General features: G+C 44.4%; 1 protein-coding gene and 1 pseudogene across 4 annotated transcripts; both read right to left on the reverse strand.

Moving 5' to 3' along the window:
• Positions 1–9,722: 9,722 nt before the first annotated feature.
• On the reverse strand, positions 9,723–214,441 carry DAPK1 (death associated protein kinase 1). Of its 4 annotated transcripts, XM_078365643.1 has the most exons (27): positions 214,030–214,439; positions 212,983–213,152; positions 128,470–128,621; positions 109,329–109,550; positions 79,103–79,241; positions 77,704–77,833; positions 77,489–77,537; positions 77,371–77,397; positions 76,739–76,891; positions 76,345–76,390; positions 75,053–75,142; positions 73,342–73,434; positions 70,524–70,643; positions 69,992–70,090; positions 69,195–69,293; positions 67,401–67,499; positions 66,220–66,417; positions 64,604–64,801; positions 59,142–59,240; positions 48,565–48,642; positions 35,736–35,958; positions 30,457–30,645; positions 22,312–22,509; positions 20,423–20,561; positions 18,990–19,110; positions 15,701–15,889; positions 9,723–12,222 (listed from the first exon to the last, which is right to left on the reverse strand). In XM_078365643.1, exons 3-27 carry the CDS (start codon positions 128,496–128,498, stop codon positions 10,990–10,992), a joined length of 4,260 nt encoding a protein of 1,419 aa, XP_078221769.1. In that variant the 5' UTR covers positions 128,499–128,621; positions 212,983–213,152; positions 214,030–214,439; the 3' UTR covers positions 9,723–10,989. The 4 variants fall into 4 exon arrangements, with proteins under 4 accessions (XP_078221769.1, XP_035155974.2, XP_035155968.2 ...); XM_035300083.3 differs by lacking the exon at positions 128,470–128,621 and having other exon boundaries at positions 214,374–214,441; XM_035300077.3 differs by lacking the exon at positions 128,470–128,621.
• Positions 214,442–265,272: 50,831 nt separating this feature from the next.
• On the reverse strand, positions 265,273–266,676 carry LOC100388864 (U3 small nucleolar RNA-interacting protein 2 pseudogene; annotated as a pseudogene).
• Between the last annotated feature and the right edge of the window lie 21,682 nt (positions 266,677–288,358).

Genomic DNA, 288,358 nt, shown 5'->3' on the forward strand with positions numbered 1-288,358 from the left:
CTGTCTTGGCCAGGCTGGTCTTGAACTCCTGACCTCAAGTGATCTGCCTGCCTCGGCTTCCCAAAATGCTGGGATTACAGGCATGAGCCACTGTGCACACGCCTGTGAGCTTCTTTACTTCCTTATTTTTTTTCTTTTGGATTTTTTTCCCTATTTATTAATTTCTTTCTTTTCTTCTTCTCTTTCTTTTGGGGCCCTATGATTGGTGACAGCATTGGATACTTATTACTGCTTTGTTCTTTGCATAACAAAATGTCAGAGTGTCAGTTCCCCATGTTCTTTATAAAAGTTTATTATTTCATAGCATTCCCAAAGCGTGGGACCCACTGGCAATAGCAAACTTTCTCAAGGTTCAAGAGACAGTTAAAAAATAAAAAAGCAGCTGGGAGCTGTGGCTCACATCTGTATTCCCAGCACTTTGGGAGGCCAAGGTGGGTAGGTCGTGAGATCGGGAGATCAAGACCATCCTGGACAACATGGTGAAACCCTATTTCTACTAAAAATACAAAAATTAACTGTGCGTGGTGGTGTGTGCTTGTAGTTCCATCCAAGCTACTCATGAGTCTGAGGCAGAAGAATCGCTTGAACCCAGGAGGCAGAGGTTGCCGTGAGCTGAGATCACACCACTGCACTTCAGCCTGGTGACAGAGCGAGACTGTCTCAAAAAAAAAAAGGTACTGTTTATTGGAAATAGCTTTAAGGGGCAGAGAGAATTAAGATTACTTTTTATTTCTCATCTCATTTTCAAATTAAAAAATGAAAATAGTAATTCTAAAATGACAAGAGAGAATCTAATCAAGCCTTCAGTTTACTTTTGCCAGGCTTATGGAGGGATAAGATAAAATGTCACTGGGTTAAAACAATGAGATAAATTCACAGCTGAGAACATTGCACAGTATCACCAGTGTTGCATGTTTGCTCAGTGGCTGGCTGTTCTCCAGGTCAACAGGGTGTATCGGGGTGTTCACTCTGTGTGGCTTGTTTTGACTCAAGGTGCTCCAGGAATATGTGTCCAACCACCAAGGTGGGCAGCAGAGTTTGGAAGCTGAATCCTTTGGTACCTGGAGCGGGATGGCAATGGAGCCACACGGACAATGGCCCAGAGCACTGGGGAGGCTGCCTTCCCAGCAAAAGGTATCTGCACAGAAATTCAGTCCATAAAGCCAGACAGAGAAGGACATGGATGACAATTGGATAATGAGTGTTGGCATCAAAAAGCATTTAAAATAAGTCAGTAGATAATTAAACTTGGAATGTCAGAAAATCATACAGCTTATGTATAATCAAATGAAACTCAACTTGATAGAGGGTTCCCCAGATTTGACAATAATCTTTAAAATTTATGACACTGCCTATAATGGGTTTTGAAACTGGAAGTTTTCTAAATCAATAACAACAGTAATTATTGAGTAATTAATCTCTCATGATGGTGGAAAGAATAAATTTTTCCCTTCTTGCTAAAAGAGTGATATTATAAAACCTGTTATATGTAGCGAAAAATTTGGTAAAAATTATTATAGGGTGTCTCAGCCATTGATTAATAAAATAATGTTTTTTTCTGAGAGAAAAGAAAACCAGATAGAGTGCAACATAAATGCAAAGTTTTGCTCAGCAATTAATATTTTCTCTTTTTGGATTTTAATTGTCATATACGGACAGCCAAAAACCACATATATCATGTCCAGTCCGAAACACAGAAAAAACTTGTGCATAAAGATGTTTAGCCCAGCTTTGTTTTCAATAGGGAATAACGCCTGAGTGTTTCACATTAGGGAATTGGGATATGACACCATTATTATGGTATTGTGCAGCCATTAAGAGGAATGTTTCTGCAAAGCTTCTAATAACATAAAAAAGCTGTGTCATAATCTTTGGTTTGAAAAAAGCAGGGTATAACATTGAACACTTCATATGATTTTAGTTACCTTCGAACATGTCTAGAAAATACAACCAAAGGGAATAAAAACTTTCATTGCCTCAAGTTGCCCCCAAGGCAAGGGGCAGCCCCTGGCCAGCGAAGGCCAGCCTCAGAAAGACTGAAGTTGCTGACTCGCACCTGCAGTGGCAGCAGCTGCTGCTTTCTGCTTCCACGTTAATCTGGGTCACAGAATCCCGTGATTTACAGAAGCAGCCCTGTCTCATTCTTGGGTGACTGGCCTGCCTTCCTGGAAGACAGGATGATGCTCATCAACGCTGGCTGTGACGCAACCTGAGGGCTCTGCAGACTTCCCATAAGGCACACACTGGGACAGGGCCCCCAGCATTTGAGGCTCTGCTCTGAGGATGCTGCAGGCGGGATGGGTGAGACAGGAAGAAAGTTCTCCGGATGTCCTGCTTAGTAACCCTGATTGTGGGAAATGGACACTCATGGCTGAATCAGCAAGAATCAAGTCTCTTAGTCAGAAAAACAAGCCATTATGACCTGAGAATCTCTCACATCATACACACACACACACCCCACACACCACATATACACATACCACACACATGCACACACACTCCCTACACATAAGCACACCCCACACACACACACACCCTACACATACACACACCACACACACCCCACATATACACACACATCCCACACATATGTACACACACTGCACACACACCATACCACATGCACACCACACACACACACCCCACACACCTCACACACACGCCACACACATGCACACACACACCATACCACATGCACACTGCACATGCACCCACACACCCAACACACCTCACACACACAACACACCTCACACACACCACACACTGCCACCCCCACATACACCACATACACACATACCACACCCCACATACATGCACACACACATCCCACACACACCACACACCCTACAAATATATATACAAAGACAAACTTATCCCCATATATACACACATACACACATGCACAATACACATACACATGTGCACATACACACTGCTATACATATGCACATATGTTAATGTATGTGTACACAAATGCACACACATATGCACAAAATACACATGCCTACACATGTACACTCATGGCACACACATTTACACGCATGCACACACACATATACACTGCAGTATATACTTAGTAGAATAGCATGAAGGGTCCTCACTTGTGGTCAAATAGCCTGACGCTTAGTCTTAATTGTTAATAATTGAACTGTGTCATTTTGTCTAAATCTTGTCATCTCTGCTTCCAGCCCCCAACCAAAGAGTGTGGTTGACTCAAACCATTTGGAAGTTCTGTTTAGTTGTAAACTTCTGTGATTTCAGTGGGAAAAGACAGCATCATCTGCCCAGAGCTCACCTGAGCTCCTTCTCTGTACCCTGAGGGCTGGAGTCACAGCATAGGGTGCTTGTGAGGCTGACGTTACCCAGTGCCATTCCCAAGGGTGTTGCCACCAGGGTTAGCTCAGTGACCCCAAGGACCCCTGCTGTGGGCATTTCTGTGACTTCTACCCTGCCCCTCCTCCCCACACCCACACACTTCCCTCCTCTTTGATCAAGAATCCACATTGAGAGCAAATAGGCAGGAATCAGCAACCTTGTGAGGCCCAGTGTTTACAGAAGAGCTCCGCAGCTGTCTGTCCTGGTGTGCTGGAGGCCTTTGCAGGAGTTCCTTTCTGCTCAGAGGAGGTGGAAGGGGCTCGCTGATCCTTAACTCTCCCTATCAGAGGTGCCTCCTTGGTCCACTCTCTCTGGCCATGGCATTCATTTGGGACAGACAAGCGGTCCCTGTCCTGAGTCAACATCTGGAAGCTACCAGGTTCTGGGCTGGAGGGATTTGGAGCCTGTCATCAGCCTGTGACTTTTGGTGGTAATGCTAAAGTCTGACCTCCCCCTCAGGTAACAACCCAAAGCCAATCTATGATCTGGATCGCTGAAGATTGCCCTTAAGAGCGAATTCCTCAGGCAGCTGTGGAGCTGAGCCCTGAGGCCTCAGTGAGCCAGAGCTGGGCCCACACTCTCCTGCTATTCCTGATAAACAGTTCAGTTTAAGTTCTCAGGAATTCATAGTCTTGCAAAGACTGTGGTGCCGTCTCACATATGAATTCAAACTAAAAAGAAACCCTTTGCAAACTGAAAGAGAAAAGAAGCCAAACAAAACTCTGACTTCTTCCTCCTCTGAGGACCACTTGAAAGGTGTTTTTTTTTTTTTTAAATAACAAATATTAATTCTTTAAAAAGCAATCAATCCCTTTTCCTGTCCCCCATTTCTGGGGGCCTCTTCTCTGCTGGACTGCTCTGAATGCAATAGATAGTCCTGTAAGTAACTGCCAGCTCTACGGTTATCTGGACATTTTTAGGTTCCAGATTTATTTTTTTAGTTTTTTTTTAAGAAAATACTGTGGTAATATATATAACATAAAATTGCTACTTTAGCCAACTTGAACTGCACAGATCAGTGGCATTAAATACATTCACAGTGTTGTACAATCATTCCCATTATCCACCTCCAGAAACTTTCTTCATCTTGCAAAACTGAAACCCTCTTTTTTGTTTCTTATGGCAGACCTAGCAAACGAACACAAAAGGCTTTGGTGAAAAGAGCGTAACAGACTCAAATTTAGTAATCAAAGTTTGGTGAAGTATGTCTGTGTTAAGTTCGCTTTGCTATTTTTTTTTTAAGAGAGAAAGAAAGAAAAAGGAATGAAGAAGAGGAAAAAAGAGGAAGAGGAGGAGGGAGAGAGAACAGGAGTGTTGCTTAATTGTCCAGGCTAGAATGCAGTCTAAAAATGGGTATTGAAAACCTCCCTTATACCATCAATCGTGCTTAATAATGGCCAACCAATATTTCATTTAAACCTGTGAGTAGGTGTGATTATAAGAGTGCATATCTTGTGTGTTTAAAGTGGAGAGTTCTATAAATGTTTATTAAGTTTACTTGTTCCGGATCTGAGTTCAAGTCCTGGATATTCTTGTTAATTTTCTGTCTCATTGATCTATCTAATATTGATGTTGAAATCTCCCACTACTACTGTGTGGGAGTCCAAGTCTCTTTACGAGTCTTATGTATCCTATATTGGGTGTGTACACATCCAGGATCATCAGCTCTTCTTGTTGCATTGATCCTCTTACCATTTTGTCCTCTTTTGATCTTTGTTGCTTTAAAATCCATTCCATCAGAGGCGAGAATTGTAACCTCTACTTTTTATTAATTTATTTATTTTTGTTCTCCATTTGGTTGGTAAATCTTTCTCCATCCCTTTGTTTTGACTCTTTATGCATCCTTGCATGTGAGATGGGTCTGGATGCAGCATACTGATGGGTTTTGGCTGTATCATTTGATTGGGGGATTTAGTTGATTTAAATTTAAGATTATTGCCATTTGATGTTAGCTGGCTATTTTGCCCATTAGTTGATATAAACTCTTCACTATGTTGATACTCTTTACTTTTTGGTATATTTTTAGAAAGGCTAATACTGGTTGTTTCTTTCTATGTGTAATGCTTCTTTCAGAAGCTCTTGTAAAGCAGGCCTGGTGGTAATAAAATCTCTGAGTACTTGCTTGTTCATAAAAGATTTTATTTTTTCTTCAGTTGTAAATCTTAGTTTGGCTGGTTATGAAATTCTGGGTTGAAAGTTCTTTTCTTTAAGGATGTTGAATATTGGCCCCCACTCTCTTCTGGCTTGTAGGGTTTCCACTGAGAGATTTGCTGTGAGTCTGATAGGCTTCCCATTATGGGTAACCTGACCCTTCTCTCTGGCTGCCCTTAGTATTTTCTCCTTCATTTCAACTCTGGTGAATCTAACGATTATGTGCCTTGGGGTTGCTCTTTTTGAGGAATATCTTTTTTTTTTTTTTGAGACGGAGTTTCACTCTTGTTACCCAGACTGGAGTGCAATGGCGCGATCTTGGCTCACTGCAACCTCTGCTCCTGGGTTCAGGCAATTCTCCTGCCTCGGCCTCCTGAGTAGCTGGGATTACAGGCACGCGCCACCATGCCCAGCTAATTTTTTGTATTTTTAGTAGAGACGGGGTTTCACCATGTTGACCAGGATGGTCTCGATCTCTCGACCTCGTGATCCACCCACCTCGGCCTCCCAAAGTGCTGGGATTACAGGCGTGAGCCACTGCGCCGGGCCGAGGAATATCTTTATGGTGTTCTCTGTATTACCTGGGGTTGAATATTGTCCTGCCTTGCTAGGTTGGGAAAGTTTTCCTGAATAATATCCTGAAGAGTATTTTCCAGCTTGGATTCATTCTCTTCGTCACATTCAGGTACATCTATCAAACGTAGATTAGGTCTTTTCACATAGTCCCATATTTCTTGGAGACTTTGCTCATTCCTTTTTATGCTTTTTACTCTATTCTTGTCTTCTCATTTTATTTCATTAAGTTGGTCTTCAACCTCTGATATCCTTTCTTCTGCTTGATCAATTTGGCTGTTAAAACTTGTGCATACTTTATGAAGTTCTCGTGTTGTTTTTCAACTCTGTTAATTCACTTATATTCCTCTCTATATTATCCATTCTTGTTAGCATTTCATCAAACCTTCTTTCAAAGTTCTTAGTTTCTTTGTATTGGGTTAGAACAAGTTCCTTCAACTCCCAGAAGTTTCTTATCATACACCTTCTGCAGCCTGCCTCTGTTAATGGAACACAGTCTTTCTCCATCAGTCCTTGTTCCGTTGCTGATGAGGAACCGTAATCCCCTGTAGAGGGAGAGGCATTCTGATTTTGGGTATTCTCAGACTTTTTGGGCTGGTTTCTTCCCTTCGTTATAAATTTATCCATCTGTCCTGTTTGTAATTACCGCCTTTTAGGTTTCTGAGTGGACGTCCCATTTATTGATTCACCAGCGCCAGAATCAGAGCAACCCACTGCGCCGGCTAAAACAGCAGCGTTAAGATTGATGGTGCTTTTCTGACTGCACCAAAAACTGCCGTGCCAAGGTGCCAGCAAAACCACTGTGCCTGCCACAACAGTTGCGGTGGCGACCCGTGGGGCTCCTCCACTGGGACTCTCCTGGTCCATGAGCAGCAAAAATTCATCTAAAAGTGTGGCGTCCTCTCGTTTTCTGCACTTTCACTGGGAGCCACAATCTTGAGCTGCTAGCGATCAGCCATCTTGGATCTCTCTAACATATTTTTTTTTTGAGATGGAGTCTTGCTCTGTTGCCAGGCTAGAGGGCAGTGGCACGATCTCGGCTCACTGCAAACTCTGCCTCCTGGCAATTCTCTTGCCTCAGGCTCCCAAGTAGCTTGGACTACAGGCACCCACCACTATGCCCAACTAATTTTTTTGTATTCTTAGTATAGACAGGGTTTCACCGTGTTGGCCTGGCTGGTCTCGAACTCCTAGCCTCAAGTGATGTGACTATCTCGAGCCTCCCAAAGTGCTGGGATTACAGGCATAACCCACCATGCCCAGCCTTCATCTTTTTATTCTTTTTTTTTTTTTTTTTAGATGAAATTTTCACTCTTGTTGCCCAGGGTGGAGTGCAGTCGCACAATCTCGGCTCACTGCAACCTCCACCTCATGGTTTCAAGTGTCTCCTGCCTCAGCCTCTGAAATAACTGGAATTTTAGGTACATGCCACCATGCCCAGTCAATTGTTTGATATTTTTAGTAGAGAAAGGGTTTCACCATGTTGGCCAGGCTGGTCTCAAACTCCTGACCCTCAGGTGATCCACCCACCTTGGCTTCCCAAAGTGCCGGATGCCACTGTGCCTGGCCCATCTTCTTACTCTTAATGAAAGCTTCCCACTTCTAAGCTCTGATACCCACACTGCCCTCTTGGTTTTACAACCCAGCTGTTATCTAGCAGTTGTTCATGCAAGAACAGCCAGGGCTGGGCCCCTCACTTTGGAGTAACTTTTTTTGGGGTCACTCTGTCAGGTCTCAGTAAGACCAGTCTGGACGCTGAACAGGGTCAAATGTAGTTTTATGGTTTCTATGAACCCTGTAGTTGTCACCCTAACACCTTTTCTACAAAAAAGACCAGCAAAATATCCACTGAGTTTTGATTCCTTTTAGAAGGTGTAAGGGTTGAGATTTTGGAATCCACTGCAACTCCCACAGATGCCTTCAAGCCCACACCATACTGGCTTTGGGTCCCTGGGATATTTTTGTCCACACTGGAGATCTCAGTCACCCCAGGGTGGCCCAAGTTTGGACATGTTACCCAGGGGCTGTTACACTACAGTGAAGAGATGATGAGGAACATGGCTCCTGAGTGTATTTCACAGCAACTCTGAGAGAGAGTCCCATGATTGGCTTTTCTTTCTGACTCCTAGAATTTGCACCTTTTTATTCTCACTATGGACACAGGAGGTAAGCTATGGTCTTGTTTCTTCCCTCCTCCTGTAGGGGATAGAGTCAGCTACACATAGTGGGGAGTGGCCAGTTTCAGCCTGACCAGTTTTTGGTACACGAGACCCCAAATTACCTCTTGAAAAGTCCCCCAGGGCACTTCCCAAGTTGGGACAATGAGTTGAGTGATCCTGAAGCTCTTGACCTTTTAGATTGCAATGATTCCTGAGCATGTTCCCAATATTTCAGGAGCCCGGGAACCCCATAACCATATGAATGGGTCCCTGTCCTAGGACTTGCATAAAACAAAAGCACCACTGGCTGGGTATGGTGGCTTGTGCCTGTAATCCTATCATTTTAGGAGGCAGAGGTGGGAGGATCGCTTAAGGCCAGAAGTTTGAGACCAGCCTGGGCAACACAGTGAGATCATCTCTTTAAAAAAAAAAAAAAAAAGTCATCTATGGTGGGGCACACCTGCAGTCCTAGCTACTCAAGAGGTTGAGTCGGAAGGACTGCTGGAGCTCAGGACTTTGAAGCAACAGTGAACTATGATCATGCCACTGTACTGCAGCCCGGGTGACAGAAACCAAACCCTCTCTCTCTCAAAAAAAGGAAAGCATCAAGACTCTGCAGTACCTCAAATGTGTCTGCTCAGCATCCTCCCTCACCTTTCTTCTGCTAACAGAACCCTAGTCTTGGGGAGAACTGCTCCTCCCCCAACATCCACCCCAGCTCACTGGGTGATGAGGCCGATCCTAGTAACTGTGTCTCCTCCACATTTGCACAGGGAGAGCCACGTGACTCAAGCTAATCCAATCAGTCCCTCTCGGGAATTTTATATATAGATGCTCCAAGAGACAAACACCTTCTCTCCAGTTTTTAGCTACCTGCTGCTATATTCCTGCAATAGGAAGCAGTTTTTTGAAGTAGGAGAGAATGAGGCCAACCCTCAGGAAGCAGCTGAAACAAGAAAAAGTTTCCACTCTTTAAGGCGACCACAGTCTCCATTTCAGTCTTATCGTTTGTAGACACAGCTATGTCTAGTTTTCATTTTATTCATCAGTACTTCTTTTCTTATTATACAAGTTAATCATGTTTATTGTGGAGAACTTGCAGGAAGCAAAAATGAACTGCAAATGTTAAGAAAGTCATGAAGGTCTTTTTGCTGTAGCTTTTCTCTTAGCAAAGCTTCCTCTGTTCCCCATTGCCAAGACTAAAAAAGTCAATTCAGTTTACTGGTTCACCCAAGAAAAATCTGAGGGGCCTCTTTTCTTTACAAGGGAAGAAACATGAAAATCATCTGGACTCTTTTTATCTTCCCACATCATTCCTAATTTTAGTAATAATTAGCATCTAAATACCCGTGAGAGTTTAGGTGTAATGATTTTCTTGGCTTTGGACTGGGTTGTCCCGCTATGTGGGGTGAAAGCAGTGAAAACACAACAAATGAAATCTTTTGAATTAAAGATCAACAAAACTAATGCAACAAGCAACAGTTTATTTATAAAAAAAGAAAAAAACCCAACTTTTTAATGACATTTTATAGATTAAGTAAAAATACCAGTATTAATATATATGTATATACATAGTGCATATATATACACATATGATATAACATCAACATTACATGCTTCTCAGGACAGAAAAATTAGGACATGTTCCCTCATATCAATTTAAAACTCGATCACAATTTAAAATCATGGGAGAAAACTTGCTTCCTTTATTTTCTGTTTTTAAGACTTCAAGTACAGGAAGTTATCAAACCAGGATCTAACAGTGGAAACCATCTGCTATGCACCAATTACAAGGGACTGCCACAGATGATGAGTCAGGGGTCTTCTGAATTCTTACATAGGTCTCTGTGACCCTACAACTGTGTCAACCTTCTACCTGAGATGAAAGGGAATGATGAAGCGTGACAGTGTGTAGGTTTCATGTGGACGTTCACATTGACATTAGAACAAAAGCAAACTGAGAAATTTCTTTCTAGAGCAACAACACTGATCATGAAATCACCCTGGAGGAGGATTCCTTTCTCCTCTTTCCTTGCCAAACAAAACAGAGAGACTGTTAGAAGACAATACAAAAACAAAACTCAGGGTGAAGCACCTCTGGCGATGATCAGCGTACAGCAAGGGACAGAGAGGTAGCGTTTCCTTGGTGACAGCTCCTGGCTGACTGATGACTTCAAACACACCCTCTTCTGCAAAAGGCACTCACATATTGTCTGTTTACAAATCATACAGTGGGATTCCATATGTGGGAGTTTCTCCTACAAATATAAAAGAGATAAGCCGAGGAAATGGTGTGACAAAGAAAAGTGTATAAGAAATACACATTTTGGATAAATATGCGCTTTTCTTTTTTAAAGGACAATCAATATAGTAGTTTAAAAAATGTTATTGAAAAGTTAGGAATTCCAGCAAAATTATCAGGAAGAAGCAAGGTACTGGAGGATGAGAGATGGAGCCCAAAACACTGAGAGGAGGTACACTAGCTTTTCGAGTGGCCAGAGTAAAGGATTTGTTCTGCTCTTTGACTAGAATGACCATCCACAGACAACGGAATGAGAGAGGGAGGGAGGTAGTGGCAGAGAAACACTCCTCAAGCCGGAGGGAGGAGTGGCATCCCTCTGGCTGCGGGCGCAGGAACAAACACCCTCAGCATCTCCGAAGGTAAGAATGGACTACATCACCCCCTTGCTTCTATAGTCCAAAGAGACCCTGCCCAAGCCAGAGGCTGCCCTCACCGGGACACAACAGAGCTAATGGAATTGTAAGAGGTGCCGCTGTTGCAGCTCGAGGCATAGGCCTCCTGGCCATTGCCATCCAGGTTGATTTTGAACACAGAGGATGCCTTCAGCAAAAAGTCTGCGGCATCCCGGCGACCCAGCTCCCTCAGTTTGGACATGAGGGTGCCCACCGTGCTCTCAGGGTAGGTGGTCCATTCCCGCAGCAGGGCATGGAGTGGGCTGGGGAGGAAATCCTTGGGAGTCCCATTATTGGTGTTGTACTTTGCCACGAGGTCAGGGAGGCCCAAGTTCATGGCGAGAAGGCACCAGTCCTTCCCCAGGGGGTCAGGCGGGTCCAGCAGGCGACTCAGTTTCCTCCGAGTGAGGAGGTTCAGATCTGACGCGTGGATGTCCATGCCGAGGCTGGCCTGCGAGTAGACGTCATGACACCCAAAGCACATGATGCTGCTGAAGCTTTCCTTGTATCCCCCCATGGTGTTGGTTAGTGAAGTTTCCTTCAGAGTCTGCGCCCGGAAGAAGTCCCGCGGCTGGTAGATCATGACAGGCTCGTGGTGCTCCCGCAGCTGCTGGGGGCTCAGGTAATGTTTCACGGTCAGGAGCCCTGGCAACGTGGTGGCCATGACGTTCTCGATGGTGCTGCACACCGAGTCCAGCAGCAGGCAGCACTTGATCTTCTCCGTCTCTAGGCCGCGGACCTGGACCTCGATGCCCTGGCCGTGGTTGACCAGCAGCACCAGCAGCTCGGCGCCACGGTTGGCCAGCTTGCAGCCGTTCACCCACAGGCGGATATCCGCGTCTCCCTCCGCGCTCTGCTGGTGGATCCACCGGCACAGGTTCACCTGGACCTTGTGAAAGATGCCACACGGGAAGGGGGTGAGATGCTCCACGGGCACGATGCGCACGCCGCCATACACCATCACCTCGTCCTCCTCATCGGCCCAGGAGCGGTGCAGGTTGTCGGTCTTGATCAGGGCTGGGACATCCACCATGGTCCCGCTGCTCAGGTCCCGGGCGCAGATGTCCATGGCATCGAGGATCTGCAGCAGCTCCTCTACATCACTGTCAGGCACCAGGCGCTGGATATCCTCCACAGTGTAGCGGCCCCGGTAATGGTGCAGGGCCCGCGGGGTCTCTACGGATAGCAGCTTCCCCAGGACGTTTGTGCAGAGCCAGCGGGGATCCAGGAGCAGCACGTCCTGAACTGTTTCACTCTGCATGATGTTGATCTGCAGGGGGTACAATAGAAAGTCACACTTAGGGGCAGAGCCCTGGCCAGGTGCACCAGCCACTCAGAGCACTAAAGGGCCTGATCCCAGCAATAGAGGCTGAGCAGACGCTCTAGGGAGTGACCAGAGGCCACATGGATGCATCTTGAAAACCAAACACCAAGTGGAGAAAAGCAGCTTGAAAATGTCAGAATAGAGATTCTGAAAAACAACTCCCCTGGAATCTTCAAAAAGGCCAGTGAATCAAAAGAAGAAGAAAAAAAAGAGAGATGGCAATGAGTGATTTTAGACTGGATTCTGAATCCCAAAATAAGTACATAAATAAAAGCAGCTTTAAAAGAAATTATTGGGACCAGTGGCAAAGTCTTGAATGAGGATGACATATTCAATCATAGAACTATTATTAATGTTGTGTTCCTGGAATCATCAATTATATTGGGTTATGTGGGAAAATATCCTTCTCCTTAGGAAATACAGGCTAAATTATTTAGGGGAGAAATTTCATCATGCCTGCAAAATAAACAAATAAATAGGAAAGGAATCAGCCGGGCGTGGTGGCTCACACCTATAACCCCAGCACTTTGGGAGGCCGAGGTGGGTGGATCACGAGGTCAAGAGATCGAGACCATCCTGGTCACCATGGTGAAACCCTGTCTCTACTAAAAATACAAAAATTAACTGGGTGTGGTGGCACGTGCCTGTAATCCCAGCTACTCGGGAGGCTGAGGCAGGAGAATTGCTTGAACCCAGGAGGTGGAGGTTGCAGTGAGCCGAGATCGCGCCATTGCACTCCAGCCTGGGTAACAAGAGCGAAACTCCATCTCAAAAAAAAAAAAGAAAGGAAAGGAATCAAGCAAATGTAGCAAAATGTCAACAGTTGATCAGTTTAAATGTAGTAGGACAGGCACCATGGCTCATGCCTGTGATCCCAGCACTTTGGGAGGTCGAGGTGGGTGGATTACTTCAGGTCAGGAGTTCGAGACCGGCCTGGTGAAACCCGTCTCTTCTAAAAATACAAAACTTAGCCGGGCGTGGTGGCTTGTGCCTGGAATCACAGCTACTCGGGAGGCTGAGGCAGGAGAATCGCCTGAACCCAGGAAGTGGAGCTGCAGTGAGCCAAGATCATGCCAGTGCACTCTATCCTGGACAACAGAGTGAGACATCATCTCAAGTAAATAAGTAAATAAATAAATTCAAAAAATAAATATAGCATATATGAGAGTTCATTGTATTATCCTTGCAACTTCTATAAAGGCTTGAAAATTTGCAAAAAAAAGAACATTGTATTATTATACCATTATGTAAATTTTATTTATTTATTTTTGAGACAGAATTTCGCTGTTGTTACCCAGACTGGAGTGCAATGGCATGATCTCGGCTCACCACAACCTCCGCCTCCTGGGTTCAAGCAATTCTCCTGCCTTGTAGCTGGGACTACAGGTGTGCAACACCATGCCCAGCTAATTTTTGTATTTTTAGTAGAGATGGGGTTTCACCTTCTTGACCAGGATGGTCTCGATCTCTTGACCTCATGATCAACCTGCCTCGGCCTCCCAAAGTGCTGGGATTATAGGCGTGAGCCACCGCGCCGGGCCCATTATGTAAATTTTTAACACACACACCTAGAAAAGGCCTGGAAAGCTATGCTGTCATGATAATAGTTGGCCTCAGAGAAGGAGAGAGAGGAATGAGATCACAGATGATGGCCCAAGGGGACTTTAGCTTTTTGGTTGTGTTTACTTCTAAGAAAAATAAAAAGTAAGTACGAAAAAAAAAGTGACAAAAAACAGAAGGAACTTCCCCCCCTTATGGAACAGTTCTGTTTCCTCTCCGGGAGAGTGGCCATCCCACTGGACTCCCTCACCTGGAGGCTCCGGCTCGACCGGTGACCACATGGTACTTTCCTGCCCACAGTCTGGCTTAAACCTTAAAGATGCCCCCATCTACGAGTCTATTCAAAATTAAACCGAGATTGAAAACTCCTGGAGGGCAGAGCCAATATCCATCTAGTTCCTGATGGAGTGTTTGCTGGAATGCCGTTTGCAATTTGCATCTCCTCAGGCTCAGGAAAGACAAAGACTGAAAAGCTGTCCCCTGGTGGAGGAGAGCAGGAGCCAAGACAGCCGGCTAAACACAATGGGGGACCCTGGGCCAGAAAACAGACATCAGAAGGGCCACTGGGGAGCTCTGAAGATCTGCAGACGAGGTATGGAAGGCAGGTCTGGAGGAGGCCCGGGGCCAATCAGAGTCGGGCCACACAATGTAGTTCTCTCTGCTTAATTTCCTTCCTTCTTTACGTCTTCATTCACTTATTAAAGTTCCAAGCAGGGATGGAATGTCAAATAAAGGAGACTATATGCTATGATCTATAAAGTTGCTAGTCTAGTGCTAGAAAGTGAGGGGCTCCTGTGCCAAAGGAGTTTGTTATTAGAGTTGAAACATTTTTTACATCCAGCAGTAGCTTGTCATCTAATCTGTGGTCCTTCACCTGTGTTCTTCCCTGGATTTAATCACTTTAAAGTATTCCTAGAGGAGTCAGAAGATTGGCTGGCTGTTTAACCCGGAGTTTCAAGGCTGATGAAATCACTACCTGTGGCTCCAGTGTTCAAGGTCATTGGCCTGGGATTCAGGTTGAGTTTCAAGACAGCGTGACTCATACAAACTGGCTATAGGGCCAGACCTGGCAACTGAGACTGGAGAGGTAAGCATCTGGCTTTTAATAATCTCAGAGCTGCTTTTAGTTCCAATATTCAGAACCGCTCTTTTTGGCTCACACTAATTCATGCAGTCTCCTGATTTCACATGGAGGAGAAATGTGAAGGCATCGCCCCCTTTCTGGGGACAGGCATATGATGCCATCAGAACAGGGTTTCCAAACCACAACCCAGTGCTTAATGTCACACAACCAGAGCAAACCCTCCCATTCTTGGTTATTTCTGCCAGGCTTGCTAGGGTTTTGAAAATGTGCATTTCCAGTTATGATTACTCTGTGTGTCTGTGCACTGGAGTTCTGTGTCTCTGTGTCTCCAGACATCATCTCCACAAGGACACCTCACTGCCTTTTCTCAATTGTTTTTGTGCCCAGGAGATCTGTGTGGAGCTGGTAACTCCATGCTGACAGGAAGCAGCCATCTGGAAGGCTGCCAGGAGTAGCAGGTTAGCACCAGGTGCCCAGGGGGAGTGAAGAGAGACTCAGTCACCTGGGGCAGTGGGCACTGCACTCCCAAACTAACCGACTCTGGAAACAAAAGCAAAACATGACAAGACAAAATGACAGCTCCTAAGGCGAGCAAGAACTGCAGTTCAGAGTGTCACTTAGGGCTGTATGTGACTGTCACATGTCTGGAAATACTGTAGGTAGCTGCGCCATTTCCACACTGCTTCTCCAGGCTCACACCACCTGCAAGAGCTAGAATTTGGGACAGGCTGAGTCCCCGGCACCTCTCATGAACCCCTGCCTGGGCTCCCAGGGGCTCACCTCGCCTGTGCTGTGGAGCTGCTGAGCGATGCGCCTGAGGTCCTCCTCACTGGCCAGAGGGTTCAGCTGGTCCTGCACGTCATACACAAACTGCTGCAGCGACATCAGCTGGTTGGGTCCATTGAGCTTCCTCCAGGAAGGCAGCGTGGAGACAATTTTCTCACATAGGTGAGTCATGGGAGGGCAGACCTAGGAAGGGAGGGCGGGACAAGTTAACTCACCTGCAGCTGTGGGTGCTCTGAGCAGGGCCGCGGCGGAGAGGACGCCTTTGTTCAGGCGCCTTGCATGTAATTTGATGAGTGAGTGGGTTTTGTTGTTTGTGTTTTCTTTTTTTACACTTGGCCTCACTATTGCCCAGGCTGGTCTTGAACCCTTGGGCTCAAGTAATCTTCTCTACTCAGTTTCCTGAGTAGCCCGGACTACAGGTATACCCCACTGTGTCACGTAATTAGTGCTTTTTGGGTTGAGTACTGGGGCAGCTGTTTTTCAGACTTGCCTTTAAGCCTGATCTATTGCTCAACTATAAAGTTTTACAGAAGCTCTTGAGTTCATGTTAAATAGATTTTGAGTCTGCCAGGAATGTTTTTGGAATTGTGGATTTGGTCACTCAATCAACGAATGTTCACCAACTCCTGTTTCACTCCCTCACTTCTTCCTCCCTCCCTCCCTTCTTCCCTCGCTCTCTCCGTCCTGTCATTGTTTCACTCAGGCAATGGTCACTTTATGAACAGAGGAAAAGAGAATGAGTATCATCAATATTACAATGAGTTTTTACCAGTAAATTAGGCATTCATGAGGGCTGTTGTTGAAATATCGTTTCCAATTAGACCCATTCTTGATAAGAAGGTTGAAGTGGATTTTTAGCCTTTTAAGATGGTTAAATAAATCAGTCTATGTTACAGATTCATATAATCCCCACACGTCCTGATTAGAAACCACACATGCCACAGGCTGTACTGCATCATTAATTCCGCGCTCCCCTCTCAAATCCTTTTCTGTCAGCTAAAGTCCACTCTGCATTCAAAAACAAGATTCTCAGAGGTGAGTGCAGTTGACAGGTGGACTCCATCTGCCTGAGCTCAGGAGTTTGGGAGTTGAACATGGGGTGTCTGCAGCTGCAGATCTTGCCAGAACCCAGCTTGAAAATCTTCAGGGACTCCCCGCTGCCTCAGGAATACAGCCCCAGTCCAGACCTGGTGGGGAAGTGCTGGGGCCTCACAGACCACCGCTAGTTCCCGGATCACCGCCCCTGGTTTCTGTGATGGATTCCTCCCAGGCCTCGCCAGACTACCCCCTATCTTCTGATGATGCCACAGTAGGTCCCCAACAGGAAAGCAAGGATATATGGTGTGCAAGGCAGGGTTTTCTTGAGACAGGAGAGGGTTTCCTGAGAATTCTGGAAGCATGTCTGGAATCAGAATCTGGTGTGGGAAGCACAGCATGTTCCTATTAGCAAAGCAGTTAAAAAAAAAAAAAAAGAAGAAACAGAAAGAGAGAGATACACCCAGAGGCAGCTTCAAAGGTAAGAGATGGGGACAGGCACCTGCCCGCGTTTGTCCTCAGGCCTGGGCAGCAGAGAGAGTCCGGACTGAATGCCACCACTTCTCCACTGGGATGTTTGCTCTTTCTTACCAATTCTGGAGAGCTTTCTGAACATTACAGTATGACCCTTTTTCCATCCAATGCATTGAGAATGCTTTTTCCCAGCCTATTTCACCTTTCAACTTTGTTTACTAAATTTGTTTGCCAGAAAAAAATTTTAAAAATGTTTAGATTTTCAAATGGGTGTATTTTCTTTAAAAACTTCTAGTATTTTATATCTTGGTTTAACAGGTTTCCTTAGTCCCTAGTTATTTTGAAAATACACTCTCCAAAATTTCTATTCACGATATTTATTGTTTTATGTTTTTTTTTTTTTTTTGAGAGAGAGTTTTGCTCTTGTTACCCAGGCTGGAGTGCAATGGCTCAATCTTTGCTCACCACAACCTCTGCCTCCTGGGTTCAGGCAATTCTCCTGCCTCAGCCTCCTGAGTAGCTGGGATTACAGGCACGCACCACTGTGCCCAGCTAATTTTTTGTATTTTTAGTAGAGACGGGGTTTCACCACGTGGACCAGGATGGTCTCGATCTCTTGACCTCATGATCCACCCGCCTCGGCCTCCCAAAGTGCTGGGATTACAGGCTTGAGCCACCACGCCTGGCCTGTTTTATGTTTTTATATTTAAAAGTTTTAATCCATTTATTTTTGGACTTTGTAGGGTGTAGGAGTCCAACTTTATTTCCTTCCAGACAAATAGCCAGTTGTGCCAGGTTCATGTATTAAATAATCATTTCCCCCATTAACCACAAAAAACATATTTATTTTCCATTATATTTCTAAAAATATTACCATTTACTTCTATACTCTCTTAAGCTCTTCTTCCTGTTTAACTGTATTGATTATCAGCAGCTTTATAATTTATTTAATTTTTCTATGTAAATTTTAAGATAAAAATCCCAATCCTCTCAACCCATTCAGATGCTAACTGAAATTGTATTACATTTATATAACTAGGGAAAAATAAAATATTCAGTCATATCCTGCAACCCAAGAATGCAGTCTTGTTCTCTTTGTTCATTTATTGTTTTCTGTCTTTCGAAAAAGTTTGTGACTGTTTTTCTACTTTTCTAAATTTTCCAAATATTTCACAATAAGTCACTTTTGAATTATTTTTTTCCAAAATTGGCCAGGCATGGTGGCTCACGCCTATAATCTTAGCACTTTGGGAGGCTGAGGTGGGAGGATCACCTGAACCTTGGAGTTAGAGACCAGCCTGGGCGACCTAGTGAGACCCTGTTTCTACCAAAAATCAAAAAAATTAGCCAGACACAGTGGTGCATGCCTATAGTCCTAGCTACTCAGGAGGCTGAGGTGGGCAGATTGCTTGAGCCCTGAAGTTCAAGGCTACAGAGAGCTATGATCACACCACTGTACTCCAGCCTGGATGACAGCATGAGATCCTGTGTCTGGAAAAACAAAATAAATAAGTAAAATATTTTAAAAGAAACCAATAAATCGATAAGAATTTCACGAAATTGAAGTAGTCCACATTTGCCCATAATAACGTTTCATTTCCCATTGTCTACCTGTTTCTCTATTCTTCCTTTCTTGTCCCAGAACCCTTGGATAAAAACATGTCCAGGCAGACCCCTCTTACTGAGTCCTACTATGAAGCAGTTCCCTGAAACCAGAGGCAAATCAAGAAGGAAGTACAAAGGGGTCCAGGCCCCCTCTCCAGGGTGTACTTACTGAAACGATCTGGCTTCGTATTTCTTGCAGATGATTTCGAAGTACCTTCATGTCCTTCGACCCAGAAGCCCCAGCATCCAGAACAAACAGCTTATTTGAAATGTGAAGATCATTTCCAAACCTAAGGGAACAGCAGCAGCCTCTTCAGCAGTGAGTCAATCTCCCCAGGTCTTTCCATGGAGGGGCCAGGCTCCTACTGGCCCGAGAGGCTGGTAGGAGGCAAGGAAAGTTCTGGTTTCCTTGCAAAGGCCCCTCCGTCCCTGCTGCTGGTGGGCTCTGCCTCATCACAGTGGATGCACAGACTTGGGGAAATCGGCATATGCTCCGAGTCATAGGAGTGGGACCTTCAGGTTTGCACAAAGCAGCATGAGCACTGCATGGAAAGATGTCAGCTTCTCCTGGTGCAGGAAAAGTGAGGCCTAAAGCTCACACCTTACAAGTGAGGACCAGAGATACTGTGGAAAGTGGAGGGACTAAGAATAAAGATGTGAATGCAAAAGTTATACCACTGTCCTAAAAATATGAATAGAAGCCCCATTTTTATATCTGACAACAGATATAGTGTCTCAAGACAACAGATAAGTGTCTCATATTGATAATGCAAGATCAGAGATACTAGCATATTATATAGAGCTGCAGGCTCAAACTTTTTTGACAGACTAAGTAAAAACACATGTTTTACATTATGATCCTGTACATACCCATACTCATCAGTGAAACAGACCTTTTACAAAATAATACTTGATATGAAAAGTACTACAATCTATCCTGTCCACTGTCCTATCCCATTCCATTCCATCCCATTTTAAAAAGAATTGGCCATAACTCCCTAAATGAATTTTAAGACTCACTAGTAGGTTGCAACTTACATTGTAAGACATATTGATTAGTGTTTCTGAACACTGAATACTGTATACTGAAACCTAAACAGCTAAAAGAAGTCCCCTCTGGGCAGTGGTGCTGAGAGGCAAGAAGAAGGGGGAGGAAGGCTACCTTTCATCACGTGCTCTTCATTTGTATTTGATTTATTATGTGGATTCATTGCTTTAATAAAATGAAAAATTCAGATTGTGCATCCCTAATCCAGAAATCTGAAACCTGAAATGTTCCAAGATTCAAAAACGTTTTGGGCAAAGGCAAGACATGCAAGACACACATTAGAACATTTCAGATTTAGAATTTTTGAATTAGGATGTTCAACTGCTATGTATACGTAAATACATTAAAATCCAAACAAATCTGAAATCAGAAACACTTCTAGAGCCAATCATTTCCAATAAGGGACTCATGACCTGTACAAAAAAGTCAACCAAGAAAGAAAGGCCTTTAAAACCTTTCTCTGGTTCACAAGACTTGTACTTTTCACACCTCTGCTTCAGTTGTCAGGGAGAGGAGGCTACCTGTGAGTTGGGGACCAAATGGCTGCCCCTCACCTGTTCCTAATCTCTTTCAGCAACGATGTGTCTTTGTCATATCCAAACTCGCCTCCTGCCGGTCGAGGAACATTCATGATGTCAGCGTGAGTGGCCACCAGGACAACTTGGAGTGGGTTCTTCAGCTTGCCACCGAAGGCTGGGGGCAGAGAGGGAAATGCTTCAGGAGATGAGTCCTCCTACCTAGCTACCTCTCCTGCCCAGGTGAGGGGGGTGTGTTGGCCTCATGCCCAGGCCAACTCTCCAGGTACAAGTGCAACCTGTCACAGACATGACAGCCTCATGCCCGCTGTGCACTGTGATCCTAGAAGGCCCCAGCATGACCAATGACAGGATGAATCCATCTCTTAGGCCACAAGGAAGGCAGCTCAAAGTGGACCAGAACTACTAAGGGCAGTTTCTCAAGTCTTCAAACAGCCCCTGCTTGCAAGGAGAGGGAAAATTTAACCTTAGCCAAGGGAGATGCCATTTACAAGACCAAAGAGAGACCTCTGAGTGCAGCAGCACCACAGAGATGGGTCAGAGATAAACAGCTTGCCTGTCACATAAACAGCCTCTCACTTAGGGGAGAAAAAAAAAGGGGGGACAAACTGGCAGTGCCTAGAGGGGCATTAAGCCCAATTCATTGTATTATTCTTCTTATTTATTTATTTATTTGAGACAGAGTCTCACTCTGTCACCAGGCGCCAGGCTGGAGTGTGGTGGCGCGGTCTCGGCTCACTGCAACCTCTGCCTCCCGGGTTCAAGCAATTCTCCTGCCTCAGCCTCCCAGATAGCTGGGACTACAGGCGTGTGCCACCATACCCAGCTAATTTTTTTTTGTATTTTTAGTAGAGATGGGGTTTCATCATGTTGGCCAGGATGGTCTTGATCTCCTGACCTCGTGATCTGTCTGCCTTGGCCTCCCAAAGTGCTGGGATTACAGGCTTGAGCCACTGTGCCCAGCCCTCCTTATATTATTAAACGCTTTTCTGGGAAAAAAATTGACTGCTGGGTGTTGCATTTCACCAGGGAAGGTTGCTTCTCTTGATGCGGGCAAAGACCAGAAGTTTATTTCATGTTATCCTCTCCTCTAGGAATAAAGTTAAGATTACACGTTCAGTCAACATGGTTCCTTTCTTCATTTCTTTCTCTCTTTTTTTTTTTTTGAGACAAGGTGTCACTGTGCCACCCTGGCTAAAGTGCAGTGGCACGATCTCAGCTCACTGCAGCCTCAACCTCCCAGGTTCAAGCAATCTTCCTGCCTCAGCCTCCCAAGTAGCTGGGACTATAGGCGCATGCCACCACACCTGGCTAAGTTTTTGTATGTTTTGTAGAGACAAGGTTTTGCCATGTTGGCTAGGCTGGTCTTGAACTCCTGAGCTCAAGTGATCCGCCCACCTCGGTTTCCCATGATGCTACAATTACAGGCGTGAACCACTGCACCTGGCTCCGTTCTTCCTTTCTTAGTGGAATTACAGGATGACAAAGAGCACATTCTACTGATGAACCTGTACCCTTAGCAAAGCTGCTACAGCTATCCAAGCAGGGATTCCGTTTTGTACCTAACACACAACGACCATGGCTGTCAAAGAAAAAAGCTGAGACACGCCTCTCAAAGAACTGTTCAGAAGCGGGCCTTTGAGGCAGGAAGATGCAATCATGAAACAAAAACTCCCTGCAGAATACCGTGAATACCTGAGCCCCAGGAAGATTCTCAGAGTAGAAGTGTCCTAGCAGGAAGCAGAGAGGAGGGTGGCCTAGCTGTTAGCCACAAACGGTGGGATCTGCTCATGGCCTGGTGCAAGGCCAGCAGCAGCAGTGGGCAGCAGAGCAGGAGCCTGGAAGGAGGAGGCGATCCGTGGCCAACCACTGGCAGGACATCACTGGCCCACAGGGACTTAGCTCACCTATGGGTTCTTCAACGGGGACAAGGGACTTCAGGAAACTGAGCCAGAAAATCACTTGGTTCAGCTGGATCTCATAGGGTTCTTCTAGACTAAACACAACAACGTGGATTGACGTGGGATCATTTGCAGCAAAATAGTCGTAACAGCAGAAATACACAGGATTTCCAGAGAACTCCCACACGCTGAAATCGCCAACTCCTACAGAAAAAGAAAAATGGTAACAATCGTGAAACATCGCCAACCACATTTCAATCCTAATTTCTCTTAGCACTTCAAGGATTCCAAGTAGGCGCAGTGATACTTACGGCATTCTTCTGTATATGTCTACATCTTTTTGTGACTTGGGCATGGTTTGTCCCCACTAAAACTCACCTTGAAGTTTGCTCCTCAGTGAGGTGTTGTGAGAGGTGTTTGAGTACTAAGGGCAAATCCCTCCCCAAAGGCTTGGTGCTGGTGGGAGTGAGTGACTGAGTTTGTTCTTGCCCTCGTGAGAATGGATTAGGTTCTGAGAATGTGGGTTGATATAAAGCAGGTTTTTGTTCGCTCCCATGTGTCCACTTCCCCTTTGACCTTCTGCCACGTTTAGACTCAGCTCAAAAGCTCTCACCAGAAGCAAAGCAGATGCTGGTGCCATGCCCCCTGAACTTCCCAGTCTGCAGAGCCATAAGCTACATGAACCTCTTTTCTTATCAATTATCCTGTCTTGAGTATTCTGCTATAGTAACACAAAATGAACTAAGACACACATCTACTGAAGTCCAGATCAACTTATGTCACACTTACATATCTATAGCATGCATATCATGTCTGTTTCTCTACTTATGTCTGCACCTGCTTAACTCTTTCCCTAAGTACCTTCATTATTATATGTGTGTATGTATATATCTATTACCATGTCTACTTCCTACATCCTGGATTGCTACACATACACAACATGCATGTGCACATATATGTTCATACCTGGATGCTTACATGGAAATGTGTGTATGTATTACTCCCCTCAAATATTGGTATATAAAAAAAAGAGAGAACCACCTGGGGAAAAAGCAAATATCCATCAGGTCATATTACACAGAAGTGTGAACACCACATCCATAATAACACAGTTGTAGGCTCATATATCCTTAATACAGACACTCCACCTTTACTTGCAGAGCGTACTCCTGACAAGGAAGGAGCCAGGGACAAACTGCCCATGTTAGGTTCGTGATTCCCAAACTCACAAAGTCCCACATAGGATTAAATGAAAGCAGGTAGGTGAAAAGATTCTGTGTCCTGAATAAGTATACATGAATTTTGGAACATGCCAGCGTATAGGATATTGAATATAACAGTGACTATGAAAAGTCACCTGAATTTGGTTCAACAGGGACTGACTTGCCTAGGTGAGCAAGGCCCTGTTCAGGCTGCTCAGAAGAAGCAAGAAGCATGCGCAGGTGTGAGATGCAGAGCTGATCAGTTCTGCCTGTGCAAGAGGTGGATGAACCTGGGAGGAGGTAGGGTCCTTGAGGCAGGAAAGTGTCAAGCAGGGGTCAAAGGTTGTATGTGGGGGCAGTTGCTTTCCCACGCTGGAACTGTGCAGGCTGCCCATTTACCCACAAGTGTCTACGGGTAAGATTCCACCTGGAGCTCCTGTGATGCTCAGAACCTCCAATGACTGTCCAGATGTGGTATGGTACCTGAGACGCCCCACCCCTACACTGCCACATCCTGCCAGGACCGTGGCTGCCCACCAGTGGCCTCTGAGGCGGCCTGGCAGGGCCACTGCATCACAGGATTTGAAAGCTCCCTTCACCTAGTTTCCCCCTTGGTGCTTACTCTGTGCCCAAAATCCTGTAGTCAAGACACACTCTGAGATCTAAAGGGTTTTTCTCAGCCTCGTAGTGGAGCATGAGGGACCATCCTTCAAAGCTGGCTGCTTACGCCCAGTGTGGAAAGTTCTGGTACCCAGAAATTGGCTCTTGGAGTGTGGGGTTGGGGCTAGGGCTGTGAGAGAGCAGGTGGGAGCAGGGCCTGGGGTCCCAAGACAGGCTTCTCTTTTCTCTGTGCTGTCACGGCCAGCTTTGCTCTGGGGAGCTCGGAGAAAGCCCAACTTTTAAGAGAGCAAAATACACATGGACCATGAATTCCTGCAAATTTTGCCCCCAGTGCAGGGGGACCCTTCACTCCTGTGGGCCCTGAGATTAGTCGAGAGAGCTGCCTAGAGACTGCATGACAGCACTGCTCCAGAGAGAGCTCAGGCTGGCTCCCATAACTCTCTGAGTCCTAAGCAACTGCGACACTATTTGTATGTTCTGAACACCACTAGAATGCATCCTGCTCTGTAGCCCAACAGCTCTGGCATCTCTACATCCCTAGAGCCCCACCGACATCTCTGCCTGCACCCACTGCCTTGGCTGGCAGCTGCCACCAAGGTCTAGGCATGAGCCATTGACAGAGACCCCACTATCCCTAGCAGAGTAGTGCTGTGCATTTTCATGAGCCCCGAGGACGGAATCCGCTGTCTGCAGCCACTGCTGCTGTGTCCACCAAGTCTGAAGTACGTGCAAATCACACACTCCCCAGCTGGCTGCATATGGTTGCTGACACTGAAAGCAGGCCCACTCTCCCTGGTAGCAGAGCCACAGTACAGCCACTGCCTTCCTGACTCAACATTTTGCCAGGGGCTGGGGATCACATGCACCACTAGGGGGCCTAGGACAGGCCTGCTGAGCTGGACTCCACAGTCCCCCAAGTGCCTGAATACGCTGCCTGGGGGCCTGGGGATCACTCGGCCTAATCCACCACCACTGGCACCTGAGCACTCCTCTTAGTGGCCTGAGGTCACGCCCAGCCAACCTACCACTACCATCACAGCTGACACCTACCTGCATGTGGCACCTGTGGGGCTAGGTACTGGCCTGCCTAGTCTATTGCAGCCACTGCCAACATCAGCACAGATTGCTTGGGAAGCAGGGGGTTGTCTCACTATGGCTACTGCCATCACCCACACCATGCCTGCTGCCCAGGGAATGGAGAATCTGACTACCCTCCTAGCCCACTGAAACTACTATCAGCACTTTAGCAAGCTGCCTGGAGGCTCAAGAATCAACCTACCTTGACCCACTAGTATTAGTGCCAGCATATACCACCTTGGGGCCCAAGGAGAGGCATGCTCAGCTCATCACTGCCACCGCTAGGTTCTGAGGACTGGCCCACGTGGTATCCCCATCTTCAGAAAAACTTCCATAGCCTCCACTAACAACCATACCCCAAGCCACTGAGAAAATTACAGACCCACTGGAGTTTTTTATAGCTGAGAACAAAAAAATCATATAGCCACTATGTTACTGCATGCACCCAGCAAAGCCAAAGTGCCCTACCCAACCAACAACACAGAAACATCTTCAGGAAGATGTCCTCCCCTATGAAAGCAAGTTCAACAAGTTCAAAGAAGTGTACAGATATCAATGTAAGGACACAATAAACATGAAAAAGCAGGGAAATATTACACCTCCAAAAGAGTGCAATAACTCTTCAGCAACAGATTCAAATGAAAAATAAACATATGTGATCTAAAAAAAGTATCCAAAATAACAATATTAAACAAGTTCAGGGAGGGAAAGGAGAATCCAGAATTACAATACAAAAAAATCAGAATAACAACTCAGAATATTAATGAGAAATTTACCAAAGAATCAAAATATAAATTCTAGAATTGAATAACTTATTGAATAAAATAGAAAATTCATTCAAAAGCTGCAACAATAGACTAGATCAAGCAGAAGAAAGAGTTTCACAACTTGAAGATAGGTCTTTCGTAATCACCCAGACAACATTAAAAACATAAAAATAAAAATAAAATAAACAAAGCTCTTGTGACATACGGGACACCATAAAGCAATCAAATATTCAAATTTTTGGTATCCCAGAGGTAAAGAGAAACTGAGAGGTAAAAATCTATCTATTAAAATAATTGTTAAAAACTTCCCAGGTTTAGCAAGAGATTTAGAAATTCAGATGCAGGAAGTTCAGAGATCTCCAAATAGATACAATTGAAAAAAGGGCCTCTCCATGGCACATTATAGTCCAGTGGCCAAAAGTGAAAGACGAAGAGAAATCTGAAAACAGAAAAAAAAAAGTCTAGTCACTTACAAGGGAACGCTCATTAGACTCACAGCAGATTTCTCAGCAGAAATCCTACTGGCCAGGAGAGAATGAAATGCTATACTTGAAGAGCTGAAAGAAGAAAATTGTCAGCCAAGGATGCTACACCCAGCAAAGTTATGCTTCCTAAGTGAAGGAGAAATAAAGTCTTCCTCAAACAAGAGAAGCTGGGGGAATTGATCATCACTAGATCAAATCTACAAGCAATGCTTCAAGTAGTCCTACACCTGGAAGTGAAAGGACAATTCTTCTATCATGAAAACACACAAAAGTATAAATCTACTGGTAGAAAAAAACGTATCAATAAGGAAGAGAAAGGACTCAAATATTACAACAGAAAGCCACCAAACAACAATGATACTAAAGGAGAAAGAAAGGAATAAAGAGTATATAAAACAACAAAAAAACTCATTAATAAAATGACAGGAATAAGCCTTCACATATTAATAATAACCTTGAATATAGACGGATTAACTTTTCCACCTGAAAGATACACACAGTCTTTTTAACTAATAAAACATGGTCCAACTATATGCTGCTGACAATAAATCCATTTTATCTATAAAGATACTTATAGGCTGAAAGTAACGATATTCCATGAAAATGGAAAGCAAAAGTGAGTGGAAGTTGCTATACTTACATTAGATAAAACAGACTTTAAGTCAAAAACAGTAAAAAGAAACAAAGATGGTCATATAATGGGAAAGGGATCAATTCAGCAAAAGGATATAACAATTCTAAATATGTACCCATCACCAGAGCACCTAGATATTTATAATAAATATTATTAGATCTATAGAAGAGATAGACTTCAATGCAGTAATATTTGGGGGAGTCAACACCCAACTTTCAGCATTAGACAAATTATATAGACAGAAAATTAACCAAGAAACACTGAATTTAAACTGTGTGCTAGACCAAGCGGACCTAACAGACATTTACGGAACATTTCATCCAACAGCTATAGAATACACATTCTTCTTATCAGCACAGAGAACATTCTCCAGGATAGAACATATATTAGGACACACAAAAAGTCTCAACAAATATTAAAAAATTGAAATCATATCAAGTATCTCCTCAAACCACAACACAATAAAACTAGAAATCGATAATAAGAAGAACTTTGGAAACTGTGCAAATACATGGAAAGTAAACAACATGCTCCTGAATGACCATAGGATCAAGAAAGAAACTAGGCACTAATTGAAAAAATTATTGAAACAAATAAAAATCACAGGACAAGACCAAAAACCTACAGACAGCAAAAGCAGTGCTAAGAAGGAAGTTTATAACAATAAACACCTACATCAAAAAATCAGAAACATTTCAAGTAAACAACCTAATGATGCACCTCAAGGAACTAGAGAAGCAAGAACAATCCAAACCCAAATTTAGCAGAAGGAAAGAAATAATAAAAGTCAGAGAAGAACTAAACAAAAGAGAGACTAAAATATTACAAAGAATTGATGAAATGAAAAGTTGTTTTTTTATAATATAAACAAAATTGCTGAACTATTTGCTAGAGTGCCCTAGAAAAAAAGAGAGAAGACCCAAAACAACAAAATTAGAAATGAAAAGATATTACAACTGATGCCAGAAAAATAACAAAGATCATCAGAAGTTATTATGAATAACTACATGCTAATTGGAAAATCTAGAGGTAATGGATAAATTCCTGGACACATAATTTATGAAGACTGAACCAAAAAGAAATAGAAAACTTGAGCAGACCAATAATGAGTAATGAGATTGAATCAGTACTAAAAAATGAGATACCACTTCACACAAGTCAGAATGACTATTATTAAAACAGGAGATGCTGGGGACAGTGCAAAGAAAAGAGAACACTTCTACATTGTTCGTGGGAATGTAAGTTCAGCCACTGTGGAAAGAAATTTGGAGATTTCTCAAAGAACTTAAAACTACCATTTGATCCAGGGACCTCTGAATCCCATTTCTGAGTATATATCTGAAAGAAAACAAATTGTTCTACCAACAGGACACATACACTCAAATGTTCATTGCAGCACTGTTCACAACAGCAATGACATGGGGTCAGCCTAGGTGCCCATCAATGGCAGACTGGATGAAGACACTGCAGTACATATACATCATGAAATACTAAGAAGACATAAAAAAGTAGAAAATAGGCCGGGCGCAGTGGTTCAAGCCTGTAATCCCAGCACTTTTGGGAGGCTGAGGCGGGTGGATCACAAGGTCAAGAGATCGAGACCATCCTGGTCAACACGGTGAAACCCCGTCTCTACTAAAAATGCAAAAATTAGCTGGGCATAGTGGCGCATGACTGTAATCCCAGCTACTCAGGAGAGGCAGGAGAATTGCCTGAACCCAGGAGGCGGAGGTTGCGGTGAGCCGAGATCACGCCACTGCACTCCAGCCTGGGTAACAAGAGCGAAACTCCGTCTCAAAAAAAAAAAAAGAAGAAAATCATGTCCTTTGCAGCAACATGAATGCAGCTGGAGGCTACTATCCTAAGTGAATTAACACAGGAACAGAAAACCAAATATTGCATGTTCTCACAATATTTAGCAACCAAGTGTTGCTAAATATTCGATACTCACGGACGTAAAGATGGCAACAACAGAAACTGGGGAGTACTAGAAGGGTGGGAGGAATGGAGGCAAGGGTTGAAAAACTATTGGGTATTATGCTCAGTACCCGAGTGACGGGATCATTTGTACCCCAAACCTCAGCATCATGCAATATAAACCTGCACAGGGGCCCCTGAATCTAAAAATGTAAGTTGAAAAAGAAAGGGGAAAAAATAGACAAAGAACCTGAATAGAAATTCTCAAAAGAAGACATATAAATGGCTAAAAGGTAAATGAGAAAAATATTCAGTATTACTAATCATCTAGGAAATTCAAATCAAAACTAGTGAGACATCCTCTTATACCAATCAGAATGGCTATTAATAAAAAGACAAAAAAAAAAAAATAGCAGATGCTGGCAACAGTGCAGAGAAAAGAGAATTCTTGTATACTGTTGGTGGAAATATAAATTAGTACAGCCATTATGGGAAATAGTATGGAGATTTCTCAAAAAGACTAAAAACTGAGCTAACATATCATCTAGTAATTCCACTACAGTGTATTTTTCCAAAGGAAAGGAAATCAGTGTATTAAAGGGATACCTGCACGTCCATATTTGCTTCAGCACTGTTCACAATAGCAAAGATATGAAATTGACCTAAGCGTCCATCAAGGAACAAATGAATAAAGAAAACATGGCATAAAACAGAATGGAATAATGTCATTTGCAGCAACATGGATAGAACTGGAGGCCATTGTGTTAAGTCAAATAACCCAGGCACAGAAAGATAAACATTGTATGTTCTCATTCATATGTGGGAGCTAAAAAAAGTTGATTTTTATGGAGGTAGAGAGTAGAGTGATAGATACCAGACACTGGGAAGGCTGTGTGTGTGTGTGTGTGTGTGTGTGTGTGTGTGTGTGTGTGAGGGCGGGGAACGAAGAAAGGTTGGATAATGGGTACAAACATACAGTTAGAAGGAATAAGTTCTAATGTTTAAAAGCAGAACAGGATGACTATAGTTAACAATGTGTTGTGTGTTTCAAAATAGCTAGAAGAGAGGACGTGAAATGTTCCCAATACGTAGAAATGATAAAAACTGAAAGTGATGGACACCTCATTGATCATAACACATTCTATGTGAAATATCATATGTACCCCATAAATAGGTACAAATATTATTCATTTACTCAATAGTCATTTATCAAGCACCTACTGTATGCCAAGTGCTTTACTAGGTGCTGACAATACCCCAGTGTTTATTCTTACTGTGTAGGGATGGTAGTCAGCCATGCTTCAGTCCTGGCTCACCGAATATCAGTTTGTGTTGGATTTCCTTCTGGAAGTGACAGTTACAGCCCAGGCCAAGCTCCCTTTAGGGATGACTGACAGCCCTGTCAAAGGGAAACGTAAAGTCCTTCCCTGGGGGCAGGCAGAGCATACCGTTCAAATAGGCGTTCTGAATATCGATGGCCTTGGTGGACTGGTCATCGGCTGAGCAGTGCGGGTGGTGGGTCGGGGCCACGAACACCTCCAGCATCCCTTTGGTAAGGCCCGGCTCAAACATCATGCTGCGGCTCCTCACGCTCACGTTCTCACAGCCAGGGTACAGGTTGTTGATGCTCACCGAGACTGCAGGATGGAAAGGATCGCATGAGTCCTCGCAGCGTGCAGTGTGCACCTGTCTTTCTCCCAGTCTGGCCCAGAGGATTCCTTATCTGGAGCATGCCTCTGTCCCCACCCCAACTCTGGCTTCAGGTTGAGTGTGTCTCTGTCCCCACCCCAACTCTGGCTTCAGGCTGAGTGTCTCTGCCCTCACTTGGGCAGGGCAGCAGTGTTCCCAGGTAGGCTGTGGGCTTTTCTGCTTGCTCTACCTCCCCACAACCCTTTTCTGCCCCGCCCTGTGCCCGCGTGGCCGGTCTTAGGGATTGTGTCTCTAGGCTGACTTGCCATGTGACTTTTGCTTAGGGTCAGCCAAGGGGAGGCTGCAGAGAGGGTGGAAGGGCAGAGGTCGGGGTTTCTTCCCCTCTCACTTCCTGCTGCTTCTCTGATACTTGCAGAGTATCTGTCTGCCTCCAGCTCCTGCTGAGTGGCTTCTCTCTTGCACATGAGATGATGATTGCAGGTTAAATGGAAAAGGGTTTCCGACAGTAGCAGGCCATGGCATCAAATGATGCTGAGTCACATACTGTGAAAGCTACTCCTTTTTGAAATTCCCTTGAAGGCCTTTTAGTTGTTCCAGCAGCAAGTCTCCACTTGAGGCCTTCTGAGTTTAGCATTTCCTCAATACCTGCTCATTTCCCCTTTTAATAAAGAGGGTGTGGGCATCATCATATAGCTGGGTTTTATTCACACTGGTTGCTGTTCATTGCATTTACTTTTACTTATGGCAGTGGCACTGGGTTCCAACTTATGGTAAGGATATTGTTTCATTTTCAAATCAATGTATTTTAGTACATTTTAAAAAGTGAGTCAGTTTTTAAAGTGTGTGTGTAGTAGTGGGGCAGCGTGTGTGTGGTGGTGGAGCTGAATATCAGAGTTGAGATCCCCCACGTTTGGGCATAGAGCTTGTGCTTCCTCACCGCCCCAGTTACTCACTGGGCTGCCCCTCTTCCCAGTTCTCCCACTGGGTCTGTGCAGGCAGAAGCTGCCTTTCTGGTCAGGGCTGTGACTCACCACCCACAGTGGCTTCTCCGTAAGAACTTGGTGAACCAATGGCACTGGAGAAGGGAGGGGTTCATTGATCTTAACTGTTCCACGTAGTACCAGTGGTTTACAATTAATACATTGGACATTGCAAGGCACTAAAGGGGTGACCATTTCACCCTTTGCCTGACTTTGAAACAGGTGATCCAAACACCAAGGTAATCCCTTACTTAAAGACCAGAGGGTTAAGACTGAGGACATGAATGATGGGGGTATCCAACAGAGGGGATGAGGAGGAGAAAAGTGGATCCTAAGGGCAGGGTCAGGTACAAGGGGAAAAGGAAGGGCACTTAGATGGCAGGATTTATTCTTTCTTTTTTCTGAGATGGAGCCTTGCTCTGTTGCCAGGCTGGCATACGGCAGCAGGGTCTTGGCTCACTGCAACCTCTGCTTCCCAGGTTCAAGCAATTCCCCTGCCTCAGCCTCCCGAGTAGCTGGGACTACAGGTGAGCCCAACCATGCCTGGGTAATTTTTTGTATTTTAGTAAAGACGGGGTTTCACCATGTTGGCCAGGATGGTCTCAATCTCCTGACCTGGTGATCCACCCGCCATGGCCTCCCAAAGTGCTAGGATTACAGGTGTGAGCCACTGCACCCAGCCAAGACTTATTCCTAAAAACATACATGCATGTTACATTTCTGTAGGAAAGTTGGGAAAGAGGAATGTAAATAGAAAACAAAAGCAAAATGACATAAAGCTGATGTCAACATAGCTGCCATTTTAGTGTATTTCTCTGCATACTATTAATCCCAGTTTGACAAAAGCTGTGGGGTTGCCCAAGAATGGGTCTGTCCATTTCCCTATGACCTGGAATCTATGTCTGGGTGACTGCCTGTCAGGAACAAGCCTTATTTTAGTGGCATGTGGCCATGTGCTTAATGAGGAGAGCAGTCATTGGTAAATGGCAGTCATTCCTGCTCTTTGGTAATGGTTTCCTTAAGAGGATCAAAGGTTAGGAAAGGCTTTGTGCTTGGTGTTATGAAAACAATTGGCCGGGCGCAGTGGCTCACGCCTGTAATCCTAACACTTTGGGAGGCCGAGGCAGGCAGATCATGAGGTCAAGAGATTGTGACCACCCTGGCCAATGTGGTGAAACCTTGTCTCTACTAAAAATGCAAAAAATGAGCTGGGCGGTGTGGCCCCCGCCTGCAGTCCCAACTCCTCAGGAGACTGGGACAGGAGAATCGCTTGAACAAGGGAGGTGGAGGTTGCAGTAAGCCGAGATCACGCCACTGAACTCCAGCCTGGCAACGGAGCGAGACACTGTCTCAAAATAAATAAATTCATAAATAAGCAAAAAGAAAATCATTTCATGGGGAAGCACTGAAATCCCAAGGAAATCATTTTTGTTAACGACTGCCCTCTGGTGGTGTAACATGGCGGCTCCCAGGAGACCCACTTCACCTTGTCACAGGGGATTCCTTCCGCAGGCTCCTTCCGGCAGGAACAAGAATGGCCTCTTTAAATACTCTTCCCAGACATTCATGTGTCCAATGACCTTAGATGTTTCCCTTCCCACAGCTCAACAGCCACAACCCTCAGTGTCCCTGCAGCTGAGTGATGTGTGCACCCTGTCCTGTCTCCTGGCTGGAAGCTCAGCCTTGGCCTTCAGGGTTCTCAAGTGAATGGCAGTGGCATAGGGCCAAAATTCTAAAAGCAAACTTTTTGCTGTCTGATGATATAACTGTCACCATGCAGGCATCTCTCCCACTGAAGGAAAAAGGCCTGACAATTCCAGGAGAGATCAACAGTATCCAGAGCCCTGGCCTGAAAGAGACCCCAGGACAGCCTGCCAGGCATGAGCAGTGCCCCAGGGATGTGACAGTGTTGCTGCTTCAGGAACCTGGAGGTGTGCTCAGGGGCGGCGGTTCCTCGGTGTCAATCAAAGCTATGCTGCTCCGTCAGCCCCCAGCACGCACACCATCTGCCAGAGCCCCATCTCCCCAGGCCGCCCTAGTGGTGCCCTGTTCCTGCACCCTGCTTTGCATTTCCTGGGCACTGTCTGATGCTGATGTACAAGCTGTGAGGGCAGCAACCCCCGAGCTCTCTCTCCTATTCTGAGGGACTCTCGGAGTTGGGGTGCAGATGGAGATGACCATGGTGAAATCAGAGCCTGTGTCCCTCTAAGAGGGGCAGCTGCCCCTCCCCACCACCCAGAGCCAGGCAGGAGGGTGTGTCCAGTGGGGACAAAGCTTCCAATTTCACACAAAAAGCCAAATATCCACATTTGCAGGCACAATCTCTTGATTTTCAAATGACAGTAACTCATTCAGTGTTTTCTCTCCCCTCTTCATACTCAGCAGAGCACCGCAGCTTCTCCAGGAGGCCCCCGTCTGCTGTGTCCCCGTCTCCTGGCAGACCCACCTCCTGCCTCTGAGCTTCGGGTTACTTTCCTCCTAAATGGGCTCATAAGAGGACTGCACAGATCCTGGCAGTCAAATGAGAGGCTGCATGGACAGCGTCTGGAACCCAGGTGGGCACCAGCACCCGGACTCCCCAGGTCCTTCCCACGGGGCTTGGTTCCTACAGAGGGTCCCACATGACACCTGGGATTTTTGTGTTCCCAGGACTGGATGCCCCTCTGGGCCCTCTGCCTTCTCTCTGTCTTCCCAGCATTTGATGCTTTCTTAAGCCTGGGCATTTACCCTGTGGCCCTGGCAGGAATGTCAGGTCGAGCTGGGGAGGTTGCGCTGACTGCGAGTCCCAGGGACCAGGAAGCCGCCTCCTCCCCAGACCCCACAACTGGGCTGAGGGCGGCTGGCGGCGCCTGCTTCACAGGCTCTCCCTGCAGAGGGGCTGCTGTCCCTGCACCAGGCCCCCCTCTCGGAGTCCTGGCTAAAGACACCGTCCCCATGGCAGGACATACAGACAAAGGGTCTCCCAATGCTCCCCAGCATTCTCCCTCACTGAGGGGAGTAAGAGAAACACAAACCTGAACACACTTGGCCTCAACCTGGGGAAGAGATCTGACTCTTCTGTGGCATCGTGTACAGAGAATGAATCAAGGCACAAAGCACAAAATTGACCTGGTTTAGGAAACTCTTCCAAAGTCTCTTCCTCTTTCCCCACAAACTATCTCACTCTGTCTAAAGGAGGATTCAGCCACAATCACACCCAAGACCGCATCATTTTCTCTTGTTCTCTGCAGGTGTTTCTCCCTTGGGAAGGAAAGGCAACCCTCCAGTTCTGGGTGTGAGTCCTGGCAGCCCCCAGAGTGAATGGATCACCCCGTCTGTGGCTGGCCCGAAAGGCGGCAAAGCTTCCCAACGAGAGTGATGTGACCAGAGAGACCATCCCTGAAAAGCACTAAGGAGCTTCTGGAAACCCCTGGGACTGAGCAGGATGGCACTTCCTGGAAATCCCATTTTGTTGCTCTATGTATCCACAATACTGAGTCTGCCCAAAGCATTCCAGGAAGAAGGATAAGGGGTGAGGACCCTTCCTGGGCTGGTATTTGATCTGTGCTGTGCTTGGGCTGTTTGAGTTTGAGCTCTTTTTGTCTCTAAGGCCAGAGCCTCTCAGTAGAACGCAATGCAATTTGCAATCGTGTCCTCAAAGCTGACTGTGCAAATTCTGCTGTTTGCACATTTATGAGGATGGACCTTTGTGTCTGTGATTTCAGTGAGGTCCTTATTTTGCCGCTGCCAAGTCAGTTTGCCACTGCTGGACAACAGGCAGCACAGACAAGACCACCAGCTTAATTCTTGGCTGCAGGTTCAAGTGAGTTCTCCTGCCTCAGCCTCCCGAGTAGCTGGGATTACAGGCATGTGCCACTACACCTGGCTAAGTTTGTATTTTTAGTAGAGATGGGGTTTCTCCATGTTGGAAACCCACAAAACCTGTCTTGCCTGCCATATCCTTCTGGAAGCTTCTTCCCACCTTGCCGCTAAGGCCACAGGGTCCAGTACAGGCCAAGTCACCCGAAGACAACCCCCTTCCCTCCTAGACCTTGAGAAGAGAGAATGCAGAAGCTGACACCTGCTGGAGAGATAGGGGAGAGCATGGAGGTTCCTACCTGCTGGCTTAGAAGCCAGGGGTGAAGGGGGGAACCTGCTGGAGCTGGTAGAAGACAGTCTGGGCCGACGTCTTCTGAAAAAGCTCCTCAGCAGCCCACACTTGAGAGATTCTACAAGGGTGGTTTTGCCGGACCCTGAGTGGCCAAACAGCTTGAGCTTAATTCTTGGCTGCAGGTTCTGTGTGGGTCGGAGCTGCTGGATGAAGAGTCCTCGATGCGTATCCTGAGCACGGATGAGAAAGAGCCAGTGAGTGACAGAAAAAGAGGCAAATGATGATTTTCAAGGTTTCTAATGCCCAGTGTGAAGTTTTTACCTGTGCTGAAGATATGCTTATTTCTTTTCTTTTCTTTTCTTTTTCAGATGGAGTTTCACTCTCACTGCCCATGCTGGAGTGCAATGGCACATCTCAGCACACGGCAACCTCTGCCTCCTGGGTTCAAGCGATTCTCCTGCCTCAGCCTCCCTAGTACCTGGGATTACAGGTGTGCATCACCACACCCGGGTGATTTTTTATTTTTAGTAGAGACGCGGTTTCACCTTATTGGTCAGGCTGGTCAAACTCCCGACCTCAGGTGATCTGCCTGCCTCAGCCTCCCAAGGTGCTGGGATTACAGGTGCTAAGCCACTGCGCTGGAGGTTATGTTTATTTCTACCTCCAATGAATACTTTGAAAGTAAAATTCACATTACATCAAAGTCACCATTTTCAACTGTGAAATTCAGAGGCTAACTTAGCGCATTTTCAGTGCTGCACGACCATGGCTGCTGTCTCCTTCCAGAACATTTGCATCACCCCCAAAAGGAAGCTCTGTACCCGTGAGCAGTCACTCTCCATTCCCTTCTTTGCTCAGCCCCTGGCAACCACAGAGATGTTTTTTCTGTCTCTCAAGGATTTGCCTATTTCCATTGCATTTTGATGCATAACAAGTTGGGTGCAGCAATTGTGAAGCCTTCAATTCTTTTGTGGAACCCCCATATTTTATTTAAAAATTTATCAGTAAAACATAATTGACATAATTGGATGTCTCAAATGTCCACTTCATAACTGTAGGTTTGGAATAGGAACCTTATCTTACTGTTAACTATCTACTAGCACTTTAGATTTAACTCATGGCAATGTCACCTGTACGTGAATATTAAAAATATCTACCAGCACTATTGGTTTCAACCACACAACGATCTAAGAAGCCTAGGAACAGACCTTCAATAAATACTTTAAGGCTTGAGAAAAGTGTAAGTTTACGGCCACACCACCCTGAAGGCGCCCCCCCCCCCATCTTGTCTGATCTCAGAAGCTAAGCAGGGTCAGGCATGGTTAGTACTTGGATGGGAGACCACTTGGGACTACTGGGTGCTGTAGGCTTCTTTTTTTTTTTAAGAGAAAAGTATGATAAAAATATTTAATATATTACCAAACTCATACAATAAAAAGGATAATCAAAAATTTACCCTCATCAATTAAGAGGCTAAAAGAAAATGGAAAGCCAGGAGATCGAGAAAGTTAGAAGCCTTCAATTTAATCCTGAAAGAGGATCAGCCCTGTCTGACCAGCAAGGGCATGTGCCTGTCTCTGCAGAGGGGTCTGGATCCTTTAGGGGAGTAACGGGACAAGAGGATGAAAGAAGGGGCACCCCAAGGTATAAGCTCCATGCTGCAGAAGGGGCCGGGGACACAATATCCTTGCTACTTTCTTCTTTTCCCATCCTATAGGGAGAAGCAGGAGGCTCCACAGCATGAGACAGTGCAACGCTCACTCACTCCTTCATTCATCAGCCAGCATTTAGGGAGACCCCCACTCTGTGCTAAGCACAGTGCCAACCATGGGAAAATCTAGACTCAGCCCAAATTCATGGTCTTGGGGAGACGCAGACATGTGAACAATTTCACATCTAATACCAAATAAAAGCTTTCAATAGGATAGTGTAAGCGAGGAGCTCAGTGCACCCAAGGAACGTATTCAACATTTATGTGATGTGGGACTGACCATGCCACCTGGTGTCACCCCCTCATACCACCGTTCCTTCCCACCACTCCTGCCCTGCTCCCTAACAAGGACTTGTTTTGAGTTCTGAGGTGTAGCCTGAGACCTCTTCCTCACCCTTATGTTTCTTTAACATGCAGTTCTCACAAGCCCCACAAAACCTGTCTTGCCTGCCATCTCCTTCTGGAAGCTTCTTCCCACCATGCATGGCTCTCCATGTGATCCCCTGACCTGTAATTATGGGGTGTTCTGCCCTTCTAGACCAGGAGACCATCTGTGGGGAGAGACAGAATTCCCAGTCCTAGCAGGTATAGAATCTCCATAAGCCGGTGTCATATAAATGACAGGACTCAGAGGGACCCATGCAAGGGTGTCTCCATGTGATCTACACCTGGCGGGACCATTCCTTCAGTTCTAAATCCTAGGAGGCGCTCACTTGCTGATCTCTCCCAGCAGCGCCAGTGTTACTTTTGCTGTTATAACTGCATTGCTACAAACCCATACATAACCCTTCGGAAGGCTTCCACGTTCCCTTCCTAGGCCAGGACCAGGCTTCCTCAACAGGAACTACACTGACCTCTGGTGGACACCGTGGAAACCTGCGGTGACATTTAGTTCCCACAACGTTGAAGGGATGCTCCTGCAGCAGGACGCTTGGTGTCTGGACATGGTGTAAAAAAACACCCCTTGCAGCGAAGATTCTCCTGGGTCCCCTGACTTCTGATGAGGATTTATATAGGAGACAAACTTGTTTACAATCATCTGAGCTGAGAACTTAACTACATTTTACACATCATCCAGAGGGTTTTGGGGACAGTATTTAACATATACTGAGTTATCCACAAATGCTGCTATAGATTGGCAAATAATTACACTTTGCTTTTTTCCTTTTATCTTTCCTGAGGGCTGTCTCCGATTTCTGGACATCAGCTTAGCATGCTGCTGTGGCGCTGGAGCTGCCATTCCAGCCCTCCAGTGTCCGTGGACATCTGTGGGGGTTGTACTCAGTGATCCTTCGGGTGGGTACAGGGACCAGCCGAGTTCCCTAGCCTCTTCCTGGCTGTGTCCCAGCACATGCATGCTGACACCCAGAGTATTTCACTATGTGCATGCTCCCATGAAGTCTGTGTTTTATTAGTTAGGGCATGCTACTGATCTTTCGGAATTAACTGCGTAGGTGCGCCATTGTCTATAAATTCTACTTTAGGACTGTCAACGGAGCATGACACAAGGTGTGTTGCAAAATGCTGGGGCAGCTGGGGTGGAGGCCACGGCACCGAACCATGATCTGTAGAACATGAGGTGGTCCTTACTCTGGTGTCTTTTTCTGACCTCCAATCCCAAGAGGTTCAGAGACAGAGCACCACAGGGGAAGGAAAGGGCTGGGGGTCTCGACAGCAATGTCCCTGACTGATTACCTGAATCAGCAAAGAAGCTGCACAGATTCTATTCTGAGGAGTTACTCACTGGGGTGGCACCTGTCGGGCTGGAAGGAGGGGAGCTTTGAATCCCCTCCAGTGCCACCTCCTGCTGCAGGTGCACCCATGCTACTGGACTGCAACTGACCTGGAGCAATTGCACCTCCCAACCTACTCCAACCTTCTGCAGCAGCCCTGGGTCTTCCTTGTGAGTCCAAGGCTGTGCCCACACCATGCCACGCACAAGCACCCAAGCTGCATCCACTGTGCTGAGCAGTGGTCAGCTTCCATGGTGAGTGTCCCATGGGGCAGAAGCAAACTTCTCCAGCATTCCCTGACATGCAGCTCCCCACACACAGACATTCCTTGGTACTGGCCCTAGTCTGCTTCACCTGAGATGGAGGGAAGGCAGAAAACTGCTCCTGGTTAAATCTAGTCATTGGGTCCCGGGTGCCCCCATTTTGGTAAAGAAACTGCCATGAATCTGCCTGCGGCTCTTTTCTTCCTTGGATCTTGACACTTCGAGCTTTGGCGCACATGTCCGTCCTGTCTGCAGGAATGGGGCAAGCTGGTTCCTTCTGCAGGAGTCCCAAAGGCCCTTGTACTCTCAGGAGACTCAAACCATGTCACCTACAGACACTGCTGCCCTGTGAGAGGCTTCTAGAGGTGACTGAACCTGCAGGCTAACTCGCTCCCCAGTATGAGGGCAAGCTATGCCTTCCCTGTACTGAGAGTCCGGCTCAGTCCTTCCAGTTCCATGTACGGCAGTGGCTGGGTGGAGAGTGTTCCTGGCAGTCTGTTCGTCTGTTTCATGGGCCAGCCCAGGGAATGGAGGAGGCGGGGGAGGTGGCAGGAGGAGTTGAGACAGATGCGTTTCCTGTCACAGCAGTAACTTCCACATGCATGGCACGTTCCAGCTCATGCTGTGCCTTCTCACTCACATTCCCTATGGAAACCTCCAAGGAACCTTTGTGGTTAATACCAGCCTTCTCACCTGCAGACGAGGAAATCGAGGCTCAGAGAGGCCAAGGCACTTGCCCAAGGCAACAGAGCAAAGCCAGAACTCACCACCAGGTCTTCCTTCCACTGCTGGATACTGAAAGGGTGGTGGCAGAAGCAGAGAAGACAGGAATAGACAGGGATGTGCTGGAGTTACAAGCACTGAGGACCAGCCGAGGAGGGTCCCTCACAGCGCATTCCACTCGGAAGGCACTTCCTGGACAGGGCACCCTTTGGAGTGAAATGTTTCTGTGGAGGGACTCACATCACGTGTCCTTGGTGCACCCTCTTCCCCTCTACCAAGAGCTCTCAGCCTTGGCTGAGATGGACCCACTCACCCTTCACTAAGTCTTTGGGAAGAGAAGCCAGGAAACTGCACTGATCCAGACTTACAGAATTAACCATCAATTGAAAGGCAAAGAAAAGCAAAATATCCTCGGGTATTCCCCTTCACAAGAAAATCTCAGCTGCTCCTGGAAGATGACCCCTCATTCTGCTCGCTAAGAACTTTGGAGAATCTGAATTTGATGCACTCATCCTGAAGAGAAGTTTTGGAAATCTCTCCCTCATTGGTGGAGGCACGTTTTCACATTTTACTACCAGATAGCGGGTAGGAATGGGTTGGGGCCCAGGGGCCTCTCCCTGGGAAAGCAGCTTTCATCCACCCTAGGATCTGTGTCCGCAACCCAGAGAGGGCTCCAGGCCAGGTCTAGAAGGTGGTATGAAGATTGATTTATTTGGAGGGGGAGTTCAGTAGTCCTTCGTGCGTGGCTGCATCTCAATATAACTTTATTTACAGAAGTAGGCGATGGGTTGTAGGCCATTGTTTACCAACACTTAACCTGACTAACACGTTTTTCTTATTGGTTTGCTGGCTGGGTTCTGCCAATTTTGTTCACTGTGGTCTCTGCCATGTCCAGAACAGCTCTTACAGTAGACACTGGGAATACCTTCTCAGTGCATGAGTGAATGAATGTTATTTGGTAACTGCATTGCTCTTTGAAGCCCTGGTAAATTGCCTAGTGTCTACGTTTCTTTCTCCCAGTACTGTTTTCTCCCCAGCAACTTAGCTTTCACTTTCTCATCAGACAAGAGGACCAAACATCAAGCTGATGGGGAAGAACATCCACGGTCTGGGAAGGCCGGGTAAGAGCACAGAGAGGCAATGTGGCCTTGCCCACGTGGCAGGGTGCAGGGAGACCACACGGGTGGAGAGCAGCTCTTAATTATGCAAATGCAGTTTGCAGGTGGTGAATTTTTCATTCTGGGCAAACCCCCAAATTGTTTTCATTTTTCAAAATATTCCTGAGCACCTTTCTTCACTGTTGGGTCTTAGGTTTAGTAAAATCAAACTACTTTTTTTGTTTTTTTGAGACAGTCTCACTCTGTCACCTAGGCTGGAACTCAGTGACACGATCTCGGCTCAGTGAAACCTTCACCTCCCGGGTTCAGGCAATTCTCGTGCCTCAGCCCCCTGAGTAGCTGGGAATACAGGTGCCCACCACCATGCCTAGCTAATTTGTTTTGTATTTTCAGTAAAGACAGGGTTTCACCATGTTGTGCAGGCTGGTCTTGAACTCCTGACCTCAAGTGATCTGCCTGCCTCAGCTTCCCAAAGTGCTGGGATTACAGGCGTGAGCCACTGCACCCAGCCTTCTTTTAATATCGGGCTTATGGAAAATCTAATTCGAAGGAGAGACAAACAAAATAAAAATAAGCCAACTCCTCACCCTCCCTGAAACTCTTATTTTAAAATCAGTTAAGAATGGGACTTGGGATGCTTGTAGTAAAAATGAATGCTGATATCAATCTAGATCCACCCCTCTCTCATAGATGGGGTCCCTCCTTTCTTCTAGAAGGAGAATTGGGTTTGGCTGAGCAACAACACAGTCCTCAGGCAGCTTTGAATAGCTGCACGGCGCTTTGTCACTGACTGAGCACAAGGAAGTAGAAGGTACAACTTCCTTCTGTGATAAGGTGGCACCTACAGCCAGGCAGGGGCTCTCAGGGACCCTCAAAGCAATGAAGAATCTATCAACAACCTGTGGTAGGGAGAAGCAGACTTCATCTGTAGCACCTGCTGATTCCTGTGGTACAAATGCTCCCACCCTGGATGATTTCACGACCGCTGGGTGATGTCACTGGGTTGGGAAGGCATGCTCAGTTCTCAGGGACAGCACAGAGGCTCCCGCGCACCACTGCCCTAGTTCACTGAATGCGGAGGGGGTCAGAGTCGATCCCATGCTGCTTCCCCAGGTTCCTTCTTCCCCAAGAGCTGTGGCCTTGGTCTCAGCCATCTTCAGTGCCCCTGCCCCTTGGACTGTCCAGTGATCCAAACAGCCAGTCCTTCTCCCCTGCACATCTTCCAGGATGACTTTGGTTCTATTTCCAGATGTCAAATCCCATTGCTTCCCTAGCAAATACAGTTTAAAGACACATTCCTGGCAATGTCAACTGATCAGAGCTGAGAGTATAAAGAGAAAGTATTTCTTCTGGCTGGGCATGGTGGCTCATGCCTGTAATCCCAGCACTTTGGGAGGCCGAGGTGGGCAGAACACCTGAGGTTAGGAGTTCAAGACCAGCCTCACCAACATGGTGAAACCCCACCTCTACTAAAAATACAAAAATTCGCCGGGCATGGTGGTGGGTGCTTGTAATCACAGCTACTCAGGAGGCTGAGGCAGGAGAATCACTTGAAGCCGGGAGGCGGAGGTTGCAGTGAGCCGAGATCCTTCATCCTGTTTTAATTCCCTGCATGGCACCTACCCCAGGAGGCAGCAACCCTTTCTGTAGAGGGCCAGATGGTCTCCATGGCAACTCAACTCTGCCATTATGGACACCAACCACAGACAAGAGCGTGTGGCTGTGTCTGAATAAAACTTTATTTACAGAAGTAGGCAGTGGGTTGTAGGCCATTGTTTGCCAACCCACCATTGCACTCCAGCCTGGGTGACAGAGAAAGACTCTGTCTCAAAAAAAAAAAAGCATTTCTTTTGCACAATTGGACCATTTGGAAATCAAATAAAATGTAGGCAATGTAGGGCGGCCATCCTTGGCTGTCCCAGATGCAGACCTCTTCCCAGGAGTACGTTTTGGATCAACCCCCAGGAGTTCTTGCAGAGTGTGGTAGCACCCTAGGGGTTGAGGAAAAATGTGCAGAGGCATTCTTTTGGCTTTCACAGTATAGGGTGGGACTGTAGGGGACGCTAGCATGTTAGATGCTTGGAGGCCAGGGACAAGAAACATCCTGAAAGGACAGGACCTCCCAATCACCCAAACTGCCAACAGCACCCAGTGAGAAACACTAGGAAGTATCAGGGAGAAATGACATGGAAAGGAAAATGGTCCTAAGATGCTCTGAAGGGTGAATGACCTCTTCCCCTTCCCCTCCCCCATCTTGTACCCCACTGTCTCCTCCTCCAGGTGACCCGAGTTATAACTGCAGGTCAGTCCCCTTCCTGGCTTCCTCCCAGGCACTGCCTGCTCCTGGGCTCCCTCCACAATCCTCAGTGATGCATTCTCCAAGGAAAATACTGCAACGGCGCAGTCATTTCCAATAACCAAATTCCAGTACCAGGTGTGCCCAGGTGCCAAGCAGTGACTTGCATGGGGATTTATATTCATACACAAGGAAGAAAGACTATAATAAGCAATGCTTGGCAGACAACCCCCGTTCTGGCTAATCAGTAGTTAATGTCAAGAGCCCACTGAGGGATGATGAAGACAAATTCCAGGGCATCCGGAAAATTCTGATGGAGGGAATTAGAACCCTGGGCCCCACCACAGGAAGGCCATCCCTGTGTACTAGAAAGCAGGGTGGCTCAGCACAGGCACAGTGTGGAAAGGATGCATCTCACTTGGCCAGGAATCTGCCCTGGAGCGTTCCAAGCCCTCTGATTAAAGGCAGACAGCAGGTATTTCCAGGTCAGATTGGGACCTCAGGTCTGCACTGATTTGCATGTTGCTCACCTCTTTGAATCTGGGTTTCCTGCAGGAACGTTCCTCTCTATACACCCTGGGGATGTTGTAAAATCAGTGCCCACCATACTCAATGAGGACTCAATGGTGGCCATCACCACTAGTGATACTCAAAGTGCCTGCCACAGGGGTCACTGCCACACCTCACAGCTGTTCCAGAGTGATCTGCAGGATTCCAACAACAGCAGCAAACACATGGTGCTTACTGTGTGCAGGCACTGTGCTAAGGACATCATCTACATCGACCCATTCAGTCCTTATCACTGTCCTGGGAGGTAGCAGCAAACTCAACCGTTCGACGAGAGGGCACACTGAAGCCCAGAGCTGTTGCGCAGCTTGCTAGCTCACCCAGCTCGAACGTGACGGAGCTGGGCTTGGATCCCAGGCCATCTGACCTCGAGTCTGTGCTCTCAGGCACTGCTCTGAATTCTGCTTCAACCTAAAGATGAGGAGGGACTTTTCACTGGATTCTGGGTGCTAAGCAGGATGTTGTCCTTTAATTAGGGCATTAAGATGACTTTTCTAGCCAGGCGCAGTGGCTCACGCCTATAATCCCACTGCTTTGGAAGGCTGAAGTAGGAGGATCACTAGAAGCCAGGAGTTAGAGGTAGCCTGGGCAATGTATCGAGCCACTACTGCTAACACGAATGTTAAAAATCAGCCAGGTGGGTGTAGAAACACGTGCCTGTAGTCCTAGCTACTCGGGAGGCTGAGGCAGCAGGATCACTGGAGCCCAGGAGTTTGAAGCCACAGTGAGCACTGATTGCACCAATGCATCCCCTCCGGAGACCCTGTCTCAGAAAAATAAAGGTGATCATTCTTTTCCTTGACCCACAGGATAATGGTAAAATACAAATTGCTGTAACAGTCCACTTCCCATCTCTTTTAAAAATCTAGGCACCGGGCTGGGTGTGGTGGCTCACACTAGTAATCCCAGCACTTTGGGAGGCTGAGGCAGGTAGAGGTCAGAAGTTGGCAACCAGCCTGGCCAACATGGCGAAAGCCCATCTCTACTAAAAATACAAAAAATTAGCTGAGTGTGGTGGTGGATGGCTGTAATCTCCAGCTAGCTACCCGGGAGGCTGAGGCAGGAGAATCACTTGAATACAGGAGGTGGAGGTGGCAGTGAGCCAAGATTGCTCTACTGCACTCTAGCCTGGGCAACAAGAGTGAAACAAAGTAAAAAAAAATAAACCAAAAAAACTAGGCACCAAAACAAAGGTTCCAATGGATAGAAGAAAAGAAATAAAATCCCAAACTGAGACAAAGCGAGAGCCCATCCCAGGAAATTCAAAATTCTAGATGGGAACAAGCCCCCTTCACTGAGGACATGGAGGAAGCACCGCAGTAAGGTGCTTTGCATCTCTACTCCTCACTATGACAGTCATCTAAGCAGGCTGCAGAAAACGGGGACAGAGAACGGGAGCAAGACCTTCTACCCACTGATCGACCAACCCTGGCTATCGCACCCACTGCTCTCCCTTGGCCCTTTTTCTGAGCATTCCTTCACTATTTGCAGACTCATCCTGGAAGGGTATATGTGGGTTTGTGCCTTGCAGTCATCTACTTGTAAGTCAAAGAAGGGACTGTTGCTAAGGGGGCACGGGCAGCAGAACACAGCACAGCCCCCAAGATGCCTCTTCCCTCTGCATGAGGCCAGTGTCTCCTGAGTGACCTACTGGGATTTTGCAAGTCACTGTGCTGCAGCTGAGTGTCTGCACCACAATGAGCTGAACCTGCAGGTCCCGCGGCCCCTGCTCCGTGATGCAGTTTCTTAGACGGTAAACAGCACTGAGAGCGAATGTGGTAAGCAGATTTTCAGAGGGCGGTAAATGGCAGAAGTGGTGCTGTGTGAGCTGAGCCAGGACTTCACACACCTGGGAGGGTACAGCACGGGGACTCAGCAACGCCAGCCAGGTGTCAGGCACAGCAGGTGGGTTTACAGCCTCTGTGTGGAAACCTGAGCACATCTGACCAAGCAGGCTTATGCACTTAGAAAAGCCTGTCGAAGAAGCCTTTCACCCTTCCTTAATAGGGTTTCTTCCTACTAGTGGACCCTAACAGAGACCTAATAACTAACAGGAGAAACAGGTTTTAGCCTGTGCAAAAGCCAGACTTGACTTCTCTTTTTACCATCAGTGGATGCTGCATGGGTAATTGAGGTATACCAGCCTATGGACGTGAGGTTCTGTGCCCAGTGCAGGGACCCATGCTGTGCAATCCAGCAAAGCCAGAGGTTGCAAACCGGGACTCGTGCTGTGTTTGCTTTGGCTGGTCCTCTGCTTCAAAGATAGTAAATTTTAAACTTAGGAAACTCTATGGAAAGGCTCATTCTTGACTGCTAACCATGACTCACAGGCTCTCTCCTGCCCCTGATTATTTTGCTTGTAAACAAAAAGGTTTCCCTTGAGTTTCTAGTCCAAATTCACAGGCATAATGACATGGTCCATACTGGTACAGAGTGAGAAATCACCAAGCCCGTAATTTTAATTTATGAATTTCTGATATGGACAGGTAAGGCTAGGTAAAATTTTACCTGACTTATCTATTTCTGGACTTTCCAGGACAAAGGGGAGACTGGATTGCTGCTCTCAGAGTTTACCAACATCTCAGTGCATTTGGGGCCAAAGCAGGAGGCTGTAAAAGTCAATCACCCATGACTTTACCACTGCGCCAGGTCAGCTCTAAGGGGTTTTAATATGCATATGCACTTCAGTGAAATGTGTCTCTCCAAGTCTATATTCTGCACAAGGAAAGAAATTTTCCCAATCTGTGGGTCCCCTGCCCCTGGCAAGACCACAGGACAAGTACACAAATTCAAACTTGGCTGCGTGCAGTGGCCCACGCCTATAATCCCAGCACTTTGGTAGGCCAAGGCGGGTGGATCACAAGGTCAAGAGATCGAGACCATCCTGGCCAACATGGTGAAACCCCGTCTCCACTAAAAACAGAAAAATTAGCTGGGCATGGTGGTGTGCGCCTGTAGTTCCAGCTACTCGGGAGATGAGGCAGAAGAATCGCTTAAACCTGGGAGATGGAGGTTGCGGTGAGCCGAGATCACGCCATAGCACTACTGCACTCTAGCCTGGCGACAGAGCGAGACTTCGTATCAAAAAAAGAAAAAGAAAATTCAAACTTCAGGGGCTGTGAAAGTTATGATCTCACCACTTCTCCCCCGGGCACTTCTCAGTCTATATGGCAAGAACTTTGTGGGATATCTGAGCACAATTTGGACATTATCTTCTCAGCAAGCACTTACACCAGTTGAATTAGCATTTTATTTCTAGATAGTTCGGTTCTTTTTGAAAATGATTACAATTATTGTAAACATTTTTAAAAATACAGCAATGTTTAAAGAAAAAAATGTTGAGTATAACAGCAAAATCGAAAAACATCATCTATCATTTTTTCTCTAGATATTTTAACATAGTAGAGATTATTACATATATACAATCTGTCTACTGCTTTGAAGCCCAGTGACCCCCACCAAACATTAAACTCCTATTAGTAAAACTTCTTAAAAATATTTCAGGTCGGTCACAGTGACTCACACCTGTAATCCCAGCACTTCGAGAGGCCGAGGCGGGCGGATCATGAAGTTAAGAGATCGAAACCATCCTGGCCAACGTGGTGAAACCCCCTCTCTACTAAAAAAACAAAAATTAGCCGGGCATGGTGGCGTGTGCCTGTAGTCCCAGCTACTCGGGAGGCTGAGGCAGGAGAATTCCTTGAACCTAGGAGGTGGAGGTTGCAGTGAGCCAAGATCGTGCCACTGCACTCCAGCCTGGCGCCTGGAGACAGAGCAAGACTCTGTCTCAAAAAAAAAAAAAATGTTTCAAAGGTCAAGGCCATTCTATTCTATGGCTGTAGGGACTTTTACTAGACATTATTGTGGGTTATCTGATGTTTCCAATTTTTATTACTATATTATAAATAATACTGCAGCGAACATCTTTAAACATAAAACAGAGTCCTGGATTGAAGGGATTGGCTATTGTGAAGTCTCCTGACACAATCGTTACACTGCGGCTGGAAAGGGTACACCTGCCTTTACTTATTTTTGTCACGTTTCTTTAAGCCTTAGAGCAACAATGTTTGATAAACAGGAGCTTAACAGTTATCTTGGAGCTCAAACCTAAGAAGGAACGAGATGGAGTCAGCGTCCTCATCCCTCCCCCTACCTTGTGGTTATTACAGAGAGAGTGGGAGGAGAGAAACCAGGCCCAGCAATTGCAAAAAGGCCAAAGGATTTCAAAGTCCAAAGAGAAGAAAACAGATAGGGAGCTGATGCGTTTACACCCAGTGACATACAAACCACAGGACAGGGACTCCGTTCCTAAGACCGGGGTGTCTAGAGCCTCATTTTCTTCGTTCTCAAGTAAGAAAAAAAGACTGAGAATTTTTCACATAAACTTGGATAGAGAACTTCAGACCCATAAACAGAATTTCTCACCTTTCTAAGTCTTGCAAGCAGACCTGCTACGTGCTCGTGCTGTTCCGATCTAGCAAGATCTTCTGCCGTCTTTCCATCCTGTTGGAGAAAAAGGCACTAGTTTCTTTTCTCTAAAAAGGAGAGCTGTGTGTGTCCCATACCCCAACTCCGTGGGTCTGAGGCAGAAACAAGCATAGCAGGTGTGAGAAGCAAGCCAAGTGGACAAAGAGCATGTCCTAGTGTTTCCCTGGCTGCAAGGTCCTTATTTCACTCGATTGTCCAGGACAGGAAGATAAGAAGCAGGAACAAAGCACATACACACTGGTGTCTTCCTGTTCAACAGTGACACCTCTCAGGCCCACAGATTTAATCACAACTCCACAGCCTCCTTAGCTGGCTGGTTTCTCCCTGATCTGAACCCCTCTCTCCAATTAGGTAGACAGTAAAGATTCTCATTAGGTGCCAAAATCTAGTTAGTGCAAGCTACCGCGTTTCAATCCTCGCAGGGACAAACCCAGCCCTTGCATGATGCCAGCTCCTGGTAATGACTGTACATTTCAAAGGAAATACTTAGTTTGACAGGGAATTTTGATTGAAAGATTTTTTGGTGAGCAGAAAACAAGGAAATAAGAGTCCACAGCACTTTTATGCTTGCTTTTCATTTGGAGACTTTTCATAGGCTGCAGTTTCACACTGAATACATTTGTTTCTGTATCGACACCATGAATTTATTGAACACCATCTAATAATATGTGCCAGACCCAGGTGTCAGTGCTCTGCAAGCCTTAATCCTTGGAGTCACCCCTGGGAGGCAGAAACTGCCACTGTTCCCCTGCCACTGGGCAGAAAGGGACATGTAGGGGCTTTTCTGTTGTAGCTTTAGAGATCACTAAAAATTCAAAAGTATAAAGATGAAAAGCAACTAAAAAAATAAAAATAATTTTTTTAAATAAAAAAATAAGGATTTGTTTTATCTATCAATGCTTATCAAAAACAAAGTTGCATCCCTGTAGAAGCTTAGGGATATCCGAAATCTACTTAACAGCAACCTCTCAATTCTTCAACCCGAGTCACTCCCCAAGTCATGCCTTGGGTCCCATTCAGACAGTGCTGCTCAGTTTTGCCAGCACTGACATTTTGCACCAGACTATTCTCTGCTGTTTGGCCTGTCTTGTGCCTCTCAGAAATTTTAGTAGCTGGGCGTGGTGGCTCAAGCCTGTAATCCCAGCACTTTGGGAGGCCAAGGCGGGTGGATCACGAGGTCAAGAGATCGAGGGTCAACATGGTAAAACCCCATCTCTACTAAAAATACAAAAAATTAGCTGGGCATGGTGGCGTGTGCCTGTAATCCCAGCTATTCAGGAGGCTGAGGCAGGAGAATTGCTTGAACCCGGGAGGCAGAAGTTGTAGTGAGCCGAGATTGTGCCATTGCACTCCAGCCTGGGTAACAAGAGCGAAACTCCATCTCAAAAAAAAAGAAATTTTAGTAGCATCTCTGGTTTTTACACACTAAGTGACAATAGCGCCCCCTAACTCCCAGTTGTGACAACCAAAAATCAGTCTAGACATTGCCAATTGTGGGGTGGGGGGAGCATTGGGGCGGGGCGGGGGGGAATCACCCTGCTGAGAACCACTGCCTTAGGCTGCTGGTTGAAGTCTAGATGGCTGCTATGGAGGAGGCTGGCGGCGCAGTCAGGACTGCCTGTCTCTCTCTGCTCCCTTAAAGTCCTGAAATATCCTCTAGTGGGCAGGCGAGGGCTTCAAGCTTGCTTTGGGGGTGAATTAGGTACCTTATCAGACACTGCATCTCCAACCAGGAATCCATGCCAAATGCTCTAGTTTCTTTATGGACACAAGACAAGTCCATAAAGAGAAGGGGCTCTCCACTACACTCTGGAATCACCTGTAAAACTTCAAAGTATTCTGTCGCCCATCTCCCACGCAGACACTGCTGTCATCAGTATGGGGTACATCCTGGGCTCCAAGGTGATTACATTGTGCAGCAGCAAGGTTTGGGAACCACTGCCCTAGTTAGAGGAAATCCGAGCCTCGACTGAAGTTTCCTGCCGCTGATATGTCTGAACAGGACGTTCCTCTTGCAGAGCTCAGACGTGCACATAACACGGGTAGGACTTTTCACTGGCTCACGCCTGTAATCCCAGCACTTTGGGAGGCCAAAGTGGGTGGATCACCTGAGGTCAGGAGTTCAAGACCAGGCTGGCCAACATGGTGAAACCTGTCTCTACTAAACATACAAAAATTAGCCAGGTGTGGTGGCGCATGCCTGAAATTCTAGCTACTCAGAAGGCTGAGTCATGAGAATCACTTGAACTTGGGAGGCAGAGGTTGCAGTGAGCTGAGATTGCTCCACTGCACTCCAGCCTGGGTGACAGAGCAAGACTCCATCTCAAAAAAAAAAAAAAAAAAAAGATAAACTGGTTCCTGACATTTACACTGCACTTTACAGCTTGCAAAACATGTTGCTCAAAGGACACTATTCAGACTTTCAACAGAAATGCCTGCCAGTGCAGTGGAGACGATTTGAAGCTGGGAGAAGACTCAGGTTGAAGTCCTGAACCCACCCTTTGCCGGCTATGTGGTCAGTCACTTGGCCTTCCCAAGCCTGGGTTTCCTCATCCGGAAGATGGAAAATGTCACCCTCCCTGCAAAGGTTCTTGAGCAGGTGAGAGAAAACCAAATGGAAAGAAGCCGCACAGTGCCAGGCACAGAAGCAGCAGGAGTGCTGGAAATTACTCACAGAAGAGCTGAGACTTGCCCTAACACCTGGCCTTCTGTCTGAGAGGGAAAGGGGTAGAAGTCAGATCTCCGCATTCTGGTCTTGGCTCTACTGGACACCCTGATGGAGGTTGAAAAGCAACACTAACGCTTGCTGCCCTCCTCCTATCCAACAGAGCTCACGGACTCAATGAAATGCATGCACTGAAAAGATACAGAAAGATGGCCAAGTGTCTCGGCACCCAGCTGTCCATCATCTCAACCCGACCCAAGGACGAAGTGGCTGCAGAAGGGTGAGTTGGGTCTAGAAATTAGGATGTCTCTTTTGTGCATCAGCAGCCCCCCACACTACATTCTAGACTATAGGCAGTGATTCCCAAGTTGGCAGCATGACATGGAAAGAAATCCACAGAAAGGCGAAAGCCCACTTCACTTACTGTGTTCAAGAAGCCAGAGCCCCACAGGCCAGCCAGTTTTAGGAGCCTGCCCTTCACAGACACACTGCTTACTGACGTCTGGGGAAGTGCTCACAATCAGGACTTCTGGTGTCAGGTGTAATATGCTTTGCGATGGAACAGATGGGGTCTCAACTAGGGCAGGCATTAACAGGGAAACCAATTTGTGTATCCCCCAATGAAAAGATGCGCTGAACGAATATACACAGTCATTTAAACACCTTCAGATAGTGTGGGGACAAATGTGGATTTTTTGGTTAATCTACAGAATTATAAGGGCTCATCTACGTAGCACTCGGTCAACAAACATTCCATGTCCTGCTTGGACTATGGCGTCATTCATTTCTTTCTTCCTTCCTTCCTTTGTACTTTCCTCTAGTAGGTATTTATTGAGTACCTATTATGCACAGGCCTATGGATACAGCAGTGAATAAAACCAACCAAAGACCCTATCCTCACGGGATCCAGAATCTAGTGGGGAGGACAGACAAGAAACAAACAGGTGAGTAAAATACAGTAGGTCAGGTGGTGATAGGTACTATGAAGAAAAATGGGGCAGGGGAGATGAGGGGCAGTCCTGGTGGCAATAAGGGAGTAGGGGAGAGAAAGGCCTCTCTGCGAAGGTGAAGTTCGAGTCAAAACCTGCAGAAGGTGGGAGAGTGAATCACATGGATACCTGGAAAGGAGTTGCTCAGGCCCAAGAACAGCAAATGCAAAGGCCCTGGGGTGGTGGATGGCCAGCACTTTTGAAGAATGTCAAAGAAGCTCATGGGGCTGATGCAGAGGAAGAGGGGAGGAGGAGGGGAGGAGGAGGAGCAGGAGATGGAGGTAGGGAGGCAATGTCAGGGGCAGCTCCTTGGGGAGGCCCCCATTTGATGGGCTCTGGCCCCCATGGGAGGCTCCTGAGCATCTGAGCAAGGAGGACAAGATCTGCCTTACATTTGACCAGGCAGCTCTGTGGGGAACAGGCTGTGGACAGGTCAGGGTGGAAGCAGGGAGCTCACTGAGGAGGCAGCAATGAATTCCCAGTGATCCTTGCCCAAGGGCTCACTCCTCCTAGGAGAAATCCAGATATGATTCCAATACAGCAAGGAAGGCGAAAGGACCAGCAGCCCACAGGGGTAAATCACACACACCGGAGAGGCTGGGACACAGGTTTCCTGGGCGGAGGTGAATGCTGACAGATGAGGATGAGTGGGTGCTGTGGCATGCTCCATGAATGTTATGGGCTGTGTGCCCACATGCCCGTAGCAGGCATTCCAAGTCTCTTTCACTCTGAAGGCAGAGCACATCAGGTAGCCTCAGGGCAGAAGTGGGCAGAGAGATGTGTGCCTGTGTGTGCTGGCACTGTTGGCACACTATTCACAGGGGGGTGAAGGGAAGGGGGAAACGGAGCTCTAGGGTGAAAGGACAGCAGCTGCCAACTCCATGATGGGGGAGCTGGCAGGGGCTTCCCAGGACCTGGCCACAGCTGCAGGGGTGCAGGGGGGAAAGGAGGGCTGGGCAGTGGCTGCAGAGGTCACATCATGAAGGCAGAGGAGCCCCAGATGGAGGTGAAAGTGGAGCGCACTGAGTGGCTGGCATTTCTAGAAAGATAAACATGGAGCTGGATGGACCGGTCTAAGGGGCGGGAGGCACCGTGCAGGGGTGGGTTAAGAGTCCGACTGGTCTGGAGGAACCCCAGGGTGATGCCCTTAACCAGGTGGGGGCTGGATGGGCAGGTGCTTCGTGGTCATGGAGAATTGGGAGGAGACTTAGTAGGCTGCAGGCTGGCTGCAAACAGGTGAGGAGAGCGTAAGGAGAGATTTCACATTCCTGGCAGGGTGACAGACACGTACTGAAGCCCTCTGCAGAGGCTGGACACTGGGGAGGAGGAAGCACAGAACTGGAGGGAGGAGACCTGGTATGGGGAAGTCAGGGGCCACTGAAGGTGCTGTGTGAAGCTGGCACTCAGGCAGACCTGAACATGGGCCTCCGTGGTGGGCGGCTGCAAGTCTGGGGGCCAGCAAGGGCTGGGAGGGTGGACAGGGAGAGGGTGGATTGCAGGGTAGACCAGCAGGAAGCAGAGGCCCGGGGAGAAGCAGGACATGGGGACTTTTTCACCAAGGGTGCCCAGTCCTGGGGCTGTCTAGTGAAAGAGGCTCACTGTAGCGGCTGGGGCTTGGGTGGAAAGATGACAAAGGGAAAGGAAGAGCCGGCTGTGAGTCAGGGGGCACTCACGGTGGGGGGGGAGGGACAGCCGGGCCCGGCTCATTAAGGCTCCAGGGTGGCTGGGAAAGTTCTGCTTGAGCTGCGCAGAATTCAAGGGTGCTTGTCTTACGGAGAGTCACTAGGTGTTATATTGGTTCATGTGCTTTTCTCCATCTATGTTTCATTTTACAATAAGAAAGTTTGGAAGGAAAGAGCTGTTAGGAAGTGAGTGGGGACTCTGCTGAGGGTCACGTGGAGTGGATGACAGACAGTGGAGGGTGCAGGAATTTGGGAGGCAAAGGCAAAGAGGGGACAGGATATGCAGACTTGTTCAGGTCACTCCGGATGAGGACCCAGCTGAGTGGTAAGGCAGCAGCAGGGGGTGCTGGTGGTCAGGGGTGGTTCTAAAGGAGCGGAGGATGGAGCTGCTTCTGGGGGGTGGGAGGAAGGCATGGGTGCTGGGCCTTCCAGGAAGACCAGAGGTCCCTCCCTAGGCCTTGACTCAGCCTGAAGCCTGAGGAGTAAGCATGCGCTGTGAGTGCACAGAAGGAAGGCTTCATATAAACCAAAGAATGTGAAAGATCTCAATAATTTAAGAATACTGGGAGTCTTCGCCAGATCAATTAGGCAAGAGAAATAAAAGGCATCCAAATTGGAAAAGACGAAGTCAAATGATCCCTGTTCGCTGATGGTATAATTTTATATTTAGAAAACTCTGAAGACGTCACCAAAAAATTCTGAGTTAATAAATTAATTCAGTAAAATTTTGGAATATAAAATCAACATACAAAAATCAGTAGAGTTTCTATATACCAACGATCTAGCCAAGGACCAAATCAAGATGGCAATCCCATTTACAATAGCTACCAAAAAAAAATCACCACCACCAACAACAAAAATACTAGGAATATATTTAAGCAAGGAGGTGAAAGATCTCTATGAGGCAAACTGAGAAACACTAATGAAACAAATTGCAGATGACACAAACAAATGGAAAACCATCCTGTACTCGTGGATGGGAAGAATTGATATTGTTGAAATGACGACCATACTGCCCCAAATGATCTACAGATTCAATGCAATCTCCATCAAAATACCCCTCATCTTTCACAAGAATTAGAAAAAACAATTCTAAAGTTCATATGAAACCACAAAAGGGCCCAAATAGCCAAAGCAATCCTAAGCAAAAAGAGCAAACTAGAGACATCACACTGACTAACTCCAGATTACACTAGACGGCTATAGTAACCAAAACAGCATGGCACCCACATAAAAACAGATAATGGAACAGAACAGGGAACCCAGAAATAAAGCCACCTACTTACAGCCAACTGCTCTCTGACAAAATTGATAGGCACATACAATGGAAAAAGGACACCCTTTTCAATTGAGTGCTGGGAAAATTGGATATCTATTTGCAGAAAATTGAAACTGTATGCCTCTCTCTCACCATTTGCAGAAGTCAACTCAAGATAGATTAAAGACGTAAACAGAAGATCTTAAATTATAAAAATACTAGAAGAAAACCCAGGGGAAACTTTTCTAACATTGGTCTAGGCACATAATTCATGATGAAGACCTCAAAAGCATAGGCAACAAAACTAAAAATAAACAGAGTAGTTAAACTAAAAGCTTCTGCACAGCAAAATAAACAATCAACACAGTGAACAGATTACTTGCAGAATGAGAGAAAATATTTGCAAACTCTACATTCAACAGGGAACTAATTCCGGAATGTATCAGGAACTCAAACAACTTGACAACAACAACAACAACAAAAACTTAAATAATCTCATTTAAAAGTGCGGTAAGAACATGAAGAGACATTTTTCAAAAGAAGACAAATGGCCAACATACATGAAAAACATATCCAACATCACCAATTATCAGAGAAATTCAAGTTAAAACCACAATGAGGTAGCATATTAATATCAATCAGAATGGCATTATTAAAAAGAAAAAAAAAATCTCATGTTTGAGAGGATGCAGAGAAAAGGGAACTTTTATACATTATTGGTGGGAATGTAAATTAGTACAACCTCTATGGAAAAGAGTCGTGAAATCATGTCCACTTCTCAAATACTAAAAATAGAACCCCCATTCATTCCAGCAATCCCACTACTGGGTAACTACCTGAAGGAAAATAAATCATTATGTGAAAAAGATATCTGCACTTGTATGTTTACTGCAGGACTATTCACAGTAGCAAAGGTAGGAAATTGAACAAGAGGACTGGACTTTAAAAATATTGTATATATACACAATGGAATGCTACTTGGCCATTAAGAAAAGGAAATCAGGCTGGGCGTGGTGGCTCACGCCTGTAACTCCACCAATTTGGGAAGCTGAGGCCAGCGGATCACAAGGTCGGAAAATCGATACCATCCTGACCAACATGGGGAAATCCCATCTCTACTAAGAATTAAAAAATTAGCTGGGTGTGGTGGTGTGGGCCTGTAATACCAGCTACTCAGGAGACTGAGGCAGGAGAATCGCTTGAATCTGGGAGGCAGAGGTTACAGTAAGCTGAGATGGAGCCTCTGCACTTCAGCCTGGCGACAGAGATTGTCAAAAAAAAAAGAAAGAAAGAAAGATAAAGAAAAGGAAGTCATGTCCTTTGCAGCAACATGGATGGAAAGGTAGGCCATTATCCTAAGTGAAACAACTGAGACACAGAAGACCAAATATCACATGCTGTCACTTAAAGCGGGTGCTAGATGATGTGTACACAGGGAAGGAGAGTGTGGAATGATGGGCAATGGGGACTTGGAAGGGTGAGGGGAGGGGGACGTGGAGGATGGGAGTTTGTTCGGTGGGTACAATGCGCTTTGCTCCAGTGGTGGACACAATGAAGACCTTGACTTCACCCCAATGTAATATACCTGGAGAAAATTGCACTTGTACCCCATAAATGCATACAAATAATAAATCAATAAATTTACTTACAGGTTAGTATGGTAATATTTGCATATCTTGTGCTAATATTTTATTGACATTCATTTCCTGTTTCTTTTTCCTTCTTCGATGTGGCTGTTAGGAAACTTAAACAGAGGGACGTGGTGCAGTCACGTTTCTGAGGGCGGCGTCCTCAGTAAGACCCTCCGGGTCTCCCCGGCCCAACGGGAGAGGAAGCCCGGGTTCCCTGCGGGGAAGGCCGGGCACATCCAGCTCTGCTCACCCTCCCCGCTCCAGGACTTCCGCGCCAGCTGCAGCCGCTGCGCTCCCACCACATGAGGGCGCTGGAGGCCGCGGAGCTCGGATCTGAACAAGGCGCTTCTCCAGGGACTCTGCCCCGACCGCAGTTTCCAGCGATGCCCCCGCAGGGGCGCCCCCAGCCTCTGTCCACGGCTTCAGGACCCGCTCCTTCCTGTCACCACGCTGTCCCATTCGGTGACTGTAATTGGCAGCCGTGACTCCCGGGTCAGCGTCCCTCTCCCATTTCCAGAAGTCTCCCGAGGGGCGCCCGCCTGTCTTGTCCCCCTGGCCTCCCCGCTCTCGGGGCCCCCGGTGTGCGCGGAGAGACTGAGAGGGCGGCGGAATGCGTGCGGCGGGTGCGGCTCGAGGCTGGCTCTGGGCACCGTGGGAGGGGCCTGGGGACAGGACGCTTCTCCTGCGGTGGGAAGCGGGAGAGCGAAGGAGGTGCACGCCTGAGGAGGCGCCAAACGGGGATCACGGGAGCAGCTGTCGTGGGGAAGGGCAGGGGGGGTCAAGAATTTCGGAGGGACCCCGCAGAGGGGGCCGCACATTTCAGCGGCCCCAGCTTGCACTGTGGGAATCGGCAATGTCAGCTGCAGGCGTCTTCAACCGTGGCCTGGCTGGGTCTTTCATAAGGCAACACATAGAAAAAAATACATTTCTTCGTCTTGAAAATGCATATAAATGCTCTATTAGGGATTAACTGGACCCTGCGCCCAAGCATGGCTGGGCAGGGCTTGACCTTGACAATGGCCGCTACATCTAGCAGGTCAGGCAGAGCAGGGTGATGTGGGTATGGTGGGCGTATTTGCAGTGGGTGACCGGGTGCCCTAGAAAGGGGCCCCATCCCATGTGGAGTACTGGTAATAACTGGGCCTGCAGAGGACGCACAGAGCAGACCTATTACTTCTGGGGAGGGAATGACATCCTGACTACATGAGTGTACTCGGGGAGGCGACACCCTAGCCCCGGCGGTGAGAAAACACTTTCTGTCAAGGGCTAGGCAAGTCGGTGTTTGGGCTCTGTGGGCCACATGGTCTCTGTCACAACTGCTCAGCTCTGACACCTGGCATAAAAGCAGCCAGGGCCAATACAAACCTTGGGCATGGCTATGTCCCAATAAGACTTCACTCACAAAACATAGCTGTGGGATAGGGCCCGTGGGCCATGGTGTGTTAACCTCTGGATCTCCAGGAAATGCTAACATCTCCAGGAAATGAGGCTCTCTTCCAGCCTCAGGGCCTGAGGTTGGCTGCCACATGAAAACACCACTTGGTCTCCTCAGACAATCACCCTCTGTCAGCAAAGCTGCAATCTGTGAGTCCAGGACTCTCCCGCACAAAAACTGGAAGGTCGGCCTACTCTCAGGCCAGCAACCGCTCGGATGCTATTTCATTGCAGCCATACCTCATCAGCTGATGTATTTTCCTTCTTGGGTATTTCATGAAATGTGAATCAAAGGGTTTCCTCATCAGGGAGGTGCTAGGTCTGGCACTGGAAGCAGGGAGGGAGGGAACTGAAGAAATCTCACTTAAAATACTCTGCAAAGCCTGACCCTGTAAGCAACTCTTGCTTATGACACCCGGCAGCCTCATCTTGTGGGGTGCATGTGGAGATTGCACCCAACACCCAATGAGGATTCTTCCTCCCCCAGCTCCTCCTAAAGGGCAGGGGCTCCGGTGCATTGGGGCAGGGGAGTATTCAGGAAGGGAGAGTACACACATCCCACCAGGCAGGGGCCCTGGTCTGTGACACGAAAAAGGCCAGCGGGAAGCAGTGGAATCCCTGGCAGAGCAGGGTGTGGTGACACAGAAGAGGACAAATATTAAGGAGACATTATGCTGGGCATGTGTGGGCAGATGTCTGTGTCACTGCAGCGGAGGAGCTGTGGCTCAACAGTAGCCTGGCTGCTTTACAATGTGGAGTTGCCAAGTAAGCCCTGTCCCTCCTGCCCTGGAGGTGCCAGAGGCTCCCAACAGTTTCCAGTAGCTCCCTCCTGCGTGAAGCCCTGTGGGCACTCACCGCAGTCAGTGCCTCCACGCTGGCTCCCATCAGACAGAGGTACCGGACGACGTCCAGGATCCCATTGTTGGCCGCAAGGTGCAGAGGCGTTCGTCCATACTGGGAAAAGAGAAAATAGGCCAAAGGTGTTCTTCTCTCGCAGTTGCTGAGGATGACATTCCAGAGACACAACGTGAAGGAAGGGGTCAGGGGCCACCAGAAAGAAGGAAGGAGCCACCTCCCTTCTCCTGAAACGTGCTCGCCACTGGGGCAGGCCAGCCAGGCAGAACCTTTTCAAGTACTTTGCAGGTAAAAGAGCAGCTTCAAAATACAACTTCAAATATAACTAAAGTAAGTTACCTGCTGTGCTGGCCTGAAGGAGGCACGAGCCAAGGGCTCTAGGCCCAGAGTTCCAGCAAGATCTGCATCATCATTCAAATTTAGACTCAACCAGGGAAGAAGACATGGAGGACAGATATTGAAGACATTCTGATGAGTGGAAATCCCAGGACAAGCCCATAAACCCTGTTTGTGCCTGTGCTTCACAAATTGTGTACCAGGGTACCTCAGGGAGGTGCACTGAATTCATAGGGGTGCCCAGGAATATCTAAAGTTTTTGATAAGGAACCCGGTTCTGAGACCAGGTGAACCACTCGCTTGAAGTATGCAGTGTCATCATTGGACTGTACCGCCTTGCATTCCATGGCATCACGTCTTTCACAGCAGGGGGTTGGTGGCTGCCCTGAGAAGAAGAGTCTTAAGGAAATCACCGTGGACAGGAAATGAGGCCGTGTCTACTCCAAGTCAAGGTTTCAGAAGTGCAGTGCCCAATAGGAGCACTCATCAGATTGTAAGTAATGCGGTCGTGGAAGAAGGAAAAGAAAAGATTAGTTTTCTTTTCGTTTATGTGTTATTTTTCTCAACTGCTGCTAAGCTGTTAGGACCTAAATGGTTACTAAGTCGTTTGGACTGAACCACTCAATGAACAGAACTGTTGTGCATTACTTTGATCTAGAAGAACCATGAAAAAAAAATTACTGAACCCCTGAGGATGTTGTGAACTGAGAAAGTTTGGGAATGTCTTTTTTTATGCTATTTCTTTTTCAATATCAGTTTTTGTTATAAAGTTAACATATGCTCTTTTTTTAAATCCAAGTGCCTGGCTGGGGTGCGGTGGTTCAAGCCTGTAATCCCAGCACTTTGGGAAGCTAAAACGGGTTGATCACGAGGTCAGGAGTTCAAGACCAGCCTGGCCAAGATGGTGAAACCCATCTCTACTAAAAATACAAAAATTAGCCAGGTGTGCTGGCAGATGCCTGTAATTCCAGCTACGTGGGAGGCTGAGGCAGAGAATTGCTTGAACCTGGGAGGCGGAGGTTGTAGTTAGCTGAGATTGTGCCACTGCACTCAAGGCTGGCGACAGAGCGAGACTGTGTCCCAAAGAACAAAAAAATCCAAGCACCATAGAAAAACATATAATACAAGATAAAAGTCCTCCTTCTCCGCTTCCCGGCTTACTCTAAAGCTCAAGCTCCCCGGCTCAGCGCTGTCCCTGTTTAACATTTTGGTGCATTTCCTCCCGAGCCCTTATCTATGAATCCTCAACAGCAGAGAACTAATTAAAACAGCCAAGATGTGATCATAGCCCACCTTCAACTCTGCCTCTTGCCTTGTCCACCTAACAGTGGATTGGGAACACTTTTCCATGCCTGTAACTGGAGCAATCACATTCTTGTGAATGCCTGAATTGCATCCACTGTGTGGCTGTCATGATTCATTCAGCCACTGAGGGTGGACGCTAGGCAGCTCCAATTCCTGGCCAGTGTAAACACTGCTGCAGTGTGGGATGCACTCATATCTCTTTATTATTATCTTCTGCAGTAATGCAGAAAGCAGATATGAAGATTTCAAGCATTCCAGAGTTCATGTGAGAAGGAAAGGGAAGGTTTTAAAGACGGGGTGAAATGTTTGGAAGATGCAGTGTGAGGGAGATGTAATTTTAGTTGTACAATGCACAGTTTTACAGAAGGGAAGAAAGCTGATGAAGAGTGTGATGAAGAAAAGGGCAGAGGAAATGGACACTGTTGACTGGCCCAAGTTGGGAGAGAATGACACCAAACTCCTTAGCCTTAAATTCCAGGTCTGCCACCACCTGGACCTAATGTCTCCAGCTTCATTTTCTCCCTTCCCATAATCCCCTGGCTAAATACCTACCCCACACCCGCTGCGTGTCAGCACCAGCCCACAGCAAACATACTGCTCCCTTGGTGGGAAATAGGCTTCCCTTTTCTCCATCTGTCAAAGCCCTGATCATCTTAAGGGATCTCCTCTGAAAAGCTTTCCCTGATTTCTTTCATATCTGAATTGTTGCGTCTGTGTTTCTGGAGCAGCTCATGCCCATCACAGCAGCAACGACAACATGAGATGCTGTTACATCTGAATGTGAGTGTGCCTAAAAGCAGCCTGCGGGCAGAGCCATTCACCTTGGCATCTACAGGTTCCTCCCTCCACCTGGGCACAGTGCTGCCCTAGAAGGGCCTCAATAAACACCCGACAGACAGGGAGTTCTCTCTCATCCTCCCAGATGCGTGCATGTGCATAGAATGCCTTCTGTCTGCCCTTATGGGAAGCACCAACTCAAAGAGGGACAAACGGGGCCATACATTCTGCACCATCTATTTCCTTTCCTTTCCAAGCTCTCTAACGTGGCCAGTTAAACAGCCACTCTCCTGATTTCCACATGAGAAGGTGGAAGAATGCAGAAATGTCTGTTCCACTGCATGAGCGTCAAAGATAGCAAGGAGGTCCTGACACATACTGGTGACAGGGAAGGATTTGAATGGCCATTTTCATTTCTGGAGGAATTTAATCCAGATAAGGAAAAGGCAAGACCAGGCAATGGAGAAAGAGCAACAGCCTCCTTGTGGAATGGGATGGCACTGTGCCACCCACACTCACAGTTACTTGAGTGAGTCTCTATAAAGCTGGATGTGTCTTGGTGGGAAATGATGCCTTCTGTTACATTCCCGTGCTTCTTTTAAGCCCTTCTAGAGCCCCCATCACCGTTCCTTTTTAAAAAAATAGCAAAACAAGCCTGACAGCAACCCTTCTGAAGAAGCTGTAAGCCCCTCAAAGTCAGGGTGTGCTGATTGTGGGAGCATCAAAACCAACCTGGGGAGCCTCTCTGCGGGAGCGGAGATGCTGAGCTTGTGTGCAGCCAGCACACTTATGTCCAGATGGGCTCCGAATTAGGGTCTGAACTTTGCTGCCAATTCCAAGGGGTTGAAACTGGAACTGATGGTTTTCACATCAGCTGAGCTTCATTCAATGACAAAATCATCTACAGAAAGCCCTCTACGTACAGCTGCTGTGCCATATACAGTAATTATGTAAGTTTACGTCAGCATTTATCAACTTTACTTATGAATAGTTGCAGCATGAAAAATGTGAGACTTTTCCAGTAAATAAGCCAGCTGTTTCAAAACATGAAAGTCTGGGACTGTCTTGTGGATTTTTTAAAGAGTGTGTTAACAAGTGAAGTTGTGCATTTAGGTATGGAGTGGAACTGGGAAGAACACCATTCCCTGTTTAGGTTAGGGCAAAGCACCATGAGATGCTCAGCTCCTCCGTTCTCCGCTTAGAAGGGGAGAGCTGATTCTAGATTCTAGCCCAGGTCTTGATGTTACTTCATACTACATTTGGCTTTCCCCTTAAACCACTTACACAACTGACCTGGCAAGATTAGAATGGGACAAACTAAGAGAGCAACAGGCAGCTAATGGCTAAAAGCTGGGGAAACTGCCTGTTCATGGCCCCACGAATATGAAATTACCAATTTCAATTTCTGTTTGAGTTAATCACATAACAAGCAAGAGGAATACATTTACATAACAGTATAATTTTCCAGCTGTTTCAGATACTCTTTTGCCTCCAACAAACCATACTAGAATCCTGCTGGCATTGTACATGCCACTGATAAACATTTCCTGAAATTAAATAATTGTGCTTGGACTTCATTTTTAGCATAATCGTAACAGCATAATCCTTGTCTTTAATATAGCTACAGGGCTAAAATCACAGGAATCTGCAATATCCTATGCTGTTTGGTAACGAAAATCTATATGGGATTCAGAGAAAAGGGTAGGTGGTGGCTAAAATCTAGATGTCAACATAAGAAATTTTTTACGAACCTAAAAGCACAATTATTTCCATTTCTCCATTTTTCACCAAATGATAGCATCCCTTTGGTCTTACCACATTTACTAAGCACAAAAAAGGTGCTAGGAACATTTGCCCATAAAACTCTCAGTGGGGAAAGCTAAGAAGAGAAATATAGGGCCAGATGTGATGGCTCACGCCTGTAATCCCAGCACTTTGGGAGGCCCAGGCGGGCAGATTGCTTGAGGTCAGGACTTTGAGACCAGACTGGCCAACATGGTAAAATCCTGTCTCTACTAAAAACACAAAAATTAGCTGAGCATGGTGGCAGAGACCTGTAATTCCAGCTACTCAGGAGGCTGATGCATGAGAACCACTTGAACCCAGGAGGCAGAGGTTGCAGCAAGTCAAGATCAGGCCACTGCACCCCAGCCTAAGCGACAGAGGCCTGAGCGAGACACTGTCGCTAAATAAATAAATAATTAATTAAGAAATGGAGTCCTGGAGATCAAATCTGACTGTCATTAGACATTTTCCTGAAGACTTAGTGCTCTAGAAAGATGCTACAATTTGTACCATGCCTCTCTGATTCTTCTACAGAGCCTCATGCTCACATGTGTACACACACACACATACACAGGATTTCCATCAGTATACAGTGAGCTATGCAGAAAATACTTGTTATTACAATAATTTTCTGTTTATGGAATTATTCAAAACTCACATGTAAAATGCAACTTAAGATGGCAAAACTTTACAAAAAAGTACATGTCCATGTAAGTAACATACACTTTCTTTTTTTTTTTTTTTTTTTTTGAGACGGAGTTTCACTCTTGTTACCCAGGCTGGAGTGCAATGGCGCAATCTCGGCTCACCGCAACCTCCGCCTCCTGGGTTCAGGCAATTCTCCTGCCTCAGCCTCCTGAGTAGCTGGGATTACAGGCACGCGCTACTATGCCCAGCTAATTTTTTGTATTTTTAGTAGAGACGGGGTTTCACCATGTTGACCGGGATGGTCTCGATCTCTTGACATCGTGATCCACCCGTCTCGGCCTCCCAAAGTGCTGGATTACAGGCTTGAGCCACCGCGCCCGGCCACACTTTCAACAACAAACACATGCAAACAGAAACTTGGCCAAAACCCAGAATCAGCGGGGAGGACACAGAATCAGTATCAGGAACCGGGTGGATGGACACAGAATCGGGACTCGGGACTCGGGACCCGGAACCGGGTGGATGGACGGACACAGAATCGGGACTCGGGACCCAGAACCGGGTGGATGGACACCGCTGGAAGCTGGAGGGATCCTATCCTCTGTGCGTACCTTGTTTGAGATGTCCAAATTGCAGTTTGCTTCACAGAGGGCCACCACGATAGGCACGTTGCCATCTTTACAGGCCACGTGGAGGGGAGTATTGCCGTGCCTGTCTTGATAGTCGACGAAACACCCTTGGCTGAGGAGAGTCTTGATGACTTCCATCTGACACCGTCTTACAGCCAGATGAAGGGCAATGTGTCCATCCTGGAAACAAACCCCAGAGATCATGAGAGCTTTTCACTTAGGCATGTGACCTCCGTCTCTCCATCTTTCCTGCCACCACTGAGTGAGGTTTAATTGGCAACAAGATCACTACTAAAAGGCCTATTGGAGGATTTAAATGAAGAAACTATACTCATATAGCAGGGGTAAGGACTGGGAGGATGGGGAGCTTTACATCTTTCACTCTATATAATCACAGCCTAAGCTGCACCAGCTTGATTAATTTGGGCTTGGGCAGTACAATCAGATAGAACACAAGTAATTGTTGATACTCCAATGGCCTCTTTAATCAAACCATTTGTAAAACACTTTTAAAAACATTTGCCCAACAATCTTTGCCAATTTCCTAAACAGAGAGTCTGTTATTTCACTTTGCACCAGGAAAAATGTGAAAGTATTGTGAAATAACTTGCTCAAGGGCTGTCATATAAATGAGAAGCAGATTTAACATGTCTTAACCTATACATTCTGTGAAAAACCAGCCCGGGCATTCATTCTGCCTATTATAAAATCCCTGATGAATAGATGTGTTGAGTTTCAGGAGCTGAGTGGAGAGTTCTAATACATTTCTAAAACTGACTGTGCTAGGGTTTCTCAGCCTCAGTGCTATCAGCATTTGGGGCTGGGTGATTCTCTGTCAAGGGGGCTGCCCTGTGAGCTGCAGGATGTTTAGTAGCAGCACTGGCTGGGATGGATGGGATGCCATAGCACCTCCATCTCTTGTTGTGACAACCAGAAAGTGTCTCCAGACATTACCTAATGCCCCTGGGGACAAAGTTGCAACTCCCTCCCCCCATGAGAACCATTGCTTTACACCAAGAAAATAACTTCACAAAGGGCAGATATTAAATTAACTACAGAATCCCAATCTAACTATATATAGCAACAGCACAGCCTTGTTTTAAGTACAGATCACAATAAAAACAGATGATGCTAAATTTGCTTAATTAAAAACATGGAACACCTGGTCTAGAATCGAGATTGCCAGATAACTAAGCGTGGTTTATTGTCATTTTACAACACAACAGATGATAGAAGTAAGTAAACCACCTATTTCTTTGTTCATCTAGAAATTAATAGTATGTTAACAATGTTAGTCCCAAATGAGAATTGTCTTGGATTCAGTGTACTGGCTCTAAAGCTAAAAAAGCTAAAAATTATTTAGAGACCAAAGTCATTTGACAAATTCATGAATTTTGTTACATGATACAAATTAATATTAATTATTAAATACAATCTAGAAAAGTTCACAGAATCTTTGGAGCAGAGAAGAGAAGGGGTAATTACAGTTGGCTGCATTCAAGTTTGTCTTCTTATGGAAACAAACTGAGAAGCCTTGTGATCCCTCTCACCCCCTAGATCACTACCCAGTGTGTATGACATCTTCGCCCATAAAGCACCTTGTCGCAAGCATTAAGGTCGGCTCCATGTTCAGCCAGACACTCCACGATATCGTGGTAGCCCCTGGCAGAGGCTGTCAGAAGGGGCGTCTCTCCTTCTCGGTTCTTGATGTTCACATTACAGCCAGCTTCACAAAGAGCTTTGGCCACAGAGTAATAGCCGTGCCAGGCAGCACAGTGCAGGGGGGTTTCTTCTTCCTGGTCAAGGAGATGAGTGCAGAGAGGAGGAGAACACAATGATGGGAAAGAAAGTATAAAACAAGGTGAGAGTCCCTGTGAAATCTGGCAGAAATGCAACCAAGGCAGCAGAGGGAAAGCTCACAGGTATTGGAGTGAAATATTAATCTGGAATGAAATAACAACATGGGTGTGAGCCACCACTATTAAGAGGTAGATCTCACATCTCTCCTTCTTCAATTTTTTTTTTCCTCCACACTTGCATGTTTGATGAATTTGGCTTTCTCAGCATATGACTGACAACTGACTTTTGGGAGCCCATTGAAACCATGGGCCCTCCTTCTCTGAACAATAGAACCTTTGTGCAGGTGCATTATAGCATCTTTCTAATAATAAGTGCCTCGCTGGCTTTATCTGAAACTACTAATAGTAGGTGAGCACTTCTCTGAGCATGAATTTCAACCTTGATGCCTCTAGTTTTTGCCATGTTTGTAACACAAGGTGAGTGGTAGCAGTATTGTTGCTTTAAGGAAGTGATTAGGAGAGCCGCACTTTGACCAGTCCTGCATCTTCAGGATCAACATCGTTAGATACATTTATCTGCCGATGAGAGGCTGTCCTAGTTCAGTGGTTACAAATATGGACTGAAACCACACTGTGTGTGTTCAAGCCCCAGCTCTACCACTCCTGAGTTTTGTGAGCCTGGGGAAGTTACAGAAACTTTCCCTGCCTCAGTTCCCTCATCTCTAAAATGAGCATGATAGTAACAACCTCATAGGGCTGTTCAGCAGATTGAATGCATGAATGAATGAAGTGATTAGACCTGATCCTGGCATTTGCACCTTGCACACCTTAGCTAGTACTTCTGTTTGAGTCCCTGCCCTCTGTAGTGGAAGACAGAAAACTTAACTTGCATAAAACTGTAAAGGCCGGAACTGTGTCATCTGGCTGCCTGTACATCCATGTATAGAGCAGAGAAAGGAAGGACACCAGCCATGACCCACCTTGTCCTGGAAATTGGGATTGGAGCCGAAGCTGCACAGTAACTGAGCCACATCAGCATGGCCGTAGCGAGCTGCCACGTGGAGGGCTGTCTCTCCAGACTGCAGAAGAAAAGGAGCTGGTGATTCAGAGACATGTCTGTGAAGAGACTACGGAGACCAGAACCCAAGACCTACACTCAAGCCTGCCTGTTTCCACTCCATCCCCTTTGGTCCCACCCACCCACCTTGGGCACATGCCCCTACAGTGGCTAGGACAGGGACTGGGTTTGGGGTGTCCACCATACAGTGATTATTAAGCCTACACACTTGGCTCCTCCTGTGAAGTGCAAACGACTCAGAGAGGGATCTCCCTTTTCCTTGATGGCTGCTCTCAATCTTTTTTATGTACTGATACTTCTTACTGTGTGATTTTTTTTTTTTTTTTAAGATGGAGTCTTGCTCTGTCACCAGGCTGGAGTGCAGTAGTGCAATCTTGGCTCACTGCAACCTCTGCCTCCTGAGTTCAAGTGATTCTTCTGCCTCAGCCTCCCGAGTAGCTAGGACCACAGGCACGTTCCACCATGCCTGGCTAATTTTTATTTTTAGTAGAGACAGGGTTTCACCATGTTGGCCAGGATGGTTTTGATTTCTTGACCTTGTGATCCGCCCACCTTGGCCTCTCAAAGTGCTGGGATTACAGACGTGAGCCACCATGCCTGGCCATGATTTTTTTTTTAAAACACAGCATTCTATTTTTACTATTAGGTTCAACATTCAGCAGTTACTTAAAAGAACAATTTTATTTATTAACAAGCTTCTCATTTCATTGCCTATGATTAGAAACTTATTTTCTTATATTCTCAGAGATTTTCTCAGAAATTTTAAAGAGCATCACTATTTGCCCATATAATGACTTTCTGTGAATTAGTAACAGGTGCAAATCCTTTAAGATACTTCACTTCTATCCAACCCAAAGACAATCATCAGAATAAACAAATTTTAAAAAGACAAAACAAGATATATTATTGCCACCTTCCAGACAACTGCCTAATAAATGTGTGTCTCTGACGTGAATGTTACCCCTCAGATATGGTGCAGTGCACAACCCATGCAACTGTGTGTGGCAGCCTGACTAAGCATGTCAAATTAGTCTGCCAGTACTGGAAGCAGAGAAGTACATTGTACAGTTGAAACATTGTACAGCTGAATTAATAATGGATGAGAATGGAGGAATGCCGGGTTCAGGTTCCAGCACAGCCAATTAATTCACTGGATTGTTGTGTGAACTGAATGAAACACACATATATGAAAGCAAGGTATCTTGATAAATTAATAACTTTTATAACACCGTTGTGCCAAAAAAAAAAGCCTTACTTTATTACTTTATATGCATTGCCTCATTATGTATCTTTAAGTGTCTGTGATTGTCAGGTCAGCACTATCAGCCACGTCAATCAAGAGGAGAATAGGAAAGATCTGTTTAAAAGCACAAGGTTGAATCAGTAAGAAACTGAATCGGGACCGAGGTCTCTGTCTGGTTGTCTTTCTACTAGAATTTTGAGGTTTCTGTGTTATGGGGATTATAATTCAATACGTGCATATTATGGCAACTACCTAAAAGATTTTGGCTTAAGGCTGATTCCAATATTAGATCAAGCCACAAGCAACAAGAAATTTCCGACTTAAATTTTCTGCAGGTGAATTGAATTCTGGTCCTGATTCCTTTCCTCTGGGTCTTGACGCACTTGGTATGCCAGCACTCACATGCATCCATTTACTATCTCCTCACGTTCCTCCTAAGAGAAGTGGCCTTACCTTATCTTTCACATCCAAAGGGCATTTGTTCTCATTGAGAAATTTCAAGGTATCGACGTGGCCATGCCGAGCGGCCCAGTAGATGGCATTGGACCCGCCCTGCAGGAAAACCAACCTGGGGTCACATTTCTAGAGAGCCGACAAAGCTGGATGCATAAATCCCTCAGAGTCCCTGTATTTCCCTTCCTGCTTGATGACAAACGCCAAAGGAGCAACTTCCCTAATGAATAAAACCCTCATTAGATTTTACAGCTTTGACAAATGTACCATGGTAAACTCAATGCTAGCATTAGAGGCATCTGGGTGAGGTGCATGATGGAACTCTCTGTACTACTTTTCCAACCTTTTTTTGTAAATCTAAAATGATTTCAAAGTAAATGTAAACTCTTTTCGCCCCCTCTGGTTAGGATTCCCTTACTGCAAAGGGCTAGATCTGTTCCACTTACAGCTGTGCTGACGTCTACAGAAGTAGGCAAACACATTTCTGATGAGAATAATTAGATAATAAAACTTTTTCACGTTTGACATCTAACATTGTTGAGTAAATGTGATCGGTAAGAAGTAAAATCTGGGTAGCGTACAAAGAAATGCTGATGTCAAGCAGCGGAGCCAAGGGAGGATAAATGTTTGCCTCTCTAATGTATGTTTCAGGCTGTCCCAGGCTGTTTAGGCAGCTCATCTTCCTTTACAGGAAACTCAGAAACAAATCAGGACATACATTTTTTTCCTCTGTTACCCCTATGATTAAGAGACATTGAAAAATACTTTAAAATTCATTTCAATAAAACAATTATGACCTTATCCTGGACATTGATTCTTGAGCCTCTTTTGATGAGCAACTGTAGTATCTGAATATTCCCACAGCCAGCAGCAATGAGTAATGGAGGTGTCCCGTGCTAGAACAGGCAAGAAAAAAAATTACTAATTTTCAGGTTTGGTAGGAAAGGAAAAGCACAAACGATGATTGCTGTTCCCACACACCTCCCTGTGTCAACAGACAGAGCTACCGCTGCATGGCAGGAAGGGAAGACAGATGAAGGACATAAAACCTTTCCTTCCTCTTCCGGATTCTCATCACTGGGGACATTTTCATTAGCAAGATGAGTAGATCTAAAATTTCATGCAATACGTGAATGAAGGAAGGCCCTTCAATGCAAAAAGACCTTATTTGTAACTCAAATCACCCTCTAAACAGAAGTGATTTTCCCCACAGTATGGAGCTTCCAATTGGAAGGGAAAATGGAGAAGCAGATGGGGTCTTTCCCTGGATATGGAAGGGCAAGGCTGCAGTGACCCACCCCTCCACTGTGCTGCAGAACAGAACCAGACCTTGTTGGGTTGGTTAACATCATAGTTGGACAACGAGCCCAGAAGGTGCTGCAGGCCTGGGACGTTGTCATCGTTGATGGCATGGATGATGGCTTTCATCACAAAAGAGTCTTCCTCATCCTTGAGACAACCAAGATGAAAATAGTTACATTGCTAGCCATGATTTTTTCACCAACATAAAATAAACCTGTGCTCACTTGTTAACAGGGGCATTCAGAGGAGAAAGTAAGCCACTTACTCCTCAAGTCCACAATCATGGAGGGACCTATGAGAGGGAATGTTTTGCTCCTTCCATGTTGCAAATGAGCACTACCTACTGTTTACCTGGGCTTCAATGTCACCTGCAGTATAACCCAGAGAGTAAACAGTGTCCAAGATCCAGATTTCAAATAATGATGACAAATAACCCTTTCTGTTTATTTCAAGAATCTGTCAAAATAAAGTTCCTAAAACCACTGTGAAAATTTTTAGGTATAGCACAGACTCTCTTCCTGGATAAGGAAAAAGAAAAACCTACTGAAGCAAAGAGATGATGATTTTGAATAAGATATTCTCAATTTGCAATCTTCCCAATTACAGAATTGTTTTCTGATCACTTGAATTTCTTCAATCACTATGTATAGAATAACATGGTGAAATTCTCTGAAAGCCAGTCCCAATTATAAAAAAAAAAAAAAAAAAAACAGAAAAGGAAAAAAGAAATAGGCTCTAAATAAAGGCCAGAAATTGGAAAACTGATGCATTTCTAATTACAAAGGAAAAATAACCAGAGAGTACTGAACAAAAGATTTAATAAATCTCTGCCACTCTGTTAAAATTCACATTAAAACTAAGGAATCAGCTAGAAAAATCCCAAACAAAATTTCTGAACTTACAAACATAGAAGTATGACCACTGAAAATTCAGATCTGGAAAAGTATACCCACAGAGGCTGAATCTCTGCTTGTGCAGGGAGAATGGAGAAAGCGTTTCTCTCCATCTGCTTTCTCTTCTCTACAGATCTGAATCCAAACACTTTTCATATGGGTTTTAGTAATACTTGTATAAAATGCGTGTTTAAGAATGCCACTGGTTTTGCTTTTCTATCACAATTCAAGTCAACGACTAACAGGCATTTATATGAAAGTGCAAGTCAAAAGAAATGGGGAAAACAAGGAATAAAGCAGATTGTTATGACTCATCTCCATGATTAGAATACCGGAAGGGATCCTTCCACCTGGAGCTCCTCCAAGACCCCTGGTCCCTCTCCTACCCTACACTTTTCACTGTGACACATGTATTGTCTCCCAGTTGAATATTTAGAGCAGTTTTAATTTGCAGTCTTCACTCATTCTCATGTTACTTACAGTCAAGGTTTTATCTTTTTGCCGGTTGCACAACCACCCCTTAACAATTTCTAAACTAAGCCTCCTCTTTTCTCTCTTCTTGCCCTAACCTGCTTCTCTTTTGCTTTTTTTTTTTTTTTTTTTTTTTATTAGAAGAATCTGACTCTATCGCCAGGCTGGAGTGCAGTGGGGTGATCCTGGCTCACTGCGATTTGCATTTTTCCGGTTTCAAGCCTCCGGAGTAGCTGGGACAACAGGCACACACCACCACGCCCGGCTAATTTTTTGTACTTTTAGTAGACATGGGGTTTCACCATGTTGGCCAGGATGGTTTCGATCTCTTGACCTCATGATATCCCCGCCTTGGCCTCCCAAAGGCTGGGATTACAGGTGTGAGCCACCATGGCTGGCCTCTTTTGCTTTTCTTTTTTTTTTTAAATACCTCCATTCCCATTTCACTCCGCAAGGCTAGATGTGGAGCCTCAGTGAAGCTACTAACTTAAGGGGAAAAAGGGGAGCTGGTGTCTGCAGTTCCCACCCTGAAGTACTCGACTCCTCCGGGGAGATGCTGACTGCTCAGTTACAGGGACAGGGTAGTTACCACAGGGCGACCGAGGCTGTCTTTTCTGGAGTCCCTTTTACCTCCTGACTTAACAAAGCCCTGTTTTGTTAAGCCCCTGACTGTCAGGAGAAAGTCTTGTTGAATTCGGATGCTTCCACTCCTATCTGAAGAGCTAATCCATGATTAGGTTTCAGTTTCGATTGAGGGGGAAATAAAGAATATAAACGCTAGTAACTGGAAAATGAGTGCATTTCTAATTACAAAGGAAAAATAACTAGAGAGTACTGAACAGGAAATGTGATAAATCTTTGCCACTCTGTCAAAGTTCACATTAAAAGTAAGGAAGTTAGAGTTAGTCTCAAGGGCCTTGGGCAGTCAACTCCAGGGCAATAATGCAAGTAGTTTGGCCTTCTGATCTGCTAGGAGACACACCAGCAAGCAGCACTGCATTTTCCCTGATTCTCTGGTGCGTGTGTGTGGGAAGGGGGTGGCGGCTGTCTGTCCCTTCTGTGCTACTATGAATCAAGATTCTTCTATGTCAGCGGCTACAGTTCATGCAAATTAGAATCAGCTCTTTTCTCTTCTGCTGGCTAGACTCTCTTTTACCAAACTATCAGTGCGTGTGCCTCTGTGTATGTGCATTTGCTGTGTGTGTGTGCATGGGGGGGGCCTCTGTGCCTACGTTTGCATCAAGGTGGAGGGGAGTGTTAGAGGCTCGGGGCTATGAGAGGGGACAGTACCATCCAAATCGAAGAGGAAAGAAGCAAGAGGGTGCACAAATCAGCACCCTCAAATCTTTCTGAGGGGATCAGGAACAGGCTTGCCATTTCCACGACTTTGGGTTCCTGGGAGGTTGAACAAATAGAACAGCTTGGACATTCTGAGCACCCAGGGCGGAGAAAGGAGCACCAGGGCACACAGGTTTGCTTACCAGAGTATCATCGCTTCTGGCAACACTCATGTTACTTCTGGACAGGAACGACCTGGATAATCTTTGGCACAGTGATATCAAGCGAACAGATTGCTTTTTTAAAAAAAGGGAGGGTGGGGAGAAAAAAGGTGGGGTGAGAGGAGGAGAGACAGCTTATGTAACAATTGTCAAATGAGTACAAAAACCACAAAGCCTTCAAGATTGTTTTCATTGCCAACAGCACGCACTCTCTCAGGGTGGGCAATCTTATAGCAGGTTGGGCTATATTTGCTTAAATCATAATTTTAAAGTTCTTATGAATCAAGACAACAAGCTATAGATATTCTCCTTCCATATTTCATTATTGAACTACAGAGCTGGACACCCCACATCCCTTCTCTCTATGTATTTTTTTTTTCTTTTTTTTTTTTTGAGACGGAGTTTTGCTCTTGTTACCCAGGCTGGAGTTCAATGGCGCGATCTCGGCTCACCGCAACCTCCGCCTCCTGGGTTCAGGCAATTCTCCTGCCTCAGCCTCCCGAGTAACTGGGATTACAGGCAGGCGCCACTATGCCCAGCTAATTTTTTTGTATTTTTAGTAGAGATGGGGTTTCACCATGTTGACCAGGATGGTCTTCATCTCTTGACCTCGTGATCCACCCGCCTCGGCCTCCCAAAGTGCTGGGATTAGAGGCGTAAGCCACTGAGCCTGGCCCTCTATGTATTTTCTTCTCTGCTCTTTGGAGAAGGTGATCTGACCCTTGCGGGTCCCCCATCAGAGAAGCATAGAATGCAGAAGACTTGCTCTGCGTCCTTTGTGCTACATAAGCAGTGATGGCAGACAATGCGATGACCAAAACCCAACAGTTGTTGTAAGTGAACATCTGGGGGACCTCTTAGTCTAAGAACACACATCTCCACATTCACTCTCAAAGGTAAAAATACAGTTAAAGAACGAGAGAGAGAAAGAGAAACGTATGTTCATTCTCTCTACATTTTAAGCCTAATTCTAAGGACTTTTTGAGAATCTGGTGCTGTGGTCCTCCTCATCCCTACCATGAAACCCCAAAATTGGTAGGTATAAAAATAAGGTACATTTCTGGCCTTGAGCTGGGGAGAAATGGCAGGTACCCACTTCCTCTGGGTTTGACATGACCCTGGGCACAGGAAACCATCCCATCACCTTCTTAGCGCTGAAGTATAATTTGTTCCGGATGTTTGCAATGGCTTCAGAGCTGTGTCCCACCAGTGTGGAGGCCATCCACACTGAGGAAGGAGAAGGGGCCACACTACAAATGCTCATGGCCCTGCTCCACACCCACTCCAACCACTCACAGATACAGGCTGGGCTGAGGGAACCACTTACGCAGGGTGCAGCACAAATATAATCTCATGCTGCTTACCACAAAGAATGAACTTATTTAAAATGTGGCTTGTAGTATTAGAAAAAGATTTCACTATAATTTTATTGTACTGCTATAAAAATTTGCATTGAAGGTGGTTTTGATTTAAAAAGCACAAAATTACATTTAATGGTATGAGTTAAACTGACTAAAATATTGTTTTGGGTTATTCTTGAAAATAGAGTAATGTGCAGAAGACTACAGGGTGATCAGAAAGAGGAAAGGATGTATTTTCCATATTGCCAGTGTCAGAGGAGGCGGATCCTGACCACACACAGCTCTACACAGGAAACAGAATTCATTCATCTCTCCACAACAAACAATCTTACTTTCCATTTTTTCCGGGCTGCAAACTTCTTGAATTTCTCCATGTTTACTGCTGATGCTTTTCTACTAAGTGCCTGCTGTGTATCTTTAGGCTAAAATAAAAATCCAAGAAAAAAAAATTAAAGCTCTCAAATTACTAAAATGTGTTATGTGACAATGTTTTGAAACATCTCCTAATTCAGGATGCTTACATATTCACCTCATTAAATTAGCATGAGAAGTTGGGATAACATACCACACCTAGGCACCTCCTCTTAGTCTTAGCGGGCTCACTCTTTTGTCTGAGGGTTTTGTATCATCTGTAAACACTGAGGAGAAGTAGAGCTTGGGGTCAAACTGAATCATACCTTTCCACACTGAGAGTTAGGGAATGGGAAGATTCATGGTGAGGCTATGTTATGAAACATTTGAACTTGGATATCATCAAGTAATTTAGAGCTGCGGGGGATCTCAGGGGTCAGCAAAGTTAGTTTGGCCTATAGCAGGAGAATGCCTTGTTCATATCAGAGGAGATGAACCCTGACACACACAGCTCTACACAGGAAACAGAATTTATTAAACCCCCCACAACAAACACTTGCATGTTTTTCCGTAGATGCATTTAGCTTTTGTCCTCCACCTCTGGGAGGAGGAGACATCACAGCTGTCTAGGAGAGCCCAGGCAACCCCAGGGAGCTTGCACAGCAAAGCTATTTGCCCCCAAAGCCTGCTTCTGTGATGCTCACTTCTTTGTTTCATGATTTTATTCTTTAACTGTCACAGTTTCCCACCCTTAGTCCTTTCTGCCCTAATTGAAGCAACTGCAATCCAAAAGTCAACTAGGCCAGGCAGGTAATGTAAAGGTGTCAAGTGCCAGGGGCCCCATGCCCTAGCACCAAGGCACTTGTACCACTTCCTGAGGCCATGTGGAATGAGGGCTCAGTGTCAGCAGATCTTCAGATTTCCTGAGAGAAGCTGGAAATCCATAGTTGATTGATATTTACATGCTGGAATCAACATAAATTTTTAAATATACTCTTTGGGCCAACACCCCACAGGTCACACCAAACACGGTTGTTGAGTGACTTGACCTTTTACAATCCTGCTCCATGATGGCTTATTCCTCTCTCCCCACCCCTGGGATTATTAGTATACAGTCTAACCTGTCAATTTTTCTTAAAATATGACACGAATAGCAAACTGAACACTCCAGTTGTGACCTGTAGTTAGCAGTACTCTAGGACATACAAATACCAGAGTGCCCAAACCAATCACATAGAAAGTGATCTAAACAGTGATGTAATATGCAACTCACCTTGATCCAGGGATGCTGCAAACTATCTTGAATTGTCATTCTCTTCCTTGAGGGGAGAGGGAGAAAGAAAAAAGTGCTGTGACGATAGCAGCAAATGCTAAGGTTGTTTTCAAGCTGGCTGGGCCTGCCAAGCAGACACTGGAAAATGCAGTTCAGGGAAGAAAGCCAAAAACAACATCGGTCTTTTTGTGATTATTTCACTGTGCCTGCAGGGACTGACTGAGTCGGGGCAGAGGGCCCTGCGTGCATTTTCTGAAGCGTTTCACATGGCATGCTGCCCTTTGGCAGATGAAGCAAGTAGGGTCTGGGAAATGTGGCCCCTTGCATGGGACATGTACAGGCTCAGGTCTGGCTGGGCTGTGGCCAAGCGCCTTTCAGGAACGTGGACACTCACTTTGGATCCTTGACCAGAAGTCTTCTTATGAAATCTTTGGCTAGGGCACTGGTATTACTGAAGTATTCTTCCTCAAATTCGTAGTTGACAGCGGATACATTTGCTAACGTTTCTTGTTTAGTGTCTCCAAGAAATGGGGAGGCCCCACTTAGGCTGTTAAAAATAAAGTTGGGCATAGAACATTAATGAGGACCCCCCGTGTTGTCATTTTGCACCTATAACATCGGGAGTGTGGAATACGATTATAATCTGGTGCTTGAATAGTCACTTTAGAGTTTGATTATATTTCACAGGGCTTTAACTGTCACAAGCTTCAGCTTAATGCAAAAGGATTCACTTAACAAGTTAATTTGGAACTACGTCTGCTCGTTTAAAGGAAACCTGTTTTCTCGGCAGTGATGGACAGCTATGCTTTCTTCCAGTGATTATGCTACAGTTTCTTATGACTCACTTCAATTTAGGAGAAAATGTTTAATTAGTATAAACTAAACATGTTTTGGGGGTGTAAAATGAATATGTTTACATCAAAAGCATGCATAAGCTGAAGAGATCAACACAGCACATTTAATGGTTAATTAAATCTATGGTCTTATAGAAAAGAACAGGGTATGATTGTGAATTCTGATACTTACAGGATATAGGTTATTACCCCGATACTCCTAAAAACAGCACAAAACAAAACAAAAAAACACATCAGTAGAGGAGTCAAACACATCAGAAAGAAAACAACAGCAAGGACAAGCTCCTTACCACATATCTGCCTCAAGACCAAGAGGTTCATAGTTGACTATCTCAGGAGCTAAGAGGAAACAAACACTCATTTAGCTTGGGAGGAAGCAAACTAACCGATTCTATCTTCATGCAACAACCAGGAACATGTAGCAGGGAAAGGATTTTCCAGCAGGGGAGGTTTGCCAGAATAATGTTTATGACATATAAATGAACACAGGAGCAAAGAAACTTACCGACAAACTCTGGAGTCCCAAATATGTTTTTAAATTCATTTCCAAAGTCAATTTTGTGAGCCAACCCAAAGTCAATGATCTTGATCCGAGGTTTGGGGACATTTCTATCTAGAAGCATTATGTTCTCAGGCTTGAAAAAAAAAGAGAGAGAAACAAAAAGCTATGATATGTTATGCTGAGGACAAGATGGCAGACTAGTTCTTCTCTCCAAAAAAAAAGAAAAAAGGCCAAAAATTAGGGTAGAAAGGGTGGTTGAAAGAGAACACCAGGAGAATACATGTCTTGCTCTAGGTTCTCTCTAAAGCAGGACTGAGACAAGGATTCAGATGCAAGTGGGTTATGTGGAAGAGGACACCAGGAAACACCTGGGAAGGAAATATAGGAAACAGGAAGCTGCTATGAGGTGTTCTGTCAAGATGGAGGTAACTGGGGGAATGGGAGAGGAAAATGAGAACTCAGTGTTATTCCAGTTGCAGCACGAGGGAGCTGGGATCTTTATCCACCATCTCTCCATCCTCCATTGCTGGTGGTTGCTTTTGTGGAAATCTTTCTTTTTCATTTACAGCTCCCAAGGCCAGAAACTAGAGGCCAGGATGAGTTACAGGTATTTGCAGGAAGCCCTCTTTAGGTTGTATATGAGTGTGTCTATGCATGTGTTTGTGGGACAACGGGGGACATGAATGGGACATTGATAGCTCTATTACAACAAGAATGGGGAAAATCCTTCCTCTGAAATCCTGTCCCAGCTCTACTGGTCTGAATCATCCACTCGGATAGAGCACACACTGCTCTTTACCAGGCTGCTTCTTGCTGCCTTGAACTAGAACTTCCCACCATTGCCACTTCCTATTGCTCCTGATGTGTCTTCCCTTCCCAAAGAGGCCACACCGCTGTCATAGCTGAGTGGACGGCTTACATGCCCTTTCGTCTCCAACAACGTCGGGAATCCAGCCGGGCAAATGCTGCAATTAGCCAATGTGAGTTTGGTTTGCGTGATTACTGGTGACACAGTCAGGCCATAAGCCTTTGCATCATTCAACACACTTTCTATCTTAACATGCCCAGAGTCACACAAGGAGCCAGTGCCAGTCACTGGCTGCTGGCTAATGTCCCAGTAGCCAACAGTAGCCCCCTTACTAATAAAACCTGGCTCCTAAGACCCTTGTATTCTTTACCAAGAATTCCAGAATGTAATCAATTATTGTAAGCCTCTGTCCCACAAAAAGGTTAGCCATCCCAGTGGGAGGTATATATTCCATGCTTGCTGATTTATATGGATAATTCTGTTTGTTAAACTGGTACAGGAAAAATAAGGGGACTCTTTCAGATGCCTCAATTTTTCTTATCAGAGAAACAACGAAGGCACAAGCTTCTATTTGGCTCACACCTTGAAACGTACCTTAAGATCAAAGTGGGCGATTTGAAGGGAGTGCAGGTAGTAAACACCATTCAGAATTTGTTTGAGAAATTCCGTTGCTTCCTCTTCAGTTAAAGATTCCTTTTCAGCTAAGAAGTCAAACAACTCGCCACCTGCAACACTGAGAACCCGGAAGCCGGGGTTATTGGTAACAGTTCTGTTTCCTATCTATTCCTTCTCTTACTCGCGCGCTCAAACTTCAGACAAGAAAACAGCAGAAAGCCTATGCCGAAACTGCCAGGCACAGAGTCAGAATTCTCCATGCAGGTTTTGACAGTTCTGCATTCAGGCACATTTGTGCTTGAAAGCGCTTGCAACGAAATGTTGTGAAGAAAGTATCAAAACATTTTAAATGAACATATTTAGAGGTGATGTCTCAACTCTAATGATGATAAGAAATCTTCAAGTCAGCTTTGTACAAAATTTTAGGGTATACCTTCTTATCTCAATTAGAGAGTACCTGAAAAGTTCATAACCTGCATGTTTAATTAATTCTTTAAAACTCAAATTCACAGTAGATGGCCGGATAAGGGATTTTTTCCTTTCTTGTTTAGTATTAGTTTATATGTAAATACTAACACATTTGTAAAAATCACATTTAATAATAAATTTAACAAATTTATTAAACCTTAATTTATTATACCTTAATTAATAATAATACATTTACAAAATAGTAAAATGTTTGTGGTTGCTTGAGGATCTATTTGTTTGTCTCCCTGTCTGGGCTGTAAGTCAGCACCTACCGCCCCAGCCACCGGCCACTGATGTAAGCCCCACCCCCCTGCACAGAGTCAGGCACACGGCAAGCACTCAAAACTATCAGGTAGATGGATGAACAAGCTCCCTAAAAAATCCACAGTATCGATGAATGGCAAATAACAGGGAAGTTTTAATAAGAGTTTTTATAAGTTAATCTTTATCAAGTTTAACCATACATTCACAACATAATAATTAAGTACAATTATGCACAAACTGCTGTATTCATTATCTTTCTTAGGGCAAGAGAGCTCCCTAAACATTATACCTTCTGCATCTACATCCATTCAGAGTAAAGAAAATTGGTGCTCCTAAGATCAGACAAGAATGACAAAAAAGCTGTTTTCTTCAAAGTTTCAGATCCCACAGGCCTTCACCCTTAAGGTCAGTGTTTCCTTAACATGGTCTAGAGTCCATGACATCAGAATTGTTTGAGGTTGCTTTAAAAATAAAGATTCTGAGGCTCAGGTTTTTTTTTTTTGTTTTTTTTTTGAGACAGTCTTGCTCTGCTGCCCGGGCTAGAGGACAACGGCCTCGGCTCACTGCAACCTCTGCCTCCTGGGTTCAAGCGATTCTCCTGCCTCAGCTTCCTGAGTAGTTGGGATTATAGGCATGCACCACCATGCCCAGCTAACTTTTGTATGTTTAGTAGAGACAGAGTTTCACCATGTTGGTCAGGCTGGTCTCAAACTCCTGACTTTGTGATCCACCTGCTTTGTCCTCCCATAGTGCGGGGATTATCCGCATGAGCCACCGTGTCTGGCCTGAGTCTCACTTTGAATCTGCTGTGCGAGGGCTTCCAAGAGTGGTGACCAGGAAACTCAGCATTTTCAACAAGTACCTAAAAATTTTCTGAGACCATTTTCTCTCCTCTCAATTGCACGCTCCTGCTGCAGGGTCTCTCTCTGATTTATGGGGAGGATGGAGTGACTCTCCTATCCCCAGGGCTCTGGCAGAGGCAGCCACACCCTCCTGTGAGCAGTCCATAGGCCTCCCCTATCCCCCAGGGGACACAGCAGAGCCTGGGCCCAGCCAGGATGCCCAGGAGCCCAAGTGAGAGGGAGGCTTGTAGGTGTCCTGCATGGACCCTGCCTCAGGAGTGGCCTTGCTCTCCTCCTCACCCCTCCCCTGCACTCCCCACCTTGTTCTCAGGAGATGCAGTCTACCCCAACCTCTCCCCTCCCAGGTGCCCTTGGCCTCATGGCCCACACGCTGTCTCCCCATGGAACAAGGCAAGGCCTCCCGCTTCTCACTTTTGCATCTTATTCTTAAAACAAACAATAGAAGGAGAGAAAATCCTTAAACTATAGCAGGTAAAAATAAAAAGTGGGAGATTGTGAACCAGCCCACCCCAAAGAAAGCTCTCCCACTGAGGTGGAGGTTGCAGTGAGCCAAGATTGCAACACTGCACTTCAGCCTGGCAAAAAAGCGAGACTGTCTCAAAAAGAGGAAAAAAAAAAAGCCAGGCCTGGTGGCTCATGCCTGTAATCCCAGCACTTTGGGAGGCCAAGGCGGGTGGATCACCTGAGGTCAGGAGTTCAAGACCAGCCTGACCAATATGGTGAAACACCATCTCTACTAAAAAAACAAAAATCAGCCAGGCATGGTGGCATGCACATGCAACCCCAGCTACTTGAGAGGCGGAGGTAGTGCACTCCAGCCTGACTGACAGAGCAAGACTCCATCTCAAAAAAGAAAAAAAAGAAAAGAAAGCTCTCCCATCACACCTGGGTCTCCAGCCCTGGCTTCTGTGCTCCCTGGGGCACCCCTCACCACCGGGGCTGGCTCAGGCACTGCGGCCACATGCTGTGGAGAAGTCAAGTCCCAGCATCCAATCCAAGTCTTAACTCTGCCATGTGCTCACCCTGAAACCTGGAAGGTTACCCTTTCTCTTGAGCCTCATTTCCCCAAACAGGAGTCATAACACCTCTTCCATTGAAGGTTAAGAGGATCAAAGGTAATAGACATATGTAACTGGCAAGGCTGGCACATGGGTAAGGTCCAGCTTGTGGGAACAAGTGTTGTTATAAAGAAGGCCACCGGCACCCCGTCACCCCTGTAACATACCACTGTTTCGTACAGGATTCAATATGAAAGCCCCTTCCCGCCCTCTCCTCCTCCTTAAATGGATCCATTGGTTGAGCCTAACCATGGTGCTTCCCAGGAAGAAGGTGAGGGAAGGCAGTGGAACTCCTCCTGTGAATGTGGTACCCAGCCGCCAGCTTTCTCTCTGTGACCCTCTCCAGGGCCTCCCGACCCCACCTCACTCACACCCTGCTTGTGTTGTCACAGAGTACAGAGACGCAGTTTTCAGACAATGAGAAACATCTGGAGTTTGGCTGCCTGGTTGGGGTGAATCTTCCAGCACCTACACAGTTGGTGCAGGCTACTGACCCCGGGTCCTTTCCAGGGGCTCCACTGTCTAGCCTTCTAGCACCCCTGTGCTGCCCCAGCCTCAGGCTTTGCCTGCTCTTCTTTGGCTAGCTTTCCTTTCCACCCTGCTGACCCAAGCTTTCTTCAGATCCACGATCTCCTTCTCCTGCCTGCTCCATCTTCTGTGAGGCAGGATGGCAAAAATGAGGGGACTGTAGTTCACATTCTGCCAGGACCTGACGGGTTCCAACCTTGCTGAGCCTCAGACTCCTCTTCTATAAAATAAGGGGTAACATCATAGATTACAGAGTCGTCCTGAGGTTCCAAGACATGTAGACACCCTTAGTGCTCAAAAAATGCTGCTGTCTTTCTTCACACATGGCTTCAAACCAGAAGTCCTCCCATGGCAGCTGGGGGGTGCTGGTGAGGCTTTAACAGCAGGCTCTTTGGGGTTGGGTGGGCAGAGCACATTCCCAAGTTGTCACATTCCCACCATGGCTGTCTCAAGCTCCCCACAGAATGTCAGGGACTGTGGAGTTGGGGAGAGATGGGTACTGCAGCTGTGACCTGGGCAAGCTGGCATTGACACAGCACTGCTGAGCAGCCACTTGGCCTGCCATGGTGTTCCACATTTTCCAAAGATGGTCTGATGGCATCTCATGCTCATGCTCTTCTACACCATGATCATGCCACCCTCCCTTGGGCACTAGGCGGCATCTGTGGTTCCCCCTCTCGAATCTGGGGCAGGTCCCGTGACGGCTTTGACCAATGGCACAAGTGATTCTGCCAACCCCACTGTGGTTTTTCCTGGACTGGGGGCCTCCAGGTCCCACCTCCTGAAGCCCTCAGATAAGATGCAAGAAGTGTGATGATGCCAAACCACTGTTCCTTGTGGAGAAACTCAGGAAGAAGAGATCTCCTTGGAGAACAAGGTGGAGGAGCTTTGAGCAAGGAAGGCATCTTGGGAGGGGACCCTCCAGCCCAGCCGAGGCCACATGACTGATCATCCAACAGCTGATCAATGAGGGAACATAACAGGGTCTGCCAGACTTCTATCAAAGGCAGATCCTAAATATTTTAGGGTTTGCAGGCCTTGCAGTCTGTCCCAACTACTCAGCTCTGCTGATGTATCATGAAAGCAGCCACAGACAACATGTACATGATGGGTGTGGCTGTGTTCCAATAAAACTTGTTAAAACATAGTTGGCAACCTCGATTTGGTCTATAGGCCATAACTTGCTGACCCCTGATATAAAGACTCAGTCACCTCAGCCCAACCTGGGGCAACTCTTAAGGATCATTTGCCCCAGAAATCCCTGTTGGCCAACTAAGGCTGCCATTGAACCCATTCCTGCTCCCCTCCCCTCCTCTCCAAGTCTTGATCCTAAATACAGTACTTAATAAACACCATGCACACTCTTCTCCATCCCAGAGTCTGCTTCCCAGAGAACCCAACCTATACCCCACTGGATCTGGGGTAGTTTTTTAGACAGCCATAGAAGGCTGGAACATGCACCATCTTGAAGTGGGCTTGATTACTAGGCTCAGCCAAGGGAAACCAGGCTTGCCCTTCTCTGGCCTGGTCATCTTGTGCCTTATTCGGCATTTGTGTCCTCAGAAGCTAAACTCCACAGGAGTAAGAACAATGAACAACCCTGGAACCCCAGGAGTTAGGAATCAGAACTGTGATCAAGATCAGGAGCAGGAGAGCACTAATTAATCCTTTCAGTTTTTATCATTGAACCTTCTCACAAGTCCCTGTTTAAATCTCATCTTGTTATGAAGCAGTCCATGTCATGGCTTGTCCAGGTAGCCAAAATCTTCAGTTAGACATTAGAAAGGTTAGGAGAGCCTCTATCCCACTGGGTCAGGATTCATCAACTGGTACCCAGAAGGCCATTTGTATTCACTGCATCCCCCTCACCCATACACATTCACATATACATTTACTCATCACACACATATACTCATCTTCCTTCATATCTTATATGTACACATCTTTCATCCCAACATACTCATCCCCCTTCATCCCTACATTTCCTTCATTTCTACATATGTAACTAATCTTCCTTCATCCCTATGTATGTACTCAATCTCCTTCATCCCTACAATATACTGATCACCCTTCATCCCTATGTATGTACTCATCCTCCTTCATCCATACAATATACTGATCACCCTTCATCCCTACATATGTACTCATCCTCCTTCATCCCTACAATATACTGATCACCCTTCATCCCTACATATGTACTCATCCTCCTTCATCCCTACATATATACCCTCTTCCTTAGTTTTTACATATATACTCATCCTCCTTCATCTCTACATACATACTCATCTTCCTTCATTTCTACATATATATTCATTCTCCTTCATGCCAATTCATGAAGGCAGATGTTTTTGCCATAACCTCTGCTTATAAAATCTTTAGAAATTAATCAAAATAATTGAAACTAAATGATTGCAGCAAAGGTTTGGGAGCATGATAACCATTGATTGGTAATTTATTCCCTATTTGGCCTCAAAATCTCCAAAGGTAGAAAATGACTTGAGGATTTTTCACATGCATGCTGAGAACCAGAACTCAAATGCTCACAATGTTGCTGAACAGCTGAATCATGTTAACAAGGAAATCAGTCAAAAAACCTTGCCCTTTTTGATTCGTTCCAAATTCTACAATTTGCTTAAGAGAAGGCAGGCTGATGGAAGGAGAGATGAGCAGTCTGTGCAGCAGATTTAGAAAGCAAGTTAACCTCCTTTATTAGGGCTTTGAGTCAGTATTTTAAATTACGGTTTTATCAGGGAAATCGTGTTAAATGAATACTAATGAACATTTGCTGTTTTCACCAAGAGAGCTAGAAAATACATGGTTCTGTCTCCTCATTTCTTTTACTACCACCAAAGCCTCCCTAAAAGTTGGCCATGACAGAAGGTATTTAGGATATGTCACTACATTAAAAACAACGGGGGGCCTTTTGAATAATGCAGGAGAAGGTATTACAAGATACAATTTTCTAAATTAAAACATTCTGGAAGGTTTCTGACTTTTGCTAGGAATTGCCCAAAATATAGCAAGACTTGATTTGGGACCAGCTCTGGTTACCATCTAAGCTGCAGAGGACCCCTGTCTACATACTAACTACCCCATGAGGCCCATTTCAAGGCAAACATTAGGATTCTATTTCCAAAGAAGATGACACATTCTGAGGTCCTGGGGGTTAAGACTTCAACATACGTTTTGTGCGGGAGCATCCAATCTAACCCATAGTAAATAATAACTCCTCACAAGCTGAAAACAAATTATTACAGGTTGGCTAAAGCAATTCAGGAAATAAAGAGAAGCAAGGAAAGGGGACGATAATTAGAATCCACTAAGTGTTTTCTCAGTCTTGCATTTGGATCTCTTGTGAAGGAAGGGCTCATTCATGTACTGCTATAAAAATGTTTTAATTCAGGTCAGAAAAATGTGGGTGAGAAATAAATATCTGGTGCTCTCCTTGGGGCTTAGATAAATCCTCAAGCATTTTGAGATGATTCTTCCTTTACTGTAACTACCCTGGTATACCTGGTGTGAGGGAGTGAAGGGGTCCCCAAGTACCTCTTGGCTTTGCCTCTAAATAAACCAAGAACTAAAACTCAAGACATCACCACTGTGTTGAATGTTCTTTCCTGTTAATTTAGAGGACTTCTTGAAGGGTGTTCATATGCTCACCTCTCGTATTCTAATTTCAGTCCTTTGGGTCACTGGAGGACTTTGCTGAGTGAAAACTGAAGCTGGGACATAAGAAGAGAAAGATGGAACACAGGACATTCCTTTCCGCATTTGTCAAATACCAATGAATTTAAAGTTGGAAATAGAGTCAGGGGGCCAAAGCCATTTTTTGCTTCTATACTGTGTTTCCCTCGATTAAATTAATTACAGCAACGAAGTTTCTAACCTTAAGACCTCCTCTGAATTAGCCCTACCTTCTTTAAATCCAAAATGCAAGATGTATCCGAAAATACATTTTCTGTCTGTTTTCACCTCAAATTCGAGTTCAAGTAACAACTTAAAAGGAGCTGCTTGGATTCTCATAAAACAGCATGCCTGGCACTCAAAGTTCATGGGGGAGAAGATCTTCCATTTTACCCAGGGAAGTCGTGTGGAAGCAGGAAGGAGCCTCCTGAAGGTCCCTAGAACAAACCCCTAAGGGAAGAACATGGCTCTAGGGTTGGGAGGCACTGCACGCAGTAGCCTGGTTTGCATGGGGCTCTGTCCTCAGAGAGGTTAAGTTACTTTCACAGGCACAGTTTCTATGTCTGTAAAATGGGGATATTAATTGGATATTAATTTCTACAGTTCTAATGGGATTAATGAAGAGAACATGGCTAGGATATGAGCTTCTGCCACAGGGCAATGGTGCCAACATTCCCTGCAGCAATCCATGGCCTGAACTCCACAGCCATAGGTGAGAGAAGCCTTCGAAGCTCCTCTCTCTGAGTGCCTCTTGCTCAGGTCCTGGGTTTACAGCATGGGAGTCTGATGTGGACCTCACTTTAATGACAGAATAAGTCCCTGCACTCTTGTGGTTGAAGAGTAGCATTTTGCTGAAACAGATGGACATTCCTGGGGCCAAAAATCTGGGGAAGACAGGAAACAGGTAAACTGGAAGGTGGGCCATGGCTACAAGGGAGAGGGGACATTCTGTCTGCATCTTTCTTTTGGGTCTAGACACAGTGGAGTTTAGACATTCCTGAGAGCAGCCAAGGGGAAAGAGGAGAGCGAGCACGCAGAGCGGGAGGGTGGCTGGGCTGAGGAGAGAGGAGGCGTTGGCCCTTCCAAGCCTTGCACAAGAACCCTGCGATTTATAAGCACCACCGCCTACTTGCTGAGACTCTATTTTCCTCCTGTCATTCTCAGCTCTCAGTAAAGTCTTATTTAAAATGCTTTAGTTGTCCCAGCTATGCAACAATAAATTAAGCACAAAGCATTTTCCTGCTTAGGCAAGAGTGTCAAGGGGACCTGAGGCCAGGATGGAGGTCATAGAGGTGATGAGAGAGGACCCTCAGGAGCAAGGTCAACCTTATGGGCTGAGGCAGTGACCCCCAGAACCCCTCTCCATGTGGGTGTCTCCCCATGGCCAACTTGCTGGGTCTGGGCTTGCTGAGGAAGATAGTAGGTTCTTAACAGCCACCAATGTGTTTGGAAAGAACTGAACTTTGTCTTGGTCTCTTACAAAGGTACTGATATTTAGAAAAATGAAAACATCCATCTACAAAACTGAAGCTGCTTCAGAACATCTCCCCTTCCCCCAATAATAGTCCTCCTCCTCCCTACCTCCCCAAAAGCATGCACTATCATAGTATGGTATATAGCCCTCCAGAACTTTTTATGAAGTCTGTGCACCATATGGCATTGTTTTATGTATGTTTTAGGAACATAAATGACATCGGAATCTATGCATCAATCTGCAATTTGCTATTCAACCTCAGCCATTAGTATAGCTGTATACTAGCCCATTAGCATAGCTCTCTTGCATTCTCTTCACTGTAGCCAAATGTTCACCCCAAGGTCTAGATAATAGTTTATTTAGCCATTCCCTAACGTCTTTACGTTCATTCCAAATTTTCACTATCACAAACTGGAAGGAAACGATTCCCTGTGGACCTGACTACTCCAAAGACGTGACAGTTTTTCTAGGCTCTAGGCCCAGTTTGGAATTTCTGGGTCAAGGTGACGCTCAGTCGCAGGCTGTGCTGCATAACCTTATACTTCTCCAGCAGCAGTTCATGAATGTTATTTGGTTTCACGTCCCCACTTGCCTGTTTCTGTTTCTTTCTTTCTTTCTTTCTTTTTTAAAGCAACAGGGTTTTGCTCTTGTTGCCCAGGCTGGAGTGCAATGGCATTATCTCGGCTCACTGCAACCTCTACCTCCTGGGTTCAAGTGATTCTCCTGCCTCAGCCTTCCAAGTAGCTGGGATTACAGGTGTGTGGCACCACACCCAGCTAATTTTTTTGTGTTTAGTAGAGGCAGGGTTTTACCATGTGTGTCAGGCTGGTCTCGAACTCCTGACTTCAGGTGATCCACCCAGCGTGGCCTCCCAAAGTGCTGGAATTACAGGTGTGGGTCACCACACCTGGCCCTTGCTTGGTATTATTACTTTTGGTCAATTGAATGAGTGGAAAACATGAACTAATGTTTTATCATACACTTCCCTGCTTAGTAGCAAGACTGGTCATCTTGCACATGTTTACTGGCTGTTTGTACTCCAGTGGGTGTAAACTGTGTGTCCACATCCTTTGCCCATTTTCTTACTGAACCGGCATAGTCATGAATTTTAATTGATTGATGGGTGCTCCCTACATATTCTGGATACTACACCTTGATCTCACATATTCTGAATGTTTTCTGTCCGTCTATTACTTGCCTTCTAACTTTGCTTAAAGCAGTGTTTTGTTACACAGATGTTTTAAATTCAAATGCAATCGATCAAATCAATCTTTTTGCAGAAATCAAGATTTTCTAAACTAAATGTGTGAACAATAAAACAGCATGGGGAATTTAGCAGCTGTGTGTCCCAGGGCAAAGTACTTAATCTTTCTGGGCTTGTGGATGTTAACAATGGTTGCCTGTGTGCCCAGAGCAGCAGGTGGCATCTCACAGATCTTCTCCAGCACCACTGTCCCTCCCCAACACCCTGCATGTCTCTATACCGGGAGCTACTCGAGGGCAGTGTTACATACCGATGATCGCCAGAGCCCATCACAGGGGAAGCTGGAGCTCCCAAGAGAGCTGATCCTGTGTATCTCTTGCCCACTCCACATTTAGTGATGTTATGCTGGCAGCTGGAGACTGACCACGGTGGGAGCATTTATACCACAGAAATAGGCAAACATTACCACCAAAGCTCTCTCCCTGGAGAGCCTGTTGTTAGAGCTTTACCAGCACACCACTGACCTATAGCATCCTAGGCACAGCATCTGCCTGCATGGCCTGCAGGTGAAAGCTGCTCTTCCTGCTGACACACAACTCTAGTTAGAAATTCTTTCCTATAGAGACCCAGGATCTACCTCTGGTCACACAGGTGCTGGTTCTGCCTTCTGGAACAGTGATAAACAGTTTCTGTGAGAGGCTTGCTGGGCCACACACTCTCTTTTGCATCTGTTCAACTCTGCTATATATTCTATTTTGCTTTATTCTTCCAGCATTTGAAAATGTGAAAATGTCTTCATTTTATTCTTGAGGATTGCACATACACAGGTGACAGTCTTGGGTCTACTGGCTGTAGTTTGTCAGCTCCTTGAGAACAACAGAGGTCACAGAACCCAGCCATGCCATGGCCTGCACGGCCACCTTCCCACATCTGAAGATGGTTATCATATGCTCCCTGGGTGTTTTCTTCCCAAGCCTAGGGTCCTGCCAGTGTTGCTCTTAAAGATAATTCCAAATAATAGTGACTTTGGAATGCTTATAGAATCCACTTCTCTGGAGCTGTGGTGGGCACTGATGCTAAAAGGTACAGTGGATGCTGTACAAAGGTACCGAGGTCAGTCGGGTGCTCTGGACAACTCAGGAGTGTCATAGAATCTGCAAGAAAGCTGGGGATAGGGGTCTCGTCCACTTGCTGGCTGAGTAATCCCGGAGAAGACACTCAACCTTCAGTAGAATAAAGATGGCTGCAAACCTTTTGGTACTATCCATTGAGAGCTGTGGTCTCTTTTGCTGCATCCCCTTGAATCTGAGCAGCCTCTGTGCCTGCCAGACCAATAGAATTTGAAAGAAGTGATGCTGAGCCAGTTTCCAAGCCCAGGTCTTAAGAGACTGGCACCGTCCATGTCCTGTTTTGGAGGACCTACCCTTGGGTCTCAGCTGCCATGCTGTGGAAGAGCCCAACTAGCACTGTGGAGGAGCACAGGTGGGGCAGAAACAACAGCTCTGGCTAAACTCACCACTAACAGCCAGCACTACCTTACTGGTCACGTGAGAGGACATCTTGGAAGGGGATCCCCTCTGAGTGATGTCCCGCATGTCAGGGGCCATCTAAGTAGGGAATCCTGGAGCCCCAGGCAGCCGCTCCAGCTGGGGCTGCAAAGAGTAGGGAAAAGCTGTCCCTGCTGAGCCTTGTCCTGATTTCAGATTTGTGATCAAAACAAACGACTGTTGCCATGTCACATCAAGAAGCTTTGGAGTGGTTTCTTTTGTAGCAAGAGTCTCAGAACCCTGCCTCCTTGCGCTTTTGTGAGGATTAAATGACACGATGTATATAATATACCCGGCATATAAAAAGTGCTCAGTAAATGGCAATTATCAGCATTCAGAAAAAATAAAGCTGCTTGAGTTCCCCTCCTAGTCCAGGAACAAAGTGTTACCTCCTATCTGAGGGGTTTTGCTCCTCAGGCCCTGCTTTCTACAGAGGTGGATGTTTTTTCAGGGTTTCAACGTTAAGTGAGATCAAATGAAAGACGCTTCTGAGCAAGAGCATGGCACACCATCCTCGTGCAGGAAACGCTAGCTCAATCCCCTGCACAATCCCTTCCTCTCAGGAACCCTGAACCTTTCATAAAAACTGTCTTGTCTTACAACTTCACTCCCAACCCACCCTCTAGACCATAACGTCACCACTGTACCCGGTCCCCAATGTCTCTTAGAACTAACAGGCAATTTTATTCAAGTTCCTTTGTGTCCTGGTTGATGATGGGGACAGGCTGTCAGAAATGTATGCCTCACGCATGAGGGACCAAACCTGTTAGCTCCGCCACCTGTGCCAAGAAAAGGAAGCTCCACATTTGGAAATACTTTGGGATTTCCAAAAGGTCTCTAGCCTCAAAAATGTGGTCTTCCACAGGCATAAAAGACTGATCGGGGAAGCTGCATTATGGTCCAGCCTGTGTGGAAAAGGAAGATTTTAATGTAATCACTTTCATTCATAAATGAAAAAAGCAAAATCATGACTTTCTTTCAGCATCCAAGATGGAAACAGAATGCTGGATTGGTGAAAAGAAAATGCACCGTGATTTATCGATACCAGCAGGCCTGGGAGGACGTGGGGCCAGCCCACTTTACTCAGCTGTTAGGAAGGTGGAAGTCATTACCAGCACAGCATAATAAACAACTGTGCTTTCAAGGACTAGTGGGCCCCTTATATGACTACCCAACCCACTGACTCAGATGATGGCATGCTCAAATTCAGGCCCAAATGATGAAGCAGCAGTTCGCTGAGGCGCCGATTTTCAAACAGGAGGCTGCAGTTTTCAGCTTGACATGGAATAAAAAAAAAAAAGTCCTTATTTTTTCTTAAATTGAGGAAGCATTATGTGGGATTTAATGAGGCATTTATAAAACAAGCCAACAAACCAGAAACAATCTTTTTTTCACCCCCTTTCAGGGAAGAGAATCCACCTTCCCTCTCCATTGAATCAATCAAAATGACTGTAGCTCCTGAAAATGAGCTCTTGGTTCAGTGACTTGGTTTTTCAAGAGACAGCCCTCTGGAGCAGCAACCTTGAGTGTTGTTTTGTGAGGCACTGGAGGCTGCTGCTCTGGCAGCGGGGTGATACTCACACCCTGCAGGGTGTCTGGTGTAGGAGGTTGTCACACCTACGAAGGAGTCACAGAAACCACAGCCTCCTACCCCAGCACTGGGCATTGGCTCATTTTCTGATTGTCTCCTTGCATTTTTGTTTCCACAGGGGATAGGGAGTGAGGGGACACAAGACACAGAAATGGATGGGCAAGGTACCATAAAAATACTCCAAACAGATGAAATCAGAATTTGTTAAAGTTCCCAGAGACCTATCAGAGATGAAAATGGTGGAGGCCATCAACTCAGAGAAATAAATAAATAAATAAAAAATACAAGGCTGCAAGCATGAGAGCCATTATAGAACAGAGGCTCAGTAAGCAGCGCAAGTGAATATTGAGAGAGGTGGTAACATGTGAGAAAGGGCCCTGATACTGCCGAGGCTCTAGTCGTGGAACCACGCATTCCTGGGTTGGTGATGAGAGGCTGAGGGTCTGGAGTCACCCAGGCCGCAGTTCTAACAGGAGGTGAAGGGAACAGGCAGGGGTGGGTAGAGGGTGGTGCTCAACAGTGTCCACTACAGGTGAAATTAAAAAACAAATTCAGGTGAGAAAAACCTCATGCTAGCATGAGAGAAAAAAGCCCGGAGGCAGAGTGGACCCTTAGCTGCCTGCATCAGGAATGCAGTGTGGATTTCAAACCCAAAGCAAGAGGCAGACACCCTCATATTTAACATCCAAAGAACTGCAGACCACAGACCGCCCTGGGCCCTATATTTCAAGAGAAACACAGAGTCTGGAAAATATTCAGAAAATGGCACACCAACAATAGGGTGGTAGACACAAGGAAGACGATGAAGACCGTTTCCTCCCTGGAAAGGTCAGGGAGGCCAGGAGATGCAGAAATGCTTACTGCAGATGGCCCCAGGAATGGAGGAAATCTGGACTAGGGGGTGTAGGTAGGAAGCCCACCAACCTCTGGGCATGGCGTCCCCCAGTAAAATGGCAAGCCTAATAAGCGGGTTGCTGAGAATGGAATGTGGGTGTGTAGAGGCACAGGTCCTTCCCCACACCTCCCAGGTTGTATGGAGCCCTGGGATATCCGGCTGGACTTTCTAGGCATTCATCTCCAGCCTAAACTCAGCCATTTACCCCAGTGCTCAAAGTAAGTGGTCATGACCAGTGTATGCTGTCCCAATGCAAAAAAGAGAGGGAAGCCTTGCTCTAGGAAATACTTGGAGGAAGGAGGGTAAAGAGGGACGTGCCTGAGAGACAAACTATAGCTCCATCCTCCAGTGGACAGAATGCAGATTCCTCAGCTGGAACTAAAGAAAGTGCTCAGGCACAGAGAAACAAGGCACCAAACAGCCAGAGTGGCCGCAGCACATGCCAAGTCTCTTGTTGCTTTAATGGCTTCAGCTTTGGAGACCCACAGATATAATCAGGCCAATCAAAAGTGGGGCAAATGGAAAAGCAGGGGCCGCCAGGCATCTCTTCAGCCTGGGTAATTATAACTGGAGCTGGAACAAAAGGCTGGATGAAATAAGCCAAGCAGGGACAGCTATAGATGGAGGTTTATTCCAAAATCAATCTGCCTGGGCTAGTTGAAAACAAGGGAAGGCTATTATCCGGGGAAGCACAGACACACCCCCTCCTCCTCCTCCTCTCCCCCCCCCCGTCCTCCTCCTCCTCCTCCTCCTCCTCCTCCTCCTCAGCTGGGCTTAATTCCCCCTGCCCTTTTATGACCTAGAAATCCAAGGAGAGAAGACCACCAGCCCATCAGAGGCACACAGCTGATCCGAGGGACATGCTGCCTGTCTTTTACCCACCTTGAGACCTGGAAAGCTGCAATTTTAACAGGCATAGAGTAGAACGATTCTTCCCTCAATTTGAGGAAGGGGAACAAGGGTTGGAGGAGGAGAAAGAGATGGAAAAAGGAGAAAGAGCTGAACAGCTCTTTCTCAGCAGGTGGTGAGGCTGTCATCACCTGCTTTCCATCTCAGTTTCTCTCTTTGAGCTCTAAAAGCCTGGCCCTGAGAGAAGAGGGGATCAGAAACCAAGGAGGGTGACAAGCACAGTCTCCACCACCCACCTAAGGAGAGGGGCAGGGAGCGGGTGGCCTGAAACCCTGCTCTGCTGGAAGTGGGGACTAGGAACAGAGATCTCCCCCATGAGAGGCCTCTAAAGAAGAGCAAATGAAGTTCAGATCTCCTTTTCAACAGCATCATCTGTCTGGGACCATGCATGCCAGAGGAAGAGCAGGATGGGTGCCAGGGAGGATGCTGTAATGGGCAGAGGAGACTTTGCATTGTCTGAAGAGCTCATCTTCCTTCTTTCCTTCCTTGCAGAAACATGCATTGGCACCTGCTACGTGATGGGCATGACTCTACAGATGACAATGACAATCAGCAGCGTTACTTTCAGCCACCCACCTCTGACTGTCATCGGCCTCTAGCATGTCAATGCCAGATAAATAGTAAGTTCTCAGCGCTTGTCCCCCGGAGTCCCATCAACTGTCCTTCTATTGGACTTGTTCCCATCCATGCATCCAGTTGGAACACATGGTTCTGCATCCCAATCCTCTCAGTCGTAGGGTGGAAATCAGCTCTGCTGACCAACTGCCCTGTTCTCATGAGACAGGACTACTTCAAGTATGGCAGGTCATGTGCAAGGCAGAGCCTTCTGGAAGCAATGCCTGTGGTTCTGTTTAATCTCTTCAACCCACCACCCTTGCATGGAAAAGCTCCTTATTGTGGTTCCTCAGAGTCTTTACTGTTGCCTCCCAGTCAGTCTTCCTGACAGAATTCAACCTCGACCACTTTCACTGGTTGCTGGCAGTGTGCTAGCATGTATACCCTCTCCTACAAGCTTGGCATAGAAAGACAAATCAGTAAAATACTGGCACATCCCCTAGGGAAGCTCACAGTTCACTGCAGGAGAGACACATAAACATTTAAAATATAGTACAGTATGTGCTATAATCAACCCATGCCTGCCTAAAAAGTGAGGAAAACACAAGTACAAAAACAATTAAACCTAACTGGAGTAGGCAGGAAATCCAGAGAGGGTGACATGTGAACTGGGTTTTGATGGATGAGTAGGAGTTCTACAGGGTAACAGGTGTGACCTGGCAATGGCAAGATGTTCTCTGTGGGTGGAGCATCAGAGCAGAGGCAAAGTGGGGTGGAAGAGACATGGATGGATATGGGAAGGGGCCTGGACATGGGTTCAAAGGCTCTACACCATTCTACCAATCAATCATGGACCTCATTTGGTGGGCAGGAGGGAGCCATCCAAGATTAAATCTTTTCTGAGATATAATTCACATGCCATACAGTTCACTCTTTTCAAATGTACCACTCAATGGGTTTCAGTATTTTCAGAGTTATGCAACCATCCCCACAATCTAAGTTTTTGGTTTTTTTTGTTTTTTTGTTTTTTTTGCTTTTCTTTTTTCTTCTTTTTAATTTCATTTTAGGTTTTGGGGTACATGTGCAGAACATGCAAGATTGTTGCATAGGTACACACATGGCAGTGTGATTTGCTGCCTTCCTCCCCCACCACAATCTAACTTTAAAACATTTCATCACACCCAAGAGAAGCCCTAGCTTGTGAGTACCCTCCACTTTCCCACCCCGCCCTCGCCTGCCCTCGGCAGCCACACAGCTACTTTCTGTCTCCACAGATGTGCCTACTCTGCACAGTTCACATCAATAAAACCACAGGGAGTGCAGTCTATTGTGTCTGGCCTCTTTCACTTAGCATGTTTTCAAGGTTCATCCATGTTGTCATGCATTAATACCTCCCTATTTTCCTTGCCAAGTAACAGTCCATTGTATGGACATATCATGTCACTACCTGAGGGACATTTGGTTAGATCACTAGCTGAGGGACTTTTGGTTAGTTTCCACTTTTTGGCTAGTATGTAAATACTTCTATCACTTTCATCTGTAAATTTCTGTGTGGAAATATAATTTCAGTTCTCTGGGTACAGTTTGAGGAGAGGAAACGCTGAGTCCTATGGAAACTATGTTTAACATTTTGAGGAACAGGAAAACTGTTTCCCAAAGTGGCTGAAGCAATTTACATTCTCTCCAGCACTGTTTCAGAGTTCCAATTTCTCCACAACCCACTGACACTTGAGAGTGCCTGTCTTTTTTATTATAGCCATCCTAGTGGGTGTGAAGTGCCATCTCATGGCGCTTCTGAGTTGTAGATCTTACTGACTAATGTTGAGCATCTATTCATGTGCTATTCACCAAAGATTCTTCAGCAACAGAAGCAGCTGTTTTGTAGTCAATCCAGGGGTGAGCTCAACAGGTGAGAAACTGGAGGATGCTGCAATAATTTGGGATGAATTCCTGAGATTCTGGGCCAGGGCCAAAGTAGGAGATTGGTAGCAAGGGGAGACTAGAAGCTCTGTCAGTGGCAGAGCCTGCAGGACGTCATGGAAGACTAGCTGTGTGGCACAGTGGAGAATGGGAGAGAAGAAAACAGAGGCAAGGAGAGCTCTGAGGTTCCCAGTCTGGCAACCAGGAAGATGGGGATGCCAAGGACTGAGCTAGAAAACAAGAGGGAAGCAGGGGTTGTGGAGGGAATGCGATGAGTCCAGTTTATGGCATGTGAAGTTGATATACCTTGGGGGACCCATCTGGGGGGAAACGTTGAGTAGGCCACTGGAGAAGCAACTGTGGGGTTCCAGAGACACCTAGACATACATCTGTAGAGATTACCAATTTATTAGGATGTGACAGTTGAGTATCATGGGCTGCATACAAATTCATGCCTTTTGCCATAAATATCACAATGTTTTGGCAGCACCCTTTCAGTGGCAGGAGTGGAAATGGGAGGTAGATGAAAGTGGTCTGAAGAGGGAATGAGCATCAAGGAAGAGAAGGGAGTGAGTATAGACTGCGTCCTATCTCCATGCAAACCCTTCCCATTGCATCCATTATAAACATGGATGCCAAGGAGCACCAAGACTACTCGCATCCCTTCTGAGATGGATACAGCACCCAAGGGGCAGAAGAGGCAGGTGGAGTTGAGCTTTCCTGCTGGGCCAGTGGCCCTGGCAATGGAAATCTATCACCAGCCAAAGAGCCAAGACTTCTGGCCCTCACCCTCCATGTCTCTACCTCCCCATTCCAATAAGGAAGTGGAAAATAGGGAAAACAAAAGGGGATCATGCTTCCAGATGTACCCCCTTTTAAAGAATTTCTGATGGGCACAGAGTCTTTGAGAATAGAGGGTATGAGATCAAATGGACCCCAACTATGCAGTGACAAATGGTGCATTTTTCAGTGGAAGAATGCCATTGAGGGAGGGGGCTGCTGGGAAGTTTGGGCTGTAACTACTTAGCTCCAGCATCAGGACTGAAGTGTCAACTGGACTAGAGAACAAAGACAAATCTCTTTAAACCCAAAGCGAGGTTACTTTCTCTATGCCTCTCCAGAGCCACGCTCCAATCTCCTAAATCCACTTCTGGGTTTAGGGAGGTTGCTCATAGAGAATCAAAAGATTCCCTTCAAAACAGGATACTAGTTTGGTTTGGCCAACAGGTAGGCCCACAGAAAAGGAAAATCCTTTCCAGCCATGTGGCCATGGATTTGGCTTAGGCCCTCTACTGAGACTCAGCTCGTGTCATGCAGTGCTCTCCAGCAAGTTATCCTTTCCAGGGTCCTCACATCACTTCCCTGTTTAACTTTTCAGGTCCAAGGGTGATGACAGTTCCATTCTCAGAGGGTGCTTCCCCGTCACTTATTGTGTTCTCTAAACCTTGCACGCAAGTTTGTTAAGTCTCAAATTTCCCTGTTTGTGTGTGTCATCTGCTTCCTGGTAGGACCCAAACTGACCCAAACCCTGATACTCAAGAAGATGGGTTACTTTGCTCTTTAGGAAACTCGGTCAAAAGTTTTCTGAAGCTCATGCAAGGATATCAACATCTCCCCCCAAAATTGTCCTTCTCCCTGGTCAACTAACTGGTTCTTGAGCTACATGTGACTCTCTCTCAGATCCTGCTGTTCTTCCTGCTCGCTCTGGACTTGACATCTTTGTACTGGGCCAAGCACAGTCTTAAGTGCTGTGGGTGCCACAGGAGCATGCAGTCTTGCCCTGGAAGAAACATATCGAAGAGGCATATAGACACATGTCACTGTCATGCCAGACCCCCCACAAAGCCATCCCATTCCTGGGCTTCAGCCTTCCCACTGGAAAACTAGAACATTTTCTGCCCACCCCCAACTTCATGGAAATGCTAAGAAATGAGGGACAAGAACAATTCAACTGTGCTAGGGAAGGAAGCAGAAAGGTGAGGGGCCCTGGAAGGCCAGGTTGGCTTTCAAAAGCCTCTACATCACTGCTTTCCAATAGAGGAGGTGCACATGTGTCTCCAGAACCACTGGAATGTGAGAGTCATTCTCAAGGTAGAGCCAACCTGGCCGATCAGGCCACAGACAATGGGGTCTTGCAGGCGAAATCCTACAGTGGCTTAGCAGAATTCTAGGGCTCGGAAAACTCAAACAAAAGAATTCCCTTCCCAACAGGCTACTGTCTGAGAATGAGCATCTCTCCACCCCCTCCCTGTGACCTATATCTGGATAGAGGGGGCACAGCATTTCTTATCTGCAGGGTGGTAACATCACTCTCCTGGAGTTGCATGCAAGGATTAAATGAGATCACTTCAGGGAGGCACCAGCTGTGGCTGACTCAGAAAGGTAAAGTGAAGTGCAGTCTCCCTTTTCCTCCAAGGAAAGCCACTCAGTCACTTAACCATATCCCCTCTTCAGGCAGTTTGGGAAGACCCATGCCTAAGTGCAAGTACCTTCAAAGTAGTGAACGTTCTTGCCCTACATTTCTGAAATAATCGACTCTACTTGAATTTTCCTGTCAATATATCAGGGGAAACCTTAATGACCCTTCTGTCATCTAGGGAAGACCAAGTCCTTGAGCCCATTTCTAACTAACTTTGTTAATTAAATAGTGTTTGCATCTCACGGTAGTCGGGCTCAGTCGCTGCCTTCATTCAGAGGCTGGAAATGAAACTGACATTTCAACGCTGAACACGCACATATTCCCAGCAGTCCTGCTGGAGCCCTGAAGTTCCTCATTTGCATCGCAGTAATTTTGGCAATATTACAAACAAGTTACACACAGGGGAAAAATAGAGTTGTTAAGTAGAAGAAGGTGAGGTAATAGTTACCTGGAAATACAAATTAGGAGAATAAAGTCGTAGGAGTTTGTTCCAGGAAGTATTTGCTTGTTATCCACATTTTTCAAGGATATGAGACAGAAGGAGATGCCCTGAGGGGCTCAAGGATGTCCTGGGAAGACCATCACTGACCTGTTGCAGATATTGATCTAATAAGGCAATCCTCCCATGACCTGCAGGCTAGGCACTCTCTCCTGGAGTACTAGCTGGGAACAAACCATCCCTGGCTGCCTGTCTCTAACCCTCACCCCTGTCACCATCCCAAAATTGTGGGCATAGTACGCCCTGGGTGTGGACTCCATATGACCAGAATGGAGGAAAGCCAAACAGAAGGTTTGAGTGGAGCCTGAGCACCAATCAGGCAGCCCCAAGGCCTGGAAGGGACTGGCCTCTGGGTGGAGAGAAGGAGCTGCCTGGCCAGAATGGTGGCAGCCACAGTGCCGGGGAGCCCATGACAAAGATGGGGAAGATACTGGGGAAGTGATGAGAGGGAATCGGGCAAGAAGCAAAACCAGTACATGTGAGGGGACAGCTAGAGCCACAATTCCGCAGAGTTCTCTTCCACTACACCCGCTGGATGTGCAGGTTGGGGAAGCAGCTGGCCAAGACAGGAAGAAGAAGATCTGAGACCGGGGTAGTTTCTAAGAGGAAGTGTGAACCATTTGCAGGACTTGCACCACCCCAGAGAGCAGTGCAGGAGAGCCCAGTCCCTGGGAAGGAGTCTAAGAGTAGTCACCTGCCTGGAGCTGTGGCAGTCCCTAAGGCTGGCTGGTGGGCAACAACGATGCCTGTTTCCCACACTTTAACCACAATCATGGGTCTTTCTTGGAGATAAACAGAGATTCCAAATATTGCTTAGAGCTCCTGTATTCAGTATGGAGAATATCATGGCAGATACTAAAATTACGACTACAGATCTGTGAGCTCACAGATACCACATGGGGTTTGTTTTTGAGATTGCCATTGTCTCAGTTTTTCTTAAGACCATGCAGAAATCAAACAATCCACTTCAGTGAGTGAAAATACCTATTTAATAACACTAAAGAAACACTTTTCAACTGAACTGGCAAGAAGTGAAAGTGTGGGGGAAGACACATACGGGGTTCTCTTTCTCAAGAGAATGCCTGCCTGGATGGAAAATAACCTATTTTACATGATTTCGCTCTGCTTTGAAAGGTAGAGACTGCTGCCAAATGCACTTTACTTTTCTGTTCTTGCCTAATAGTAGATATCTGAGGAGCGGAATGCCAGAAGTGGAACCCACAGGAGCTCTTGAAATTACCTTTGTGAATAAAGACAAAAGTTCAAAAAGTCAAAAGAGCTGGCTTGAGCTCAGAAAAGAGGGAAAAAATGTGGCAGCAGAATAAGGCACTGATGAAGCCTGAGTGTGTGCTGTGGTGGTTTGTGAGCACCCAGAGAGAAGCAAAGACTGGGAGACTGAAGGCTCTGCGCCACAACCCCCATTTATCCGTTTCGCCAAGTCCCGACCACCACATTCAGCTCTGTACAACCTTTGCCATTTTTTTTTTTTTTTTTTTTTTTTGAGATGGAGTTTCGCTCTTGTTACCCAGGCTGGAGTGCAATGGCGCGATCTCAGCTCACTGCAACCTCCGCCTCCCGGGTTCAGGCAATTCTCCTGCCTCAGCCTCCTGAGTAGCTGGGATTACGGGCACGCGCCATGATGCCCCACTAATTTTTTGTATTTTTAGTAGAGACGGGGTTTCACCATGTTGACCAGGATGGTCTCAATCTCCTGCCCTCGTGATCCACCCGCCTCGGCCTCCCAAGGTGCTGGGATTACAGGCATGAGCCACCGTGCCCAGCCAACCTTTGCCACGTTTAAGATCCTTTGAAACTATCACTTTAATCACTGCATGTCTTTCTTAAAAGGCTCTTGTGATTCTGATCTTGCTGACCAAGGCCGCGTGTGTTCATCTACATACATGCACCATCCTGATATACAATGAAAAACAAAATTGTATTTATATTCTGATTATTTCGCATCTCAGTTTGGTTATGAAAGAGAGTGAACCAACTGAACCATGATCCTACATAAGGCAACCTAATATTGCACAAATGTTTGAATACAACTTAGCAGTTGTTTGTGATGGGTAAACTGAATTCCAGAAATTATTAACTCAGCCAAAGTGAAAAAGAGAGCTAAAAAGAAGAGTTGTCTAACAGACACAGTGTTTCAGTTTCGCACGATGAAAAAGTTCTAGAAATCTGTTGCACAATATGGGTGTAATTAACACTGCTGCATTGTGCACTTAAAAATGGTTAAGATGGTTAAATTTTATGTTGTTTTACCATGATTAAAAACGTAAGTAAAATTTACCTTTTTAAATATTAAAAATGCAGCATGCCATGCCCGACATTTGGCTGCAACCACAGTAGACTGCACTAATTAAATGGAATTTCCTGTCACAAAGAAAAAGAGAGAAAGCTAAATGGGGTTACTCTGTTTTAAAGATGTGCTTCAGAATGAAAGCAGAACAAATAAGGGGGAAAATTTAGGACTGGAGAACAAAACTGGCTTGATTTCTCTGGAACAATCCACTATGCCAATACTTACTTGGCCATCTTAGTGCTTTTATTTTATAATTCTTAACATGGTAACCTTTCAGACATGTGATCCAGAGCTACTCAGATGACCATCCTGAAGCAGGCCAGAACCTGGTGATATTTATTTCTTTATTATGTTAGACTCTGAACCCCCATCTCTGCTCAGGATATCTGCGGGGAGTAAGATGTACATATCACATCATTTTGCAGTCACCTGATGGCATGACCATAATTAGACATTATGTTATGTTTCATTTTGTTTCTAAATGGCTTATAGAGATTTAGATGAACATGTGAGGAGGCTCCCAGTTCAGGAAATCTAGCTTCTGTTAACTGGTACCTCTGTGTTAGTTTCCTAGGGCTGACCTAACGAAGGACCACAAAGCAGGAGGTTTAAAACAACATTGTTATCACATAGTTCTGGCAGTCCAAACTCAGTATGTTGGCAGAGCTGGTTCCTTCTAAGGAATGTGAGGGTGAATCTGCTCCATGCCTCTCTCCTGGTTTCTGGCAGGTTCCTTGGCTTGTAGATGCTTCATTCCACTCCTCTGTCTCCACACGGCCTTCTTATAAGGACACCAGTCCTATCAGATTAGGTTCTCTGTGCTACTTAAGGACGACCTCATCTTAACCAATTATATCTAAAATGATCTCATTTCCAAAAAGGTCATGTTCTGAGACACTGGGGTGCTATTGTTTGAATGCTTGTCCTCTCCAAAACTCAAGTTGATATTTAATTGCTATTGCAACAGTGCTGAGAGGTGGGGCCTTTAAGAAGCAATTATGCCATAAGGGCTCCGCCACCTCCATGGGTGGGTTTAGCGCCTTAAAAAAAGGGCTCCTGGGAGTGGGCTTTTGCCCTCTCTTGCCTTGTGATGTCTTTTGCCATGTTATGACACAGTAGGAAGGCCCACATCAGATGCAGCAGACTGGACTTCCTGTCTCCAGCACTGTAAGACATAGACTTATTTTCTCTATAAATTACCCAATCTGTGGTCTTCTGTTATTGCAACCCAAAATGAACTAAGACAGGGACAAAGCACTTCAACATATCCTTTTTTGGGAGCGCAGCCTCTCAAAAGATGAATGCCAGGCCAGCAGCATCAGAATCACCTGGGAATCTGTTAAAAATGGAAATTCTGGCTCATTGCTGTGGCTCACCCCTGTAATCCCAGCAATTTGAGAGGACAAGGTGACAGGATTGCATAAGCCCAGGAGTTCAAGACCAGCCTGGACAACAAAGAGATATTCTGACGTTACAAGAAATAAAAAACAGCTGAATGTGGTGGCACACACCTGCAATTCCCAGTTACTCAGGAGGCAGAGGTGGGACAATCACTCAAGCCCAGGAGTTCAAGGCTGCAGTGAGCTATGACTGTGCCACTGCATTCCAGCCTGGGTGACAGAATGAGATATTGTCTCAAGAAAAAAATGGAAAGTCAATTCTGAGCTGGGCCCAGTGGCTCACGTCCCAGTCTCAGCTACTCAGGAGGCTGAGGCAGGAGGTCGCTTGAATGCTGGATCTTGAGGCCAGCCTGGGTAACGTAGGGACACCCTGTCTCTACAAAAAATAAAATTAAATAAAAATTGAAATGCCTAGGTCCCACTCCAAACCCACTGAATACAAAACTCTGGAAGCTTGCCGAATAGTCAAACAAGCCCTTCAGGTAATTCTGATGCATGCTAAAGTTTAAGAGCCTTGTTTTCAGTTAAACTGTACATGTTTTAAAAATCACTTCATAACGCTAAGTGTGCATCTTGCCTTTCCCATAGAATTACAAACCCTTTGAGGCAGTCTTTCTCATGTTACTTCTCCTATAGCAGCAATCAACTTACTGCTTACATAAAACAGGCTAGAATATGGAAGTCTGTGCAGGACACGCAATCTTCAGATGTTTTATTTTGTCTGTTCATGAATATGATGAACTGACTGCCAAGATTAAAAATCTAGATTACAGATTTCCTGAAAAAAAGGAAAGAGCTGACAACACTGAATCCAAAATTGCACACAGCAACAATCAACTGACTGGTGGCTGTCCCTTTGGGGTGGGGCCCCAGGGCTCCAGTTAGCCACAGTCAGTCTCCACCATCCCTGGCTGCATCCCTGACACTAAGGCTTCAAGGAGGCCAACCGTGCTCATTTACATTGTATGCCTAGCCCCTAAGGGCACTTGGCTTTGAACAATGGCCAAATAGACAAGAGCTAAGCAGAAAAATGCATAACTATCCACAATAGTGGATATCCAAAATATTTCACCGTTTCTGAGCAGTAAGTTTAGGATGGGAAAGCTAGAAGGCAGAGCTGCTGATGAACAAGGCCGCACACTTTAGAAATAACATCGACTTTAAGTTCTGAGAGTTTGGCTTCGCTCTTCACCAGATAACAAGGCAAATTATGAAACAATTCAAGCACTGGAGAGGTAAGTTTTGTAGTGGCTTGCCTCTGTGATGACGTGTGGGTGAACTGTAACACAGTAAGAAGAAATTTCGGTGTCAGCACGACCTCATTAGACAACAATGGGACGTGGAGGGCATGAAATCTGAAATCGTGATTTTAAGACACCACATTTGCCTCCTTCAGGAGTATGCTATGCTGAGCTGCAATGATAGATCCTCTGAGAAATGATTCTCCAGTGGAGCAAGGTGAGGGAAAAACTCAGGACTTTAAAGCTACTTTCAGGCTTGCGAAAATGTTAAAGGGCAGGTGCTGGACTGGGATTTGACAACTGCACCTTTAACGCAGATCCTAAATAGTCTCTGTACAAAGGACAGAAAAGATAGCTTTTTGGGTCAGTGGCAGTGGTTCATAAAATACCAAGTGGAGGGGTAGTTGGGATGTTTATTTCAGTGTAAAGGATGGGCCTGGAGTCTGGAGGAGAGAACTCACATATATAAAGGTAGAGAGAGGCACAGGCTTCAACAAGGGGATCTGCTTCATCGGCAAGCCTCAGAGGAAGTTCACCTTGCCGTGAGGTTGATCTCAAAGCAGTAAATCCAAAAACTACATCCACTCAAAAATTACTGAGCCAGAGGATTCAGACAAACAGCCACTGTTACCCCATGGGGTTATATTCTGACAAGTTGTTCATTCACTTTTCTCTCCTTAACCACCACTGTACCTCAGCATTCTTAAGAAAGAAAAGTAGAGATGGAACCTGTCACTGATGCCTAAAGCTTCCATTAAAGATACTAGAATTTAGGATGATAATTTTCTCAAGGCAAAGATGACTGTTTCTCCTGGACAGATTTAAACTTTTCAATAGTCTATTAAAAATTACAAAACATAACCTCCAAAACAAGTATGGCAAAAAGAAAAAAAATTACAGCATTCCTCTTCAAGGGAATGTCAATACATAAAAAATGGGGCAGGCTTCCAAGATAATAGTAAGGGTGCACTTTCTGTTCTTGGTACTTAGTAGCGCAGTATTTTCAGGGTTCTCCAGAGAAACACACATCCTAGCGTGCATATGCATCCTGACATTATATCCATATATAGGAATTTGCTCACATTATTATGGAAGCTGGCAAGTCCCCAGATCGGCAAGGTGAGTTGGCAAGCTGGTGACTCAGTAGAGCTGATGGTGTAGTTCCAGCCCAAGCCAGCAGGCTCAAGACCCAGGAAAAGCTGATGCTTCAGTTTAAGTCCAAAGGCAAGGAAAAGCTGGTGTCCCAGTTCCAAGTCGCGTGAGGCAGGAAAAATGGTCTCATACTCAGGGTCAGTCTTTTTGTTCTATTCGGGCCGCCCACTGATTGGATGGAGCCACCCCCATTGGGGGGTGTGTTCTGCTTCATCCCGTCTACAGATTCAAAAACATCCTCACAGACATGCCCAGAATAATGTCTGACCAAATATCTGGGTTCCTCATGGTCCAGTCAAGTGAACACATCAAAGTAACCATCACAACCCCTCAGATGCCTGAGTGGTGAAGAGGCAAGAACAGTCAGCTCCCAGGGGAAGCTAGAATTTGTGAAGAACAAATCACCAGGGACCTGTCTAGCTCTGTGAAGAAGTGGCCAGCTCCTAGGAGTCCTCCAGCTCACTCCATCTAACAGCTGCTCCTGGTGAGCTCACTCAGCTTTCATTCAGGGTCATCACATGCTTAACAGTGTAAAGCTGTATGCCAAGATCCACCTATCAGAAAGCCTACAGTTGAAAAACAGTATAGGGCCCCGTGCTGGTGGAGCAACTGGAATTCTCATCCATTGCTGCAGGGACTGTATAACGGCATGCTCACTCTAGAAGACAGTTTGGCAGTTTCTCATGAAGTTGGACATACATTTACCATACAATCCAGCAATCCCAAGATCTCTAGGTATTTCCTCAAAAGAAATGCAAACCTATGCTCACATACAAGTCTGTATGTGAAGGTTTGTAGCAGTTTTACTCATAATTACCAAATACTAGAAACAAGCCAAATGGGTGAATGGATTATAAAAAATTCTTTTTTTTTTTTTTTTTTTTTTTTTTTGAGACAGAGTCTCACTCTGTCGCCAGGCACCACCAGAATGGAGTGCAGTGGCACGACCTTGGCTCACTGCAACCTCCACCTCCCGGGTTCAAGCAATTCTCTTGCCTCAGCTTCCCAAGTAGCTGGGACTACAGGCGCACGCCACCACGCCCAGCTAATTTTTTTTTTTTGTATTTTTAGTAGAGACGAGGTTTCACCATGTTGGCCAGGATGTTCTCGATCTCTTGACCTCGTGATCCACCCGCCTCGGCCTCCCAAAGTGCTGGGATTACAGGCGTGAGCCACCGCGCCCAGCCTATAAAAAATTCTTACAATGAAATACTGCTCAGTAATAAAAATGGACTCTCTCTTCACACACAAATCTCCAATGCATTCTGCTGAGTGAAAGAAGCTAGTTTCAAACAGTTGTATACTGTATGATTCTATTCACTGGACATTTCCAAACAACAAAACAATGGTGATGGTTTGGTTCTGTGTTCTCACCCAAATCTCATGTCTGATTATAAATCCCGATGTTGGAAGAGGGGCCTGGTGGGAGGTGAATGAATCACGGTGGTGGACTTCCCGCTTGCTGATCTCCTGATGATAGAGTTCTCAGGAGATCTGGCTGTCTGAAAGTGTGTAGCACCTCCCCCTTCTCTCTCTCTTCCTCCTGCCGGCCATGTGAGGATGGTGCTTGCTTCCCCTTTATCTTCTGCCATCATTGTAAGTTTCCTAAGGCCTCCTAAGCCATGCTTCCTGTACAGCCTGCAGAACCATGAGTCAAAACTCTCTTCTTCACAAATTACCCAGTCTCAGGTCTGTCTTGATAATGGTGTGAGAATGGACTAATACAAACAGTGATGAAGGTCAGCTCAGGGCTTGCCAGGAGTTAGGCAGTAGAGGACAGGCATGAAGGGGTAGCATTAATACAAGGGGTACTGGAGTATTTAGGGGTATGGGAACTGTTCTGAGTCCTGGTTAGAGTGCTGGTTACATGATTTACTTGTGTTAACTTTCATAGAATGATACCATCCTCCTCCAATACCCTATATGCCGTATGAGAAATAAAATTTTTAAATAATCAAATGGTAAAAAAATAATTGTATGCCTCCCAATTTAGGCACAGGGTACATGCATCTAATGAGAACTATCTGTGAACTGAGTCAGGCAACAGAAGTTGAATGCACAGTATATACATGCAGACAGGCACAAGGAGGGCAGTGACTCATAGGCATTGCTCAAATAGTTTAGTATGAAATGAGGATAAGTGGCATTCTTGAATCTCTGGACACAACCTGGGAATTATTTGAAGAGGCAAAATAGTTGTGATTTGTTATGTTTCTTTTTGCAGACACTTTGTATTACTGTCTTAAGGCAGGAAATGTAGGCTTAAAAACAAGAAAGGATTTACCCTGGATTTTGATCCCAGTTCTGTCTGGTTCCACAGTCCCCATCTTCACTCAAGGCTGCTGCCTCCCAGAAGCCACATAAAGCCTCAGGGAGGATTACACCACGATTTGTCCCTTTTCCTCTGTGTACCCTAAGCAGATCCTTAATCTCCTGGCCCCTTAAAGCTCTGCTCTTCCTTTAAAGCCACAGTTCTCAGTTGTGAGTGTGGGGAAGTATGGGGGGAAGCAGGAGGTTTTGCCCCCAGGGTACATGTGGCAATGTCTGGGGATATTTTTAGTTGTTACAACATGGGGGTAGAGTGTACTGGCATCCAGTAGGTAGAAGCCAGAGATGCTGCTACACATTCTGCAATGCATAGGACAGGCTGAAGGATGAATGATTCAGCCCCAAATGTTTCTGGTGCCAAGACTGAAAACTGCTGATTTGGAAGGAGGGAGGGAAGAAGGAAGGAGAGAGGAAGGGAGGGAAGGACAAAAGGGACAGAGGAAGAGAGGAAGAAATGAAGGAAGAACGGGATAGGAGGAAGGATGGAAGGAAGGGAGGGGAAGGGAGGAAGAAAAAAGAAGGTAGGAAGGAAGGAAGGAGGGAGGGGAGGAAGGAGGGAGGGAAGAAAGGAAGGGTAAGGGAGGAAAGGAGGAAGGAAGGAGGGAGGGAGGGAAAGAAGGAGGAAGGAAGGAGGGAAGGAAGGAAGGAAGGGGAAGGGAAAAAGAGGAAGGAAGGAAGAAAAGAGAGAGGGAGGGAGGGAACGTATTACTCTCATCTACAAACCAACACAGTGCTAGATATCTAAAAATTCTTACCTCATTTATCTCCCCAATAAGCTTCTGAGGTATTATTAACCCCATTTTATAGTTAAGAAATGTGTCTGAGACCCACAAAGAAATGTACCCAAATCCCAGCGGTGAGACAAGATGCTGTGGGGACTGCAGGCACCTGGGACTGCAAAGCCAAGGTACCTGCAGGGTGGCACCTGGGAGCCAGCCTGGCAGTTCTGCTAACCTTCTCCTCCTTCATTTCCTTCTCCTCGCTTCTTACCCCTGAGACATCTGTAAAGAAGGGGCGGCTGGATGGCAAAGAAGGCAAATCTGAATTCAAGAGGCTTCCAGGAAATGGATGGAGCCTGTCATCACTAAGAGCCACCAAGGACTGGTTTGTCCTCAAATCTTTTGCTCCATCTGTCCCTCCTCAAGGCACTCGCATCTCGCCTCCATCCCCAAAGCCCAGAGATAGAGCAGATGTGTGCCCTGGGCTGGCTTCTTCTCCTCTCCTGCCAGCATGTGCTGTTGGACTCAGCCACAGGGAGTGGGGCCCACTCGGCACAGCAGGCAGGAAGCTGGGGACGGAAGGGGTGGGAGAGGGAGACCGGAAACACCACAGAATAACACGCAGCAATCAGTTTCCCATAACAACATCTGATGGGCACAGCATGCCTGAGAAAATCAGCAACTCGCTTTAAAATCAAGTCCTATTTGAGTGATTCTGGCTCAATTCTAACCATTCATATAATTAGTGTTGATGGATTCAACAGTTAAAAATGGGGTTCCTGCGTTTAAGATAGAGGGAAGAGGAAGAGATGGGGGAAGAGACGAAGAGAACAGAGGAAGAAAAGCAGAAAATGGAGAGAGGACAGGAATAGTGTGAGAGAGGAGAAGGACACCAGTTTGAAGCTTAACAGGAAAACCCCAGAAAGTGGTATACCCCAAGACAGGGAAAGCCTTCGTAAACTGGGTGAAACCACAGTGATGGAAGCTGCTCTTTAGAGTTTGTTCTAGACCTCTGCAGCTGGGTCTCAGGTCAGGCAGCACCGCTGTTCCCACACACCCGAACAGCAGAACCAATTCCCGATGCCTCTCTTGGGCTCGTCATGGCACAGTCCAGCTGGAAGGAAGCTGCTCCTGATACCCGCTACACCCTCTCCCCAGCCCAGCCCAGGCGGCACTCACAGTTCCAGGATCAGAATGACGTCCGTCTTGTTCTCATAGACTTCGTGCAGGGTGATGACATTGGGGTGCTGGATCTCCTTGAGGATGCTGACCTCCCGCTCGATGTCCTCGCGGCTCACACCCCGCCGGCTGGACTTGGTCCTCCTTTTCTTGATGAATTTGGCGGCATACTGGAGGCCGGTGCTTTTCTCACGGCATTTCTTCACAACCGCAAATTGTCCGCTGAAAAGAGAGGATGGGGGATTCTTTACCATTCACACACATACACACACACACACACACACACACACACACACACACGATCTGAGTGAGGACGTGGCATGGCGCAGAGGGGGTCAAGGGAACCGTGAATAGAAAAGTTCAAATTGTAAAACAGTAACAAATTAGGTAGGGATGTTTCTTATCATCACTCAGTTTCGCTAAGCCTGTGTCTTTAAAACCGGTACTGGAAGGTATACAAACTTTTTTTTTTTTTTTTGCGACGGTGTCTCACTTTCTCACCCAGACTGTAGTACGGTGGCACGATCTCAGTTCACTGCAAACTCTGCCTCCCAGGCTCAAGAGATTCTCCTGCCTCAGCCTCTGAAGTAGCTAGGATTACAGGCACACACCACCAAGCCCAGCTAATTTTTGTATTTTTAGTAGAGACGGGGTTTCTCCATGTTGGTCAGGGTGGTCTCCAACTCCCGACCCGAGGTGATCCACCTGCCTCAGCCTCCCAAAGTGCTGGGATTACAGGTGTGAGCCACCACGCCCGATCAGAATACAAACTCTTAAAGTACATTTTATTGAAAGGGTGATAATGTCTCCATTTCTGTCCACTCCTCCTTCCCTTCCACTTCAGGTCCTGGGACAGCATCTAGGAACTCTGTGATCTAACCTCACTTCCAGCACACTCTTTTCCTGCATGTCTGGCCTCTGGCCCCAGGAAACAAGGTATTGAGACCAGGGAATTGGTAAAAAAAAAAAAATATATATATATGAAGCCCTACCTTCAACAACATATTTCTAGCACCAATATTAACCAACTGAAATACACAAAACAGAAAAAGGTCTATTATTTTGTTCACAATTAAGCAACTAATAAGTCATAGGTACTAAATATTTGTTGGTCATTTATCCAGCATTATCTCCCCTCTCCTCCCTTCTCAAGGTATCTCTACCCAGGAATCTTTATGGATCTGGAAAAGCTGATTCCACCCCCAAGGGTAAATATGGAATCATGTGACCTAGGCTGAGCCAATCAATCCACTCCATTCTCCTGGACACAATGATAGGCACATGACCTAAGTAAGACCTTTCAGAGGATGCAGAGACAAAGGCTTTCTGAGACTCTTCTCTTTAGAGTGTGATAGATCCCCCAAAGCCACTGCCAACTATTTTGGGACCACGAGGAGAGCCACTCTCGGTTTGAAGAAAACCACTGCAAAGGTAGAGCCAGTAAAAGGAAAGAAACCAGGTCTGCAATGACACCACTGAGTCGCTGGATCAGCTCTGGCCTGAAACCATCTGCCTGTGATGTTTCAGCGACATAAGCCAATAAATTCCTTTTATGGCTCAAGTCAGTTTGATGGGTTTTCTACTTCTTTCTAAACACCACAGCAAATAACCAGTTCCCCTTTCCTATATATTAAAGACTATAATAACAGAATTTGACTCAGAATAATAATGAGTAGGCGGTCAGTGGGTGAGATGGTGAGAGGGCACAGGCCCCTGAACAGTTAGTGGAACACAATGGAAAGATCCTCCTGTACCTATGCTGGTCCCTTCTTTCTTCCCTAGTGCCCACAGAAGGGTTGATCCACCCATCCCAGGATCTGTGCGTTTCTTGGCACCTGCTGGAGAACTGCTATCTAAAGAATTATCACAGGTATTTTTAGCTGGCTTTATCCTCACATGAAGACAACAGTGAGAGAGAAAAGAAAATTAAGGATAATATTTTGATGTTAAAGAATGCATACTTTAAAATATTAGTCATTTACTTTAGCAGCAGGAGACCAGCGAAGAAGAAATGCAGAAAGAAGGACTATCTTTATAGCCGGGTGGAATTTTTTGCATGACAGATTGTTAATACCCACATTACCCCTACAGCAAGATAGCTGAGGAGCTGAGGAATAAATTACACTGGAATGCCAGCCCTGACTGCCTGTAAACTCAGTACCTTAAGCAGCTATGGGGTCTATCTAATAACTTTATTACAACCCAAATCCAATTTCTCTGAGGAGTAAGGACCTTCCCTCTGTTGTGGGGTGGAAGGTGGCAGAGATGGAGCATACGGAGAGAGAGGGAAAACAGCCTGATTTCAAAACCCAGTCAGCTGCTTCCTTTACACTCCAGCCTCCTCCTTACAAAGATATTATTGTGTCCCCACCAAGCGGATTCAAAAGGACCTGGGATAGGAAAGCCCAACCCAGCCCAGCCCAGCCAACCAACAAGCGGCTGATAGTTCCAGAGCCTGGGCCCATTCATACCTCACACTTGGCCATAGCAACTTGTCTCAGGGGCTTACACTCAAGGCGGACTCAGTAGTTTCAATCATGGTGCTTTAAAATGCAAAACTAAAAAGCCAAAAGAGAGAAAGAGAGAAGAGAGAGAGACAGGGAGAGAGAGAAAAGGTGGGCACTTTGGGAGGCTGAGGTGGGCAGATCATGAGGTCAGGAGTTTGGGATCAGACTGGGCAACATGGTGAAACCCCGTCTCTACTAAAAATACAAAAATTAGTCAGATGTGGCGGCATATGCCTGTAATCCCAGCTACTTGGGAGGCCAAGGCAGGAGTATTGATCGAACCTAGGAGACGGAGGTTGCAGTGAGCCGAGATCAAGCCACTGCACTCCAGCCTGGGTGACAGAGCAAGATTCCATCTTGAAAAAAAAAAAGAAAGAAAAAGAAAAACCTCCTGGCAGGAGAGTTACAAAGAATTTCAGTGCAAGCCTGGATATAATGACTCTTCCAAGTGTGTTTTCACCTCAAAATGTTCTATATTGGCAGTTTCTCCATTTTATTGGTAAGATGATAAGTAAAGGCAGATGCTGAGTGTCATGTGTGCACATGCCAGGGTGAACTGTGGTGCCCTGGTTCACCGCGAAACCTGGGGAACTTACTCTCCCGCCTGACAATGGATCCCTCACTCACACTGCAGGGTCCCCACACCAGGTGTGCTGGCTGCTGAGGAGGGGATAAAGGCTGGTGGGTGGGAACAGCTCCATGTGAATGCTGGGGTACATACTAACCCTGACTGCAGAGAGAAAAATGAGGGTCTAGAATGAGCTTGAGAAACGCAGTGTAGACTTATCGCAATATCACCTCCTTTAAGATACCGTTCCCTGTTCTTCTCGGACACCCCTAATCATCTATCCCCTTTCCTCCCATCTCTTATATCCCTGAGTCCACAGAGCCCCCCCATACCCATCAGGGGGACCTGCCATTTTCTGCCCCTTCTTGCCTTTCCCACCCTCCCAGACTGCCGATGCCTAGAGGACAAAGGGCTGCCAGGTTCATGTTCCCCTCTCCAGAGGCCATGGGTGCAAACCTGCTTCATGTAGTCCATGAGCAGCGCACACGTGCTGCAGCTGACGCCTGAATCTATAACGCTGAGAACCCGAGGAGTTAGACAAAGGGTGCTGCATTATAGTCCAACAGAACTGTGTAGCAGCTAGGAGCCAGCTGTGTAACCTGGGGTTTATTTACGACTTAACCACACTATGCCTCGGTTTCCTTATCTGTAGAGTGGGCATAAACAAGTGGCTACCTTGAAGGGAGAAGGATAAAATGAGCCAATATGCATAAAGTGTTTAGAACAGCACCTGACCACAGGAAGTCTTCAATAACTGCAGGCTATTACTAATGTGAGACAACTGGAGTTCTTTTCGTCGGCACAGTGTTGCCTCAGTCTCAAAGTGGTGCAGTATTACCCCCCAAAATACCTACCTCTCACGACTGTCAGAGACAAAAGGGCCCTCATAGGACAAAAAAGCTTTTTTAAAAAATCCCATGACAGGGCCGAACTGGGTTAACATTGGGTACAACTATAGCTAAATCCTCACCCCCTTCCTCCTTTTGCTGCCTGTCCCCACCCAGAGGGTGTGTTGCCACTTACAACTGCTCAGGCAGGCTGGCCTGCCCTTGGGAGCTCAGAGTCACAAGGTGCCAGCAGCCAGGTTCCCTGGGCGGCTTTTGTGTGCGCTGGATAAGCCTGTAGGGCATTTCCACAGCGGAGTCTTCTCTGGCGGCCAGCAAACTGTGACTCCAGCCAGCAGACTCCAGAGAAACTTCCCTCATCACAGTAATTTGCTTTGTGAGGTTTAATTTGAGTTGGACTGTTGGTAAATTGCTGCTCCGATCCCTCCCTTCCTGGGCAGTGGGGCCTGGACCTGCTTTCCACCCTGGATCAGGACTCCTTTAGGGGACAGTTCCTCCTCACCCATCCTCCGCCTCCCCAAAGACAGCAACAACTTGAAAACATGGCTTCTGTGCTTACTTTTCTGGTGAGGATTCCTAAATCGTGTGACCCCAGAAGAATACTGTGATCCAGCTTCAAGGGTGAGCTCAGACAGACCAGGGAGCAAAGCGACCACACACAAAGCAGCAAAGCCACCACTGCAGCCACGCTGGGGGCTCTTGTCCTTTCTGCCCCCTCCTTACGCCAGTGCACTGAGGCCAGTCAGTAATTAACACCAATACAGATGGCTGCATTCTTAGTTAATTGCCATTAATACTGCTAGGGCTGTTCAATGGATGGGGGAAGGTAGCTCTTTACTGGAAAACAGAAATTCTTTGTATGTTATGACATTTAATTTTGATAAAGCAGTACAAGCGATCCTTGTTATTCATGGATTTTGTATTTGTGAATTCACCTAATTACTAATTTTTTTTTCCCTGAGACAGGATCTCACTCTGCTGCCAAGGCTAGAGTGTGGTGGTACAATCACAGCTCACTGCAGCCTCAACCTCCTGAGCTCAAGCAAACCTCCCATCTTGGCCTCCCGAGCAGCTGGAACTACAGGAGTACATCACCACATCTGGCTAATTTTCTACATATTTTGTAGAGCTGGAGTCTCGTTCTGTTGCCTAGGCTAGTCTCGAACTCTTGGGTTCAAGCAGTCCTCCTGCCTGAGACACCCAAAGTGCTGGAATTATGGGCATGAGTCACTGCAGCAGGCCTGAAATTTATTTGTAACCTCCAAGTCAATACTTATGGCACTTTCACAGTCACTTGTGGACACACACCGATCGTGGAAAATTGGAGAGGATTGTGGAAAACTGGAGAGGCTGCTGCACACATTCACAGCCGAAGTCAAACAGCTCCTTTCTTGTTTCAGCTCTCGCACCATAAACAAGTCCACTTTCCGAGGCCCATTTAGTGTCACGTTTTTTATTGGTAATTTCACCGTATACAGTGACCCTCAAGTATGGTACTGTGGTGCTGTCTAGTGTTTCTAAGCACAACAAAGCTGTGATGTGACTCAGGGAGAGACTATGTGTGTTAGATTAAGCTTAAGCTTCATTCAGCCATGCGTAATGTGCTTTTGGCCATGAGTTCAATGTTAATGAGTCACACACACACACACGTATTAAATAAGAGGTCTTTAAACAAAAAAACACATAAAACAAGATTATGCAAAAATAACAAAAATGATTTGACCAGAGACTCACAAGAACCTAACCCTGGGTTTCTCCTAGGAGCAATAATTTAGTGTGTGCAGTGATTTTTTAGAACATAACTCTCACACATAATGAAAGTCGACCATATGCGAGTTTTTTCCCCCCAAAATGCACTAACATTCTCCCTCGTTTAATAGCTGACAGAGCAGTCTGTTGCATTAGATACGGACACCAAATTAATTATACTATTAAAAACTTTCCATTAAATATAATACACATTTCTTAACTACTCATGGTCAGATACATACAAAGATAATGAGACACATTCTTCCTTTAATGAATTTTATATTAAAACGTTGATTCAAATGTAATCACCAATTTTATTAAAAAGAGGAAACGCATGGCTAAAAGGAGTAAGCTTCATAAAGAACAAGCTGACATCTAATTTCTCTGTCTGACTCACTAATATATCTAATCTGACTACTACCTCTGCAATCACTGAAGAAACTGGAACCAGGGTTATATGAAAGACTCTTCACACATATTACTTTGTTAATAATCACAACTCTATGAGATACACATCATTGTCCTCTCTTCTGACCAATGAGAAAACCAAGTTTCGGAGAGATTTTTTTTTTGGGATGGAGTTTTGCTCTTGTTGCCCTATGAAGACTGTCCCAAATCACTGAGCAAGTAAGCAGCATAACTGAGAAATGAACTCCAACTCAAGTGCATTTGCCTCCAAAGCTCCAGGCGCTGAGCCCCATTGCTGTGTGGACCTTGTACACATTGCGTTTGTCACACAAGCCATTTCACTGTGAAGTTACAGACAGGCTCCAATATCACTCTAGGAAAGTGCTTTGTGAGGGGAAAGCAAAGGGCAGGGGTTTGTGGTTAAATCTGTTTGGGTCATGTTGCCTTCTCTCAACTGAAGACTCACAAGGTGTTTTAATTAATTAAAACCTATGCTTTAAGATGCTGGGGTGCTGTGCGATAAAAGTATACCACGTCTGTGTGTGTGTTCAGGAAACATTCTAGTAACAATAAGAAAGAAATCCAGCTTGATTCTCAAGGTCAAGCCACAGGGATGACAGTGTTCCTATTTCTACAGGTCTTCTCCTGGTGCCTTAAAAACAAACCCGCTTCAACTTTTGTTTAATCCAGTTAGGTCTTACTGTCAACTTTATTTACTTGTGGGAGGCTCTGTTCACATGGGAGAATGAGGGTGTGGACATACAATGTCAGAGATGTAACATTCAGAATGGAAAAAGCATAATCTGACTGGACACGACAGTTAATGCCTGCCACATGAGCCAGTGCCAAGCCCAGGGTCTAACCTTTCCATTGCTGGTCCTGATCCAGACACAACATTAGAACAAGGTTCCACCTGGAGCAGGTGGGTGCAGACCCCCCAAAAAAGTGACAAAAATAGCATCTCCTTTTTCATGTTTTTACTTGAGATATGCATCTATTCAACACACATGCCAGTTAAGAATTATTTATGGTAACTAGTATTACGATGAATTCCCTACATTAATGCTGGAAACAAATCTGGTTTAAATCTAAGAGCTGATAAGTTCCAACTTTCTGCTCCTCCCAAGTCTTTGCAATATGGTTTCTCATTAACACAAAATAATTTCTACTTTGGAACTCGTATCAAATTCCTGGCTCGGTTTTAGTGGTGGTTTATGGGTGATCTATTTTTGTAGAAGACCTTCTCTGCCAGAGTAGCAGGCAGCCTGAATTCTGCCAGAATATTAGAATTACAGGTTGTAGGTAAGGGGCGAGGAACAGAAACGGTTTCTCAAGGATGAGTTAACCTCTGATAATATTCACATTTACAGCAAGAGATAAGACCTTGAGGGTTTATAGACTAGGGGAGAGACAAGCATGAAATACGTTACTGTGGGAAGAGGGAAAAAAGGGGACTCAGTTGCTGTTGCAGAGAGGGTGCAGTTAGGAGACCCATGCCCAAGCTGGCCTCTGAGGCTGTGCCCTGGAGGCTGAGTGTGAGTCGGGAGTGGAAAAAGATGTGTTTATAGGGACAGAGTTTCTGAGAGAAGGAACAGCGTGAGCAGAGGCAGAGAGGCATGAAAGAGCCTACTTCGTATTTCTAGAGGAAGAGAGGAGTGGCAGGGAGGCATCAGGTGAGGCACACAAACAGGGCCCTGTGCAGATGGAGCAATGTCAGCCTCAGCTCTGCCAATAACTTGAGAAAGCAGGAGGCCTCTCTGAGCCTCAGTTTCCCAATCTGTGCAAGTACGATGACAACATGAAATGAGGCCATGCATGTGAGCGCACACTGTTTTCTCTAAACACATCAAGCACATGGAGAGGATGAAAATTACCAAACTGTCTAAGCTTCATGAGCCTCTCAGAGAAGCCAAGAAGACAGGGTTTCAGGAGCTGAAAGGCATCACCAAACTTCTCCTTGTCATTTTTCTATCCAACAAATTTGAAATCTAAATGTTAAGTCTCTACATTTTTTTTTCCCCATTTGAATTCAACAAAGCTATTTTCATTTCGGATGGAGACATATTTGGTTTGCCCCCTTTGGTCCTCAAAGGCCCTTGCAGTTTTGCTTAGATGTGGAAGCTTTCAGCTGGAGGTAGGTGATGGGAAGCAGACAGCATCTTCCAAAGATGGACTCAGCCATCTTTCTATCCCACATGCTCTCCTGAGTGTGACCCTCAAATCTCTCCCCCCTGAATCTGAGCAGGCACCAGTGAGGGGCAGAAGTGATCCTGTGTCTTCTGCCTGAGTTCTTAGGAGCTCCCTCTTGGAATCCAACAAGCATGCTGGGAGAAGCCAAGGCTGTGTGGACAGGCCGCACACAGTTGCTGCTGCCCAGAGCTCCAGCTGAGCTGACAGCAGCTTTAAGAGGCCAGCCATGTGCGTGAGCTGTCATGGACATCTGGGTCATCAAGTCTTCAGACAGCTATGGGTCCAGCCAACCTCTCAATGTAAACACCTGAGAGACCCAGGCAAAACCCCCCAAGTTGGGCCCAGGCAGCGCACAGAAGCATGAGAGTTAAGAGATCATCATAAACTGTTATTTTCAGCTACCAAATTTTGGAGTGGTTTGGTTCACAGCAGTAGATCAGCAGAACAGCACTGAAGAATCTTGGATGGTGGGTTTAACAGATTACCCCAGAAGTTGTATAGAGGAAGGACTCAGCACAGGTGACAGATCACAAGAGGCCTCACAGGAGAGTACGGGAAGGGAGTGAGGGTGTCCAGGCCACCCTGAACGCAGGCCCTGTCCCAGGCTCAGACAAACGGGTCCTCTTATCCCATCAGCACGCATGGACTCACTTTGGAAGTTCTCTGCTTCTCATCAAGGCAACAATTTCCCACCTTTCAAGAAAAGTGCTGCATCATTTAGGAGGAACCTCAACACCAACAACAAAACCCAAAGACCCTGACTAAGAAACCTTCGGTGTTCTGGCTGGGCAGGGCTTGTTGCTGGCCTTCAACTTTCCCTTCCCCAGTCTCTGCAGCGAAGCAGGTCTCCATCCTGGAAAACACACAAATCCCAAATGCTACACATGATCCAGTAAATACAGCTACCTGATCTTCCTCCTGCCTGGTCTGAATGCCCAGTTAGTATCTACACTGACTTCACCTTTAGCACAATGCACGTGAAGAGAAAACACTCTCTCCACGCCTTCTGCGGGAACCCCTTCTTTGATCTTAACCCCACAAGCCTCACGGATTTCAGAACAGGATGAAGGCGAACCCTCTTTGGGAACTCAGTACTTCAGCACCAAGTGGTACACAACTCCCTTGGATTGTAGCCCACACTTGGAATTGTTCTCTTTCTGCCTTTTGAGAAGCTATGAGGAGGAAAGCAATACTTTTTACCAAAAACAGCAAAGCAGGTGATTAAATCAAAATTACTATTATAAAAAAAAGTACAACCCTCCAAAAACTATTTAAACTGATACAAGGGCTCAGTTAAATGGGCTGTGATTTGGAGAGCAAGCAGCTCAGCTTGCCACGGCACCAACAGGGAGAAGCAGAGTTTACCAAGGGGATAAACAGCAGCCCGTCACGCTGGGAACCAGCACAACACACAGCGGTAGAATTGAGATGCAGAAAGAGAAGGGCGAACAGCACAATGGGCTGAGGAGAGCAGAAGAGAGGTGGGTCCCCTCGGGAAAGCATCCTTCCAAGGACAAGAACCCGTGGAAGACTTCAGAGGAGAAGAAGGTGGCACAACTGAGGACCCAAGGCCAGCTTAGGGAAGAGCCAGGCTCCATGCACTGTTTGGTATTGCAAGTGGGATCAAAGAAACCAAGTATGTAGGGTGTCAGGTGGTTCAAGACACCTCTTTAATATGAAATTTGCAAACCAGAGGAGCTGAGGACTCTAAACTGAGGAGAGATTAGAAAGATACAAGTGGGTGCCTTCATTCACTCCCCTTGTCCCCATGATACCTCTTTGCAGAGGAAGGTCCAAGATCCATCTAGAAGAGTATTTCCCAAAGGAGGTCTTGGAGCTCATATAAAGAGAGGCTGCTTGGAGAATGGGAGTCATGGCCAAGCAAGTTTAAGCAAAAGTAGGTGAACAGTCATAACCGGGTACTCTATGCAGGATTCAGTCGATGTGGCCCTTTCCACGAGGGGAAATAGCATGTGGCATTTCTCATAGTTTGGGGTTGTTGTTAACCACAAAACCTTTTCCTTTCCTTATACATTTTTGGTTATAAGCATTTTGAAGTCCCATTTTCTTGGGAAGGTGTGCTTTGGTCCTCTCTCCCAGTTAAATGGGCAGCTTCCTGGAAGAAGACTCTGCATTCACTGTTTCCTTTGTATTTTCAACACTCTCAGATTATTCCCTAAGGCAGGATGCCAATCACAGTGCTTGCTGCTTCGTGGGTGGAAGAGCCAAGCACAGAGCTGAAGGTTGAAGGTGCCCCAGACCTTCCAGGGACTGACCCATTAGAAGGGTGCGGACCAACTGAGTCAGGCCTGGGAGAGGAGGCCACTCACCTCTTCAGGCCTGGTGCTCCTTCTGCCTCCTTCTGGCTACTGGTGAAAGGGCTGCTTAGAGGCCACAGACAATCAGCCCTCTTCACCACCTGAGACTGGCAAAGGATTCGGAGTTTTTCTTTTATTTCAGGCAGTCGGTGGGGCTGGGTATTTTGGGTGGCAACTGAGAACAGATGGACTAGGTACGGAGAATACAGTACATACTGGCCATGGCAGTATTTACTGTGGAAGAGCATGGTGGTGGCAGGAAGGAGCCCGGAGCCTGGAGGACTCCTCGGTGCAGAGTCCTGAGATTAGAGATGCACTACTGCCTTCCTTTAGGCCCAGTTCCTTCACTTGCTGTGACTCGCTGCCCTAGAGAATCCTACCTGCTTCAGATATGGTCCATGACTTCAGGAATTTACTAATGAGACATGCCAGTGGAACAGACTTGCAAGTGCTCAGTGGGGGATGTGCAGAGTGAGCAGGGGCCCTGGCTTCAGCTAAAGGCTAAGTGAACTACACCCACTTTACTCAGCACCATTTCTGGGACCTAACACAAAACACCTGCCTGCTGCTCGCTGTTGGGTTTTATCTGTAAAGCTAAAACGGAAAGAAAGGAAGAAAGGAAGTGTTGGGAAAGCATCCTTTGATACAATCTAAACAGGGCTTCTGGTGGATCAGACAAATAAACAACAATACTCCATACATTTTCTCCAAATGTAGTAAACCCTACATGGGAATAACAGCTGAACTTTGAGTCCAGTTTTATGGAGACTAAAATGCCCTTATAAAGAAAGCATGTCTACAGATTACTGTTACTAGGATCGGGGCTGTTCCATTTCAATGAATGCTGACCACATTGGATGGCTGGAGATTAGAGCTTCCTGGCCCCTGGCTCTCGAGTGGTCCTGGCTGAGATTCAGAGGGGTCAGCTCCTTGTTTGATCACTTTGACTTCACCATGCTATCGCCTTGAGCCAATCCCATCATTTGATCATCCTGACTTTGTCATGTAATCCCCTTTCAGCCAGTGAGTCAAAGTTAACTGGCCCATAGGGAATGATTTGTTCTCAACTTGGCAAGCTGTTCTCAGAGGAAAAAAATGCTGAAAAAGAAGGCAGGAGGTTCATATAACTTCATGGGGAAAGAGAAGACAAAAAGCTAAGCTGAAGTTCCTTATTCCATGGCCAAAAGAAGAGGAAGAAAGTCAGATGTGTTAAGGGTACTAAGATTCAAGACGGGGAAGAACCAGCTAAAGGGAAAGAGAAAGGACAGAGCCTGAGGGCATCGGTCATTACCGTGCATATACTCTACTAAACTGCCCAGATTAAAACAGGAATTGTGAGATACTCCCCTCCAATATTCACCCTGCTCCACTCTGGGGCATGAGAGGAAGTGAACAAAGAAAGATGTCTAATATTTTCATGGTTTCTCGATTTAGGTCAAGATGCTATTCACCTGCCTGTTTTTAAAGGGTAGGTTTGGGACTCTCTGTCATGCTTTGTCATTGGAAGAATTAGCTTCACCTTATACCAGGAAGTCTGGTCTAAACTGATGAAGAGTTTGCACTTAGTGTCTTGGGAAAATTCAAATATGCCTGGCGCTATGTGGCATTTAGTGCAGCTGGGTGGCCGACGTGCTTGGGGGGCATCATTCACAGCTCTGTCCTGCTCTGGAGACTGAACACGACTGAGGGCAGCCGAGCTTCTTCAGGGTCTTCCAAATTAGGGATTGCAAGAGTCACAGGCCCAGGTCTCAAGGAGGCAGTGAGTGGGTGTCTAGCTGTTAGCCCAGCAAAGAAGAATCCACAGTGCTCTAAGTGAAGCAGTTTCCCATGATGTCTACAGATCTGCCACCTTGGCTCTGAACCAAGTGGGGAGGAGGAAAACCTCGTGAAGGAAGTCCAAGGGGAAGAGAAAATGGGAAGGCGACTACAGGGGTCACTTCAGGCCAGGCAAGAAGAGACTGGCAGGGAAAGGCAGTGCTGGAGTTACCTGAAGTGAGAGCCACTCAGATAAAACGGAAAGATGATTAAGTTACACAGAGAAACCGGAGCTCCCGGGAAGCCTGAGTATACTCTCAATGGAAGCAGAACTCCTTGGAAGCCAGCCACGAGGCTGACCTCACCCTCGTGGCCGGATCGGAGCAAGCATGCAGCTTATCGTGAGAGCCAGGGCAAGACTGTATCCACCACGGCCAGGAGAGCAAAGACACAATGGCGTTACCTCTCGGAAATGTCGCTTTTGAAGAGAATGTGTCACTGATTAAGTCTCAGGTCAAACACTAAACAAAGTAAAATACATTTCGTGTGAAAGAGGTTTGGAGGTGAAATCTCCTGAAGCAGGGATTGCAAACCCAACAACCCTTCCAGGGAGCATTGCTTCCACAAAAGTGTGGAATCTGACTTCTGTAGAACATGAAGTGATCACCACTGGGAGGCTTTAGAAGGCCTGTGGATGGAAACATAATCCCCTGGCAGGCAGGAGGATGAAATGGGAAGACCACTGGTGGGTGAGAAGGGGGAATGACCTCTCCTACAGCCCATGCGGGGAATGGTGAGGGAAGCCCTTCCTCTTGCTGGATTTCTTCCTCATCATCTGCAGTGAGCGGGGGGCCAAGGAGCTCTACATCCCTCCCAGCATGGCTGGCCTTGGGTCCCTGCAGAGCTGGGGGTCAACACCGTCTGTCACTTGAATCAAGAGGCTGTGCTTGTCCGCAGTGATATGGAAACCTGAGGTGGCAGCCTGCCCTGTTTAAAGAATCCATCCACCATGCTCAGCATCATGAGGCCCGAAGGAAATGCTGGCAATGGTCCTGGAGAGGAGGACAGTCTACCAGGGAAGGAGGCACACCTCTAGTTACACGTGTATCACCACAGCCCCCCGTTCAGACTTTCTACTCCAGGGTGCTGACTTCTACAGCAACTCCAGAAGTGAAGGCACCTGAGCTTCCGCATGGTGAGGGGGGCTTCATGGCGGGGGTAAGCTCTGGGCAGAAGAGGCTGGCTACAAAGCTGGAGAATCTTAACAAATCACAATCTGGAGCTTACTTTCCACTTAGTGGGAGTGTGAATACACAATAATAGAACCCATTTTTCCAGCGACTTCGTCATTTGTTAGACATGAGATACATCGCTAGTCACTACAATGAGAATCATAAACAAGTAACATGAACACTAGAACTGGTTTGTTGAGTTTAAATTTTAATTTCCTTCATAGTGACCCACCAATGCATTAGCTTTAAAAAAAATTTTAACCACTCTTATATATAGGATTTTTTCTGAAAATTAACACCACTTTTGAATCCCCAGAGCCTAACATAGTACATTGGAGAAAAGTTTAGTCATAATACACACTGACTTCATCACTTTATGGGTTCCTAAATTTATATGCTGACTACTCATCTGTTTAAATTGTTTCCACTGACTTTCTGGACATGGAAAAACAATTAATTGCTCCAGCACTGAAAAACATCATGCAAGATGTCCACCCTTTGCTTTAAGAACATCCTGGCTCAGGGCACTCCACATGCATTTACTTTCTCATTTACTGAGCTCTGATTATTTTGCTGAGCCCTAGATGGCCGTGTGGGAGCTGCCCACCTGCTTTAGAAGCTTAAGGGGCAACCAGTGTATTTGGATACTGTACATTCATCTGAAAAGCAGAAGTACAGGACAGCCCTTATGCCAGCTATTGACACTTCACAGGAATTCTCCTGGTTTCCTACAGGCTAATTGCTTTGTGTAAGCAGTTGCCTTCAGCCATAACTTCAGGTAACTGGGTAGATTCACTAATTGGAGCACAACTTAAATATTTTGTAAGTAAGAATTTTTCTTTTCTTTTTTTGAGATGGAGTTTCGCTCTTGTTACTCAGGCTGGAATGCAATGGCACGATCTCGGCTCACCACAACCTCCACCTCCTGGGTTCAAGCAATTCTCCTGTCTCAGCCTCCCGAGTAGCTGGGACTACAGGCACGCACCAGCATGCCCAGCTAATTTTTGTATTTTTAGTAGAGATGGGGTTTCACCTTGTTGACCAGGATGGTCTTGATCTCTTGACCTCATGATCCACTCGCCTTGGCCTCCCAAAGTGCTGGGATTATAGGCGTGAGCCACTGTGCCCGGTCCATAAGTAAGAAATTTTCATAGTCATTAAGTAATTTGTAATTGCCCTTGAAAGGCTAAAGCAATCTGTTAACTCCATGAGGTCAGATTTTTAAAAAATGGGAAATCAGAAAGTAGGAATCATGATCTTGTATGAGTACAACAGAATAGCACAAATAGGCGGGGTGCAGTGGCTCATGCCTACTATGCCAGCTCTTTGGGAGGTTGAAGTGCGAGGATTCCTTGAACCTGGGAGTTCAAGACCAGCTCTGGCAACATAGTGAGACCCCATGTCTACAAAACTTTTTAAAAACTTAGCTGGGCTTGTGGTACACACCTGTATTTCTAACTACTTGGAAGGCTGAGGTGAGAGGATAGCTTGAGCCCACGTGCTAGAGGCAACAGTGAGGCCAATTGTGCCACTGTATTCCAGCCTGGGTTACAGAGCGAGACCCTGACTCAAAAAAGAAATTTGTTTTTTCAAGTAGCACGAATTATTCAAGAAGCCTCAAGGAACTGAGAATTGGAAAAGAAGAAAACTCCAAAACTTAAGTTCAGGTGTGAGAAAGAAAACAGACAGAAAGAAAAGGGTTCAAATGGCTGATTACAGTCGATGGTGGAATAGGCATATAGCAAACAAAACTAGGCAACGCTTTTTAGCTTCCTTTTTTTCTTTTCTTTTTTTGTGAGGTCAATGATCTGCACTTGGGAAAGCATCAGGAAAATATTGTTAAGGTACAACCAAAGCTTAAAGTAAGAAAAGAGATGATAAAACATTGCCTGTTGGGTATTTTTTTTAAAATTCGGGTCTCCAGGTCTGAGAACATTAAGTCACAGTGTGGAAGAAGCAATTTCATATCATTGCTGGCAATCATGGACAAATACTAATGAGTGAACCCATACTGATGTTCAAAGGGAACCAAACTGGAGCCCTCTACAAGATCAATTAGCTTATTAATTTCTAGGAAACATCAAGAATCAGCTTTTGATCGGATGAATTAGAAACACTTAACAAATGGTGAATGAGTAGCAAGAACTTTGCCCTTGCCCCTAACTGGGTTGTAAGACAAGTAGAATGGAAATGAATATAGATTTTAAAAGTGTTTTGATGTCACCAAGGTCTGTGACATCATTTTTCATGACATTTTGGTGGATGAAACGTGAATCACTATGTAATAGATTTTGGTGAGTGGACTGCAGGCTCTCGTATTTACACTGTCCTTGACAAGGTATTCTTCGGAGTATCCTGTCCCTGATACTTCATTCAGTATATCATATGAAAGCATATTTATCACACTTTTGAATGGCTAAGATACCCAAAAAAAATGGCTAATATACTGACAGAACTTGGAATCTAAATTCTCCCAAGAGACTGAATTATCAAATTTGCAAAAGGAATAAACAGGAATTTCTGTATTTAGGTTCAAAGAAACGAACCTCACAAGTACAGGATTGGGAAGACCTAGCACAATAGCAGTCCATATAAAAAAAATACTTGATGGTACTAGCTGACCACAGACAACACAAGTGCAGTGTAATCTCCCTGCTAATGCTATGAATGCAGCCCCTGGTGAGTTTAAGGGGAGTAGTGCTCCTGTGCTCAAGTGTGGACTCTTGCATTTAGTGAGAAAGATGCTGATCATATAGACGGCAGTCAAGGGAGGATGAGTGCAATAAAGAAGGTTTTGCTTCTGGGCACAAGAACTGTCGATATTGGAAAGGTGGTAGAGGAAATTAGACCATCTGCCAGGAAGTCACAAAGCTATTCCAGCATCAAGTGGGAGGCTGGACTGTGGTCTCTAAGATTCCTTCCATCCTTAAGGTGCTTTGCACTAATCTGGATGGTTCTCATGGAGGTTTTCATTTTAGTGCACTCCTCACTTAATTAAAAGAATACATAGCATAGAGTAAAATAAAAATCCTGCAACAGATTTTCTTCTTCATGCATTTTCTAAATCTCTGTGATCATGATGTTTCCAGATTGAAACTTAAAATAAATCCATATTTCCATCAACTTCTCTAGTCTCTATTTGGAAATATATTTTATGCAACTGTGCCTTCTGAGTGACATAGAGTATCTACAATGTGACAGGAAATGCACAGTTGGGAGAAAGAATGCTGGATGCTGCCCTCCTCTGCCATTTACCATCTGTGAACACTGATCTTCATGACCTTTGCTGAGTTTCAGCATGGTCATTTGGGAAATAAAACAAAACAAGACAAAACTAAATTGAATAATGCTTAGCCTATAGGGTAGCTGTAACACTCAAAAGAGATGAAAACATATGATTATGTTTTAGATACTGCCTGCTACCACACAAATATAATGTTAATATTTGGAAGGGCTTAAGAGATACCACAGCTGGGAACATAACTGCTGTGTCTATATCCAAGAATCCCAAATAGGTTTAGGTCAGATTCTAAGAGGGAATGGTAAGGAAGGAAATGATGCTTTTTCAACAGGATTCAGAAACCACCAATTCAAGTCTTCCAAAACTAAAACTTAGCATAAATATCCAGACAGATATTTTAATCTTCTGTATGGCATTATAACTTAATGCACTTTGGAGGCAGAGGGCTTGCTTTTATATCCTGGTTTTGCCATTTACTAGCTGTGTGATCTTGGTCAAGTTCCTCAACTTCTCAGTGACTCAGGTACCTCATTGGCAAACAACATATTAACCATATCTTCCTTAAAGGGCTGTTGTAATGATTAAATGAGTTATACATGTAAACTTCTTTCAATAGTGCCTGATATGTAATATAATTACTATTATTGTATATAGTTGCTTAAAACCATCTGCATCTCTTAGGCATGTGCCAAAGCTCATACATTGTCCCATTAGAGAAAATAAGAGAACACAAAAGCTATGCAAGCTCTCCTTTACCATTTTCTGGAGAAGCCATCTTGAGCAAGCATTGCTGAATGAATCTCCATGAAGGCTGCTGACTTAAGGACACCTCAGCATGTGGTGCTGGTTGCTGGCCTTTCATTTAAACCTGATTACACCTACTAAATACTAAAATACTGATGGCGAAGGAACAAGAATGACCAATTCCCATGTCTTGGGCCCTTGAGTAACATTATTCTGATGTCTTTCTGGCCTTAGAAGTGGATGGTCAAATTTTGTGGGTAACCTCACCCTGGGATAATTATAAGTTATTGCACCAACTCTGGGAGAGCCACAGAAGAAAGACTCTAACTGAAGCTGTTTGAGGCTGTTTCTAATTTGAGCGTGCACGAATTCAAAGAAGCCTCAAATTTCTCATGCTGACTTGGAGACTCTGATTATGCAAAACCAATACTTACTCTGCATAAGAAACACACGGTGAGCATGCTCCTGAGAAATGCTCAATGTTAGAAAACAAAACGTCAAAAATAAAATTTAAATAACCTAAGGGAATAGAAAAAGATCTACTTTTTCTAACATTATTATTAACGTTGATGTAAAATGCTGCTGGCTGCATCATATGAAGGCAGGGAACATGGAAGAGAGCTTCCTGCCAGGGAAACTTGCTGCCAGCTTCCAGATCAGCCCCATGTGCCCAACTTTGATGAACTAGGCAACTTGTGCAGTGATTGGAACACATCCTGTACTTCTGAATCTCAGCTTTAGGTGAGGGAGGAGAGGGAGTTTGATCTTGCTAAGGATATAAAATTTAAAACACAGAACAGTGTTGTACATCTTCTCCTTTTCTCAGCTAACGCTCACTGGACAGGTAAATGAAATTGATTTATTCAGCCTTGGTCCCTGGATTCCAAGTTTCTCTTGTTATTGTTTGATTTATTGGCTCAATCACTAAAGAGAATGTTACTTAGAAGTTTTTCACTACTAGCTACTTAGACTATGATAATAAGATAGGTAAACAAACTGAAGAAGGTGACTTTTAGGACACTCAAATTAACTTTAAAAATGCTGGCTGTCACAGGTTCAGAAGAGTTAATGTTAGTGATTCAGAGTAAAACAGATGAAAATGAACTTTGCACTGGTTCCAAAATTGTAACCTACCTCAAACATATGCAAAAAGAATGAAACTTTACATAATAAAATCTATGAAAACTTATAGTCTGATTATCTTAAGGTTGACTCGATATACATTAATCTATTTAAGCACTAGTGTCAATTACTTCTTTAAATGACTTGCTCAACAGTGTTTTACCACAGGAAGTAGATTATAGTTATGTAATCTTCAAATTGTATAACTATATAAGTATATGTAAACATATGTTACTATATGCATAGTATAACTATGTATACACATACATTTAAATTTTAAGTAATAATCATTTACAAATTAAAATAATGACTTACTTTAAGACAGAGTTGTCCATCACAAATATAATACAAGCCACAAATGCAAACCACATGTGTAATCTGAAATTTTCTTTTTTTTCCCTGGAGACAGGGCCTCACTCTGTTGCCCAGGCTGAAGTGCAGTGGGGTGCCATCTCAACTTACTATAGCCTGTAGAGGTGAGGTTTCACCATATTGCTCAGGCTGGTCCCACACTCTTGGCTCAGGTGATCACTCACTTCGGCCTCCCAATGTGCTGGAACTACAGGGGTGAGCCACCACACCCAGGTATAATTTGAAAATTTCTAGCAGTCACACTAATAAAAGTAAAAAGAAACATAAAATGAACTTTAACATTTTATGAACCCCAATATATTGAAATGTTGTTATTTAAACATGTAGTCAATAATTAAAATGGTTATGACAGATTTTGCCCTTTTCTTAGTGCTTCAACCCCAGTGGGTGCTTTAAACACGCAGCACATCTTGTTCGAACCAGCTCCACTTCAAGTGCTTGATGGCCACAAGTGGCCTGTGGCTGTCAGGTCAAACGGCACAGCTTTAGGCTAATTTTATAGCTATAATATAAAACTAGGACATAGCTTAATTATTTATAGAAGGGAAGCAGAAGAGATACTTGCGAAGTTACTGAGGTGAACCATAGCTAATTCAGCACATTAATCATTGGAAGATAAAAGGTATGACTGTTCACCTTATGAAGAATAACAGAGACCAAAATTGCTTAGAAACCCAGGCTGTGTACTCTGGATAATTTTCTTAAAAGTATGCGAATACATTTCCAGCTTGTAATTTTTGTGCACTAAGATAGCTTTCTTTTTAAATGTATTCTGCTGTTTGGAGTTCAGAAGCCAACTGGACAACCTACATGCTACAACAAGCATTTGTGTACTTGAAGACATTTACAAGTCTCCATTCAGCCTTGCTTATTGAATCCCTGATAGTTTAACAACTGGTTCATGCAAATGAGCATATGGCTCCAAAAGGGCAAACATCAAGACTTCTATGATCTGGGAAATGACTTTTTTGGATATGGCCCCAAAAGCACAGGCAACAAAAACAAAAATAGACAAAATTACCTCGAACGAAAATGCTTCTGTGTAGGAAAGGAAACAGTCAACAGAGTGAATAGACCACCTGCCGAATGGGAAAAAGTATTTTAAAACTATACATCGGCCGGGCACGGTGGCTCACACCTATAATCCCAGCACTTTGGGAGGCTGAGGTGGGTGGATCACGAGGTCAAGAGATCTAGACCATCCTGGTCAACATAGTGAAACCCTGTCTCTACTAAAAATACAAAAATTAGCTGGGCATGGTGGTGCGCGCCTGTAGTCCCAGCTACTCGGGAGGCTGAGGCAGGAGAATTGCTTGAACCCAGAAGGTGGAGGTTGCGGTGAGCCGAGATCGTGCCATTGCACTCCAGTCTGGGTAACAACAGCGAAACGCCATCTCAAAAAAAAAAAAAAACCACTATACATCTGTTAAGTAGTTAATAGTCAAAATATATACATGGTACTCAACTTCAATGCAAGAAAACAACCCGATTTAAAAATGGGCAATGGACCTTAACAGACATCTCTCAAAAGAGGCTATATGGCTGGGCATGGTGGCTCACACTTGTAATCCCAGAACTTTGGGAGGCCGAGGTGGGTGGGTCACCTGAGGTCAGGAGTTCAAGGCCAGCCTGGACAATATGGTGAAATCCGGTCTCCACTACAAATACAAAAATTAGGAGGGTGTAGTGGCGGGCGACTATAGTCCTAGCCACTTGGATGGCTGAGCCAGGAGAATCGCTTGAACCTGGGAGGTAAAGACCACAGTAAGCCAAGATGGCGCTGCTGCACTCCAGCCTGGGCAACGAGAGTAAAACTCCATCTCAAAAAAAAAGGAAAAAAAAAATCACAATGAACTATCATTTCACACTTGTTAGAATGGCTACTATCAAACAGACAAAAGACAAGTGTTGGTGAGGATGTGGAGAAAAGAGAACCCTTGTACAGACACTGTTGGAGAGAGTGCAAATTAGCACAGCCATAACGGAAAAACAATCTGGAGGTTTCACAAAAAACTAAAAATAGAACTACCATATGGCCCAACAATCCCACTAGTAAGTATATCTCCAAAGCAAATGAAATCAGTATGTCACACAGACATCTGCACTCCCAGGTTTGTTGCAGCACTATTCACAATAGCCAAGACATGGAATCAATCTACGTGTCCATCAGTGAATAAATAAATAATGAAAACGTGGCATATATACACAGTGAAATACTATTCGGCCACAAAAAATGGTAAGAGGAATGAGTTCAAGGGAGATATTTTCCAACATGGTGACTATAGTTAATAATGTAGTGTATTCTTGAAAAAATGCTAAGAGAATGAATATAAAGTATTCTCACCATAAAAATGATAACCATGTGAGGTAATACATTTGTTAATTAGTTAAATGTAGTCATTCCACAATGTATACCTACTTCAAAACATCACGTTACACACCGTGAATACATGCAATGTTATCTTTCATTTTAAAAAATAATTTTAAAAAGATCTGTATGCAGCATACTAATAATATGGCCACAAAAACATATCCAGCCCCAATAGTAAATAAAAATAGAGATTATGATTCAGTTGATTTTAAAAGCATGGTCCTCCTTAGTAAGTGGATTTTCTGTATGATCTTAATTACTTCATAGTTACCCTCACCTCCATCTCCAACCAGATGGACTCAAGAAGGAAGGGCAATAATAGAGAAAACATGGTGAAGTGAAAGTTTCCAATGAGGCTGAAGAGTTGTCATAATGCAATGGGTGGGCGAGTCAGCGGGAAGGAGGTGCTGTGGGTATGGCTGCCTGCAAACGAAGGTCTGGGTAAAGTTTCTAGTGACAGCAACACAGTGGAGGAGAAGGTGACTGGAAATGAGGAGGTCAAGGAACTCCAAGGTGGGGTGCAGGTTATGACGGGGGGCGGTAAAGGGGAAGGCTGCAAGCTTAGATTCTCATTGCTCACAGAAGTCTGCTCTTCCTTTGTGCATCACATTTCTTAAACTTGGGGCTGATTCATTTCTTCTCCACTTTCAAGTGATCTCAGTACTGATCATTATTTCCCCTTGCTTGTCAAGGTTGTAAGAATTAACAAGCCCATCACTTGGGACTCGTTACATTTGCTGTAGGCATTTACGCGTAGAGTGCTTAATGCTCCTGCCTAGTGGCAAGTTTAAATATTCTGAGGAACAACTGGGGTCTCTTCCTGCATTCCCAGTGAGTGCTACTTACATTCATTGATTTATTAACCCACTCAATGAGCATTCCTTGAACACTTATGTGCCAGGCATAGTATGATGGGAGAGGATTTTTCTCTAATATCATAATAAAGGGGGAATTTGTAATAATGAAATATTATTCCTCCCTAACCTGGCTGTGAATTACAACCTAAGAGTCTTTCTCCTTGTTTACCATTTCTTTGTTTATTTCCTTCAGCCTATTAAATAACAGAAAGAAAAATGGAATGCCATTTTTAAAGTAGCCAACTGCAAACACCCTTGACCTGGAGAAGACAAATTCCAAGATCGCCAAGATCAACCGCCTCTTGACAGAAAATGAAGGAATTTGGGGGCTCAACTTACCATGCAGCAGCTGCTGCTGCTATGGTTCCAATCACCCAATATCTCAAGGTCTTTTATGGTCAGTGACTCCATTAAAAGTTGAGAGAACTGCCAGGCGCAGTGGCTCACACCTGTAATCCCAGGACTTTGGGAGGTCAAGGGGGATGGATCACGAGGTCAGAAGTTCAAGACCAGCCTGGCCGGGATGGTGAAACCCCAGCTCTACTAAAAATACAAAAATTAGCTAGGCGTGGTGGTGGGCACCTGTAATCCCAGCTACTCGGGAGGCTGAGGCAGAGAACTGCTTGAACCTGGGAGGCGGAGTTTGCAGTGAGTCGAGATGGCGCCACTGCACTCCAGCCTGGGTGACAGAGCAAGACTCCATCTCAAATTTAAAAAAAAAAAAGAGAGAGGATAATTGGCAAGGCATGACCATAGTAAGGAGAAACACTTCAGGGCCATCAGTAAACATAGCAGAAACAACTGAGGAGGCGTGTCAGTCTCAACAAACTTGCCAGCTGCTCCTGACCACATGTTTTAGGTCTTGAGCACTGTACTGCAGAGCAGGGAAGACTCTCACTCAATGTCAATCATTACCAAGCCCCAACAAAGCTAGACGCTTCAGTACCAGAGACTCTAATGATCACTGTTTCTCTGCTGGCTTTTTCATGACACACCTAGCCTTTTATAATAACTCATTTCACCTCCAACTCCACTTTGCTTTCACCACTTGGTACAATAAAAAAACAGCCAAGATTCTAGCAACTCTTTCAGAATTGTTTTATGTATACCCATTTCAGATCACACCAGCTACTCCAGCTCATTAAAAAAGGAGCCAGAGGAGAAGGCTGTACTTGGTACAGGGCCACATTCCAGCAGCGTACAAAATAAATCTTTGTTAAAAACATAAAGTTGATCATTTTGAGTGATATAGCTTTGAAGGCCTCCTGGATTTGTTTTCTTTTTTAAAATTTGGTTATTTTTTGTAGAGTACCAAACTCTGTATATGAGGCCCTGTTCAAATTAAGTTTCAGTTAAAATGTCTTATTACATTAATCCCAAGAGTCTCAAATTAAAGAAAATGAGTGGAAATAAATGTTGAAAAATACATATGACCTCAGGGCACATGATCTACTCCAGATGAAAGGCACAAGATGAATTGCTGGTTTGTTCCCTGGCGGCAGACATCTTCCTGTAGAACAAAGTTTCTCCAAGTTTCCAAATCAGTTCAGTCCTGGAGATTTTAAGGCTGACTCTGTTTTGTAGGCTGGTCATGTGAGCACATTGCTTTTGACCCAGAACGGCTTATCTTCCACAGGACCAGAAGGGAACTAGGGTAGTTACGGGGAAGAATCAGATTCTAATTTACAACCCAACCGAGCTACAACTCACACAAACAGCTGAAATGAGCTTCAAAGCCTCCAAAACCACAGGCTCTGGAACCATATCCTCTAATTATTGGTAATAGCGATGCAATTTGAAATCCATTCTGATTTCAGGATATTGTTGTAAGTGAAATTATCTAAGATTTTTGTTGTTGTTGTTGTTTTAAAGTTACAGCTTGAGTCCAACATCATGGCTTATACTCAGGCAAACCAGAGTTTATTTGCCTACAAAGAGACTTTATTTGCCTATTTACTTAATATCAGGATGTTCAAGAGTAACCCCCAGCCAGGTGCCATTCATTGCTAGTCCCCGCTCCTCCCCTCAGAAGGGGAAATGAAAACAAAAGCACGACTATGCAGTTGGAGGGAATAGAGGTGTCCGTGCGTCTCCTGAAGCTATGGACATTTGAAGGCTAGTCTGAACAACTAGGAAAACAGTGTGCAACAGACTTTTACATGATGATTTTGAAAGTGGTTAAGGAGACTGAAAGCAAGTGGAGAGAAACAACTCAGTTAAGTTACAAGATAGCTATCTAACTGGGTCACGCATTCATTCTGCTAACTCTGTAGCTGAGCCAGGGAGGGTTTACTGGTCCCATGGAATTCCATGTTATTTACATATCACGGTAGTGTCAATGTCAAGTTGTACAGAGGGCACACACTAAAATAATGATCAAATATGCACACTAAGTGTCCCCATATGCTGACAGACCCATACTTGGAGCACTGCTTCTCCTTAAAACTTCAGAAAACCTCTTTAGAAGCTTAACTGCTTGGTGCTACATGGGAGAGCCGTATGTGTCTTCTTTACAGGGTCAATCTAATCTCTATTGGGACATCACGTAAGGCCAAAGTGATGGGAGCCTTAGAGCAGGTGATGAAGTCATACAGAGTAGGAGCAGGTATTCATCTTTGTAGTCAGTCTTATGATAGCTGTGTATCCAGTATCCAGTAAGTGCCCAATATCCAATGAACTCAACTGTGAAGCAAGAAATTCCTCCAAAGATAAAGAGACAAAGAGTAGAATTCATTTCTGTGTCATGTGCTATGGGGATGGTATTTTCCAAACACAAAACTAGAGCATCTTGTCTAAAAAGTAAAAATATATTTATTAGGACAAAATATTTGAGATTGCTTTGCATTGAGAACTGTCCCCACGTCAGTTTCTTGTCATTTCTGGAAAGTCCCTTTTACCATAGAAGGTAACTATTCACAGGTCCCAGGGATTAGGAGGGGGATATGTTTGGGTGTCACTATCCAGCCACATCCCCAAAATGAGCTAACCATAATGAAAATCCTTTTTATTTATACATTTTTTAAAATAGGAACTGAAAGGAAATATCAGGAAGAAAGAGCACACAGGGGCAGTTTCATCAATGACTGTAAAGTTCTCTAACCTGCGTTAAAGATTTTCCCTGCCTGCCTTCTCCACTGCTTTATCTGCTATACCGCTGCCATTAAATAACCAGGTCTCATATAATGGCATGATTCTCTGTTTTTCATGCAATCTAGTTTCAATGAAAACAGCATTCTCTATATACCAGTGAATGCCCACCAAGCCACCATGTGGGCGTCCAGATATTTAACACACACTCCTGTGTTACACATCACTGCTAGGCTTTAGAAAACCTTGATCCACAAGTGGCTACACTTCCAAGTAGTAAGTTGGATAATACACTCAATACATTTTTATTGGAGGAATGAATGGATGGACGGAAGAATGGATGGCAGGATGGAAGGACGGATGAATGGGACAAAATGTGTCCAGGAACCTTTGGGATAAAAGTAAAGTGAACATTCATTCCTGCAGCCGATTTCCCTGAATTGAAAAACAGAAATAGAAGAATTGTTTTGAAATAATACAAGAGAATGTGTAAATCTGTGGCCTTGACCCCAGAATAGAAGATTTCAATTCTTCTTTCTGCTCTTGTCCCTCCCAGCTTTTCTACCTTCCTAGTGATGCTTAGTTGTGGGTACCTCTGCTGTTATCCCCAAAGTAGAGCAACTAGGGTGTAAAGGTGCCAGAAGCAGCTTTAAATCTATGGGGGATCCACCACCTCACCACCACCTTTCCAGCACAGAGCTTCTTCCAGGAGGGTCCCAAAGCTGAAGTTATTCACCTGCATGGCTTCACCACCGTGACTAGCTAGGATGAGTACAAGATGTTAAATGAAAGGGTGGAAATGTGCTTTACCATTTCCTCTATCTAAGTAATGCACACGCAGTTTGCAAGGAAAGTATGCAACAAGTCATTCACTGCTTCCATCAAATATCATTTATCAAGGAGGTCCAAGAAGATGGATTCTGTGATTATTTTAGTCAGAGGTCCTTAAAGACTTCCCTTTGTGATGCACTGAGGAAGTGCACTGGAGTATGTGTGTATGGGGGGGAAATGTGTGTATTGGTGAGGAGGGGGTGCAGGGTCACCTCAAAATAGATTCCATATACTTTGGTGAACTTGAATAATTTAACTTTGCAATGCTATGTGTACCTTTTGCTGCAATATCCCAGAGCTTTTATTAAGGGCCTTTTGAGGGTGTCATCCTAAACGCCACACTGGTCTGTGCTGGTGTGCATAGCACAAAGAGGTTAAATGGTACAAAAGCATTAGAGATGAAGCCCAGATACAATAAAGATGGAGCTGCAAGAGCAGAGCTGAGAAGCCCAGATGGTCTCAAATCCCAAGATAAGACGAAAATCCCCAAACTAAAGCTGTCAGCCATTGAAAGATAAACATGACTCTGGAAAGATGAGTAAAAGGAAGATGAAGACACATGGGTGTAGGAATCTGTGACCACATTCCCAGAGAGCTGCTAGAGCTCAAGGGTACAAACACTTGGCTCTGCAAAGCGACAAATGGGGTTATTTTCTGGTTTTGGTTTAGTTTTGTATTTTAAGGTAATAGCCAACTTTAGCAAAGGTCCAAGGAAACAAGCACTGTCTTATTCAGAGTGGGAGTAAAGACAACACAACCCTTCTGGAAACAAATTTAGCGCCATGTAACCTTTAAAATGTTTATAACTTTTGGCTCAGTGAATCTACTTCTAGGAATCTATAGTAAGGAAATAATCAGAAAAGCAATCAAAGATTGCTTTACAAGGATATTTGTACCCATCATGGAAGAAATGAATGACATTCACCAGAGGAAAACGGCTGAGCTAATTATGATAAATCCACATGGTGCAATCTGATGCCAGCTTTGAAAATGAAATTAAAAATATATCATGCATATCATAATGTAATATTTGGTTAAAAATGCAAGCTATGCAACTACATGCATCCATATGATCCTAATTTTCTATTTAAAAGGATATATAGATGCAGGACTGGAAGCTAATACAGCAAAATGTGAACATTTAATGGAATATTTTGGGGATGGGATTATGAGAGAGTCCTATTTTCTCCCTCAAAGTTTTCTACTGTTTTCAAACTTTCTACATGAGCACGAGTAATGTTTAAAATCAAGAAGGCTGCCATCAAAAAATATCAGAGCACCAGGAAATGAGGTAAAGGCAATGGAAATGTTCTGTGGGCTGTGGGTAGCTTCTCGCCTCATCCCCATCATCTCCTCTGAGCACCTATTGTAAAAGAATTCTTCTTCCTCCAGTTCCAATGCCCACCCTAAAGAGTAGATGAAGGAAGAGAAGAAACACAGGAGAAGTAGGGGAGGGGAAAGGGAGAGACCAAGACAGAAATTCTTTAGAGCAGAATTTTTCTTTTTTTCTTTTTCTTTTTTATTGTACTTTAGGTTCTGGGGCACATGTGCAGATCATGCAGGATTGTTGTATGGTTACATACATGGCAAGGTGGTTTGCTGCCTCCATCCCCCCATCACCTATATCTGACATTTCTCCCCATGTTATCTCTCCCCAACCTCCCCACCCCTTCGCTGTCCCTCCCTTAGTCCCCCCAACAACAGAACCCAGCATGTGATGCTCCCCTCCCTATACTTATGTGTTCTTATTATTCAACACCCGCCTATGAGCCAGAACATGCGGTATTTGGTTTTCTGTTCTTGCGTCAGTTTGCTGAAAATGATGGTTTCTGGATTCATCCATGTCCCTACAAAGGACACGAACTCATCATTTTTGATGGCTGCATAGTTTTCAATCCTGGTTGCACACTGGAATCACTGGTGGAGTCTTTTAAAACATCGTCATGCCTGGGGTCTACCCCAGACTCATTAAATCAGTATCTCTCAGAGGGGGCCCTGGCTTTTGTATTTTAAACTGTTCCTCAGGGAAGCTGAAGATCCAAGGAGGCCTGATAACTTGGATGTTGAGACTAGTAGCTCTCAAATGTTAGTGTGTATTCAAATCACCTGAAGTCTGGTTAAAACACAGATCGCTGGGCCCAACCCCAAGTTTCCAGTTCTGTAAGTCTGGGGTGGAACCTGAAAATCTGCATTTCTAGCAAGTTTCCAGGCGGTAATGATAATGACGCAGGTTCAGGAACCACGCTTTGGGAACCACAGCTGTACAGCCACAGCTTCTTAGGTGTCCCTCATTGACCTTGACTTCCATTCCAGATTCACATATTTGAGTGATAAACCATAATATTATCTCTTCCCCTAAACACTGGGCAGCAAAGTTTTGATTCAAAGAAGACAAAAGGACAATCAAGGCAGAGAAAGGAAATGCCTATTTACTGAGCTGCTGCAGGCTGCTGGGGGCTGGGCTGGATCCTGCATGTCCATACCCTGGAGCTTATCTCCTCCTCACAGCAATACTGCAAGGAGGGCAGCCTCATTGCTACTGTAGGACAATTAAAACCAAGATCCAGAGAAACACAGTAATTCATCATTAACAGACAGTTCGTGAGTGGTGGAGGCCAAAATGCAACTAAGTCTCGCCAGTCGCCCAAGCCTGCTTTCCTTCCTTCTAGAACAAATACGCTTGACAAGACAGAATCATCCCTAGAAGCGAGCATGCTGCCTGAAGAGACATGATTTAGATGATAGTAGAAAACATAAGAGCAAACATAGGAGCCCACTGTGCTTTGTTTTTCATTCCTATCATTATTAGCACAGATAAGTAACACATTCGGCTGAGTGCGGTGGGTCACACCTGTAATCCCATCACTTTGGGAGGCCGAGGCAGGTGGATCATGAGATCAGGAGATCGAGACCATCCTGGCCAACATGGTGAAACCCCATCCCTACTAATAATACAAAAATTAGCTGGGCTTGGCGGTGCACACCTGTAGTCCCTGCTACTCGGCAGGCCGAGGCAGGAGAACTCCTTGAACCCAGGAGACGGAGATTGCGGTAAGCCGAGATTGTGCCACTGCATTCCAGCCTGGGTGACAGAGCAAGACTCCATCTCAAAAAAAAAAAAAAAAAGAGGAAGAAGTAACATATTCACTACAGGAAAACATTTGTTCAGCTTGTCTTTAGCACAAACTCAAACATATTTGCATTAACTGACCCATGTATGTGTGTGTGTGTGTGTGTGTGTGTGTGTGTGTGTGTATGAAGAATGAGCTCATCACAGTCCACTCAAGCTTGAAATGCTGAATGCTAACATTAAAGAGATGATCATGCTGAGACATCTGACTACTGCTAACCTGAGCTGGTTAGAGAAAAAGCCAAACACCGAACCACGGAAGGCATTTGTAGGATGTGAGATTTGGCTTCCTGGGTTTCAGGACTTCACTGCATTCACAGGCTTCCTCCCAAGTGTGGCTGTGTCTGTCGTGGGCCCCATATGGTAAAAATTCTACCTGTACCTTCTGTTTGGCCCTAGATTTCCCTTGCCAGGGAGCTCCTTAATGCCTCAGAATGTGACGGTTGTTTTGTTCTAGTTTGGGATGATTAGGTTGAAGAAAATCATTCCTATTTTCCACCACTCTTCGTACATTCTCTTCTGAAGGGAACACTTTGTGTTGGCTGTTAGGTCAAAAAAAGTTGGGAGGGAGAGAGAACGTTCAGCCCACTTATAAGTCTTCATCTGTGAAGAAATTTGGAAAATTTCTACTCAGCCCTACACTAGCTCTCAAAATCGATTTGATTCTCAACATTTAAATAATATTGACGCCACTCCTCAAATTACTCCTTTGTAACTCCCATGGAGGAACAGTGACGTGCCTGGGACTTCCAGCTCCAGGTTTTGTTTTTTTGAAATCGGGATCTCAGAACCCACATGCTACTTAAGGTTCGTTGTCCTCACCACACCCCATCAGGCAGCCAATGCTGACACAGACCCATCCACTCCTTCTGGTGCTGAGGCAAGGCCCATTTTTCTACTCCTGCTGTGGTTGTTGCTATAAAGCTCTTTGCCTAGCTCCAAACACGTGCACATCCCCAGCAAGCTGAGGCTGGAATGAGAGAATGGCTATGAATGTACGCATCTTGCCTTCTACCTTTATTTTCTATTTTATTTTATTTATTTTCTTGAGACTGAGTCTTGCTTTGTTGTCCAGGCTGGAGTGCAGTGGTGCAATCTTGGCTCAATGCAACCTCCACCTCCTGGGTTCAAGTGATTCTCCTGCCTCAGCCTCCTGAGTAGCTGGGACTAGAGGTGCACACCACCATGCCCAGCTAATTTTCTTTGTATTTTTGTAGAGACGGGGTTGTACCATGTTGGCCAGGCTGCTCTCAAACTCCTGACTTCAGGTGATTTACCCACCTTGGCCTCCCAAAGTGCTGGGATTACAGGCAAGAGCCTCCATGCCTGGCCACCTTCTACCTTTAAACTTAGATGACTGCCAGCAGTTTTCTTCTTATATTTGCACTCCATGCCAGCTGTAATTAATTAAATTATTAAGCCATGGTTGATTCATATCACTTCTAAGAGCCAGCTCTGCCACTTCTAAGAGATCCAGCATGACTGCAAACCTCCTGTGATATATAGAAAATGGCAGGGAAGCATCTGTTGGAAATGTTTGGACCAAATCCAAACATTACCTGGGTTTGAATGACCTTAAGACCCTGGTGCGGCAGAGACAGTAGTTGTCTATCCCAATATTTGATCTTCACTGTGTCTTGGGTCCTAGAATTACCAATTTTTAGCTGAGAATCTGCCATTTGGTATAAAGACTACTTTTCCTAATCTTCCTTATGGCCACATAACTAGCTAGCTGTGGCCATGTTGTTATGTTCTGACCAATAGAATGTAAACAGAATTATTGTGTCCAATATCCAAAGAACATCTTTCATGGGAAAGGACATGGCTTTCCTTCTCTCTTCTTTCTTCTTGCTGCATGGAATGAAAATGTGATGGCTAACACATGAGCAGTCATCTTGGGCCATGAAGTCAAAGTCTTATGCTTAGGATAGCAGAGTGGCATAATAAAAGGAGCCAAAGTCTTTGATATCACAGAGCTGCCGTATCAGCCTGGACTACTTCTATATGGCATAGAAATAAACTCCTCTTTCTTTAAGTCATTATTATGTGACCTTTTCTGTCACAAGCAGCCCAAACTAATCCTTAGCATTCAGTAACAAAAATATCTCCAAAGAAACCTTCAAAACTCCAAAGATCAAAGGTGAGCTTGCATTAGAATTACAGAGATAAGGGCCATTAAGTGAAGCCCACAAGACCATTTCTCATAGCTTGGTCAATTACTGGACACTGGCTCCCCAGCCTGCTCAATTCCTGACACTTGGAGTACTGGAGCTTTGTAGAAGTAACCAGAGAAGAAGGTCAGAGTCCTGAGACGACAGGACCCTGACATAAAGTGCTGACTGCAGGTGGAGCCACTTTCTTCTTCTAGAAGTCTGATCCTTGGTGGTCAGGAAGAGGCAGCACAGCACAGCATGTTGGGGAAGCCCTCAGCTGTGCTGTCCTTCTCTGGAAACACACCAAGCCTCCTTCAGAGCCACATATCCCCATGCTTCCAAACTCGCCCTTCCCTCCCTCTCTGCTCCTTCTCCCATCATCTCTGGATGCTGTATTACTACACAGCTGTGTGCAAAGGGCAGTGCGCAAAGGACAGAAAGCCAGTGTCACCATCTCTCCAGGGAGCAGGGTTTCCATCCAGGAGAGACAGAGCTTTTTAGTGCCTCCTATGAGAATATGCAGTGCACAATGGGCTTGCCTGGAGGAAGACCAGGCTCAGGTTACAAGGCAGGAAATGAAGCTCGTTCCCCTGGGCTTCCAAGGTGGGTTGTCAGCTCTGGCAGATGTCAGCGAGAAGGAAAGACATGCACTTGTGCACACCTTTCAGCGCCTGATGCCACTTAACATGCAGTCAGAGGTATTACGAGGCAGGAAGGTGCTCCAGACCCCAGGAGGCTGGGTGCCATCCTTGCAGATATCACAGATACTCTTAGGACCCCAGTTTGCTCAGTGTTTTGTAAAAGCAAAACTCCTGTCTTCAGAATCAGGAGCATCTGGAAGGTGGGAGGAGAGCTGTGTGTTTCAGAATCTCAGCCAGGCTTGAAAATCTCTAGGTTAGAACCTTATCACCCAATATGTTCTGTGGGCCAGCAGCATGGGATTCATCTGGATGTGTGTTTTAAAGGCAGAATCTCAGTCCCCACTCAGACCTACAGCATTAGTCTGCTCTTGCAATGCAAGAAAGAAATACCTGATGGGGGTAAATTACAAATAAAAGAAGTTTAATTGGCTCACAATTCTGCAGGATGCACAAGTATGGCACTGGCATCTGCTTGGCTCCTGGGGTGGCCTCAGGGAGCCTTTACTCTGGGTGGAAGGTGAAGTGGGAGCAGGCACTTCACCTGGGGAGAGCACAAACAAGGTGAGAAGAGAAACTCCACACTTTTAAGCAACCAGATCTCACCAAAACTCACTATCACCAGGACAGCACCAAGACATGAGAGATCCACCGTCATGACCCAAACACCTCCCACCAGGCCCCACCTCCAACATGGGGGATTACAATTCACCATGAGATCTGGGAGGGAAAAAATATCCAAACAATATTACCTACCGAATTGGAATCTGCCTGATCCTCAGGTGACTCATAAGCACATTGAATTTTGAGAAAAGCTGGCTCCCATCAATAACGGCATGACTACAAGGAGAATATATTTAGGAGCCATTGTCATTCAACTCAGTCTCAGTACTTGCTCTTCATTTGCTTCATTTAAAAAATAAAGGATTCTTACTATGAGGATTAAAAGTGTTAATGCATAAACGGCATGGGGCAGTGTGAGAGGTTATTGAATGCTAGCTTTGTTTTTGCTGCTACTACTATGATAATTAGCTGCTGTATTCATCAGTCCAGATTTACCAAACTCAAGAGAACAACTGAGGGAAGGGAGTTTCCAATCCCGAAACGAGTCTTTCTACTTGTGACTTTTAAATTCCCAGCCCTTAGCATGACATTATCCTCCACGATAAACAAAGAACACTTAAAAGTTGGCCTTGGCTGATCCATAAACGCAAAAGCCCTGGAAGGAAGATCCCTGGGACTCCAGGGTCCGTAACCAAAGAGGTGGCTCCAGCCAACAGCAAAGCCAACCACTTAGCCCCTCAGAAGGAGAGAGGCAGGCCTCCAACCCCCATATCCACATCCCCGAGGACACAGGGGTACCACCTTCCGGTGAGAGAATAATCAAGGGTGTCCCCCAAAACTACGAAGGCCCCAAACCCTCTCATTGGCACACATGCACTGCCCGCAGATCACTGTGCAAGGAAAGTGTACAAATGCTCTCTACATGGTGTCAGCTGAAGCTGGATTCCTGGCAGACAGATGGGCAGCCGCGGAAATCAACCATCAATTTGTGTCACTGGAACGTTTGCAAGGAGACAGATCAAATGAGAGAACCAAACCCTCTCCGTTCCCTTTTCCATCTCTTCCTGCTTTGCTTCTGGTCTTTGTGTGTGTGTGTGTGTGTGTGTGTGTGTGTGTGTGCGCGCGCGCGTGCGTTGGGGGTGGGGGATGGGGCTTAGGCTCTGGGTCTCTTCACAAGAAGCCAGGTCCCCACAGAGCCAAGTTCCCCTCATTTTTAAGCTCTAGGAGAGACCAGTCCATGGATGACAATTTCACAGGCAAACACCAGCAACAGTGCAGACACTTGCTCCAGGGTTCCCAGCAACGCTGACTCTGCAGAGAGAAACAGTGAGCAGGAGCCTGGGGTCTCCCATCTTGTCCTCAGGTAATGGCTTTTGTTCCCAGGGTACAATCAAGTCACTGTTTCCTTAGTGTGTGTGTACGGAATACACAATGCCTTCTATTCTCCAGGCCTAAAGAAAACAGGCGTTGGCATGAGGCATCCACATTTTCTTTAATGAACTAAACAGCCCAACCTGAAATTCAAGTGCTAAACTTTCAAGAGCAAACAAAAGGCTCGTGTTCCAGTCGAGTTCACTGAAACCAAGTGACTTTTATATCAGCCTCAAATCCTGGGGGTGTTTACTTTCTTATTCTTCTCTTATCAGCACGGTTAGGGGCCAGTTCCACATGTAAGCAAGGGAAGCAAACTGAGCATATGACACTTCAGATGGGAAGAAGGAAAATCTCTGAGACTCTTACTCCGCACACTGTGTGTTTCCAAATGGTTTCTCTCCTCTCTCTGCTGTCCTTGAAATCTGGGCTATCAGGCATTTTGAACAGCTGAACGGGCAATTCAATCTTTGGAATGAAATCTCCCAAATCACTGCTATGAATGATGACTCCTTCCTATAAAGAATTCCCTAAGAAATGCACGTGAGGGTGAAGCCAGATTTCACTCCTCAAGCAGTCCCTTGCTTGTCCCTTCCCTCGGCAGAACTGTAGTCTGTGACAGTCTAGGTGTATTATTTGTGAGAGGTGCAACTGGCTGTTTTGGTTTTTTTTTTTGTGTGTGTGTGTGTAACAAAATAATAAAAAGAATGGGAAAGCTCATGTCCCAACCTGGGGGTGAGCTTCTCCAAGGTAAAGCAAAGTATTTGATGATATAAAAAGAGGCATGTGGCAGATTTATATCGAAGCCATTTTAAGATGTTATAAAATTAGTTCCCTAAACATAATTTTTCTCTTCTTTGCTGACAACTTGCAGTACCTCTCCGTGTTAATAATTAGGCAAGGTTGGAATCAGAAGTGACATTTCTATTAGACAGAGAGGCGTAAACAGAGCAAGAATGAAGTGTGTCTTGTGTACATATGGGAGGGAAAATGAGGTCAAGAGTCCATAAAAGCTTTGGTAATATTTGATCAGCAGTGTTTGTGCGTTCTCCTTCTTGGACTGCAACTAACAGAAATTTTTCACTTATCGAAAAATGATAAAAGAAAAAAAATAGAAAGTGACTCAGTTATGCAAACTTCAAGATAAGGTGTAAAAGAATCTGATGCAGGAAAGAACACACATTGCTTTTGTCTTATAAGCATTTCTAGCTCATTAAGACTCAGAAACACAAACATAATAAGACCAGAAATAAAATCATGACATTCAGAAGTCTAGAAGTAGTCATTTACAGTGATTTCTTTAATCAGAAAATAATACCAAAAACTTCATTTACCATTTTAATAAAAGTTGTTTTCTGAAGTTTTGAAAATAAAGGAAGAGGACAAATAGTTCTCAGCCTTGAATTTACAGCTGTTTGGCACCACTTCCAGAAACCACCATTCCAGCCAAGAAACTTAACACAAGATTAATGGACTGGAAGACCTCTTGTAGGGAAAGCCTGGGTTTAACCAAAAGGCGCTGCTCCACGTTGACACTGCCGGGATCCAGTTCTGCACCTACTTCCTCTGAAAAATACAGCCTATCAGCCTGAATTCTCCTGCAGTGAGAACTTAGGTAATCACACGTTTTGAGCCTAAATTGACATCCTGTTCAGGAAATCGATTTCCCATTCAACTGCTTGTCAAAAGCAGGACACTAAAGTACTGATATTTACTAATTCAAATAATGAAATAACCCATCTGTGTATTTCTATATGGGCACCTGCGATGAAGCACATAAGCCAATGATCACCTGAGTCTCACTAGAGATAGAGCATTTAAAAATAGATTCTGGGCTCCCCCTTAAATTCTGGATTCAGTCCATAGGACAAAGCCCAGCAATCTGCATTTTAACGAGCCCCTGGGTACTTCTGATGCACTGTAAAGTCTAAAACTCACACACTGGAGGAGTAATTCTCACCCACCGTCAGCGGGGGAGCTGCTGAAAGTCCAGATGCCCTCACCAGACTCCACACCAATTAAATCCTAATCTCTGAGGCTGAGCCCAGGTACAGGCCCAGTAAAGTTCACAGGGATTCCCCAAGCAGCCAAGGCTGAGAACCACTGAGGTCAGTGCAAAGGGTTACTACTTATTAAAAAATCATACATTACCTGGAGAATTTCCTCTATCAAGAGAATCTGCCTCCCCCAACACCTCCAGTATTTTTTAATCACTTTTACTAAGTTAGCTGGATTCTGTATTCCTTTAAAATTCCTTTCTTGGTATAAAGCCTGCTCATCACATTAGACCACCACACAAGGACAAGAACTGAGCTCTTTACTGTGGACAGCTCCCCCTTCCCACCCAGGGAGGAAATGATCAAGGCCTGCAATTTGAAAGTGGACCTGTTTTGCAACAGCCCCAACCCCATATGGCTCAGACATCCATTACCCACTTTGCAAGGATTTTTAGAAAATGATTTGTAATGACTTGGGTGCATCACACAAGGTCCATGTGACAGCCTTCCCCTTCCATATCCTGGAGGGTTGTCACCTTGTGCAGAGAGGACAGAGGAGGCACAGCCAGGCTGCAAGGTGACACCATCCACACTGCATCCCACTTTCCCACTGTCTTTAGCCAACATTCCTTGAAGCTGGGGATCCCGGAGCAAGCACAAGAAGATGGATGCCTCCATGAAGGAACATCTCTCCCACGAACTGCATTAATTAGAAGCTAAATTGCTTCAACAAAACTCTTTTAAAAAGCAAGTACCATCAAAGGAAGGCTTGTTCACCAAGGAGTGTTGCTTTAATCCACTGATCACAACTGGAGTGTTGTGTGGGATGGTGTTTGTTTGATCCAGAGCAATGGGCACGGTGTTTTGAAAAGAACTAAATCCACTGTCAATATTTTAAAACTCTAATTCCAGGCGTTGCATGAAGATTTGGAAGAGCTGGCAGCATTGGCCCATGTCCTGCAGGCAGTCAGAGCCCAGTGCCTAGCGACTGCCCCTTCAGATGGCCCCATGCGCTCCAGCTGGACACAGGCCCGCAGCTCCCCAGTGCCTTATGCCTGGGTGGCTTCACTGCTCCTCACTGCTGCCTGTAGAGCCAACTCTTCTTTCATCAGTAACTCACCCTAAAGAGGCAGAGCTGGTGACGGCTTTGTAATCACTGTTCTGGTCTTCTACTCATTGAGCCATGAGACCTTGGATAGCCTTCTTGGAGCCTTATTTTCCTTAGTGTTACTATTTCAACTAAAGAGTGGCAGCCTTTTTGGTGTGTCTATAAATATTAGAAGGCACTGAAATTGAACAGAAAGCATTTGGAAATGATGGAGCTGTATGCACATGGAAACCATCGCTAGCCAATCCATGCAACACAGCAACTCAGAAACCTTGAGTCATGCTTGGGAGGGACGCCATGGAGGGAGGAGGTTTGGTGGGGTGGGGCTCACAGACTCATTCGAAGGCAATCTGAGGAATCCAGGTGGTAGCCCTATCTCTAACACTGAGAAAAGCTTAATCCTAATGAGGGCTCCTAGCACAGCAAGCATACCAGAGGAAACCAAGAGGCTACAAGTTCTTGAATTCAAATGAAGAGGCTACAAAAAGCATCCTCACAACTGCCTAATTCCCTGGTCACTTCCAGTCTGACCCCTCCAATTGTGAGCAGGGTCTCCTGATCCACACCTGGTCTTTCTCTAACAGGAAGAAATACAGGAGGATGGAAAGACAAAGAGGAGGGGCAAAGACAGTCACTTATTTCTTCCCCATTCCCTTCCCTACCCCCATTCCCCCACAGACATGTATCTCCTCTCCCTATATTATCAGTTTAGTAGGATATTTGCATTTTGGCAGGATTTCCCTTTTCCAGGGCCTATCAGCTAAGTCAAGGAGACAGCAGATGGCCTGCTACACAGCTCATTTGAGTACATATTTGAGACAATAATCAGCTACAGATTGACTTGGCACCAGCCACCACGGGAGGAGAGGCCAAGCATTTCTAAAGTCTGCCACGTTCCTATGACTTTGCCTTCACTTGCTTTGCCAATAGAAAGAGAATATTTTAATCTCAAAATAATTTTGTTTTGGAAGGAACCCTAGATTTCATAAGCAGTCCATCTATATCTTCAGAGGAACTGCCAGCCAACATGAATTCTGGGGAACTTCTCTGCATTAACGACCCTTCATTAATGAGATTTCCTGCTATTTTTCTGTGCATCCAGGGACCCAAATGTATAGATATCAGTTAATACTCTTTCCATTGTGATTGCAAGGAGAGACATCATCAATGCCCTGCCAAAACCCCCTGCATGCTGTGATAAAATTTGTTTCATCAGTGCAATGATGTGTCCAGATATGGAAACATGGTTGGCCTGAGATGACCAGCTTGCTGGTGTTTGCTGCTTTCCTTTCATCCTTCCAAAAGCCCAACCAGTGTGTCCAACCCATCTTTGTTCTTCTTATTCTGAATATCAGTCTACAATTTTGCTTTGTTTTATTTTGTTTTTGTATTAGTATTTGTCACAATCAGCCGGGTTTGGTCTATGCTAGTTCTGTAGTCATCACTACTTACATAATTGATTCTCCTCACCTTATTTTTGGTAGATCCTTTAAATAAGTCTGAGCTTATTTATTTAGAAAATGTTCTTACCAATAACTATGTATCTCCCTCTACTTTTCCTCTTTAATTGGAGCATCTGGGGCATTGCCTATTGCCTCAATTTTTGGAGGCACTACCTTGTTGAGTCATATCATCTTGGAGATAAATAGATTCTACTTTCTTAAAGAACAAGAACGGCTTAATAATTGACTACAGCTCTATAATGAGACAGCTGAGATGCAGTTCCAAGAACTCCTAATGAGATGCTGAGACAGAGAGACAGAAGTTCAAATCTCAGCACTGCCACTAGATGCTGTGTGACCTCAGGCAAGGTACTTACCTTCTCTGGGTCTCAGTTTCATCACTGGCAAAAGAGAGAGAATAATGCCCACCTCTTAGGGTTCTTGGAAGAATGAAATGAGATTACACATGTAAAGAGCTTAGCACAGTGCTTGCCATATGGTAAAGATAAGTGTTCATGTACAAATAGGACTAGCAAGTAGCAGTAACACAAATAATAGCAGCAGTGGAAACAGGAAGATAAAGAGAGGAAAAAGGGAAAAAGAACAGTATATTTAAAATGGTAGGTCTGGGTTCAATCCCAAACCTCTGGTTTCAATAAGTCAAATTTTAGTTCCTCATCATTTTACTTCTTTTCTAGACAGAGAACATTAAACATTCAGCCTTCTTTGGAGGTCCAGAGGCTCAGAAGGAAAATCCCTTCAATCTGTAACCGGAGTTAGTGCCATACTTGCCTTTCTCCAAATAACCTGCTGCAATGAACTGCAGCGAGGCATTTCACCATTCCCGGCTTCACTTTCCCCAAGTATAAAATGGGGGGTATTGGAAGATGATCCCTCAAGCTCCTCTGCCTATGCTCCTGAGAACTGCATCCTCAAGTCAGATTCTGCTCTGGACAGAGGATGGGGTTGTGATTCTTCAGTTTTGCTTCAACCCCTCAGAGAAGCTCCCAGAGGCAGAGTTGTCTCCCTGAGTTCTGTCTCACGTTCTTCTTTCTCTACAGCCTCGGCACTCCTTTTCATGCTCTTACCTGTTCACCTTCCAGGCTGCCAGGACCTCTGCAACATTCTGGGAATAACCAAGGACTGTGGTGGTGCTTTCTGGAGCACCCGTGACCTCAGGACTTTTGAGATCCTTTGTGAAACATCTTTCTGGGAATTTCCATGGCACATTGCCTGCCAGCGCTCAGCAAATGTGGATAGGGTCTTCCTGGTAAGCACGGTTTTCCCAGACACAGTGAAAAGCACCTGCCTTCGGCCAAAACCAGTAAAGAAATGAACCCACAGGGCCATCAGCTCTTCCTCTTCAGAAATCCAAGCATCTTTATTGCTTCTACCACATGAGAAAATTGGAATCAGAAGAGCCAGTGGCACTGGGTATAGTTTCAATGTGTCCCCCAAGTTGATGTGTTAAAAATTTAATCCCCAATGCAACAGTGTTGAGAGGTGAGACCTTTAGAGGTAATTAGATCATGAGGGCTCTGCTTCATGAACGAATTCATGCAGTTATTGTGGGAGCTGGTTCCAGATTAAAAGGATGAGTTTACCTTGCTTTCTGTCTCTCTCTTTTTCTCAATCTCTCTCTCTCTTCCTTCCTCCCTCCCTCCCTTTTGCTCCTTCCTCCTCTTCTCTCTCTCTCTCCCCCTCCATCCCTCTTGCCTTCTGCCATGAAATAATACAGTAGGAAGGCCATAGCCAGATGCTGGTGACCTGGTCTTGGACCTCCCAGCCTCCAGAACCATAAGTAAAATAAACTTCTATAGTTCATAAATTACCCATTCTCAGATATTCTACTATAGCAGCAAATAGTAGATGAAGACAGCAATCCTCATTTCCCAGATAACAAAAATGAGCCTTAAGTGTGAGTCATTTGTCACACATGTCTCAGTAAATGGGACTGCCAGGACTGGTCAGCCACACCCCCTGACTCCCAGCACAGTGCTCATGATCACACAGTAGTTATTCTGTATGCCTTGTCACCCAGTGACCCACCATGCCTACCGTGTGCCAGGATCTGAGTCGAGGCCCAAGAACCAGTGGAGAGAAAATACTCTTCTCCTTCAGAGGTCAGCATCAGAATAATCTATAAACAAATCAGCACAGTGCAATACAGAAAGTAAAGTGCCAGTAACACAGATGTATATGGAGGGCTCTGGGGGAATCTGGAGAAGCACCTGGGATTTGAAGATAGGACAAAGAAGCTCCAAGGAGGAAAAGGGGAGATGGGCATCCTAAACTAAATAAAGAACATATCCAAATGGTGGCAAAATCCATGCCATTGTGGGGAGTGGCAAGAAGGTCTGTGTGGCTGTCACAGAGAGGCTGAGCAGGGAGTGGACATTGATCATCCATTGGGTATGAACACACCACTCCAACCTTAGGGACCCAAATGGCAATCATTCATGTGCTCATAACTCTGTGGGTTGCAACATGGGCTGGGCTCAGCTAGGCAGGTTGTCTGCTCCTCCTGGTGCTGACTAGGCTCAGTCATGTGTCTGCGGTCTAGGGGAGGAGGGGTGCTGGCTGGTGGGCTGACAGCCTCACCTGAACATCTGGTGGCGTGTGCTGGCTGATGGCTGGGCCTCTCGCTTCACATGGCCTCTCATCCTCCAGGAGGCTTGACAGAGCATCTTTACATGACAGCAAAACATCCCACAAGGGCAAGGTCTAGCCTTGGACATCATACATATCTCTCTGCAAGACTGCTGGGCAGCTCAAGTCACAAGGCCAGCCCCAATTCAGAGAATAGGGGGATTCAAGCCAAGATGCAATAGGGAGGCACAGTTCCCTGGGACCATGAACACTATAACCCACCCCAGAGTGGAAGGAAATGGTGTCAGTGCAGGTGTTCACGCTGTATCTTCCAAATTGGAGTGTGAACTTCTTAAACTCAAAAGCATTCAAGGAGCTTAAAATCATATTTATCTCTGTGCCCTCAACTGCAACTGCCATAATTCTTTCTCACACAGTATGTGTTTAATAAATTTGTGTGGATTGATTGACTAAATTCTCACAAATGCATGTACTGATAAGTTTAGGAATTGGAGTTTACCAGGAGAGAATGCCCAAAGGTACAGTTACCAAAGAACAAAAAGTCTCTTTTGCTTACAAAATGCTTCTAGACAAAGGAATAGAAACATGATCTTTTCACAAAGAGGGACACAAAGATCTGCCCTGAAATTCACCAGTAACAAATCTCCAGGTGGATCATTACCCTCTTCCATTATCCAACCTTCACTCCAAATCACATCATTTGTCATGAAGAAAGCAAAAAAGTTTGAGAGGTCAACACTCATTTTAGGTTCTATAAAAATGCTGAGTACGTCATCAGGCCTGGGCAGAATCCTCTTTAAATCATTCCTTAAGCTTAATATACAGCAAAATGTCTTCACTCTGCAATGGCAGCAGACTTTTGCTTCAATCTGTCTTCCAGATTTGGGCACCTGACACGCTATTATCTGATGAGTTACACTTGACAAGATTTATTTCCCTTCTGGACCTTGTGCTTTAAATTAAGCAAAACAGTATGTCAGGTGGTTACATCGACAATCTCAACTTCCTTCAGGTGTAAATAATGTAGAGCCTTTGAGTTAGAAAATGACTCAATTCCTAACATTCTCTTCTATAAAAATATTATATAATTCTCTATTCAAATAACTACTGTGGGAGTGATAATCATCAAATATTTCAGGGTCCTCTCCTTTCATCATGAGGTAGGAGAACACACCCATGCTTTCACAATGAATGTGACCATGTGACTTCTAGCCAATAAAAGTGGGCTCAACTCCTTGTGTTGGTTCTGGATGAAAGCCTCAAGAGTCAGTCCTTAATTTGTGACAGCCTCTTCCTCACCAATGTGACTGCAATTTTCCACACAGTGGAGCCTTTATTAGCTTCAGTCCTGCAGTTAAGACACAAGACAAGACTCCAACTAACTTATGTTCACTGCTGGGGCTGTTTGTTACAGTGGCATGACTTTTCCCATCCTGACTCAATATAACTATGATGAACGCATGGCTCATCCTCAACTGCTGTGTCTTTGTTCCATCACCTGAACCGCAGAAAGGTAAAAACTGAAGACCAACCACCAGGTGAATACAGAACTACAGGAGGCCGGCCCTGCATCCCTCTTCCCTTTCCCTACAAGAATCCCCACACTCCTCAGGGCATCAATGTGTCTCTTCTCCACCCTCTGGGGTGGAGTGAGGGTCCCTGTGGCAGCCGGGATGATAAGAAGTACACAAAGCCTCTTGCAGGTAGCTCACAGGGATGCCCATTCAGGGGGCCAGTGAAGCAGGAGTGCACCCCATTTTGCTTCCCTTCCCTTCCCCTTGCCTGAACCCTGGGCCTGGTGGATGAGGTTCTGGCTGACACCCTAAGGAGGGGCACAGAACCCAGGGGAGCCTGGGTCTCCAATGGCACTGAGGAGCTGCCATGTGAGTACTGTCTACATATAGCCCCACTTCTGGATGAGAAGAATGTGAACCTTTAACTTGTGTAAACTGCTGTCTAAGGGGCTTCCATTTCTAGCACCCCAATGCAATGCCTATTGAACTTCCATGGAGCAGGGGAATCCCCCAGGGCAGGTCTGGGGAATTTCTTTATTCAATGGGAAGTTAATGACCCAAAGAAAATAAAAAATCAATAAATTTTTCATTAGAATAAAAATTCACTCTGGCTAACGTATTTGGTGTATTTTGTAGCAATGATCAGGGAGGGCATAAAGGTGCAACTCTTGCTGTTCTTAAGATCGGAAATAAGCACAAACTACTCCTCATTTAATATATTAATGGTTCAGATATTTTAATTTCATATTATATTTTGGGGAAATGAAGGGAAAGGGTAAAAAGGTAAAAGAGAAGTGTACCCAAATGTCCACTGATGGATCAATGAATACAGGCCATGTTATGCACACAATGGAATAGTATGCAGCCTTCAAAAAGGAAGTGCATTCTGGCAGGGTGAGGTGGCTCACTCCGGTAATCCCAACATTTTGGGAGGCCGAGGCGGATGGATCACCTGAGGTCATGAATTTGAGACCAGCCTGGCCGACATGACAAAACCCTGTCTCTACTAAAAATACAAAAATTAGCTGAGCGTGGTGGCAGGTGCCTGTAATCCCAGCTACTTGGGAGGCTGAGGCAGGAGAATTGCTTGAACCCAAGAGGCAGAGGTTGCAGTGAGACAAGATCTTGCCATTGCACTCCAGCTTGGGAGACAGAGCAAGATTACATCTCAAAAAAAAAAAAATTAAGTACATTCTGACACATGCCTCAATAGGGATTAACCTCAAGGACATCATGCTAAGTGAAGTAAGCAGGTCACAAAAGAACAGATTTTGTATGACTCTACTCATGTGATATATGTAAAGTAGTCCAAATCACAGAAACAGAAAGTAGACTAGTATCTGCCAAGGGCTAGAGCAAGGGGGAACTTGTGTTTAATGGGCATGGAGTTTCAGTCTTGCAAGGTGAACAAGTTCTGGAGAAGTGTTGTACAACGAGTGTATCTGACACAATGTACGCTTTAAAATGTTTAATGTTTAAATGGCGAATTTAATGTTATATGATTGTAACCACATACTAAAATAAAGTTTCAAATAAATTTTAATGTATCAAGGGCGGGCTGGGCCTGGTGACTCACGCCTGTAATCTCAGCACTTTGGGAGGCCAAGGTAGGTGGATCACCTGAGGTCAGGAGTTTGAGACCAGGCTGGTCAACATGGGGAAACTCTGCCTCTACTAAAAAAAAAATACTAGGGAGGCTGAGGCAGGAAAACAGCTTGAATCTGGGAGGTGGAGGTTGTAGTGAGCTGAGATCGAGCCACTGCACTCTAGCCTGGGCAACAGAGCAAGACTCCATCTAAAAATAAAAAAACAGAAATAAAAGAATAGAAAAAGAAAAAGATTCAAGGGAAGAGGAGAGAGAAGACCTCACAAACCAAGGAGGGGGGCAAAAGAAGCAGATGGAGGCAGAGGAAGGGCGAGACAGTGAGCATGAAGGATAGGGGCCCTTGTGAAGAGTGGGCATACAAGTGTCTGGTGACACTGGATCACTCACTGGGGCATCAGGCATCAAACATATACACCAAAGTCCTTTCTAACACCCGAGATTGTTGCAGACATTCGCTGCTCACTGGTCTCAGTACGAAAAGAACCATGGAGTGATTCTTGGAGTTCAGAGATTCTGACAGCCTGAGCTGTCTAGTACCTAGGAGGGGCTCAGCAAAGATCTTTCAAATTAATCAATGACTAGATAGTGCTAATCAAGTTTAAGTCGTCCTACATCCTGCTTTTTAGAGCTTTCTGGGAGGGCCCACAGCTGCAGGGAAAGTCCAGCACAGTAGCTACTAGTCATGGTGCTAGTGAAATCTAACTTTCATTAAAATTTTAAAATATTAAAAATTTATCTCTTTGGAAACACTAGTCACATTTCATTTGCTCATCAATCACATGTGGCTAGCTATTACCACATTGGGCAGCACATAACATTCCCATAACTGCAGAAAGGTCTATGGGAATATTATAGCATTGGTGTAGATGCTGCCATACCCTACCCAAGCCTACCCTACCCTACACTACACTGCCCTGTCCTACCCAATCCTACCTTACCCAACCCTACCCTACCCTACACTGCCCTACCCTACCCTACCCTGCCCTGTCCTACCCAACCCTACCTTACCCAACCCTACCCTACCCTACACTGCCCTACCCTACCCTACACTACCCTACCCTGCCCTGCTCTACTCTACCCTGCCCTATCCTGCCCTGCCCTACTCAAACCTACACTACCCTACCTTACTCAACCCTGTCCTACCCAACTCTATCCAAACCTGCCCTACCCTACCCTGCCCTTCCCTGCCCTACCCAACCCTACCCTACCCTGCCCTACCCTGCCCTGCCCAACCCTACCCTACCTACCCTACCCTGCCCTGCCCTGCCCTGCCCTACCCTACCCTACCCTGCCCTGCCCTGGCCTACCCTACACTACCCTACCCTGCCCTGCTCTACTCTACCCTGCCCTATCCTGCCCTGCCCTACTCAAACCTACACTACCCTACCTTACTCAACCCTGTCCTACTCAACTCTATCCAACCCTGCCCTACCCTACCCTGCCCTACCCTACCCTGCCCTACCCAACCCTACCCTACCCTGCCCTACCCTGCCCTGCCCAACCCTACCCTACCTACCCTACCCTGCCCTGCCCTGCCCTGCCCTACCCTACCCTACCCTGCCCTGCCCTGGCCTACTCTACCCTACCCTGCCCTACCCTAGCCTAGCCTATCCTGTAATAAAAAGAAGCCTATCTGGGGCACTGGAAACTCTAGAGTATTAGAGGTGACAAATAACCTCTGCATTGATTTCTTCATTTGTAAAGCAAGGATAGTAGTTCATATAACTTATAGGGTTAAGTGAATTAAATTAGATAACACAGATCAAGCACAAAATCCCTGTTTTTATAGTAAAGGCTCCATGAATGCCAGTTGTCCTTTTGTTGGGGAGAAGGAGGAGGAGATAGCTGGTGCACACACACACACCCTCTCCACCCACAGAGTGGGAACAATTTCCAAAAAATGACTGAAATGGGAGCTACCTCCCTGGTGCCCCACTGGGTAGAGGCCCTGTGGGTAGGTTCCAGGCAATCTGATTTTTCCTTTTCCACCTGCCTATCAGGAGTCTGCCCACAGGGAGCACCGTAATCATGCTTTCAGTGCGTGGGAGCCCAAATGGGCAGGTGCAGCTCACAGAGTGGGCTCTAACTGAGCCCCTTGTTGGCTCTGGCAGGCTGTCCAACGAATCCAATGACGCAATGAAGCGGTCCACAGAAGGGAACTACTGCCCAAGTCAACAGAAACCCCCTCCATCACCACCGTTCCCTGCAATGACAGGTAACAAACAGCAGAAACCAAGAGACCAGCTAGTATCGAGAAATTGTTCATTTTTGTCAAAAGGGATGTTGGTGTACAATGACCACCTTCCACCTTGTGTATCTGTCCTCACACGGCTATGTGTGTGTGTGCCTACGTGTATTTATGTATGTGGAGCATATTACCAAGTGATTCTGAGATCCTGTATTCATTGAAGATTTTTTAGTTGCAAAGCTTATTTAACTCGATCCCTTCATTTCTTTTTCAGCTTGCTTTATTTATTCTGCCCTGTTGATCTGTGGGTATATCCTCAGGGTGTACAATGCAGTCCAGTGGGCTGCTCTTGACAAGACAGCATGATTCATTTTGGTTAGTATCTCCTGGGATGCTTCAGGGAGAGGTGCTGACAGGCCAAGATGCATGCCCACTGTGCAGGTAAGGTGCCAGTCCCTAAGATATTCCATGACCATCATGTGAAACCAGACAGACCGCAAGCTTCCTGCAGCTCTCAAGGGGCTGGCAAGATGATGGGGCTGTAACAAGCTAACTGCCCATTACTATGCTGGGCAGGACCTCACAATGCTGATGATCAAAATTAAAATGAAAGATTTATTATAGCTGAGCAAGTAAAAGAAGGAAAATACCCAGAATATTCCAAACTGACTTATCCAACAAGAGACACAGCTGGCTAAAGGATTAGGTTTTTGTTTATTGGTTTTGTTTGTTTGTTTGTTTTCAGACAGTCTCACTCTGTCACCCAGGCTGGAGGGCAATGGCATGATCTTGGCTCACTGCAACCTCTGCTTCCTGGATTCAAGTGATTCTTGAGACTCAGTCTCTCAAGTAGCTGGGTCTACAGGCCACACCCGGCTAATTTTGTAATTTCAGTAGAGACAAGGTTTCACCATGTTGGCCAGGCTGATCTCAAACTCCTGACCTTGAGTGATCCACCCACCTGGGCCTCCCAAAATGCTGCAATTACAGGCACGAAACACGGCACCCTGCCAAGGATTAGGTATTTAAAAAAATCCAATACATTTTTCTTTTAATGGATCACTTCTCAATGAGTAATGTTTTAACAGAAGGGGGATTCTGTAAGAGACAGAAAAAAAATCTCCTAATGACTGTCCCAAGATCATTTGTCAATAAAAGCTATGGACCTTTTAATTCATCATTTCTTAATCCACATGGTTTTACAGCTCACAAAAGAGGATGTTTGAGTCACAGAAAGAAAGCCTTATTTTCTTCATCAGACAAATCATCTAATCTGGAAGGACGAGGAAGGCAGCAGATGAAGTGGAGAGAGAACAGGACCGAAAGGCATGGGACAAAGGGTCTTCCTTGGCAGAGCCATGGTGGGAAATAAAGATGTGGGTTTGCAGACTCTTCTAAGAGGGGTCTGAGCATTCCTCACAGGGCTGTCTGGGCAGATGCATGGCTGCCAGGTAACACTTGCTTTGAACAAAGGTTCTGAGCCCAGAGGTTTGAAAACCACTGGCTTTATAACACCAGGCGCTGAGCTTAGAGGATGTTGTGGAAGAGCTTTTCCTCCTAACCCGCAACACTGCCAAGAGGGAAGGAGAAGGGGAAGGGCCAGGCTGCCCTCCATTTTTCAGTCCTTTACAAGATATGAATCCCTGGAGGCCAAGGGGAAAGCTGAAAGTCACCTGCCCACCTCCACCAAGGTTCCCTGATGACACATCTCAGAGAAGCTCCTCTCTCCCACCCCCAGCTGCTGGGCTGGCTCCTCAGGGAACATGCTCAAGGCAGCCCAGCAAAGGCTCTGCCCAGCAGGTGCAACTCTCATCTATTCTCACTCCTACTGGAAACAAGGACCAGGAAAAGCAATTCCAAACCTGAGGAGGGCATTCCTTGTCCTGAGGATATGGACTGAGAAGCCACACAGGCCTGGGCTGGAATGTTCTCCAGCAAGCTCCTGGAGCAGGAAATACCACAGCCTTGTACCATGACCATGAGTGAAAGACCTCACCCCTCGGAGACCAAATCCCACTCTGTGAAAGGGCAGCTGAGGCTACACCACAGGGTTTCGGCAGGAGACCACCACCCTCCCCATGCTCTGCCAATTCCCCACACTCCTCCTGATGCTAGCATGATAGGGTCAGACTGTAGCTTTCACTGCTGTGGCCAGAATACTGACACCCATACATGGCTTCCCACAGACACTGAATAAATCCATGATTGAAAAACAGCAAATGCCCATGGCGGGCAGCATGCATGGTGGGTACGGACACACACACATGGGCACCTTCCCAGCTCTGTGAGCTTTGACAAAGGAAGTTTGGGCAAAGTACTTCGCCTCTCTGCACCTGTTTCCTCATCCATAAAATCAACATGTTGTGAAGATTAAACGAGGTAACACAGGAAAAAGGCACTTAGAGCGATGCCAGCCCACACAGGTGCTGGGCCGCATGTCATTATTAACTGTATGTCCACCCAAAATGTCCTTCTATTTTTGGGTCCTGCATCACTGATCACTTTCAGTGACGGAGATTAGAATACAAATGAACAGCTCTTCATCTGTCCACAGGCAGTAATTACCATGGTGGCATTTACTCTTGCTTCTTCCTTCATAATACCTCATTTTCTCATTTGTCTTTTCAGGAATAAAACAGTATCTTGCTTCCTACGATCTATGTTAGAGGAAGTAAAAAACAAAACAAAACAAAAGAAGAAATGAAACAGTATCTACTGACACATGTACTAGTGACTACTTCCATTCCTTTAAATAATAATTTTCCCATGCAATTGTTTAATCATATGATGTGGAACTCACCTACCTTTTAGTTAGCCGGTAATGTTTAATAGTATGTTAAAGCATACTAGTAAATCGCACTTGCATGATTGCATATTTGTTCTTAACAATACATTTGTAAATCTTCATGAGTTTTTAAATTTCACTTTGTTTTTTCTGTTGCTGTGTTACTAATATTTCTCAAGGAAGAATATCAGATGGCCCCAGAATGTCATTCTCATCCAGTCTCTGTGTCTGTGACAGAGAAGGAAAAGAAGTAAGGCAAAAGGGAGGGCAGATCTGCTGCTTAAAAGGTCAAGACCAGGCTTAGCTGGGACCTGATTGTCTGACTGAACGTCTGCTTTAGAACGTGCTCTATTACGGAAGTGCCGTAACAGGGCGGCTAGATCAGGAACTGGGTTTTCTGGGTCCATGAGGTTTAGAAATAAGGAACTTCCTTTGCTGAGAAAAAGGGATGTTATGTAATCCCCTGAGTCCTTAAGTCATGACACTGAGGCTTTCCTTGAGGACAGAGCAGGGTGATGAGACCCCGGTGCGCACAAAGATGGCTTTCCCCACCTCTTTGCACAGGGCTCTGAGAGGCCTATGCAGGGTTCCTCCACAGTTCTAGAAAGTCCCTTGGCACCCAGAACCCTCTCCAGAGATCAAGGGGCCTCTACAACAGAAGCCCTCATTAAATTCTCACTGCAGATTGTGGCAGAGAACTTGCCACCAGCAGGGCTTCACTTTAGTGACCTCCAGAACTGGCTGAAGCCAAGGGCCTTCTGCCGTCTCACTCTCAGACCTCCGTGCGGGAAGGGAAAATGGCTGCACGGCCTCAGCAGGAGACATCAGCTTCCTCCCTCCCTCCAGAGCAGTCAGGCTGAGGCCAGCTGATGGTGCTTTGCTCATTTGGGTCCAGGTTGCCATGGAGATCAGCGGTCTCCCTAGATGCCTCCTGACTATAGGAGCAACTAGCACATTACTGCCGAGGGAGCTATATGAGCGCCCTAAGTTCGACTATGGCGGGGCTTTGTGTGGAAAGCCAACAGTGGTCCAGTCCATCTTCCAGCTTGACTCAGAGACAGCGTTCCAGCATAGTCACCATTATGTCTGGAGGTAAAAATTCTTTAAACTGAATTTCCTAGATGAAGAAAAGAAGACTTTTTTTTGGTATTACATTTTATTTTTGCTGCTTCTTCGGGTATTGCACAATCCCATGATTGCTATTCAGCTAAAAACATGCCTCGAGGCATTGCAGAAGATGAGAATAATAATTTTAAAAACTAGAGTCAGCAACACGAACTCTTGAAAGCATGAGTATAAAAGCATTCAAAAAATAACTTCCTCTCGTTTCCTTGGACTTGTTTAAGAGATTACTAATGGCAACATCAAGTGGAAATTTCAATGGATCAGTAGGTCTTTATGAACTAAGTTCCTTAGATGAAAATCAAATTACTGCCCGTGATTTATGCCTTAGAACAGGATTGCTGACCTAGGGCCTGGGAATCTGCTGAGACTCTGGGCTTACGCATTGAATATTTGAGAGGATTTTTTGGAAGAGTGGAGCATATAGCTCTCAACTACTCTCCAAGGAGGTCCCCACATGTTAAATTTAGAGTTTGCTTAGTTGACAGCAGAGTTTGCCGACTGTTCTGGCGAACAGGTAAGAACTCAGTGAAAGGCAGACTGGGAATGCTCTCCTGCCTCCCCTCTCTGCCCACAAGCCACCTGGCTCATCATTTTTCTTCCACTTTCTCTCCCTATTGCCGTCATCTGTGGAATAATGAAAATAAATACTGAGGCCAGGCACAGTGGCTCACACCTGTAATCCCAGCACTTTGGGAGGCCCAGACGGACATATCACTTAAGGGCAGGAGTTTGAGACCAGCCTGGCTAATAGGGTGAAACCCTGTCTCTATTAAAAATACAAAAATTAGCTGGGCATGGTGGCACGTGCCTGTGATCCCATCTGCTCAGGAGGCTGATACTCAAGAATCACTTGAACTCAGAAAGTGGAAGTTGCAGTGAGCCAAGATCATCCCACTGCACACCAGCCTGGGCAGCAGATTGAGACTCCGTATCAAAAAAAAAAAGAAAAAGGAAATAAATTGAGCACCCTAAGTGCCAGACATAGTGCTTAGGACTGGGAATACAGGGACAAACAAGACAGGGCCCATATCCTTAAGGGGTGGAGAGTCGAATGAAAGAAAAGATAGCATGAATGGTTAACTGAATGCACACATTATTATCAAGAAGCATATGCACAGGATGACGGCAAAGGCAGAAAGATTGCTGTGTAGATATCAGATATTTCCAATCACTCAACCCCGCCCACATGACAGACACAAGACAAGGAAAAAAATACTCAGGTCTGATGAGTGAGATTTTGCTTGGTTTTCTGCCTAGTTGACCAGCTGGAACTTAAATATCAACAACATCAGGGCTGGGCATAGTGGCTCACGCCTGTAATTTCAGCACTTTGGGAAGCCAAAGCAGGCGGATCACAAGGTCAGGAGTTCGAGACCGGCCTGACCAACACTCAGGAGGCTGAGGCAGGAGAATCGCTTGAACCCAGGAGGTGGAGGTTGCAGTGAGCCGAGATCGTGCCATTGCACTCCAGCCTGGGCGACTGAGAGACTCCACCACAAAAAAAGAAAAAGAAAAATCAACAATGTCAGGACTAGAACAATGTGTCTTCTCAAAAGCAGATTTAAATTCAGAGACAGAAAGTAGAATGGTCACTGCTAGGGGCTAGGAGAAGAGGGAAATGGAGAGTTAGTGTTTAATGGATACCCAGTTTCAGCTTGGGAAGATGGAGAAAGTTCTGGAGATGAAAGGTAGTGATGGCTGCAACACAGCGTGAATGTTCTTAGTGCTACTGAACTGTGCACTTAAAAATGGTTCAAAGGGTAAATATGGCCAGGCTCAATGGCTCACACCTGTAATCCCTACACTTCAGGAAGCTGTGTGGGAGGATTGCCTGAGGCCAGGAGTTTGAGACCAACCTGAGGAACACAAAAGACCCCATCTCTACTAGAAATCTTAAAAAAAAAAAAAAAATTAACTGGGTGCAGTAAGGCATGCCTGTAGTCCTAGGTACTTGGGAGGCTGAGGCAGGAGGATCACCTAAGCCTAGAAGCTGGAGGTTGCAGTGAGCTATGATCACACTACTGCACACTAGCCTGGGCGACAGAGTAAGACCCTGTCTCAAAAAAAAAAAAAAGTACATTTTATGCATGTACATCATATGACAATAAATGCAATTATTTTAATTGATTTTTTCTGTCAGTACTTGATAAAAAGAGATGCCACCAGTGCGTATGTCTGCCAGGGTGCTAGAGAAAATTAGTGTGTGGGCCACAAATTTCACAGCCCTAATGTACATTAGGTTCTTCCATATTTTCCAGAAAGTGGTGCCCCTGTTACTGGTCAAGATGGCACACTCCTTCCAGCTGCAGATATCCCTCCCTTAGCCTCTTTAAGATGGGGTCAGTGGGATTGGGACTGAAGTCCTAGGTACAGAAAGCCCTGGGCTGTGGTGTTCTGGGCAGACCAAGCCTCACACTCCCTACTGAGAACTTCCTACCAAGCAGTATCCCATCCCCACTTGCTGGCCTTGCCAGATTCTGGGCTCCCTACTGGCTCCTGGAAGCTGTGGGACCCCCGGCAGGGCCCTGCCTGAGCCAGGAGGCACAGTCTCATGTTTCCAACACCAGCAGTCTGAAAGGCGAGCTGGCCCAGCGAGGCGTGCTGGCTGTCTTAGAACTTGATCTTGGTTATCACAGAGACTCCTCACCCTCCAAGCCCCTCTGGCTTACTGGCAGCCGAGATTATTCTAGAGTGTAGTTGTTCATCTAGATTCCGACTGCCCACAGAGGCATCTGAGACTCGCATCTGCTGCAAGCTAGACTTTCGTGTGTCTATCAGCACCGCCTGCTTCTTGGAGATGACAGCACAGGGTGATGCTTATCTTTGGGTCTCTTCTCCTGGGCTCTGCGGTGACTCTCTCCGGCTTAGTTACAGCTTCTCCACTGCATCAGGCCCTGCAGTGTCCTGAGAGAGTTCATAGGCCCCTCACCTTTCCTTAAGGATGCAGGAGGATGTGGCCCTGGGCCAGACCCCCTCTCCCATCATGGGCCCATGATGAGTCCCTGGGTCCCTTCTCTCTTCCTTATCCTCAAAAGCTGCTGCCCTGTCCTTCATCCACTGTCACTACTGTCCTGGGAACAGGACAATCTCCCCAGCTCCCCACTTCCTTGCAGGTCCAGGTGACTGGACCTCAGCCTTTAGGTCTTCAAGGACTTCATCACCAACCTCAAAGGGAAACCAACAGATTGGTTTAAAATCTAAATTAATAGGCATGACGATGTTGCCTAGTTTTAAGAAGCAGGGTTCCGCAGTTTGTAGCTGCTATCTCCGCTGGACTGGAGCGGCACTGGGGAAGAGTTGTCCCTGCTGCTGCCCAAGGTGGGGAAATCCACCAGCTGGGCCTTTTGCCTTCAGAGGACCATCCTTCCACATCTGTCCCCAGGCTGGTCCCCTCCCCCAGGGTCAGGGTATATATCCAAGAGAAATAAAAGCATATGACCACAGAAACACTTGAGCAAAAATGTTCCTAGCAGCTTTATTCACAGCAGCCAAAACCAGTGCCCATCACCCAGCATGGCTTGCTACGGCTTGTAGCTACAGTCCATTTCTACAATGGGGCACTACTCAGCACTAACAGCAAACCACTGGTACATAAAACAACCCAGCTGCTGGTGTCACAGGTTGAATTATGAGTCCCTCAAATTTGTATACTGACGTCCTAACCCCCAGTACGTTATTCATAAGGTAGCCTTATTTGGAAATCTGGTCACTGTAGATGTAATTAAGACGAGGTCATCCTGCAGCAGGGTACGCTCCCAATTCAACATAACAGGTGTCCTTAGGAGGACCATAGGTTCAGGTTCTTAGGGGGAAATCTGGACATCAAAAGGCAGAATGCCATGTGCAGACCACAAGGAAAGAACTTCCAGGAGCCAGGAGAGAAGCCTGGAACAGATTCTAAGTGACACTTTGATCTTGGACTTCCAGCTTCCCAAACTGTGAGGCAACAAATTTCTCTTGTTTGAATCATGCAGTCTGGGGTATTTTGTTACAACAGCCCTAGCACACTAATGCGGCTGACCACAGAAGTCTTACACAAAATAGTAAACACACTCTAGGATCCCATACGCATGAAGTTCTCAAACATGTTAAAGGAAACTATGGTGAAAAAATCAGAACACTGGTTGCCTTTGGAGGGATGGGGGTGGGAACGATTGAGAAGGAGCAAGAGAGAACTCTCTAGGGTAAGGGCTAATGATTTGTGATCATCCCAACAGGGGTTCAGGTTACCCAAGGAATGTATCTGTCAAACCTCATCAAAAGATGTGCTGAGGACTTCTGCATTTCACTACATGTAAACTTTACCCAACACAGAAAAAACCAGCAACAAGTACTGAGCTCTAGGAAGTGACACGCATGATAAAACATTAAAAGGGTGAGGGAGATAGATGCCTGCAATTTACTTTGAAATGCATAAAATAATGAAGATGGTGTGATAGAGGGAAAGATGTAAAATTTAATTGGATCTGGGTAATAGACACATGGGTATACTTTTTTCCCCTAGTTTTCCGTACATTTGAAATTTTTCAAAATGAAATGTGAAAAAACATTACCACGCTGATCATGGTTTCTTTCGGTGCTCTGCTACCAGCTATACAAGTGCGTTACTGGGGTTCTAGGAGGCAGGTCATGAAAGCAATCTAAAAGGAGAGGCAAGGGGACATTATTTTGTGCTGAAATGTGCACTGTTGGTGATGAGAGTGTTCTTCACTCTACATTCTTTGTAAAACTAATTTAAATTGTGTGAAATGTTAATTAAAACAGAAGAGGGTTTGAGTGCTAATGAGAATTTTTTCTTCAATTCAGAGCTGGTGAGGATAACTCAAATCAACAAACTACATTAGAATGAAATCCCCAGCAATCCCGTTACTAGGTATAAACCCCTCCCTCCAAAAGAGCAACCATTCTATTATAAAGATACATGCATGTGTATGTTTATTGCAGCACTATTCACAATAGTAAAGACACGGAATCAACCCAAATGACCATCAATGTTGACTGGATAAAGTAAATGTTGTACATACACATCATAGAATCCTATGCAGCCACAAAAAGGAATGAGATCATATCCTCTGCAGGGACATGGATGGAGATGGGAGCAATGATCCTCAGCAAACTAATGCAGGAACAGAAAACTAAACACTGCATATTCTCACTTATAAGTGGGAGCTGAGCAATGAGAGCACATGGACACAGAGAGGGAGACAACACACATTGGGGCCTGTCAGGGGGATAGGGGAGGGAGCGCATCAGGAAGAATAACTAATGGATGCTGGGCTTAAAACCTAGGTGATGGGATGATCTGTGCAGCAAAACACCATGGCACACATTTACCTGTGTAACAAACCTCCACATCCTTCCTGCACATGTACCCCTGAACTTGAAGACCAAAAAGAAATCCACTCAGTGGGTGGTAAATTACCAAAGGATGCATTTTTTACAACCTGCTGCGGAGGGCGGACTTTGTCCATAGCCCCACAAAACATGGCCAGATCCTGAAACATACACGGGAAACTCAGCTGAGAACCTCAGGTACAGTGCAGGGCAAACCTTCAGTGCACACTCACCAGGAGCAATGACAGTACTGTTCCCCCAAAACGGCAGCCAAATCCACGGAACGCTGGCTCAGAAACAGTTATACCAAAGAAAAGATTTACAAAATGGTAACACTGCCATGCTTTCCTCTTTGCATGAGGGAAGAAACTCTGAATACAAAAATTTAGTTGTTGGGGAATCCAGCGTTTTGGCATTTGCTTAAAGAAAAGTGTCAATAAATTCAGCTTTCAATCACTAAATGTTTTTTGTTGATTACATTATTACGCTTATATTTTGCAACAGAACAGACACAGGAACAGGAGAAATGTAGTCCACAAAAAGGTGAAAGAGAGAGAAAATATAGGAGAGAATCATCATTCCCATTTTATAGATGATGACACTGAAGTATAGCTATTTAGGGGGGAAACCAGAGTTCTAACCCAGGACTTTGGACTTTGGCCTTGGTGAGAAAAAAGATAGATGTTTAGGAAACAGCTTTGCCCTTCCTCACTAAGGGGGCCTTGTGGAAGGTGACAGTGAAGCACTCAGTCTCTGCCACCAAGCTGGAGGTGAACCCTGATTTGCTGGCTGTGTGACCTCAGGCAAGCCTTACTCTTTGTGCTGTGTTATTGCTGCTGTCTAAAGAGGGTAGTGTAACAGTGTTCATCTGTCAGAAGCCCCGCTGAACTGCTTAGAATAATGCCTGGCCCTGTACATGCACAATGACTCCAGACCTCTGCTGGTCAGCACCGAAGCCACCAGCCAGGCAAGGGGGATGACTCATTTTATGTGCCAACCTGGTTGGGCTCTGGATCTAGATATGTGGCCAACCATTATTCTAGATGTTTCTGTGAAGGTGCATTTTACATGAGATTAACATCTAAATCACCAGACTCTGAGTAAAGCCAACCACTCTCCCTAATGGTGGTGGATGGGATCATCTAATCGGCAGAAGGCTTTGAATAGAAAGAGACCAACCTTTTCCGGGAAAGGGAGATTCTGCCCAGATGGCCTTCAGAGTCCAGATGCAGCATCAGCCCTTCCCCAGTCTCCACCCTGTACCCTACCCCCGCCCTGACGACCCCCAGCAAATTCTGGACTTGCCAGCCTCCACAATCACAGGAGCCAATTCCTTAAAATCAATCCCCCCCGCTTCACACACACTTTTGGTTCTGTTTCTCTGAAAAGCCCTAATACATGTAGCTATTTAAATTGATCTTAAATTAACTAAAGTCCACAAAAATTAAAAATTCAGTTCCTCAGTCTTACTGACTGCTCAGAAGCTACACACAGGTAGAGGATACTGTACGTTCAGCACAGAACATTCCCACCATTTCCACCTCTGTGCAAAAGTCTTTTGGACAGTACTGATCTAGAGAAGGACAGGAATCTTTTCTCTGGAAGCCAGTAACAGGTTTGCCAAGACAACAGTGGCGTTCTTGGCATTATCATCATCGCCGTCATTATTATAACATCAAGTTTTTATTATTATTATATCAAATTATTATTGTTACTATTATATCAGCTTTTCAAAGCCTCCTATAATTTTTTGCTTTTTTTGTTTTTTCAGGCAGGGAGGGGTGGTATGACGGTGGTGGGGTCTGGGCTCACTGAACTTCCACCTCCTGGGCATAAAGCATCCTCCTACCTCAGCCCACAAGCAGCTGGGACTACAGACACGTGCCACTACACCCCGCTAATTTTTGTATGTTTTGCAGAGAGAGGGTTTCACTGTGTTGCCCAGGCTGGTTTTGAACTCCTGAACTCAAGAGATCCACCCACCTCAGCCTCCCAAAGTGCTGGGACTGTAGACATGAGTCCCTGAACTGGGTTGATTTTTTTTTTTCTTTATAAAGGTAAAATGGAATGCAGGTTGCTCTAGGCAGTGTAGCCTCTTCTAACTTCATCTGAGTCCTCTGTTGAAAGAACTGGTAAGAAAAACAAAGAGATGAGATGGAAAGGTGGGAGAATGGAATACAAGAGAGAAAAGAGAGCTGGGTGGAGAGAGGATGGGGAAAGACAGAGAAAGGCTCATACATCTTGTCACCCAAAGGCAACACGCTGTCTGTCTCTGGATTGATCCTACATTTCTGTTTCCTGAATGCCTGATACTTTAGCACTGAGGCCTTGCTGACGCTGGAGTCACCACCCCTCCCAGAATTAGCGGATTTCTAGAGACTGTAAACTCACCAGTCAGCACATCTTTCCTATGCAAGCTAACCAATTAATTCAGAGCCCAGACCACCCACCCCTACCTCCTCTGGGCCACAATTCTGCCTTAACCAACCAAGGGCCAGGTGCCAGGCAACCAGGGGCAGTATCTACCTCCCAGAGATTGCTGAAATTCCCCAAACCAGCCAGCCCTCAATCCTGCCCATTCCTTTCTGCAGAAATTGCAGTAAAGGCTCTTGCCCTCATTTTCCCCTCACTTCCTCTGCCTCCTGAGGGACCCTGCTGCTTCTCGGTGCAGGCTTGCATTACATGGGATTCTCTTCCTCTTGGGAACTGTGAGATCTTTTCACTAGCAGCCACCTTCTAGATCTGTCACCTTCACCATATCTGAATAAAACCTGCATTTTAAAATGGCTTTGCTTCACCACACCCAGTCTCACCACAGGAAAGCTCAAGTTTATTTAACAGAAATTCAACTTACCAGCCAAAGAGCTGGGTGGACTCTATGACTCAACCCTCTATGCTATGGGAAGTATTGAGAATGTGTAAGTACTGCAAAAACAAAAACCAAACCCTCTTCTTTTATACCTTCTGAGGATGCAGCACAATGTCCATCTCACAGAATCATGAGCAATCACTGAAACATAGCATCTTATGGAACTGATGAGACAATCAGATGAACCCCTTTATTTTAAAGCTGAAATGCAGCCAGGCATGCTGGCTCACACCTACCTGTAATCCCAGTACTTTGGGAGGCCAAGGTGGGTGGATCACCTGAGGTCAGGAGTTTGAGACCAGCCTGGCCAACATGGTGAAACCCTGTTTCTACTAAAAATACAAAAATTAGCCTGGTGTGGTGGCACATGCCTGTATTCCCAGCTATCTGGGAGACTGAGACAGAAGAATTGCTTGAACCCGCCATTGCACTCCAGCCTGGGCAACAAGAGCAAAACTCAATCTCAAAAAAAAAAAAAAAAAAAAAAGCTGAAATGCCTCACCCAGGCTCACCAGCAGAGGCAAGGCTAAACATTCTGATTGATGCCTGTCTAGTTTGCATATTGTCTTCTAGTACCTTCCACATTCACCTAAAATTGAGAAAAACTAATGAATTACTTAGAGTTCTTGCTCATGGTCTACTAATCCTCTAGTATTGTGTATATTTTAATTAAAGCAGCCATTAAGATCTCTTCATCCCAAGTAACTGCTGGAGCGGAGATTATTAACAACAGTTTAGCTGTTGGTTCAGGAACCCTTTCTAAAGCTCATTAAGCACTTCCTAACACTGTGCTGGGAGACCGGTCTGCAAGGAGAATTAGGGAAACCAGTCAAGTGGAGGTCTCAGATTCTCTTAATAAAAGGTGTGAAGCACTTTGGCAGCTGGTCTGACAGCCTCTGCTCTTCAGGAGTTTTGCACTGGCTGCAAAATACAGGAATAGCTGATGATAATCTTCCAGATAGGAAGGCAAATTTGAAAAGCCATCCATCAAATCCTGAAAGTAACCTAGAGTGTGTGGGGACAACCACCTGCCAGTACTGAAGATGGGCTTGTCCTCAGGTCCAGAGTGGCCTTGTCTGTGAGAGGCTGGGGACCCGGCTGCAAATGTTCATGGAAGCAGAGCTGTGTCACTACCTTACCTAGCAGGGATAGGGAATGGGACCAAATTAAAATCTTCATTGCTCAATTTCATGCTCTAGCAAAATGTATTTCTTCCTGCATTTTGGGTACTGGTGGGAAAATTAGCTGTATGTCCATCTTAAACACGCCTTTTAAAATGATTGTTTTCCAGCTCTCCCTTGTTCCCATGGATTATGCATGTCTAAAGTCTTACATACATAATCCATCTCACCAGTGTGTGAGGGACTGTGTGTAGGGACTACCCAAAGCCAGCCATTAAAAATAAATTTTGGCTGGGGGCAGTGGCTCACGCCTACAGGCACTTTGGGAGGCTGAGGTGGGCGAGTCACGAGGTCAGGAGTTCGAGACCAGCCTGACCAACATGGTGAAACCCCGTCTCTACTAAAAATACAAAAATTAGCTGGGTGTGGCGGTGCCTGCCTGTAATTCCAGCTACTCAGGAGGCTGAGGCAGGAGAATCGCTTGAACCTAGGAGGTGGAGGTTGCAGTGAGCCAAGATTGTACCACTGCACTCCAGCTTGGGAAACAGTGAGACTTCATCTCAAAAAAGTAAAATAGAATAGAATAGAATAGAATAGAATAAAAATAAATGTTACAATCACTAAAAATGTCACAAAAGTAATGAATTTCAGAAAGCTGAAGATTGTGTTTAGAAGGAGCATTAGGGAAATTTTCTGATGTGTGTGTATACTTACATGCCTATTTACATGTACATACATTAATGTTCACAAGTGTGTATCTATGCACGCATACACACATACATACATATTCTCAACTACTATATATTCTTCAGCATAATATCACAATGAAATTTTCCCTGTTCATACATGCAATATCTAAAATTGAAAAATTGTCATTGTCGAAAAGCATTTATTAACTAAAACACATGACAGATTTGAGTTAGTGGAGCTATTGGTGACTTTTCTCATTTTTCTAAAATTTAGAAAATGAATAATGTTGCTAGTATAATTTGTTAAAGTTAAGCTAACATATTTATATACTTGTTCATTTATGAAAATCTATCATTTTCAAAAAGCATTTATTAACTAAAACTCATGACAGATTTGAGTTAGTGGTGCTATGGGTGATTTTTCTCATTTTTCTGCAATTTAGATAATGAATTACGCTTTTAGCATAGTTTGTTAAAGTTAAGCTAGCCATATTTATATACTTATTCATGTGTGTTTCTCTTCTGAAACTTTAACTGAAATAATTTCAAAGACAGAATCCCTGCCTTCCAGGAGATTATATATTTATAATTTCTACCTTTATTATTTCAACATGAGTTTGTTTTTAAATATGACAGACTGCTAATTAAGGCCACACAAAAACTTCTGAATCCTCATCCTTAAAACTATAGCATAACACTATAATAAACAAAATTCAAACACACAAGACTGCAAAAACAAAAAAGAAAAAACAAAACCTCCTGCTTTTACACTTTTTGAGGATGCAACAAAACAGTCCATCTTACAGAACCACGGGAGAACACTCCAACATGGCGTAGATGATGCATTTAATCTAGATAGTTAAAAAGTGAGTCTTTTACATTTTCCCTGAGGTTTTATCAGTTTATCCAGCTCACAAACTGTACTGCCAAACATTGCAGTGTTAATAAAGCAACTATTTAGAAAAACTCAGATAAGGACAAATGATTAATTTGCAGAAAGCTCCATGAAATGAAAAAATAATCCTGAGTCATTTTGGCTGATGGTGTTGTTTTTATCAACTACATAAGAATCTACCTTTCTACCTCTCCAGAGAACATTATTAACAATGTATTTTAAAGAAATTGCATTCAAAATGATTCATAGTCATATTCAATTAGTAGGCAATGGAAATTGTGTGTATAAAAAGTGTTCATTTGTTAGTTACAAGCACTGAGATAGACTCACACTTATGCCCATTAAGGAGCCATTATAATTTTATTTTTGTGTGAAGGTCTCCTTCTTCCCTTTTCCCTTCTACTGTGGTAAGAGCAACTTCTTTATCAGATCATTTGTTTTAGACATTCTTAGCAAAACTATCACAGCCCCGATCAGGAATTATACATTGTTTTGCACATAAATGTGAAACATTAAGGAGCACTTTTACATGTTCTTTTAACATTCTCTAACTTGCTCTACACAATATATGCCATATTTTAAATCCCTACATATTAAAATAATTCTTATAAAATGTCTATAAACTTCATTGAAAAAGCAATAAAAATTTTTATAATGTCACCCGTGCAGTCTAGATTACACTAATTCATAGTAAAAAGACATGCTAACAATGAGCCAAGTTAATAGAATATCTGTTTCTGATTGTGACACCATTTCATGTATTTGCATGAACTCTGTCCTGGGGAGGGTGAGGCATGCATGTCGGCCTCCCATCGCTGAAGGCCCAGTGAGGGGTTCCACATTGACTCCAAAGCCAGACAGATCTAGGCAACGGCAAGGGCATTAATCTCGGACTCAAATAGACTTGGGTTTCCCTTTTCACTGGTCATCTGTCTTTAGGCAAATGAGCCACTCAGCCACAGTTTCTTCATCCTTAAAATGGGAATGATCTTTCCTACCTCAGAGGGTTAGGTGAGCCTTCCTCTTGTAAGTCACTGAGCGTAAGCCAGCCAGTACCATAGGTACTTGGTAAATACTGACTTCTCTTACAAAGCAGAGACCATATATAGGAAAAGCCAGCTGGAATCCCTATGGCACAGGGCAGCTCTGGTGAAGTAAGGAATGATGTGCATGCTGCTTATAGTGTCACACTGAAATGCTGACCACAGGCTCAGGGATGCCTGGCTCATAGCATGGCTTGATCCCTTACTCTCTCTCTGTGTCACTGTCGGTAAATCCCTCAATTTCCTCATCTATAAAATAGGCATGATGGCATCAGCCTCTTAGGGTTGTTGTGATGATTCATGAGAGGATCCATAAGAAGCAATGCTAAACTCTGACACAGTCTGATCTGTCTTCAGTACTCAGGAAATGTTACCTATTATTGTTCATACGGAATTTCCCACCTTAGAAAACTCAGTATTAATCTTTCACTGCTAATCTGGGATTAAATTGAGCTAAATCATTATGAAGTCCTAAAGGTACAGATTAGTATGAAACTTTGCTGACTCCTAGAAAAAACCTTGTAAGCTATTTTTATCTAAATAAGTCCCTGACTCTTTCTCATCAGAACCAAGTGCTTATAATTCCTGCTGCTGTCATTAAATTCAGGGTCTAAAACAATCTACTGATTTCTATTTCTTGAAAAATGTATTTTGATTCTGTGTGACAATCAATACCATTTTCAAGATGAACAAAGGCACTCTCTGATCTGAGGCCCAAGCAGCAGCAGAACACAAAATCTAATCGTAATAAACAGAAAAAGCATAAATATACATGGCCCATGTAGACACGTGGTAGATATAGAACAGGAAAACATGTATCACATTGGGTAATGGTAATAGCTGTACAAGTGTTGAGATATAATACATAAACAGTAGTTCATGAAAATGTATCTTTGAGAAGTTCTACCTCTTCTTAATTGTCTTCAGTTTGAAAATAAGTCTCACATTTCCTCTTTATTTCTTGATTGGTTAACTAGAGTGTCTAGAGTGTTTTTTTCTGAAAGCCACATGTTGCTTCTAGTCGGACAGAGTCTAAACTACAACAGCCTACAAAGTCTTTCTCCATCATTCTTTTCTGAGACACGTCTTGCTCTGCTGCTTAAGTAGGAGTGGAATGGCGCCATCTCCGCTCACTGCAACCTTTGCCTCCCTGTTCAAGCAATTCTCATGCCTCAGCCTTCTGAACAACTGGGATTGCAGGCACACACCACCACACACAATTAATTTTTTACATTTTCAGTAGAGACAGGGTTTTGCCATGTTGGCCAGGCTGGTCTCGAACTCCTGGCCTCAAGTGATCTGCCCGCCTTGGCCTCCCAAAGTGCTGGTATTACAGGTGTGAGCCACCATGCCTGGCCCTCCATCATTCTTTAAGTGTTTACGGAAGAAACCACTTACACTCTGTATGGACATAAACTACATAGGAACACACAAGCATTTTCCACAAGTGGAATAAAAGTAGGAACCAATAGTCAATGTTTATTAAAAAGATGTTCTATTGAATGTTGTAATTTTGTATTTTTAAGAATGGTTCTGATAATGTGTACACAACCAATAATATTACTGTTTGAAAAATTTGAAGGTTTTCATTAAACTGTGATAAAGTACAAGAATGTTCCTGATAATTATTTCAAATTACTTTCATTTCTGTGTGAGGCTTGGGCTGGTAAGAAAAACTCAGAACATACTTCTGTGGTATGTATGTCACAGTTCAGATAAACTCGGGGAAAGAGAAAACAGTTCGATGTGAGTTTACTAATTCAACAATTATGGGTCAACTATATGCCAGTCCTAAAAATTAAAAGAGAATTTGAGATGCAGTTTCCCCTAAGAGGCAGGTAAGTGAGCAACTATGTTGTGGTATGATGTACATAATAATGGAGTTATTTACTATGGTGTCACTGATAAGCCCATTATCAGTTATAATTATTTATCTTAGCAGACTGATATAATAGCTTTCAGGAAAAGGTTACATGGTAGTTCCCCTTTACTCAGGAGGATCCATTCCAAAACCCACAGAGGATGCGTCAAATCAAGGAAAGTACTGCACGCTGTATCTACTATGTTTCTTCCTACATAACATACCTGTGATGAAGTTTAATTTATAAATTAGACATGGTAAGAAATTAACAGCAGGCCGGGTGCGGCAGCTCACGTCAATAATCCCAGCACTCTGGTAGGCTGAGGAAGGCAGATCGCCTGAGGTTGGGAGTTGGAAACTAGCCTGGCCAATATGGCAAAACTCGTCTCTACTCAAAATACAAAAATTAGCCGGGCGTCCTGGCACATGCCTGTAATCCCAGCTACTCAGAAGGCTGAGGCAAGAGAATCGCTTGAACCCGGGAGGGGGAGGTTGCAGTGAGCCGAGATCACACCACTGCACTGCAGCCTGGATGACAGAACGAGACTCTGTCTCAAAAAAAAAAAAAGAGATTAACCAAACAACAATAACTAGTAATAAATATGACAACTATAACAATATACTGTAATAAAAGTCATGTGAATGTGGTCTCTCGCTCTCTCAAAGTATCTTCTTCCGTATGCCTTAGCAACCTCGCGAATATTTTTTTTTCTTTCCTCATTAAGTCGAGAACTTTTACCTTTTCAATTAAAGGAAGCGCTTGAAGACTTCTTTTTGGCACATCTGAGCTGCCAGCATCACTACTCTTGGGCTCTGGAGCCATTAAGAAGTAAAATAAGTGTGCCTTGAACACAAGCACTGCCAGACCACGACAATCGTTGATAGGAAGAGGGCTCCTGAGTGGCTAACAGGCAGGGAGTATAGACAGTCAGCGAGTGTAGGCAGACATCGTGACTAGCTGGACGAAAGATGCTGTGTATCTCGGATGGCACCGGACAGTGAGAGATTTCATCGCGCTCCTCAGAAAGGTGTGAAATTTGGCCAGGCGGGTGGCTCATGCCTGTAATCCCAGCACTTTGGGAGGCCGGGGCGGGAGGATCACCTAAGGTCAGGAGTTCCAGACCAGCCTGGACAACATGGTGAAACCCTATTTCTACTAAAAATACAAAAATTAGCCGGGTGTGGTGGTGCACGTCTGTAATTTCAGCTACCTGGGAAGCTGAAGCAGGAGAATCACTTGAACCCGGAAGGCGGAGGTTGCAGTGAGCCAAGATCGCTCCACTGTACTCCAGTCTGGGAGACAAAGCTAGATCTCTGTCTCAAAAGAAAAAAGAAAAAAGAAAGAAAGAAAGAAAAAGTTGCGAAATTTAAAACTTATAAATTGGTTATTTCTGGAATTTTCCATTTAACATTTTCATATCGAGGTTGAACATGGGTAACTTTAACCTCAGAAAGCAACAACAAGGATAAGAGAAGACTACTGTACTTAGCTTTCACAATCACATCAAATCCATGTCATAAACTACACATTTGTGCATCTTAAACTTCAGTAATTGCTTTAATATAATACAATTCTTATCACTTTCTGAAGACTTAATTTAAGCTAACATAGTCTTCATAAAGTCTACATATATAAGATATATGTAGCAGCTATATGTTTTTATATATATGTAGTTATCTATATTTTTATATATGCAGGCTTTTATTGTATGTTAGCAATAAAATTAATCTTAAATTAGTTATAATTTTATATTTTAAAGTATGTGTTTAAATATAAATAAAATATCTGTTTTAAGAAATATATATTTTAAATAAATAAAATCCAGTGGGGCTGTAGCACATTTCTTAGCATCCAAACAAACTTACTAACACGTACAAAGATTCATCACAGCCAATGACATAAAAATACTTAATTTTTAAAACTAAAGTTTTTAAAAGTCAATAAACAGTTTGTAAAGCTCTAATAATTCATTGTGCTTTTATAACTTATTTTTTTAAATTACAAGTAACATTTAATGTCCAGCAGATGAAGTTTTGTTTTTCAATTTGTTACAATTTTCCTTTTCTTATGTGGGCAATTCCTGTGGAATCAGCCAACAAGAAAACAGCTGGACAGAATGTCACTCCCACAAATACTGGGTCTCACTTATTTAAGTATTTTCAAAGAACCATTCACATTTTTGTTCTAACAACCCATCTCAAAGACAAATGAACCGTGTTATTGAATATTTCAGTGGACTTCAGTTAAAGGCCTTTTAAAGTGAGAAAATAATAGAATCTTAAGGCTAATGTATAGGCTTTATGTGTGTAACATGAAACATGAGCACAGATCTACAAAATAAACCAAAACCGACATCTACACACTCTCAGACATCTACAGATATGCTTGGGAAATGACTGAATATTAACAACAATTCTCTTTGGGAATGGGATTATTGGTGATTTTTTTTTTCTTTCTAGTTCTCCACCTCCAATGGCCATTATTACTTTGATAATTAAGAGGAAAAATCTTTCCTTAAGTATAAATGGACTCCAAGAGGGCAAACCCCCAGGTCATTCTTTAGTACCATTATTTGGCTCAATTATTAACTATACTTCAGTGGGAAATTAACATCTTAAATTTCCTCTGAAAAGATTCCACAGCTTTAGTCTTGGTGAATTCATTTAAACAATGACATTGAAATTGTAGCTTTAGCTTTAATTAGAATCCTTTTGACCTTAAAGTAAAAATGGGAAGATACTGAAGTCTTGAAGCCATCTGCTGAGTTACAAAGCATTTTGGGCTGGTAAAAACAACTGTAATTCCTAAGGGATCTTAGATAAAAAGCTGGCAGCCACTACTTTTGTAAATGAGAGCACGTTGTGACTCCTCTCAACCCCCAGCTTGCCTGGGGCCCTGCTATCTGATGTTTATAGCTTTGCTTGATTTTATGAGGATACTCCTTCCTGGGCCTCAGAACCAATCTGGTCCTTACTAAGATTTTCTTCTAACTTCACAGCTGCACACTTCACGCCATCTGCTGCTTCCAGAAATCCTTCTCCATTAAGAACAGAAGATAAGAAATGCATCCTCTGTGCCATTCTCCAGTGCTCCTGCAGACACACTAACGCACACACACCAATCATATCATATATGCCACATACATAAATCCACAGTTACTATGTACGCCACACAAGCTACACATCTACACACATACCAGATACTCCACAGACGTGCACACCACATCCACACACACCATATATATCACATACTACACACATGCACGCACCATCCACAAACTATACATACGAAATACACAGGTACATATATACACACCAAACATTCACAACACACCAACACACAGACACACACACAAAACCCCACACCATACCCAGAAACATTTCCCCATACACCCATGCAGAGCTGGCTGCATATGCACCACGTGACAGGGGACACTGATGCACTAAGGAGAGCTTCCAAAACACATGAAAGCCTCCTGTCTCCAATATCAATTTTTCAAGGTAAAACTTAATCTAAAACAACTATTATTGCTCAGATGATAGAATAACACCACTACTCCACTAGAAAAATATGAAATAATCAGGTTAATTAAAGTTCTTCCCTATCATTGAATTTTGAATAAATTATAACTGTGGCTATTCAAGAGAATAAAAAACTTAAATAAGAATAAAATATTCTCAAAGAGAATGTAATTTGCCCTAAAGGCAAATAATATAGGAAAAGTAGCTATAAATATAGTAATTTGCAAAAGGTACAAAATAATACTAGTTACATTTAAGCCTGACACAGGTAGAGGATGGTGGGGGAAATCAGATTCCTGATTTATTAATACAATAATAAATAAAGCACTTAAATTAGTATTTTATAGGTTAAATCAGTGTTATTTATAGGTTAAGTTAAAATTATTATTCCCCAAAATATTTTTACAATTCCCACATGACTTGCAGATTTTTTTTAAACGAATTCAATTGTCAGAATCTTAGGCTCTTGGCTTTAAAAATCAGTACAGACAGATAAGACCTTTAATTATTTAGCCTTTCCCCAGAGAAGAAAGTCTGCATCATAAACCACGTCTGGGGTATGTGCTCACGTACATGGTGTCTTAAAAACGTCTTCACTTGCATATAGGTGCCATGACTTACACCTTCTACCCTTGCCGGTCCTGAGAACATGTTTGGGAGCCGTCTGTGCTTTGTGGGTCCAAGAACAAACCAGAAAATCCAGACACTTCACACTAGCACCTCTGCTACAAGTCCTTAACCCAAAGACTGTAGCTTTAGGGGAGGGGCTGCTTTGAGGACACCAAACTGCTCCTGAGCTCCTAGAGCAACCAGGGGCCGATTTGAGCAACATCCTAACATAGAAAACAAGCAAGAACATAAATGAATCAGCTGACGAGCCCTACTTCACTTGGGAGGGGGAAGAGGCTGGGGAACAGGTATAAATGACCCTCTTTGAAAAATCAAGTATCATTTTGTTTTCATTACCAAGGTAACAGTCTGCTATGGAAATTTCAGAAAACCAATGAGCAAATGGAAAATAAAAATCACCCAGATGTAATCCTCTCCCCAGAGATAAGCCCCATGCATCTTCTGTTTTACATCTGTGTCACCTTTTTTCCTCTCTTACATACAAACACATTAAGTTGCCTTAAGTCTATGTCTTGGGCAAAGGATATTACTATACCATTGACTACTTTATTTAAAATAATATATATCTAATGATTTTGTAAATAATTTATTTAGAAAGTTTATGAATTGGCACAGTCTAAGATTTCTTGAACTACGTTCCTATGATAAAGAGAAATAAAATACTGATGGGCTATATATTTAGGTTAAGTAGGGCAGAGACTATAACCTTTCTTGGAGAAAAAGAAATCACAATTATAGACAATATTACATTAAAGGAACATTATATATTTGATATCAAAGGAGATCTTCACACATGAGAACACCAAATTAGGATCCCATATAGACCAAATTTCAAATGTTCAGCTATTTTTTAATCACACTCAAAGCTTAGCAGGGCTTAAAATTTTTATGTAATTCAATATCAAAAACCAGATTAGTTTCCTGTAAAATATTAGAATTAAACACTAAAATAAATCTAAAAAACACTAGTGTGATACAGCATGCTCATAAGCATCTCTGTGCTGATTTTCTGCTTGATGATGCCTAGAGAACAATAATCCCCTCCTCCTTAAAGTGCAGGAAAGGGGGGTTAATGGAAATACAGTTCTCAAGCCAGAGGTGACACGAGAAACAGGGGCCCTTACAATAGACAGAGCTTGGCAGGATTTGCCTGGGGCTAGAAATACACAGAACACAGAAAAATGAATGGACTTTGTGTCATCTGTTTATCCATTTCCATCACTGCTTCAAGAAACTAAGAACTTATGGCGAGAATTTTCCTTTAATCTTCTGAATAATGCTTTTCCAGAAAGTGTTCTTCCTACTGATAAATGCATTTGCACACATCAAATCAATTACAGAAAATAAATCAAGAGCCAGGCGCAGTGGCTCGTGCCTGTAATCCCAGCACTTTGGGAGGCCAAGGCTGTTGGATCACTTGAGGTCAGGAGTTTGAGACCAGCCTGGCCAAAATGGCGAACCCTGTCTCTACTAAAAATATAAAAATTAGCCGGGCGTGATGGTGCGTGCCTGTAATCCCAGCTACTTGGGAGGCTGAGGCAGGAGAATCTCTTGAACCTGGGAGGTGGACATTGCAGTGAGCCCAGATCATCCCACTACACTCCAGCCTGGGTGACAGAGAGAAGACTCCATCTCAAAACAAAAAGAAAATAAATTAAGAAAGGACATCTCACACTTTAAAAATAAGGGTACCTAACAGGAAGGCATTTAGACCATTCGCTCTATCTGTCCCTACAGTCCTTACCTAACGAGAACACTGAGGACGCATAAAGCAGTTTTTGCTGATCCTCAAGTTGGAAGTGGAATCCAAACTAAGGCAACCTACTAATAACTCAAACTCAGTGGAAAGTAAACATCTAGGGAGTATCTGTCTGGGAATCAGCATTGTATGTAGGGCCTCCGAAGATTCAATAAAATGTCCAATGTGGTACCCCTGCCCTTCAGAGCAATGACTGGGAGAGGCAGAAATTGTCAGTTTAAAAATCTCCAAGACAACCCAACTGGAACAGCATGGCAGCATTTAAAAAAAAAAGTCAAAATGAGCCAACTGCATTTTGGCCATATGTGTGGCATATCACACATTGTGCATATACTGAAAAGTATGCCTAATGTTTACCATACGTTTTTTCCGAAGAATTCATAGCAGCTTGCAAAATTTAAAAAAAAAAATCTCCTAAGAAATTGGAATAATAATTCCCACAGGATCACAGCCCAAGAAAAGTGTCTTAAAAATTGCAAAGCATTATGTAAATGTAAAATTAAATGAGATTAAGGACAGGAACCTGAGAACTGCTATTAGAAAATGAGTGGGCACAGCCAGGCATGGTGGCTCACACCTGTAATCCTAGCACTGTGGGAGGCCAAGGTGGGAAGATCACTAAGGTCAGGATTTGAGACCAGCCTGGCCAATATGGCCGCCAAACCCGGACTCTACTAAAAATACAGAAATTAGCTGGGCATGGTGGCATGTGCCTGTAATCCCAGCTACTCAGGAGGCTGAGGCAGGAGAATTGCTTGAGCCCAGGAGGCGGAGGTTGCAGTGAGCTGAGATCTTGCCACTGCATTCCAGCCTGACCAACAGAATGAGATTCCATCTCAAAAAAAAGAAAAGAAAATGAGTGGACATGTGGACCAATTAGAGATTGTTCCTATCATAAAAGAATTATTTGACCATCAAAAGGTTCCTCCTGGGTCCTTCAGGTAGCAGTTTGCTTTATGCTTTTCAAAGGTGCTCCAGCAGGCTCTCTGTTCATCTCTGCTCCCAGCGGTGGCTAGCACCCCACAGGCACAGGTGCCTTCCAGCTTGACTAGGCCTGTGGTCTTGGACCTGTCCACCTGGCTGGTGCTATCTGTGAACACACGAACACTCATTCTCCTGCCTCTGGATGTGCTCTGAGAGAACATAAATGTTTTGTAAAAGTTAAAGATGTCAAAGACTTCAGCATCTTTAATTTCACAATACTGATTTGGTGCCTATGCGCTAACAAAAGTAGTTCTCCCAGCAGTTTCTCAAAGACTGCATTACTTTATGGACAATTTCATTCTTTTATTTGCACATATAGACACGCATACATAGATACACACACGCATGTATATATATATTTTATATGTGAGTATACACAAAATTTACAATGTGTGTATGTATATACAGGCACACATATTTTTTTAAGCCAGGCCTTAATTACATTTATATCATTCTGCTTGTTCCCATCTGCTTTTAACTCCCACCTTTTATTCCATTCAGGAAACGAAAATATTCCACACCCTTCAGATTATGCCTAATCAACAATGGAAATAAAAGCAGCCCATAGTTGAAATGTCCTAACATCTGCAACTTATTTTGAAATGCATCAAAGTTTAGATGGACAGATGATTGTCTAGATATGTGACAAAGGAAATGTGGCAAAATGTAATTATAGTCTATGAGTGGAGGGCAAATTGGTGTTCACTGGGAAGTTCTACCAACTTCTCTGTGTATTTAAAAATTTTCATAATCAAACACTGGAAGAAAAGAGGGAGAGGGTACAAGAGGAGACATGAGGTTTTTCATCTCTCAAAGCATCAGCTGGCTCTATTATGAACACCTGGCTCCATGTATTCCACAGTTTACACATTTCTTTCATTGTCTAGCATTTTCAGTTTTGTATAGGGATATAAAAATGCTGTCAAAATAAGAATTTTTACATTATAATATGCATGCAAAGAATACATTTTAGATTTTGGAATTTTCTTTAAAATCATAAGATAAATGTACAACATGATTACCCTAATGATATAAACCAGGGGTTGGCAAACTTTCTGAAAAAGAGTAGAGGATAAATATTCTTAGGTTTGAGGGCCGCATGGTCTCCATCACCGTGACTCAACTCTGCCACTGCTGTGTGAAAGCAACCACAGAGCAAACAAATGGGCACGGGTATGTTCCAGTAAAACTTTATTTATGAGTACTAAAATCTGAATCTCATATAATTTTTACCTGGCACAAAATACTGTTCTTTTTAAAAACTTTTTTAAATCATTTAAAAATGTAAAAAATTATTAGCACAGGGGCTCTATACACACATAGTAGGCCAGACTTGGCCTTGAAGTTATAGTTTGCTGACCCTTGAAGTAAACCATAGGACCTTGGCGACATCTGGCACCGGTTAATCATGGCACAATGTGATTGCCAACATGAGGAAATCAGAGGGTGTCATTAATCTCAATTTGGCCAGAAAGAAGAGTTCGGGCCTCGGGCCTAACTCAGCACTAAGGCCTGTGGAGGAATGTGTTTGTTAGTAATGACGATGACTCTTAAATGGCAAAACCAGCCCCACACAGTGGCTCCTTCGTGTAATCCCAGCACTTTGGGAGGCCGAGGCGGGTGAATCACCTGAGGTCAGGAGTTTGAGACCAACCTGGTTAACATGGTAAAACCCTGTCTCTACTAAAAATACAAAAATTAGCTGGGTGTGGTGGCGGGCACCTGTAATCCCAGCTACTAGGAAGGCTGAGGCAGGAGAATCACTTGAACCCGGGAGGTGGAGGTTGCAGTGACCTGAGATGTTGCCACTGCACTCCAGCCTGGGTGACAAGAGCAAAACTCCATCTCAAAAAAAAAGTGGTGGTGGGTGGGGATGGGGGGAACCAAGAGTCAGGCCCATAAGCTTTAAGCATTATCTAGAACACATTATAAAGAAAATATCAGCCCAGGGGGCACACATGGGGAAAACTACTGCATAATAAGGAGGCCCCTGGGGACTTCTCTGAACTGATACCCACCTCTCAGACTTGCCGCTCTTCCTGCATTCCAGTATTCTCTAAAATTATATGGAGATTCCCTTATGTTCATAAAAAACAATAAAACAATAGTTGAACTTTCAGGCAACCAGCCTTTTAAGCTTTGTACAATATACAGCACCTGCATGAAATCCTGGGCATAATCCTGGTTGTGACATTCAATGCCCTAGGTTGGAGAGAGGATTGTTTTTTCTCAGGATTACTCTGAAGTGACTGCTCCTCTGCCTTTATCGACTCATCCTCAGGTCAATATTGCAGGACAGTTTGCACCAGTCTGAGACACTCCAGTCTCTGCTGTGTAGTGAAGCCCTCTTATCCCCAACTTCTCCCTGCACCACCTACGAAGCCTTCAGATGGATTCACCGTCCTAACTATTCTTTTTTCTATTTATTCTGGTTTCCCAAATTACAAAGTATTAGATGCTCTATGAAGAAAACATAGGAAAGGCTCAATGGAAAAATCAGGCCCATTTTCAAATATTGTTTGTTCTTTGAATGACCAAGCCAAAGTCTTGGTACCAGTAATGAACTGCAGCCAGCTACTGGCAGTGAACATGGGGCATGAACATCAGGCATGGATAGAAGACAAGCCCTCTAGTCAGAGGGGACTCACACACAAGCCACGATCCACACTGCAGTGGAAACGAAAAGCTTGCCGAGCCCACTGCATGCAACATGCAATCATCAGCACCTTTTTTCCTTAAATAATATTTTTGTCATAGGTCTCTCTCCGCAGTCCCTTCACACTAGGGAGAAGGGGTTAGACAGACACTTTAAAATAGATCCAACCTTCCACTTGTCTATCCAAAGGGTAAGCATTTCTTAAATTCATTGGTCTCTGTTTTTAAAAGGCCTGATGCTAATGCGTGGCTCACAGTTGCTCCATCCCCCTGGGAAGGAAGTTACTTAAAATCTCCTTTGAAGAAGAGACCTGCATAAATATGAAGAGGTCATTGGTCTGGCCCCACTGACTACCTTTGTTCCAGGGAGGCTGACCTTCAAAGGGACCCTTGGTGGTTTCCTTGGATGTTTGCTCCCACCTGTGACAGGAAGACTCCCCTCTGTGCATCCTTCATGTGGCTCTGGCACAAGAAACCCCAATGTCACAAAGGGAAATTGGCTCTGTCTGTCCCATAATGTCAGAATTCCCTATGAAGGTGGGGTTTAAAAATTAAATAGCAAGTCTGTCTTTTTAAAGAACTAACTTCATATTCCTCAAACAGAAGGAAATTATTCTGGAATATCTGAAGAAGTACAGTGGATAAAAGAACTTTTAATCCATTATTAAATCTAAAAGGGAGTGCATGGGGCTGCATATTAACTTTCTCTTCCAATTTCAAAACAGGTCAAGGAAAGTAGACATATTATAAGATTTGACCCCTGGAGACACTGAGGTTGTTAAGGTGCTTAATATAAATTCCCCATACAAAACAGACTTGAAATTAGCTTGCACATTTAAAGTCAAGCTACCCTATGAAGGGCTAGATGTAGAAACTGGTGATACAACCTATGTTGGTTAGACAGTGTCTTTCAGGTTAACACTAAAAGTTACAAGATCTCTCAACTGCTTCCCCAGGACTTCAGACGACCAAATGAAACTTCAGACGACCAAACGGCAGGCTCAGGGTCAGCTTATTTCTCATACTCAGGAAAATCTTCTAAGTTATGGTGAATAGAATAACAACAATAGAATATAAGATGAACCATAGAAATTCTTACTGGGAAAAAGAAAGGGGCAAGATTAGGCTGTGATTTTTCTATTCCAAATCCCAGAGGGGAAAAGCCTAAATAATAGAAACAGCACTGCGATAAGGACTTAAGCACATTCTCTCATTTGGTCTGCATAGATCTCTAAGGCAGTTCTCATGATCTTAGGGAGGAAGCAGGGGTTCTGAGAAGCTCCGGAGGCATAGGGAAGTTAAGGAGGCGTCAGCTCCTCTTTTGCACCAATCCCACATTTAAAGGGCCAGACGTGAATAGGAGGAAATTTAGAGCAGATGACTGCAGAACAACAGAACAGGTCCAACCTGCTCCAGGGGCAGGTGACAGGGACTTGCCTCCTGGCACTCTCCCAGCCTAGCCTGAGCCCCTTGGGTCTGGTAGCTTCCTCGCTGCAGGCAGCCTCAATGCAGTCAATGGTCCTTGCAGATAAAGGAATGCCCACTGCATTCCATATACTGTTAAAGCTCGGTCCCCTCCTGTGACACCTGGGCCTTTCCTCCATCTTTATAGTAAAGAAATAAACATAAATTGACAATCTGAAGACTATGCCTTGCATCCCCCAGAAAATGTAGACATTCCCTTCACAACTTTTTACTGAGCATCTACTATGTGTCAGGCAAGCACTGTTGTAGATGCTCAGGATAAAACAGACACAATCTCTGCTCAGAGTCACAGAATAAATAACACCCTTAATTTTTAATTTAGAAACTACTAGGTACTAGTGTTCCTGTTGGTGAATCCCGATGGGTCAGCAGCAACCTCGATTCTTGCCTCCTCAGAAGAAAGAATTTGACCAAGGGGCATAAGGTAGAAGACAGGCTGAGGCAAGTTTTAGAGCAAGAGTAAAAGTTTATTAAAAAGCTTTAAAGCAGGAATGAAAGGAAGTAAAGTACATTTGGAAGAGGTCTCAGAAGGTGACTTGAGAGATCAACCTCTTGACTTGGGTTTTTACACACTGGGGTCTGGTGTCCCTTTTTCCAGTTCTTCCCTTGTCCACAGGCTCAGTGGTCTGCTAGCACTTGGGAGGTGAGCCCACTCAGTGTGTTTACTGAAATTGTACACATGCTCCCTTAAAGCACTCTTCCTTTACCAGTCGAATGTTCCTGGAAGGTCATACACCAGAGTAAAGTATGGCAGAAAATGGGGTATGGTGTGAGGTTGGAGGTGATTTTTATGGGGAGGTCAGTTTAGCTTCACTGAGAAGGTGACATCTGAACAAATGCTGCAGGTGATGAGAGTTAGCTGTGTGGTTCTCTGGGGAAAGAGCATTCCAGGAAGAGCGATTAGAAAAGGCACTGTAACAAAATAAGGAATCAAAGTACTTACCACACTGAAGTTCTCTCAAGTCTGATTCATAGAGGCAAGTGTTTAAAGTATGCTGCTCTTCCACAGTACGTTAGTATCAATGTCAACACAAGTGGCATGGTGCACAGAATTCAAGCTACCTATATATGTATTGGTGTATGAAACGCTGAGGGATGCATGCATGCAATCGGAAGGTTTCTGACATTTAGTTTCCCATTTCAAAGTCAGTAGAATGCAGCAGCAAAGGAGGGCTTCGGCATTTGGGTCAGCAAACCATTGCTCGCAGACAAGGCCTCAGCCATAAGACCACTTCCCGTCCTAGAATTTTCTCCTGGCTTAACGTGCATGCTTCAAAGAAGTATTTTAAATGTCACTTGCAAAAAGAGGAGGATGTGAAATAAACACCGGGGAACAGTCCCAATAATCCGGCCAGTAATAGTTCAGGAAGAAGCTCAGTGTTTGGAAACTGTCCGAAGAAAACATTAGGCTTGTGTTTTGATGTATTTGTTAATGGAAGACAATATTGCACACACACCTATTTAAGTGGTGTTTAAAGGCTTTGGGGATCTTTTGCCAGGTCGCCTTCCTTATAGACCTACGTGCAGAGAGTATCTAATTCCAGGAATGAACCTCACATCAGCAGGAGCAAGCTCTGTTTTGTGCTCTGCTGGAGCCACTTTGGCCAGCCCGGGCACTGCCTGTACAGCGCATGGTCACCTGTGTAAGGCTGGCCGGTGAGTAGCAATGGAAGCAGAATGTTCCTGTGGCATGGAGTGGCTGTTTCTAGACTTGCAGACCCAGCAGGCTGCAAAGGCTATTGGGCATGGGGGCCCTGAGAGGAAGGAATCAGTGTAAGAGACCTAGGAGGCCCATCTCCTCCAAGCCGCTCCCCCTAGAGCAGAGAATCTAAAGGCAAGTGATTAGCCCAAGGACATACAATGCTCAAGAGCACATAAGTCAAAGGCAAAAGCAGTGTCTTCAATGGGTACTTTCACAGTCACTCAAAGACCGACACCAGGGTTTGCTCTTACAGAATGATTTTGGCATTTTGTTTCCATCAGCTAAATAATCACAGACAGCTAACACCATCAAGGGCCTTTCACCTTCAGGTGTCATCTTTCATAGTCCAAGATCCCTGGCAACTGCTTCTTTTCCTCCCCTTCCTTCTTGCCCCCCACTGCTTATGGGAAGAAATTCTAGCTTACAATCCTCCAATTGTTTTTGAAGTAGAAACAGCATCTGGAGATGGTTACATTTGGGTTCCAAGTTTTCAGAGAAGTCCTCATAACACATCTAATTGGCATCAACATCAAAGAAATCATGTTGTTCACCAGAGGAAGCAGCAGAGAATAACCAAGGATGGCCAAATGGTGAGCTGTCAATCAATCAGGCCGGCACGGTGACACCACCACTACCATCTCAACACCATAAAGGACCACTCAGTACACAATTGTACAGGCTGTCTTCGGGGATGCTGCCCAGAAAACTTTCTCCTCAAAAGAAATACCAAATATACCTGGTTAGGATCACAATGATTCTCTAGAAAGCTTCCCATAGACAAGCGGAGGGAAACAATACTAGGAAGGCACTGGAAAAATCCCAGTGTTGTTCAGTTGGTGAATGGATAGACTGTAGCATATTCATACCATAGCAAACAACTCTGCAATAAAAAGGGATGAACTATTAACGTAGACAGAAATGTAGATGAATCACAAATGTGTGATGCTAGCAAAACTTACAAGGTATATATGCTATGATTCTATTTCTGTGTCTGTCTCAAAAAGGAGAGTTTACAAGAACAGAAAACTGACAGGGGCTGCTAGATGAAGGGATGTGGGGGGCATTAACTACAATATACGCATGGAAATTTAGGGGATTATAAACTATTTTATGTGTTGATGGCAGTAGTAGTTCCATGACTATGCATTTGTTAAAACAGAATTGTATAGTAAAAGGTGTGAATGTTACTGAATATAAATTATACCTTTTTTCCTTCTTTCCTCGTTTAATTGTAGAGACAGGGTCTTGCTACGTTGCCCAAGCTGGGCTGAAATTCCTTGCTATAAGCGATCCTCTTGCCTCAGCCGCCCAAAGTGGTATGATTACAGGCATGAGACAGCACTCCTAGCATATAAATTATACCTTTAAAATGAACCAAAAAATCTAATAGAAATCAGCTAAAGAGCAAAACTCAACAAAAAATTTTAAATATTTACTGTTTCTCAGTAAATTTAATACTTTAAAAACAAATGTATAGGGATACTCAATCTGTAAGCCTACTGCTCAACTGACTATTAAACATGGTCATGAACTGGAGAGCGACTGAGCCCTCACCCCAGGGAGAAGGCAACAGGAAGGGGAAATGAAGCACCCTCCCTATGCCGGCTGCAAGGAGCTGGGAGCAGCCACAGTGCCAGGTCTCAGAGAGTTCACAGCGGGAAAAGAGAGAAAAACACAGAGGAGGTGGACCCGAGGCCCGAGGCCCTAGGCCCAAACAGGGCTGCTCTGACAAAAAGAAGCACCTCAGGTTCTTTTTGGAAACTGACATTTTGGCCTTCATTTATTCAATGTATTTTTTAGGTAAGCACTGCATTGGGCATGGTGAAAAACAGATGCAGAAAGTTCTGGTAACCATCCAAACACACAGAAAGACACAGTCTTCCACCCAACTGCTTGCCCAGGGCCATCCACAGGCTCCTGAGGGGTACAAGGGATCCCAGGGAGACCTCAGGGTGCACCATTCAACTGTTTTGTTTTCTTTTTAAGTTTTTATTTCCATAGGTTATTGGAGAACAGGTGGTGTTTGGTTACATGAGCAAGCTCTTTAGTGGTGATTTCTGAGATTTTGGTGCTCCCATCATCTGAGCGATACACACTACACCTAATTTGCAGTCTTTTATTTCTCACCTTCTGCCCATCCTTCCCTTCTAAGTTCCCAAAGTCTATTGTATCATTTGTATCCTCATAGCTTAGATCCCACTTATGAGTGAGAATGTACAATGTTTGATTTTCCATTCCTGAGTTACTTCACTTAGAATAATTGTCTCCAATCTCATCCGTTTGCTGTGATTGCCATTAATTCATTCCTTTTTATGGCTGAGTAGTATTCCACAGTGTATACATACCACTGTTTCTTTATCTGCTTGTTGACTGATGGGCATTGGAGTTGGTTCCATATTTTTGCAATTGCGAATTGTGCTGCTATAAACACGTGTGTTCACACTGTTTTGGGTGTGAAAGGACCTGACTGGCTTCCCCTAAAATTCTGTGAGGAGGTGGTTCTGGCAGGAAATCCCCCCGGTTCCACCGTTAGGCTCTGAAAAAGAGGAAGTTCAAGGGCTCAAGCATCCGCTTCCCAATTTTCCACGTCAGCTTAAGGAACACATGGAACTGATCTCTATGTCCCCTGCAGCCTGAGGGAACCACCTGGGGGCCCTGAGGGCAAGGGTGTCCCAGGCCCAGCCTGGCTGGAACACAGAGGGTACTCCCTGACTCTCAGGTCCAGAGACCTGAGGAACAGTTCCAAGATCAGGGCATATTGGCTTGTGTAGGGCCTTTGGGCCAACAGAAACAGGCACCCCTTCACCCAGGCAGAGGCCCAGAGCATCAGTGGACTCCAGCCCTTCCTCTTTAAGAACCTCTATCAGGGCACAAACTGTTCATCCACCAGGAATGCCCTGTCCAAGAGACTAGCTTGCCTCTCGTGGGGTATACCTGTTTCATCCACCTCCCTGAGTGGAGACACTACAGACTATCCTTCAACACGTTTTGACAATGCACTCAGTAGCATGCCTGTGATTTTGAATACAGCAAACGTAAATACCATAAGGCTCGTATTTTCCTAGAGTGGGATTTAATCAGTTTAGCTGAAGCTTCATTTCTGAAGCCCTTCACTCCCCAGCTCACAAGAGTTCCTGGAAACAGCAGCTTTGCTGGTTCCCTACAGCTACCAACAATGCAGAAAATCTCCCTGGTTGAATCTAGCCAGCCCTCAAACCATGTTTTGATGACCAAATGGCAACGGAGGAGCTGTGGAAAAACTACACCTGGAGCCATACTTCACACCAAAATAAATTTCAAGCAAATCACAGATTTAAACATACATGATAAACCATAAAAATACTAGAAGATATTATGAGAGAATATTTTAAAAATTAATTTAAGGGCAGGCATAGTGGCTCATGCCTGTAATCCCAGCACTTTGGGAGGCCAAGATGGGTCGATCACCTGAGGTCGGGAGTACAAGACCAGCCCGATCAACATGGAGAAACCCTGTCTATACTAAAAATACAAAATTAGCTGGGTGTGGTGGTGCATGCCTGTAATGCCAGGTACTCAGGAGGCTGAGGCAGGAGAATTGCTTGAACCTGGGAGGCAAAGGTTGCAGTGAGCCAAGATTGCACCATTGTACTCCAGCCTGGTCTCAAGAGCAAAACTCCATCCCAAAAAAAAAAACAAAAGAATTCAAAGTGGGCTAGGCATGGTGGCTCACTGGCTCACACCTGTAATCTCAACACTTTGGGAGGACAAAGTTAGCAGATCACTTGAGCCCAAGAGTTCAAGAGCAGCCTCAGCAACATGGCAAAATCCCTTCACTACAATAAATGTTTTAAAAGTCAGCTGGTGTTGTGGCTCATGCCTGTGGTCCCAGCTACTGAGGAGGCTGAGGTGGGAAGATCTCTTGAGCCATGGAGGTTGAGGCTGCAGTGATCCATGATTGTACCACTGCCCTCCAGCCTTGGGTGACAGAATGAGACCCTATCTCAAAACAAACAAGCAAACTCAGAGTGGGAAGGGTCTTTCTAACTTTGATACAAAACCCATAAAAGATTAAAAGAATTGGATAAATCTGACTACTTTAAAAACTATATCTGTTTGGGACAATGAAAACTTTTGGAGATGGATAGTGGTGATGGCTGCACAACTAACGTGAATGGACTTAAGGTCGCTGAATTGTGCACTTGAAAATAGTTAAAATGACAAGTTTCATGTGACGTATATTTTATCACAACACAGAAAACATAATCATGGGGAGAAAGGCACCAGAAACAATGCCAAAAGACAAATGACAACCTAGAGAAAAGACATGCAATTCATATCATGGACATTAAACTATTTAATATATAAAGAGTTCCTACAAATTTATAACAAAAGTCTACAAACCTAGAGAAAAGTGGGTAAACAGTTTGAACAGAAAGTTTAGAGCAAAGACAGATAGTTCTTAAACATACCTGAAAACATACTTCCATTCATTCACACTTAAAAATTGATAAACCTACACTTATCAAAGTGACAAGAATCGAGCAGCTGTGGGACAGGGAAAGAAGCCAGCTCTCTCTTGCAGTTGGATTGAAAACCTATGGTCTATGAAGAGTAACTTGGTAACACCTACAAGAATGACAGATGCATGTTCTCTTTCATCCAGCAATTCCAGTTCTAGGAATTTACCTACAGATAACTTCAACATTTTATACAACAGCAATCATTGCGGAATTGCTTATAATGGAAAAATTAGAATCCTAGAAGTTCACAGATGGAAAGGGTTAAGTAAATGACAGTAAATCATAGAATAGAAAAAGGCATTTTTTCTTACACAGTAATGGATAATTTTCAAGATACACCACGAGGTGGAAAAAAAAAAAAAAGCCAAAGGCAGAACCATGTATATAACATGCTATGATTTTCATGTAAAAACATGAAAAAAGTTATATTTATGGTCTTAAATGTGCATAGAATAAATATGGAATGATCTCAAGAATCACTAGAAGGAGCTCGTCACTGGAGGGCAAGATACTATCTTTGACTTTTGAACTGTATGAATGTATTACATATTTCATTTTATAAGATGTAAAGCGACCTGTCTGAGAATGAAAATATAACTCTTGTTCTCCATAACTGGACCTTCTAGTTGACTACTGCCTTAGTGGATTTTCTGTTGCAGAATGGGCAATTTACAAATAAAACCAATTTATTCAGCTCATGGTCCTGGAGGCTGGGAAATCCAAGAGCATAGTGCTGGCATCTGGTGAGCACCTTCTTGCTGCATCATAATGTGGCAGGGGGCACTGCATGGTGAGAGGGCAAGAAAATGCTTACTAAATATGCTTGGGCCTCTCCTCCTCTTATAAAACCAAAATTGCCAAAAGATTGGATAAAGCTTGGAAAAAAGTATACCAAATGAAACGTCATCCTTCTCCTCTTCTTTGTACCACAGTGCCCCAGTGCTGAATCCCACCAGAAGGCATGACATGCCAGTTGAGTTCTGATAGTGGAGACAGTCTCTGGTGCTCCTCCTTTCCTGTAATTCTTCAATGCCCACCCATGACCTTGCCCTCATAGAATAAGAACTAGAGCCCCATGGACTGGCTCCTGGTCCAAGCTTTGAAATCTCATTCATCCATCCAACCAATATTCATTGACTCTCTAATCATACCTTCAGCACCTCCTTGGGTCTGGGGCAAAAGACTGAATAAGGCAGACAAAGTACCTGCCTTTCCAGACCTTGACAATGGAGCTAGTGATGTGCTCCAGCCTGCCTGTACTGGTTCACAAAAGACGACTATTCATTTTTCAGGGATTTCATGACCTGGTTGCTAAGCACAGACACCCTCAGGTTATATAGAATCAAGCAATGCTTCAACCCCTGCAACCCAAGCTCAAAACACAGCACTATTGCAATCAGCAGTGCTGAAGCCAAAATGAAGCTCAGCTTAAGGAATATAATTTGTACAAGGAGTGAAATAGTCTAATAGTAGATCACATATTAGATTTAATGGTAATAAATTTACTAGGTAAAGAACTAGTGAATTGGGATTCAACTGTTAGTTAAACCATTGTCAGTCATAGGCTGGCCCCAGCTAAAATCAATAAAAGCATTCTGTGAGCCTACATTGACTGAATGGATTTATAATGAAGAGTGCACACAACTTGTTATTACTTGTAAATTGTGTTATATGCCCTTTATAGCAGTACATGTATAGATGTGCATGTATACTTATACCGTGTATGTATATATACATATGTATGTATGCACACAGGTATGCATGCACAGACATTTTGATGCACCACTGCACTGAACTCTGCTGCCTCAAGCTTAACTTCGTTGAGCTCCGGTTTCCCAGTTTGTAAAGGAAGTATAGAAAACCACTTCCCACCTACCTTCTAGGGTCAAAAACAAACCCCATATAAGCTTAAAAATTGTTACCAATATCCTGATTCATCCACCCAAAGTGGCTGACTTTTAAACACCTGCTTCAAACAACTTTCCCTTGTCTTTCAGCTTTCAAGCACCTGTCTTGTCTTCAGCCTCTTTATTATCACAGGAAGGAGTGCAACCCAGAGAACAAGAGCTCCACAGAGCTGAAAACTGCTGTCTCCAGCTGTGTCTGTTCCGGTCTGAGCAGGGAGGACTTGGCTCTCCAAGGTCCTTTCACAGCCTCACACCCCAGCAGTTCCTCCACTTCCTCCTGAGTGTGAGGAGGCTAATTCACACCTTGTTGTGATGCTGGCAAAGCTCCCAAACCCTCAGCACCAGAGTCTATTTTTCCATCAGCCCATTTACACAATTCTGCAGGAACCCTCTGCTTCTTCTCCCGGGGTGCACCTCCAAGCACTTCCTATAGAACTAATTTTAAACCATAATTAAATCCTAACCTTTTAGAACACATGATACACCTTTCTACAAGCATGAGAAGCAATTAAAACTTACCTGGGAAGAAGTCAATTCTATATTAAGACTTACTTCTTCCTTTTTGAAGCTCCAATGTTCTTTCTTTGTTTGTTTCCTATCTTTCTTGACAAAGAACAGTCACAGCATTTCAGACTATGCAAACCCAAAAACACTAAAAAAGACACCCACAGTGACAGCCTCCTCCCTAGTGTGTAGATCAAAGGCCAAGCTGGAGGGCGGGGATGTCCTCTGGGCCCTATTCTTTTGGCATTCCATGCCTTTCTTCCAACCCCCACTTCACGGATACCCCCAGAGCAGTTACAACTGTGCAGAAATGAAGCCACTTTAGAGGAGGTTGGGCCTTACCTCATTGTCATGGAAAAAGACCAGGTCCTGAGTAAAAGTCAGAATTGGTGCTGCTGTGTCATTGCTTGGAGGATGCTGGGCTCCCAGACATGGGGCAGAGAAAAAGGCTGAAGGACACTCCCCAGCTGGCCATACTGGGCAGCAGACAGAGTGGGCCACTGGTTACATGACAGCCCCAAACCACCATGTCTCTGACATGAGCAGCCAGACACTCTCAGGGAACATGGCTTTGGTTCATAAAAGGTTTGAGTAAACTACTCTCCCAGAAATCTTAGGAAACCCACCAATCACCCTCATAGATTCCTGGAGCACTGGGGCAATACAATTGTCACTGGGTTGCAAAGAGGAGGAAAATCTGGCAAACACCAGCCCTCCAAGAGGGCAGAAATACCACTCCTATCTATTCCAGAGTACTTGGCATGGGCCAACAGCAGTGTTTTAATAGGGGCAACTGTGGAATTCTGAGAAGAGCAATAAAGATAATGGTGCACATGGGAGGTGCCTGCCATTGGTGCCTGCTTTCGAGGTCCCCTTGCTGAACCCAATGATAAAGCTGGGGTTAGGACCAGGGGCATCAGCTGGGCCCAGAGACCCAGCCCCAGGAAGGCAAACAGGGACAAAGGCCTAAACAAGCAGGACTGGGCACAAGATCCCAAACTAAGCTGCTTTTCCTCCTGTCAGTCTGACGTTACTTACTCGACTTGGCCAAGGAGCACCTCTTCCAAAGTCCTTTGAACTAACCTGCTCAGAGTAGTTCTTCCTGCAATCTCGACTTTCTCTTGAGTACATCTAAATCTTTTTCTTTTCCTGGAAAGATATTACTGGATGTATGCCTGTGACCATTTTGAAAGGGCAGCTGCTTTTACTGAGGGTGGAAGTTCATCTAACATTTTACAGCTGCCAAATACTGGGCATGGGCCAGACTTTTCAGGCACCAACGTGGATACCCACATAGGTGTGTAGATACTGATATGTCAGCAGAAAACTGTGCATACAGTTCTATGCTATTCTACAGATACAGAGAAATAAGGAAAAAGTGATACTCCTAGAGAAAAGTTAGGCCATCTAGGCACGGTCAGGTCACAAGCTCAAAAGGCATTTGGTATAGTCTACAGTCATTTCCGGAAACTACTGCCCTAGATCCACCTAGCAAGTAGTTGTGAGGCTCCAATTTTCAAGCATCATTAAAAAGAGACTAAGATTTGACAGGATTGACTGGCCAACATCAATGAGATTGGCAATGGCAAAGGATTAACATCAGTTTCCTTAGGTTTTCCCTTTTAAAGGATAAATATAGCTAAGCATGGTGGCTCATGCTTGTAATCCCAGCACTGTGGGAGGCCGAGGCAGGTGGATCACCAGAGGTCAGGAGTTCAAGACCACCCTGGCCAATATGGCGAAACTCCATCTCTATTAAAAATACAAAAAAAAAAAAAATTGGCCAGGCATAGTGGGGTATGCCTCCCAGCTACATGGGAGGCTGAGGCAGGAGAATCATTTGAACCCAGGAGGCAGAGGTTGCAGATCGCCCACGCACTCTAGCCTGGGCAACAGAGCAAGACGCCATCTCAAAAAAAAAAGGGTAAATATTCCAGGGCAAACAGCTGTGCTGTAAAAACACGGGTTCAGTGACATATCGTGTTGCTTTCTTTCAGAACCACACTAGCCATGCCATGGTGCAGATGGGGACCCAGACACCTATGACCTCTGGTGCCCATTTCCCCTTCTGTAGCAGAAATGGGGTCAACCGCATTTTATTCCCACTAGACCCACCTCCCCATTCAAATTAAAAAATACCACACTGGGAATAGCTAACATGGTAATAACTACCAACAGGTTTGGGGGAAAAACGGAAACAGCCATTTTATCTGAAGCCCACTCTACCCCAGCTAGCAGGGAGTGATCTGGGACCCACTTTGCACCTTTATGGGCTGTCACCTCACAGGGTGATGCTAAGGATGAACATATGTGCACAACACACTATGCATCGTAAGGAACTTTTCAGTGATTCCTCAGTTCACCTTTAAAACTCACAGGAACCATGGCTACAGTCCTTCAGTTCAGAATTTTGTAATTCTGACCAGTTAATGAAATTGATCATTAAACAACAGATATTTCTGAAGGGCCTTCCTCTTGCAAAATGCTGGAAACAAAAGAATGTTTAACAACTTAGGGGTTTACAATCTAGGAAAGATACGCATACGGGAGGTGGGGGGAAGAGAACAGTGGGGAGTCTTAGTGCTGAAGGAATGTGTCAATGAGGAATTGCCCCAGGAGTCTGCAAACGGAGCACAGTGCTCAAGGTGGGAGGCTCAGGAATGGCTTTGGAGGGAAAATGGACTATAAACCCAGTCCACGGAGACAGTAGAGAGAAGGGCCCAGCAGATGGGTGCTACAGATACTGACCACCTGCACCCCCAGAGGAAAGCAGTAACGCAGCAAGCCTGCTGTCAGAGCCCACTAAGCGGACGCCCCTTCCCGGTTATTCTCCATCTGTCTCATCTGTCTGTCCTCCCCCGCCCGCAATGGCATTATTCACTCTGCCTCACACACTGCACCACCTGGGTGGCTCCCTGCAGGTGGTTCCTGTTAGGTTTGGCTAATGAGAGGCACTGGTAAGACTGGGGGGTGGGAGACAGGAAGAGAGAAGTTGTGGTGCTTCTTCCCAATGTGGCATGTACTGATGACCCCCCTCTATGGCTCCAGTGCAGCCCTAGGCATGGGACAGGCTCCCCTTCTGCTGTCAGACAGTGTGTACCTGACCATCCCATAACCTACATCTGGACCATCAAGAGGGCCCAGTTCCCTGCCAGCACCCTGACTGCCACACCTTCCTTTGGCACAATGCCCTCCAAATCCACCCCTCCAAGCTTCTCCTATCCACCGAGCCTTGGTTAGTACATGGGAAAATGCCCCAAGCCCACGGTGCCTGCACACTGTAGGAAGCATTCTTCACACCTCCTGCCAGGGGGTTGAGGACATAATCAAGCCATGTGGGCTGCCTCTGCCACACACGCAGCATGCTAAACCATCCAGCCTACTGGAGAGGCAGAAACCAGGCACTGAAGAGAATAAGAAACAAGGAGTTACCTGACATTCAAGAAAAATTAGAAATCAGCCTGAAAAAAATCACAGCTATTAGGCAGTTTCGAAACAATCATCAAGACAGCAAGCAGGATGCCACCCTTGGGAGAGAGCAGGTGGAACCAAGGTCAGCCAGCAATGGGAAGTCAAGGAGCCATGACCCATGCAGCCTGCTGAGCAGGGAGGGCAAGGCAAAAGCTCCATGTCTGCCATGGCTGGACTGAACCCAGGGGAGAACCCAATATGGCCTAAACCATAGCTATGACCTGGCTGGCTCTTGAGCCCCAACAGTATGGACAGTGCAATGCTGCTAGCATGTAAGAGGGTCTGGAATCCAGTAGAGACACAAGGGAAAAACTGGAGTAATGCCAGAGACAGAATCCTGCTTCCACACCAAGGAGAAGGGCAGAAGCTAGAGGGCGAGTACAGCCAGAGAGTGAACTCCAAGTTGGCATCAAACAGCAAGAGGCCACATTCATCTGCATCCCTTCAGAGGTAGGAACGCACTGGCTGGGATACTGGGGCAAGCCCGTTACTGTCCAACTCTCTACTTTGTGTTCTCCCTGGGGATTCAGCTGACTGTGCGGTGAGAGCTGGGAGCTAGGGAAAGGGGGACAAAGGCACTTGCTGACCACTGCAGGGAAATGAGGGGAGGCTGGTAAGACTGACCTGCAGGAAAGGGTCATTAGGAGTGGGCGGGAGAGGTCAGCAGGACGGACCCTGGGAATGGGAAGAAAATGGCAGCTACTGGCCCTGCAGCTCCTGCTTGAGCATCCTGGTGGAAGCTGTTTGTTACCCACGTGGTCCCCTTTGCTGATGATCACAGATCCACAGAGTTGGAAGGGATCCTCAGAGGCTATTAGCTCAACTTCCTCTCTAAACCAGCAATCCTTCCCTCCACATCCCCACCAAGTGGGTACTTAGTGCGGACACTGCAGTGTCCACACTTGCAGTCTGCTCTGCTGTTGGACAGTTGAGTTCTTCCTGCTGAGCCAAACTCTGCCTCCCCATGGCTCCTACCACTTACTCCTAGTGCCCCCAGAATAAGCCTATCCCTGTCCAAAAGACCATCCATGTGTGTTTTCATGGGCTTCAGAGTCAGAGAGGATCAGAACTGAATTTCAGTTCTGCCACTTACTCATTTCAGCAAATTAAACTGTGTAGTATCTTTAAGCCTTGGTTTATTCCTCAATAAAACAGAGCAAGGCTTAGCAAATTATGGCACACAGGGCAAATCCAGACCATTGCCTGTTTTTATTAGAACACAGCCACATCCTTTTGGACACATATTGTCTATGGCTGCTTTCAAGTTACAACAGAGTTGAGTTGTCACAAAAGAAACCATGTGGCCCACAAAACTTATAATATTTACTATCTTGACATAAAAAGTCTGCCAAGCCCTAAAACAGAGGAATCCCCATAAGAAGCTATTTTGAGGAATTAAATGCAGTAATATTTACAAAAAGATGCACATGGTGCTTGACTCCATAGCTAAGTAAAATACATTATTCATGAGCTACTGGGGTTCTCTGACCTTTGCCTTCTTTGGACTCCTCCAAGTTTGTCACTGTGTCACCCAGAACAGAACACTCTCATGTCCCAGATGCAAAATCACCTCAGAAAGAAAAAAACAGAGAAACCAGCAACTCCCATTGTGGACATTCAATTTCTATGGTATAGACAAAAGCTGTATTTTCTTCTTAATGCAGTCACATGCTGTGGGTTCCGTGGACATATGTGAATTATCAAAGCCCTCAGAATCTTCTCCAAATAGACACTGTCATGACAAGCCTTCCTGCTGCTGCATTTGAGCAATTGCTTTTTCTCTCCAACTTAATTGTCTGGCTTCACCTTTATATCTGTTACATTTAATCATGTTGGGCTTGGTTCAATCCAACAATTAATGGGAACCCTCCTTCCATTCATTCATTCATTCACATCACTCACTCAAATGTTCGATTTGTGGCTGGTTCTTATGCTCAGTTCAAAACCAGAAAACAAGTCACAGACCTAGATCACAGGAGCTTCTAGTCTTAAGGAAGAGAATGACATTTTGAAGTAATTATATGAATAGATATGGAATTGCAGTGGCTATTTGAATGAAGAGGGAAAAGTGATTCCATGGAGCTCTGACACCCGCAAGTCTCCCCAGCAAGTTCTCCAGGTCATACTCATTGTTTGTCTCAGCCCAGACCTCTGGGACACAAGAAACTATGCACTCCTGGGACAGTCCATACAAACCAGGTAAAACAGCAACTGCCCTAGACCTCATGCTCAGAGGCAGCCTATTCTCTTTCCTCCCTAGCTCTGGACATCCAGGGTCAATATCTTCTCTCAGCTCATTCCACAGGAAGCTTAGGGGCATTTTCCTTGCCCACTGGGTGCAGATTCCTCCTTCCCTACACCAGCTCAAGCCCCCTAAGCACATCAGTCAAGACTGATTACTATTGCACTTGTAACCCAGTGGTTCTCAACAGAGGGTGGGAGAATTTGCCCCCGGTACACATTTAGCAATGTCTGGAGACATTCTTGGCTGTCATAAAAGAGTGTGAGGAGGTGGCTGTTACTGGCATCCAGTGGGTAGAGTCCATGGATGCTGCTAAACATTCTATTATAAATATCCTATCCTAAAATACAATGCACAAGACAGCACCCACAACAGAAAACTACCCAGAACAGGCTGTCACTAATGCCGAGGTTGAGAACACCTGGTTTAGAGGAGGAAAGGAGAAAAACATGCATTGAACACGTCATATGTCCCAGCACTGTGCTAGATATTTTAAACTTTTTTAAACTTCTCTTCCAAACAGTGACAGAGGAACAGGTCACAAAATGAGCTGCACCACCCACCACCCAATTTCCAGACATGGCTTAGCAGCTTGGGAGTCCAACTATTGCTTCCAGCATTTTAAACACACTATTCAAGCTAATCATCTTTCTGAACCTCAGTTTCCTCATCTGTAAAATGTGAATTACAATAACTACCTCCAGCTGCTGGTCCAGAGTTCCTAGCAAATCTTGGTTTCCTTATCCCCACTTCTTTCATGTATGATTTCCAATCTTCTCCAAGGAAGGAAAGGGTAGACACACACACACACACACACACACACACACGCTTGCACCCACCTGCTTACATTTTTATGTCATCCCCAAGAACCTGAATAAAGGAATGAAGTCTCTGAGTCAGAATCCTCTCCTTGGCTGAATGCCAAAAAACATTTTTCCATGCTTCATCTCACTTCCTATTTAGGGTTTCTAATACTGTAGGTTGTGCCAAAGTCTGTCTACCCTACATGACTAGAAGCTTGTTGAGATAAAGGGCCCTGCTCAACACTGCAGGAAAATCATTCAGATGTTCAACCAGCCCTTGAGGAATGAATAAATGATGGGCAAATATGGCCGGGCATGGTGGCTCATGCCTATAATTCCAGCACTATGGGAGGCCAAGGCAGGTGAATCACTAGGTCAGGAGTTCAAGACTAGCCTGGCCAAGATGGTGAAACCCCGTCTCTACTAAAACTACAAAATTAGCTGGGTGTGGTGGCAGGCGCCTGTAATCCCAGCTACTTGGGAGGCTGAGGCAGGAGAATCGCTTGAACCTGGGGGGCAGAGGTTGCGGTGAGCAGAGATTGTGCCACTGCCCTCCAGCTTGGGTGACAGAGCTAGACTCCATCTCAAAAAAAAAATTATTTAAAAAAATGATGGACAAATATTACAGTTCAAATGACAGTTTCATTGAACAGCCTATTTATGGTAGCTGTTTATAGCTTATTTGTTGTCTATCTGTTAGTTCCCTTGATGTTTTACCTAAATTTATCTTATAGACACAATTTCCAAGCACTTTCCTTTTCAGATTTTGTCAGTTTTATGTTACTTTTACAAACTAAAGACATCCACCCAGTAAGCACAAAGAACAAGAAAGAATCCTTTAAAATAAAGCAGCCTCTCAGCCGGGCATGGTGGCTCATACCTGTAATCCCAGAACTATGGAAGGCCAAGGCAGGCAGATCACCTGAGGTCAGGAGTTTGAGACCAGCCCAGTCAACATGGCAAAACCCCATCTCTACTAAAAATACAAAAATTAGCTGGGCATGGCAGCACGTGCCTGTAATCCCAACTATTCCGGAGACTGAGGCAGAAGAATCGCTTGAACCCAGGAGGTGGAGGCTGCTGTGAGCTGAGATCATGCCACTGCACTCCAGCCTGGGTGACAGAGTAAGACTTCATCTCAAAAAAAAAAAAAAGAAAGCAAACTCTCATGTAGCAGCCATGTTTCCTGAACAAACCAGACCCCACTCCAGGGAAACAGGATGAGTACTTAGACATGTAAGTGGGCATTTACCCACAGCAGCTGGCAGGGCCTCGCCATTCAGTCCATCCTAACAATCCAGCCTTTCAGCCACCAATCTAATAGGCTTTTCTTGGCACGGACAGCTTTGGCTTGGCAAAACACTCATTTTCACATCTTAAATTGGTCTGTGTCAGAACTGAATGGAGCTTCAGCATCTGCGGTCTGTCTTACATGCTGCACTAGGCTTCTCTTGGGCAGGGTCTCAGGTGTCCCCACTCACCTCAGACTCCTTTCTCCCTAAAGATCCATGAAAAAAAATCAATTATTTGTATCCCTAATTGAATTCCCAGTGTCTCATTTGGCCACTTAAGATGGCTTTTAAGGCAGGTGTGTTGGCACATGTCTATAGTCCTGGCTATGCACGAGACTGAGGTGGGAGGATCACTTGAGCCCAGGAATTTGAGGCTGCAGTGAGCTACGATCATACCACTGTGCCTGGGTAACATAGCAAGACTTTGTCTCTAAAAAGTAAACAAACAAATAAATAAAAGATGGCTTTTTCATTTAAAAAGCAAGCTAGAAAAATAAAATCTACCTTTCAGGAACTGAAGCACACTGCATTAAAAACACTAATTTTTGTGCTCACATAGTCTCGGGTTCCCTATAACACCAGGATGATACCCCTCAAAGCATTTAGGAGCAGTCTTCTTACTGAGCAGCTAACTCCTCCTGGCTATGGAGCACCTTGCAGTTGTCTCTGCTTCCTTAAATGCATCTCTTCCCATCTTAATAGATCCTCCTTAACATGAAGTTTTTCCCTCCCTTTCCCATGGTCTGGGACTTTGAAAATGGTATCCCTTGAAGCTCTGCTTTTAGCAGCCAACTTTCAAGTGCACAGCTAAATTCCTAGTCAATATGTTTCTCAGGAACTCTCAGCATCATCTAAGGAGCACATAACCAGGTGGACTCACCAAGGGAGCCCAGCATATAAACTGAGTCCAGCCGAAAGGAGGCAGGCATACCTAGAAAAATGGATCAGGGCCGGGCACGGTGGCTCATGCCTGTAATCCCAGCACTCTGGGAGACCAAGGCAGGCAGATCACCTGAGGTCAGGAGATCGAGACCATCCTGGCTAACACGGTGAAACCACATCTCTACTAAAAATACAAAAATTAGCTGGGGGTGGTGCACATGCCTGTAGTCCCAGCTACTTGGGAGGTTGAGGCAGGAGAATCACTTGAACCTGGGAGGCAGAGGTTGCAGTGAGCTGAGATGGCACCACTGCTCTCCAGCCTGGGCGACAGAGCAAGACTCCATCTCAAAAAAAAAATGGATCAGATGAGCAAAGGCAAACTTGGCAGATGAGCCCACCAGGCAGGCTGAGCCAAAGGAGAGAAAGGCAGAGAAGAGAGAGGGAGGAAGGATGGAACTGAAGAGAAGTGAGCCCTTACCTGCACTCTGTCTTTGGGACGCCCGGCCAGGAATGAATGGAGAAGAAGGAGGACCCAGGAACACAGATTCAGGAGCACGTTACACTGTCTGTCTTCCTCTCTCTCTCTCCTGCTCCTGCTCTGTCTTGTTAAACAGCCTCCACCTCTCGAGCACTTACTGTGTGCCTAGTACTGTGCCTAGCACTTGACACATAGCAGACATCCTCACCACCACCTTATGAAGTAGCCATGATGACTATCCCCGTTTTACAGATAAGAAAGACTGAATCTCCCAGAAGTCAAGTGACTTTCCCAAAGTAACAGCTAATTTGTGGAGACAGGGATTTGGGTGCAAAGCCCTGAAACGCTATTCTAATTTCTGCATATGCACCTTTATAAGCAACTAAATGAACAAGGCTTACTGTGCACTCAGCTTAATCCCAACCAACACCAGAGACAAAAGGCCATGTTCTCTACCCTTAGAAAACGCACAGTCCATAGGAGAAGCCAAGAATCTCACCCATAAGCCCCCTGTCAAAGAATGCCAAGTGGCCAGTTATCTACTCCAAATTGTTAAGGAAAACAGGAAATCGGAGCAAGAGCCTTGCTGGTGGAGTAGCCTAGGACATGCTCAGGAGAGGCTGTCAGGAAAAACCAGTCAGGCCATTTTGTACGTGTATTTCCTTCTCATTATCCAGGTTACTATAACTTCTCTTAATGCAGATAAAAATTATCTACACCAAAGAGAATGTTGCTTCTAAACACAAGACCCACAAAAGGATGGTTCATATTAATGAGTAATATTCTCGAACAGGATCTACTCATTCAATGTCCAAATAATGAACAAAACCAAGAGACTCCATCGCCGTGAGGCTGACAATACCCTGTCCATTCCCGTAAGTGTCAAGCGTTCCTATCTCTTCCAGCCAGCGATGGGGTGGGGAGGAAAACACAGACTGACAAAACTTCATCCAGTAAATATTCCACTTGTGCTAATTCACTTCCTCTCCCAAACAATTGAATCGGATGCCTGCAGCTGTACATAATAGAACATATGATGGAGTCCGGAGCACACCCTTATTGATTCTAAATGGAAGAACAGTAAGTATCTTCTGTTTAGACCATCTATAGTGACTTGGTTAGAAAAAGGGCAAAAGTGGACTGACTGTGGGCTCACTGGTGCCACTGCCTCCATGCATGGCAAAGGAGTGGTGCAAGTGAGGAAGGGGCCTCCTCCATGTGCTGCGGTGGAGAAGGAAAAGAAACCGTGATCCTCTGATGCCAGAGAGCTCCTGAGAATGAAATCTGTGAGAGATTCTGGCATTGCTCCCAGCAGTTCACACACTGATTATAGAGACTTTGAGTGGTAAAGCCAACATCTAGGAAGACAACTTTCTATATTCCCATTCCAAGTGCACAGAAGAAAACACTGGCAAGCTCTGCTTTCAATTATACTGAATTATAGGCCAATGACATATTATTTTTAAGGTAATAAATAAGTTTTTAGCGCTTTCGGCGTTACCGAATTCCTAAGGACAGCTCTTCTGTGTATTATGTACCACTGAGCATCTCCAATGTTGGCAGTACCTGTTAAAAGTCTGTTCTCTATAGGATACATATACCTGCAGCGCCTGTAGCTTTGTTTTTATAAAGCCAAACAGCTTGTAACTCCTAGTCTATTAAATATTACACTCCAAAGGTTACAGCCTTCCATCACTTTCCCAGAGACACTCATTTCTGCTACCTACCCATAAACCACAGATGGCCCAAAAATTGAGCTTTACACAGAGGAGGCAAAACAATTTAGAAAAACTTCACAAAGGAGGGTGAAAACATCGGAATGGAATTGACACTACATTCTGACCTCTTCTCCTGCCTGTCCCATCGTATCCTTCTGACACTTTTTTTCTTGCATCACTTTAGGTGTACCTATCGTCACTCAGAGGTAGCCCAGTCCTGGACAGACATACGAGGTGCTAGGGAGACACACAGACAGGCAGCTCAGAGGAAAATCTAATCATTTTCATGAATGGGAAAAAAAAGAATGGCATTGATGACTTTCTTTACATATCTTTTTCACATGGAAAATTCTATACTGAGGGTCAGATGTCAGGGGTTGTAATAAGGTCTTAAAAATCCTGACAATATATGTAAGGCAAAATGTACAAGTTGGTCCTGCGCGGTGGCTCGTACCTGCAATCCTAGCACTTTTGGAGGCTGAGGAGGGCGGATCACCTGAGATCAGGAGTTCCAGACCAGCCTGGCCAACATGGCAAAATCCCATCGCTACTAAAAATTCAAAAATCAGGTGTGGTGGCAGGTGCCTGTAGTTCCAGCTACTCAGGAGGCTGAAGCAGGAGAATCACTTGAACTCAGGAGGAGGAGGTTGCAGTGAGCCAAGAGCATGCCACTTCACTCCAACCTGGGTGACAGAGGGAGACTCCATATCCAAAAAAAAAAAAAAAAAGGAAAAGTGTATACAGTTTCAAAAGTAAAAACCAAATGAACTAAGACATAACTATTCAACAATGAAAATTAGTTCATTCTTGTAGGTGAAAATTTACAATCTCAACTGTACTTAAAAATGTACCAGCCAGCTCCATTCATCACATATTTCCTAAATAAGAGTAATCAGGCAGTTTTGACAGAAAATAAAATGTGTCCCAAAAGAAGTTCGTACCTCGAGCCAAATTTCCCAGCCAAAACCCATCAGGCTTATGAATATAAGCACCATCAGTATAAACTTTTCACACTCCAGAGATCGGCAGTTTACAAGCATTCATTTGCTCAAACATTATGTTCTTCGTCCAAAGTTGTATGTGTTTATATAGGAAAAAAAAAAAATCAACAACATTCTCCCACACCTCCTTCCCTCCTCTCCCCGCCACCCTGGCATCTCTAATTATATGTTAGGTCACTGAATAAAATTTTTCAAGCTCACAACTGAAACATGGAAAGGTGGGACATAAGGAAAAAGCCCTGTGATCACTTCTCAGAGATAAGCAATGTGACACTCAAATGACCACAGTGTGCTCCGTAAGCCACACCAGCTTTCAACGTCACCTGAAGAAGACCACAGTGACAAACGCACGTCTTCTTGTCAGGTATCTGACAGGATAACTTGTCAGGTATCTCCAGAGGTAAGTTACCATCATATGATTGTTTTGTTTTTGACTGAGATAGAAGATAAAACACAACTATTTAAGATTTTAGACATTTTATTTGTAAAAACCCACGTAGCACGTTAACTCTGGAGCTGGGATACAACTACACTTATCTAAGAGAGGTTTACTAGTTAGAGAAAGTTAGTTTAAATCCATTTTAGTTAGATGATGTGGAAAATCTGAATGTCAACTTCTTTTTTCTTCCAATCTCTTCTAACTGCAAGTTTAAAAAATTTCATTTATAATCAAATATACCCAAAGTCATACATTGGATTTATTAATAATTGGTACTGCCATACAATCTCTTTCAAGGTGAAGAAAGGAGGTATTCCATTTGGACAATTTACCCCAACAAACCAGAGCAAAACAATTAAATATGATCTTCCATATGAAGTCCCAGACAATCCCTCACCAACTCTAAGCAAGCCAGACGAGCAGCCGCATAACGAAATGAGAAACTGTTGGTCACTGCAGGTAGGCACACGGGACAGAGACAAGACTCTCAGACACTACATTACTCAAAAGTTAAGTAACAATGAAAATGTTTTTGAAGTTTTCTCAAAAGGTAAACCATTAACTTGGTTCTTGAGTAAAACTATGCCACATGTTAACAGCATTCCAAACGGCAAGGTGCAAGCCATTTGGAAAAGGAAAAGAAGGTCCCAATGTGTGGTTAAAGGCTATGAAAGTTCTGAGCTCAAAGGGCAGACCCTGTTGCCTTTGGCTGGGCTTCGAAAGAAAACCTTCCATGAAGCAGCTACTATTTATCCCTAAACGTTCTCTCCACGAAGATGCTGAAATAAATTGGCATCAAACAGCTGCCTACTTCACTTCTCTTAAATATCAACTTCATCTAGCTTTCAAAAAAGAAAAATTGCCAAATCATAAGTAGCATAGATAATGAAATTAGACCTGACCCAGAATTCTGGGTCCATGTCTTGCTACCAATTAACCAACCAGCTCTCTGGAGAAAGCCACTTGACCTGTCTAAATACAGGTGATAAAATGTGAAGGGAGGCAATGCTGGTCACCCGGGCTTCTTCCAGGTCAAAGTCCCGGCCGGGCATGGTGGCTCATACCTGTAATGGCAGCACTTTGAGAGCCCAAGGCTGGTGGATCACTTGAAGTCAGGAGTTCAAGACCAGTGAGCTCCCACCTCTGTTAAAAATAAAAAATTTAGCTGGGCTTGGTGGTGCATGCTTGTAATCCCAGCTACTTGGGAGCCTAGACAGAGAACTGCTTCAACTAGGAGGGCATAGGTTGCAGTGAGCCGAGATCGCCCCGCTGCGCTCTAGCCTGGGCTCAAAAAAAAAACAAAAAACAAACAACGTCCCCAAGCTCTCTGGGCTGCTCTTTCCCAAAGGAAACCACTCCCCTCTTGTCAGTAGGTGGCTTCCTTTGCTTCATAATCCAAAATGAATTTCTACTAAAATAATATTTCCTTCATTTATACAAACTGTTAGGTACGCACGGTAGCTGACTAGAATGAAGGATGAAAGTTCCTAACACATTTCCCTGCTGAATCAGGCAGTATGACTTTGACCGTGTCACTCAGGGATAGCAGATATCCAGCAGCTCCGGCCCTCACCCCCAATCACCTGGAAACAAGTGGTCTGAACTACAACTCTGCTAGGAGGGAAGAGAACAGCGTGGAAGAGACGATGTTGCCTCTCCTGATATAACATCTGTGTACAACTACAGTCAGCCCTCTTTATCTGTAGGTTCTGCATCCATGGATTCAATCAACCTTGTACCAAAAATATTCAGGAAAAAAATGCATCTGTACCTAACATATACAGACTTTTTTTCCTATTATCATTCCCTAAACATTATAATGCTACTTTTTATGTAGCATTTACATTGTACTATTATAAGTAATCGAGAGATGGTTTAAGATATATGGGAAGATTACATAGGTCATATACAAATACTATGCCATTTTATATAAGGGACTTCAGCATTCGTGGATTTTGGTGTCCCCAGAGGTCTTGGAACTAATCCCCCATGGATACTGAGGGATGACTGCACTGGAATTTATCTGGGCATCCATCTTTGTAGGTTTCCTATGAGTTTTTCATGGCTTTGCAGGGGCATGTACCAATGTTATGGGGCCTTCAGGCTCCTCATTGGCCGGGTGAGACACAAGCCTAGGGTAAAAGAGCATAAGGGACCAGGAAGTGAGCTTCCATGTTCCCAGGCTTTCCAACCAATAAGCACCTCCATACACTCTGCTCCTGGCCCCCTTGAACCTAAATGATGCCTGCTCAAATGTAACAACACACTCCCAGTGCCAGCAAGGAAGCATTCAACCAAACTACCACCTACTAACACCATCATGCCTTCCCTTCACATCCTGGAAGATGACTATTAGACCTTCCTAAAATGTACACACTTTAAAAATCACTAACCGTTGTTTCTAACCTATGTATCTGAGAACTTTATCTCTCTTAAAACTTTGGACCCTTTTCTATCAGAGGAAACATCTGAGAGCATTCTGAGTCAAAAACGTTAAGAAGAAAAATGTCACATTCAGCACAGTCCTATAAGGATGTAGAAACCCATCAGTGGCCTGTGGTTCCCATTTCTGAAGAAAAAACAAGCCAGAAAGTCTCTCCCCTTCTATGAGCCACACAGGATTGCTATGATTCTTAGGACTAACTCCTGCAATCCACAGTAAACCAGCCAAGAGATGTACTTCAACTGCCCTGGCTTACGACAATATCTTACTTCAATTAAAATGCCTATGGATTTTATGCCAAAAGGGGAATGTTTTAAACTTGAGTTATTAGCTTCCAATGACCATTCAAACCAATGTAAAATATTTAATGCTCCACTTCATTTGTTTTGTTTAAAACTGATCTTGTGCTTGAAAATTTTGGCTACTGTGCTCATTACTGTTCAGGCACAAAGAATGCAAAAACAAAAGCAGTTTTTATTTTGATGAGCTGAAGCCATTATGTCCTAAGTGTTCATTTTCACCACAAGCCATCATTTATTGAGGGCCTAAAACATACATATTCTTTCAAGTTGCTTTACATATATTGATCCACTCAGTCTATCATCATGCATTTACTGAGCACCTCCTAAGTGCCATGCATCAACCTGAGCAGCAGAAATAAAAAGTGAGGAGCAAGTCCAAGGTAATGGCCCCATGGAGAAAGCAGATCATCAAATAAGCAGTTACTATGCAATGCGGTAAATGCTGTGATGGAGAAAACAGTTTATTAAAAATAATATATTAGGGGCCAGGCACAGCGTGTCTGCCCTATAATCTCAGAGCTTTGGAAGGCCGAGGTGGGAGAATTGCTTGAGCCCGAGTTCGAGGTTACAGTGAGCTATGATTGTGCCACTGCACTCCAGCTTGGGCAACAGAGTAAGACCCTGTCTCTAATATATATATATATATATATATATTAGACGCATGACAGTAGGCGTTCAGTAAATGCATAATATATCTATCTATAGACTAAAAAGATAGACAGATTATTAGACAGTGACTGCATGTCAGATGTTTAAAGCCACGTCTGTAATTCTCACAACACCCTACCCTACCAGGGTAGGTAACTCCCCCCTTTCCAAATGAGCTTCCTGAGGGTCTTCCACACTGCACGCTGCCTCTCTAACAGCATCAGCATCTGCATCATCGTTTGCAGCTTACATCCCCATTCTGGTCTCAAAATTGCACCTGCCAAACTGCATTAGCTCATTTAGACATGCATTAATCTCATACTGACCACAGATACCAATTTACTGGAAGTCTAGGGCACACTGTACACCATGGGGAGAAAGGGCTGCGACAACTCCAAACCACAGAGCACATCCCAAAGAAACTCACAAGCTGGCTGCAAAGACTAATACAAGACTAATAAATATAAAACAGGATGGAACATGTCACTGGGCAGTCTATGGTCATGGACAAAGAAAGTCTCAGAAAACTCACTTGACTTTAAAAAGGGAAAACTCATTGTGGAAGGATTCATTCATTAAAGAAGTGGGATTTAGGTCTTAAGATCATAAAAGGTCAGATGGTACACTAAGAAAGAAGACCAGTCCCTCAGGAAAGCAGTGTACACAGAGAGGTACCCAGGAGGCTCACAGGTTAGGCTGAACGACAGCCAAGGGTGTAACTAGAGCCCAACAATGGGGCAAGCCAGGCTGTAGCTGCCCAAGATGCCAGCTGATAAGAGATGCTAGGGCATCCTGGGGCATTAAAACAACCTGGTGTAATAGCAGGTGGAGAAAACCACATTTATAAGAACTCCTCTCAGAGACTGTTCAACACGATGGAGGCAGTTCTTTGTTCCCCCTCCTGGCATAGAAGGTGAGACCCTAAAGGCCCTCCAGGAGCCCAAATGGAAGGCCACCAAATACTCTTCTAAAGATGACAAGTCCGTCTGCTGCAGGGACTAGCTTCTGTTTGGAGGCTGTGCCAGCTCAAGGCCAGGGCAGCATTATTCAGAATCATAGTGAAGACTGAATGCTGTCAGCAACCCATCTCCCTATAACCCTTTTCCCATAAGCCCTCCCCTCCCAAAGTTGGTAAACAGATACTTAAGAATATTGAGTTGCAGGTCAAGTTATTAGCTTGCCTGGGGCACCCACATGTCTCAGCCAGTCTACAGATAATGTCTATAGTTGTTTAACTATCCACTGCCAATAAACTACCTTTACAAGTTAGATTACTTAATTTTTACAACAGCCATGAAATAAGCACTAGACCTCTCATTTTATGGAGGATAATCCTGAGGGTCAGAGTGGGTAAATGGCCTGTTCAAGAAAACTAGCAAGTTGCAGAGCCAGGTTTTGGACAGGGTCGTCTGTCCAGTGGTCCACCTGCTCTATCACTGCTGTAATAGTTGTAATAGTTTATAAAGTTCCTGACAGTTGACAGAGAGCTTTTATAGAAGTCTTAGGCAGTACACACAAATACACACATTTTCAGTTTTCCCAATAGTAAAATAATATTCATAATAATACTGTATTCTACTTTTTAAAAAACCCATCTTTCCTCCTCGCTATGGACTTTGCCTCATTACATTTATAAGGTAAGTGAATCGTTATTATTTAGATGACTGCTAAAGATACGTAAGTAAAGTCTTTATTTATTTATTTATTTTCAGTCAGAGTCCTGCTGTGTCACCCAGGCTGGAGTGCAGTGGCACGATCTCAGCTCACTGCAACCTCTGCCTCCGAGAATGGTTCAAGTCATTCTCATGCCTCAGCCTCCCAAGGAGCTGGGACTACAGGCACCTGCCACCATGACCAGCTAATTTTTGTGTGTGTATTTTTAGTAGATACGAGGTTTCACTATGTTGGCCAGGCTGGTCTTAAACTCCTGACCTTGTGATCTGCCCGCCTTGGCCTCCCAAAGTGCTGGGATTACAGGCATGAGCCACCCTGTCTGGCCAAGAAAAGTCTTAAATCTTAGATACTGGTCTGCTAGTAAGTCACTGCTTAGAATGACCTTGCATTTGTTCCACGTATCTGCCCATTTCCATTTTTCTGCCACCAAACTCCTGCCTTCACTCCCAATCCTCCCTCAGTGACACATGATGTCACATAAGCAGGATCTTCCTACATGTCCATCTTACATCAGGACTTGTTTTCAGGAAGTGACTACATCCAAGGCAGACATAAATCACAGGATTTGAAAAATTTTCCAAAAAACAACCATTCACTCAGTTTTTGGCAAAAACAATAGCAATTATACAGGACAGATGGGTATGTACGTTTCATTCTTAAGACTTCCAGTTTTTCAGAGCATTTTGTTAAAATTCCTAGGTCACATAAATTATTTAATAAACAATTTGTCGATTTGCCTTCCACACTGGGAAGAAAGTTATACACAGAAATGTACATGGAGTCAATCAAAGTGCTGGTGACAAATAAGCAAACCACCTGGCTCCTCATCACGCCCCTGAAATGAAGAGCACAAACTCCCTTCACCAACCACAGGGAGGCCTCTTTTTCTATTTCTTTCTCATAACACATCACTGTACCAAATAATCATAATGAAAAGGTCAGTACACGTAATCCATAATACAAAAAAATCTCAACTAATTTTACTCATCTCCCTTTCTAACAACATTTAAATAATCAGACCACACTATGCAAGTAAAATTTAAAAAAAACTTTTTTGCTTTTTTTTCCCCAGTCCCAAAGGAAAACTCCATATCCCACTCATCTTGCTGAAAACCACAAGAAAGTTACTTAATTCCACTTAAACCAATCTTAAACACATCCATGAAATGTGATTTTTCAGGGGCTTTCCTTATTTACTCACCAGATCATCAATAAACAGAGAGCTCCTCCTAAGTACAGGCCCCACTGATGTTTTCAGTCAATACTAAACATTTAGAGAAATATTCTGTTACAGTAACCTTTATAAAAACTCTACACTATCGTTTGAATTTAAAAATTTTTCAGTTAAGCTTAGTTTTCATAATTCGCTTTAGGTAATCTAGAATGTGGGTGTTTTTGAATTTCCTTTTCATGGAGAAAAAGGAGGCTTTGTATCAGGACATCAGATGTATATGGGAAAATAAGTATTTCAGTGCACATATAAGTAAACACATATTTTGTTTGTTTAAAGATCCTTTGCCTGCTCCACTCAAAATGCAAATACACCACAGTCAAATTCCGTAAATTCAGTTTTAAATGTAGGTATGAAAACTAGGTTTTCTACTAAAGCTGACCGGCCCAAAACACTCTGTCTAATACACAGTCAAACGAAACAGCAATCAGCCCCTTAGATGCCCCCAAAGAAACCCTTCTTTGTTTACCTAGAAACTGAAAGATTTTACCCTGAGAATCACAGCTGCTACAGCAAAGGAGGTATGCTCTGAATTCAGATAGCCATATTAGAATCTCATTGATTTGTTAAAAATTTAACATTGTAAATGAAACCAAAGCCACCAACACCAACCGGGTAATTAAATTCCTGGTTGGAAGAGGTTTCAAAATCCAAGCCCAACATCAACATCTGGCAAGTTTCCATTTACCACCTACCAATACTTGCTCACATTACACTGAAAATTCAGATAGAGGGAAAAGTACTAAGATTTTTAAAAGCCTATTAATTAGTTTGTACTCTCTGTTTAAATTACACATAAAAGCGAACTCCAGTTGCAATTATAATCTTAGTGTTCGTCCTGTTGTCACGGAAGGCCAAGGGCTGACAAGAGTTAATGCAGACAATTAAATCTGTTCTTGTACAGGGGACTTGATCAATACACTGTGCATCATAATCTAGCCCTGAACGGCTGCCTCTCCTCCACCCCCAGGCCTCTGGATCAGGAGGTTTATCTCTGGGTTAGTAACTCTTTACGATGTGTGCATCTCCAGAAAGGGCGAAGGAGACGCCTGATTCAAACTGCGTTTGTTTACCACCCAGTGGCCCCATCGTTATGCATTTCCACAACCCAGGAGCGTGCGCTTCTGGCACCCCCTTTACCTGCCAAGTTCCTCGCCGGTGTCGTAGTAATCATCCACGTTTTCCTGCCTGAACACGGTCATGATAAACTGTCACACCTCACCAAAGCCCAGCGCACTTCAGCTCCGCTTCCCAGACCATCACCACCGCTCCTGTGCCTCCGTGGCCCCCTCATGCATCAGCTTCCAGTCCTTTTGAAAACAAACAAACAAAAAAAATTGGCAATAATAATAGTAAAATGGCAACCCCAAAAGGAAGTAGACCTCCCCAGCGCTAAGACCCGCTCGCTGGAGACCAGGTCTCAGGAGTTGCCTCTCCTCGTGGGGTGGAGGGGAGCACCCTTTGTTAAAGCTGGGCGGCCAGGGACGCCCCCGACCACTCAGCCTCGCCCGCGCATGGGGCCGGGCACCACTGCACCCTGAGGTCCGCAACCCCAAACGCTGGGTGGTGTGTTCGGATCAGAATCGGCTCCGGAAGTGACTGGCCTCCCGGCCTCCCCGCCTCCCCTTTCTCTGCACACACGCCCACCCAGCTTACCCACCTCCAGGGACGCCGCGGAAGAATGAAGCCCTCGCCCAGACCCAACGCGCCTCGCTGGAAGCATCCCTCTCAGCCTGAGGCATTGGTGGCACCCCCGCGCCACCTCTCGGCTCCCGCGCCTCTCCTGCCACCGTGGCCACCTTCTCCCCTTCCCCGAGCAAGGCAGTCCCCAGAGCCACATTCCTGGCGACTCCCTCTCCGTTACCCGGCCGACCCGGCGTGCTGCCGCCCGGGGGAGCAAGGGAGGGAAGGGAGCGGCCCACCGAGGCGCGGCGGTCCGCTCCAGATCCCCGCGGCCCGACACAAAGCGCCTGTTCCGGCCGGCGCCACCTGTTCCCATCCGGCCCGCGGGGCTGGGGGAGCCTCCCGGCTACGATCGCATTTCTCCCCGAGGCCAAGTTTCCCTCCGCCTTGGCCTTCCCAGTTGCTCGAGGCGCTGCCCTGGCAAACCCCACCGCGCCCTGGCCGCGACAGCAATTGCTGGCGCCGGGGGTCTGGGGGACCGGGGAACCGCGCCTGGCCACTCACCCGGGCGCCTGAGAGCTCCCCGGGTCCCTCCGGAGCACTGTCTGAGGCCGACCATAGGCGCCAGCGCCACAGACGAGCTGGGCGGCGGCGGGAACACAGCTAGGGAGGGAGTTGGGGGCGCAGATCCCACGCAGCCGCCCAGACGCCGGCTCCAGAGCCAGCCGCCGCGAGGGTCGCCGAGTCCCCTCAGCGGAGGGAACAATGTCCCCAGCGTCGGCTCGGCCCGGCTCTCCAGCTCCCGCTCCAGAGGAGCCTCTAGGCTCCTCGCCGCCTTTAGGGCGGAGGGCGGCGGGCAGGCGGCCAATAAGGACTCTGCAAGCGGGCTGGCGGCGCGGCCCACCCACCTCCGAGCTGCCCTGCCGGGCCGGCGCTGCGGGTTCTGCGCGGCGCTAGCTGTTCCTCCCAGCTCTGCGCTCCGGGCTCGCTGGCGCGCTCTACCGCGCACACCCCGCACACACCCACTCGCCCCACACCCACGCCGGCAGGGGAGCCAGTGCTGCAGCCCGGAACGCGGGCACCCCTCCTGTGACACATTGCTAAGCTATCCTCCGGCTGAGTTCTAGGGAAACACTGTTCTTTCGCCCCGCAGATGTGTACTGGGATCCCAGCTTGTGCCGGGCACGGCTCTTGGCAAGGGAAAATCACAGAGAACAAAACAGGTTTTTAAAATTCCTGCCCTCCGGAAACCTACATTCTGGTGGAACAGATAGATAATAAATATGTAAACTAACTAATAAGGTAATTCTGGAGGATCAGTCCGATGTTTACCACAAGGCAGGTTAATGGAATAGAGAATGGCAGGAAGGGAGCGGACCTCCTTAGACTGGATTCCCTTGCCACATTGGTGTTGGAACCGAGGTTTGAAGGCGAAAAGGTTTGCAATCCGAGAGGAAAAGATTGAGGTCTCCGAGACCCAAAGAAGCAACAGAGACGAAGAGTTTATTTGTGCTATACAGTATTCTGTTGGCTATTGATGAGCTGAAATATAGCTAGTCCCAAATTAATTGTACTGTAAGTGTAAAATACACATTAGAGTCCACGACTTAGAATGGATATGTGAATGAAAAATATCTCATGAATGTTGTTATATTTGTTACACGTTCAATAATATTTTAGATATATTGGTTTAAATAAAATATATTATTAAAATTAATTTCACGTGTTTACTTTCTTTTGAGACAGTCTCACTCTGTCGCCAGGCTGGACTACAGTGGCACGTTCTCGGCTCACTGCAACCTTCACCTCCCGGGTTCAAGCAATTCTCCTGCCTCAGCCTCCCGAGTAGCTGGGACAAGTGTGCATCACCACACCCAGCTAATTTTTGTATTTTTAGTAGACACGGAGTTTCACCATGTTAGCTAGGATGGTCTCAATCTCTTGACCTCATGATCCACCCACCTCAGCCTCCTAAAATACTGGGATTACAGGCATGAGCCACCATGCATGGCATCACCTGTTTACTTTTTTAAAGGTAGCTACTAGAAAATGTAACAGCACCTCCGTGGTTTGCATTAGATTTCCGATGACTCTGTTGGTCTACACAAAGACCCTATATCCGCTGGAGGCCTCTATTCACTTTACTTCCCACCCTATGCTCCCCCTAAATGTTTGGGTGGGGACAAAGAAGGGATGATTCCCCACATCCCACTGCTGGGAGAACCCCAAACGGAGAAAAGCTCCTAAGGGGAAATCTGTTTGACTGCCTAGAATGATGAAAACTGATAGATGAAGAGATTTCCGATACACAACATTGTTCAAATCCCCAGGCTTTCTAAATTGAGTTGGTTCAAATCTCTCTAAAAAAAAAAAGTCAACAGAAATTTTCAACTGTGAAGATTTGGGCCTCTTGAAAACAAGGCAAAACAAAAGAATGCTCCTCAGGCCTTATGTCAAATCCTAGTTTTCTGTTTTTTTGGGTTTTTTTGATAAAGAGTTTTACTCTTGTTGCCTAGGCTGGAGTGCAGTTGCCCGATCTTGGTTCACTGCAAAATCTGCCTCCCACGTTCAAACGATTCTCCTGTCTCAAGCTACCCAGTAGCTGGGATTACAGGCATAGGTCAACACGCTCGGCTAATTTTGTATTTTTAGTAGAGATGGAGTTTCACCATTGGCCAGGCTGGTCTCGAACTCCTGGCCTCAGGTGATCCTCCTGCCTCAGCCTCCCAAAGTGCTGGGATTACAGGCATAAACCACCATGCCTGGCCAAATCCTGATCTTAAATAACATTGCATTAATGACCCACAGGAAGGGCCCACAAGAATGGAGGGGAAATCCCCAAATTGGAAGATGATATTTGCCTAAGCAGTGGGCTTGATAATTAATACAAAAGGATCTTGAGAGGTGAGAAATACAGTCAAAAATGACAAAGAGAAAGAGTGATTCATCTGGGAAAATGCAAATGAATACATCTGTTGGGAGAAAAAATTAAAACACAGATGTTTGGGATAAACTTGGAAGGTGTTTATGGATGACTACCTTATGGGTAATATTTTTTCTGCAAAATAAAAATATATTTTTTAAGACAATTAAAAGGATTGAATCTATTTGGCAGCTAGAATGTCTTAACAAAGACATTGTCCTATGGGACAATGATGTTCACCGGAGATAATCTGGAGTAGTGGAAAAGAGCATGAAATTTGGAGTCATAAAATTAGATCTAATACTGGTGGAGCCATTTAACAGCTTAATAATCTTATATGTGTCACTGATCCCTGAGCTTCATGTGTGCACCAATTTAGACAAACATTTTAGAAAGGAGAAATTTGGTCATTTAAAAGCATATCCACAAATTATTTGACACTCCCCCAATCAAGAGGCGGAGTCTAATTCCCCTCTCAATAAATAAGCACTGACCCTATCTGCTGGCTTCTAAGAAAAGGTAGTGGCAGTGGCACAGTGTAATTTATTTCCAAGGTTAGGTCATTAGACATTAGAGCTCCTGCCTGCTTGCTTTTCTCTCTCTCTCTCACTCCTCCTCCCTCTCTCCCCACTTCACCTCCACCCACTCTAAAGCCTCCCGCTGTCACAATTACCCTAGGGTTGCTGTGTAGAGAGGTGTGACAAGACCACAGAAAGAACTGGAGATGCCCAAAGAAGCCAGCTGTCCAGCCCCACCCTCACTCCCCATTGTTTATGTCTTCCAGTTCAAGTTCTGTGAGCCAAATCAATGACTTTTAATGTTTTAAGTCATTATTTCAGGGTGATTTGTTATGTAGCAATAGATTATCTTCTTTAAAAGTTAGAAAAATTAAGAAAATTCTTAACACATACCAGGTTCCAGGCAGACAAAATAATTACCTCAATTAATCTTTAAATAAATTAGTGGGTTTTTTTGTTTAATAAATAAATTTGTGGTTATTTACTCTTTATATGTAAATGTCTTAGTCTCAGTTTCATTGCCTGTGAAGTGAGGATGGTTATAGACTCTTCCATATTCCTCAGGTTTGTTGGGAGAATCTAAAGAGATAATGCATGAAACAAGACTTTGTACATTATAAAACACATCAACATGTTAGAGATTTTATTTTCTATCATGTCCCGAGCAAAAAGGACTGAGAGAGTCATGTCACAAATAGAAGACAACAATATAAGAAGCTACAAATTATGAGATGCCAGTTGAGAAGAATTTCTATAAAAATAATTGATTATGATATGGACTATGGATCATAATAATCATGGCAATAGTATTTTAAACAAACCTGAGTGTAGATTTTAGAACATTATTTTACAACTGTATTAGGGTAAAATAACTGTTGCTATAAGACCCAACAAATTTCAGAGGTTTAACACATTAAAAATTTGTTACTTGTTCTCAGCACAGAGGTTTGCAGGGAGTAGGCAGAGATTAGCTCCATGATAGTCATTCAGAAACCCAGGTTTCTGCCATCTAATGAATCCATGCTCCTCCACGTAGGTTCCTCAGTTGATTTTTTCCATCTTTTGGCTGTTGAGAGAAGAGAAAATACAGGGAGGATTGCACTGAAGCTTTATGTAGGAGGTAAGATTTGAAGTCTAAGACAACCATTATTTCCCAGCAAGATGTTCTCAGCTCAATCTAAGTGGACCATATTAACTCAGTTCCACCTTTGGGTTGCTTTTTTGTAATATGGATTTGGTTTTATCAAGAGCTAATATTTTTAAGAATGTTTCTGCATTGTGGTTTCCCTGTTAAAGATTCTGTTCATTACACAGTTGAGAGCCTCTGATAGAGGCAGTCACATGACTCATCCCAGTTCCTCCCAGCATTGAGTGCTAAAAGTATATTCATCTCTTCTCACCAAATCATATTTTCTTTTGTCAGACAAAAGTACAGAGCTCATTCTGTTTCTCATTTTGCCTTGGATTCTCCAGAAAGCATGCAGCAAGTTCAGAAAGCACAAACCTCCATCTAATGCCCAGTTTACCATCTTCTCTGATCCCATTCGTAAGCATTTCTTGAGTATCTAGTGTCCAGCAGATGTTAGGGATGCAGATATAAGAGAAACATTCTCTGTCCTCAGGTAACTTAGCCTGATGAGGGAGACGGATCAACAAATAGAACTGCGATTGTGCTAAATATAATCCATTCGCCGCTCTACATCTAATCTACTCTCTGAGCCATAAGATTATTTTAACGCATTCCTTGTCCTCTGGTTGCTGGTAGGCTTAGCCAATGGGCCACCTGGCATAAGATGAAAAAAAAGGAGGGAGTGAAGCCAAGATAGTCATTCCTCATCTCTCCTCCCTGCAAGATTGCCTTAGTCTGCAGCTAAACATAGGTCGCTGTTCCTTACAGGTCCCCTCTTTTACATGGTTTTCTCTTTCTGGGTTTTGGTAGCCACTCTTGCTCCTTTATGTCTTCAAAACCTAAGGTTGGTGCCAGCTCTGTCATTACTAACTTGGGTTCCTGCTCCATCCCTTATGGTCCCCCTGCACCTCTCTCACACCTCCTTGAATCCTCCTGATTTGAGCATGCCATCTCTGAATGACAGCGTAATGAGAGAGGAATCTCAGAAGATGGTGAAAACAAGCAGGGAGGGTGCTTAATTCAGATAAGGGTGGGGCAGAGGGTGAGGGTGGAGGGAAGGCTGGGATTTCAGAGAAGTTTCCTAGAGAAACTGACATCTAAAAATTTTGAAAAGAGATTAAGAGTAAGCAGAATAAACTGGTGGGCAATTAGGGTGGTGGGTTGTGGGGCAGTGGGGGTTGGAAAGGAGGGCATCTAAATAGAGGAAAACAGCAAGGGTACAATCCTGGATATGAGAAAGACTATGACTCATTCAGGTATCTGTAAGTAATCAGAACCAAGGCAAGGAAATGACAAGAGGCAAGAGTGGAGAGAAGGGTCTCTTCCATTACACCGGAACTCGGGTGAGAGTGGAGAGGTGAACCAAGGTAGAGTTTGAAGGTCCTTGTCCATCATGCTCAGCATGTGGCTGTATCACTCTGAAGATAGTTAATTAGTGCTAATTTAGCACAGATGGTGGGTATAGAAAAATGATGAGATACTTTAAGGAGGTAGAAATCACAGGACCTGGGACCTTGGTACCCGAGGAACAGGACAGAGTCAGGGTGACACCCCAAGTTTTGGTTGAGTGATTAGATTTATCTTGCTGCCACATAGGCTGAAATACAGATATATATGCAGTTTGGGGAGCGAAGGTGAGGTCAGTCTTAGGGTTATGAAGATTGAAGTACCTATGGAGCATCTAGATGTCCGGGCGATGTCTGGGAGATGGGTGATGGATACCTGAGAGATGAGAGGAAAGTGAGCCTGGTGTACACTCTAGTGGGGGCTGCAGGCGTATGAGGAGATGAGGCCACCTAAGGACAGGGTGTACAGGGTTAAAAAGAAGAGTGCTAATGGCAGAACCCTGGAACAGTAGCATACGAACCCAAGCAAATACAGAGAGGCAAGAATGCCTGGCCAGTAGCTGCAGCTCGCCAGTTAATCTGATGAGGAGCTAAGGAGTTTTGTTTTGTTCATTTGTTTCTTGGGCGGAGAAGAGGTGGGGCCAGAGAAGGCATCATCAATGGGTGCTGAATTAAGGCTTCCTGGATGTGGAGTGCCTCATTATGCTTCCGGTATACAGTATTTATTGCATCATAAAGATTTGCTGTCTTCTTGGTCTGATAGGTCCCAAACTTCCTTATCTATGCTTAACACATCCTATGAGTTTCCTTCATCCCATTTTTCTTCTTTTTCAAAGCAGAAATGAATATTCACAAACAAAATAGCAAATGCACATTACTCACTTCCTGCTAAGCTGTGAATGATTTGCGGTACCTCTCAGACAACTTCTCCAAAGATTTCTCCAGTCTCCCAGCCCTTTCGTAGTGCAAGGTTTTAAAGATGAGAGGTTTTGCATTACCCTATACAGCCATCTGAACTAGGAGTTTGTGAGTCCAGGTTTACGGCACCATTGCCTGGATTTTTGCCCGTCCTCCTTCTCTAGTCCTACTTTCCCTCTGACTCAGTTTTTCTCCCCCCAATTTTCAAGTATTGTGCCCTGTGGTATTGAATGCATTAAATTCTTTGTAAAAACAGGCAGTATGCAAATAAGCACTTACAAGTCACTGACCAGTGATCCTGTGTTACAGGTTTAATTTTGCCCTCAGCCTAATTTCTTTTATGCTTGGACCAATTTCGTTGAGGTTCTGTCACTACCTGAAGCAAAAGATGGGTAACATTAAACAGCACCTGCAAAACTCAAGGCTGGGAATGTAATTCAAGTTCCTAAATGAATGTCATGGATGTGCTGTGTAATAGTGTATGTGTCACTCATTTTGCTAGCATGGCAAATTTAGTTTTTGTGTAACATGTATACTTTTCTTTCCACAGGACTCATTGGCAATCGAGATCTTATCCAGTTGGCTACTAGATTCTACCACATTTCACTGTAAGAATAGCTGAATATATTAGTTGGCGCAACAATAATGGCAAAAGCCACAATCACTTTTGCACCAACCTAATTTGGAAAGGAGCAGAATAAAGCAATCAAAAGAGTTTCCATTTTGTCAAATAAATGTTAAGCAAGACTGAAAAAAATGTCATCCAGAAAGAAACAGTCAGCATTATTTATCCATTAGAAATGGATGTGCCAATCATAATTACAGATAAATCTGAACTTATATCCACATTGATTTATTTTCTATTGCTTATAATTTTTTTCTCTTCTGATGACTAATGAATCTCTTTCAAACCATCCAACTTCCAACTTAACACCATTGATTTCTATTTATTTTCCTTTCAGTGAAAATTGTGGTAAAAATATTTTCAGTCAGTATCAAAATTCATCTTTTTGGGTTGGATAGACATTAAATATTACAGAAGATTCAATATCAATGAAAGCCTCTAGGTTTCCTGGCATGGTTTCATGAAATAAAAGTCTCATTACTCAAGCCAGAGAAGTGATTTACAGCCTTATTCATAGCACTATGCTAGGATTTATAGAAACATTGCTTTATAAAAAAAAAGACAAACTTGCCATAAATTTTTCCAAAAGGTTCTGTCAGATTGAAGATTTGCAAAGATAGCAATAGTCTTTGATTCATCCACTGCTATATTCCAAGAGCTCTAAATTTACACACCTATAAAATTGGTGCTTTCTGTTTATATAGACTTAATATGTCCAAATATACTCTTTTTTGACAACCATATAAAAATATGGATGCAATTTAATGTGTTGCTTAAGCATTTTCTATCTTTTTTTTCTTTTTTAAAAATTTTTTTGACAAGGTCTCACTCTGTTACCCAAGCTGGAGTGCAGTGACGTGATCACGGCTCACTGTATCCTCAACCTCCCAGGCTCAAGCAATCCTTTCTCCTCAGCCTCTCAAGTAGTTGGAACTATAGGTATGCACCACCACGCCCAGCTAATTTTTTTATTTTTTGTAGAGATGAGGTCTCTCTATGTTACCCAGGATGGTCTTGAACCCTTGGGTTCAAGCAATCCTCCTACTTTGGTCTCCTGAAGTGCTAGGATTACAGGCGTGAGCCACCACACCAGGCCTCATGTAACTGTTTATTGAGAAATAAAGATGGCAGTGAAAAAGACCCAGGGATTTATGATGTAGAAGCACCATAATCACATGCTAGATTTCTTTAGAATCCTCTTAAAGAAAGGATCTACTTCGGTTTTTAAAAATTTTCTGCTTATGCTTCCTAGAATAAAGTCAATAAATAGAGCTCTCTAACTACAACCCAGCCCCTAATCCAGGTTATAAGAAAAGGCAAAACAGTTGAAAATGCATTGCCCAACTCTCCTGCACACCTTCTCTTCACTCCCTCCTCCACTCCCCTCTTTTTAGTCTACTTCACCCTCCTAAGCTTTAAAAAACACCCCTACAATCCTACCCAAGCTTTTTGCCTGTATGATTAATTTTTCAAAGATTAACAGATTATTTCATCTATTACAAAGTTATATCTCAAATGGCTTAAATACATCTTTTAATAATGTTTCTTGACTTTGGAGTAATTTGATTAGTCATTTGATTGTAAGCCACATTATAAGCTTTTAAAAAAACTTGTAGGTGGCCAGTTGCGGTGGCTCATGCCTGTAATCCCAGCACTTTGGGAGGCTGAGGTGGGTGGATCACAAGATCAGGAGTAAGAGACCAACCTGATCAACATAGTGAAACCCTGTTTCTACTAAAAATACAAAAGTTAGCCAAATGTGGTGGTGCTCACTTGTAATCCCAGTTACTCAGGAGGCTGAGGCAGGAGATTTGCTTGAACCTGGGAGGTAGCAGTTGCAGTGTGCTAAGATTGTGCCACTGGGTGACAGAGCGAGATTCTCCTAAAACAAACAGACGAAAAAACCTGTAGGCTCCTTGAGCATTAGAAGTTTGTATCTTTAGAAATTTGTGTCTTAGAATACCTCATAAAGTTAGGAAATATTTTCTTCTGGATTAATTGCCTTTTCATGTAATGAATTAACTATAATAACGTCCTGATATGCAGGTGGTCTTTACTTGTAACCAAAATGCATTTCAGGAAACGTGAGGATTATGCAGTACCTGGTGTAACAGAAAGCTCTTTTTCATTAAAGAGTGCAATAATTGCAAGCTGTACTACTCACCAAGAATTTGGCAGCAAATAAATCATGGCAGTAAACAAAAATATCTCATGAAAGTCGAGGCTCAGCAACTATAACCTCCTTGGAAATACAGAGCAGCAAGATTATCCTTCAAGAATAATAAAAAGGGGCACAGCGGCACTGTACATAACTACCATAGCACTTCATTCATTGTTACAGTTGTGTGTGTGTATGTGTGTGTGCGTGTGTGTGTGTGTGTGTACAAGATCACATAACACGCAACTCTATGGTATTATAAATTCTAGTTAAAATAGGATGCCGAGTAAAACAAACATTAATTAAACAGTTTGCCATTAATAATTGTGCTGGCCTTCCTAGAGTTTGGAAGGACTTTTGGAGGGTAATTGGAATGGGCCATGTCCCTAATATCTGTCCAAGAAATGTTGAGCTGATTTCCTTTTCTCTCTTAGAAAAGTTCCATAAAGCAACAAGAGGCTTTCAAATTCATCCGTGCTGGCTGTTCCAAAGGATGGTATGAGGTATTCAGTGTGTTAGTTCCTGGCATCAGTGGTTGCTACACAGAAAGATGTTTTTATGAGGATCTCATATTTGACCAAAAAATCCCCCCTTCACTATTGCATCTTCAGTTTGTTTACAAACACTATTATTAAAAATAAAAAATGATCCTGGAAAAGAATATACAAGAACCTTTCCAGGTCATTGGAAAACCTTGAATCTATAACAGTTTTATGTATTTTTCATAGATTTGCTGAGTGAAGCATATAAGAAAATCCAACCAACCTGAGCTGTTCCACCACACTTGGCTAATTTTTGTATTTTTAGTCGAGACGAGATTTCACCATATTGGTCAGGCTGGTCTCGTACTCCTGACCTCGTGATCTGCCTGCCTCAGCCTCCCAGCGTGCTGGGATTACCACTGAGCCTGGCTGCCTACAAGTTTTTTTAAAGCTTATAATGTGGCTTACAATCAAATACCTAATCAAATTATTCCAAAGTCAATAAACGTTTTTAAAAGACCACCTGTATATCAGGAAGTTATTGTAGTTAATTCATTACACTAAAAAGCAGTTAACACAGAAGAAAATATTCCCTAACGTTTCAAGGTATTCCTCACACAGTGAAGGATAAAGGGGTTCTGAATCTGGAAGGATGGTGAACAAGAAACTCAAAAACCCTCTAGCTACGGGGTACTGTAAACATATCAATAACATAGAGCAAGCATAATTTAAATGCACATCTGCCCTTGAAAGAAAGGAAGATACAACCAGCTCTGACAGCATGTGGGATAAGATTGGTTTTTAATACCCAAGTGGGACAGGAGATGAGACTTTTAGCACTTTTGTCTCCAAAAGACAAAACTTTCAGTAAGAGGTAGACTCGATGAAAATTCACCCACTTATAAAAAGTAATAATAAAAAGTTGATGTGCCATAATATCCATGAGAATTTATGTAATTTCAGGCCTCCTCCTCACATGGAATTGCATTTAAAATTTATATTTCGTGCTTGATCCAAAATCATCTTAGTCAATTAAATGTTTCTCCACTGGCGAACCCTTCTGGAGAGACCCATCCTCATTCTAGTCAGGGAGAATAACCAAACCCCAATGAAGATGAGCTCACAATGGAAAACTGCAAAATTTTGAGGAACCAACATAGCATAATGAGGTACAGCAGATTTAATAAATAACCAAGATAATTTCACTCCCACTAACTTCAGATAACAGGACAATTGGATAGGGATATAAAATAAGGTTTAAAATGATTAAAGACATAAGAGAAGGAATCACACGTAAAAATGTTAAAAGGACAAAACTTAAAGTAATTGACAGCTTGTTAACTGTTAATTGACGGTTGTTAAGCAACTGTCAAGCAGCATGGATCTCAGGAATTTCAACCCAAAAAGAGATGACAAGTGGGAGCTGTGGCTCTCACATATTTTGACTGCACTGGATTTTTCTCTATACACTATATTCAACCATAATTCATTTTAATGTCTGTTATTTCAAAGCAAGAATAATGCAGAAGTGCACCCATTTCCAAGGAGAAGTAACATTCATTTGGCTTAAAAAAGTGGAGCAGGCTGGACAGAGTGGCTCATGCCTGTAATCCCAGCACTTTGAAAGGCCAAAGTGGGCTGTTTGCTTGAGTCTAGGAGTTTGAGACCAGCCTGGGCAACATAGTGAGATCTTGTCTCTACAAAAAATACAGAAATTAGCCAGGTGTGGTGACATGTGCCTGTAGTTCCAGCTACTCAGGAGGCTGAGGTAGGAGGATGGCTGAGCTCAGGAGGCAGAGATTGCAGAGAGCCATAATTGCGCCACTGCACTCCAGCCTGGGCAATAAAGGAAGACTCTGTCTCTAAATAAATAAATAAATAAATGGAAGAAAGCGGACCAGATATTCCTAATTGGTTAGTGATTGCAAATTCTTACTGGGACCATCTCTATGGGTTTGAACAATTTTACACTTTAAAAATCACTTGGTGTTTTTCTTTAATCAAGTTTTTAGAATTTTACTTATATTTGGCCATATTTGAGTGGGTTAGATTTTAGGCTCCTATTTTTTTCCCTCTCCAGACCAGTTTTGATACTGTTCTAATCTGTTATCTGTCTTTCTGAGAGTATCAGGACATAGATAAGGCAGAACCTTGTAGAACAAGCTGGACACTGGAGCTGCCAAGACTGTCTTCTATGCGTCACTATGCCATTAACTCTGCCATGAGGCCTTGAGCAAGTGGCATAATAGCTCTTAATACCAATTTCTCCTTTTTACATTTTTTAAAACAAAACTTTGTACATGACAGATAATGTGAATAGATAAGGTGGCAAAGAAAACACACATGTGAACCAGATCTCACTGGTGTATAATGCCTACTTGACTGGATTTATGTTTTTAGGACAGGGTCTTGATATGTTGTCCAGGCTCAAGTGTAGTGGCTATTCACAGGTGCAATCATGGGGCAGCATAGCTTTGAACTCCTGGGCCTAAGTTACCCTCCACCCTCAACCTCCTGAAGAGCTGGGACTACAGATGTATGTCACTGCACACAGCTAATAGACTGTTTTTTAGAGCAATTTTAGGTTCACAGTAATATTGAGCAGAAGGTACAGAGATTTCTTATATAACCTCTGCCCCCACATGCAGAGTCTCCCCCATGATTAATATCTCCCACCAGAGTGGTACCTTTGCTCTAACTGATGAATCTACACTGATATATTATCACCCAGAGTTCATAGTTCACATTAGAGTTCACTCCTGTCATGTACATTCTGAGAGTATGGACAAAGTTATAATTGTAGCCACCATAATAATGTTATGTATAACAGTTTCACTGCCCTAAAAGTTCTCCGTGCTCTATCTGTTTATTCCTCCCTCCTTAACATCCAGCAACCACTGATTGTTTCACAGTTTCCATAGCCTCGTCTTTTCCAAAATGTCACAGTTGAAATCATAGTGTTTGTAGCCTTTTCTGATAGTCTTCTTTGACTTAGTCATAAGCATTTAGGGTTCCTCTGTGGTTTTTCATGCTCGATAGCTCATATCATTTTAGCAGTGAATAATATTCCATTGTCTGGATGTACTACAGTTTATTTACCCATTCATCTACTAAAGGACATCTTGGTTACTTCCAAGTTTTGGTAATTACGAATAAAATTTCTTTAAACATCTGTGTGCAGGTTTTTGCGTGGACATACATTTTCAACTCTTTTGGGTAAATACGATAAACCTTGATGACTGGATCCTAGGGTAAGACTATGTTTGGTGTGCAGGAAACTGCCAAGCTGTCTTCCACAATGGCTGTACCATTCTGCATCCCCACCAGCAATGAATGAGAGTCTGTTGCTCCACATCCTCGTCAGAATTTGGTATGATCAGCATTCTGGATTTCGACCACTGTAACAGGCAGTATAGTGATATCTCATTATTGTTTTAGTTTGCGTGTCCCTGATGACATAAGCTGTGGAGTATCTTTTCATACGCTTATCTTGACATCTTTGCCTGTTAAGGTCCATTTTTTGTTTGTTTGTTTTTTGAGACGGAGTCTCACTCTGTTACTTAGGCTGGAGTGCAGTGGTGTGGTCTCAGTTCATTGCAACCTTTGCCTCCTGGGTGCAAGTGATTCTCCTGTCTCAGCCTCCCAAGTAGCTGGGGCTACAGTTATGCACCACCAGGCCCAGCTAATTTTTGTATTTTATGGTAGAGACTGGGTTTCACCATGCTGGTCAGGCTGGTCTCGACCTTCTGACCTCGTGATCCTGCCTCAGCTTTCCAAAGTGCTAGGATTACAGGCGTGAGCCACTGTGTCCGGCTCTGGTCCATTTTTTAGTGGATTGTTTATTTTCGTATTACTGTGGATCACTGTTTCGTAAACTGCGTTCTTTGGAGTTCCATTTTTTGACATGCTAACAAGTGATCTGTCAGCAAAAAAAAAACATTCCATGGTTACATAAACTTGGGGAATTCTAAAGTAAAAAAAACTAAACAGTTTCTTTTCATCACAACTTCTCAGATCTTTAATAGGATACTGTTCAAGTCGGTGCTCCAAGGCAGGAATTTGGAGCACCAGGTTTTCCTAACTTATTGAACCTTATTTTTGTCCAGGAACATGTGAACAATTAAAAACACTAAATATTTGTAGACTGTTTTGTGTATCTTTCAGCTCCATCGTTCTGTATATAACCACATGGATACATTGTTATTTATGTGCCATTTCTAACGCAATTTAGGCAGATGTAAATATAGGTGAAACCACTTCTGTGGAAATTGTGATTGTATATACCAGAGCACTCCCAAATTTGGAAACTTCCTCTTGGAATATTAAGCATCCCTTGGGTCCAGCTCCTGCCTTGTTTTCTCCTTGAAACTTTTTCTAATATTTATGGTCTACATTGATCTGTCTTCTCTAAACTGTGGTTACTCTTTAATTATTTCTGTGTAATTAACCCCCTAAATATGTATTCCTTTGAATAATCTTCATTATTCCATGTTTGATTATCTCATCTCTCAAAATACATTGTTTGTTCTTCAGGAATGTACCTTGGATTATTACTGCTCCGTGTCCTACAGCTTAGCAGAATGTCCTACATACGGGACACTTTTAAACTGTCAAATAATTGTTTTTTTTTCCTAGACCTACCTTCCTTCCTTCTTTCCTTCCTTCCCTCCCTCCCTCCCTCCCTCCTTTCCTCCTTCTCTAGCTTTTGATTAAAGATATGCTAATTGCAAGCATAACAGATCTATTTTCAGAGAGGATACCAGTAGTGCTAAATTAGATCCATTGGCTCCTAAAACTCACTGCAAGCTGTTTAAGAACACCAATACATAGCTGTTCCTAAAGGTGCAAACTTTATGGCATCTTTAAGTTATACACCATGACAAATGTTCCCCGTGACCAATAGGCACCTGCCAAGAAGCAGAGAAAAAGATATTTAATGATGACTGAATGCATTGCATTTTTACAGTGAAATACACCATTTTAAAATATGATTGCAGCAAGGCAGACTTCGAAGCAGCATTGCAAATGTTTAACATAACATGTCCTCCCTTTGGAGTGCTCTGTAATATTAAATAGAATTAGCCAGGTGGATTTCTCAATATTCTGGTTACAATGCAGAGGCAACGAAATATTGTTAAAACCTGTCATCAGGGAAACCTAGGCCTTTCAATCTTCTGGCTCTCAAGAACTGTGAGTTCTGTACAAATGGTAACCTAGAAACAGAAGCAACCAAAGTACTTGAACTGAAATGATTCACATGATTGGGGAAAACTCGACGCATGCTGTTGACTGAGGATAATCACTTTTCAAAGGAATTGCAAAATATGCTAAATATAAGTTAGTTGTACTCTTAAAAAAATAAATTACAAAAAGCTTTTTTAACGTTTTTATTTTTAGACAGGGTCTCTCTCTGCTGCCCAGGCTAGAGTGCAGTGGCATATCACAGCTCAGTGCAGCCCGTGGGATGTCAGCCTTGACCTCCCACCTCAGCCTCCTGAGCAGCTGGGATCACAGGTGCACATCACCAGGCCTGGCTAATTTATTTATTTATTTATTTTTTGTAGAGATAGGATCTTGCTATATTGCTCAAGCTGGTCTTGAACTAGCTTCATCCTCTTGCCTTGGTCTCCCAAAGTGCTGGGACTACAGGCATGAGCCACCACACTGGGCCAAGCTTTCTTTTAAAGAAAAGATTTGTAGAATTTTCTTCAAAATGGTACCAAGAGTGCTCCTGGAATTCTTGAAAGAGAGTACATATTGATGTGTGTGATAGAGCGTAACATTTTATATTTAATTTATCGTATATGCAGCCTCTTAAAATCTTCTAAGTGTGGCTGATCAAGTTGTAAGAGAAATGGCAGAATTAACATCCTGTCAATTGCTGCTATGAAAGTTTTGTTTAAAATAATTGTTTACAATTTTGTGTTGTTGGGCAATGTCTAATGCAATGACATGCCAGATACAGTTTTTTAAAACTACTTTATTGAGGTCTGATTGACATAAAAAGCTGTACGTGGCTAATATATACATCTCGATCCGTTAGGGGATAAGTATACATCTGAGATACAATCAAGGCCAGAAATTACCAGCATCAAAGCCAAAAATAGAGCATGATACATTTTTTTTTTACAAGCTTTCATCGTCTTATTTAACACAGGATGGGTTTATCCTGGGGCAAAGCCATTAATGAAGTACCTGAAAATAGACAGCAAGATGACACTCTGCAAGAACATTACTCAATGGTTATAAACAATGTAAATACCCTAATAAAGCATTTGTTAATTGGCACTGGGTTATGCTTTGCCTATTATGATAAGAGGATGTGACCTCAAAGAGGTCATGTGAGCATCTAGCAATGGAAGTTTTCAATTAGCCCCTTAGCCTTTACATGTATAATTTCCCATTGCCCTGCCTTCCTCTGGAGGTGTTCAAACCAGTGTTTACAGGGATGGGGATATGACCCACCACTTAGTTTTAATGGGCAAACATATGAGTTACATTTATGCTTTGGTCCCATGATAAGAAGATACTTAGGTAATCCTAAGTGGACATTAAGTTTCGTTTCTTTCTTTCTTTCTTTCTTTTTCTTTCTTTCTATATATGTATATACACACACACACACATATATATATGTATGTATGTGTATATATGTATACACACATATATGTGTGTGTATATATATAATTGCATTTTAGGTTTTGGGGTACATGTGAAGAACATGCAGGATTGTTGCATAGGTACATACATGGCAATGTGGTTTGCTGCCTTCCTCCCCATCACCTATATCTGGCATTTCTCCCCATATTATCCCTCCCCAACTCCCCACCCCCCATCCCTCCCCTAGTTCCCCCCTAAGTTTCTTTTCTAACATTGCCTCTTGCAATGTCCTATTTTATTAACAGTTATAACTTCTGAGGTCTTATCCTTCCCTGTTTTTTGTTTTCTTCAACAAGACTCCCATTTAATCCAGCAGGCAGAACACGAGGGAGGACTTTTTGGAGCTGTCCCAAAGGTTGTCCCTAGTGACAGAGTGCTATAGTTGGTTTGGTTAAACATTAAGTGCCATGTCATTGTCAAAGTGGCAACATGATCTCACCACCTTCACAGTGTGGGTGAATCTCCAAAAACGGGTGGTCCCTTGACACTGTGAACAAGGGAAGCGAAAGGGGAAGTGAAAAAGGGCTACTGGAGGCGTCTTCCTGATCTAAGAATGGTCACGTGGCCAAGGAAACTTGGAGTGGTCCACACACTCCTGATGTTCTCCTGCTGGGTGTAACTCGTGGCTCCAGAGTCCTGGGGGAGAGAGAGATGCATTCTGATATCAGCGGTGTTATAAAAATCTCGGCTGGGTGCACTGGCTCATGCCTATAATCCTAGCACTTTGAGAGCCCAAGGTGGATGGATCACTTGAGGTCAGGAGTTTGAGACCAGCCTGGCCAACATAGTGAAACCTAGTCTCCACTAAAAATAAAAATCTTAGCTGGGCATGGTGATGTGCCCCTGTAATCCCAGCTACTCGGGAGGCTGAGGCAGGAGCATCGCTTGAACCCAGGAGGCAGAGGTTGTAGTGTGCCAAGATTGCACCACTGTACTCTAGCCTGTGCAAAAGAGAGAGACTCCATCTCAAAAAAAACAAAAGAGAAAAAAGAAAAAAGGCTCTATCATATTCATTTACAGATACCATTTTTAGATATAAACATTCTAGGGGCAGAACTAAAAAATTAGAATCATATCTACGCAAAGGCTTTTGTAAAATGTAAGGTATCCTGCATTTGCAAACTACAGTTAATTACTTACCTTTACCCTTGCTGTCTTTCTCCTGTCTTCTCCATCTCCTTAAAGCTGGTAAAACTAGGATACTCCCCCTCTCCCTCCTCACTCACACTCCTACACCAGCAGCAGGCTGAGCTGCACTCTCTGAACTGTGAGCCTGTGACCCAGGTCATCCTGCTGGGCTTCCAGGGGCTTCCCTGTGCTTCCTGGTTATCAAGGTGGCTGAGGAGATGGTGCAGCAGAGCACAGGCCATCTGCGACACCCCCAGCATCCATAAAACTCAGGCTGGCTTCTGTTCTGTGTGGGCTGGCCCTGTGACAGCCGGCCTTTGATCTCATTTGCATTCTGTTGTGAAGCACAGACTCATCTTCCAGGCCCTGTTCTCCCCATTGCCCCTGAAACAGGGGCGGGGGGGGGGGGGGTCTTGCCCTGAGCCCTATCTTAGGATGGCAGCCCTTACATTCTTGCCTAGTTTTTCAAAGCCGTGCTCCAACAGAAGATGTTGATTTTCCTGGGACAGTGCTGTGATGTGGCCCCTAACCCAGGTCCCCCTTCGGGGATGCAGGCTTCACTTCCTCAGCTAACTGCAGGAAGTGCTCTTGGCACAACACCCTTAGCTGTCAGCCCACTGTGGGACTTGCCCCAGCTAAAGACAGCCTTCTGGCCCGAGGCCACATCTCCTAGCTGGAGCAGGCTGCATCCAGTGACCACTGGAGGTGGTTTCCTGAACTTGAGATGACTCTGAATGGGTTTTCCCAGTTCTAGAGCTCCTGGAGGGGTTGTCTGTAGCCTTTATCATGGCTGCTCTACTTTGCCCTCTGCCAGTCCTATCTCCTCTCCTTCCCTTCCTCAAGTGTGAATCCAAAGGGCACTCTCTAATTAACCTCCTGCACACCAGTCTCCCCGCAGACCTTGACCTCCAGATCTTCTAAAACAGCAATCTCCGCTTACCTGTGTTCATATCTTCAGAGCCACCTGGATTCCCTTGCTAGACTTTGCCCACCTGGTTGACCACCTGGTTGGTCTAATTACTGAAATTAGACCAAGTTCTATTACTTTAAATATATAGAAGAAGGTAGGTTTATTGAGGTTTTATGTACAAGCTGAAGGAAGCTTTCCCCCCGGCATGAAAAGCAGAAATGACAATATTTTCTACATCTAATAGATCTTGATGCTGTATTATAGCTATTTTTTCTCTTGTTGTTTTGCCACAATTTTTTTCCCAATTATTCTTAGAACCCACTGATTTTTCTGGACAGACAGGGAGACCCACCTCTGTCAACTTCTAACTATTTCTGCTTAGCCTGGCTGCTATGGTTAATTTATATACTCTGAGTTCAGGACAGGCAAGATAAAATGCCATATACAAAGGCAGAACAAAATGGAGTGCAAAACAGCAGAACCGCACTGACCAACATATACAATTATTTGTCAGTTAAAAATATAATAATCTTTTTTGAGATGGAGTCTTGCTCTATTGCCCAGGCTGGAGTTCAGTGGTGCAATCTTGGCTCACTGCAACCTCTGCCTCCTGGTTCAAGCAATTCTTATGCCTCAGCCTTTCTCTTTCTGGGTCCACAAGGGGATGTAATTTCTGGGGCAAGAACTTTCCAGGGCCATATTTTCTTCCCCTCCTATCCATCTCCATCTGGGAGATTTAACAGTTTATGTTTAAATTTCGTGGGCACGGGAAGAGACTAAAAGTCAATCACTTCAGTATAAGTTCAAAGGAACTCCTTTCATTGGCCAGAGGTCTTAGAGAAGGTGGGGGTTCCTCCCAGGTTAAAAGCACCCTTCTTTCACACCCCTTTGGACTTATGTTTGGGTCCCCTTCCACAAATACTCCCTTCATGGAAGCCGTCTTTCTCTTTCCCAAATTTTCCCTCTTGGGCCCCCTTCCACACTCTCCTGGAAGCCTGTCTTCCCCTCCTAAACTCCATCTCTCTCTCTATTCCCTTCCACTCAGTGTGGAAGCTGCTTTTCTCTCCTGGTTTCTATCTTTCTGGATTCTCTTACTCAGTGTGAGAGTTAGCTGTTTCTTTCTGTCTCCTCCTTTTTCTCTCTCTGCTTTAAATAAATCACTTTCTACAAACACTTTTGAGTCTGGCATTTACTGCACACTGCGCTGTGGTCCTCACTCATTCTTGAGAGGGCAGGAGAGAAACATCCTCTCAGGGGAGCTGAGGGCACCCTTAACCCCAATACTACACTCCTAAGTGTCTGGGATTACAGGGGCCCACCACCACGCCTGGCTAATTTCTGTTTTGTTTATTTTTTAGTAGAGATGGGGTTTCACAACATTGGTTAGGCTGGTCTCGAACTCCTGACCTCAGGTGATCTGCCTGCCTCTGCCTCCCAAAGTGCTGGAATTATGTGAGTGAGCCACCACGCCTGGCTCAAACAATTTTTTTAAGAAATTGCACCAACTGTCATTTTAACTTTTCTGTAATGATCCAGAAGGCACCATGAGATCTTGAAGAATTATGAGCATCTTTTATGAAAATTTCAGTTAATGGAGATTTGGGGCTGCTGGGATATTGCCGAAACATGCTTTAATGGCTATGCAGAGAGTGAACATCTATCACATTGATATTCTTGTTTCTGTGTTGAACTGACTTTTAAAACCATGCGCTTTTGGCTGAACTCACATATTTGAGAGGTCAGTAGGTTAACTAGATAACGGGTTCTAGTTCTGCCAAAGTCTTTGTGAATCTGGATAAGGCACTTTTCTACTTCAGACCTCCACTGTCACACTAGCAAAGCAGGAGGCTGAGTTGGATGTCAAGCCCTGTGTCTATGATTTATCATAGTTTGCTTCATCAGAGGAATCTTATTTTTTACTTTTGGAGATGGGATCTTGTTACGTTGCCCAGGCTGGTCTTGAACTTCTAGCCTCAAGCAATCCTCCTGTCTCAACCTCCCAAATTTCTGGGATAGCAGAAGTGAGCCACTGCACCCAACAACATCAGGGAAATCTTATTAGGGTTCTTAAAGTCAGGTGGTTTTTGTGAAGAGTCTCCAGAGCTTTCACCTTCCACTCAGTAGCTTATTCTAGGGAGTAGATTCATAGCTCACCTTTTGACTGGCACCTATCCTGAATGACAAATAAGGCCACCTACTTATCCACAGTGTTTCCCTCTGGAGTGTTGGTGTTCATTTGTTCTGCCTCCATACAATGTGGTTTTAAACTTCCAAGAAGAAAGAGAAAAACAAGAAAATGAAACCTGATTTTTTTTTTTTTTTTGAGATGGAGTCTCGCTCTGTCACCAGGCTGGAGTGCAGTGGTGTCATCTTGGCTCATAGCAACCTCCACTTCCTAGGTTCAAGCAATTCTCCTGCCTCAACCTCCCAAGTAGCTGGGACTACAGGCGTGCACCATCACACCCAACTAATTCTTGTATTTTCAGTAAAGACAGGGTTTCACTATGTTGGCCAGGATGGTCTCAATCTCTTGACCTTGTTATCTGCCCGCCTCAGCTTCCCAAAGTGCTGGGATTACAGGCCTGAGCCACCTCACCTGGCAAAATCTCACAATTATTTAGTGGGGGTTGTACACATGGTAATAGCCACAAGTTGTCTTTGCAGTTGGATGCTTCACTTTAAATTTTGGCTCCCTTCCTGTATAAACAGGAGCAAATTACTGAAATTACCTATGCCTCGGTTTCCTCCTTAGAAAAATGAGGATACTAGCATCTCCCTCCTAGAGTTTTTGTGAGTTTTAAATGTCTGTATAACCTGGAGCCTGGCGTACAACAGGGCGCAATGAATATAGATTTTATTTTTATGATCTCATTTGCAGCATCATGCCCATCACAAAATTATGAGGAACTGGGTGATTACTGTTATATATTTTGGAGACATAATTAAGATAAAAATAATGACAATGAAAGGGCATCATTTAGTCTTAAACAATAGCTAAATTGTTAGCCTGTATTTCATGTTATCATCATGATCATTGAAGGGAGAAAGACCAGGCACTGACTCTAGCATGAAGGTCTAGAGAGGAGGTAACAAGTGAATAGATGACAATTTTATGAGCTCAAAGTGAGCTCAGAATTCATTCCTCAGCAAAAATAGAACAGTACAGATTTCTCACATACTCTACGTTCTGAGAGGAAAGAAAATAGCTCACTGAGAGAAAAGGATAAAATAGTGTAGGAGTATTTCAAAGTGGTCGGGGAAAGAAAAGTCTTCTGGTTGCTCCTTTGAAGTTAGATTGAAATGAGTCTATTCCCTACTCAAGAAAAAAAGACATGGTTTGCAGTGTATATTTAATTTTTGCTAAAAATATGTAGCTAAGAGAAAGCCAAGGAAATATTTTCATTTAAGAGAAGCCAACTTCGGTGTTGTTTTCTGTGTGGGTGGAAAGTGCTGTGTTTTTATTCTTGCCAATCAATAACCGAAATTCAGAGTCTCAATACACATTCTCATTCAACGATTATAACCTTATCTCTAGTCTTTGGGGAGGCAAATGTTCAAAGCAGCCAGGTTCTCCAAGAATAAATGTTTCCTTCTCTAGTTGATATGCGCATTTTTCTGATGGACAACGAAGAAGCTACTTCTCCTGTTCTACCAACATTTTTTACTTCTTTAAATTAAGCCCCCTTCCTCTCAGAGGTTACATTTGAACATAAACTAGATCCCTTGACACACTCTTCTTTGTATGTTTGGAGCAAGGCAGAGGCGTGCTGCATGCTGAGGTGGCCAGAGCACAAATTTAGAGTCAGATAAACCAGGTTCAAATCCCAGTGCCACCACCTTGGACTGTAAGCCTCAGTTTAGGAATTTGTAAGAGGGGACAATGATATATATTTCATAGGGCTTTTGTGAGAATTAATGAGGTCATGTCTGAGTTCATTAAGGAGGTATGAGTAGGGTAAAGCTCGGGAAATTTCATACTGCCTGAATTGGAGTTCCATTTCTATCATAGCTGTGTGACGTTGGAAAACGGGGTCAGTGTCTTTATCTATAAAGTGGGGAGAATGTTAGTTCCGGCCCCATTAGGATAGTTGAGATGATTAAAAAGAAATAATAGGCCAGGTGTGGTGGCTCACGCTTGTAATCTCAGCACTTTGGGCAGGCCAAGGTGGGTGGATGGATCACGATATCAAGAGATCGAGACCATCCTGACCAACATGGTGAAACCCTGTCTCTACTCAAAATACAAAAATTAGCCTGGTGTGATAGCATGTGCCTGTAGTCCCAACTACTTGGGAGTCTGAGGCAGGAGAATCACTTGAACTTGGAAGGCAAATGTTGCAGTGCGCCGAGATCCTGGCAGTGTGCCGAGATCCTGCCACTGCGCTCTAGCATGGCACCAGAACAAGGTTCCGTCTCAAAAAAGGAAAGGAAAGGAAAGGAAAGGAAAGGAAAGGAAAGGAAAGGAAAGGAAAGGAAAGGAAAGGAAAGGAAAGGAAAGGAAAGGAAAGGAAAGGAAAGGAAAGGAAAGGAAAGGAAAGGAAAGGAAAGGAGGAAGGAAGGAAGGAAGGAAGGAAGGAAGGAAGGAAGGAAGGAAGGAAGGAAGGAAGGAAGGAAGGAAGGGAAAGAAAGAAAGAAGGAAGGAAAGAAAGAAAGAAAGAAAGAAGGAAAGAAAGAAAGAAAGAAGAAAAGGCCGGGTGCAGTGGCTGAAGCCTGTAATCCCAGCACTTTGGGAGGCTGAGGCGGGTGGATCACCAGAGGTCAGGAGTTTGAGACCAGCCTGGCCTGCATGGTGAAACCCCATCTCTACTAAAATACAGAAATTAGCCAGGTGTGGTGGTGGATGCCTGTAATCCCAGCTACTCAGGAGGCTGAGGCAGGAGAATCACTTGAACCTGGGAGGCAGAGGTCGCAGTCAGCTGAGACAGCACCATCGGACTCCAGCCTGGCATGCAAGAGCAAGACTCTGTCTCAAAAAAAAAATAATATATGACAGCTGACATATTCTTGGCTACCTTTATCAGTATCATTTCTTTTTGTCTTCTCTATTAAGAAGGCTTTATTTCTTTGCTCTTTTATCATGGGGATTCTTTTCAACCCTCTAAGTTTCCTTCACTTTTCATTCTCCTGAACTCCTGCAGAGGTTTTTTGCACTCCTCTGGTAGCACTATTCCCCTGGGGTAGTTATTTTTATGTGTGTGCTTTGCTGGGCTAAAGTACTCAGTTATTCAAACACTCATCTAGGTGTTGCCACGAAGGTAGTTTATAGATGAGGTGAACACTGACAATCAGTTGACTTTAAGTAAAGGAGGTTTTCCTTGATTATGCGAGTGAGCCTCATCTAGTCAGCTGAAAGCCCGAAGAGCAAAATCCGGGGCTTCTGGGAAAAGAAGAAATTCTGCCTCTGGAATGCAGCATCAACCCCTCCCTGCGCTTCCACGTCACAAACACACTGGCCTCCACAATGGCATGAGCCAATTCCTTAAAATAAATAAAAAAATTCTTTGACTACTACTGGTTCTGTTTCTCTAGAGTGCCCTGATAATGACGTGCCACCTGCTTATTTATTTTATATATAATATATTTATTATATATATATAAAAAAATATATATTTACTTTGTGTGAAAACATTAGTCGTATGCATCATTTGCCCTCCAGGATAGGAAGCTCCTGGAGGGCAGAACACATTATATAGATTTTCGCATGTGTCCCAGTTCATGCCCGGGGCTGTATCTGCTCCTTGGTAGATTTGAGGCCATAATCTTGCATGCCCCAAGGTCACAACTCAACATGCTCCCTGAATCTTAGTTCTACTTAGCCCTTTCATTATGGGTCGGTACAGTGTTTTAAAACTTTTTAATTAGTTACCGATGTTTAAATAAAAGGAATATTTCACATAAAAATTTGGGCGTTAAGCATATAAAGTCAGTAGATTTGGAAACATCAAGCCCATGTTCCTTCACGGCAACATTTAGGTGGAGTTTCATGGAGGCTGTTTGTCCAGACAGTTTTTATGTTTTAAAAAAAGCTATATGTATATTTTTAGAGACAGTATTTTGCTCTGTCTCTTCGGCTGGAGTCCATTGGTGCAAGAGCTCACTGCAGCCTTGAACTCCTGGGCTCAAGGTATCCTCCAGCCTCTGCCTCCCAAAGCACTGAGATTGCTGGCATGAGCCACCATACCTGGCCTCCTGGCTTTCTTTTAAAAGTTGTGGGAAGGTAGGGCACACACCTGTAATCCCAACACTCTGGGAGGCCAAGGCAGATGGATTACTTAGGTTAGGAGTTTGAGACCAGCTTCCTGGTCAACATGGTGAAACCCTGTCTCAGCTAAAAATACAAAAATATAAAATTAGCCAGGTGTCATGGTGCATGCCTGTAATCCCAGCTCTTCTGGAGGCTGAGGTGGGAGAATCGCTTGAACCAGAGAGGAGGAGGTTGCAGTGAGCTGAGATTGCACCACTGCGCTCCAGCCTGGGTGAGAGAGTGCTGCTCTGTCTCAAACAAACAAAAACTAAAACTAAAAACTAAAACAAAACCTAAAAGTTGTGGGGGCCTAACAATTTGCAGAACCCCTAAGATTATGTGTGTGAGTATATATATACTTTTTCATCCAAATTATTTGTAACCTAAATATTTCATTAAATAACCTAGATTTTTATACCACTTACATTCCAGAGGGAGGAAATAAATACTAGAGGAAAGAGCCTTAACTGTAAAATTCCAGCAATGACAGATTGTGACAATGTTTTGGCCCAAGTCCTTCAAATGAGACCAAGGCTGTGACACAAATGAATTGTTCATGAAAACCGCAGATGCATTTTTATGGTATCAAGTAGATTTAAAGTTACTGTGAAAACTCAGGGCTGCTTTGAGTTCAATCCCCCCCAAAGCAGCCATTTCTCATTTCCCATTTGTTTACTGTTTCTTTGGTCCTAATTGCTTTGCTTTATTGTGCTTAATGAAAGGATTCTGGAGCCTTTCCTGACTCATTTCAAATTATAACCAGACTGAATTAACCTTCAAAAATGGACCACTATGGTCTGGTCTCTGTGAAATGATTTAAAACCCAGAGAAGTTACATTTTCTGAAACTAGAAACTTGAGACTCTTTATTAAAACATTAAGTGGGTACAGTTTCAGGCCTATGTGCATGCATTGTGGGCAATCTAAAGACAAGTGCCGGCCACATTCCCAGGTGGGTTTGCGTCATAATGGAGAAACCAGAAGAAAGAAAATCGCCTACCGTCTTGGCCTCGGAGTAACTACCAGGAGATAAAGGGCTGAGCAGTAATCTCAGGGACAGAGAAGCTGGACCCTCCTGTTTGGACAGTTCTTTTGTATTTTATTTTATTTTATCATTATTATTTTTTAAATTGCATTTTAGGTTTGGGGGTACATGTGAAGAACATGCAAGATTGTTGCACAGGTACACATGTGGCAGTGTGATATGCTGCCTTCCTCCCCATCACCTATATCTGGCATTTCTCCCCATGTTATCCTTCCCCATCTCCCCAACCCCTGCTGTCCCTTCCCTAGTTCCCTCCCACGGACCCCAGTGTGTGGTGCTCTTAATCAAGGAACACTGAACTCCTGGCTGGGAGCCTGTCCCACATCTGTTTGGGGCCTCTAGGGTCAACAAAGAAGAGCTGACAAGGGGTTTTACTGACTATCTTGTGGGATGTGGATGACAGTGGTACCAATTTTAGTTCCTAGGTGATGGAATTACTTGGCTTCTTTAAAAAGGAGCTATAGGCCCGGTGAGGTGGCTTACACCTATGATCCTAGCACTTTGGGAGGCCGAGGTGGGTGGATTACCTGAGTTTAGGAGTTTGAGACCAGCCTGGGCAACATGGTAAAACCCTGTCTCTACTAAAATACAAAAAAACTAGCCAGGCATGGTGGAATGTGCCTTTAGTCCAGGTACTTCGGAGGCCGAGGCAGGAGAATCACTTGAACCCAGGAAGCAGAGACTGCAGTGAGCTGAGATTGCACCATTGCATTCCAACCTGGGCGACAGAGCGAGACTCCATTCCCTGCCCCCCCAAAAGAACTATAGTTAGCTGTTCCTGGCTATGTTCCTGTGGGGAAGCGAAGTCTGTTCCTTTACCCACTGAAGTTCATGCCCATTTACCCATGAAATAAACTGAGAACAGGCAGATTAACTGGAAAAAAGGTATGCAAATTTATTATATGCACAGAAGCATCACAGCAGAGAAAAAAGTAGCTCTCCAAAAATCCAGTGAGATTTGGGAGCTTATATAACCTCTTCATATGGGAAAGGTGAGGCAGGATATAGGCAATTTAGGGGAGAGTAAATGATTTTGGGGGAAAGATGGATAGGCCCTTGGAAGAACAGATGAGAGCTGGCAGCAAAGTTTGTCTGGGTGTGGAACTCACTCCTAGTCTCCTCTCCTGTGATAAGACTTAATCTTCTCTGGTTGATGAAACTCCCCAGGAGGGGATTGATGACTATTGAGTTTCTTCTGGAGGAGCTGTCTTTAGGCAGGTAAGAAGAGTTTAGAGAAAGACTACGTTTGTTGTTTTTTCAGCGCCTTCAGCTGAAGCCAATCAATACACCAAAGCAGCATATTTGGAGGGGGCATTTTCTGAATCCTTTGCTCCTGTCCCCTCAGCTGTACTATTTTAGCACATGCACCTGCAAGCACTGCTGCCTGTTTGCCTGAAAAGTTCCTCTGTCTGCTGGGGCTCACAGAAGTGCCTGGGAATGAATACATGTGCCCCTTCTAGCAGCTTTCCACGAAGGACTGATGGGAAATGGTGTATAAACACCCTAGCTCCTTCACCCTGGATGGGGGAGATAGCTCCCACGCACATATTTCACACTGTTTCCTGAAGTTTCCAGCAGGACTAAGTGCCAACTGCCCACCATGGCAACTGTCTCCTAACATACCCTTTATTGCCCTCCTTGCCTTCCCAGCTTCACTTTGTTACTTCTCTACCAATATTTTTGGAGATCTCATTCCAAATAGATCACTTGCACTTGAATCCCAGTTTCAGGAAAGGCCTCTAGAGGAACCCAAAGCAAAATTGTGTCTATTTTCCAAATTTCTGCTTTGTCTGTAGAGTAATATTTTGCATGACTGACTGGATTGTCATATGTCTGTGTTCATTCATTCATTCATTGATTCATTTTCTTTCTCAAAAAGAAAAAATAATATTGAGTGCCTACTTGACACAAAATCAATGAGCCAGCTGCTGGAAAGACAGCGGTGAACAGACATAGGCCCTGCCTCCAGAGCAGCCTGTCCTGTAGGAATATGTGAGCCACATATGTAATTTAAAGAAAAAGAAGAAACTCAGTATGCCCAACAGTTTGCCATTTCAATGTGTACTAGGTCTTTGAAATCCAGTGCTCATTCGCAATTTGCAGCTGTGCTCTGTCTGAACTAACCACAGTTCAAGTGCTTAATATCCACATGTGATGAGAGGCTATTGGATAGAACAGCCTAGCTCTTAAAAGTTTACTCTAGTAAGGATGGGACATCAGGTCCTTTAAGAGGTGATCAAACAGTAGTGGATTGGTCACCTAAACTGTTGGTTCTCCAACTTGGTAAGTATGTAAATGGCCTGCAGAGCCAATAAGAAGCATGGAATCTAAGAGTCATGGAAATATAGGGCCTGGGCCTTCATATTTCACCAAGTTCTCCAGATGATCAGGATACACACCAAAGTTTGACAATCACTGCCCTACTTCACTCCCAAATCTAATCTCCTGTCCATTCTTTATGTCAGGCAGTCTTCACTATCTTGTTTGCATCTTGGATATACTTGAAAGATTTTTAAAAATACCGATGCTTGGGCCTCATCCCCAAAATTACTATTTAAGTGGTAAGAAGTGAGGCCCTGCTATCGAGATATTTAAAGTCTTCCGGGTGATTATAAGGTACAGATCAATCTGAGAACCACTGGCCTAAATTATGGTAGGTAATAAAACAACACATATTTCAGCTGTTTAGTTTTGTAAGAATATCATTATATGTAGGGGATTCCAGAAGGAAGACTCTTGAAGGAACCCACACATTTTCCATCCCAGAAGAAGTGACTGTGAATATTCTTTATGTTCTTTCTGTTATTGCAAAGGGATCTGGATCCAGACCCAAAGAGAGGTTTCCTGGACTTTGCACAAGAAAGAATTTGGGGTGAGTCCAGAGAGCAAAGCTAAAGTAAATTTATTAAGAAAGTAAAGGAAAGAATGCCTACTCCATGTGCTTGGGGTGCTCAAGTGAGTATACTTAGAGTTGCTTTGTGATCACATGCTAAACAAGGAGTGGATTACTCATGAGTTTTCTGGAAAGGAGTGGGCAATTCTGGAAGCAAGGGCTTCTCCCCTTTTTAAACTGTCATGGTGCTGGTGGGAATGTCTTTTAGCGTCCTAATGCAATATAATTAACATCTACTGAGCAGCGAGAATGACTAGAGGTTACTTTTGTGGCTATCTTGGTTTTGGTAGGTGTTGGCCTGCTTTTTTGAGACCAAGTCTCACTCTCACCCAGGCTGGAGTGCAGTGGTATGATCTCGGCTCACTGCAACCTCACCTCCCAGGTTCAAGCAATTCTCGTGCCTCAGCATCCCAAGGAGCTGGGATTACAGATATGCGCCACCACGCCTGGCTAATTTTTGTATTTTTAGTAGAGACTAGGTTTCACCATATTGGCCAGTATGGTCTCAAACTTCCGACCTCAGGTGATCTTCCTGCCTCAGCCTCCCAAAGCACTGAGATTACAGGTGTGGTGGCTCACACTGGTCTTTTGGCTGGCTTCTTTACTGCAACCTGTTTTATCAGCAAGGTGTTTGTGACCTGTATCTTATGCTGACCTCCTATCTCATCCTATGACTAAGAAGGCCTCACCTCCTAGAAATGCAGCCTAGTAGGTCTCAGCCTCCTTTTACCCAGCCCCTAGTCAAGATGGAGTCACTATGGTTCAAATGCCTCTGACATTTCTGCTCAACTCTGTTTTCTGATTTTTTCTTTCATAAGTGTGTATGACATTTGAAATGAAATATCATAAAATAAAAGCCAATTAAAGAAACAATATTAAGAGTTGGATCTAGATTTATCTGATTTTTCATTTTTTTTGTTTTTTTAGAAAAACCCTTAGGAAATTGGTGTGGCCAATGAGCAGGCCTTTGAAGACTGGGCCAGATGTAGGAGTGGGCCTTACTACTCTCATTCCTGGATATCTCGTCAGGTGGGCCTGTTGAGGTCCTGAAACCTGCTCAGCGCCTAAGTGCAAATGCATAATGCTTTTTGCTGGGTTTGGGCTATTAGGGATCTAAAAAAAATCCCGACTAAAAATACAAAAATTAGACAAGCATGGTAGTACACACCTGTAGTTCCAGCCACTAGGGAGGCTGAGGCAGGAGAACTGCTTGAACCCAGGGGACAGAGGTTGCAGTGAGCAGAGATGGCGCCACTGCACTCCATCCAGCCGGGGCAACAGAGTGAGACTCCGTCTCAAAAAAAAAAAAAAAAAAATCTGCTATATCGGACATTGGCTTTAGGCATAAACCAGCTTGCTTTTACATTAAATATTGAGTGACTTTAAGGCTGTAAACATTGATCTTCTCTTAGACTAGTCGCATTTATGTCTGAGTAGTCAAATTTAGAGGTGCTAAATTTTGTGCTTTTATGCAAATAATCCCCCATGTTTGACGCTGATCTGAGGGCATTAGTGAGCACCACCATTTATTATCGAAACGGAGTCAAGTCTTCTCTCTTAGCTGCTGTGTAACATGGTGTTTCAGTGTATTCATGGAAGTCACATAAGGTGTTTTTTAAAGCTCACTTTGAAAAATTAAAATAAAATTAAGCTTAAGCTATTGCTGTCTTTTAAAAAGCTGTCCAAGCAGTGACTCGATCTGGTCTTACAGAAACAACACATTGAAGAAGAAGGGGAAATATTTTTATTGCTTGTTTTTTGTGTCTTTGTTGGTTTTCAAATCTATGTTTATGTGTTGCATTTCGCATTTCCTTCACGGTGAACTTGACCTGAAAATTTTTAGGGCAGTCAGGTGTTTTTTTTAGCACCATGCAAACTGGTTTCATTCTTCCAAACAGGTTTTTTGCTTTGGAGTATAAAATGACAAGGGAAATGCATGTAGCCAAGATCCTTATTTGAGCCCATTCAGACTTGTCTAGACCTGTCCAATGAGCTGGGGGAAGGTCTTGAAGAGGTGATTTGCATGAGCTGATTTGCATCAGGCCTGTTTATTATCAAATGAAAGGTAAGAATGATTATCTTGGCCTGGAGGAAAGAGAGAACAGGGAGGGCGTTTTGATGCTGGGTCTCCACCTTGCTGGCTCTGGTGGAGACAGTGGTGCAGACTGCCAACCTAAAATAATCAAAAAGGTCAGTATCTAGTTTAGAGAGAGTTTATTCAGGTGCAAAGGTTAAGAACTGCAGCTGAGAAGATACTTCCAAGTTGTCTTGGGGCGTGCTTCGAAGAATAAAAGGCTCACATTTTTTTAATAAAAAAAAAAAATAATCAGGAGAGATGGCCAATTACTAAAAGTCGTTTGTCAAGAATTCTCATTGATTTACAGAAATAACATTGGTTAGTGATTGGCTATGCACTTTTGAACTGCAGAGTGTATGGCATTTTGTGGCTACTTGGCCTCAGGCTTCAAGAGGTAATTATTTAGCTGGAAGGGGAGTGAGATGACTGCTGTTAAATGTAAAGTTCTTTCTGGGCCTGATAATTTGAGAGGCTTGCTAAGAGATTTTTCTTTCTCAAGAGAGCTCCCTTCAGCTTCAGGTGACAAATTGTGTCCCAATATCAGCCAAGCTTTCTCCCCAGTCTCCAGAGAATGCATTACCAGCTATCAGTGAGGCTTGACACCACTGGGAGCATCCAAGAGAGTCTTGGGAATGGACTTTGACCTTCTTCTGATGGGCACCGGGAGCAGAGACAAGTCCCTGAGTATCAGAAAGCAAAGAAACACTGAATAGAAAGGAAGAGCGTGGGGTGCACCCCTTAGGAGAATGTGGCTGAGGACAGATGTGAAATCTCACAGGAGACACCAGCAGAAACACACAGACATAATGTGTGACATTTTTCAGTGTTCTAAGACAGGTCAGGTCAAGACTGTGGGCTTTCCCCATTCAGCTACTCCATTCAGACTCATGTGTGTTATAGGCAAATTCAAACCGGAATCACTTTGATTCAGGAAAGTCGATTTACATTAGCAACAGAAATGCTTGTGTAGCTGAACAGGTCCCCAGGTAGCAAAGGGACTCCACACAGCATTATTTCCAGTGAAGTCTTTGATTCACAGACAGATTCTTAGAAAACTTGCCCTAGAGTGTAACAATAAATAAGCTACTGTTTGGATTTTCATGCAGGAAATGCTCTTGGGCAGCAATCACCCTCAGGAAATTTTCAGAAATGCACATGATGCCCAAAGAGGTGTTGTTTTGGGAATACCTAGTAATTAGTTCCAAAATCTTACCGAACAGCAGCACAGGCCTATAATTTCTATGCAAACTCAGCTCACTGTTTGAGTCATACTATGTTGCTTTTTTAGCTCAGGATTTTTCATCCACTACAAAAACCTTCTTTGGCTATGCAAAATAGACAGCCACTCGAAATTGCTGGAGGGAAAAGCCAGTTTGCACAATGGGTGTGGCATGTTAGGATGAGGAAACCAGGGACTCAGAGTCAGGAAATGCCTGACTCCTGTGACCTAGACTCCCTTCACTCCTGTGACCTACAGCAAGCACCTTCGCCCCTGAGAGTCTAGCCTTCCCTTTATGTAAAATGAGAGGGTTAAGTCCAGGTTTGTGGTCAATAACTACGTGTTCAGTGATAGATTCAAACCAGGAATTTCCATAAACTTCCCCAACCCAATCACCACCACTTCCTTTTAGGACTATGATTTTCAAGGTCCACTTCAGTCCTAATAACTTTAGGTGTCTGGGAACTTATGTCTTAAATTTTTTTGTAAGAAAATTATCCTGTGTGTAATGGAAATGGAAATGTCTCTCTTTTTTTCCTGATTTCAATCTGCTGATTATAAATATTCACATAACACAGAATTTATAAAATAAAAAATCACTCATCAGCATAGCTTTCAGCACTAACCACAGTTCATATTTTAGCGTGGCAGCATCTAGACCTGTTTCTGTGGAGACCCACACACATTTATTTTTCTTAGGGTATTTTCAGAAGTCTTCCTAGTCTCCATCTGCTTTTCTTTCTTGTTTGCCACATGTTATGTGGATATCTTTCCATGTCAATATGAGATCTTTTCATGTCAAGAAATACGGATCAAGTCATCATTTTCATGTTCAATGATTTGAGAACATTCCGTCACATAGTTAAATTATAATTTCTATAACTTTTCCATATTGGTGGACATTGAGGTTGATTCCATTTTTTTTTTTTTTTTTTTTTTTTTGGTATGAAAACAAAGCTAAGAGGCCAGGTGGGGTGGCTCAAGCCTGTAATCCCAGCACTTTGGGAGGCCAAGGTGGGTGGATCACTTGAGGTCAGGAGTTCGAGACCAAGCTGGCCAACATGGTAAAACCCTGTCTCTACTAAACATACAAAAAATTACCTGGGTGTGCTGGTGGGCACCTGTAATCCCAGCTACTTGAGAGGGTGAGGCATGAGAATGGTTTGAATCTGAGAGCAGAGGTTGCAGTGAGCAGAGATCGAGCCACTGCACTCCAGCCTGGGTGAGAGAGAAATACTCTGAAAAAAAAAGTTAAGATAAACATCGTTGTTTATTCATCTTTGTGAATATATATCTCTATTTTAGTTTCTCTAGGTACATTCTTGCAAGTGGAAATCCTGGTTCAAAAGAAATTCAGAAAAATCAAAACAATTTGCATTCTTACCAAGCTGTATAAAAATGCCCATTTTTCTAAATTCTAGCTACATTAGCATTTTCATCCTTTAAGATGTTTATAAATCATCAAGCAAAAGGTAGCATCTTGTTTTATTTTTGTTTCTTGGACTACTAGCAAGGTTGAACATTCTTTTATGTGTCTATTGGCCATTTTACTTTTTTCATTTGTAAATGGCCTATCTATATCTATCTCCCATTGTTTTATTGAAATGCAGATTTTTTCTTATTGCTTTGTAAAGGTTATTTCTATATTAAGGATATTCCCTTGAGTTTTAATACAGATGATATACCTTTATTCTCAAATTACTCTCATTTTCATTTAAAGTTCAATTCCCCTATTAGCATATCACTTATGCATATATTTTATTTTATTTTATTTTTTTGGGAGACGGAGTTTTGCTCTTATTACCCAGGCTGGAGTGCAATGGCATGATCTCGGCTCACCGCAACCTCCACCTCCCAGATTCAAGCCTTCTCCTGCTTCAGCCTCCCGAGTAGCTGGGATTATAGGCATGTGTCACCACACTTGGCTAATTTTTTGTATTTTAAGTAGAGACAGGATTTCTCCATGTTGGTCTTGAACTCCCAACCTCAGGTGATCTGCCCGCCTCAACCTCCCAAAGTGTTGGGATTACCTCTGGCCCATTTTTATTTTTATCTTTTTGAGATGGAGTCTTGCTCTGTTGCCAAGGCTGGAGTGCAGTGGTGTGATCTTGGCTCACTGCAACATTTGCTTCCTGGGTTCAAGTGATTCTCTTGCCTCAGCTTCCAGAATAGCTGGGATTACAAGCTTGCGCCACCATGCCCAGCTAATTTTTTTGCATGTTTAGCAGAGACAGGGTTTCACCACCTTGGACAATCTGGTCTTGAACTCCTGATCTCAAGTAATCCACCTGCCTTGGCATCCGAAAGTGTTGGAAATACAGGTGTGAGCCACTGTGCCCGGCCCTAGTATATCATTTATAAAATTAACATTTGAGGTATGTTGGGAAGAGGAGATCGCTACATATGGAAGGTCAAATCTAATTTTCTATGGTAAATTAATTTATTTTCAAATTTCACTTATTTCTTTTTCTTTTATTTCACTCCCACTTTCCATACAATACCTTTTCCTCAGCTCCCCAGCTCCTACTTCAGTTCCCCAAAAGTGAGGCTATTAAGATGCTCACTGATTAGAGGATTTGAACATTTTGAAAGAGAAGTGGGTGGTAACGGCACATTATTGAAACTTGAAAGAGAGCCAGTGTGATATAATTTCACATTGGGAGCTCATTGCTATGGCAACAAGGAGCAGATTTTGAAAAATAAGTTTCAATATAATAGAATTAGGAGAGAAAATTGATTAGAAAAAAACTCGACTATCCTTTGTTTTACTTTTAGCTTGTTTATCATATGCATCAACAATCCACATTAGCATACAGAAACATGTTTCTGTTTCAAAAGCAAATACATTTTAATTCTGTTGACATGGTATAAAGCCATAAGAAGGAACTGCTTTGTTTGAAATAACAGTAACAATACCTCTTTGGAGTCTTTTATTTGAGAAGAAATAGTTGCATTTAAAAATATATGTATAACTTAACTTTGAGTTCTTTTTTTAACTTAATATTTTTATTAATCACTCACTCAACCAACAAGTATTCATTGAGCCACTGTGCTAGAAATTGAGTATACAATTAACCCTTAAACAATATGAGGGCTAGGGACACCTCTCTCCTCACAGTCAGAAATCTGTATATAACTTTTGATTTCCCCAAAGCTTACTTACCAATAGCCTACTGTTGACCTTACTGAGAACATAAATAACCTATTAATACTTATTCTGTGTGTAATGTGTATTATATATTCTCAAAGTAAACTAGAGAAAAGAAAATGCTATTAGAAAATAAAAATTTTAAAAAGAAAATCATAAGAAAGAGGAAATATATTTATTAAGTGGAAACGGATCATCAAAAGGTCTTCATTTTCATCATCTTCATGTTTAGCAGGCTGAGTAGGAAGAGGAAGAAGAAGCGTTGTCCTGCTGTCTCAGAGGTGGCAGAGGCAAAAGGGATGGAGGAGGTAGAAGGGGAGACAGGCACGGTAAGTGAAATTTTTATTGAAAAAAAAAATCATGCGTAAGTGGATCCATGCAGTTCAAACCTGTGTTGTTCAAGGACCAGCTGTACAATGTTGAGCAAGCCCACACATGGTCTCTATTCTCATGGAGGCTTTCATTCCATAGAAGATATTTTCCCATGTCTTTAAATACTCCTTAAACCATGAATTCAGTAGTACAACATTCCAGATACGTATATGTATTACTTTATTCAATTACTCTACTGTTGTTAAACATTTAGACCAATTTTGATTTTTTATTATGATAGATGATTAAGAGCTTATTTGTATATTAATCTGAGTTTCTGGTTATTTCCTTAGGTTTGTTTCCTAGAAAGAGAATGATTAGCTTAAAATACTTAAGCCTGTTCCTTACCAAAAAACAGTGGAACTCTGTGAATGATAAAATCACAGTCTTTCCAGTGAAAAGATCATCTCATCAACAATATTATTTCTATAAGTGCAGCATGGGTAGCTAGGGCAACAAATTCCTTTTTTTTTTTTTTATTCCTCCAAGATGGAGTCTTGCTCTGTTGCCCAGGCTGGAGTGCAGTGGTATGATCTTGGCTCACTGCAACCTCTGCCTCCTGGGTTCAAACAATTCTCCTGCCTCAGCCTCCTGAGTAACTGGGATTACAGGCACACACCACCATGCCCAGCTGATTTTTGTATTTTTAGTAGAGACAGGGTATCTACTAAAACTGTCATCTTGGCCAGGCTGGTCTTGAACTCTTGACCTCAGGTGATTCAACCAGCTCGGCCTCCCGAAGTGCTGGGATTACAGGAGTGAGCCACTGTGCTCAGCCGTAAATTCCTTTATTATATTAGTGTCTTCCAAAGTTGATGTTGAGAGTAGACTTTAGCTTCAGAAAACAAACCAAAGTGTAATAAATTGTCAAAATTCAATACTACTGTTTGGAAAACTCTGCCCCTACCGTGAAAGCTCTCTCTCTCTCTTTCCCTCCCCCACGAAGAGGCTCCCTTATCTCTCACTTTACATACCGGCCCTAGCCCTCCCGCCGCCCAGCTTCCCGCCGCCCAGCTTCCCGCCCAGCAGTTCAAACTGACCAACAGTTGCCCACCACCTCAGCTTTTGGCTTCCCCACCCCCCAGCCCTTCAGCCCCCTATAAAACAACCCTGCCCCGCTGAGCGGCGTGGCCATTTTTCCTTTTCGTCCTGGCTGGCCCGCCCGGAGGCTCTTTCCTCTCAATAAAGCCTGAACTTAAGGAATTTCCTCTAGCCTGCGGTCCGGTTTTTTCCGAACGAGCTCAGTCTTCCCGCAGAGGGTAGGTCGGACAAATGGTGCCGGAAACCCGGGACGGGAGCTGAGGCCGTTGGCCCGGCCACGGCCCCCCCCCCCCCCCCGACCTACCCAACACTGGCCCTGCCACCTCCACGTTCCGATTAAGGTAAGCCAAGTTTTTCTTGCTTTGCCTTCCCCCGCTTCCTGTCTCCTCTTCCTACGGCATGGTGCAGTTGCTCCCTCTCCGGCATTCCGCACGGACTCCTTGCCTAGTCTCGGCCGAGCCAAGGTAGTCTTCCATTCCGGCTCCAGGAGCCTTCCGAGGGACAGCCGCCAGACGGGGGACGCCCCTCTGACTGCTTCCCTTTCCGTACTTAATTGTACTCCAGGGAATTTGCAATGAACGGGGACGCCTTTTCGTTGCATCTGCCCATCCGCGCCGGAGAGTCTGTAGCTGCGCCTGCCATGGGAAATTTGGAGTCCAAAATACCTCTGAGCACCCCCCTCGGGTGCTTGCTGCGAAATTTTACCAAATTGGGATATTCCCAAACCCTCAGAAAGAAAAAGCTTATTTTCCTGTCCCAGGGGGCTTGGCCCCAATACAAACTCAGTAACCAGTCACATTGGCCCCCGACTGGCACTTTTGATTTCAACACCCTCCGAGATCTCGACGATTTTTGTCGCCGCGTGGGCAAGGACAATGAAATTCCTTACGTCCAGGCTTTTTGGGACCTCCGTACCCGCCCCAACCTATGTTCTTCCTGCTCCACCTACCAAATCCTCTTATCTCGAACCCCCCGTAAATCTTCCTCCACTACCTCTCCCCCTCCCTACTCCTCACCGGAGGATCTGCCTGAACATCTGTCCTCTCCTGCCAATCTCAGCAACCACTCGCCATCAACGGCACTCCCTTCCCCCACTCCCTCTGCACCTCCTACCTCAGAGGCTATGCCTCGCTCTCCCTCTACTCCCTCCGAGCCCCCTCCCTCAGAGGCTGCACTTCCTCTTGCCTCTCCGGTGGCGGCCCACAGCCGCTCCCACCAGCCAGCTATCCTGGCCCCACTCCGAGAAGTAGCAGGCGCAGAAGGTTTAATCAGGGTCCATGTTCCTTTCTCACTCCAAGACCTGTCCCAAATTGAGAAACGTTTAGGATCCTTCTCAGCCAACCAGTCCACCTATATTAAAGAATTCCAATACCTCACTCAAACATAAGAAGCCCTAGTCCGGTACACTCGACTAGATCCAGCCTCCCAAAATGGGGCCACTGTATTAGCCTCCCATTTTATCTCCCAATCAGCACCCGACATAAGAAAGAAACTAAAGAAAGCAGAAGAGGGGCCAGAGACTCCCATCCAAGACCTGGTAAAAATGGCCTTTAAAGTATTCAATGCCAGGGAGGATGCGGCTGAGGCTGCCCGCCAAACTCGCATGAAGCAGAAGGCTGCCCTCCAGACCCAAGCCCTAGTGGCGGCTCTAAGGCCGGCAGGGAACCAGAAGCCCAAGGCCAAAACCCCTGCCCCTCCAGGGGCATGTTTCAAATGTGGAAAGGAAGGACACTGGTCCCGAGCCTGTCCACAACCACGGCCACCAACTAAGCCTTGCCCTATCTGTCGGCTCCCGGGACACTGGAAGTCAGACTGCCCCAGCTTTCCCAGGGTGCCAGTTCCTCAAAACAGACACACTGGCGTTACGCAGCCGGCGGTCACCCTCAGTAGGGAGGAGCCTGCTTGCCAGGAGCCGACCTCCGAGGGAGCTCCGTTCCCCAGTCTACTAGGGCTGCTAGATGACTAGCGGGGCCCTGGCTTTCCGACTCTGGTTACCCTTGCCAAGCCTAGGGTCACAAGATAGGGGGGCTACCTACTCCGCACTTCCTTCTTATTCTGGCCATCTCACCCCTTCCCAGGTCTTAGTCATGGGAATCGATGGGACCCCGAGTAACCCCTACCAAACCCCACCACTCATGTGCTCATATAACTCTACTCCATTTACCCACTCTTTTTTAGTAATCCCCACCTGCCCAGTTCCCCTCCTAGGACGAGACATCCTTTCAAAGCTGAAGGCCGTCATAACCTTCCCCACCGCCAACCCACACAGCCTCTTTCTCCTAGCCCTCACCTCAGATACCGAACCCCAAAAAGCCCTAGCCGAACTACTCCCCGGAGTCCACCCTCAGGTCTGGGACACTAACAACCCGTCTGACCCCACAGCCTCTGAGTCTGCAGGGATGGTAGCCACTCATCTCATTCAAGACGTCATCCCATGCTTTGGACTCCCGGCCACCAGTCAGACAACGGCCCAGCCTTTGTCTCCAAGGTTACTAATGCTGTCTCTACCTCTCTAGGAATCCAGTGGAAGCTACACGCCGCCTACCATCCTCAGTCCTCTGGTAAGGTGGAACGGGCCAATGGCCTAATAAAGGAGCATCTGACCAAGCTCATGCTTGAGCTCCGCCAATCCTGGGTAACCTTGCTTCCTATTGCCCTCACCAGGTTGAGAGCAAGCCCCCGGGGCCCATCACAGCTTAGCCCGTTTGAGCTGCTGTACGGTCGCCCCTTCCTACTTTCAACTCCCCCACCACCAGAGACCACTCCTCTAGACAGCTACCTCCCCTACTTTACTCTCCTTCGCAGCCTTCTCCGAGAACACGCCAACGCTTCTCTTCCCCAACCCACCCAACCATCTGAAAATACACAGCTCCAGTTCCTACGGCGCTTTCAAGAACTGACTCGAGTCACCATCCACCAGATGCTGCTCCAACCCTACCCTGAACGAGTGCAAGAAACGGACCTCTCCTGGAACATCCAGGCTCCTTAAGAAAAGAGACCTCTTCAGAACCCCCCGTGGACCCTTGTCAGCAGGAAGTAGTCAGAGAGACAACCGACGCCCCTGACCCCTCTTTTTCTTTTCTTTAAGGAGTCGGGAATGTTTGGAAAACTCTGCCCCTACCGTGAAAGCTCTCTCTCTCTCTTTCCCTCCCCCACGAAGAGGCTCCCTTATCTCTCACTTTACATACCGGCCCTAGCCCTCCCGCCGCCCAGCTTCCCGCCGCCCAGCTTCCCGCTCAGCAGTTCAAACTGACCAACAGTTGCCCACCACCTCAGCTTTTGGCTTCCCCACCCCCCAGCCCTTCAGCCCCCTATAAAACAACCCTGCCCCTCTGAGCGGCGCGGCCATTTTTCCTTTTCGTCCTGGCTGGCCCGCCCGGAGGCTCTTTCCTCTCAATAAAGCCTGAACTTAAGGAATTTCCTCTAGCCTGCGGTCCGGTTTTTTCCGAACGAGCTCAGTCTTCCCGCAGAGGGTAGGTCGGACAACTACTCAATGAACAGAGATCCTTTGTAGAGAATGTCATCTTTGATAAGAAAGAAAGAAATGTCAAATCTATCTATTACGGTTGTGTTTAAGAGAAGAAGATGATGCAGTTTTGAAGTTAATTTGCTTCTTCAGGAGATTAGTCCCAGAGGTTAACAACCAAATCAGGAACGTCAGAGTCCAGTGATCTAAGAAGTCAGTTATGAGGTGACAGCCTTATTTGTCCAGTATCACTCATGATCGTCGTTCCCTGTGACCAGTGATGGCTGCCCCAGCAAAAATTGAGCACCCCATATTTTATTCCATGGAGATTCTCATTTCTTTTGTCTACATTGTCATTTTCCAGAATACACACTATTCATAACAGAATGAATTGTATTTGTTGAAAAGACATTTTAATTACATTTTATAAATCATTAGACCCACCAACATAGTATTCTACAGAATTTGCATTTGCAAGAACCAAAATTATAAATACCACTTCTTTTGGCTTGGCTCAAAACGTATTTACTCAGGGAGTGTTTTTCAATTAACCTACTTCTTTCTGTGGTTGAGATTAGAAGAAAACTGTAAAAATGTTACAAGTCTGGGGAGTCAGTCTTGGGTCTGCATTTGTGTGACCACAGGCAAGTCACTTATTCTTTCTGAGTCTGAGTTTAATCTCTTTGGGCTTTGATTTTCCTCACTTACAAAATAAGGAGGTGTTACTAGATTATCTCCAGTAACGTCCAGTGGTGTTTCCTTACCTCTCATCTACCCACTACACCACACGTGTGTGCATGTATATGCACATGCACACCCACATGATTTATTCTAGTTTACTTATTATCATATGTTGATTTGCTAAAGATCATGAGAATCAGATCTGTGTATTTGCTGTTTACTAATATTGTCCATGTGGAATTTAAAGGTAAACTTTCTATGGAAAAAGTTTCATTCTCCTTGCCATCTTCTTCCTCTTCCTCCTCACTTGCATCTTCTCTTTATAAACTTTTTGTTCTGTTCCTTGCCCTCCACCTCTTCTGCTTCTACTCCTTCCTCTTTGTATGACTGTCAAAGATATGCTTGTATTTTGCAATTTTAGAAGGACATGAGATTTGAAAGGGGCCAGGAATAGGATAATATGGTTTGGCTGTATGTCCCCACCCAAACCCCATGTGGAATTGTAATCCCCAAATGTTGAAGGTAGGGCCTGGTGGGAGGTAATTGGATTATGGGGGCAGTTTTTAATGGTTTAGCACCATCTTCCCAGTGCTGTGTTGTGATAGAGTTCTCACAAGATCTGGTTGTTTAAAAGTGTGTGGCACCTCCCCTCTTTCTCCCTCTTTCTCCTGCTCCGGCTATGTAAACTTGTGCTCCCCCTTTTCCTTCTGCCATGATTAAAAGTTTTCCTGAGGTCTCCCCAGAAGCTGAGTGGATGCCAGCATCATGCTTTCTGTATAGCTTGCAGAAGTGAGCCAATTAGACTTCTTTTCTTTATAAATTACCCAGTCTCAGATATTTCCTTATAGTAGTGAGAAAATGGACTAATACAGACCGGCAGTGTTTATAACATCATGTACCCTAGGGCAGAAGGCAGCAGATAGCTTCCCTCTAGAAAGGCATCCAGTGACTTGTGGGTGGCTCAATCTATGCATCCAAGATATCCTCAATGCTATCTTAATGCAAGAGCCCTGTGATTCCCCTATAAGGTCTGATTCTGATTGCCACCACAGGGATGTCCTGTGGAGGAGACAGCAGAACTACTGTGAGAAAGAGAGCATACTGTGTTGTGTTTACAGTAGAGACATCCTGTACATGAGCCCACAAACTCCAAGCCCAAAGCAGATGAAGAAAGTTAATGCTAAAAAAGACAGATGTTAGCACTGGGTGAGGAATTTACTCCCAAGGAAATGAAAATAATGGAGCAATGACTTTAAAATAGGTATGTTTAAAATTATCTAAGAGATAAAGGAAGAAATAATATTTCTTTAAGTCTACAAAAGAAAATGCCGTTTTGTTATTTTGTTAATTAAGGACCCAAGGCTTAGGAAGATTAAGAAACAAGCTCAGTGTCCCACTACTGCTAAGTAGTAGAGCCAAATTTCACACTCAGGCTGTCTCCAAAGCCAAGTGTTAAACAAAACTCTGTGTTATTATTCCCATCAGTGTCTATAGGGCAATATGTATGTGCGTGTTTCAGACCATTTTGAAAGGAAGAAATAGAGCACTTTGTTAAAATGACTTGGGTGTGCATAGGCTTGGCTCCTATTACAGGATGGGCTAGAAAACAACAATTAATTTCATAAAACTCCAATTTAATAAATATTTATGGAGCACCTACAATTTGTTTAGCTCCCTGTTAGGTGGCGTGAGGACTGCCAGTGTTGGGGAGAGAACACAATGTAATTTGTAGTCTAATTGGGGAGCAAGTCTTGGGACTATGCACCAGGTTATGGAAATGTTCAATAAGGTATGCTTATGTGGAAAAACAAATGGTGTAGCCAATAAGATAATCAGGATTCCAGGGAAAACAGTGGCCACTTGTGGCTTTCAAGTAGGGTAGTAAAGCATGTGCATGATTTAGACAGAGTAGATTTGGAAAGAGAGAATTCCAGGAAGCAGAAATAGTCCACCAAAAGGAAAGAGACCTGAAAAACAGAGCCATGTTTAGGGCCCAGTGAAGACACAAGATTCACTTGAGAGAAAAGATTCCACTGAGAAGGTACAAGAATACATTTGTTCAGATCAGATTCAAACCATACAACAACTCTCCCTTGCTTAGCAACTATCATTTATTACTATAAATGCAGCTATTAAGTAAAAATCTATTAAAGAAGACAAAATTTTTTATCAAAAACTTTAATAGAAAAAATTAGAATGTAGTCCAGATGATTATCAAGATATGCACACAATTTGCACAGAGAGAAAAGTTTATCAATAATAATTTTATATAAGGTATAAAAACAATTTAAAGGTTAATAAATACAGTTTGAACATAATATGCCAATCATATATGGTATCCTCAAAGAAGGAAGAGTTGATGGCTCATGGTGGTCACTGGTGGAGCAGGCCAGGAAGCTATTCTTTGGATTGCACATTCTTTCTGTCATATATATATATTTACATATATATGTGTGTGTGTGTGTGTGTGTGTATGTAAAAGCTAAATTTTCAACCTTTTTTGGGGGCCATAATTCTTTCTCCCTGTATCCTCATGTGGCAGAGAAGAGAAAAAGAAAGAGCAGGCTCTCAGCCAGGCATGGTGGCTCACTCCAATAATTCCTGCACTTTGGAAGGCTGAGGCAGGCTGATCACGAGGTCAGGAGATTGAGAATATTCTGGCCAACATGGTGAAACTCCATCTCTACTAAAACTACAAAAACTAGCTGGATGTGGTGGCACACTCCTGTAATCCTAGCTACATGGCAGGCTGAGGCAGGAGAATGGCTTGAACCCAGGAGGCAGAGGTTGCAGTGAGCCAAGATCGCGCCACAACCCTCTAGCCTATAGAGAAAACCAGACTTCGCCTCAAAAAAAAAAAAAAAAAAAAAAGAACAGGTTCTCATGTTTCTCATGTTTTCTCTTAAATGGCATTGATCCCATTCATGAGACTCCACCTCATGACCTAATCACCTTCCGAAGGCACCTCCTAATACCATCATCTTGAGGGCTAGGATTTCAACATGTGAATTTGAGGACACACAAACATTTAATTTGTAACGGCATTTCTAGGCAAAGCAAAACAACTTGGGGTCATCCAAACATGGAACACAATCCCAAACCATCCCACGTGTGTGTCTCTGGGTAAACTCATGACTATATCTTTGCCTCAACTGTAAGGTTCAGCAATCTATTTGCTAACTAGCAAGTCTGGAAGTAAAATGCCTATGTTGGCAAAAAAGAAACAGTTGTTTAAGTGAGCCTTCTCAAGAGTTTTCACTGTGAAAAGCTGTTATCAGAACAGTCATGGATGAAATAAGTCTGTCCTTGGGATCATGAAATGGAGGAAGAGGTTTCTGGTAGGTTAACTCAGGTTCTCCTTTTTGTGACATAGATGCCACTATCAAGAAATGCCTAATTCCACTCTGTGGGGGCTGAAGCAGCTCAATCTTGGATGCTAATCTTCTGTGTTGAATTCTAATGAACATTAACTCCAGTTCCTGGAAGACCTCTAAGAGTCCCAGTTTACCTGTTGTTCCTTGTATAGGGGCAGGTACTTACTGGATATCCTACTCTTAGGTCAAACAGCCTTGATGTTATTGTACTTCAGCTGTCCTACACATCCCTTCTGAATCACCCTTTCCTTGTGTTATACAACCCTGGGTTTGGGGAGTAGCGGGGCAGGGATCCACCAGCTTGTCTTACCGCCACCTGAGGCACAGACATAGCTTCTGTTTGTAAGGTTCTATTAAATATTTTCTTCTGAGAAACTGGATCTGTCGGCCTCTTTCTTCAGCCTCCCAGCTTCCAGAGACTTTTAGGGGTGGGTTTGCATAGACCTGCCCGCCTGGATCTGTCAGCCTCTTTCTTCAGCCTCCCAGCTTCCAGGGACTTTTAGGGGTGGGTTTGCATAGACCTGCCTGCCTGGATCTGTCAGCCTCTTTCTTCAGCCTCTCAGCTTCCAGGGACCTTTAGGGGTGGGTTTGCATAGACCTGCCAGCCTGGGGCACACTCTGTTTGCAGCATGCACCTCTCCAGGTGATCTACCATTATACGTGACAGGAAACAGGCAGCAGCCTCGGTCCTTAGAGCTGGTGCGGTTGTCTTTTTCTGTCAGCACCTAAACTGTGGGATATTTGGATTGCATCACATAGTAATAATATTTATGGTCTTAGGAAAAATGTATTACCTTTTCCGTGTATGACTTCCTTTGTAAATATTTTCTGGGTTTCTGCTGATCTTGTTATGATTAGAAATAACGTAGAAAAAAATTTGCCAAAATTTGTTTGTTATGCTAAGAGTTGTTTGTTTGATCTGTCCGTTTGCTATGTAAACTAAGACAAATATTGACTTCGCTTTTCAAATTGATACCTCCAGTATACATGTACCATTCCCCTAAAGAGAGAACACCTGCTTTGAGTCATTATTATTAATTCTATTTGGTTAAATAAAGGGAGAGCTCTATTAATAATAGTTGACATGTCTTCCTTACTTTTTTTTAATTTAAACAGTGTGTGCTCATCAGATACGTCTTCAAATTGAGCTAAGGCAAATCTCCAAATAAAACGCTTTTTACTGGAAGCTTTCCAAATCAACATGATTTTATTTGATCTAAAAAAATTAAAAACAAAAACAAAAATCAAAACCAACTAACAAACAAAAAACAGTATAAAACATGAAGTTTTCAGAGGGGGACAACACACACCAGGGCCTGTTGGGAAGTCGGAGGTGAGGGAAGGAAGCTGACAGGACCAGTCAATAGGTGCAGCATACCACCATGGCGCGTGTATACATATGTAAGAAACCTGCACATTCCGCACATGAATCCTCATTTTTTTGTTGTTGTTGTTTGTTTTAGAATAAATAAAGACCCCTCCCAAAAAAGAAATGAAGTCCTGATACACTCTATTCTCAGCTGCAGCTGTTCTTCAGAGATAATCCCATGGAATCTTTTGAGGTGAACAGTCTAATTGAGAATCTTTTCCCAGAGGTACTCATAAGCACCTTTTATCTCCATCAAAATAGAAGCAGATGTATTGTGAGGTTGAATTTCATGTTCACTGCTTTATTAAATAATAACATAAGAAAAATGAGGGGGCTTTCCTATGTTTACTGATGCTCCACTACTCTATTGAGCAATTAGGTTTCATCATTCTATCATTGATAATAAGGATGATGATAACAATTAGTTATACAGGAGTGGTACATGAAACTTAAGGAATTGTAGGCCATTCTCCCTACTGAGATGCTAAAAAGGTTTCTGGATCTGCCTAAATTAAATTTAATTTAGTCTGTAATAACTATGGGCAGCAGAATAATTATATCCCAAGTATTTGTATCTTCATATAAATTATATAGCTCTCAGACCTGGGATCCCTTGAGATTTGCATATTTTTGAATCTTAGCATAGAACGCAAATTCCTCTTTATATTCAGGAAGACTCTGCTTGAAAAATTCTTAATAATTAATGCATGAAAGCCAAGACCACACATGTATATTAATGGGTAGACAATTACGTAAATGGACAAATAACTTTCTATTATACATTTTAATTATACATTTTACTAGCAGATAGCTTTTAGAAATTCCTTTTTCAAAATAAGGCTGAACTTAGTCCCATTTAACAGAATGAAGAGCAAAGGTACATGGAGCAAATGACCTGCTCAAGGTCGCAGAAGCCAAGTGGGATGTGGAATTCACAGCCCTTGAGCTGTGGTTTCTTGCTAAGTTGCTTTTAGTCTGTTGCTTAGGAACAGTGGTGCTTCTTTACCCAATAGCATAATATCTGTAGAATGTGCTATTACCAGTGTAGAGCTTTTAAGTGGAACTAAAATTCCTGTTAAATCAGTTCTTTGAATTCCGTATGTAGAAAAAAAAATTCTTAGAAGCAATCACAATGTAAGGAGATTGCATTTTTTCAAGTTTAAAAAAAGAATTGTTCTCCTAAGAACAAAATGTGGTATCTTTTTTTCTTGAAATTCCCTCTTCTGCAGTATTTTTAATTAATTTACTTGTTTACGAGGTGATCTCAGTGTATTACAGTCAAAAGGAAACTATTGCTCCTAGGAGGAGACAGTAACCAAAGAACTTTGGGAACAACAAGAATAATAGTGATAATAATTGATTACTTACTAAATGCTGATAGTGATTTGAACCTAGAACTGATTTGAACACCAACATACCAACATGTGACCATTAGGTTCATGGCACTATCTTGGAATAGTTCAGTGGTTATGATCCTAAGCTGTGGAGTCGGATTCAACTTCCAGTCCTGGCTGTACTCTTCATTATCTTGGAAATATTGCTTTAATGCCCTGGTCTTTTTTTCTTTCTTTCTTTCTTTTTTTTTTTTTTTTTTTTTTCGAGACAGGGTCTCACTCTGTTTCCTAGGCTGGAGTGCATTGGTTGATCACACCTCGCTGCAGCCTTGACCTAAACTCAAGCAGTCTTCCACCTCAGTATCCTGAGTATCTGGGACTACAGGCATGCACCATCAAACCAGGCTAATTTTTAAACTTTTTCTAGCAACAAGATCTCCTTGTGTTACCCAGGCTGGTCTTGAAATCCAGACTTCAAGTGACCCGCCTGCTTCGGCCTTCCAAAGTGCTGGGATTACAAGTGTGAGCCACCACACCCAGCCCACTCTGCTTTTTTTTTTTTTTTTCTTTTTTTCTGAGATGGAGTCTCCCTCTGACACCCAGGCTGGAGTGCAGTGGTGCCATCTCGGCTCACTGCAACCTCTGCCTCCAGGGTTCAATTGATTCCCCTGCCTCAGTAGCTGGGACTATAGGCACGTGCCACCATGCCTGGATAATTTTTTGTGTTTTTATTAGAGACGGGGTTTCACTGTGTTAGTCAGCATGGTCTCAATCTCCTGACCTTGTGATCCACCCGCCTCAGCCCCCCAAAGTGCTGGGATTACAGGCATGAGCCCCCACGCCCTGCCCACTCTGGTTTTTTTCTTGAAGCAAAGCAGTGAGAGTAATCACGTTCATCTGGATTAGTTAGGAGTCAAATGACATAATGCATGTAAAGTGCCTAGCACTATGCCTGGCACATAGAATGTACTCTATAAGTGTCAGCTATCATTGCTTGTGTCAATATTATTACTCAGAAATGATATAGGCATGGATCGGAGAGACAGTATCTGCACGTATGAGGAAGTTTCTATGTACAAAATTTTGCAGCCTTTCAGAATTGGAAGGGATCTTTAAATTCGCTGTTCAACCTCATCATTTTCTGATAAAGAAACTGATATGGAGAAGGTCAAAGTGATTCATTCAAGGTCCCCAAGATAGACATTGCCAAAGACAATATAGTCACTGTGGCCAGGCTGTGTCAGCTTCAAGTGAGAGTTGGGAGAGGGGTAGTGAACAAAGGTAGAGATCTGGGGTGAGATATATAATAAAGCTTGGAACACAAAGCTGGATTCTGACAAGGCTTGAGAGCCAAAACAGGCGAGTGTATGTTTGTATTGGAATGGTGGTGGGAGCACGTTTTTCTCAGAAGCCAATTAGTGGCTATGGCCGCCAAGGGGTAAGTGGACACCATGGAATGGTGGAGCATGCAGATTCCTGCTTATGATTATATCTGGTGGACAATGAAGAATGCAGATAGGGCTCAGCCATGAAGACAGGACTAGAGCATCCCAGAGAGAGGCTCTCCCAGAGTGGAGTGCCAGAGAGGGGCGCTGCAGGAAGGGTGAAGGAATGCAGGTACCTAGGGACCATGTGGTCACGGCTGCTCATCCTGCTGCCACCACAGCCCAGTTATTAGAGCATTAGCCTAGGGAGGACTATCTCCAGACCCTGCTGACTGCTTGTCAGGGGAAGATCAGGGCAGGTTGCAGGTAGCTAGGTGCTTGCTGCAAACAGTTGCAAAGAGACCAGGACTTAGAGCTATCAGCAACTCTATCAGTAATCAAAAACTTTTAACATTATAATACCGAATGTCAGATGATCTAGAACATTTTTCCAATTGCCTCTTATAGGATGTGACCTTGGAAGAGATATCTAAACTCATGCAAAACAACTAAACACAGACAGTCTCTAAAATACTAATTTTTACTTCCAGATCTTCATTTTTAGAATTTAATTCCTGCACTACACATTTTTCTTTTTGAGATAGAGTCTTGCTCTGTGGCTCAGCCTGGAGTGCAGCGGCGCTATCTCGGCTTACTGCAATCTCCACCTCCTGGGTTCAAGCAGTTCTCCTGTCTCAGCCTCCTAAGTAGCTGAGATTACAGGTGCCTGCCACCACGCCTGGCTAATTGTTTTGTATTTTTAGTGGAGATGGGGTTTCACCATACTGGCCAGGCTAGTTTCAAACTCCTGACCTCAAGTGATCTGCCTGCCTCGATGTCCCAAAGTGCTGGAATTATAGCCATGAGCCACTGTGCCCAGCCTCACTAAGCATTTTAAGAAGCTATGTTCACTGTAATCCATGGCTCTTCATCTATTACCATGCTGACTTTTCCTTGGCGAATGCTGTCCAGGTTTTGTGCAATGGGCAGGTGGGAGGCACCTCTCTTGGTGAGGATGTTGGGGTGGACAATCCTGGGACGCTAAAGCAAAGCAGCATGAGGTGGTGAAGCTGGGGTGAAGAGCCCAGAAGGGTCATGGCCACATGTGGGATGGCCATCAGGAACTGAGGGTCAGGGTAGGGACGGAGAGAGAATGACCAGTTAGATGGGGGCCAGATAGCTGAAAGAAGAGATGGTAAAGTGCATGAAGCATGCTGAGGTGACACTTTTGGGACTGACTCTGCAAACGGAGGCATTGTGTGGGTGCTCGTTCTATGTTGTATTCAGCTATGCCACAAAAGAGAAGCCAAGCACATCTTTCACTTGCCATTTGACTGCCGTTTTAATTTTTTTTTTTAACATGTTTTATTGGTCCACTTTCACACTGCTGATAAAGACATACCCAAGACCGGGCAATTTACAAAAGAAAGAGGCTTAATGGGCTTACAGCTCCACATGGCTGGGGAGGCCTCACAATCATGGTGGAAGGCAAGGAGGAGCAAGTCACAGCTTATGTGGATGACAGCAGGCAAAGAGAGAGTTTCGTCAGGGGAACTCCTCCTTTTAGAATCATCAGATCTCTCAAGACTCAGTCACTGTCACGAGAACAGTGCAGGAGAGATTTGCCCCCATAATTCAATCACCTCCCACCAGGTTCCTCCCATAACAAGTGGGAATTGTGGGAGTTACAATTCAAGATGAGATTTGGGTGGGGACAATAGCAAACCATATCAGAGCCTTCGTTTTAAGAGTTTCTCCTGAACATGACCACTTTGGGCGCAAGACTATATTCCAGATTCTTCCTCCAGAATTAATATTGGTTGCACATAACTGGGAACCCCGTTATGCAACTTAAACAAAATAGGGGTTATTCTTCCTTTGATATAGGACAGATCTGGAGGCAGACAGTCTAGGGCTGAGATCAGGCAGCTGACGTTCTCATGAGCAGCAAGTTGGACTTTGTTATTCCTTCTCTTCCACCATGATGGACTCATGCTTGAAAATGGCCTCTGGTGCTTGAGCCACTAACTCTGAATTTCTGTGTGGAATCCAGAAAAGAAAGTGGAAGAACTGAGGAATAACCTTCTCAACTGTCAGTCCCTTCCAAGGAAGGAGCATGGAAACCATATATCTGTTAACATCTCATTGGCCACCCTGAGGAGCATGGCCTTCTGGGAAATGTAGTCTTATCGAGGCTATAGCTATCTGAGGTCGTTCAGTTCTGCTAGGGAGGAAAAAGGGAAAATGAATACTGCAGAGGCAGCTGGTGGTCTCTGCCACAGACCATCTCACTCTCACTGCAGTCTTTCATGTCTCTCCTTGCTCTATTATCAAGTTTCCTGACCTGTCTATGATTCCCTGCTTTAAATTTTTTTTTTTGAGGGGTGGGAAGAAACTAACCTGTTAGAGTCTGTGAGGGTTTAATATTTATTACGAAAGGGTTACTGTATGGATGAACTTTTAATAGCATAATTTCAGGTATTTATGGCAATCTGAAGGAGAAGAGACATTATAAGGCAACTACGCTTTACACATGGAAGACCACACTCGATGTCACCTCCTTCCCAGGGTCCCATAGACTTGCTGGCCTCCCCTCAGCTCTCCGTTGATTTTTTTCAGAGCTGGATCTAACAGATCCTCCTCACCTCCAGTCTTCAGGCTACTCCAGTCTCCAAGTGAGTGAGTTTTAACCCTGGCTGTACACAAGAATCAAAACATATCTCTTTTCAAAATACTGTCACGTGTGGCTTAATGACAAGCAAAGTTTCTGAGAAATGTGTTATTAGGCAATTTTGTCATTGTGCAAACATCATAGAATATAATTCTACAGACCTAGATGGTATAGCCTGCTACACACCTGAATTACAAATCTGTGTAACATGAGACTGTACTGAACACTGTAGATAATTGTGACACAATGGTAAGTATTCGTGTGACTAAACATATATAAATAGAGAAAAATTATAGTAAAAATATAGTAGAAGAGACAAAAAAAAAGGTACCTCTTTATAGTTCAGCCCCATTATACTTTAATGGGACTACCATCATATATTCAGTCTATCATTGCTCAAAATGTCATTATATGTCAAATGGCTATTCATGTATCTGGATTCCATTGTAATCTCCAAGGTTGTATTATAATCATATGCATTTTGAAAAAGCATCCCAGTTCATCCTGGTGAGCATTCAGTGTTGAGAATGATGGTTTTTGGACATTTCTGATTAATGTAAAATAGTTTTGTTTTGTTTTGTTTTTTTGGTTTTTTTTTTTCACCCAAAAGAGGGTGAGACATGGTCTGGGAAGGACTTAAATAAGGAGGGTAAGTGTCAGGAGCTGGCAGCTGGGGGTGCAGGGACCCTGCGGAGTGGGATGATGCAGACAGAGTTCTGAGCCTCTTTGATTTGCCACCATCGGCCAAGCCTGTGCTCTTGCCCCACCCCAGCTACGAGGAAGTCCCCAGAGCCGGAGAACTTGAGGCTGTTAATAAAACCCACCAGGGGGGTGTCACAGAGAAGGTCAAGCTGCCCGAAGCCTTCGCCACACTGCCAAAGCCGCATGCAGGAGCTCTGGGAGCCTGTGGCCACGAGATCTGTGTTGAGGAGGACTGCCACCGATGATATCCAGAAGGGCTGCTTCAGGCCTGGCTCCCCCTGCAGCCCATGAGCTTCACGCTGCAGGGCAAGTGGTCGCTTCTTGGAGAGGCCCCACAATGCCACAGAACCATCGTCTGCGCCGGACACCATGTGCTCCTCGTTGATTAGGTGAATGCAGTAGATGGAGCCCTGGTGCCCGTAGAAGACAAGCTGGGACTCCTCAGGGATCTTCCACACACCAACAGCCCCATCCCGGCCCCCGGCCGTCACACAGCATTCTCGGCTCAGGGCATCTAGTGCAGCCACAGAGTCCTGGTGCCCGAAGAGAGTCTCCACGTAGGAGTTCTCCGCCACGTTCCACACCTCCACGGAGCGGTCATGGGATGTGCTGTAGAGCTGGTGGGTGCCTCTGCGGAACGCCAGCCGCCCCGCTGGTGTCCTGTGAAGGTGTACAGGGTCTGGCAGCTCTGGGCCTACCAAATGAGAATGAGCTTGCTGCGGTCACCCGAGGCAAGGTACTTGCCATCAGAGGAGGTGGCCATGCAGAGGACGTGGCTGCTGTGGCCAGGGGACTTTCCCCCGGCACCCTTCTTGGCTCAAGGAGTCACATGCAGCTTCCGTCCACTCTCCACACTCCACTTAATGATGGCGCAGTCTTTAGCAGCAGAGAAGATGACCGAGTCATCAGGGGTGATCGAGAGCTGGTACCCCCGTAAAACGCGAATGTCAGTCGAGGCTGGGGCCTGGATCTCCTTTGCCACCGACTTCTGCAGCCTGCCCCTCTGCTCGAGCACATCCTCCTTCAGGCGCCCCGCCACCTGGTCCTCCTCAAATGCTCGGGCGTCAGCCTTCTCCTCTTGCTGTCGGAGCTGCTTTAGGTAGAGCTTGGCCAAGCGCAGCTTCTTCTCCTGTGCCGTTTCCTCCAGCTCTTCCTCCTCCTTCTCCTCAGGCCTCCTTGGAGGTAGGCTCTCACTCTCAGAGTCACTGGAGATCTCCTCATTCTTCTTGGTGCCACCTTTGGATTTGCCTTTGTCCCCCGCAGAGACGGCGTTTCGCAGAGACGCCGCACCAGCCCCGGCCCCCGAAGCCAGCTTTTCCCGCTTAAGAGCCGCCGCTTTGGCCGACATGCTGCCCACCGGGTGTCTCTAGTTTTTGTTTTTAATGCTTCAGACTCGTCTCAAAGATAAAAAATGGGGAGTTAGTTTGAGAATGTCTCCCCCCAACAACCACCATTTGCCTGACTAGGGAAGCAGTGCCTGCTAGAAGATGAAATACCTGGAATTTTGCATCAGTAACTGAATCACAGAGCTGAGTAACTGAGGAGCTCCTCTTCTGACAATGGGGCTGTTTGTCGGAGTTGCTTGAAAGGATTCTGCAGTTTGCTGAATCAATCTTTTTCTTGAGCTCTCATTCTAACTTCGGTGGCTATTTTGTGCAGGAGAAAAAAAAAAACTTTCCTGCTACCCTCAAGTTTGGTACTGGGGCCTGTGACTTTAACTGACAAAGAGCAATGAACAAGAGAAAAGGTTTATTTTTTTTATGCACATGGAAGAGGGCAGGCTTTACAGAAAAAAAAAAAAAATTCCCCAAGAAGTGGTTATGACATTTTAACAAAGGGTAATGACACAAAGGAAAAGGAATTTGGGCTGTGTGATGGTTATGTTACCTGAGGAGTAAAACTGCAGCTGGATTCCCTGGTTCCCACATCGGAAGTTGAACCCCTGGCCCTGGATGAAAACCAGTGAATCCTAGCCACTGGATCACCAGGGAAGCAGGAACCATCACTGCAGCTGGAGCTTAGATTCTTGGCCTTCCTAACCCGGAAGAATGGAGAAAGGGGTCCTGGAGGCCCGGTGAGTTTTACAGTTCAAATAGAACTCGTGGACCCAAAGACAGTGCGAAAGTGCACTTTATTTATTTATTTATTTATTTATTTATTTATTTATTTATTTGAGACGGAGTTTTGCTTTTGTTACCCAGGCTGGAGTGCAATGGCGCCGTCTCGGCTCACCGCAACCTCCGCCTCCTGGGTTCAGGCAATTCTCCTGCCCCAGCCTCCTGAGTAGCTGGGATTACAGGCACGCGCCACTATGCCCAGCTAATTTTTGTATTTTTAGTAGAGACGGGGTTTCACCATGTTGACCAGGATGGTCTCGATTTCTTGACCTCGTGATCCACCCGCCTCGGCCTCCCAAAGTGCTGGGATTGCAAGCGTGAGCCACCGCGCCCAGCCTGAAAGTGCACTTTATTAGGCAGAGTCAAAGGACAGCTCCCACGCTTTCGTGGAAAGGGCTCCAGAAAGAGGATGCTGTCCAGTCAGGGGTGGCTGGATATTTCACTCTTGAGTTATTCCCTTCCCATTCATGTTCTCCTCCAATTAGAGGAATTCTTTTGAACTCCCTCCGGATTGATTGTTCTTTGACTCCATTATCCGGTTGGCTCCTTGTTTTATATCCCTGAGTCACAGAGCCCCCACCTCCAAGAGCCAGCAGCAGGAAGGTGCAACAAAGATTTCTACGGTGCCTGCCAGGGAAAACTGAATGAGGCCTGAGGCGGGTAAGCCAGAGAATTCCTGCACCCTAAACAATGCCAGCCTCAGCTGATCGTCGACGAAGTCCCTCTAATACAGTCCCTCAGTTAGTTTTAGGCCATATAATTCTGCAGGCTCATTGGTACTTGAGTTCCCTATGCTCAGTTGACAGAGGAAGAAAAGACTAGGGCCTGGCTTGCAGATGCTTCTGCACAATAAACAGGCACGTAAATTGTGCAAAAGTAGAGAGCTGTAGCACTTTGGCTCCCTTCAGGGACATCCTTAAGGACAATGGTGAAAGAAAATCTTCACAATGGGCAGAACTTCGAGCAGTTCCCTTTGCTTGAAAGGAGAAATGACCAGATATGTGATTATACACTGATTCATGGGCTGTCACCAATGGTCTGGCCAGGTGGTGAGGGAATTAGAAAGAACATTATTAGAAAATTGGTAACAAAAGAAAATGGGGGAAGAGATATGTGGACAGAGCTTTCCGAGTGGGCGAAGGATGCAAAGATATTTGTGTTCCATGTGAATGCTCACCAAAGGGTGACCTCTCAGCAGAGGAGAACTTTAATAATCAAGTGAATAGAATGACCCATTCTGTAAATATCAGTCAATATCCTTCACCAGACACCCCTACTGTAGCTTAATTGGCTCGTGAATGCAATGACCATGGTGGCAGAGATGGAGGTTATGCATAGGCTGAGTGACATGGATGTCCACCCCTCAAAGCTGACCTGGCAGTGGAGACCAATACTGAGCCCCAATATGACACCATTCTCTGGGGTGCTCAGCCAGCTACCCGGTGGCAGTTGATTACATTGGAGCATTTCCATCATAGAAAGGGCAATGTTTTGTCCTTACTGGAATAAGCACTTAACTCTGGATTTGGATTTGGGTTTCTTGCTAACAAGGCTTCTGCCAAAACTACCATCTGTGGACTTACAGAACACCTTATCCACCACCATGATATTCAACACAACATTGCTCTGACAGGAAACTCACTTCAAAATCAAAGTGTGCCGATGGGCTCAGACTCATGAAATTCACTGGCCCTACCATATTCCCCACCATCCTGAAACATTTGGCTAGCAGAACTATGGAATGGCCTTGTGAAGCTGCAGTTACAGGGCCACATGGGTAACAATACTTTGCAGGGCTGGGGCAAGGTTTTCCAGAAGGCTGTATGTGCTCTGAATCAGCATCATATGGTTCTGTTTCTCTCATAGCAAGCATTCATGGGTCTAGGAATCAAGGGGCAAAAGTGGAAGTGGCACCACTTACCATCACCCCTAGCCACCCACGAGCAAAATATTTGCTTCCTGTTTTCATGATTTTGTGCCCTGCTGGCCTGGAGGCCTTAGTTCCAGAGAAAAGAATGCTTCCTTCAGGAGACACAATGATGATTTCGTTGAACTGGAAGTTAAGAATACCACCCGACTGCTTTGAGTTCTTCATGCCTCTGGGTCATCAAGCCAGGAAGGGAATTATGGTGTTGGCTGGGGTGTTGATCTTGACTACCAAGGGAAAATTCTACTACTACACCACAATGCAGGTAAGGAAGAGTATGTCTGCAATACGGAAGATTCCTTAGGGCATCTCTTGTTATTACCACCTCCTGTGGTTAAGGTCAACTGCAAACTACAAGAACCCAATCTAAGCAGGACTATAAAATGGCCCAGACTCCTTAGGAATGATAATTGGAGTCACCTCATCAGGTAAAGAACAATGACCAAGAGGTGCTTGCTAGAGGTAAAGGGACTACAGAATTGGTAGCAGAAAAAAGTGGTTATATATACCAGCTGCAACCATGTGGTCAGTTACAAAACGAGGACTACAATTGTCATAAGCATTTCCTCCCTATTTTGTTAAGAATATGTTTGTATATTTGTGTGTGTGTCTATACACAAATGCACACATATATATATACATATATTAAACAAATATTTTTGTTTTCATTTCTCTCTTAATCCTGTATCATATAACATATTTAGACTTTTATTAGTAAGTATTGCCAATGTTACATTATAGTATTTATGTTATAAAATATCAAGAGAAAAGTACACATTACCTCTTCTCCTGGAGAAAGAATTTTTTTTTTAAACAAGGTCTTGTTCTGTTGCCCAGGCTGGATTGCAGTGGTGTGATCATAGCTCACTCAAACTCCTGGGCTCAAGCAGTCTTCCTCAGTCCCTAGGACTGCAGATGTGATATGGTTTGGGTCTGTGTTCCCACCCAAGTCTCATATTGAAATGTAATCCCTGATGCTTGAAGCAGCCCTAGTAGGAGGTGACTGAATCATGGAGACAGATCCTTCATGAATGGTTTAGCACCACCTTCTTAGTGCTGTCTTGTTATAGAGTTCTCATGAGATTTGGTTGTTTAAAAGTGTATAGTGCCTCCTGCCCTCACTCTCTTTCCCCTGCCACTTAAGATGAGTAAAAGCTCCCTCAGGCCTCCCCAGAAGCAGATGCTGCCAGGCTTCCTTTATAGCCTGTGAAATCACAGGCCAATTAAACTTCTTTTATTTACAAATTACCTAATCTCAAAAGGCCGGGTGTGGTGGCTCACCCCTGTAATCCCAGCACTTTGGGAGGCTGAGGCAGGTGAATCACCTGAGATTGGGAGTTCGAGACCAGCCTGACCAAGATGGAGAAACCCCGTCTCTACTAAAAATACAAAATTAGCTGGCTGTGGTGGTGCATGCCTGTAATCTGTAATCCCAGTTACTCAGGAGGCTGAGGCAGGGAAATCAGGTAGGGGCTCAAATATAACAAAAAAATCAAAAGAAAGGCAATTTACTTTTTCTCTTCTCCTGTGCTTGGAAGTCAGAACTCCAGGCTCATTGACCTTTCGATGCTAAGACTTACACCAGCAGCCACACTGTTCTTAGGCCCTTGGGCTCAGACTAAGAATTACACCATTGGCTTCCATGATTCTGAGGCTTTCAGACTTGGACTGACCCATGCTACCAGCATCCTAGGGTCTGCAGCTTGCAGATGGCCTATTATAAGACTTTTTTTTTTTTTGAGATGTAGTCTTGCTCCGTCACCCACACTGGACTGCAATGACACGATCTTGGCTCACTGCAACTGCTGTCAGATTGAACCTTGAACCTCAAGGTTCAAGCAGTTCTCCTATGTCAGCTTCCTCAGTAGCTGGGACTACTGGTACCTGCCATCATGCCCAGCTAATTTTTGTGTTTTTAGTAGAGACAGGGTTTCCCATGTTGGCCAGGCTGGTCTTGAACTCCTGACCTCAGGTGATCCACCCCTCCTTGGCCTCCCAAAGCGCTGGGATTACAGGTGAGAGCCACTGCGCCCAGCCCTGTTGTAGGACTTTTTTTTTTTTTGAGACAGACTTTCCCTCTTATTGCCCAGGCTGGAGTGCAATGGTGTGATCTTGGCTAACTGCAACTTCCGCCTCCTGGCTTCAAGCAATTCTCCCATCTCAGCCTCCCGAGTAGCTGGAATTACAGTTGCCTGCCACCATGCCTGGCTATTTTTGTATTTTTAGTACAGACAGGGTTTCATCATATTGGTCAGGCTGGTCTCAAACTCCTGACCTTAGGGGATTCCCCAACCTTGGCCTCCCAAAGTGCTGGGATTACAGGCAAGAGCCACTGCGCTCTGCCAGGACCTCTTAATCTCCATAATCATGTGAGCTAATTTCCCTAGTGAGCCCCCTCTCACATATCTATATACATATTCTACTGATTCTGTGTCTCTGGAGTTCCCTGCCTAATAAAGGCTTCTAGGAATGATACAATGTAAGAAGGTAAATATGAGAGCAACACAATTGGAAGGTAAGGGTTATTTAATAAGGTTTGTTTATGCAATCTGGTCTCGGTGTGACTTTTTGTTTCCTGTTACCGAGTTGTTCTTTGCATTCTGGTACAGGGACAGGAAGTGGACTCTTTTACTAAGGAAATTTATGTCCCCTTTTAGGCTTCTGGAAAGGGTGAGCGTAGAGAATTCTTCCTGTGTCTGCTATTTAACTGCCTTTAGAGCAAATTAATCCTTATGCATGGCGTATTATGATTCTCCTTACAACCAAACTTCGAAAAAAAGTAACTAAAGTTTTGAGAACCTGAACTTCAGGAATATTTAGGTTCTTTATAAAGTTTTTCTCTGATTTCATTTGCTAAAGATTCAACTTGTGGAAAATAGAGTCTGACTGATCTAGCCTGAGGTGGTGTGCCAGCCTTCTGCCTGGCAGGGCTTTCTGCTTGGCAGCTCCATCGAGGCCATGTGGAACAGGGTGGAAAATACATCCTAAAGAAAGAGACATTCCCAGACACAAATAATAGATGTCACAACTGTGAATTGTGGAATCAAGATAAGAGGAAATGTGGTTTATTAGAATCGGCTATTGAAATTAAGTAATGAAATTCCCATTTATGTACCAAAACATATAGAGGCCAGTTATAAACTGGCAAACTGCTAAACTAATTTTCATCCCTGATCAGGTAGGACACAATGTGCCACTGAGGGGGAAGCTCTTGAGAAGTAGGTAGCTGTGGCTGTGGGCCGTATAAAGAGAATGAGAAATGCTGGGAGTTATGGAGTAGGCTGGTTTCTTCTAACATCACTGGATATTTTACTTTATTTATTTAATTTTTTTTGAGGCAGAATCTCACTCTTCCACCCAGGCTTGAGTGCAGTGGTGTGATCTTGGCTCACTGCAACCTCTGCCTCCTGTGTTCAAGCCATTCTCCTGTGTCAGCTTCCCAAGTAGCTGGGACCACACACAAGTGCCACCATGCCCAGCTAATTTTTGTGTTTGTAGTAGAGACGGGATTTTACCATATTGGTCAGGCTGCTCTCGAATTCCTGACCTCAGGTGATTCACCTTCACTCTCCTTGGCCTCCCAAAGTGCTGGGATTACAGGCGTGAGCCACTGCTCCCGGCCGTCACTGGATATTTTAACAGCTGTCTCAAACTTTGGAATTCTTGCCACAAGACATGAAATAAAACTCAAAAACTTTATGAGATTGTGGTTGAAACCCACTATTGTGCATTTATGACTAATGGTTTAAAAATAACGTATAATAGAAGAGAAAATATCAAAGTATATTATATATAGTAGGGGTAAGAAATGTTTCATGTAATTTACAATTCAATTCTATGTGTATATTAACTTACTTATGATATAGAATTTATTTATAATGTAGGTAGAAGCCAAAAAATGCTTAGACATGACTGAATGCTTGTAGTATGCCTTTGGCTTGTAGACGTGGGGCTAAAATAACTAAAATCCAAATGCGCAGATTAACTCCACAGATTGCTACTTTAACTTGCAATCTGACCAGGTCTCTTACTGCAAATTAAGGCTTTGACCAGAAATCCCAGTAATTAGAATGAGAGATATGACAAAATTTGAAAGATGTTTTTAAAGATCCTCCAAACTTTCTAAAATGCCATCTATAGCATTTCTCTTGACTGGGGAAACCACATCTCCTACGTAGAAGAAAGAGGATAATTTTTCACAAGCCCTGTCTCTTACTGATGCTCTAAAGACAACTGAGATTCAAACACAATATGATTGGGGGGTGAAGTGCAAAATTCAAATGTCATATGCAGAAGAACCTGAAAGGATTCATAAATTTATGGCATTAAAAATCTAGGCATATTTTTTGAAACCTTTTGGGAATGTTTCACCGTAGGTAGGACTCAAATATTTATGTGGGTGTATTTCACTAGCGATTCATCATAAAGTGGGCTGGGATTAGCTCACCAGCTTCGGTTCTGCCAATTCTCTGGGTTAACTCACATAATCTTGGATTAAATGTTAGCCCCTACTAAAAGACACAGAAAAATGCTGAAGGGTCATAATCAGGAATAATGATTACTAGAATTTGTGTAACATATGCTTGCCTGGATCTTTTTATCTTTTCTTACCCTGACCCTTGTTATATCCCTAGGTAGAACCCAGAAAACTTTTCCTTCACTCCTGCCATGAAGATTACGTTGACAAGAGATGCAACACAATGTTTAAAAAGAGATTTACAAGCTGTTCTTGAAAGATAAAAAATGCTGATGGAAACGACTGCAATTGAAATGGGCTCCTTGATGTCAGTGTGGTTGAGAGAAGCCAGGGTGTCTGAGTCCCACTGACAGCAAAAGCATATGGATGTGGTCATTGAATTATGCAGTGGAGGGAGCATGATGTGAAGACTTTAAGAGATTATCCGGCATTCATACATTTCTGGCTGTCATTTTTTAAATTGTGGGAATATCAAGAATGAAACCAACAGGCAGTCCGAGGCTGGATAGAAAAAAAATTTTGGCTTAAGCTATCATATTAGAAAATAAGATTATTTATTTACTTATATTATTTTTATTTTTTGAAACTGAGTTTCGATCTTGTTTCCCAGGCTGGAGTGCAGTGGCGCGATCTCGGCTCACTGCAACCTCCACTTCTGAGTTCAAGTGATTCTCTTGCCTCATCCCCCCAAGTAGCTGGGATTACCAGCATGTGCCACCACGCCCAGCTAATTTTTGTATTTGTTGACCATGCTGGTCTTGAACTCTTGACCTCAGGTGATCCACCTGTCTCAGCCTCCCAAATTGCTGGGATTACAGGTGTCAGCCACTGTGCTTGGCTTAGAAAATAAGATTTCTTATTCAATTCTACAATATGAGTCCGTTAAAAAATTCAGAACCATTTGAATGGAGGTGAAGTTGAGCACCATTGATAAAAGGTTGTGCTGTATTACTACCTATGTCTAGTAAATACTTTCTGGCATCCCATTAAAATAACTCTGGCTATTTTATTGGGAGAAACCACTGGGTATCAAGAAAGATTAAGTGAATTCTCAGGAACATAGAATGTTATTGTTGTTTGCTGATCAGGGTGATAGGCCATATTCACAGCCTCCATTCCATAAATGGAATGCAAAATTCAGTTTCTAGAGAAACTTTAGAGATTACGTTACTATCAAACACTTGAATTGAACATCAAATGGTTCTTTATGGCGTTCTGATATATTTCTCAGTTTGGCCAGTGCAAAAAAAAATCTGATTTGTATACTAATGGTAAATAATACACTTAATTTCCACTGTGGATGGTCATCTATATAGAATTTTGTTATTGGAACACATTTATAAAGGTCTTGTACTTGGTGGGCATTTGTTCAGCTAATGTACTTGTTTTATATATTTTTTGATGTGATGTTCAGTCAGATGCAGCCACAAGAGGAAACAGAAGAAAGACTTAGGAAAGCAGTTTATCACACTCACAGGTCTTAGAGACAGACTATGGCATACGATGCAGGCCACTTGGGAAAACACCAGGGCGGTCAGGAAGCAGAAGACTGGAGCAAGTGGAAAGCCTTAGGCCAGAGCCACTCTTTTTAAGAGAAGGAGTTTTGCTCTGTTGCCCAGGCTTGACTCAAACTCCTAGGCTCAAAAGATCCTTCAGCCTCACCCTCCCAAGTAGCTGGGGCTCCTGGTTTGTGCCACCATGTGGACTTAGGCCAGAACCTTTACTGGGGTCTCTTGCAGGAATGATAGGTGGAACAATTTAGAGTTGCTTAGTTTGAATGACTTTGGCAGACCCTAATCTACAGCGGTGGTCCTTAGTTGCCTGCTACCTGACCCTCAGATGATTAAAGCCCAGGAATATTTTCTCCTGGGGTGTACTGGCAGGATAAAGGAGGCATGACTCTGGATTGGTTAGTTTGCATATCAAAGGCATGCTCTCAGTTGATTCTTTTGCTGTCAGTAAGAATTGGCTACCCCAGGGAAAAGCAGTCTCACCCTAGCCAAAAGGTTATTTTAAAGATGTCGGCTATGGTTTGAATATGTTTCTCACCGTTCATGTGTTGGAAACTTAATCCCCAATGTAACAGTGTTGAGAGGTGGGATCTTTGAGAGGTGATTAGGTCATAAAGGCTCTGTTCTTATAGGTGGATTCATGCTGTTATTTCAGGAGTGAGTTAGCTATCACTGATAAAAGAATGAGTTCAGCCCCTTCCTTCCTTTCTCTTTTGGGCTCCCTTGGCCTTCCTCCTGCTACCATGAATTATGCAGCAAAAAGGCCCTCATCAGGGGCTGGTTCCTTGATACTGCACTTCCCAGCCTCCAGGACCATAACAAATAAATTGCTGTTCATTACAAACTACCCAGTCTTAGGTTTTGTGTTATAGCAACACAAAATGGAATCAGACAATGTCAAAGTATCATCATATACAAAAAGAAAAAAGTGTGGTATATATATTCATGTATACACAATGCAGTATTTTTATCCATTTCAATACATTGAAAATACCAGAAGTATTTCTTTTCACCTGACAGTCAGCAGTACACATTTGCCATCTTCCCTTGGGTATACTTCAACCCTTTGACTCTATGTCAGTCTAATCCATGAAGCATGTAACCAAACCATCATTCTACAGTATTATATCACCAGTTCCTGCACTGACATTATACTGATAAACCCTCCAGAGTAAGCAGTAGTAGGTTCTCCAGTTATTCTAGTAAGACACATTAATAAAGGATATTGTGAAATAACTTATGCAAAGATTCTGGAGCTCTAGTGGTTTGATGATTATTAAGTTGTTGTCTCTTCCAACAGGTAACACATGTGGCTGAACATTGTGTTTCTTACTACTAAAAAAAGAAGTGTGGTGCATGGTGAAGCTTCTTCACCATGGGTGTCCTGTTTGGACCAATTTACCACGTGAATCCCAAAGTTGTTATCAGCTTTGAATAGAGCCCAGAATAAGATGTGACTCTCCAATGGGCTTGATTCTACGTTTGTCTTTTGGCTCAGAATATTCAACAGTTCCTGGAGTACCTATGGCAGCTCAGAGTGTATATGAAGCTCTTGGCAAGTCCTGACAGGATAATTACAACAGAGACCTTAAAGATTATAGAGCAATGTTATGTTCTCTTAAGCAAGTAACTATTCTCCTTTAAGAAACAGCTCCTGACCTGCTAGTGGGATTTACTTAAATGAATGATCATGAACTGGATACCATCTGATCCATTCAGCCATGAAGTCAGGCCTTCAGTCATCAAGTGTAAGATGTAGTTATAGGATTTAGTCTATACTTGTGACTATATAAATGGCTCCCTATGATGAAAGATTTTCTAGAAACTTAACTTGATCCTATTCACAGTTGTTTTGGCTTGACATGCCAGCTTCCACCAGAAGTGGACAATTAAAGAATTTCAACATGAGACTAGTGGGAAAAACTCTAAATGGTGTATCTCTGTCTACTTGGCCTGGAAGAGCAGCTTTTCTGAAGCAAAAAGATTCTGTTCCAACTCTGGACAGTGGTTCTGGCCAGATGACCAAGGATTCAGAAAGAGAAAGATCTGAAGATTTGAACAAGGAGATTTGGAGAGGGTAGAACTCTTTCAGAATAGGTTCATAGTGTGAGAATCTTTATGTCTCACTTGAATGGTGAGGGAGGACTTGTCTGGCAGTGCCCTGACTTTCACCGGGAGTAGAAGAAAAAGTACTCTCACTTGGGAGGGCCATAGGAGAGCATTAACCTCAGGGAAGGGCATGAAGGTGGAGGTAATAATCAGGGGGTCTTTGTGGAATATGAGCTGCCAAAGTGTTGGGTGGAAGAAGAGTGAGGTTTCACATTGTTGGAGCACAATACAGTGTGGTGCTAACAGTGAGGGGGACTCCAGGTTCAACTTGAGACTTTGGGTTTTGATTGAGGCTGATCGAGAGGGAAGACATGATGGATTTATTTGTCTGAGGGAGTTCTGAATCAGAGAAGAGTACCAGAGAAGGGGTTATTTAATAACTAGGACTCCAGCTGGACAGGGAACTCTGGCTTCTAGAGAAGGACTCAGAAACCTCTCTCCTTCCCTCCCCTCCCTTCCGCTCCCCTCCCCTCCCCTCCCCTCCCCTCCCCTCCCCTCCCCTCCCCTCCCCTCCCCTCCCCTCCCCCTCCCTCCCTCCCTCCCTCCCTCCCTCCCTCCCTCCCTCCCTCCCTCCCTCCTTCCTTCCTTCCTTCCTTCCTTCCTTCCTTCCTTCCTTCCTTCCTTCCTTCCTTCTTCCTTCCTTCAACAGGGTCTCACTCTGTTGCCCAGGCTGGAGTGCAGTGGTGTGATCATGGCTCACTGCAGCCTCTACCTCCTGTGCTCAGGTAATCCTCCTACCTCAGCCTCCCAAGTAACTTGGACTACAGGTGCACACCACCATGCCTGCCTAATTTGTGTGTGTGTGTGTGTGTGTGTGTGTGTGTTGTAGAGAAAAGCATGGTGAAACATGGTGGGAAGATCACTTGAGCCCCAGCTGGTCTTGAACTCCTGGGCTCAAGCTATCTGCTTGCTTTGACCTCCCAAAGTGTTGAGACTACAGGTGTGAGCCACCCCACCATCCCTGGCCCATTTTCTTCTTTTTTTTGGAGATGGAGTCTTGCTCTGTGGCCCAGGCTGGACTGCAGAGGCGTGATCTTGGCTCACTGCAATCTTCGCCTTCTGGGTTCAAGTGATTCTTGTGCCTCAGCCTCCTGAGTAGCTGGGATTACAGGCATGTGCCACCACTTCTGGCTAACTTTTGTATTTTCAGTAGAGACAGCATTTTGCCATGTTGGCCAGGCTGGTCTTGAACTCCTGAACTTCAGTGATTCACCTGCCCTGGCCCTCCAAAGTGCTGGGATTACAGGTGTGAGCCACTATGCCCGGTCCCATTTTCTTCTTTCAGACTAAAATAACCCAGTCTTTATTAAGGATGACATATGCCTCTTCCCCACATAACTCGATTTCTCAGGCATCCTAGCAATAGCATGTAACATAAATCTCAAATACTATAGGTAGGCCTTCTTGAAATGCTGTTATTTTCCTAACAAAAAGAAAGACTCCATAGGCATGCACTTTTTTGCCAATCAACGGGCTCCCTTTTTGCTACCTGAACATAATCGTGATGCCGTCTTGTAACCATAAGGCTGGACACTCCTGCAAAAGATGGTGGAGAACAAAGTTAGGGGGACCTGGGGTCTTTGATGACTTCCTCAATCTGTTGCACCAGCTGTCAACTTCTCACCTCTGGACTTCTTACTTAATGAGTAAAACAAACCCCTTACTTGTTTAACATGCACCCAAATGCAATCCTAAATGAAAAAGCTTTGTGGGTGAAAATGGACACATGGAGAGAGGCTTCAAAAACTGTAATCTAGTCTCCAAATGTTAAACCAGTCCTCTTTCTGGGTGTTTTATTTTTGCACCTGGGATAGAATGAGAAGATGATATTGTGGCATAGAGGAAAGGGCACCAATTAGAATTGCTTGGTGAGCTATGGGTTTATTTCTAATTCAGTCAGTACAGCAAATAACCAAATGAAAGTGTTGCTCTGTGACAGCCAACAGCCCAGAATCAGGCATATATATATATATATATATATATATATATATATATATATATATGTTACTGTAAATTCTGAACCATCTGTACATGAAAATCCTGCCCCTGTAAGATTTACAGCATGGAGAAGTGGAGGAGAACCAGTGGGCTGTGCTGCACCTGCTCAGTTATCTTATCTCCCTGGGGCAGCATGGTTAAGAGTCAGGGAGAAGCCCGTATCGTACTTTGAAGCCTGGAGAACATTAAGTCCTAATGTACTTCAGACTTAGTCTTTTTTTTTTTTTTTGTGAGACGGAGTTTCGCTCTTGTTACCCAGGCTGGAAGTGCAATGGCGCAATCTCGGCTCACCGCAACCTCCGCCTCCTGGGTTCAGGCAATTCTCCTGCCTCAGCCTCCTGAGTAACTGGGATTACAGGCACGTGCCACCATGCCCAGCTAATTTTTTGTATTTTTAGTAGAGACAGGGTTTCACCATGTTGACCAGGATGGTCTCGATCCCTTGACCTTGTGATCCACCCGCCTTGGCCTCCCAAAGTGCTGGGATTACAGGTTTGAGCCACTGTGCCCGGCCCAGACTTAGTCTTTTTAAAACTTGGCCAAATCCTTTCTTTTGACTTGGTCAACATGTCATTGACTCAGGCCCCACAGGGCCTGGAGCTTATTCCATTCATCATGTTTAGAAATGAGAAAATATGTGTAAATCACTTCACTTGCAGAGCCTGGTGCATAGTGAATGCTCAATATAGTAAAATCGCATCATTTAATTGTTATTATTAGTAATATATGGGGCCAAGCACAGTGGCTCATGCCTGCAATCCCAGCATTTTGGGAGGCCAAGGTGGGTGGATCATCTGAGGTCAGGAGTTCGAGACCAACCTGGCCAATATGGCAAAACCCTGTCTATGAAAAATACAAAAATTAGCCGGGTATGGTGGTGGGTGCCTGTAACCCCAGATACTTGGGAGGCTGAGGCAGGAGAATCCCTTGAACCCAGGAGGCGGAGGTTACAGTGAGATGAGATCTTGCCACTCCACTTCAGCCTGGGCGACAGAGCAAGACTCCATCTCCAGAAAAATAAATAAATACATAAAATAAAAATATATGTGAGGCAATTTAGTGTATTATAAAGTTTATGATCCAGAGACCTGGGGTATAATCCTGGTTCTGCTATTAGTGAGTCGAACAGCTTGAAGTCATCTTCTCTAAGGCCCTTGCTTTCTTCATCTGTGAGGGAGTTGATAATTTGTATGCAATGTATCTTTAGCATAGACAAAATGTAAAGTATATTTCCTGGAGCCATGCAATGTGAAGGCCCTGCAGTGGCCAACTTTTTGCAACAGTGAAGCCCAGTGAGAATTGTGATTTTCTCAGCTTTGAATCAAGGCGATCTGATCACCCTCGCCACAGTCAAGGTATAATCCATCAATCCATGGGGTGTGCTTGGAATCAGTGATGAAATGTCCACTGGGTAATTAGCCAGTCCTGCTGTAATGAGTTCTATTCATGTGAAATTATAGTATTTGTCAAGTGGGAATCCACAAGTATGAATTTAAAAGGGAAACAGAGTGCTTACACATCTTCTGAAGTTCTCATCTCCAGGGGCGTTGGCCAATCAGGATGACCCCTGGGTCCTGGACTTTAAGGACCTCCATAGGTACTTTCTCTCAGTTATAGGAACATCAGAGTAGGTAGTGTGGAAACACTGGGCTAGCTGGTGCTAAGGAAAACAAGGATCTCACATCGACACATGGGAATTAACTACTAGGGATGGTTGCCTAGCAACATCGTTCCCCTCCCCCTTCACACATCTTTAGCTTGCTGATTGACTTCTTGTGACATCTCCACTTCTCTCTTCTTTTAATATTAGCCTGGAGTTTGTTATGAATCAGATTTCAGTTAGTTACAGTGTGTTAGGAGTGGTATGTAGCATAAAAGGGTAGAGAGCAGATTGATTTGCTGGTGGCCTTTGAAACATATACTAGCCAGGCATCTCTTTAAAAAGTCAATGGCCCACTTTTAGCCATGTAACAAAAGTAGATACTTTGACAGAAAACCGAATACTGCATGTTCTCTCTTACAAGTAGGAGCTGAACAAGGAGACATGTGGACAGATAGTGGGGAACAATACACACTGGGGCCTATCTTGGGTGGGGTGAGGTGAGGGAGAGCATCAGGAAGAATAGCTAATGGATGCTGGGCTTAATACCTAGGTGATGGGTTGATCTGTGCAGCAAACCGCCATGGCACACGTCTACCTATGTAACAAACCTCCACATCCTTCCTGCACATGTACTGTGGAACTTAGAGTAAAAGCTGAAGAAATAAGAAGAATGAATGACTGGAAAGAAGGTAGAGATAAATATTATTTTAAACAAACAAACATACAAAAAAGGAGATACTTTAAAATCCTGCCCTCTTATGACGGTCCTATCCTATGCAATGCGCTTCTGCTATCATACTTACTGCTAATGGTTAGGTGGATGTTTCTGGTTCTGCAGAGACCTTAGCAATCTGTTGCAGGTAGACTTTAAAATAAGGTTGAATACAGCTTCATTTTGTAAAATATATATAACAACTGGGTTGTTCATGTCTCATTGTTGGGAATAACTGCCATTGATCAGCTCAGGAGGGAGAATGGAGCAGAGTAGCTTCCATTTCCAAAATCAGATTTTCCCCATAGTTGAGACAGCCTCCTGCTCTAACTGGGTTGACAACAGGAGATGGACCTAGGGTTGGGAGGCTGGCCGGTGATTACCCAGGAAGTAGAACACAGAGCTCCTTGTTTTCCAATCCACTGCACACTGTCTATAGCACATGACCCCCACAGATGTGCACAACGAGGGAGGAAATGCGTGACCTCTTCCAAACCAAATCTAGTTGTCCTCTCTGAGCCTAGGACCCTGAAATGCTAGATAGAAGCAGAATGTGTTCCCAACCTCCACCCATGACAAGTGCTTTAATAAAATCTAAGAAATGTGGCCGACATCCCAGAAGAAAGGTGTTGCCTAGCAGCAGTGACCTTTAAAGAAAGGTCAGATAGACTTTTTCTAAAGAATTTTTAGGACATTGGGAGCCAAGTTTTCAGATGATTTATCTAAACATAGTACTGAGCATTTACCACCTGCATTATTGGAGGGAGCCTTTGAATACTCAGCCTCCAAAGATAAATATTAATAATAATGTCCAACGTTTGCTTGGTGCATTGTTTCATGAAGTATGGGACACATCCCTGTACAGATGACACAGATGGTATGCAAAGTGATTTTAGGTACTATCTGATGGATATTTGTGATTTTATAGTTACATAATTGTTTAATTATGTATTTGAAAACATAACCATTTTGCCATTCATCAGAGTGAATGGATATAGACTGGGTGTGGAGGCTGAGGCAAGAGGATCACTTGCGTCCAGGAGTTCAAGGCTACAGTGAGCTATGATTACATGATTGCGCCACTGCACTCTGGCCTGGGTGACAGAGCAAAACCTTGTCTCTTAAAGAGAATTTAACAAATACAAAAAGAATAAAGAGTTGCTTAGGATGAAACTTCAGAATTGTCAATCTTTCTCCTTGTTTTAAAGGGGACTATAGCATTCAAACCCAAATTTAAATCAAACCTAATTTCTTCAGGTGGTTAATTGAATCAGAAGAAGAGTTTTTTTCTAATTACCAGCTGTGCCCTGATTGCAAAGTTATTTGTATTCATCCATGACTAGTAAATTCATAATGCATGAGGCCCTACACAGCCACTTGCCTTAATAGCCCTTGTTTTAGAAAGCTGATGTCTTCAAGCCAAAGGATGCTTAACGCAATGTTTAGTCACGTTGAAGAGCCTTGATCGACTATTCCTGAAGTAAGTGTAGACAAGGACGTCGTTTCCTAATCCATCTCAGCTTTGCCTCCAATCCCCTCCAGCTCCTTTCTCCCAACCACAGGAGAAGCATAAAGCTGGAAGGTACAAGAACACACTCATCTGCTGACTCTGCCTTCACTGAAGAGGCCAAGACAGTTCAGTGCATTTTTAGCCTTTCGAAGGTGGTGACAGTCCTTTACATGTTAGTGCTCAGTGATTAGGATTTCTCTCTTGGCCACAGAAACTGGACTTTCCAGTTCCTCAACAGAGCCGGAAAGATCCCATCAGGAAGAGGACTCTTGCCTCTGGCAAGATTTGACCACAGGTTTAGAGCAGGTTACAGTCATGGTTTCTATGAAGTAGGTTGTTTCTGGATTGGAGAGGTGGCCAGACATCAGTAAAATTGAGCAAAAGGAGCCACATGCATATCAATCATGCGAAATGCACCTTGGAGAAGACTCTCAAGCATAGTGCATTTAACTTTTGGGGAACTGTTATCTAGGAAAGGACATATACTCTCAAGAATTCTGACTTAAAATCCTCTGGAGTGGGAAGAACAGTCTACGTGACAGAAAGGGCTGGTGGTCCTTACATTACCTGGGTCAGACTTTATCACCTAACTTTGTGAATTTATGCAAGTCACTTAACATTTGAGTATCAGTTTTCTAAGCAGAAAATGAGTGAGTGAAATATTTACTAAGATCCCTTCCAGCTCTATGATTCTGTGGCTCAATTACTTACTTTTACTTCCAGAACCTCATTTATCCTGCTGAGTGGTTAAGTGATATTTCTACTGTAGTGTCTAAAAATTGATGATATCAACAAGATTAAACATTTCTAGTGTCTGATTCCACCCCCACCCTGCCCCTGCTCCAAGCATTTCAGCAGGATTTATATATATGTGTGAGTGTATATATATATTTTTTTTTGCTGAGATTTATTTTCTGAGCTTAGAAGTCACTACTGGAGCATGTCATGGATCATGCCTTAACTTTTCTGCTGGGTCTTTTTTTTTTTTTTTTTGAGACGAAGTCTCGCTTTATCATCTAGGCTGGAGTGCAATGGTGGAATCTCGGCTCACTGCAACTTCTGCTTCTCAGGTTCAAGCAATTCTTCTGCCTCAGCCTCCTGAGTAGCTGGGATTACAGGGGCATGCCACCACGCCCAGCTAATTTTTTGTATCCTTAGTAGAGACAGGGTTTCACCATGTTGGCCAGGCTGGTCTCAAACTGCTGACCTTGGGATCCACCCGCCTTGGCCTTCCAAAGTACTGGGATTACGAGTGTGAGCCACTGTGCCTGGCCCTCTGCTTGGTCTTATCAATGAAAAATGGAAGATGCATACTGGCAGAGAAAGAATTTGATAAGCTTTGGAGTCAGAGAAACTTGGGTTTAAACCCCAGCTCAACCATTTACCCTGCATGACTTTAGATAATTATTCAATGAACTTTCTTTAAGTAGAGGTAAAATTTTTGAAATTTTTTTTGACTCAGGGTCTTTCTCTGTTGCCCGGGTTGGAGGACAGTGACTCAATCATGGCTCATTGCAGCCTCAACTTCCCCCAGCTCAGGTGATCCTCCCACCTCAGCCTCCTGAGTAGCAGGGACCACATGTATGTGTCACCACATCAAGTTAATTGCTGTATTTTCTTGTAGAGACGGGGTTTCCTCCTGTTGCCCAGGCTGGTCTCAAACTCCTGGGCTCAACTGATGTGCCCATCTCAGCCTCCCAATATCCTGGGATTATAGGCATGAGCCTCTGTGCCTGGCCAAATTCTTGAATTTTATGTAGAATTCTTACGAAGATTAAATGGTCTTCACATCCCCAAAGCATTTAATGGCTCACTCATTCAAAACTCATCTTTCCACTCCGTTTTTATTTTTTTTCATTTTACCAAATTATTTTATTATTATTATTATTTTTAATTGCATTTTAGGTTTTGGGGTACACGTGTAGAACATGCAAGACAGTTGCATAGGTACACACATGGCAGGCAGTGTGTTTTGCTTCCTTTCTCCCCTTCACCCACATTTGGCATTTCTCCCCAGGCTATCCCTCCCCAGCTCCCCCCACCCCCCCCGCTGGCCCTCCCCTTTTCCCCCCAATAGACCCCAGTGTTTAGTACTCCCCTCTCTGTGTCCATGTGTTCTCATTTTTCATCACCCGCCTATGAGTGAGAATATGCGGTGTTTCATTTTCTGTTCTGGTGTCAGTTTGCTGAGAATGATGTTCTCCAGATTCATCCATGTCCCTACAAACGACACAAACTCATCATTTCTGATTGCTGCATAATATTCCATGGTGTATATGTGCCACATTTTCCCAATCCAGTCTATCATGGATGGGCATTTGGGTTGGTTCCAGGTCTTTGCTATTGTAAACAGTGTTGCAATGAACATTCGTGTGCATGTGTCCTTATAGTAGAACGACTTATAGTCATTTGGATATATACCCAGTAATGGGATTGCTGGGTTCCACTCCGTTTTTTGAGATTTCCCCAACCTCATGGATGATCTATCTTGCATATCAGAGTTTCAGTTTCTCTACCTCTTTACTTTAAATATTTTTTATCCTACCTCAACTATTGATCACCATGGCCACAACATGAACATTTCATGATCTTAAATGCATAATTACTAAAAATTAACTTCAGTATCCCATTATCTGACCATCACATCCTATCCTTCTACATCCCTAACCCTAGTGTCTTCACTCCAACAATTCTTCAGTCTCAACAAGGCCTCTAATCCTTTGATCCTGGTGTATTTTCACAGTCAGGCACTGCATTGCATTTTCATTTCTTTTACTAAGGTCAGAATAAATGGTCCATCATTCTAATCACCTCTTGCACATGCCACGAATTTTGTAGGCCCCCTCCTCAATGGTTTACTCCTCTAGGAAACATGCAATCTTGATTAAATCCCATTTTTCACCTCTTCTGTTCCTTCACCTGGACACGTAATTACTGCTGGAAAATAACACCCAACTGTGTTGAACGGTTCTTGCTTTAGTTTCATGATCATAAATCTCAACTGTACATTCCATGCCAGTCAGTAACCCTATTTTTTAAATTTTATTATTATTATTATTTTGCGACACAGTCTCACTGTCACCCAGGCTGGAGTGCAGTTGCACCATCTCAGCTCACTGCAACTTCTGCCTCCCGAGTTCAAGCGATTCTCCTGCCTCAGCTTTCTGAGTAGCTGGGAAGACAGGTGTACATCACCATGCCCAGCTAATTTTTGTATTTTTAATAGAGACGTGGTTTCACCATGTTGGCCAGGATGGTCTCCATCTCTTGACTTCGTGATCCACCCACCTTGGCCTCCCAAACTGCCGGAATTACAAGCATGAGCCACTACGCCCGGCCACCCAGTAACTTTATTAAGCATCCCTAGTATATTAGTTTTTCCACTGTATTGTATGACCACTTCACTTCTGGGCGTCTTTTTACTTTTAATAAAGTGAAATCCTCTTTGTGTGAGATCAGTCACTTAACTTGGTAAGGGTTCTCAAACAAACCTATGTTCTTGTTTTATGTGTTCCAAGTTGTTGTTTTTTTTCACTTTTCACTTGGTTTACTCATTTTTAAAATACAGCAGTTTTAAGCTTTTATGAGGTAACATTATCTACTGATTTACGTTGATCTGTTTAGCTGTCCTGTTTAACAACATCTTCCTTCTCCAAAGCATACTCTTCCATTCGTTACTTTAACACTTATTTTTGGAATGTCTACCACGATCTAAGAATTGTTGGCTCCCAACATATATATTAGGCAACCCTCTTCAGGCAACTTTCAATTGTCTCTGGAGAGGGGAGACAATAACATTTGAACAAATCCATTAATAATCCTGGATCATCATAAAGGCTTTCAGGGACATATACAGAGTGATATGATTGCTACCACCTGAGGAAGGAGTGGAAAGGGCGCTGAGATAGGATGCCAAGAGAGCTGAGGCCTGAAGGATGAGGAAGGTTGTGTCCCATGCCAGGGGAAAGGTCTTTAGGTGGAGGGAAGAGCAAGGACAAATGCCCTCAAGCAGCAAAGCATGTGATGTGTAGCAGCAGCAGGGAGCAAATTGCTGTGGAGGGAGCTTTGTGAGCAAGGGAAATGTGTGGTGAGATGAGGTTGGGGAGACAGAGCACAATCATGTAGGGCCTTGTGTAGGACCCTGCTGTCCTATATCCCCCACCTCCTAACCTGACTTCTCTGGAGAAACTTCCTTAATAAATCAAAGGCATGAGTGGATGTGGTGGCCCACACCTGTAATCCCAGAACTTTGGGAGGCCAAGGCAGGTGGATCACCTGAGGTCAGGGGTTCGAGACCAGTATGGCCAAACCCTGTCCCTACTAAAAATACAAAATTAGCCAGGCATGGTAGTGCATGCCTGTAATCCCAGCTACTTGGGAGGCTGAGGCAGGAGAACTGCCTTAACCCAGCAGGTGGAAGTTGCAATGAGCTGAGATTATGCCACTGCACTCAAGCCTGGGCAACAGAGTAAGACTGTCTCAAAAAAATAAAATAAAGTAAAAGCCATGAATTCACTCAGTGTCCAATTCTGGGGAACTTGATCTAAGATGCTGGCTAAGAGTTAATTTCCCCACTAGGTGTGGGAATGATCCAAGAGTGGGAAGGCCCATGTGACGACACTGGGGACCACTGAGAAGCAGCTTTAGTGGAATTCAGACAGAAGCCAAATTGCAAGGATAAAGAAGGAAGTGGATATATTGCAGACAGTCTGTCATTGTTTTGGGTGGCCTACACTTTCTGAAAACCCGTATTATGTTTGAGATATTTCTAGCCTTTTGCATTTTGCCTCACCAAAACAGAACTCAGAAAATTGAGTTCTCTGAGCCTCTCTAGCAGCTGGGATGCAGCAATGTGATTCATGCAGCTTCTCATCAGATACACCCATATTAACCAACTGTTCAGAAACCAACAGTTTGGGAAACAGGCTTTCTTGTGGGATCTTTTACTACAGTTAACTCTTGAACAATGCAGGGTTGGGGCAATGACCCCTGTGCAGTCAAAAATCCATGTATGACTTTCTATTCTCCAAAATTCAAGCAGTAATAGCTTACTATTGACTGGAAGCCTTACTGATA

The sequence above is a fragment of the Callithrix jacchus genome, chromosome 1 (genome assembly GCF_049354715.1).
Source record: "Callithrix jacchus isolate 240 chromosome 1, calJac240_pri, whole genome shotgun sequence".
In the NCBI taxonomy this organism is placed as follows: Eukaryota; Metazoa; Chordata; class Mammalia; order Primates; family Cebidae; genus Callithrix; species Callithrix jacchus.

Bases quoted from the DNA above. Each gene is read 5' to 3' on its own strand.
- DAPK1 (XM_035300083.3), bottom strand. From the start codon at position 213,044: ATGACCGTGTTCAGGCAGGAAAACGTGGATGATTACTACGACACCGGC. The intron at 109,551-212,982 runs GTAAAGGGGGTG...CTCTCTTTTCAG, and splicing joins ACCGGCGAGGAACTTGGCAG to CGGACAATTTGCGGTTGTGA. The intron at 15,890-18,989 runs GTAAGTACACCC...CTCCCTTCCTAG, and splicing joins TACGAAGCCAGATCGTTTCA to GTCTGCCCTCCCATGACTCA.